The sequence below is a fragment of the Gymnogyps californianus genome, chromosome 5 (assembly GCF_018139145.2).
Source record: "Gymnogyps californianus isolate 813 chromosome 5, ASM1813914v2, whole genome shotgun sequence".
In the NCBI taxonomy this organism is placed as follows: Eukaryota; Metazoa; Chordata; class Aves; order Accipitriformes; family Cathartidae; genus Gymnogyps; species Gymnogyps californianus.
This window is the reverse complement of record NC_059475.1, coordinates 21,090,182-21,345,530: the sequence shown is the minus strand read 5'-3', so window position 1 is coordinate 21,345,530 and position 255,349 is coordinate 21,090,182. Positions and strand designations below refer to the sequence as shown.

The window sequence follows — 255,349 nt, the reverse complement described above, 5'->3', positions numbered from 1 at the left end:
ATGGTCCAACAGAAGGGGAAGGGCAGCGTTTCCCCTTGCAGCAGCCCAGATGAAGGTGCTCAGGCCCCTCAGCTTGTGGGATGGAGTCATAATATACCCATTTTGCCATTGGAATTTGCCCATGCTGATGCACTGCTGTTGCTTTCTAGACCTTTGGTGAGGTTTGATGGTGTGTCGTGGTTTAACCCCAGCCAGCAACTAAGCACCACGCAGCCACTTCCCCCTCCCCCCTGCTCCCAGTGGGGTGGGGAGGAGGAAAGGAAAAGAAGTAAAACTTGTGGGTTGAGATAAGAACAGTTTAATAACTAAACTAAAAATAAAATACACTACTAACTAAGAATAATAATTGTAATGAAAAGGAATAGAACAAAAAAAAAGAAATAACACCCAAGAAAAGACAAGTGATGCACAATGCAGTTGCCCACCACCTGCTGACCGATGCCAGAGCCGTGATCTGCCCCTCCCGGCCAACTCCCCCCTGTTTATATACTGGGCATGATGTTCCATGGTATGGAATACCCCTTTGGCTAGTTCGGGTCAGCTGCCCCGGCTCTGCTCCCTCCCAGCTTCTTGCACACCTGCTTGCTGGCAGAGCACGGGAAACTGAAAAGTCCTTGGCTTAAGATAAGCACTACTTAGCAACAACTAAAACATCAGAGTGTTATCAACATCATTCTCACACTAAATCCAAAACACAGCACTGCATCAGCTACTAAGAAGAGAGTTAACTCTGTCCCAGCCAAAACCAGGACATGGTGAAAGGCCACACAATGTACAGAATGAAATAACAATAGGGGCCAGGAGTAGACACTGGGCTCTAATTACTTATGTGTTCTCATTTAAGTAGAGTTGGATGCTGCATCCCCACATGCCTCGTGTACAGGGTGTGAGTTCACAGACATTTCAAGCTTCTGATTTCCCATGCACGGAGGAGGAAGTCTCCAGTTATTTCATTAATTAGAAAAAGAAAGGCCGCTCAAAACAAATCTCTGCCCTCTGCACAGGAGAAGCAAAGCAGCTCCAGAAATTTGATCTCATTCTCATTGAAATAAACTCTGGGCTTATGCAACTGCATGATAAACAGCACAGTCTAGAGAAAGCTTTCCTTGGACAGACTATTTGCAAGCACCCAGCCCCAAGTATGGCTCTCTCCAGCTCTGCCAGCTCCTGCAGCAGCCTTGGGTCCCCACAGAATCATACTTGTGTCCCTCAGGCCTGATCTGCCCCATCCATGAAACCTTCACAAAGGACAGGAGGCTCAGCACAGCCATTTAAGCCTGTGGCATGGAGCAAAGCTCAAAAAAAGGGACAGTACAGAAGTGATGGACAGGGGAATAAATGTACATTTTCTTCCTGGGTATCTGGCTTGGCTTGTGGTATATGCAGGAGTTGATTTCAATTGGACAGAGTCAAGGAGAGTTAGTTAATTCCCCAGGATTCCCAAGCACTCACATCTAAGCATATGTAGAAATTATAAATATATATCTAGAGAGATATAATATATGTAGAGATGTTATATATATAACCTCAAAAAAGGGACAGTACAGAAGTGAGGGACAGGGAAGCAAATGTGTATGTATATATGTATAGACAGGTAGGTATCTATTTTCAACAACACCAAAGGATCAGTTGTCAGAACTGTTTAAACACCAAGCACTAGTCAAGAGACACATCATTGCTGGGTGTCTGTTGGAAGTGAACAGCAAAACATGGGCTGCTCCAGGCCAAAGGACCAGGCTGTCTGCCGGCAGGTCGGGCACTGGCATGTTTCCTGTTAGAGACAGGCAAAACAAACAGTCTACATGAGAGAAATTATTTCCACTTGCTGTCAAACAGCACACAGTCTGCAAACAAAAGTAGCTCCAAGTGTCTGCACTTACCCTATGGTTGGTGAGAAGAATAGAGGGAAAGACAGACATGCTGATGATTCCCTTTACTGTGTTGCTTCTTCCTGGCAATGCTAAATCCTCCCCCTGCCCTGTGCAGGTGTCTTTGCAAACAAGAGATACAAGGACAGCCTCTTTTTTCCCAAAAGATCCTTTGATCCTTCTGGGCATTTGCCTTTTCCTGATTCTCGTCTCTGGATTTCCATACCTTCCATGTTTCCCTCCAAAGAAGAGAGGTACTTATTCCTGGTACTTCTTAACCTGAAATCTTCAAGGTCAGATAATCTTTGGTCACTGCAGTTGTTTTTTAATAGAAGTCACCTGAAACTCTAGCACCTTGACAGCAGAGGCACCATCACAAATCATCTCTATGATGCTTTTGCTCAAGCAGGTGCATCCTTGATGCCCAACCTGCCTGCACCAGCTGGATCCTGCTCCATCTGAGGAGGGCACAGACGGAGAGCTCTACGAGGAAAAGGCCAGTATCTGTTTCAGTGGCCTTGAGCTTAAAGTGGAGGGTCCTTCAGACCAGACTCTGTGCATGGATAGAGGCAGTCTGCCTTATCTCCATGTCAGATGAAGGGAGGAGAGGCCAGCAGAAGCACAGAAGTAATGCAACCTGTGAAGTAAGGTCACAGATCCAGATCAATCACAAAATGAAGAAAAGCAACAAGGTCTCTTGGCTTGCAGTGCTACCAAATGGTACTGAACACTTGAAGACCAGTCTCTTCTCTCTGAAATGTGCCACTGGCTTGTCCTAAGTAGTGTTGACACACGTAAGACTGGCAGGAGGAATTAAACTGCCATTAACTTCTTTTGTTGTTTAGGTAACTAAGCAGCCACGTAGTGAGCAGAGAGCTTGGCTGCCCTTGGCAACTTTGATTACGGATAGTGAGAGCAGCAAAAAGGAAAAGCTGAAACAAAACCAAACAAAAACCCCTACTCCTACACTTCCCTAAGAGGAGGAGGAAATTCTTCATTCTAATTACCTAACTTCGGGAAGAAAAAAACCCACAACATCAACAGATGCCACCAGGTGTCACAGCCAGTAAGGAGAGAAGCTGTGCACTGACCTTTGAATATATCTATCCCACTGCAGCTGAGACTTTAAAAGGTGATGTATTTCGAACCTCCCATGTCTTGTGATGTTTAAAGATTTACAGAATTTACTGATAAAATTTCCACTTTCAAGTAAGACTCCCACTGACACATGTTGACATCTCCTAGGAACTTCAGACAACTAGTTTCCTCCCACTGTCCTTCTCCAGACTGAAAGCCACACCAGAAGTTTTATCAAAGATCACTTGGAACCACTTGTGGGGTTTAAATCCCACCAGTGGACGCCCTCTGTGGTACTCACAAGTTTACCCCTGCTGCTTGTGCCAATATGAAATGGTCCTTCTAACAAGGCTGACGCAGCCTTTAAGCAAAAGGAGAAACAATCTTGTTTCTGCATCAGGACCCTGGAGATTGGATTCTGTTCCTGGTCTTCCTCTTTTACCCGATCTTGGGCAAATCACTGAACCTCTGTATACCTGTACATGGCACAGGCCAGCACTACACCTGCTGAACTACCACAGTTGGTCCATGGGTGGTTGGTTGTAGATTTCTGGCCTCGATAGGTTTTGCCCTTTTGATCCCTGTAACTTGATGTTTGTTAAAAAATCTGTTCTTTCCTACTCACTTTTCATCCCCCTCCCCAGCCTTTTAAGTAACTTTTGTATCTCCAAGCATGGGTTTCATATACTATGATGCGAGAGATTTTTGAAATCCAAATCCAGATTCTCATCTGTAACTCCAAATATTGCTGACACCCAGAGACTTTACAAATATGTCATTTGTTGTTAGAACTATTAACTTGTGAGAGGATATGAGCTATTCTTACTACAGAATAATGTTAATTTGTGAGTGTTCTTTCAAAGATGAAGAGGAAGAAGAAATCACTCTACTAAGAAGCTCACTATCTAAATACATGCAACTTGTTGACATTATTATCTAAAATGTTAAATGCTTATAAGCAGATTTAAGAAAGTATTTTGGCTGTGTGATCCCAGTTTTTGAAATGGGAGAAGTTATGTCTGTTTTAGCAGAACAATTCTGCCATAACTGCAGGCTTTGATCTCAGATGGATGTTATTTGCATATCTTGGGGGATTGTCTGCTCTCTCCAGCCTGTTGACTTACCTAACTGGTCTTTGAGGAATCTATCGTATGGACACCCAGGGTCTTTCCTTATCCTTTTTGATTTATGTCTTCTCCCTAGGCTTTGTTCTACAGTCAGTTCTCCCTTACTCCACAGTTACAAACTAACAGAACTAATTATTCTCATAAATCCTTAATCTATTTTCTGTTAAATCAGAAGCACACTGAGACCTTTGGAAAACAGGTGATGTTTAATACTGAGAACTCAGTGTTACCCTGTCAAAGCTTACCAGATGCACTGAGTTTCAATGCAACTTCACTTACATTTATGTAAACATCACAGATAGACAGTGGCTTTGTAACAAAGACAGAAAGGGGACCAATAAGGCAAGAGGCCAGTTGTTTTATACAATTTAAGCTGATTGTAACTAACTAAACTGCTTCACTTAAATGAGACAAATTTTTGGTAAAACTGAGGATTTCAGTCTTTCTAGACACCCAAGATTGATTTTTGGAAGATGGACATTTCTATGTTTCTGTTCACGCATGTGATAGGGAAATATGAGTTATCTGACATTACAGGCTACAGAATATCACCTCTGCAGAGAAAATACTGCAGAATAATCCTGTCTGGTTGTAAATCTTAAGAAATAGAATTCGACAGATTCCTAAAACCAAAAGTGGTTCACATAAGAACGTGGGAGAAAACATGCCACTCCAAGTAAAAATAAATAAATTAAAAATAAATAATCACCAATCCATCTTCAAAAGAAGTAATTCAAAGTGTTTGAAACAACTTTGAATGGCACAGAATATATGAAGGAAGTGAAAATTCCTTTTAAAATGACTGTCACTTATTTTTCTTTAACCAGAGGAAAAAAAAACTTTTAGCAAAATTGGAAGAAAAGGTGCTGTCCCTTTGACACCTGCCCTCTCCCTTGTTTTGTGAGCAAGCTGGAAAGCCATCCTATGCCTCTTCCAGTCTTCCTTCCCCAACCTTAACTGCAATCATAAGCGTTACTGAAGTTACAACAATGAAATCCAATCTTCTGTTGTAAGACTGAGAAGCTTTTGTCCCTATGTCTGTTGCTGTCTTCACGATGCCTGACCTCTGAGAAGCACTTCTGGAGCAAGACTGAAGATGGTGGTCCCAGGGATTCTAAGCATTTCCTGTTGGCTGCATCTCTAGAAATCCAGCAGGATCTAGAAATAAACTGGACTCTTCAAGTGCTCAATTCACAAAACTTAGCCTTAGTTGTAGGTGGAAAAAAGATGCCAATTTATAAAAAGAGACAAAATACTTGTCCCAGTGAACACTATCTCTCACAAGGCCCAAGTTAGGACAGTGGACTCCAGAACGCACATATTCCTCAATCTCTTTTATCACCAGTTCCTGATTTTTCAGGTCTGATCCTCCAAGCAGGTCTACTAGTAAAGAGAAGTGGGTTCCCATTCAGTCTAGCTTTCATTTTAAGTGTACTGCCTGATCCTGTACAGACACAGCAGTACGCTCTCTACATTTTGGATTCCCAAACTTTGAACTTTCCCTAACCCTGTTTAATTCTACCTGGGGGATGAATGCTGTATGTGAACAAACACAGGAAACATTTTTCTCCAGGAACTAGGTAGAACTGTGTGACAAACAGGTCCTCTGAACGCTTACATACCTCTCCCCTAACTTTATACTTCAGTATTTCCTGGATACACCTGCCAGAACTGCAGAGAAAAGGGGTAAGGACGAGGGTTAGAGCCCATGAGATGCTCACCTCTCTGCCAGGATGCCTTGTCAGCCTTCCTGTAAGGGTTAGGATTAGTGTTCAAGTTGAGAAATGTAAAACACCTGGGCTTCAGTTTATTGCTGGCTCCTCTAGCGTGTCAGAAGTTAAAAAGAAGGACTGAACTGAATGGGAGTTATTTTTTCTTTTTTTTTTTTGGTTATGATCAGTTCTCAACATTTAGGTTAGTGTAGGGCTAGGAAACCTAAAGTTTTGAGAGACCAGTTGCTTGCTACTATCAGTCAGCACCCTTCCTGGCTCCAGGATCCTGCTGAATCAAACAACAGGTTTATTATTTTAATCCCTAAACCTGCTCACTTCCCTGTAATTATGGGCAAAGGATAGACACCTGCTGTGCAGGAGAAGCTGAGGGTACGGTCTCACCTGCACGAGCATTTCTCCCAACTCTAGCTCCAGGGAATCTAGCAACTGAACTCTTGCCACTCTATTGTTCCCAATATATGGGCTTTTTGTACTATAACCTACAATAGAAAAGAGAAGCTAAGGATACCAAGCCTTCCTAATGCCTCCTAATGCTTCCTATGTATAACGTGGGAACTGACTGTAACTTGGAGCCTGAGATCTCCAAATTCTATTTTGCATGCTTCTCAGTTTTAGTGACTGCCTATGTATAGTATAATACCTACAGTAAAATGAATGTAAGCACTAAATCTATCTCCTTACAACCTAGGAGGAATTCAGATCTCTATGAGAGAGAGAGAGATCATCTAAAATTAAGCCCTAATCAAACCTGTAACAATAGCCTAATGAGCTAAATTAAAATACAAGAGAAAGCATTGGCCCTGTTCTCATGAGTCCTCTCATACCCTTCCAGGCCATGCCAAGTTCAGTAATAAACATCACTCCCTAACTAATAGATTGTTAAACCTGTTGCTATCCCTTAAACCAGATTTATTGCCAAAGTAGCTCTCCCTTCAGGAAATTGTAACAGAAGGCATTAGGCTCAATTAGGGCAAGCCCAGATCCTGTCTTTGCAGGCTGTCCTGAATATATGTAAGCTGTTAGTATCTTCCTATCCCAAAAGCCAACCCTAGCCTCAAGCCTACTATTCATGTTAATTACAGACAGGAGACCAATCACTAATTGTAAAAGGAAATTCAAGACCTTATACTGCCTCTGCCATCCCTCTTCCAATTCTTGTGTTCCATGAGGAATCCATCAAAAACCCAAACCGGGCAGACCCAAGTAAATTGCTTGTCCTAATTTTCACTGTAGCTATGATCTTAGCCAGCTGATCTGCCAATACCCCTGGCAGTTACTATCCTCATCTCATTTCTGCAATATATTCAGAGTCCAGCAACTAGCCTGGCTTATCAAGCCTTCATTTCCCAAACACCAGCTTTGTCTCCAATCTTAATTATTGGCAGGGGCCCTTTTGTACTGCCTAAAACCACAACAGCATTGGCTCCTGCGCACACCAACTCCCTTCCTACCTGTGCTTTCTGAGCAGATTCCAGCAACCACCTAGACTCTTCAGAGAAAGGTTGTGGTACGTAGTGCTCTGTGCTGTTAGCAGGGGTGTAGGCAGCCTGCTGTGGTTAGTTGCTCTTGTGGAAGCCATAGAGCATGCATGCTTGATCGCCTTCCCTTCACCCTGTTCTCCACAGCAGCATGCACTGCGTAAAAGGCTGCACCACCATTCCCTGGCCTCTCCCAGGACAACTCATGTAAAACCCCTCAGAGCACAGGTGGATGAAAGGCAAACATACCTGGGGAATATCTGTCCTAAAAAGCATTAGTTTTGCATGAAGATCTTTCTTCTCCCTGTAACTCTATGTGGGCTTTTTGGCAGCATGTGGCCACAGTTACCTCACTGTATTGGGTCTGGCTGAGATGGAGTTAATTTTCCCCATAGCAGCCCTCATAGTGCTGTGCTTTGTATTGGTAGCTAGAAGGGTGTTGATAACACACCAGTGTTTTGGCTACTGCTGAGCAGTGCTCCACAGCATCAAGGCTGTCTCTCCAACATTCCCCCTCACCAGTAGGCTGGGGGTGAGCAAGATCTTGGAAGGTGACATAGCCAGGACAGCTGACCCAAAGTGACGAAAGGGATATTCCACACCATATGATGTCTGCTTAGCAATAAAAGCTAAGAGAAAGGAGGAGAAAGGGGGGGCATTTGTTATTTATGATGTTTGTCTTCTGGAGCAACCACTGCGCATAGTGAAGCCCTGCTTCCTGGGAAGTGGCCAGACATCACCTGCTGATGAGAAGTAGAGAATAAATCTTTTGTCTTCCTTTGCTTCCATGTGTGACCTTTGCTTTTGCTTTATTAAACTGCCTTTATCTTGACCCATGAGGGTTTTTTCCATCTTATTTTCTCCCCTCCCTGTCCTGCTGAGGAGGAGAGTGATAGAGTGGCTTGGTGGGCACCTGACGTCCAGCCAAGGTCAACCCACCACAGTCATGCTTAATTACCTTTTTTAGGGTCTATAACATAGATAGCTTCAACACTACTCTGTTTAGCAGCATTTCACTCCTAATTGCTTTGGGGCTGGCATAAAGCATGGAAGGAGATCCAGACAGCTGCATAGTTTGGGATCAGGCTTTTCCTCAGCACAGCGGTGGGTCACCCACGCTCTGGCAGAATGCATTTTGACCACTTTAGCCACTTCCTAGCGTATCCAGATGCAATTTGTTATCCATTTGAATCCACAGTGATGCTGTGCTGAATCAGCCAAACACCTTGATCTGCTCTGCCATGGACAGTAACAGCTGGGGCAAATTTGTAAAAGATCAGGACCAGTGGATTTAGAATTAGGCATCCTTCCCTGTAAGCACAGGTTTGGTCCTGGGAACATATTCAGTTTCCATTGGGACAAATGATATAACAGAGCTGTATTTCCCAATTAATGCATTAAGGAATGTGTAAGCTGTGGGAGTGTAAGACTACAAAGATCTAGTCAGACAGCTGAGCAAGCTTTTCTGGAGCAAAAAGAAAATACTGTCTCCTCCAGTTTCAAGAGAGACCCTGAAACATCTGGGATTAAGGCATTGGAGGAGCAGGAATGATAGGTATACCATGCAGAAATCTGTATTCCTTGTGTGGGATACATGTATCAAACACCTCCCTGCAACCAGCCACTGTGTCAAGTCAGGGTCCACTTCAAGAGATGAAGACCTTGTGCATCTTCTCAGGTGAGAAAGCCCAGCTACAGCCAGGACTTCTGGAAAGAAGAGTGGGGCCACTCTGCTTCATGCCATACGAAATCCTAAAAAGCTTTCTGTTCTTCTGGGTAATTTGGTCCAACTTTTCTAACACAATAGGATGATGGATGGCCTGTTCCAGGCTGTGCACAGCACCAGAAGTCCAGATCCTTCAGTTTTTTTCCTCAAACGACAAATGTATCTTAATTATAGCGATGGAATAAATCACTAGGGTTAGGCAGTCATCATGTGGCTGGTCCAGGGTCCATTTATATTAAGCATTATTAGCAAGGGTAATGTGGCTAAGAGGAAAAATTTTTCGCCATTTTCTGGTTCAGTACAATACAAAACCTGAAAGAACTTTGTAGGAAACAGAAGCATGTCTCTGAGTTTGTATGCTATATTTTTTTCTATCCTGGAAAAATCCAAAGAAATGGAATTGGACATCACCAGGACTGCTGATGACTGCTCAGAAAGACTTCCTTCATTCTGAGTCTCATCTAACCAGCATGCAGGAGAAAGGATATCTTGATTAAAGATTATTTTGACTTCTAGGTTAAGATAGTAAATTTCACAAATCTGAGACCACCGATATGACTGCAGAAATCAAGACCAAACTAGACTCAATGGAACTAGTTTTCAAGTATATTCACCATAAAAAAAAGTCATTAATTAAAAGATTTGACATCCTGTAGCATCAATTTAAAAGATACCATACAATTAAAAAAAGAAATACAGATCTGACCTGGTCTAGTCAAAACACAGAGATTATTCCTATGGAGTGTAATGTTTTTGATAAGGTCATGATGCTGACAAACTTGTGGTAAGTTCTATAGCTAGCTAACAATTGTAATTCTAAAGGTGATGTTTTCCAATCAACCTCTTCAGCTCCTTGCTCTTCCTGTATTGTACATTTTAAAATTAAAACCAAGGAGACAGCAACACTATCCTTATCTTAAACAGTATCTAAAACAATTGTGATGATACTGGCTGGTTTTCTCTACTGTGGGTGATGAAACAGCTTCACTCATAAAAAGGGCTGCTAATCAAATCTTTTAAAAGTATTTATTATAAAACAAAATCCACAGTATCTATAGTACAAATGCAGAGTCTGTTATCTGTACAGATATTTATACAAAATACCAGTTACTTCAAACAAGACTTTGGTTTTGTTAACATAAAGAAACATTGCAGTTTCATGGCCAGAAAATTGTTAACATAAAATGGTCTGAAGTGATGAAAGCCTCAAAGAAGTTTTTCTTAAGATAGTATTACCAAGTTCATTTGTATGCTAGAAGGCCATGCTTGGAAAAATAATTGGTAAAGACTTCCTGTAACACAACAAAGATTTTATGTCTCTAATGAAAAGTACTGTAGTGACAATCTGAAAATAGTGTCAATTTAATCCCCAAATACGTAAGCGTCAGTTACTGGCTTTTTTTTTTTTTTTAAAATGTTATGTATTTTTGACAGGTATCAAGATTTCCGTTGAAATAGATATGAATATATAAATCAAAGTTCACTTGAAATAATGCATTTGAGAGAAATTCCAATATATTACAAATTCAAGACATGCACGCTCTAAAAAATTCAGAAGTTGTCAGCTTTCAGTTAGTTCCACAACTTGTGGATGTATGTATTTTAACTGAAGACAACCCTAACAATGATACAAAGCTTTGTTAAAACCAGTGGAGTACAATATACATATGATTCTGGGGGCACTTGTGATTTAAGGCTTTACCTTTTTCCCCAATTAATATGCTGAACTGTTTAAAATACGCAAGGCACTGAAGTATTGTGTTTGGTCTTTTGTAGTAACAAATGCTACAAAATTATACACATATAAAGCTGTAATTATTAGGCTGTTTGCAGAATACACATTCTAATATAAATATAAAAAAAGATTGTGTGTGGGTTTTATAAAAATTCTTGGTACTCTTTGTATATTCATGTACATTTACAATAGCAGCAATTGCGATACAATTAGGTAAGAAAGCGGTCTAGGTTAGAGTTTTGTTTATGATGCCCTCCAAATTTCACGTACAACAGCAAAGCAGTCCTCCCGTTTTCAATAGCTTTTGTTTTATCTCCATACGCTGATGAATTCCATTTACAACTATTGTGTTTGTAGTTGCAATCAAAATACTTTTGTACTTATTTACACACTGCAGGATCTCTGTACAAATCAAACTGGAATATCACTCCCTTTGTCAAACACAGCTACCCTGGGAATGCAGTCACAGGAGTAGCGTCATTCTTATTTAGAGAAAGGTGCATCAGTGGGAGTACTTGCTTTTCAAAGATGTGAATGCTGGTGAATTAGTCTGTCACTGTAGCTGTCAAATTTGCTTTTCTCCTCTGATAAGTCCTTCTAAGCACATTCTCTGCACATATTTTGTCAATATAAAATGACCCATTTAGGAATTGCCATTGTGGTCTTCCATCCACCAGGATTCTGTGTTGGCTGGAGAGAACCTAGCCCCTGACTCCAGAGGTGGGCTGCAACAAGGGCTGTGGTTCATGCTGTGAACAGCCAGGATGTGGCAGCTTGCTGTCATGAGTGGCTGGGAGCACTGTCACTATGTCAGGACATGGCATTTTGAAGGATTTTGTTATGGAATGCAGAGGCCATTTGTATCAGACTGGTTTCCATCATTCCTATCACCAGGCTTAACATTGATTTAAAACCAATTTTTCCTTTTTTCCCTCCACGGAGTACAATCTGATGTGAAAAGGCTCACAGCATAGTTGGCCAACCTCAAAATAAACAAATTAAAGAAAAATACCCTTTACAAAAACTAGAGTAAGTGTTCTCAGGAAGGAGAGCCAGAAGACACGACAGGATTGAAAATATCTATGTATATTAATGTTTCTTTCAATATCTGGTAAATACCTTAAGCTGTTTAGCTAAACTTACAATAGCTGAAGAAAGGCATTTTTACATTTAATGATGAACAGAAAGCGTTGCAATACCTAAGGGAATAGCACAAGAACCAGCAGACACCTCTCAGAATTTAGGATTCAGTCTTCCCTGAATCTTCTACAGATAAGCCAAATTTACAGTGAGGACTGCACTCATAATTCATAATCGAGTCATAATAAAAACATAGAAACAACTGAATAACTGATCTGTAAACAACTATCATCTTTGACTGTGGCTTGTCTAAGGCTCTGTCCAAACATGGATGTTTATTAAAATGTCCTTTAACACTGTAACAGCAAATGCGTTACTTCTAATTCAGGGCTCCATGCCAGGCACTCTTGGGTATTATTAATTACTGGGAACAAGCTTGCCTTCTGTTTTCATTTCCTGACATTAGTGGACATCACTTGTAGTACAATTATAACCACAGCTGCTCATTTGGACTGGCTCAACATACACCCCAACAAAATGACTGACATCAGAAAAGATCTGCTTCTGAAAATGCTTGAAGCAAACAGGACACAGAACTTTTGTTAAGTTTGACTGACCACACTCGTAAAGTAGTACAACATGCTCCAGAGGTTCTCATGAAGGGTAGCACAGGAGCTCTCCTTAGCAAAGGGATCTGACCCTGCAGGCAATGGAGGAACGTCCTTCTGACTGGCACATCAGCCCAGTGTGACCAGCCCTTACTGAGTGCTCCTGCTTCCAAATTCTTTTTCACTGCTGTGCACAGAGCTTCAGAATTTCAAAAGCCCCAGAATTCAAGAGGCACCAGTTGGCATAAAAATGGGGAGAACATGATGAGTCCTAGATCTAGCACATGACCTTCTAGATATCAGATGGAAAGTAGATCTAGGATAGAATGGGCCTAGAGATTTCCAGAAGGCCCATCCTTGGTGTGCAGAAGAGGTGCTGAGGGAAGAGACCATTTTGTTGTTACTTGGATAAGAATCAGAACTTTTAGGGTAGTGCTTGCACCCTTTGCAAACCAGAGAGATCAAGGTTTATTACTGAAAATCAAACCCATTATTCCAAAAGAAGAAACTTTGTTTCCACTCATTTCCGCCCTCCTCTTTAGAACATGCTCACAATGGCACAGTCTCATTTTCAGACATGGGGCATTTTGTACTATGACACTATCCTAAAGAAAACATTATCTGTCATACACACAGATTTAGCTTAATCTTAGCCCAAGTGCTCTCAAGTGATCTGTCCAGACAGAAGAAAACTGAACCAGTAAGACAGCTGGGATAGTGCTAACGAAGTTTCCTCAAAATCATCCAGCAATAACGAAGAAATTAATTACCTCCATTGCAAATTTCAGGGTGCAGTGGCTGTTGACCAGTCTAGCTGAAGTAAAGTCAAGCTATAATTTACACAAAACTTTTGCCTGAAGAATATTTCACTGTCAAAGATCATGACTTGTCCATTTACCTTACAGCTTCACACTGCTGCTACATCTGCAGATAGCACAAATTCTACAAAAGAGAAGACGACCCAAGTAGCTGCTTTCATGACTGCACTGGTAGGCAGGTAAGCTGCTCTCTGCGAGGACACGTGTCCTTTAAATGTAACACAGAATCAACCATATCATTTGCCCATTACTAGCTGCTCTCCAGACACAGTTCTATATTATACCCTGAGCTGTTTCAAGTGCTAATATGCAGTCATAATGGGCTTGGAAAACAGTGGTTGAAGACATCAATTCAAGTACTCACAAGCTCACACAGGTAGTCCAATCATCTGCATCCCCCTGCAGGTTCTCAGGGGAGAACTCTTATATTTCAGTCAGCTTTCTCATAGAAAACTTTGCACTACTAAAACTATGCCTAAACCTCACCAAAATACAACTTTTCCCCACTTACTTCCTATTCAGCCCTGAACTGCCACAACTTGTCATATGCATTCACTAATTCCCTGCAACTCTTTCTCTCATCCTAATCTAGAAGAAAATAGCACCTATTTTCTACATTTTAGCCTGAAAGTTCACAGGATGGAAACCACTAAGAGCACACTGAGGATATTTCTGGAGAGAAGTAGCTCCTGTCACTCAAATTTTCTTTCTGGTCTTTTCTAGCACCAGGAGTGCAGTAATCCTTTTAACGTATATAGTCTACAGCAATCAAAAATAATATTTAGTATTTAAATGTTAAGATGCTAAATTTGTATACAAATTCTTTTTAGAAGAGGCTTTTAAAGTCAGTATTATGGAGCAGTGTGGGGCTTAGATTCTGATCACCAAAGTGCCTCAGAGGAGGCAATTTCTCAGCAAACATCAGCAGCAAGAGGCTATGAATGTCCAACTGAAATCAAAATGTACACGCTTAATTCACCCCATTCAGCAAGTGCTTCCTTACTTCTGAACACGTAAGCTCCAAAAGAATTTGACTCTTCAGACAATTTAGCTCTAAGCAAGAATGCTAATTTTCTTGGCCTCAACTCCAAACTTTGTAATAGGAATACAAGTCTTCAGATGAAGTGGTTAGGATTGTTATAGTTGTGGCTCTTTAAAAAGATCAGTGGTTTAATGAAAAAAAAACCAACAATGTAATTTTGCATTCAGTGTCATCACAGGAATACAGGAAAATTAATGTAGTATGTCTCTAAGCTAGAACTGTAACACAAAACAACTAAACTAATGAATTCATTATAAATGGTGAATAGTTATCATGCACAAAATTACGTATGATATGAAATTGGACTACCAACTGCTGTAATGCAGAACAAGTACTCCTTTATATGATCGATGTGGTACATAAAATATCCTGTGGATGTATATTCCTAATTTAGTTCACTGAAACATGATCACATGAGAATTGCTTTGTTTCACCAAATCATTAAGACTTTTTCAGAGATCTGCCAAGTAACAAACTATGACCTTGTCCCTCTTGGCATACGACAGAATTACTAATGTTGATAGGGGATGGGGAAAGAACCCATTCTTAAACTCCAATGCTGTATTCCCCAATTCTGTATTTTTCTCCATGAAAAATGGTGGGCATCAATCTCTCAAGTGAAGGTTTAGACATGAAGGTAGTAAAAGCTACTTTAAGAGTTTTCGTAACACACCAGTGACAGCACAAATCCTATCCTTGAACAATGTAGATAGGAAGAACAGATCTGGACTAATAAATCTTAAAACACAAACTGGATCAGAACACTGTGGTCCCAGCCTCTCCACGACCACAACAAAGACCTCTGTCCTGGAGTTCCTCTGATGTGCTCTCAGCTTGCTAAAAAGACCCAAAAGCAAGTACAGTTTAAATTCAAACAAGAAAAAAGTTTTCATTGTTGCCAACAATATTAAGGCTGTCAAAGGCCCAACACATCTGTTATTCAGCAGTTGCAGAAACAGGTGCGAGTCTGCATATTCAGAACTTCCCTCAGATGTCCCAAGTAGGCACTCACATTATCATCACCAGAGCTGAATTTATAATATAAAGTGCCATACAATACCCAATCCCTTTTGTTACAGCAAGAGAGCAACCAAAGCAGAAGTTTATCTTCTGTATTTTGAAAGGGACTGATCCCAGCCCCCCATTCCCAAAGGGGTTTTCTTTGGTAGGAATTGGGAACATGAGCACTTTGCTGATCATGATGTCCTTAGCTTACAGCAGTTTGTATGAGAGTTTATCTTTTTTATTTCAACACAATTAGAAGAAGTATTTGTCTCCTCTCCTTCCTCCCCATGCTTTTTCTGTCTATTTCTAAACCTGAACTAATTTTGTGGCAAATTTTAATGAGATATGACTAAACTGTTCGAATGGAAGATGGTTTTGTTTTGAGCTATGCAGATACCATTTTCTACAAACACCGATAAAAAAACCCAAAACTTTCCTCATTTAAATTAATACAGGTGACCATATCATTCCACTTTGGAAAAAGAACATTAGAGATGAAGCAATTCTCTGATCAAGTCAACACAAGTGAACATCTCAGAGCCCTCGCACAGTGAATTATTGGACTTTTGGGAAAAAGAGAACTAGCACTGTATTTTGAGAAGCATCTGACTATTATAGCCTCTTCCCAGACAGTCATCAAAGCCTCACAAGGAAGGATGAAGGAGCTTGGTTTCATCACAATTAAAATGGTGAGTCTGACCAAATCTGCAGTTTGTCAGGCATTTCTCTTAGCTTAAATACCACTTTAAACTTGCCCCTCGCTCTCACCCACAGGTCAATACAACTGCTTCTGCTACCATTCACCCAGTCAAGTGGGGAACTGATTGGAGCTAAACCAAGTTTTTTGGGGCTGGTTATCTGTTTTAGCTTGAATCAGTTCCAGAATTGGCCATGTGCAGAGTGGCACTGACATGAGGTAGGACATGATGCCTGTGGGCCTAGTTAAGCTGGAAGGTTTGGCCAAAAGAAGTGTTCTTCCAGTTCAATGCTAAGCAAATGGAGAAGGAGGTCTGAAATCCAGGTCTCGGCATACAAGTTCTGCTGGGAAGCATTCAGCTCACTTGCAAACAGGAGCATCTGAGGGTTGTGATCTTTGCATGTTTTCTCCCAGTGGTGGTGAAGGGATGAGATACTGACAATTTTATTTAAATGTGTTTTTCTTCTCTGTGAATAAACTTACATCTTTCTTTAGACTCCTCCTCCCACAAGCCACTTTGCTTTCTTGTCTCACATTAATAAAAAGAATTAAATACACTTTGCATGTAAAAAGGTGACTTAAAAATGCAAAAAGGCTCAACATTCCCTCCCCAAATCCTTTGGAGATTGAGTAATTTTCATGACTTCAAAAAGGCAAATATGGCACAAAAGAATGGAAATTAAGTTAAAAAAATCAATTTTATAAATATTCTTCCTCTGTACAATTTTTCACAGCCCCGTCCCTCCCACCCATTTATATTCACATTTCTGTTTTTCAATTCCCACCCCAATTTATTTTTAAATCATAAAATATATTTTAAAATCTGTTCATATTTTAAAATATTTACAGGAAAAGTTCCTTCTGTTGAGGTCATGAGGAGTCTGTACAAGGAGAGGGTGGAGGGGGATAGAGGTGAAAATAGCTTCGTTCTGTGGCAGGAGACGGAGGGCAACTTTCTTCTGCCGACATGTACTGACTGCGAGGTGTGGGTGGAGGGGGATAAGGGTCTGAGTCTGAATTTAAATCTATATAGTATTTGTTGGCCTTCCATCGACTAGTAGTATAGTCACTGTCACAAACATCTGTGCTGCATGGGGTTGTGGGTGGAGCAATCCCTCGTATAAGGTATGGCCTGCAAAAAAAAAAAAAAAAGCACATGCATTAGTTGCAATCTGGGGAAAAAAGAAAGAAAGAAAAAGAAAGAGATTGAAAATTAACAGCTCTGTGTTCTCAGTCAAGATGCCTGCTCATTAATACAATGTGAGCCTTAATTCAGGTTTTCATAGGAACCCAACAAGAAGTACCTGAACTGTGTTAAATTTGAATGGTACAACTACCCTTAGCCAGCAGTGCATTCTTCCAGCCTCTGACCAGCCAGAGGAGACCATCATGACCATAGCCCAGTCACTAACAAATAGGTTGACTTATCAAAGACTTTTAAGATAAGCTTGAGGAACTGAACAGAAAACACCAACCTTCTCTATACAGGATGCTAAGTAACTGGTACATAGCAATATAACCTATATATATTGCATTATTACTCAGAATTGAAAGGCTCCAAACCCTGTTGTGTCAAAATAAGAACACAAAGCAAATGTTTAACATCAGCACTGGCATAACCTCCATTTGAATGGTCATTTATTAAGAGAGGGAAAGGTTTTTTTAAACAAGGTACAGTCTGAACGAGAACATTTTGCTTAAGATCCAAAACTAAAGGATAGATCAATAGAAGATTTATCAATCTTTTTTATCTGAGCTGTACCTGTAAGATCTCGTGGTTGAAGGAATGTTTGAGGAATAAAACATCTCTGCATTATACAGGGAGCGATCGGTAGCTGGGGAAGGAGGTGGGTTCAAGATCTAGGAAGAACAGGAAAAAGCAGTGCGAAAGTCTGGGTTAATTATACAACTCTACTTATTTTGAAAATATTATTTATGCCTTCACACCCTGTCACTCATCCTTATTTTGGTTTCCTCTCCTTGCTGCTTGGGTGGGTTAATGCATTTTTAAAGATCACAGAAGTTCATTATGAGACTTTACTCTGGGCTTAGGTACACTGCAAGCCTTCAAAGTTCTCACAGTACAGGGAATTTTCTTCCTTGCCACATTCGTTATTACGCTGCAAGGCTGTGGTAAAGCTGGAAATTAGACCTAGTTTTGCTGAATCTCAGTGCACTTCCTTGGACATAAGGACTGATATCATCCTCAGCAGATGCTAATGGGAAATAAAGTCTGTTCCACTCCCAGCCCCTAAACACCCCCAGTCAATAGCAGGGTCAGGAGGCCAAGTTCCTTTACTATAACTAATACAACTCCATTCTTCCCTGAATACTTCCTTTTTACTGCTGTTCTGTAAACACATCATTTTAGCACAGTTCACAATGCAAAAAGCCTAAGAGCTAAAAAATAGTTATCGCCTGCCCTAGCCTGTGTGCATATACACAGTTGCTGGTAATCCTCACACTAGGAAAACAGTTTATTATGCTTCAGAATCCTTTAGGATTCTTCCCCTAGCAGGAAGCAGAACCCCTGACATGGCCAGCAGGACACTGGCCTAAAAACAAAGAGAGCGCTTCATCCCTTGCAATGTGGAAAATTACAGCATTGCTGTTGATGGTAGGGCCTTGCTACTGATGTGAGCATCTTGCACACAGCCTGTCCTGGGCATTCTGCCAAGCCATGGCCTGCCACAGTGACCATGACAGCATCCTTCCTCTGCCTCTGCTCTTCTCTCATAATAATACTGTAAAATCACTGGAGTGGAGATCATTGTTTTGGTCTTCACTGTGCAGTGTCTAGCAAAATGATTCTTGGCCATTGAGTTGAGCTCATCATTACTAATACTGACAAGCCCTGCATCCAGATTCATGTGAGGGGAGACAAGCTTGAATACTATCCATTGCCAGCTATGGGGAATGATGAGTAATTGCCCCAAGATTATCTTCCAGAAATCCTCTTCCTTGGAGGAGCACTGCATGCTACTTCTGGATTCTCTCCTACTAGCACCCTGCATCAACACCACTTCACATTCAGATTAAATACAGCAAACAGAGTGTCAGCCAGGATGCCTGTGGCCAGGTTCTCAGGTATACAAACTGGCGTAAGTCCATTGATATCAATTCTTTCCTAGTCTCTATTCACTGGACCATCTTGCAGTACCACTAAGATGTGTTAAACAAAACAAAATAAAAAAGCCAAGACAACTAGATGCTCAGATCTCTCCTTTTTATTATTAACCTAAAGCTGGGTAATTAGCTACCAGGTAGAACTGACCAAAATATTTGGATTTAGCAGTAACTTTAATGTAACAAAGCCCTCGCAACAGCTTCCTTCTCAGAATCCAGCATGCCTTTCCTGAAGGAAAGGCTGATATCATCCCTGCAGGCCCTGGCTGACATAGCCCAGAGTGGAAAGTGTGGAAGAACAATTCCCAGTAACAGTCAGATTAGCTTAGGCCAGAAGTCCAACGGAAGAGTTGATCTTTTGGCCAACACAGATCCCATAGAATGGCACAGACAGATCAGCTCTTGGGCTTCTTTCCTCTTTCAAGATTCATTTAAGTAAGGGGTTTTTTTGTATAAATTCAGCTAAGTTTTTTCTGTTCATCCTTTTTAGTGTGGCACTGACACATCAATCAGGTACTAGCATGAAATTGTTCAGCATGTTACAGAGACACTGGTGAAGCATCAGACAAGCTAAATTAGGAGGGCTGCTGAGTTCCAAACATCCGCTAGCTGTGACTAGCTTCTTGATGGCTTCATTGAGAAGGTAATGTGAGAAATAAGTAACCAATTTTACCTTATCAATAGAAAAGCTCACAAGCCTCTCTTTTCCATCTTTGTCCTTCTTAAAGGGGAGAGAGAGCACGTTTGCCACTGGTCAAAACACTATCAATCAAAATGCCCATACATAGCATAACAGTTTACATGTAAACACAAATGCACATATACCCACACAGTATGTGGGCTCTTGATTAAATACTACTGAAAAATCACCTCAATAGCTAGCAGATTGACTCTGCAAGCTTGTGTGAACAGAAGAGTGAATGTACATATTGCTCAGAAGCACTAAGGAAAAAAACTGTCATATGACAAAATGCTAGCAAACAGTAACCTTTGTATGTCTCTCCTACATATTCTTAGAGAATCATTTCTATTCATACTATACATCTTTGAATTCATGAAACTCTGATATGGGGACTAAAATTCTGTCACTTCCAACAGTTAAAAGTCAGAAACAGAGCTAAATTACAGCTAAAAATACCCAGGCAAAGTAACCTCTGCTGGTACCAGTGTTTTCTCCCAGTGCACGTGCTTGGTTTTCTGAATCAACAATTAACACTTTATCTACACAGCAAACCAAGCTTATTTCTTATGCGTTTGCATTCCAGTTCTGTTGCGTCTTGTTTGTCTTTTTAATCCATGCGTGCCTGCAGCATTACGCAGTGCAAAATGTCATTGGGCCACTCACATCAGAGTTTACAAAGAACAAAGGAGGTGGCATCTCCAAGGCAGTCAAGACAGAAGAACAGAAGTGCCCAGGAACAACCCAGCTAAGTATCACTCTAATAACAAAACATTTTAGATGCCATATAGCATTGTGTAATCCTGATGGACTACAACAAAGCCCTTTTGTGAAGTTCAGTGGGTGTTGGACTGGACCTGTATATCATAAACAGTAACACCCAAGAACAACTGTTATTAACATTCTATTTAGTAGCACAAATTTTCATCTTCCTTTTCTTCAGAAGTGGGAGATACCTAACTCACAGGTATATTTTCAATACATACCTGTGGGTAGAAAGTGGCTTTAGTGCTGGATGAGCTACTTGAAGAGGCTCCAGTAACATGGTTTCTGTCATATAAGGGGGCACCACTGCTACCTCCCATGAGACTCATGGAGCTAATCATGGACTTTCCACAAGAGATGCCTGCAGTGAGACAGAGAGAAAAACAAGGTTAGGTAAACCACAATTTCATGTACCAATGCAAAACAGAAAACAAATCCACAGCTTGGCAAACCTGTGCAATGCTACTGGTTGTCACTTTGGGAACAATTTTTTATGTAAAAACTTCAGGATTACAAGGAACAACTTATTTTGTAAAGAAAACATCTCACCCCCAGACCACCTATTGTCTCACTGCAGCACTGAACTCCTCACAACCGCCCTCACTGCTGAGAAAGGCATCTCCAGAACAGTTGATCCAAACTTTTCACCCAAATCGTTAACTGAGAAATTTTCCAATTAAACAAATTCAGGCATTTGCAAAAAAAGCCTTATACATTGCCCAAGAAAAACAAGCTAGAGACCTCCAAAGTTTTCATTTCCATCCAAAGAAATGCAATTGCAAATACATGAACAGCAAAAAATAATTATTTTTATTGAAAAAAATCACTGCTTAAACTGAAAATCAGCAGAGGCAAAAGGAAGGAAACCTGGTGACAGGAAAAGGGAAGACAACATTCTCCAGTCTGTTTTACTCCAATATACACTTAAATCAGACAATACATTTTCAGCTTCTTCCTGTCAGACTATTCAGTGCTAATGGAAGAGTTTAGTTTGGGAAGTTTTGAGAAATTTTTCAGATGCAGGAAACGTTTATTACAAGCAGAGTAACTCTATTTGTGATCGTCATTCACGACTATTTATCTTTTTTGGAAATGCCATGGTATTAGGAACCTATGTCTTTTCTTTAGAATTAACATCAATGGTAATATTTTCAGCTGTTGTAACTTGTCACAGCAATATAGATTAGAAAAAACTAACAAATACAAATGAGAATCAGAATGACAGCTTAGTTTAGCACCTACAGAGATACCAGACAAAAACCACTGATACTTGCTTTAATTAAAAAAGCTTTAGTGTGAAGTCCAATTTAAAATACCACTGCAAAGATTTCACCTGCAATGATTTCATCCTCAAATTTTATTTCCTACCACAAAAACCTCTTGATAACCATAAAAACATAATTTAAGCAGGAACAGATGACCACAGTCATTAAAGTGCAAGAAAGGCTAAACCTAAGTTGTATTTGGCTATCTTCAAAGCCATGGCTAGAAGAAAACAACAATTAGCACATCTCAAAAACTCGTTTAATATGAAGAAGTGCCACATCTCTTCATTTGTCTTTAAGTTTATCATCTATCTGATTTTCAGCTGACATGAAAAGCAGACTCCAAGCACTCCGAAGTATGGATTTCTTGTATTCTGACCCTGTCTGGCAGGTTTACAGGCAAACATTTACTGTCCAGCTTCCTGAACAATATGAAGAGATATTCTTTCTTCTCAGGGCTTTGTAGTTAAGAATTTGCTATTTCCTCTCTCAAAAGTATATTTTACATTTGTAAAATAATTTGAGGTACATCATTTAAGTGTTTACTTTGATGTCTATATGAGGTTTCTGGGTTCTTATCTATTAGTTGAATATCCTGAGCTTTTATGTATACTTCAAGTCCTCCTTCAATCTCAGCATTGTAGCTGCATGCACTTCTCCGAATGGATGCTTTGAGTCCTTTGCTAGGTAGAGAAGCTTTGCTGTTTTACAGATGAAGGACTGAGACACAGAGAGGATAAACACTTTGTCCAAAAGCAAACAGGAAACCCATCTCAGAGATGGGCTAAACCAAAGGGGATGTTTTAATTACACCTCAGGCAATGAGCAGCCAGACTACAAAACTACACCCAGACTGCTTGTGTTCTTCCACATTTGCTGTTTTAACTTTGGGGAGGGAGGTTTATCCCCTGCTTTTTTGTATTATAGTAAACTAAGCTGCTTCACTTCTTTCCTCTGCTTCTTTCCACTGTGGAACAACTTATCCATCCTGAGCAGACAGGACAAAACTGTGTAAAGACCTTTGACGGACAGGACAGACACAAGGACATTTGAGTACAAGACACAAAGAACAACTCAACAGAGCTCTCACTAGAACGCTGAATGGCACATGCATTCTTAGTTTCCAATACTGCAAGCGGTTCACTACTCTTCATAGTGTTTTGCAGGCCTTAGGTAAGAAGTACTACGCAAAACCCAGGCTTTATTACATACACCAGAATGAACTATTTAAAGAGGATGTTTTCACTGCCAAAGTACTCTAGATTTTCTATCAAAAAGATAGATACCTGTGCAGATGCAGCCTAGCACGAAAATTACATTTGAAAATCTGGCAAGATGCCTAATGAAATGCGTCTAATAGTTTTTGCATATCTGATCCAAATGACAGATTTATACCCAAACCACTGAGCAGATCAACATCATCTAATTTCTGCTCTTTGAAAACTCCACATCTAGCACTCTTAATAACCTGTAAAACTCCAAATTCAGACAATGTAATGGTACTAATGAGATGCAAGGTCCTTATCATCCTTACCAGTAAAAGTGCCATGTTGAGAACTTCCTGGAGCAATAAAATTAAGAGGGACATGAGGGGTGCCACTGACATACTCATGTGGAAAAGGACTATTGGGCCCGGCATAGCGCTGACACACCACTCGCTGGCAGACAAAGTACATTCCTCCCATGACAAAAAGTGACAGTATTATACCAATGACAGGACCAATGGCACTACTGTGTGGCTGTGACTCATCTGAGGCTGGCTTTGTTTTTTCTGGAAAGAGAGGAGAAAAAAATAAAGGATGCCATTAAACATAGGGCAATATATATGTTGCTGTTCTGGAGCTCGTGCAGCACATCAGTCAGCTCACAGTCATTCACACAGTGTCTTTGAAAGTATCTGCATCACACTCAGGCGTCTATAGCTCCATATATTCTGATTCAATGCACAAGACTTCATGCCTCCTCTTCCCCTCCATGTACATAAAGCAGTATTAGCAAGGTACTCTCCTTTCTGTCTAGCAATTCATCTCGTAACAGGATTATTTGTCATCTTGATATAACAACAGCATAGAAAGTTTCGTTTTCTTCCCCCCACAGTCTATGGGTTAAGGATATAGGACACTTATAAAGTCCTTTATCAGAGAGGAATCTGCTCTCTCAAAAACCATTTGGGCTAGCAATAGCATTAAAAAAATAAAAGATTTTACCAGCAGGGAAGCTACCATATGTATTAAGCAGTGGATGTCTTCCTAGCTAATATGGGCCTTAAAATAGAATACTTTTCCTTCCGAAAATATGACTTGCTTTCTAAAAAAACTCTTACAAATTGGAAGGAAAACACAATCCAGAATATCTCAAATACTTTCTACTTCTTATTTCTTTTTCCCCTATATAGCACAATGTTAAATAATAAAAGGTGCTGCAGTATTTGAGATGAGCTACATATCATATCTCCCCCTGGTTATGGGTAACACATTCAAAATTCTTGCCAAATAAACCTGACGCCTCTCTATTTTTTGCATATGTGACGTTATTCAGTGAAAACAATTTTTTCCATGTGATTCACACATTTATCATTTTATTTTTTTACATACACAAATATATATATTCATAAAGTGAATAAATCAAAATAATCTTGGCCAAAGCCTATCAATTTTACATGTTCAGATCAAACTATAGACCCCCTCCCCCCTTAATGAAGTTGTAAGAAGTTAAATGGTTCATGTAAGATTCAAGCGTTCACTTCATAAAATTTTTCTCTAGTGGTTCTGGTTTCATTCCCTTCAGTGGAAGGGAATGAAAAACAACTGAAATTTGAGAAGGAAGATAAAGGAAACAAAGATCTACCAATAAACTCTAACAGCTCAGCATCAAGAATTCATTTCTGTCTTAAAGTCTTTATCTACTTTTCACACTTACTATTACTAGTGCATGACAGCTTTTATGTCAGCTAAGGCCCTAACTTTCAAATAGTCAGATTAGTTCAGATATGATACCAGAAAAAAAGCAAAGCCAAAACTAAAACATGTTCCCAAATTAGCTAATTTAAAACACACAATTCTCATTTTGGTTAAATCTAGCTTCTTTTGAATACAAGATCCTTATCTAGAAAGTAGCAATCATTTTTATTCCCTACTTGAGTTCTTTCCCTCAGTCAAGCAAGAAACCACAGAATGCTCTGTTCCACAAAGAGACTCCAGAGGAGACAGTCTTATGTCTACATAAAGACACATTTAAATCAGTTAAGACCTACTTGCAGGACTGGACCCAAAGTGCAAACAAGAAACAGCTGCATTAACTTGGCAGCACAAAAGTTTGCCAAGTGCTCAAAGAAAATAACTAAAAAAAAGGAAGAAGTGGCTTTACATTATCCAGCGTATTGGGGGAACTGGGTGAGAGCTGAGAGATAAATGGAAGATGTGGGAGAAGCATGAGAAGCATTTTAAGTCTGAAATTTCCAACAGGAGAGCTAAACAGTTTTTGTCGCCATTCTTTTAGTCTTTTCTTCTATTCACCACTTGGGCTCCTTTCACCCCTCTTGCTTGTGAAACACACTTTTCCTTGCTGTACCCACCGTGAGGACGGAAGGAAGAAACAAGGTTACCCTGACCAGACCTGGTGACCCCTCCTCTCATACCAGCAGTGGCACAGCTTCTGACAACTGGTGCTTCAAAACCTGACAAAGACTCTAAGAAATTAAAAACCTCACAATTAGCCAAGGTCCTACAGGCAACCTTATTAAGCAAAGTGCCGCATTTCTCTACACAAACCCAACACAAGTTATTTGTTCAGAATGAATTACCGACAGATCAGCACATCTATTTGCTTTTGTTGTAAAACGCTATGCTCCAACTATTTTGCTAAACCACTCGTGCGCTACTAAATGCTCCCTTTATCTGCCCCATTGCCTGAAAACTTCATGCACTAGTCACCCTGATGGTGCAAAAAGAGGGAAATTGCAAGCAGAGCACAAGTAAGTGAATTTTACTGTCCACTTTGGACTGCAAAATAACATAACCCGCTAAGGACTAATACAGCAACTGCCATTAGCATTCCTGTAACTTGCATATACCTACTGCCATGAGCATTCAAAGCAACATTTTGCCCAGAAAAATCAAGGTCTCTCCTTATATTCTTTTCCTACCCGCACTTTAAGAGACCAGCTTGTGGTCTCTTGTGGACACTTGCTCATTGCATGCTAGTTCCTCCACATCATTAGCCTCCAGCTTGACCCTGTAATTGCAGTGGATAGGACTGTGCATTTTTAAAAGTCACCCCAAGCTTAGCAGCAGCTCTGCAAGTTCCAAGGTACTGAGCATACTAGAATCAGGTCCCCCTGGGTATAGACCTGAAGGCCCATCTAAACAAGGCAGTGTTGTATCCCATACAGCGTTTTAGAACTAGCTTGAAGTAACATTGGGATTTCAGTTCATCTTCACTACTGCTGTTCCTGCATTACCTGGAATAATAGCATTACAGACTTGCTACACCATGCTGCAAGCTCACACTCTTTTGCTGCACTTTTTCCATTTTACCAATGGAAGAGCATAACTATATTTAGCAGCCAAATACAACTGTCACAGTATTTGGCCAAGATTCACTGGGCTTCCCTGAAAGAATATTACTATGCAAAGACTGGGGCTCTCCATAGGGATGTGTAGGACATCATGCCTGAACACAGCACTTGAATCTCAAGGAAAGACATCTCACCACACATAAGCTCATCAGAACCGTCAATGCAATCTGGAAAGGAGTCACACTGTTGCTTCAGAAGGATGCACTGGCCGCTTGCACATCGGAATTGATTGGGTAGACAAATTGCTGCACAGAAAGAAAGAAAAGATTAAGTACTACTTGTGTGGGAACATTTGAGCATCTTAAGAAAACCAAAAGAAGTGAGACATGAAGCCACAGTGCATTTTATATTATGACCAGGTAGGCATCAGAACACCTGCTTTGCTGCTGTGGGTAAAACGCAAGCCTGCATTTCTTTGATTCTTCTTTCTTGTTATACATCCTACCCAGTGGGGCTAAAATAAAATTCTGATCCCAGTAACTCCCCATCCTTTGTCAAATCAGTCCTGTTGGGGCAAAACTGGAATCAAATCAGCAAGAATCTCTTAAAATAACTAACAAAGTATAGCTGATCACCTGACATGTTAACAAAATGTAGTAACTCGGCATAGTATAAAACCTTATATAGTCTATATTATGTAGCCCTGTATAATATAACCTTGCTAAATAACTGCTAAATTTCTTATCTATATTCAGAAGCCTCTGTTTCAGCAAAAAGGACTTGTTAATTAACTTTGGAATCTCCGTCAAGTCAAAGCATATTAAATAATCAGTAAAGAGACCATCTTACGAGGGCTAGTAACCAGCAATTCTGGAAGATTCACAGTATAGGTTATTCAACGCAAAAAGAAGAAAGGTTCTTTTCTTCTGGAGGAGAAGATCCACATTCATGTTTTGGATCACAGCACTGGTGGTGTTGTGAAGTGGACCTCCTGAATAGCTATACTTACTTTGCCGTGGTCCAGTTTGCAGAGCAGTTCTCATGTAAGAGAACTAAATTATCTATGGAGAAGAAAACTTAGCTAGAAGCTCCAAATGCATCAGCTCCTGATTTGGACTGTTATGCCCTCAGTAAGTTGGATGCAGCTCCACAAGGTCCTACAGTGCATACAAAACACACACATGTTGATAGAAGGCTCTAAAAGCATCTAGAGCTCCCACCACACCACTCAGGTTCTTGCACTATGAGAAGGACCAAGTTCTGTGTGCACCCTCCTATTTGCCAATGACTACCAGCTCTCTACTTATTCTTGCAACTGTCTGCTGCTCTTTTGTCTTCCATCAAGACTTTTGTCTTAACATCCTTTCCCTTCTTACGTGCCATATCTTCTATTGCTGTCCTGCCTTGTTGGACTCCTTGTTTCTTCTTGATCCAGCAATGGACAACTTGGAGCACTGAACCTGTGTTGTACAGGAGACGAAGTTTCTTCAGTGGTATGGTAATCCAGTAGCAATGTCAAGTGACTGTTAACCTTGTGACTTCCACTGAGTATGAGAGGACCAGCGAGCAGTGCCACAATAAATTCAGGAAGATGAAAGCCACAGTCTTGAAGATGTGGGACAAGAACCACGAACATATCCAGGGACATTTCTTTGGCCACTTCCAGTCACAGTCTGCAACCAGTGTGCCAATGCTTCAGACTCAACTCTCCAAAAGGCGGCCTTGGGAAACCAGGGGACAGGAGAAGCGGCTTCTGATAGAATCAAGGCATTGAACTCAGACCTATGGAAAGGCGGCAGTTATCACTGCTCTGATGAGAAGGCAATTCCTCTGATGCGTGAGGTATAGTAGAAAAGTTCTGTTAAGCCCAGTTAGCCTCACCACCTTAATAAACCTCATACAAAGAACAAGAACGTACTATATGCCACCTTCTCTTCCCCAAACACAGCAGGTTATAGGCTGACACGCTAAGGGATGAGAAAAGCCTATTGGTTTTATTTTTCTGAGGAACCCACTCAGGCTTTGGCCTGTAAAGATTCCTGAGGACTACAGAGGCCACGTTTGCCACATCTCCGTCAGTCTAACCCTGGACACTGAGTATGTTCATAGCCCTTCTAGGGAAGTGTCAGACAGCATCCTGGACAAAAGTCTAGTCTCGGGTGGGCCAAGTGCTTGCAGAGGACTAGGCATAAAACCACTGAGCGTTCCACTGCTGAAGAAATGTCTCTTCAACTGTTCTAGACCGGATGGTAAGGCTCATCTGTGCCCTCAAAGGGTCTGTGCAGGGCAAGGCAGGCGCCTACAGTTCATATGATGCCAGGAACATTGGCATTAAGTTCGCTTAGCAGTGCCCACCATTTCACAGGGATGTGACCAAATGCACTTTCCACTTTGATTCTGTGTGTGGGTAATGGCACCATTACACAGCATATGGGCTCCATGGTGGACAAAGCAGAGCCTCTTGAGGAAGCAGTACAGGTAGTAAGTACCACATCCCACAAGAAAGACAGGAACTTGGACATGGCTGATCCTCTTCTTGTTTGCAAAGAAGGTACTGGTGTTCTGGTGTCCAGGCTCAGAGTTACAGAAGACATTGCAAATCCACAAAATTGCTCATTGAAATGTCCACAAAAACCTACCTTGCTGGCCCAGTGGCAATGGTTAGCCACTGAGTGGGTAGAGCCAAGGGTCCTGAGGCTTCACAGGGCAAGAGCCACGCTACTGCAGATCCTATGGCTGACTGCATACAAAGCAGCTGCAGCAGCAAGAGTTCCTTGGATGTCATTCCACAGATTTCTCATAGAAAGGTACATCCAGGATTATAAGCATCAGCTTGCTAAGAGTGAACTCTCAGAACAGCCAATTCAGCCACAGGATTAAGTCCATCTCTTCCTCCCTGTGGCACCTTGCAGTGACCACTGTCCGAAGGTGAAGTACACACCATGGAAACAGTGCAAGCAAAAATGGTAGTTATGCAGGAAAAAAAAGCATGTGGTTAAGTTCTGCCAGTTTCTTTCCTGTTTTCATGCTCAATACGGATTAAAGATGCTCTCCCCAACCTCCCCCATATATATAGTTACATGGTCAACAATTTATGTAGCTACAGAGAAGTTTAATTTGAGCAACAGAATAAGAAAGAGGGAAAGAAAAACAGAATCAGTGGATAGCTTAGTTAGGCTTATGGCTAAGGCTGTTTTTCCCCATTTGAAACTAAAAATCATATGTATATATCAAGAACAGAATCCCAAATGGATACTTAAGTTAGAACCATGACTTCAGGAAAATTAATCTTACTATCACAATCTGCTTCGTCAGATTTATCTTGGCAGTCAATTTCTCCATTACACCGCAAGTGTGCATCAATACACTGTCCTTTCTCACACTGGAACTGGGATGCAGAGCATATGGGGCAACTATCTTCATCACTCTGGTCATCACACTCTGGAAATCCATCACACCGCCATGCCATTGGGATACAGTCAATCTCTCCAGTTGCACAAGTAAACTGGTCTGGGGAACAAGTTGGAGGTTCTGGAGAAAGAGAAAACAAATCGCATTTGTATATTCAATTTTAGCCCTTACAACAAAGTAAAAATGTGACAGACTTTTTCAAGAAAAACACACTTATGCCTGGACTGAAGTTCTTCTGTGACAATATTAAGATTCCAGCAAAGAGGAAAACATGATTTTTCACAGGGAATGAAATTTTGCCAACTTCATAACAATGGATGCATGCTGATTGAAGAAGCTTGCTCTAGCAGGCGAGCACTGAACTAAGGACAGGAACTACAAACACTTACTTTGGCTCTAACAGCCACCTTTTGGAAGACTGTCATACAAATAAATTCAAATGAATACTCAATTTCTGATTGCAAACCACATTCTACACAATTCTAATCCCTGCAATTATATTAGCCTGGAACAATTCTTCATAAAAAAACCTGGCACATTGGGTTAACTGGCAATGAATACACCTAAAATATATAACATCTGCTTCTACAATATCTGTTTCTCTATTTTTCCAGTGGTTTCTCCACAAACAAATTTCCGAGTCAGATATGAATTGAAAAATATGAATGGAGAAAAAATATCTGTAAAGGCCTGTTAAACATTAAGCTAAGTCCTCTTGCTGGAAAGTCTCTGGGCTGCAGGTCAGTGGAGGTTCAGAGAGTAGTCTGAGGAGCACTGTAGGCCTGCCCTGATCTTACATTCTTTCACTATGGTCAGAGACAGAACACTGGACCTTGTGCACAGCCATTTTTATGTTTGTTGGACCTAAGAAAGCTGGGACTTCCTTCAAATTTGACTTTTCATGGACCCCAAGATCCTGGCATCAATCCATTCCACATCCATACTGTTGCTCAAGTTGCAATCACACACTGATAGCATTAAGCAGCAGCTACAGCCTCATGTAGAGATGAAAAAATTATGCTGTAATAAGGCATTCATAGTTGCTTTCCTCAGAATGTCAAAAGACAAAGACAATCCAGATCAAGAATCTATTGCAAAAAATGGTCCTAATTCTTACATACAGCAAATTAACACACACTTTTTCACCATTAGTATCAATGAAAGAAACAGTCAACATACAAGTCCCTTCAGTTGTTATCAGTAGCAGTTAGTTATGTTCAAAATGAGGGGGCCATCTCAAAACACCGCTGCAGCAAACAGATATGTTTCCACTGATTTCAAAAGTTGCTGGGTCAAATCCCTGCGATGTAATTAAATCAGTTAACAGAGGCAGTCACTAGTCCCCACAGCTGCTGTTGCCAGCTAATGCTCTAAGTAGGTGCTTTACCGCTTGGATTAACAGAGTACCACATCATACCCTGTCTATGACAACAATATTGAGCCAGCTGGAGGTGTGCTCTGACACTGGATCGTAACACTCCTCTGGAAACCCAATGAACTTTTATTAACATTCAGGCTCAGGAATGGACTTGACAAAGAACTCAGCATATAGAAAGCTTCTTAGTTGTAACCAATGACAAGACTTTTGTATGAATATCTTTCTCCTGACGGTGGTGTTACAGATCCTAGAGCTATGCAATTACATGCAAACCATTTTTGAAGTGCTGCTGTCCTTCCTTCATTAGGGAGAAATGTTCAAGAATGAGACTCAAGTATAATCAAGAGCTTGAAAACCAAAATGCAAATAAAAATCCAAATGCATTTGATTTTTGAAAATTTTATGATTTTTAAGTTTCTGATTTATGATTATTTCGTGTAGCAATATGAGAATTACAAATATAGCCAGTGACCTGACAGCTGTAGGTAAGATAAAGATGCCAGATACACACATTAAGATAATTCTTTAATTAAATTTTGATATGAGTGTTCTGTTTAGATAATTCAACAGACAGATTACTACTTCTGTATCTAGAGCCACATTTGATGTTGCATTATGGTTGCACTTGGTAGGCACAAGCTTGCATTTAAAAACTTGTCAAGAGCATTCATAAGGGTACATGGACAAATGTTCTCCAGCCAAAATAGCTATTAATCTGTTTTGAAATACTGGCTATTGGCTGCTACTATGTCAGACAAGATAGGTTAAAAAGTTGTTGCAGGTTTAGTGAAGGATTAGAATAAAAAAACCAGACACTGAAATGGAGGCCCCTTAATTTTTAGATTTATAGCTGAAGGTAACAAAGGAGTGGGACGTAAGAATCTCTTGTTGGCCATGTTGTGCAACAACAGTACAGCAAGAAATATAAGTAGACTGATTTTTATCCCCCCTGCAGATGTAATCACCACTACTCTAAAACCACAGTGTGTTGTGGTCACGGGAAAGAAAACAGCTCATAATGGAAATGACAGTCCCATGGGAGGTCAGAGATCAGCCAGAAAATGAAACCCACAGCAAAATGAATACATAAAAAGAAGTCAAGAGGACCAACAGAGCCAAACAATTTAAGATATGATGCCTCCCAAAAAGAAACAATTTTTTTTTGTTTTGTTCTTAATCCCCTCTGCAAGTGTAACGTAACAATTTTCAAAAATCCTGGGATTGTGAAAGGGAAGTCTAAAGGAAAAGTGGAAAGAGGAGAGCTACCTTAATTAAAGAGGATTGCAATGGAACTTTTGGCCTACATTTCATAACTAGACAGTACAGTGTTTCATGTTATGAGGCCAAATTCATTTGAAAGACTGGAGTATCACATTGTGGGAATCATATGCACAATTTCTGCTGCTAGGTCATCATGGATTGATGCAACATCATCTTACAAGCATTTGTTTAAAGCACAAACCTGTCACATCACACAATTATAAAAATCTCAGTAGAAGATGCAGGTATTTTAAGGTCAAACAAGAATATTTTGCTCACAATGAAAAGTCACACATGTCCAAAAACTGAAGCAGAAAACAGCTGGTAGAAAAATCAAAGGTCAAGTTAGCACATGATGCAACACACCATGTGTAGGAAAACACTGTGTGTAAATCCACATTTTGGATTGGAACGCAACCTCAAGCCCCATCTTTTTTGATGTAAACTGCTCAGCAGTACTGTTAAACATAACTCACCTCCACATGTTAAGAGATTCTGTAGAAGCACAAGGTGCTCGGGGCATGAACATCTTGGAGTCCCATCCCCTTTGGCAATGCAGATGTGTGAGCACCCACCATTGTCACGGGAGCATGGATGCACAGCTGGAGAAACACACAGAAAAGAATATTAGACAGCATAAAAGAAATCGTAACTACTCTTAGCTAGGGCAAACTCACAAAACCACTCGCAAACCACTTCTGTTTGAGTAACGAAGATTTCACTACAAATTAATAGGAAGATAAACGCAGGATTTTTCAGTTCAGTGCTCAAAACCTGATTTACTACTTCGCAAGGACTACATTTCTCCCAGTCACAGTGATATGGAGACCTTTAAAGGACTTCTAAAAAGAATTCGGGAGCTCAGGTGAAGAGGAATGAGAAGGCAGATTTGAGAAGGTCGCATTTACAGCGTACCTAGACATCCCACCTGCATTTCTAGGGTAGCCAGGCATCAAGAATTAACATATGTCACTGCAGAATGCCAACCCCCAAACCCCTCAGGAATTCTCCTTTAATCTTAAAGAGCTCTTAATATCCAGCCTCCCCACTTCCCTGTTACTCACAAAACTGCAATATAAGCACATACAGTTGATTTTTTTTTTTTTAAAGATAGGAAGCTACATGGTTGTGTTCCCAAATCAGTTACCCAGAAGCACTGAGTACCTGAGAGCTCCTAATAGAATCACTCTAAATGAACATTAGGTGGGTAAGAAACAGGCACAGAGGAGTGAGGTCACTGTCTGAGGACCCCAGCCCAACAGAGTCAGAAGAGACCCAGTCTCCTGCCTGCTTATTCAAGCTGACAGCTGAGCATCTGCTGGAGCGATCTGTGGGGCTATAGCCTGTGTTATTTGTAATGCTGCTGAACAACGCATTCTTTACTACTAGTAAGGACCAAGAACTTCCACAGGGAAGAAACAGTATAGATATCATAATTTCTGTGCCAAAGTTGTTTTCCATCTGTCCAGGCTTCTCAGCAACCTGCTTTCACCTTTAACAAATTCATTAATTTAATACAGTGTTGGAGACACTACTATTTGAGGCATGGGTTGCTAGCAGAAAAAGTGCATGCATGTATACTTGTGTGGGCATGCACACATATGCATATGTATTTTTACTCCCCTGTTGTTACAGAAGTCACCTATGTAGGACAGTTTTCAGCTGCAAAAGGTGATTGCTTTCAGTGTGACTTAGAAGAAACAGTACTCTTGCCATAAAAAATAAACATTTTTAAAAAACACATGGGATATAATCTTTTTTTTTAACAGTGCTGAGAATTAAAGAAAAAATTATTTTTGCATCATTCAGTATTACCTTTGAAATACACTAAAAATATGAGAAATGGCACAGAAGAAGAAAACCTGGGTATTGTGAAAGAAAAAAGAACATCTGAATGAGGATTAGCACGTAGAATCTACTACAGTTTAAATACTTATGTTACCTTATATGTAACAGCTTACCCACATAGGCAAGTTTGAAAATACTTTCAGCTACCACAGAAACTAATGTACGTGGCACAGAGGGTTGCGAAGTGGAATCATTTCTTCTGAAAATTAAAGCATTATACACAAATGTACCCTCCCTATATAAGACAACTCATCACAGGCAATAACGTTTAAAGAGGCCACTGTCATTAGCCCTCTGTTTCCCACATCTTGTTTGTGCTTTTATGTTCTCTTTTATATTCCTGTTAAGCAGGAGCAGTAGGTTGTCGCTTTGAGGAGTGACTACTTTAAGAGGTTTCTGCACTCTCCCTCAGACCACAGGAACTTGGACCACCAGTCCAGAAAAAGAAGGTCCTGCATGTGTGACCCCTTTCAGAAGGGAACACCTAAAATGGCTCCACCTCTGATGGGAGAGAAATTCCACACTCACAATAATTTATTGTAGGAGCTTCCTGCCCATTCTCCCTCCCTCACTGGAGGCTTTTACATCATCGAATGTGCTCAGTCAAACCAGTCATGCTTTACACAGGGGTCTGAAACCCCTGGAGAAAAGGCAAGTACAATCCTTTTCTTTCTTTTTAAAGATTTTTCCAAGTCTTATTACTTGGTTGTACTTAAAAAATTAACAACCATAATTGTAAGTAGCTTTTAGAGCGAATTCAATATCATGTGAGCTTGTACAAAGCAGGTAACCAAGTGCCATGAAATCACATATTCTAGCTGTGCAGAAATACTCCTCTAGACAAGAACAAGGAACTTTTTTCTCCTCCTTTTCTAGAATCCCGACTGGCCAAGTTGAAAGCACTCCATGGCTTACTTGAAGCCCACTGGACAACGTTATTACAATATTCAGTTGGATGAGGACTTTGAGAGACAGTGAGAGACATCAGATATTGAAATAAACTCACAGAATTCCTCCATATCAAGCTCTTCCACAGCATGAATGCCTGTTAGGTGAGCAATTCGGCCTTGAATTCTAGTCCTTTTGTATCCGTTCATTTTCTCCACTCTCTCAATCATCTGCTGCTGACGATCAATCCAATACAAGTGATTCCCCAGCACAGTGAGTCCCATCGGCTGAAGGATGTTGGAGTCCTCCAGGGTCACGCGGTTAGCACCTGAGATCAACAAAAACAAAGACTAGTTTTACACGAGTCGACTTTTAACTCATTTCTTAAAATAAACCCAAGCAAAACTAAACCAAACCAAACCCTGAAAATAGTTAGCTATAAGGTCATTGGCTTTGTTTGTCTATGCAGACCAAGGCTCTGCTTGTTCAGCCTCATCTCAGGTAAATGCAACCAGTTGCCATGTCATGAGGGCAAGCAGATACAACATGAAACACAGCTCATCCTTGCATACACTGGCTGGTCAGCCAGCCAAGATCAGCGTCATGTTGACATGCTCTGTTACGTGTAACTGTGTACAGTCCCTAAAAGCCTGTGTCACCAATACAGACTCAGCTCTTGGGCCAAAATTTTTACAATACATTCACACACCGAGCAGTACACTTTGTTGGGATCTACAGGCAAGAGTGAAATACAACCGATTAGCTTCACTGCCATTACTCAAACAAAACACATTCATCATGCAAAGCAAGAGGCAAGAACACAAACCCTGTCATATGCTATATCACAACCACAGAGATATGATCACAAAAGAAAAGCTCATATTCTAACAGCCACACTTCTTTCTTCACCTTCTCTTTTTTCTTCAGTAACCAACCAGAAAACCCAAACTCTGAGTAACTCAGTATGCTCTTAAACAGGAACACTATCAAATGCTCAGGTTTTCTGCTCTACAGAAACAGGTAAAAATCTGCTCTCCACCAATGTGTAAAAATCAGGTTAAGTAAAAATGCATTTATGACTGTTTTTAACTTTAATTGCTTGCAGTCTTCTACTGTGTGCTGTCCTACACTTAGTGGCATTTAATTGTTGCTTTTGTTATGCTTGTCTAGGGTGAACAAGATATTCCAAATTATTCTATTAATTCACAGAAACCATTTTGAGGCTGTGTACGCCTATGTATACTGGATATATTTGTTTTTAAAAATGAGGAATCAAAACAAAATCGTAACTTGGTGGTGCTTCTGCTCTCTTATTTCATTTTGGAATAAAGACCTTATGTCTGCTTGCATTTAAAAAATAAAAGTTTTGAATATCTACACAAAATGAGATTATAAAATCTGGATACATAATAAAAATGCTATGAGCACTGGATTCAACTGATTTGCTGCATAAATTATGTAGAGCTCAGCCAAGCATAAGAATGTAACATTTATTTCAATTACAGATTCTATTAGTTTTGCACATAAAATTACTGCCTGCAATGACTCTTGCTTGACTGTCATGACAAACAGCGTGCATTCAAATCAAATTTAGTTGTAGAGAGATCAGAAATTCTTGGACTTGCAATTGGGGTTTTAGTTCTTCAGCCCTGAATTTCTTTTGTTTCCAAACCAATGAGGAAGACATCTTTGTTTCATTACATTTTCAGAAGAAACATGCATGAACTGTATGTGACAGTACATTCCTGGTTGTAATCTGATGTGTCTATTATTGTACACACTTCCAAGGTACCACCGGATTTTACTCTTGTAAAGAGTAAAAGAACAGAATAGATGCACCTGCACTAATTTCACTAAATGGGCACTAAACCTGACCCTTAGTACTACTCTCTAGCAGTGCAGTTCCTGAGATGTTCTTTGTCTTCTCCTAAACATGTATTAAAATTTAGAAATACTAGGAAACATTTTGACAGAAGAAGGTTCTCAGTGAACAAAGCACAGGGCGCTTTGTTCATTTGCCCTGCAACCTGTGGAGCACCCTCAGCTCCTATGAACTTCAGTGTCATTGGATTTTCAAAGATGACTGTCCTTTTGCCAGACTAAGCCTCACGTTTTGACCCAAAAGCACAACTTTCAGCTGCATTCAAGATACCACAAGAATAGGAAAGCCTGATTTCAACTTGATACGAAGAAAACTCCTTCTGCCTTCATGATTTTTTAAGTGCTAAATTGGTCACCCATTTAGAAATAAAAGGCAAGCTAGTTTCCTGAAGGATATCCTGAAGGCATCCTGAAATCATGAATACATGAGGTGTCAGGTGACACCTGCAAGCTAGCAGTCCTGCTAGAATCCTAGCCTGTTTGAACAGTCCTCCAAATCCATGCCTAAAACAGGCTACATTTAATGGTTTTTGGAGGGGTACATCATCTTTTTTCTCCCTCATCTGCAAAAAGCTGAACATCATTGATTTTGGAAGCTGCTGGAGATAGCACTGGATAAGGTGATTAATCTATACTATAATTATGTTGGATTTAATCTTGAGTAAATGACAGTCCAAATTATTAATGAATAATTTTAAAAGGGGAGGCAAAGGACACCTATAGCACTGGATGACACCATTAAATTGTTGTTTAGAAGAATGATCAAAATGAAAAAGTCAATCTGAATAAATAAAAGGATATTTTCAAGAGACATGGTTAGAAAAAAGAAGAGAAAACATGTTACAAATAAAGAAGTGTTGAATTTCCACAGTAATTAAATACTTTGATTCCCAGAATGAAACAGATGTGTAGTCTTTTCAAGATGGAAATCAATAGTTAAATGTAAAGAACATTAAGCTGGAAGGACACACAATTCCTCTATTTAAAGTCTAACTGAAAACAAAGCATGTTTTCACTGCAGCAATTTTATAGCTTTTCCATTCACTTCAACAATAATATAAAACACTACTTTTTAATTGACTGGTGTGGCAGACAAGTTATTTGCAAATGGTTTATGAATGTCTACAAAGCATCAACAACTCAACTGAAAAATTCAAGAACCTCATAAAGAAAACTATTAGACGGGTTTATAGTTCTTTCATCCCTCTCTGAAAGTTAAGCATTGGACATCTGAGGTTATTCCATGATTTAGCAGGATGCTGTTAATCGGGGTGTAGTGCAACCTTCAGAAACTTCCATAACCACGTCATGTCCCCAGGCCTACGAGGGAGTAAGGTTGTCTAGACCAGTCTAATTGGCATGAAGGATGCTATACACAATTTAGGTCCAATTTATTCAGCAGCCTCAGTTTATGCTAAAATCCTTTTGCTAATATATGCCCATTTTAAAGTGTTTTGCTCAGAAAATGCTGTTTAGAGGAGCTAATTCAAGCCAACATAACTTCGGCTGTCAAATTTCTTCTGAAGTTGTGATGCAAGACTGCTAAATATTTTAAAATAAAAATATGCTGTTAACTCATTTAAAAAATCAACAGCTCAGTGAATCAAATTACAGTGAGCTCAGCTGGATCAAATACAACCATAGTTTTCTGGCCTCATGATACATATCCTCTAGTTAATAAACATTGTTTTATTTTAATCCTGTAGCTTTCCCCTGCTTTTATCTTTCCTATAGGGTTTGATTCTTTAGCTGTGACCCCATCAAATAAATGTGCACTAAAAGCTTTCGTTCAATATTCACCAGAGAAAGCTTAGTTTTCCCTGTAAAAAGATCCAAAGATTTGGATTAAAATATATATCCAGTATGCAAAACATATGCTTACATGAAGTTTTAATGTCATGAAAAGGAAGAATGCGTACAAAGGAAGCTGCAATCACAGGATACAACTACCAGCATGTGATAGCCTACCTGCTGATTAATTCATATATCAGTTTACCTAAGTCCTATTGTCAGGTCTTATTCATTCAAGACTTAGATCTAAAACAATAATAAACAGACTCCTCTGCATTTTATGCTGTACTATGCAAGGACACAATCCATCTTCCAACCTTTAACATGACAGGCAAGAAGCACCCTGCCTGCCCCCATCTGCTAGCTGTGACTCAACCTTGCATGCACGCTAAATCAAAGGGGAAAAAAGGATGCTTATGTACATACAAGTAGAAGACCTAGGCATAGCTAGGTCCACTGTATGCTACAGTTTCATTAAGCAATATGGCTTCCTGTTACATGGGGGCCACCTTTTTATCAGTAGCAGCCCTAGTTATTGATCCCATCCTCCCTTCTCAATTCATTAACTTCTCCCTGGTACATTCCCCCTCTCCCAAACCATATGATTTCCACATAATCTTCTTTGGTGCCTCTTCTCTCTCTTGTGTTTGTGGATACCACTTCAGCCACAATACCTGCATGATATGAAGCTTTTCCATCTGTCATTTTACTTTTGGATTTCCTCCTACAGCACTTCTCCTTTCATCACTACACAAAACCCTCTCAGTATCTCTGATACGTTTTGTGTTATGTGTCCCACTCGGTCAACCTTTTCTTCTCAAACACGCGTTATTTCATAGGTCAAGTCTTGTCTCCCTCCTATCTTACTTTCTCCTACAAGTTTTTGTAGGTTCTCTGACGCCTATCCTGGATTGGACAGTTTGTGGCTACACAGGCAGTTTGACAATACCCCCTATCCAGCTTGACAACTGATGAAAGACATGGACTGCTTTACCTTCCCAGCTCCAGCTTCATGTTTTTATCCCCACTCTGGCAGAAGAGACCCGAGCCTGACCGTGAGGCAGTTTTAGGTGCTCAGAAGTGAACTGTCCTTGTAAAAAAGTGAACAATTTTCTACTGTTTTAGTTCATTGCCTCACTACAATGCAAGGGAAGGATGTGACTACATGGCAAGAAGAGAAGAGCCACCAAAAACTGGAGAATCAGCCTTTTATGGCAGATGCCAATCACCAGAACAGCCCAGCTTCTACTCCCTCATGCTAGTTCACTTCTCTCTGCACTTTCTTTAGGAGTTTCATTTCTTGATACATGGATGATGATGAGAGAACGAATCATCAGTCGGGAAGTAGGGCCATTGGATCCTCTGTGCTATACTGCTCACCAGATGAGCAAGCCCATTTCTCCGCTTCTTCAGCACTATCAAGTGCTTTTAAAAGTCAATGATGAACAGCGCGCTCTAAGATCCACGTAGTGCTATTGCTATGGATGTGGAGTAATGCTTTATTTTACTCATCTGGGAAAACTGCAATGAGTTGACATCTCTCTGCTGTTTTGCAACACTGGTATTCCAGATAAGCTGCCTTATCATCCATCTTAGAAGAAAGCCTTTCCCCTTCCTTCTGTTTGTTTTTCAAGCTACCTTGATTTACTAAGCTGTAAACTCCAGAGGAAGAAAAATCGAAGCGTTATGCAAACTTTTGAAACCATAAGGAAAAAAAAAAAGGGCACGAGGGAGGTGATTTAGGGGTTCCATGACTGGCAACACCTATTTAAATCTGATCTTGCAAGAGTTGCTTTCAGAACATATCAAAAGTCAAATGGCTCTCTTGGAGGGTGGCAACCATTACAGACATGTTTATTCCAATCACATCAAAGATGGGAGCCCACCAGCAATTGTTATCTGTGACTGCCTACACAGAACTGGCAACAGTGGAAACAGAAGTTACTGGGGTCAGCATCAAAGAGGGAATGCTGTCCTATATGTACACACAGTCCGCTCCAAATGTTTAACTGCATACCACATACCTGACAAGTCACAGCTTTCGATGCGCTTCAGATCTGCATCCACCCAGAAAAGCTTTCCAAGTTTGTTGTCAATCACCAGTGCTACTGGTCGGATCAACCCAGTTGTAAAAAGCACTTCTCTCTCTGTGCCATCAAGGGCTGCACGCTCAATCTTGGGAGCTCGCTCTTGCATGTTGGTGAAGTACATGTACCTGAGAACAAAGACACCAGCCACTTAACTGAGAGCTTCAGAAGGGAGGCAACTCACCTTTGCACACAAGTTCTACGTTGTAAGTGGGAATGGTTTACACAGGGATGACTGTGGTGACTGTTGCTCCCAGCTGCAAAGATCCAGATCTGTCAGCTGCAGAACCCCAAACATTTGCTAACTGGCATATTGAGATAGCCTGAAATTAACAGCATTTGTCCTTAATGCACCAGGCCATAAAATGCCTCAGCACTCAGCACTGCTGTGCTGGCAGCACTGTTCCTGCAGTGGAGGTGGGGGTATTAAGAGACTGGCACAGGCTTTCTGCAACCATCCTTGCGTAAAGCTGTCCCCATCTGTGAATCAAAGCCCAGCAGCTCTTTCTGACAAAACACATTAACCGTCACCTCCTCTCCTTCTGGGTTGCCTTCCTTCTCAGCAAGTAGAAGTTCCTACTAAACTTGAGAGGAGCAAATATCACAGAAGGAAGAACAACTGAGGATGGCATGTTCCTGATGTCTTAGTTCCATGAATTCTTTATATCTACCTAAACCAGTTCAGCTGCAAACAGAAGCAGTCTTTGCCCTCCCCCTGCATAGGGAAAAAAGGGCTTGTGCACCCACATGATGAACTGAGAACTCCCTCAGAGAAAAGTCCACTATTTTTTCAGTGGTGGATAACATGGGCAAACTCCCTAATACAGTGGGCTACATTGCTGCATAGCGTTTTGTGATGGCACAAGGAGGACAGGCAGCAGTCGGAATGTGCATCCAAGGGAGAGGTGGAGGGAAGGATTTCTGGAACTAAGGCAGAAGTTCAGTACACAGATCACTCTTTCAGCTCTCCCAGGTAGACACAGTGTTCAGCATAGTCTCTGCCCCATCTTTTCCTCCTTTAAAAACAGATTTACCTTTAAATCATTTGAAAACCTGACTAGAAAAGTTGAGAGTTCTAGAGATCAACAAACCCAAACACCCATTTTAATGGAGAAAGCAGATAAGCTTTTATAAATACAAACTATGTCCAAGTGACTTAGTCCCAATAAGATTAGAATCTTTCCTCTAATCCCCCTCTCCCCACACCAGCTTTTGAACTGTGCAGAGTACACCGAGTATTGTATAAAATACCAATCCTGTAAATGCTCCAGATAGAGTCTCTGGGTACTACTGTATCCACACAGTTATGAAATACTGTCATTCAATATCTGTCAAGCACATGGCAAGCTGTTTAGTAGTAAATTGGGATTTAAGCATCCCACTTATCAAAAAGAACAGTAAAGGACCATCTTTGACCTCTAAGAATGAAGCTACTAACCACCTGAAGTGGAGATGGGGTCTGCTGAATCTAACCAAAACTGCTTTGCAGCAAAACAACGTATTTTCTTCCTGGGGCAAATCACTCTAGTGCATCCTACCTGTTTTAATTCATTTCAGAAGTTTTTGAGATACACATCAAGGCAGAACTAACTTAAAAATGTATAGAACATAAGGAGTTTGTTTGTTTAACTTTATACTACTACATTAGCAGGAATAGTTGTATCATATGAGAGATCCCTTTTTTTTCCCTGGAAACATTTGTTTCATGATGACCAAACATTTATGAGTGTCGTGGTTTAACCCCAGCCGGCAGCTAAGCACCACGCAGCCGCTCGCTCACTGCCCCCCCCACCCCTGGGATGGGGGAGAGAATCAGGAAAAAAAAACTCGTGAGTTGAGATAAAGACAGTTTAATAGGACAGAAAGGAATGAAAAACAATGATAATGATAATAATAATAATATGACAATAGCAATACTAAAAGAATTAAACTATACAAAGCAAGTGGTGCACAATGCAATTGCTCACCACTCGTTGACTGATGCCCAGTTAGTTCCCGAGCCGCGATTCCCCCTCCCAGTTAACTCCCCCCAGTTTATATACTGGGCATGATGTCATATGGTATGGAATAGCTCTTTGGCCAGTTTGGGTCAGCTGTCCTGATGGTGTCCCCTCCCAGCTTCTTGTGCCCCTCCAGCCTTCTTGCTGGCTGGGCACGAGAAGCTGAAAAATCCTTGACTTAGTATAAACACTACTTAGCAACAACTAAAAACATCAGTGTGTTATCAACATTCTTTTCCTACTAAATCCAAAACACAGCACTATACCAGCTACTAGGAAGAAAATTAACTCTGTCCTAGCCGAAACCAGGACAATGAGCCAGATCCCCAGCTGATATAAACACAGTGTAAACTCTCCTGTTTTTCCTATTAAGTGGCAGGGCTGTGCACTCACGCAGTGAACAGGTGTCCTGGTTTCAGCTGGGACAGAGTTAACTCTCTTCTTAGTAGCTGGTACAGTGCTGGGTTTTGGATTTAGTGTGAGAATAATGTTGATAACACGCCGATGTTTTAGCTGTTGCTAAGTAGCGCTTATCTTAAGTCAAGGACTTTTCCGTTTCCCATGCTCTGCCAGCAAGCAGGTGTACAAGAAGCTGGGAGGGAGCATAGCCAGGGCAGCCGACCCAAACTAGCCAAAGGGGTATTCCATACCATAGAACGTCATGCCCAGTATATAAACTGGGGGGAGTTGGCCGGGAGGTGCGGATCGCGGCTCTGGCATTGGTAAGCGGGTGGTGAGCAATTGCATTGTGCATCACTTGTCTTTTCTTTTTTTTTTTTTTTTTTTTGAGATAAGAACAGTTTAATAACTAAAGTAAAAATAAAAATACACTACTAACTAAGAATAATAATAATAATAATAATAATAGTAATGAAAAAGAATACAACAACAAAAAAAAAAAAAGAAAAGAAACCAGTGATGCACAATGCAATTGCTCACCACCCGCTTACCAATGCCAGAGCTGCGATCCGCCCCTCCCGGCCAACTCCCCCCAGTTTATATACTGGGCATGACGTTCTATGGTATGGAATACCCCTTTGGCTAGTTCAGGTCAGCTGCCCCAGCTATGCTCCCTCCCAGCTTCTTGCACACCTGCTTGCTGGCAGAGCATGGGAAACTGAAAAGTCCTTGGCTTAAGATAAGCACTACTTAGCAACAGCTAAAACATCAGAGTGTTATCAACATCATTCTCACACTAAATCCAAAACCCAGCACTGTACCAGCTACTAAGAAGAGACTTAACTCTGTCCCAGCCAAAACCAGGACAACAGGATAAGGTGGTTTTGCTTTGCTTTTCCCCACCTGGGTTAGTTCCTCACTATAACCAACCACATGGCTGTGTGAACGTGTAAGTCGGCACACCAGAGGAGGCAGCAAAGGAGAGAACAGGAAGAGAAAGACAGACACCTTTAAAAGCCAGAATCAGACAAGCAGTCACCTACATCCTGAACAATTAAATGTGAAAAAATTCTCCTTTTTAAAATATACAGATGCAACACAAGATTCACACACACAGCTGACATACATCCCAAGAGTGCTCTATACAAGGTACAGAACGGAATCTCACCCTCGCTCTGCATTCACTACAATGGCTCTGGGCTTGTCGTGGTCCCCTCGCAGCACCATCCCAATTGACTCGCCGTTCAGCCTGTGGACATTGACTGAATTTGTGGCCTCACAGGTCCAGTACAAGGTATGGCTGTATATATCGATGCTGAGGTCATGTGGCTGCTTCTCTGGGTTCTGGCTTTGATTTGGAGTACTCATGACAGTGAAAGGCTGCAAGACAACATACAGGGAATAATTTCCAGTAATGATTCTGATTATTGATTGAAGAACACTGATTGCACAGAAAGCATGGTTTACCTACCTGACAGTCCAGAAACACCTAAAACCACCCACAAGGCAACAACAAATACAAGAAACGTGATAAAGCTTAACAAAAAAAGATTTGATTCAAACTGTGGATTAGAGGAAAAACATCTGGACAAAATCTGTAAGATTACGCAAAACTCCCCAGAAAGCAGTTGTGGGGCCTCCTATAAGTAGAATTAATTAGCAGGAGATGGAAGAAAAAAATAGTGAACGTTTATGCATGGAACAATCTTGAATGAAACAATGCAAGGAACAAGGCAGCCTTCTGAACACACCTGCACTGTTATACAGTCAGCTGAACAAATCTCTATCTCTTGCCAAAGTCTCCTTACTTTATTATTTGTAGCGTAGTAGATACTGATTTTCTTTAAGTCCTGGCTTCTCTTAAAAACTAAAATCTTTTAATGAAACTTGGTTCTGTTTGCTTACATGTCAAATGGCTACAGCTCTGCCTCACACGCATACTAACATTACCTTGCTTTCACCCTCATGTCTTTATGATGGACCTTAGAAAACTTGACCTTATTGCCAAGTTCCTGGAATCATTACCCTCAACCCCTCCCAATCTAACTAACATACTATTTACTACACTTTTTAACTCTATGTTGAATACTAACATAGACTTCAATACTTTATTTCTGTGAAGAGCACTAGAGCATATAAAAAAATCTCTAAAGGAAAATAATCTTTCTGTTGTTTGTTTAACGTTACACAGGCTCCACCAGCATAGAGCCAATCCCAGTGCCATGGGGATAGTAGTACTGCTGGCAGGACTCCCAACATCAAAGTAGCCTTCAAAGGGGACTGCTTCTGGTGACATGATAATGGTGGGGGGAAAGTGGTGGCTTCCTTAAGTGTCCTAATGCGGTGCTCCCAATCCAAACACAAAAACATTACCAGAAAAAGTTCATGTAGGTCAAGAAAGCTGAAGACACCATTCCATGCTCAGCTTAAGTCAAATGAATTACCCAACACAGCATTACTTGTGAAAGTTATATTTCCACAATTTGGTTTTAAGCCTCCAAGTTCTGCACAGTGATATACAGTCTTTTTTCTTTTTATATAAAGCTTTATCCCTATTTTGTCTTGACAGTGTGTGTAGAAATAAAAAGAAATCATTCTTTTCCTGAAATCAAAGGTAACATTACCCAGGTATGAAATTCATATGCATCATCTGCAAACAGCACAATTTAGCAAAATTAAATAAATATAGCTGGTGAAAATTGGAAAGTAAAAATTTGCAGGGTATCTGCATCTTCAAAGCTGTGTGACCAAGGTAGAGGAAAACACAAAGCAAATGAATCTCCATTGCAATTTGCACCTTGCAAGTACCAAAGACAAGCTAGACTACAACAATTAGCACATAGCATAATCCCAAAAAGAGCGAGCAAAACTTCTTCAAAATTCATCCACAACCCAGCTAGCTGCTCATCCTAACATACCTCCTCCTAATCTTAAAAGAAATGGCCAAAAAATAAAATTGTCATCTCTTCCTTTAAAGGAAACCGTAAAACCTCTGAGTCCCCAGATGCATGAAGAGACCAGTCCATTTCCATTGATATCATGTCATATTGTTTAGATACGACTGCCCAAGAACTAGGAAAATACAACTTGCCCATTCTCCATTTTGTTTTATATTCTTATTCAAACCATAGTTTTTGAAGAATCTGTTATCTTGACCTGGGAGTTAAGCTATGTTAACACATAACACTGCCTGGAAGAACAGTACACTTCTTTCCACTGTTGTGTGAATAACTAGCGCAAAAGAATAATGTCCCTGACTCAGTAAAACAATTAAGCATGTGGATAAGCCTATCCCCATTTGGCACAGCAGGCAACTCTACATTCACTCAGGGTTTAACTACAGCTTGGATAGCTGAGAGTTCTAATTTTGAGAGAGCTTTACAATGATGGCAATATTATCACACAATTGGCATGCACAATATTGATTTTAGAATACAATTTATCTGTCCTGAGTATAGTGAGTCTGCCTTACTTCAGTGCCCATCCTTAACTAAAGATTGCAATTCAAGGCTTATAGTTTCAGATACATATGATGTACTATATTCTATTACACTTCTTTATGCATAAATTAAAATCATGATCCTAAAAGCTTTCAGTAATTTTCACATACAAATAGAATATACATGAATAAGTGCTGGCAAGAGTAAAATTTAAACTGATGATTCCTTGGTGCAGGGGACGGAAGGGGAAAGTCAAGCATAAAGTACAAAGCACACAAAAAGACTGACACAAAACTATATACACCATGTAAACTTGCCTGAGTGCCATCATCTTTGGCTCTTTTTATAATGTTCTGACGTCCATCCACCCAGTAGATCAATTTATCTAAGGGATCATAATCAATAGCCTTGACATTCCTTAGACCATGCATAGGCAGGATGATATCTGGACTTTGCTGATCATCTGGTATCATCCGGCTGATAGCAGATTTCTGGCTAAACAACAGGAAGCTGGCAGGGGCTGAAACAAGCCAAAACAGAATGCATAAGAAAATGCAACTCACACGGTCAAAAACACACCCACACAGAAGACAAAGAATATTTAGGACAAAAACCCAAAGAGACAATCATATTCACAATGAAAAGTAAGGTAATTCATAATTGGAGATTTTTGCTATTAAGTTGAAAATGTTTGTTTCTGTACTTCTGGAGGGTAAATGTGCACACCCTCACCCAGAAAGTATTTCCTTTTCACATTATAAAATAACTATGTTCCCCATGTGGAATTTAAGTAACACCAGTGACAGTGGGCAATACACAGTCACAGGTTTTCCTATATTATCATAGAATCATAGAATCATTTAGGTTGGAAAAGACCTTCAAGATTATTGAGTCCAACCGTAAACCTAACATTGCCAAGTCCACCACTAAACCATGTCCCTAAGCGCCATGCCTACACGTCTTTTAAATACCTCCAGGGTTGGTGACTCAACCGCTTCCCTGGGCAGCCTGTTCCAATGATTGACAACTGTTCTGGTGAAGAAATTTTTCCTAATATCCAATCTAGACCCCCCCTGGTGCAACTTGAAGCTGTTCCCTCTTGTGCTATCGCTTGTTACTTGGGAGAAGACACCAAGACCCACCTCACTACTACCTCATTTCAGGTAGTTGTAGACAGCAATAAGGTCTCCCCTCTGCCTCCTTTTCTCCAGACTAAACAACCCCAGTTCCCTCAGCAGCTCCTCATACGACTTGTTCTCTAGACGCTTCACCAGCTTCGTTGCTCTTCTGTGGACGTGCTCCAGCACCTCAATGTCTTTCCTGTAATGAGGGGCCCAAAACTGCACACAGTATTTGAGGTGCAGTCTCACCACTGCGGAGTACAGGGGGACGATCACTTCCCTAGTCCTGCTGGCCACACTATTTCTAATACAAGCCAGGATGCTATTGGCCTTCTTGGCCACCTGGGCACACTGCCGGCTCATATTCAGGCGGCTGTTGACCAACACCCCCAGGTCCTTTTCTGCCGGGCAGCTTTCCAGCCACTCTTCCCCAAGCCTATAGCGTTGCATGGGGTTGTTGTAATGCAAGTGCAGGACCCGGCACTTAGCCTTGCTGAATCTCATACAATTGGCCTCGGCCCATCGATCCAGCCTGTCCAGATCCCTCTGTAGAGCCTTTCTACCCTCCAGCAGATCAACACTCCCGCCCAACTTGGTGTCCTCTGCAAACTTACTGAGGGTGCACTTGATCCCCTCATCCAGATCATTGATAAAGATATTAAACAGAACTGGCCCCAATACTAAGCCCTGGGGAACACCACTTGTGACAGGCCACCAACTGGATTTAACTCCATTCACCACAACTCTTTGGGCCTGGCCATCCAGCCAGATTTTACCCAGCGAAGAGTACGCCTGTCCAAGCCATGAGCAGCCAGGTTCTCCAGGAGAATGCTGTGGGAAATGGTGTCAAAGGCTTTACTAAAGTCCAGGTAAGCAACATCCACAGCCTTTCTCTCATCCACTAAGTGGGTCATCTTGTCATAGAAGGAGATCAGGTTAGTCAAGCAGGACCTGCCTTTCATAAATCCATCCTTTCATCCAGTTAAAATTTCCTCATACACTACTGTGCCAGGATGCCCGAAGCTTTGTTGGTTTATTTTTTTTAAGTCAACAGTCCATCTTCTATTCATCTGCTATTTTTACTAGAAACTTAAATTCTTATTGGACAATCAGTGAACTGGCAGGCTCATAATATCACACGCAGGGGAAAAACAAACCTATATGAATTTCAAGTGCATGTGCACATTGCGCAGACTACTTAGGAGGCTGTTTTATTGGATGTTATTTTTGCTGACTTTATTAAAAACTCAAGAGAAAAAGACATTTTTTGTTTAGAATTTCTCTTCCACCCACCTACACACTTAGGTAAGGACTGGGAAAGCTTCAATCACACAGCTGAATCACCTAGAAAGCACTTCTAGTAAAACAAGAAAGACCAGACTTGACAGCGCTGTTATTTCTAAGACTTGAAATACAAATCTTTACCCCTAATTCATGTCACAAAAATGGATATAAAACTACATACTCTGTCCTCATATTTAAAGATCACCTTTAAAGCCAGAACCTTTGAAATGGACTTGTGATATCCCTTCCCTTTCTATACTAAAAGGGATCACAAGCACCTGGGAGCCACAAACACTCAAGAATATAGTAGCAAACAAAAAGCCTTACAGCTACAGTTCCTGCTGTTGGGATCCAAGGTATAATGAGCAGCACAGCCACACCTAAACCCATTTGGTATAGCAAGGCACAAGTGACCACAATGGCCATTATTTTGCACACAATCGTTCAAGCCATCCTGACGTGAAGAATGGAAGACCAATATATCCATCACAAAATCCAGATGGCCCTGAATAAGCGTCCTGTTCTTCCCGCTGGTCTTGTCTGCTCTTTCTATGCTGTGAAGATTCCAGTCTGTCCAGTAGATGTAGTCACTGTATTGGGTTAATCCGAATGGATGAGGTAGATCATCTGCTATGATTTCTCGTTCTTGTCCTGCAAAAATAAGGATCATCAACGAAAGGACAATTCCCAAGTCATGAAATGAAGAGTGTGACTGGCATCAAGAAAAACTTTTTTCTTCCCTTTTTAAAATAAAACCTCATTTCCCAAGTCGGCATCACGGGATTCATTATTATGCAGTATCTGCTCAAGAGGTAACCTAAACACTTGCATTCAAAAACCTTATCCTGATACCCTCTTGCCTATAGTGCAATTTGAAACTGTGTCAGTGTACTGTCATTTAAATAAATACTACTCTATATGTCTCATGCTTATCATCCCAAATAGATATTGGAAAACATATTCAAGAATACTGTCAGCTCCAGGAATCACTTAGGCCAATAAAAGCCCTAATTAATATGCACGAAAGCAACAACATAGAGCAAACTTGAGACTCACAGAGAAACAGCTATGAGAAATTATGGTGTTTCACTCAAGAAACACAAACCTTTTGCAGTGCAATTTAACATACAGCTACCCCAAGAGATTAGGAAACCATTTGTTTGGCAGAAATCCCAATACTCCCACACTCAGTGGCTCAGTTAGCAACATTCACAACAGATTTAACACCTTCTAGACCATTAGATGGCCTCTGCCAGAGATGCACTACTAAAGCAGATAAAGTCTTACTGTAAATCACCTTGCTAAACATTTTCAAGCATAAACCTCTATGAATCTCTGCCACTTTACATCAAATGAAGTGTCGCCTTCATTAGCATCATCTCCTCCTGCCTCAAACAAACATTCAATGCTAGATTCTACAGAACACCCCAGTTTTCTTCCCCTGCCCTACTTTCCATCATGCCCTCTCCCATTTGGCCAAGACTGGAGAAGGAATGAAAAACCCAAAAACTAGAACATGAAGCCATTTCCCTATAAACCACCAAAACTAAATATAGAGGCAACCTTCCCAATTACTTTTAGGCATCTAAAGTGTCCAAGTTAGGGGCACAGATATCCTGCACACTTTCAGGTACTTCTTAGAGCAATTCTGGTACACAGTGATGAATTCAGGGGATAGGCTCTTTTGAAGGAAACAGATAAGCTGTCTAATTGAATTTTGATAGTTGGCAGATGGAGGGAAATCTCCCAAAAGAGTGATTTTTTTCCTGCTGGGTAATGTTTATAATGCCCAAGATTAAGCTGAGACCGCATTCATTTATCCACTTAAGAGTGCTTTACTCATTGCTGGTGGGGTAGACGTTTCTATCAGCAACACTCATTCAGATCTCTCCCGGCAAGGAGGCTGGCACTGCATAACATAGGCCAAGTCTAATAACATTTCCTTAACCCACGAGCCCACTTGCTAGAAGTCTACCTGAGTCTTTATAATCTGCTAACTAAAAAGACATCATACAACACTGTTAGCTTCAGTGCTCATCCTTCTACTTTCTCACCACAAATAAATGTTAACAGTAGGTTCAGCTTTAGAACCAGTTTAATTTACCACAAACGATTTCAATATTGTGTTCCTTCTCAAAGCTGCAGTCAGTTTCTAGTTCAAGCTTGCCTCTGGCTATTTTGTTTCTCTAAGTATAACGCAGAAGCTTAGTGAGAGCTTTGATAGATCATGCACTCTGGAAGGAAAAAACCCAACTCTAGATAAAGAAACAATCTTACTGCAATTTCTGAACAGTAACATCCATTCAGTAGCTGTCATCCCAAAGCAACAAATACAAGAAATGCAAAATCAGTGATAGCCTCGGAATCCAAAACTGCACCGCTCTGTTTTCCTGAGCTTAGTAGATTCTCTATACTCTGAAGATACGCACACACAATAACACCTTAAAAAAAAAAAAAAATCTCACTCTAATGGTAGCTTTGCACAGATTAAAAAAAAAAAGAGTTGCAGGGAAATTATATATATATATCATTAATCAGAGCATTGCTGTAACAATCCTGTATGAGTTTGCTTAAATACCGTATGTTCTGCCACATAAACTTTGATTTTTACATTGGAATCCCAGAGGTGTTAATTCCCATCTCACAAAGGCCTCTCCTTGGAAATGGAACAGGGATAGGATGTCAGGTCAGGAACTTCTGGCTTCCATTTCTGATCCTATCACTGATTCACTGTGTAGCATTTGGAAACATATAAACTCTGTTTTCTCAAAAAGGAATTCATATCTGCCTCAGCTAAAACCTTGAAGACCATTTAATATTTACAAAACATCTGGATGATACAAAAGCTCTATGTCAGCTGCAGAAAACAAAACTCTCTTCTTCTATCCAGTTAGTTATCATGTCAATATCAATGTGAAAGTTTAGTAAATCTTAGCACACTCCTTGTATGTATAAACAAAATTCCAATGGAAGATATGAAAATGTGTAAAGTTGTGTACAAAACATGTTACACTGCAGAAGTAGCTGCACAACCTTTCAGACTGCAGGAAATGGAAACAGTATTTTGGTTTTGGTTTTGAACTAATACCACTAGCCTGAAGCTGGAAACAGAGATGATACTTCAACAGAAAATTAGTGTCCAGACTGAAAAGTCAGAGGTGGTTTACAGTGAACCTATAAGTTGTCCTCGCTTTGAGAAACTCAGAGGTCATCTCTGCTTTGGTAAAACACAGGCAGTTTCATATCAATACAGAGAAATGACATCATATCTCACCATCATTATAAATCATCATATGGTTATTACTTTAGGAAGCTTTTTTTAATCTCAAACATTTAACTCTCCATTTCCTCTCATAAGAAAAATATACACATAGATTTAATACAGTTATATTATTCCAATTTCATATTATTCAATACTATGGTCAGTGCATATTTCTGTACTGGCTGGTGTAATATAACGCTAGATTACCTAACATATTTGATGACTCAATCATGCTTGTGTCTAAGTCAGTCCAATATAGCCTTTGGTCTGCATAATCAATAGTGAGGTCATTGGCACGACCCACTTTATCCACCAAAGTGATGCTGTTTGTTCCATCCATATATGCTCGAACAATCCTAGGTTTACCTCCCCATTCAGTCCAGTACATGTATCTGCAATGAGAAGTGGAACAAAAAGAGTACATCAGCTAGGTAAGATTGTGTTTAGCTGCATGCTTTGATTTTTCTAAATTTATTTTCAGTTCTTAAAGAAACAACCAAAAAACCAAAAAAACCCATGTGGTTATGTGCAGTATTACAGTACTCCTTTTTTAGACAAAGGTAGAAAAATACAATTGACAATTCTTAATTTTTCATTGTAACCCATAGGGTTGTGGAGCGTTTATTGTCTTTTCGAAGACCCTGAAGAAACGGATCTATATAAACTGCCAATTAACTTGTCACGTACAAGAATATGCACACAAAGCTTTGAAAAACAACACTGTCCCTTACCCTTTGGTTGGATCAAGAGCCAGAGACCTTGGGTTGTCCAAGTCCTTCCACACAAGGACCTGCCTATACTGTCCATCCAGGCGGGCTACTTCAATGCGATTGGTTCCAGTATCTGCCCAGTAGAGGTTCTTTCCCATCCAGTCTACAGCCATTCCCTCAGGATAATCTAGCCCAAACTCAATCACATGTTCAACAGAGCTCCCATTCATGAAAGCTCGGCTTATGGTCTGGAAAACAATTGTGTAAAAATATTACAGCGTTTATGGATACCCCACTGAAATAAAAACAAATAATTATTATGAAGTTTAGTGTACAAAAAGAAATTAGTAAAAAAAATCAGCCAGTGTTACAATTTTTAAAATAAATTTATATTGTCAAAAAAGATATAGCAATTCACATGATAAAGAGACCTGAATTTTCAGAAAGCTAGTGGTTTCTAATGACCAGTCCAAGACATCTTAAAAGGATATGATTTTCAGAAAGCACTATGTATCTGCAGATTCTTCCTTGCCCCTTCTCCCTCTCTTCTATTTGCACACAAAAAGGTTTTTTTAAAATTACTTAATTCACTGTAATGTTTTAAGTCTCAGAAACACATCTCAATTCAGAGAAATCTGAATTAAATTGTTTCTCATGATCAGTCACCTGGAGCAAGCTTGCTGATCCCATCTACATTTTAGTCATGCACACTCAACAAAACAAGTCATAGGGCAAGGACTGTGTACATATAAATAAGCCACTCCTAACAAGGAGCACTGAAACAACCCCCAGGTAAATCACTGGTAACTTCCAGGACCAATGTACAATTACTCACCCTTGTTATCAACACTAAACAATCATTCTACACGCCTGCTAATATTTCAGCTATTAATTTCTTAATAATTTGATAAATGAACATATCAGAGTAAGAGACATTTTAAAGGTAAATGTCAAAACCAGAAATCACGTAGTATATTTGTACAGGTATAACCCACATCTCAGAAAAAGTATAATCCCTTTTTGAAAATGAGTCCTCATATAACGAGAGCCAGGAGGAGACCAGGGAAGTGGCAGTCACCAAAGGAAAGGGAGATAACTATGGGCTCTGAAGTTACACTACCTGCTGCTAAGCTGCAGGAGGTGGGGGGACATGTGGAATGAAAACCCAGATGTGCTGAAACATACGCTGATACGTATGTAAAAGTACAGTATGCTGGATAATTCAGGAGGCCACAAACAAGTAAAATGTTTTTCAGTTCTGCATAGAGTGAGACTGGGATCTACGCACTGACACAGCTGAAGCTGAACCACTACAAATGGTTAAGACGACCATAGCTCCAGCTCTCCACGTGCTTGCGTGAGATTTATTTAGTAACTGTGTCTGCAGTACGCTAATTTATTACATTGGCACTGTTCCTGAAGGGAAGTTATCCACACCACAAGCAGCACTGTTAACGCTGAAGCACAACCCTCATTAGTCTTCACAGAGAGGCTATGGAAACTGCATGTGTCCTGCAGTCACTAAAAGTGAGCTTTTCCCTATTGTGTCTTAGGCACATTGGCAAGGAAACATTGATTGCTCTTGGAAAACCTAGTAAGAGGCTAAACAAAGGAATTCAGTTCCAGTGAAGTGAGTCTGTCATTTTCTACCATTACTTAATTCACTTCAAAAAGCAAAGTAACACTGATGAACAGCACAACACTCACTTTAGCATGCACCTGGATGTGAACCAAACATGTCACAGGAAATGTCAAACTCCTGGGGAACACACTGAGATAGAATTGGGGGCAGGCGGGGGCTTAACACAGCGTGCAGGGGACTGGACAAGTTCCCTGGCCTTTTCTGTGCCAAGCTGGAGCCACAGACTGACAGCAACCAATCCAAAGTTCACTTGCCAAATGTTAATATTGAGTAAGATTGCCTTCCAAGTCAAAACTGGAAGAGGACAGAAAGCTCGGGGGGGTTGCCAAGCTCGATGTTTAAATTACTCTAGTATGTGACATGAAAACAGCTTTTCTACAATAGATACATATATGGATGCAACACATGCAGCATCCAAGACTTAGGCATTCGGTATGGGCAGACACCACTTTGGATTTTTATTTGAAGCAGGAAGATGCCTGTCACCCAACTGTGCATTCAACAATGCAACTGTCTTCATCTCCAAGAGTCTCCTTGGATGCAATTCAATGACAACATTAGCAACTGCTGGACAGATCATGTAACAGAGACCTTTGTTAGATCAAAGTAACTGCTCTGTGGCTTTATATTCAGGGAATTCACATGTCAGTAATACCTTCAAACTAACATCAGTCCAATAGATTCTGTTATCAGAGACATCAAAATCCAGAGCAGATGCTTCCTTGACTCCAGTAAGAGGAATAGCAACATCATTATTATTGGTTTCAAGGGAAATCCTATGAATTGCTGCTCTGCTTGTGAAAACTAAGAAGGCTTCAGGAATGATGCATGTCTTCATGTCACTCAACAGCTCAAGGCCAATGGGACAGGCACACCTGGTCTCCTGGGGTGTAAAGAAACACAGATGGCTGCAGCCTCCATTGTTCTCTGCGCATGAATTAGTTCCTTAAAAAAAAAAACGAAAACAAAACAGATATTGGTGCATTGTAGAGGTAGGGGAGAAAGGGGAGTGGGGGGAGGCTGAGCGGAAACGCAGTGTAATTATAATTTTTCAAAATAAGTTAACACTATGGGTTGTCAACAGGGAATTCTAAAAAAAAAAATATTCAAAACTGTTTCTTTCCTTCTACCCAAGGATGAGGAAGCTGCTCCTATCCCTCCTATAGTACAAATAACAGCTACAAACATATCCTTCTAGTTTCCCCAAGATTAAACATCTTCACTGAAGGCAGGTAATTACATACATGTTCAGCTTGGTTATTTTTGGCCAAGTACCCCATCTTTGTATCTCTTTGAAACCACCAGTTTTACAAATGTTCAATGATACAAGACGGTGAGAAAAGAGCTGGATAACTGCAGTTCTTTCCCAGCTGTTTAATTTAAACCTGAAAAGATTCATTAGCAGAAGCAGTTCCAACAAGATCACCACAATCTCACACTTATTTTTTCCTGTGAACAACCATGACCAGATGGGGAGGGACTCTGGAGGGGAAAGTAAGGACCAAAAGATAAATAAGTGCCTTTCTCCATCTGCTGGAACCAAGGATTTAGGTATTTAAAGACTGTTACCACAAAAAAACCATCTCCAAGATCAGTCTCAACCAGGTTTCTTTTAATTTTCCCTTTTTAGGGGATCAGACTGATGCCATAACTTGCAGCTTGAGGACTTGATTATCCTTCAAGTAAAGCTTCCTGAAAGGCTGGAAATCCATGTACTGGTAGGGTGCAATTTGACAACCTACTTTATGTGATTCTGTTGCAACTTTTCTCAGTAATTTTAACAGCTGACCAACAAATTCATTTACCGCTATGCCCAGACTCTAATGTTCCACGTAGTAGACAGATCTGTGGTGAACACGCCCCTCTCATGAGTTACTATTGAAGCCAGGAGGTCCTGTGACATACTCCTCGGCAGAATGCTAGCAGAGGACCTACAACACCAGCTGCACCTTTCAGCAGATGCAGTGGAAGAACACGGAGCTCCAGCTGCTGATCCCATGCTAAGGGCAAGATTTATTTGTTATAATTTAAGTACGATTTAGGTATTAAAGTTAATATTTAAGTGCCACGTGCTTTGAGGCAATGTTGTAATGGCCACTAACTCTGCCTATACCACCTGACATAGTAAAAAGCATTCTGCTAACTGAACATCACTGGAACTTTGTACTGGAAGAAAAGAGCAACAGAAAATGGAGCAATTCTGTGAGCACCAGAAGTAATGATTCCTATAGATTGGAGGCAGGAATAAAATTCTCCTCACAAAAATTCAGAGTGTAGTGGAAGCTGTGGAGGACTTATGTGAAATGTTACTAAAAACTGGAAGTCCATACTTCTTTTGCAACACTGTATTTTCCCAACTTTACAAACAATAGGTGCAGTTTTCCTTTAAAATGATTCAAACATATGAGACCACAGTTATTCTCATTACAAGCAATCAACAGCTGCTGAATGAAAGCAAGCCCATCTAGAAACTACTATAGATCCATCCTATGATTGCTCATGCTTACCAAACGCTTTGGTAACACTTGTTGCTTTAAGGCCCATTAAATCTGGCAGCTGATCAATAATTATGTCTCTGCTAGCCTTTATCTTGTGAACTCTTTCAATGCTCCGTCTCTGCCAGTCAGTCCAGTAGATGTAATCTCCCAGCAGCGTGAACCCAAATATATGTGGAAGCTTATCTTCTAGGAGGGTTTTCCTCATTGTTCCATCAACGTTTATGACCTGTGGGATGCATGAGAAAAAAGGAAAAAATAATCTTCTCTAATGCAGGTACAATTAAAATGGCAATATCAATCATATTTTGACAACTCCTCTATTTTTACACAAGAACCTCCTGAAATTCACAGCATGCTTCTTTCACGCTTCTTTCTTTTACCTCTAGGTTTCTTGAAAGAGAAATATATTGGAATGACAAGACTGAAAGTGGCTTATCTCACCCCTTCTTCAATGAAAAACCTACGCAACATGAATTTAACTTGCATCAGTTCAAACCTGCAAAGACCACCACAAAGGGAGTGTTTTTTGGGATGGGAGTGAGGTTCAGAAGATTTTTAATCTCCATTCATATCTTGCTCTCACTACTGAACTCTCTCCCCAGAAACACGTGATTGCTGGAGTGACCTTTGGCACTCAATCACAGCGAAAAGAGGCCATCAGAATTCTTTCAGGAGACAAGAAGGCCATGTAGAATCTGCACTTTCTGAAATCTCATTTTTTTACCATAAAAGAATTAAGTTTTTCTCATTCTTGTGATAAGCAAGATCTTTAAGATGTGGAATAAGTACTGACTTATATAAATTTATATTCCTAAAACTGCAGAGAAAGCAAAATAGTATTGAAGATGGGATAAGCCCCACAGATATATATATGCTATTGGTTAATTATTTCATAACCAATTACTACAATGATCTTGTGCTACCCCACTTTGCTTGGCATAAGGGAAGAGATTCATATAGTCTGACCCTGATCAACAATCACTGGGCAAGATATGAAATTAAAATGTCCACATACAATTCCCCATGCAACATGCCTGAAGTCACCTCCACCTACTACACAAACTGCAAAAATCTTTTCAATCATCCGGACATCTTTTACCCATGGCAAAGAGTGTATATTTATAAGACCCAGGCAAAATATTTATCTGACAAATCCCCAGATTCCTCCCCATCCTACTTCTTGTAATTGGTAGCTGCAACGTAACTACGGTATTTTTAAGGTGCTACTTGAAAATTTATACTGTGAACAGAATCAAGTTCAGTATCATATTAAAACCAAAACAAAAGACCACAACTTAAGACAATTTATTTTCCAACGTGATTCAATCAAATCTCCATTTATTGCTAGAAATGCTTCACAGGTGGACAACTGTTGTGCTTTAATTTAGGCTACCGTGGCTTGTGACTGAGGTTTTAAATAGTCTCCTCTTTACTATTATTTAGAAATTATTTGTTTATTCAGACTCAAAATACTAAATCTGTACCTTGTAGGTGATTAAGTTGCCTTCACCGTGCAATGCTTCTATTTTCTTGTGATTGAAAGACAGCTACGGTCATTTCAACACTGTATTCCCCTGACTTTTAAATTGCTAAGTGTTTAAGCAATATTTATTTCTTATTAAAAAATGCCTATAACTTAAATGCAATGTAATATTAAACCATTAAATGCCTAACAATATTGTGGGCAGTCAAAATCAACCATCAGTTTTACCACAATTTAATACAGATATTATAAAACAGTAAGTTGTAAGGCTCTGTCCGTACATGGTAAGCAGCAGAAGCACCTACAATTTCTTTTTTTAACATGACCTATGACAATCACCACATCTTACTAAATTAGCATGTGAATTTCAGTACATTCACGCACACCCATGGTAGATATCTAAATAAATTAAAAAATTAAATCCCCACTTTGAAACCTTATAACACTTTACAAATTTGTGAAAACAACACACATTTCTTCCGTGACACAGTTAATTTGGGCACATTTCCCCTTTTGAGAAACACAAATAAGATGCGGTCAGCAATTTTACTATATGAATTTTATCTGAAAAAGATTGTTAAATGCTAGCACACTGTATTGGATTTGCATGGCAGGGTTTTGGCAGTGGGAGAAGGCTACAGGGGCGGCTTCTGTGAGAAGCTGCTAGAAGCTTCCCCTATGTCCGACAGAGCCAATGCCAGCTGGCTCCAAGATGGACCGGCCGCTGGCCAAGGCCGAGCCCATCAGCAACGGTGGTAGCGCCTCTGTGGTAAAATATTTAAGAAGGGGGAAAAAAAAGCCTGCTGGGCAGCAGCAGCCAGACAGAGGAGTGAGAATATGTGAGTGAAACAACTCTGCAGACACCAAGGTCAGGGAAGAAGGAGGGGGAGGAGGTGCTCCAGGCGCCGGAGCAGAGATTCCCCTGCAGCCCGTGGTGAAGACCATGGTGATGCACATTGTCCCCCTGCAGCCCATGGAGTTCCATGGTGGAGCAGATATCCACCTGCAGCCCATGGAGGACCCCACACTGGAGCAGGTGGATGTGCCCGAAGGAGGCTGTGACCCTGTGGGAAGCCCGTGCTAGAGCAGGCTCCTGGCAGGACCTGTGACCCCGTGAAGAGAGGAGCCCATGCTGGAACAGGTTTGCTGGCAGGACTTGTGACCCCACGGGGGACCCACACTGGAGCAATCTGTTCCTGAAGGACTGCACCCTGTGGAAGGGACCCACACTGGAGCAGTTTGTAAAGAACTGTAGCCCGAGGGAAGGACTCACGTTGGAGAAGTTCATGGAGGACTGTCTCCCGTGGGAGGGACCCCATGCTGGAGCAGGGGAAGAGTGTGAGGAGTCCTCCCCCTGAGGAGGAAGGAGCGACAGAAACAACATCTGATGAACTGACCGCAACCCTCATTCCCCATCCCCCTGCACCGCTGGCAGGGAGGAGGTAGAGAAAATCGTGAGTGAAGTTGAGCACAGGAAGAATGGAGCAGTGGGGTGAAGGTGTTTTAAGATTTGGTTTTACTTCTCATTACCCTACTCTGATTGGGATTGGCAACAAATTAAATTAATTTCTCCAAGTCGAGTCTGTTTTGCCCATGACAGTAATTGGTGAGTGATCTCTCCCTGCCCTTATCTCGACCCACAAGCCTTTCGTTATATTTTCTCTCCCCTGTCCAGCTGAGGAGGGGGAGTGATAGAGCGGCTTTGTGGGCACCTGGCATCCAGCCAAGGTCAACACACCACACACACATGGGACACACACTAGATCTTCCAGCCACCACCAGCCAATCTGCAGAGCAGAGCAGTCAACTACTGCATCCTATATTTACCTATGCTACACACAAAAATCATCACTATAACACAGTCTATCTTGCAACACTAGAGTGCAGATTTCTTCAACCACAGAGGAAAACAACTTCACAAGAACTTTAAGACTACTTCGCAGATTATGTGAATTTGAACACATGCTACAATGTAAACCTCTGGATTCCTTCCAGAGGAAAAGCCTCCTGCTGGAGACAGTTAAAAATAACACTGGCATTCCTGAAAACTAAGTTTCAGGGGAGTTTTGTGTCAGCCCATCAACCTACAATTCTTCTACTACTTGATGAAGTCGCAGAGACTGAAGATTAATGTCTTTTAATTTTGTTAAGCTAAATAGAGTACATTAAAAAAAAGGCTATATCTGCGGTTAAAAGCCAAATGGTTCTGCAATTATCTCATTACATCATGTCCAGGCAAACCTCAAATGCTCACTTATTTAAAACAGTATCAATCCCACAGGCAATACAGCGGGTTCAAAAGTTCATCATGCATACTCAGGTGCTGGAGCCAAACTGGTGCCACACTAAGTAAACAAGACACCATTTCCTTTACAACAATGCATCAGCAGGATGATGATCAAACTACCACATTTCCAACTACTTTTACAGATATGGACAGTAAAAGTATAATTCAAATACTAGAGCTGCTGACTAAAATACACCAGACAAAGATTGGATCCAAGCATGCAGAAACACACATTATTTAAATCCATGTGCATCTGTGGATGTTCCAGATAACACCAAGCTGTTGAACTTCATGAAGTTCATGAAGTTCAACAAGGCCAAGTGCAAGGTCCTGCACCTGGGTCAGGGCAATGCCCAGTATCAATACAGACTGGGGGATGAATGGATTGAGCAGCCCTGCTGAGAAGGACTTGGGGATACTGGTGGGTGAAAAATTGGACATGAGCTGGCAATGTGCGCTTGCAGCCCAGAAATCCAATCACATCCTGGGCTACATAAGAAGCAGCACGGCTAGCAGTTGAGGGAAGCGATTCTCCCCCTCTACACTGCTCTCATGAGATTCCACCTGGAGTACTGCATCCAGCTCTGGAGTCCCCAGTACAAGACAGACAAGGATCTGTGGAGTGGGTCCAGAGGAGGGCCACAAAAATGATCAGAGGGCTGGAAGATTTCTGCTATGAAGAAAGGCTGCGAGTTGGGGTTGTTCAGCCTGGAGAAGAGAAGGCTCTGGGGAGACCTTATTGCGGCATTCCTACATTATATGGCTGTTCGAGCATATTGTGAATGGAGATCCAAAATGTGGAATCAGACAGCAATAAAATGCTTAATGGCTTATATTTTGGCTAAGAAGGCAATGGAATAAGTGTTTATTCTCTCTCTCCCAAATATCCCTCTCCCCAATCCTGTGGGAAGAACACCTACAAATCCAAGCAGGCTTCCCTTGGATGCAGAAGGGCAGCTCTGACTTGGAGGATTTTTCTGTGCTGTGGGCAGTCGAGCCCTCTTAGTGGTAGGTAATTCGTGGCAACAGGCAGGAAACGCTAACTAACCACGAGACTATCTTCTAGTAGCAGCCAGCGCAAAGCTTGGACAGTGAGCTGTCGCATGCAGTTCAGTATAGGTACATATACATAGTCTTTACTTCACATTTTGCTGCCATCCATCTTCCCAGAGATTCACCTCTACTCTAGCATATTAACCAAAACCATGAGGATGCCAAATAAAAATCTACAAACAGGCCTCACAATATGGCCAAAAGCACAACTCCTTTCACTAAAATGGCACAGCTAACAAAATACCGTATTAACTCATCATTTAATATCTGAAATGGTGTGTATCCTGGCAACTGCAGCCAAAGGGAAGCTGTTAAAGTGCATTCCTTATCATTTAGCACAAAGAGATTAGAATAAGCTTTTTTCTGCTCTGGGTTTTCGTCCTCTTTCTATAACTGATAAATGGATCTCAACTTGGGTCAAAGGATAAATGCAACACTAAATCTGCTGTGCTTTCCATACAAAACACTGAAAGCCGCCCTAGAACAGAGGCACACACTAAAAGCCCCTGATTAGTCATAAGAATCCAATGACAAATCTTGTAATGAGGCATTGCCAAGCTCGGCTAAAATCTGTTGTGGGCAAAATGAAATCAACATCAAACACCTTAATGAACTGAATTACACAAAAAAACACGATAAGGTGATAAGGTGTGATTTTTTTTTTTTAGATGCTGCTGCAATGTAGGCAAAATGATTTAACAAATATTTCCAAATATAACACTCAAAAGCTCTTGGCTCTTTGAAGAAGATTAAAGTAAAACAATGCAATTAAATTCTACACATCAGTATGATTCATGTAGTCAAGTTATATTTCAGGTGCACCTGTGAAAAAAACAACTATTCAGCATACATATAGGATGTCTTTTGACAGAGTAACAAAAGGAACTCAGACACCTTGGTCCTATATTTAATTGATTAAGATAAAACAAAATTTATTCAACTGCTTCAGACAAAGCTGTAGTCAAAAGGAAACTAATTCTTGGGCTGAGTTAAATCACTATGTGAGCAGTAAGCAGACATAGCAGGTTGCCAACGGTAAAACGACATGACTGCCATATTATTAGGAGATCCATGTGGTGGGCTTGTGGGTCTATGACTCTTCTTTTCTGGATCTATTCCTCTTCCCCTGTGGAAGAGGAGAGCTACACTTTCTTTTGCTGTGAGGGTAACTGAGAACTGAAACAGGTTGCCCAGGAAGGTTGTGGAGTCTCCATCCTTGGAGATATTCAAAAGCCATCTAGTCATGGTCCTGGGCAACTGTCTCTATGTGGCCCTGCTTGAGCAGGGGGGTCGGACCAGATGACCTCCAGAGGTCCTTCCATCCTCAACCCTTCTGTGATTCTGTGAATGGCTTCTAACGATTCTCACCAGAAGACTCTAAAAAGGCATCTCAAGTGAACAATGCCCTGTCTTCTTTGGTTGGAGAAAAAACTTGTGAGACAAATCATGTGGGTGGCAGTCAACAGGGAAAGAAAAAGGCAAAGAAAAATGGAGAGAAGTGGAAAACTCCAGAGGGTAAAGAAGCCTGCCCCAAAAAGAGAAGAGTGAAGCAGCTGTGAGCAGTCTGTACAGTCTACATTCAGCTGAGTACAAGCCATTCGTTAACATTTCCAACAGCTGAAACACAACCACCTTTCATCAATGCTTTGGGATAAGAGTGAACTCCTTTTCTTTTCTGGTCTGAAGGGGCTTAATGCCAGGCACGTATTGGCAGACACTGGCAAGCAGAAAAGAGAATAACATTAAAACAAACAGTACCAGAACCCATATAACAAAAAAGGATGGGGATGGACGGACAACAGAAATATCTGGCCGTTTTCCACAAAAAAAAAGACTACTTGAGTCTCTTAGCAATCTGTTGCCTCAAACACTTGAGTAAAGCTCGAGAATTTGGAAAGCAGTTAATCATTGTTGTCAATAATTTCTGTCCACCTTGAAATACTTAGTCTACCTGGTAAAAGCTGCCTCATAAATAAAATTCATCAGGTTTCTATTGTCATTACATTTCATGGATTAATCCTACATGTACTATTGTGGCTCTTCTTTCAGATCATTCTCATTTCAGGTAAGTTGTGATGTTGATGTACATTTTTATTATTATTTTCTGAACTTTCACATTGCTTAGGTGTTAGTGTTGGTTGCCAATTGCAAACTATCAGCACCCAGCTACATTCAGAATAAGCTATAAACCAAGAGAGCATGGAGAATGAATCTATACAACATCATGAATGAAACACCCCTACTGAACTGTGGATAACAATTTGCCATTTGCAAATACACGTAGTGACACACCACCACCCTTTTCTTACATATTGTTTTCCTTTCTCTAAGAGACATTTCCTCATTTTTCACCGCAGAACATGTCATTTTAGCTTGTTGAGGATACAGCATGACAAGATACTTCTCCATGGGTACACATATAGGTCATATTTTCACTCGTAATACACAAGCCACTTTGAGATGCTCAGTAAAGAGAATTCCAAGGAGGATTATCGAATGCCAGTACTCTTTTTTGGCAGCCTTCCCTCACAAGTACCTTTGCAGCCTCCTAAAGCTAAAGCACACAGTAATGGCAAACCATCCCTGCTGCTAGGCTCTATCTTGCAGCCATGGTGGTACGCTATGGCTGGTAGGGCAGCCATGCCTGTCCTAGAGACAGGCAAAGCAAAGTAGCTGGTGTGTAATACCAAGTTAAAGCCATTGGTAAAAGAGCTCGCGCTGAAACTTTCTCTGGTAGTCTTACACACACACATGAAATTCTCAACAATCTAGCAATGTCAGCTTCTTGACGGGATACTCCAAAACTGTTGCAAATGCAATGACTCCAGCACATTTTCTTTATCAATTTGTTCTGTTTCATACAAATTAAAATCTACACTTACAAATGAATGTAAGACAATTAAGTAGTGACTTGTTAAAAAAAAAACCACCCAACCACCTACAAACATGCCAAATGCAACAGAGTATAAATTTACTTTATGAAAAATAGTAGTTTATAGTGATCTCCTGTTTTCTCTGGGAATAATATAAACAAAATATATTCTTATCCTTGTGCTCATATTATCACCATGTGAAGTGGTTATTTATTTGCAGTGTTGATCTGTTCATATTTTTCCGTATCAAATCACCACCACACCTGATTTTCTCCTAGGACTTCACAAAATCTCATTAGTTCCAGAGAGAGTATTGCATTTTCAGACAGACTTTTCAAAACACGAGCACATGTAATAAGCTCTAACAGACACTGATCGATGGATAAATTTCTTCTTGTTGGAAAGGTTGTGTTAACATGACTGTGATTTTGAACCTGCTTTTATTTTATAAACCTCATCTAGGAGCAGCTAATGTTCTCCATATGAGTTACATCAGCCTGACATTTCCAGAACTTTGTTCTGCTTACAGGATATCAAAGGATTAAGGGTGCAGCTGGTCAATTCTGCAACTTATCTCTCATAAGCAGGAACGTGATGGCATGCTTCGAAACTCCTTAAAAGGGGAAAAAGTTAAACACAAACATTCTCAAAATAATTTATGGCAACTGGTGGCTAGACCCGAAAGCATAGAGGATCTACTGAATTAGTACTTCAGTTTTATTTTTAGGTAGAAGTTGCGTATTTAATACACTTCAGGGAGATTCTGCTTTCTGTAAATACTTTTTCATTCTGAAATGCTCACCACCATGAGTTAAGTTTAAAGGGGCATGCGACAACTCTGAAATTTAGCTAACATCCATTATGAAGACAATGTGCCTTTCCAACTTCTAGTTAACTAGTCTGGGAAAGGTGAAGAAGAATTTAAACTTTTTACAATAATATTTTTAAAATGCACATATCTTATTTTTTCTCACTTCTCTCCTGTTTTCCCTTGTCTTCAAAGGGATTTGAATAGTCCTGTAAGATCTTTATGCTCTCTTTTCCAAATCCAAACAACTTCCCAGCTCTACAGACAGCTAAAAGTCTGTGGAAATAGCACATCATATAAATATTTACTATGTTGTACTCCTGCTGATGAAATTGGGACTGCAAGCACATTTTTAACGTATATACGTACAACATGAAGGAAAGACAAAAAAATAAAATAATGAGCTTGATATGAGAAAAAATTTGTGGTAAACTTTTGAGTCCAAAAAACAAATCAGCAATTTCAGTAGCCAACTAGAATTCCTTAAAAAGTCAAAAGGATGTCAAAAATAACAGCTACACTTGATCTTGAAGTAGAAAGTGGCACCAGTGCTGGTCAACCTTTCCAAAGAAAAGACTTGCCTCCTGTCCAATGTTACCATGCTAACATTAACTTGCAATGAAATAAAAATTAAGCTAAATGTAGTATTTACTACTTCTATTTTTCTCCTTTTTGTTTACCTACCCAAATATATGTGGATTTTTAACTTTTTTAAAAATCATCTTTTATCTTACAGACAATGAGAGGTCCATGAACAATTGAGAAGCACTGGTCTAGTCATGACCCCCTCTTGTGGTCTTTCCATCTCTGTTTTACATACAATGCTAGGTCTCATGCAGTCATGCGACCACAGTAAACTGTGCATGTCTGCTAGGTCTCACGCAGTCTGTCCACAGTAAACTAAGATTAAGCTAGAAGTGTTTTGTCCAGCACAGTGGGACCTCTTGCTCAGAACTCAGCTTCTTAGTCTTGCCTTGGAGAACTATAACATTTTCATTTTCTTAACCTCACCACAGTGCAATTATCAGAAGCCACTTCATGGCACTACACCTTGAAGAATGGATGCTTTTATCCTCATTTAATAATGGATTAGCCAAGTCTCATGTACCTCACTTAGTTATTCCTCAGAAACTGAATCAAAGTTCTCTCATTAAACAAATATTTCTACTAGAGGGAGACAGATGAAATACTAATCCAATATAAATACAACCAAAGGAAGCGGGCATACAACGCCTCCTTGGAGGGAGGCAATGAAAGTCTAAGGACTCCGGTATGCATCTACAAATATTCATTCAGTTCCTCATCTCATGAAGCCTCCTGGCCCAAGTAAACAGCAAATTCTGATCATGATTCCCTCCTACTTGTACCATTTACAGAAACACTCCATTACACTAATCCAATAAATCCAGTTTTACATACCACCATGTAGAGTGTATGTCAACAAAGCACAAGTAAAAGCCATGCACAGAAACCTAAACTAGGTTGTCCACAGTTAGCTGGAGTATCAGCAGCTGTACAGAGCCCAGGCTAAGATACTGTGCTAACACAACTACATTGCTAGCTCCTGCAGAACTAAGCCAGGTACCTCAGCACAGCAAGCTCGGACACACGCAAGCCCTCTCACAGATGAAATGTATCTGCTGAAAGAACAGATCACAGCAAGACTCCTCATGCCTTGATAAGATGCCTGCACTCCACTGTCACTTGGGATAAGCAATACTATCAATCATATTTATTTGAGACATTATTAATATTAGTAAGTTATGCAAGGTAGCATTCAGAGAGTTTATTGACAAAATGCAGTTACCAGACAGTCTCCAGGCCCTGCAAATGGTTAAAAAGGCAAAACACATAACTTTTGGCCAGCACAATCTTGATCTGTTTTCAAATAAAGCTACCTTTCCTTCTCAGGCCAAAGCCTGGCAGGACAGACAGACCCTTAGAGGATGTTCTGAAGCTTAGCCCATTAGGTTCACCACAGGAAACCAAGTCCTGCACAGCTGAAGGCCCTGCCTCCAATGATTGTGGTACAGAATGTGTTTTGTGGTGTTGCACAGGGAGGGTGCCACTACTTCTGCAGCCAAAACTCAAACTCTCTTGTGGGGTAAATGTAACACAGGAAGATGCTCCATCAGATTGCTCTCTTGTCAGCAGCCCTCTCTGGAGGTCAGACCATCAGTTGAATCGCCCAGAACGCTACATTTTTCACATAGGTCTCACAATTGTATGAGCTAACGGTCCCACCCCACGTTCTTAAACAGCTTTTTCACCAAATGAGCTCAGTGTACTTTAACAAAAAGGAAAATAACACCATCCTGTTCTCCTGACAGGACAATGGAGGCACAGGAAAGAAGTTGCCTTGAATCATCAAGCAACACTGAGAACTCAAGAGACTCAAGGGCCAGCCTAACACTGGATTCACCACACCACAGTGCCTCCCCTCTCATGCTCAGGCAAGTGAGAACATTTCCCAGATGGAATAACCTTTCAAGTGAGGTTAATGTGCAATATTTTCCACTTACTGGAATAAAAATAAATAAATAAATAGCCTCCCCACGGTTCATATACAGGGCTGGCTTCACTCAAGAGAATATAAACTCTTCAGTCCATATCACACAGCTTATTTTCAATCCAAGGCCCTAGGCCTAATCAGCAGAGAGTGACAAATGTGTAGAAGGCTCCTGAGAGTAGAGCTAAGTAAGGTTGTTCATCAAGAGCTTCCTAGATCAAACCAATGTGAAATAGTGGAGTCAAAAGTTTAGCTGAAATTTAGGATGTCCTTTTAGCTTACAAGACAGATTTTTTAGGGCATGATTCCCTGTACCCCAACATAAGTAAATAAAAGAGGCATATTTAGCATCTACTGATAGGAGAAGAGCAGACATACACAACGTCTTCAGGAAGTTAGCTACAGTCAACTGCAACTTGCAAGTTTCTTCTCTGCCTTTATCAGGCTGGTCTAAGATCATAATTAAGAACTCCATTCCAAAAGAAAAGTACCTACGAGTCCCTTCTATTCGAAGTTAGATAAAATTTCTTCCTCTTTTCCAAACCCTGCCTCGTCTGTTCAAACTGCTTCTCAATACCAAAGAAAGGAGCCAAGCTAATACATCTTTCAGAGCACAGCTTAAAATTTGGCAGGCAGTGCTGCTCAGGCCAGTTTGAGCAGATGCCACCTTGCCTCTGGCCTCTCATTCCCCTATTCACACTGACACCTTGCCATGTCAGCACAACTACTTGTGTGGCAGAAAACGTATCAGACTGAAAAATATAAACCTTTTCAGTTGGTTATTTTTCAGCTGGATCAGTTCCCTGCTCTGGTTTTCCACGTGGCTGCACAGACTTCTATGCCAGCCAGAACAAAGCAGGAACACACTATGAGAGAGGGAGGGCAGGGACCACCTGCAGGCACTGATGCAAATAACTTGTATAACACCATCTTCAGTGATGTAATAGACCCACGGGAAAAGTATGTCTTTATAGTGTGCCTCACTGGGTAACAAGAGGAGTTCTTTGCTTTTGAAACAGTAGGAGTGATTTTATACTTAAAATTAATTGGGGGACATATTCTAAAATAATAAATACACTAAATAATTGAAGACTTATGTGTTATATAGTTGATAATTGTACCTTGGAGGGCTGACAATTAATTAGAAACAAATCATAAACCTTGTGCTCTCTTATTCCTACACAAATGCCCCAAAAGCTCATATTTAATGTGAAACCAGCACTATTTGAAGACACTCAATCCCAGGTAAAAGGGGCAAAATACAATCTGCGTGTGTGACTGAGTCATCCACAGGGCATGTCTGCAAAGCCAAGCAATAAAAACTGACCCAACACCACCTCTCACCTGTAATCTGCCCACTAATGACTCTCTCCTGCAATAACTAAAATCCAAAACTCCAAGCTCACTTTCAAATTATTTTGTATGAAAGGTGAGGAGCCTGACAACAGGGGAAAAGAGCACAGTTTTTTCACCTTGAACTTGCAGAAGAGACAAGGATTCCACCTGCTTGCACTCCAAGATTTATCTTTCTGCCCTATATTCTCTTGACTTTGCAAACACTGGATTGGGGCAAAACCTCATCTTTCCAAATAGAGATTGCAACATGATGCTTCTAAGCCTAGAAAGGTTCAGAAGAAAACCAGGATTCAATTTTAAAGGGGTGGGAAGGGAAATCTATGTGAATTTGAACTATAAATTTTTTTAAAGAATTCATTAATGACAGTATTTCCCTCCCTGAAGGCCAGCACAACTGAAAACCTGAGATTTGGCTTACAAGAAAAGGACAATGAAACACCAGTAACTATATTTTTATGGTTGTGGATTGGAGGACTTGTTTTTAGAAGGATGGTTATTTTTAAAATAGTTGTTTCTGTAGCATACAAGCAACTACAACCATGGCAGCCCAGGCTAGAACAACAGTGATGGAGTAGTAGATTAAAAAATAAAGCATTTAATGTGAGCCACAAATACACTCCTCTAACAGTACATTTTAATATAGGTAAAGGGCAAAGACAGAAATGCTGATCATTAAACTCTTAGCTCCCAGGCACCCAAACTATAAGGATCAATTGTTGCCCTGCCATGTCAAGGGAAAACCCCTGAGCTTAAAAATATTTGAAAGATAAGAGAGTAGTTCAGGTAAATAGTGTATGCACACCCAGCTTTTCCTCTTCTGTAGATATCTGTTTTGGTTCACTGTTGGAGTCAGATACTAGGAGTAGATGGACTTTGGCCTGACCCCAGATGCCCGTTTTTAAGTTCTAACTCAATAATGTAATAGGAAGTCCTGAAAGGAACAAGAAGTAGAAGTTGACTTAGAAAGAAAGACTGGAAATGATCATCTGAGCAAAGTGTTTCCTACCTTCTGATCCTAATTAGGAGGGGAAGAATCTCCAAACTAAGAGTCCTCTCTGCCCCTGAGCTCAAGTATGATGTTAGCAGTACTCGTGCTCTCAAATAAAAGAGAGGGATCACAGGAGATAATCAGCTGCACCCACTTCTCCTTGCCGAGATCTTACTAATGCCTCTTCAAACAATGCAACTCTCAAGTACAAGAAGACAGTTGGAACTGATTAATGCAAACCCAAAGCTGTGTCTCTCATTAGCAGTAGGCAGAGTTTGCATCCAGACTGGATGTGACATTTCTGGTTCATAATACTTTCAATCGATAGAGAAATAAGAGGTGGAAAGGAAGGGAGAATTGGAGACGGATGCAAATACTGTACAATATTAAAGGCTTTGGAGGAACTCTGCCAAATATGACATGCATGTACAGCAGTGAGCAAAACAGCATTCAACTTGGATGCAACTTTTATCTGCTACTGTAACGTAAAGACAACCCTACTACAGCATTTGTTTGTGTGAGTATCTTTAAGAATATATGGCATCACATTGCTTTTTTTTTTGAAAGCAGCATAAAAGCATGTATTCTAAATTAAACAAAAATATTCACAGTCACATTATTGGTCTACTTTCCAATATTCCTACAGAAAGCTTACAAATTAATCAGAAACACATGCTTAAGCTTTATGTAAACCTGGTGGAACTTCAGACAACAATAAAAAAAGCTTAAAGGAATCATTGCTAAGCTGCCTATGAAAACACACAAAAAATCTGAAATTCTGCATGAAATTCCTGAAACAAGCATTTATTTTGAAACAAAAAAAGCGAACAATCATCAAAAAAAGGTTACTTCTGAATAAGGATTTGAGCCACAAATACTTCGATTTGCAAACAAAATATGCTCATTTAATTTAATCCTAAAGGCAATTTATTCATCTGACATTACAGATAATTATTTTAACCTTGTTAAAATAGTCAAATTTCACATACTCAAAAATTATAAACTGTAAACAAGGCAAAAAAGCATGAGGCCATTTTAAACTCAGCCTCTTTCGCTGGCCTCATCCATTAACATGAATGCTATTAGGGATTTAGCTTTAATTGGAAATGACAGCCTTTACTAACATTTCATAGAAATCCCCAGCTAATTTAACTGCCAGGCTGGTTCCTTGAACTCTAAAACATTAATCTGGTCCTGAGGGATGGACACTATAATTTAAGTCATTCTATGAGGAGGGCTGGATCACTCCTGATCTTGCTTGAGTAACACAGAAGTATTCACCTCTCCCATGTTCAGTTCCAACTCAGCTATGTCAGCCTTGCCCAAAATAAGGCTTCAAAGAGAAAGCAGCAGTTCACCTCAGTACAGAGAATGAAGGCAATACAAACTTTTTTTCATTTTTTAAACAAGGAATTAGCGAGAAGCCTATTCTCAGCTCAGAAGAGGTCAATGGCACAACTGAAAGATGTTGCAGGGGTATTCACAGAAGTCCATTTAGGAATCAGGTAACTAATATTAGAAAAGAAATCACATTCTACTGGAAAATGAATCTAAAAGCTGCTTCTGTGAAAACAGTTACATAATCAAAGAATGTTTTCTGGAAATATTTTTGTGTAAAAAGGAAAAAAAAAAATTTTATCATTTTCCAGCCAAGAAAAATTGGATGTTGATAACACACTGATGTTTTAGTTATTGCTAAGTAGCGCTTATCTTAAGCCAAGGATTTTTTTCAGTTTCCCATGCTCTGCCAGCAAGCAGGTGTGCAAGAAGCTGGGAGGGAGCATAGCTGGGGCAGCTGACCCAAACTAGCCAAAGGGATATTCCATACCATAGAATGTCATGCTCAGTATATAAACAGGGGGGAGTTGGCCGGGAGGGGCGGATCGCTGCTTGGGCATCAGTCAGCAGGTGGTGAGCAATTGCATTGCACATCACTGGGTTTTTTTTCTTTTTTTTCCCCTCTTCTTTTTTTCTTATCTTCCTTTTCATTACAACTATTATTATTATTATTATATGTCATTATTATTATTATTATTTTTAGTATCATATTTTACTTTAGTTCTTAAATGGTTCTTATCTCAACCCATGAGTTTTACATTCTTTCCCGATTCTCCTCCCCATCCCACTGGGAGCAGGGCAGGGAGTGAGGGAGCGGCTGCGTGGTGTTTAGCTGCTGGCTGGGGTTAAACCACGACACAGTGCAAAACTATTTGATATGCTTCCTAGGAAAAAGTTCTTCAATCTGATTGTCCTCTTGCTTTGGATTAAGAGCTACAAAAGCCCGTGTCATTCAACAGGTATCCATGAGAAGGGTTAAGTCTTTTTTTCCCCAGGTGAATGCTTGGCTCCACATACTTGAGAAAATTGAAGCCAGAGGTAAAGGTTTAAGATGCTCATTTACTTCTCTCAACATAAGCTGAGGCTATAATTTTATTACACAATAGCCCCGCAACTTCATGATCATTTTAAGCCACTGGAAGAGATGGTCCAAGAACCTCTCCTACACAACAGCCTTTGCAGCTCATTCTCATTTCCTTCTATGCCAGCATATGCATTTCTGTGGCTGTACAGTTAGACAGATGAAGGATTTGATTCAGGGTAAAACTAACTTCTTTTCCTGTCCTCTCTCATCTATAGTGCTGACTTAAACCAATCTCAATGCTTCGGTGTAAATCTGGTTTGAAGGCTTTCATCTCCAAATCAGAAATGCCATGGCCACCTGAAGCACAGTGCTCTTACGAATTTTTTTCCACCAATTTTAATCAGAAAGCACTGAAGGGCTAGGTTTGTATCAGTGAGTTTTATACCACATTATGTGCTGTCTTCCCACAGCTGCCATAATAAGGAATTTATACCAGTGTTGTGTACTCTGGGTAACGCATCAGAAATACGGCACTCCTGCCTGACCCAGGATGTATGCTATCAGGTGACCTGTGGCCTGTGGCCTGTGCGATTAAAGTCCAACTGAAGAAACACTTTAAAGCTGTAGGTAGCAAGGAAAGCTAAGAGTGAGCCACTCTGAGACAGAAGAACAGCACACTCTTCTCCTGCATTCCAGTTTCAGCCTTTCAAAACAACTGGATGTTGGCAACTGCTTAAAATTATAGAAATATGGTAAAGAACTAATACATATTGACCACTAGTTTATTTTTGAGGGTGTAATGCACTCTACATCATATAAATATATTTTTCTTGATTACCCTCGGACAAAAGGGTCATATAGAACTTGAAGCACACATAATACTACTTTTTCATTTAGCCTTTTCTGCAGTAAGGTCAATGACATGGTCACCCCCATGTTACATTAAACATAATTCTACATAGTATGTACCAACATATGTCTACAGTTTCTTCAACCCCTTCTGCCAATCCCATGATTCCTTAGCTGAAAATAAATTATGTTTGGATGTTCATTCAAAGGTTGTACATGAAGGCTGGAGAATCAGGCTGACAGGAACTTTGTAAAGTTCAACAAGGAGAACTGCAAAGTCCTGCACCTGGGGAGGAACAACCCCATGGCACCTATATATGCTGGGGGCCACCCAGCTGGAAAGCAGCTTGGCAGAAAAGGACCTAGGGGTCCTGGTGAACACCAAGTTGACCATGAGCCAGCAATGTGCCCTTGTTGCAAAGAAGGCTAATGACATTCTGGGCTGCATTAGGAGGAGTGTTACCAGCAAGTCGAGATCCTTCTCCTCTACTCAGCACTGGTGAGGCTACCCCTGGAGTACTGTGTCCAGTTCTTGGCTCCTCAGCACAAGAGAGATGTGGACATGTTGGTGTGAGTCTAGCAAAGGGCTAGGAAGATGATTAAGGGACTGGAGCATCTCTCATGAGAAAATGCTGAGAGAGCTGGGCCTGTTTAGCCTGGAGAAGTCTCGGGGGGAAATCTCATGAATGTATGTAAATTCCTGCAGGAAGGGTGTAAAAAAGATGGAGCCAGGCTCTTTTCAGTGGTACCCAGTGACAGGACCAGAGGCAATGGGCAGATTGAAACACAGGAGGTTGCCTCTGAATATTAGGAAATACTTTTTCACTGTGAGGGTGACCAAGCAGTGGCACAGGTTGCCCAGGGAGACTGTGGAGTCTCCATCCTTGGACATATTCAAAAGTCATCTGGTCCTGGGCAACCAAAAAGTCATAGTCCTGGGCAACCAGCTCTAGGTGGCCCTGCTTGAGCACAGGGGCTGGACATGATGACATCCAGAGGTCCCTTCCCACCTCAACCATTCTGTGATTCTGTGTGACTGCTGTTTTGTGAAGCCTTTTTATTCTAAAAAGTAAGCAGAGATGAGTGCTTCCCACCTCCATTATTTGCACTCCATCTTGTACCCTGTAAATCCCTCCATGCTGTGGTCTCCAGCACATATGGAATGCATTGCGAACAGAAAATCGGCCAGCTGTGGTGGCGACTGAGAACCGCAACTCTGTTATAAAACAAGAAACTTCAATCCCAGTTTTGGTGCAAATATGTTAGTAAGCCTCAAACATAACCATAACAACAACAAAAAATTCTCTGCCTTTTCTTTTTCTTTAGCTTGATTTAATTAGATTAAGGAAAAAAAAAGCTGCACCTTGGTAAGTTAAGTTACAGAACTTTTAACTTTTCTTCTAGATTAAAAATCTTTTAAAACCTGGTTTTATAAGGTAAACTTAAGATTTCAGATATATTTCCGGGCATCGTTTAAAACACAGGTATTGTTAACAATATATTATTTCTGTTTGGTTTTGCTATCTATAGGTTATTACCATCCCATAGGTGTAAAGTCCCCCATATGTAGCCAGAAGCTGCATCTTTCTAGATAGTGTTTGTAAGCACATTTTGAAGTAATAATCCCATAATAGATGACACACCCACTCTTGAAATCTTATTTCACTCCACAGTCCTCCATCTTTTCATACACTCAATGAACCATTTAGTAGTAGAAGAGGAAGAACCTCTGCAGTATTATCACAGATTTAATCAAGACTTCCTTTTTGTCAGATCTATGTGGTTCCCTTCAATTAAAAAATTCACCTTACCACATTAGAAAAATTTGAGGAATTGTTGATCTAGTTGGGCAAACCTGCATGCCGTATGTCAGACTAGCAGGACACTTCACACCAAGGATGTCCTGGATCTAAAAGTCATTTTGCCATTGTAATGAAAAAACCTCTTGACAACAACAAACTGGTATCAAAGAGAAAAACAAACATATTTCTCTCATTCAGTACTGCATGGGCTCAGGAGACTCTTGTGATCTTAGTTTGAGACACGGGTATCAGACCCAGCTTTTGAAAGATCAGAGAACAGACTACTAGTTAACAAATATTTCTCAGATATATCACTACCCCCTCTTAGCACTTATTTTACATTCATTTTAGGAAAGCACTTGCATAGTCTAAGTTTGCCCTTCCTAGAGCTTGTGGGTTAATGAAAGCAAGTGACTTAGCTGCCCTGTGATCCAAATGATAGAAAAAGCACATGGCAGGGGCAGGGAGAGCTTCCTAACACAAGACCATGGTTTCACTGGCTCCCAGTGCCCTGTTCACTGCACTACAGGACTTATTTCCCCCAGTCTCTGCAGGCTTATGCACCTCCTTTATGCATACACTTGTGGACAATGTAAAAGCGTTTCTCCTCTAAGAAGAGGTCTATTTTTATAAGGGAACAAGCATACTTTAAAAAAAAAAAAAAGTGTAACATCTGATTTTGGTGTTGTGTTTCCCATGTTCTCTTCGTAAACTGTACTGAGCGAGTATCCGAGCTCCTTTTTTTGGTTGTTTAGTCAAGATGCAGTCTTCCTCTACATACCACAGCTAATATTCCACTCATTTCGTCAGCCAACTTTAAAACAAAGCAGCTCATAAAAAGGCTAGACAGTTTGTTTCAGCCACCTTCTGCCTTTTCATTTAAGAAGTCTGCTGCAAAAGCACACCAGCTATTCAGAATGAGACACTGTGCTGCATTCATACTTCACGCGTATAAATCATTCCCTCCAGCCTCTCACTCAAGGGTCAAGTCCAGCTCCAGAGAATGCTGGCCGAGGTCCACCTCTCAGGAAACGAGCCACCTGCGGGGCTCTAGGTATAAGGCTCCCAGTACCAGCTGAAATACATTAACGGGCTGTGGAAACACCCCCTCTACCCTTTACCAGATATCTCTGCCAACCCCACATGGTAGCAATCGCTCATTTAGCAACCCCAGTAATTGCCAACGTTTTTTGTTTTCATGATAATCTCCACTAAGTTTGCAGGCCTGCAAAAAGACCTGGTTTCAGTTTTCATGGACACAAATATTCAACTTCTTTTCTAAAGTTAGATTTAAACTTTGGCTCAAAGTGCAGGGCCCCAACACTTGTGAAGCATTCTACCCATGTTCCAAAAACAGCTCAGCATTCCTGCCTTAGCTCCAGCTATCCTTTTGAACTCATACCTTGCACAGCACTTCTGGCTTTAAGGTTGCTGTACCATTTAGTGGAAAAAACAGAATTGAAGGATGTAAGAGTTTCAGGGATCAGACTGGCCTCATCAAAAAACTAGGTCCTCAGATGTCCACTTGCACATCTGTTTTTTGTGGGTTTATTTATTATTATTTATTTATAATTAGCTGAAAGGGATTCATTTCTATACACCATTTCACCAGTAGTGGTTTACAACTCCATTGTAAAACACTCTGAAATAGCTACAAAAACAAATAGCTGCAAAACCAAAAAACACACACTCTTAATTGCAATAAAGTGGCCATGAAGGCATTCTCCAATCAGGCAAACCATTCAGAAGGCTCTGTGGGGACCAAAAAAAAGAAGACTTCTCTAAATAGCTAAGGATAAAATACAATTTTTAAGGCCTCTATTACCCTATGGGAAGGAAAAACCTACAGCCAACTGCATCTTGACATAGTTCTGCTTAGTACCATTTATAGAGAGAAAACAACTATCAGTAATTAATTCGTGATGTGAGCTTCAACAGTGATACACATCAACATCAGAATTCGTTCTTAAAAAAGGAGAAAGTCATCATATCATGTAGCCTTCCATCAATTAAGTTTACCTGATGCAATATTTTCCACTGAGGCACTCCTAGTGCCTTCACCATCGCTGGTAGAACAATGTCAATGGGGAGCTGCAAGCCAAAGACCACCTAACAGACTTCTACGCTGACACAGACTGAAAAAACAGCGTAAGTAATTTCCACTGTGATATTTAACTTCAATCATCTGAGTTTTGGAAAGAGGAGGCTGACTTGTCTGTTCAGAAACAAAGAATAATTAGAGCCACACTTGTGTGTGTGAGCAGACACTTGGATGCTTTCTGCTGATAAATGCATTTGAAATATGGCTGCCCCATGTCACATGAAAACAATCTGTAGATAGGCACAGGTATCACACAGGGCAACTGAGGACCAGAGATTTAGTCCCGGAAAATAGGAAATATCTTGCACTACAGCTCCTCTATGTTCTGGTGTGTCCTTCCCCATAGAGCAGAGAATTCTCAAAGTAGCCGTGAAGCATCAGTAACCCCTGGGTAGTTTAGTGCCATTGTCAGTGGCACAGATGCATAATTTTTTTTTTCTTTCTGCAGATCCAGGCTCAAATTTAAACACCAGCAGCACAGTTTTGTTACTTTCTAGATTCTGTTCTAACACGGCAAGTTGTCGTCACGGCTCAGGAAGAGCTCAAGATGGGACCTGGTTAGTTTGCAGTCTCTGAGAGGGACCAGCAGATATGTGCTTCTTGTTTTGGGGAGAAGGGAAGAGGGGGTTTTTTGCCACTTTACTGCAAGCAACGTCCAGTCAGAACCATGGGATCTGACTGTGCCCACCTTGACTTCTGAGAGCCACAAGATCTTTCTCCTCTTCACCAAGTCACTTCTGATATGACCAGGACCCACATTACCTCCTCAACTAGACTAAAAGGAGGAGTTGGGTGGAGAACTTGTGTCCCAGCAGAGCTCAAGCGAGGGAAGCAAAGCAGAGCCAGAGTGACATGCAAAGGTGGCCAACAAAAATGAGCCTACCAGTCTGGCTGGGGCAGAAAAGATAAAAACACAAAGACAGACTGCCATACGCTAAGCAGCTGCAGTTCTGTCTCATTTGGGGACCAGTAGACCTCCTGGACCTGCCTTTCAGAAGACACCATCTCCTGAAGAACGGGCTGCGTAACAGGACAAAGAAGGGTTGCTTCTGTGAAAATAGTTTATTGACCTGATGGGAAAGGTAAGGCCATCTTTAACTGACAAGGATGAGAATCAGTATAACACAGAGGCTGTACGTACTCTGTAATGTTGGAAGGCTCTTGTTCCCTCAGACAGAGGACAGACACTTGGAGTAGGTAGGGAGGTAAGCTTCATGTAGGTGGAGCAGGGAAATGATAACGTTCATAATTCCTCTAAGAGTTCTTCCATAAATTGGGATGAAACACATTTTAAACATGCATAACCCCCACTTATGCTTCACAGGATGTCTGCATACACAGCTGCTAAGACCATTAACGTGCCCTCTTGTAGCAGGTTACAGAAATCATCATCACTGTACCTACCTATTAAGTGGTAACTGGGGGAAGTTTCTGGCGTTGGTCTTCACTTATCAAAGAGGGAACAAAAATCCTGATTTCCCAGTGCACTGGTATGTCAGTTCCAGAATAACATTTGTTTATTGAAGTGGGGTAGGTAGAAATAAAGGACAAAAGGGGAAGCATGTAAGATACATCCATATTTAAGAGACGCATTGGAATGCTGAGAAAACAAGCAAGGAAAAAGAATGACCCCTGCTTTGTTTTGATAAAGAACTCAACTAGGTCAACACAGGTTTTAACATCTACATTAAAGAATGGGAACAACTTCTTCAAGAACAGGATTAAACAAATGATCTTGTCAGCACACAAAAGCGGAGGAAAGGGCAGAACAGAATGCGGCTGGAACATAGCCAACATTAAATATTTAAAGAACCCTGCAAATGAGAGCTAAGTCACTAATTGCACCTGCAGTGATAACATAACTTTCTCCAAGTCCCATCCCTCCTCCTGATTCTACAAACTTCTGGAGACTCACAAACCTTCTGTTTTACTCCATGTGTGGAAGAAATGGGATGGTAGAGTGGGAAGACTTCTTCCTTTTTTCCTGCTACTGGCCACCTGCAAGACTGAACTAGTCTCTTCATTTCAGTGTCTGTCTCCCCTCTCCCTTTTTGTTTTGTCTATTTAGCTTTGGGGCTTGGTGGGTGGCTGCTTGGGTGTTGTGGGTTTTGTTTGTTTGGGGTTTTTTGTAACTTATATTTGGCATCTTACTTAAATCTTCAGCTCTTGAGACACACTGACTGGGTGGGAATCTTAGCTTAAATTCTAATATGAATGTTTCAAGTGTTCTGGGTTTCAGAGAAATCTAAAAAAATATAACATGAATCCTTGAAAGGCTCAAAAGAAAAGGGCAAAAGGCAAGTTATAAAAAGTCATTTTAAGTCCCCATTTTTAAGCAGATCATCTTTAGGGAGAAGAGCTGTTTCATGCATGAGCTGGACTGCCTGGGGCAATGGAACAAACCCATCGTCTGGGTTTAGTAATACTGGAACAGCCACACACTGTGTTTTCAGGCAGAGACTGGCATTAGCAAGATTCACAGCCTTCATTAGGAATCAAAAAAAAAATAAATCTTCACTTTGTCCCTATCAGGAACTTTCTCATGAAAGCATGCCTTGAGTAAGGGCTGAGAAATTCAGGATCTGGCTACATGTATGTGTGTGCATATGTATAAACACAGATATATACATACATACATATATATATTTGTATGTGTGTGCATGTAAGTGCATATGTGTGTGTTTCTAATATGTTTTCAGAAATCCTGTTTCCTGTTGGAAGATTCAAAGACACAAATAACTCACCCATGGACAAATCAGTTACATATTCTTTACTTCTCAAGTCAAATTTTCCTGGTGATATTTAATGAGATTTTACATACTTTGTGCCTCATTGACTAATTAGATCAATGCAGGCTATTCCCTGTCCCTCCCTTTTTATAGTAGGGACCTTCATCGCCTGTAGCTATACAAGTGTGGTTGCTTTTGCCAAATACTTGGTGATAATGCTAATGGCTTCATTTGAACTCTGCATTGCTGCATATTAGTATGTAGGAGGGAGGGTTGTGTATTTTAATCCATATTGCGATTGCTTTGATGTTGTTTGTAATGAGGAATATGTTTTTATTTATACATATCAGAGCTGTTATAGGCATTTGTGCTTCCCAAAGGATTAGATTTCCACTATCAAACAAACACAGTGTGTACTTACAAGAAGGGGAGGCTAACTAGAGATCAATTTTCTACTCACAAACTACAGTGCTTAGCCTCTTTCACAGTTCTTTCCATCCACAGATCCAAATGCTTTGTACAGAAAGCTATCAGTTATCCCCACCCTGCACGCAAGGAAACTGAGTCAGGACACTGCCACACACTGCTGTAGGTCACATGGATGGTTAATGCAGCATTAGTAGAGTCACAGGACCCACTGCTACCTCCAGACTGACACTGACACCCACACATTTTGAAAAAACACACAGGAACTACCAGAAATAAGGATCCATAATTTTCACATCCCTGACAGGCAGTGCATAAGAGGGCAGAAAGAACAAAGTTGAGGGGAAGGTTTGGCTGAAGACGTTTTTAAAAGGAATACAAAAAATTTAACCAGGGGAATATGTATGGCTCCTGTTACTCCTCCTACTTCCAAATGCTGAGACCACATACTACAGCACTACTTTTTTCTCCCTTCAGAAGCTCAAAGTCCATGTACAAATTATTACAGACTCTTGAAATCAGGCATTTATGCCAGAGGCAAGAATAAAACTGCACCTCTACAATACAGAAAAATGATATCTCATTGCTAATCTCCAAGGTCAAGTACTTAGTGCCCAAGGTGGAGATGACTGTTTTGGGGAAAAAATGCCTGTCATTAAATGAAGTTTCTGGTGCAGCTCACTTCCATGCAAATTAAAGCCTGAGTACCAGGTCTTACTATATGAAAGCCTGGAAAATAAATCTGTCTTGCCAAAGTGAGTTTTAACTCCCAGTTGTCATTTTGAGAGTGCTGCAGGGGCTTTTATCATTTCAGTTTCACAAATTCTTCTTAGCCTCATTTAAACATTTGATTTTAACAGGAGGATCTTTTAAAATTACAATATCTGACCACTTGCAATGGGAGAAGAACCTTTCAGAGTACTTTGTGGACTCTCCAGAGCTTCCTTTTCAGAATGAAACTTCTGCTTGGGGTATATCTTTGTCTCTTCATATTTATTCAATATTTTGTTTTGACCGATTCAGTTGTTTATGATCATTATAGTATTCTGGTGGAAAGAAATTATGAGGGTGAAAGTGGAGGGGAAGGAGAGTGATAGTGTTGCAACACTCCAGATCTGGTAGAAAAGGCACTTTTACAGACCTTTCAGCACCTTCTGAAAACAGTCAGATTCACTGCAGAACTACAGAAGGAAGAGGGCTCATACTTAATACATGGAGAACCTGGATGCTCCTGGCTGCCAGAACTGCACTCTTCACTCACGGTATGTGAGAAAACTGGAGATAGTCTCTGACCCAGTGAGTGGCACATATTCTAAGCACTCTTTAGACACTAAGAAAGCTGCTGCAATCGCTCATTTATTTAAGGAATGCAAACTCCATCTGAATAAAATCTCCCAGTACTGCTGCTGGACAGGCATAAACTATATCATTCTCCTATGACCCAACTGACCAAAATGAGGTGACACTCCACCTCATTGGAGCAGAGGGTAAGGACAGATGGACAACCACCCAGACTGGCGTGCCTGGCACTGCAATAACCCTAGCTGAGCACATAGGGTCCTACCTGCTACTGAGAATGACTTAAGGTGATGTCTGAGCCTTAGTTCCCAGTTCACTGTCAGCAAGGATGACAAGCCAGGTCACAAGGATGCTGCAGAGAACCCTGTGCATCAGCAGAGGTACAGACTCATGGAGGACCTCTCCCCCTGATTTTATTAAACAAGGCTGAAAACCAGAGAGAGTAATGTAAACAGACTAAATCTAAAAATAATTAATTTTTCTACTCTGAGTTACTGGGTTGACATAAAAGAACAGCATTTATAACAACTGTTCCATGCATCTGTTGGAAACGTATGCTTTTTTTGAGCTCAAGGACATGGGAGGAGGCAGCCACTGTGACTACAAAAATATCAGTTTCCTGTTTAAATTTGGGACCGTATTTAGACTTGATGGCTTATCGTCTGAGAGGTTTCTCTGGATAGAAGGAACGTTTGTTTGTTTGTTTGTATTAGGGATAAGGCAGTTTCCTGATTGGGATCACAGTGTTTATATTTGTCAATGTTATGCCAATTGTGAGTAAAAAATCAACTAATTTACTCAAACACTGCCTGTGGTGAATTTGTTCAGTACATCCAATCCCAATTCTTTTTTTTAAAGAATTGGTCACTTCCACACAAAAAATACTTCAAATTTTGGGAATGCCTGGACTATGCAGCTGTTATATAGTAAACTATTAGATACTCAAAGGAAGTTCCTCTCAAAAAGGAAGCTGAAGCTGGTTTGATCAGAAATAGGAGACTTCCCATGACCTTCCACTGCCTCTATCTTAATGCCAATGTGCGAGTTCCAACTGTATATTCAACACAAGAGACTCTTACCTACCCCTTGACCTTAAACAGCTAGCACTGCCCACTTGGTTCTCTAAGGAACTGTCAAAAGCAGCTGCAACATGGAGAAAAAAATACTTGCAAAAAGCTAAGGTGAAAACTTTCACCCACTTATTTGGAAAGATACCAGGGTGAGAAGTTGACAAGTGGCTTGTCTAGTACTCACCTCTCCAAAGCAGAAGAAATCTGAGAACTTATTGAAATGAATGTCATTTCACTCTTTGCTGGGGCCTCTAATGGAGAAGCTTGAGTCCATTTACTTTAAAGCACCAAGGCTGAAAAAGACAGCGGTTCTCGAACTGATTCACCAATGGATTAGTTGCTCAAGAACTCAAAGAAGGGCAAAGACCTGGATGTTATCAGAATAAACTGTTTGAGCCTCATCTGCGGACAGAAACTTGTCAGATGTTAATACAGTATATAGATGCACAGGACCTCTTCACTCTGTCTATGCCTCTCCTCCAAATGTTTGTTTCAGCATGGAAAAACTGAAAAACAAAGCGCATTTGTACCAACTTTAATTTGGAGAAAAAGAAATCATCTCAACTGTTCCAGCATTCATTCATAGCATAAGGTATCCCAGTCCATTTTGGAGACTGGACTGACCTGACATGTTTAAGAACTTAGTCTGTTGCTCCAAAACCAAATGATTTGTGTTTTATTATCAGTCTGTAGCAGCAAATTATCTTTGATCTCAGCCCGTCTTCCCCCTCCCAAACCTCACTGGCAATCTGTTCTCTTTTGAGAACCATTTGCTATGTGTTTTCAACTTCTTTCACAAGATCTAAGTAAGCTGGGATATTCACCAACAAAAACAACTTTAACTTTGCATTGACAAAGTCCTGTCCTGTGCTATCGGGTGCCTTATTACAATCACAAGTTCAAACTTTCAAAAGCCAGGAAATAGATAATGAAGGCACAAACTGATGCAACCTTTACTTTGTTCTTAAAAATGGTAAGTAACAGCTAGCATTGATTTCCACACATTATAGCTCAATCAACAGGTTACTGATAACTATGAAAATGAAGGAAAAAAAGGCCAGTTATCTTGTAGATCCTTCCCATCTCAGAAGTAGAAGACAACAAAAAACATGGATAAGAAGCTCTTGACTACACAAGGGTGGCATCAAGTGCACTGGTTCTGTGGAACAAATGGGATTCCTCCTCCCTGTGAACTGTGTCCATAGCAGGAATAACCAGGTGACAGACAAGGCAGAACTGTTGTGAGGGTGTTAAGCTCACACCAAAAGGAGATCCTGTTAATGCATGAGCACCATACAAAGTCTCCAGACCCACACTCCATGAATGCAAAGTGTCAAAGACAAGGAGATGATGTTCCTTTTGCTGGCTGTATGGCCATGCCAGAAGCCCATTGATAAAACAAGGCGAAAGGCAAATGCTTGTACCAAGAACAATTTTGACATTTGGTCTGTTACTGAATCCGCAAAGGCAGATTCATGAGATCAGAACATTAAAATCGTAAGACAAACCATAGGGAGGAAAGAGCAGAGGCCAAAAGAGAGGCAGTGGCATGCTGCAAAGATGCCTTGAATCTCCCCATTCCTGCCATCAGTAAGTTTGCATTTATGTAGCATTTTACAAACCTCAAATTAGTAAGGCTTCAACAAGCTGGAAAACACTAACCTTCCTCCACTGCAGGGGCACATGATACTGAAACACCCAACCCGAGGTCTTGCAGCAAGTCAGTGCAAGTACCACCTACTTTTGTCCCCTGGGGATCTACTTTATGCTGGAAGATTTCCCCAGTACAACTCTGCCAGAAACGCCCACTAGCAGAGGAACATCTCATACAGAAAGAAGGAGTGCTGGTGCTCTCTGGATGACATAAGCACTCTGAGCAAATGACCTTCCCAACTCTAGTACAGGCTGAGGGGCATGACTTCTTCCACACTCCTAACCCCTCCAACTCTTAGACATGGCCTGAGTCCCAAACCTAACCACCTCCAGGCAGTTCACTTAACTGAAACATGTCTCAATTTAATCATCTGTAACGTGAAGGGCAATGATGCTCCCTACCTACAAGAGCTCTTCAACTTTGTAGAAGTAGGTGGCACAAAGTTTAATCCTTCTCTAAAAGGAAAGTACTTATGTTTCACTGCCTCACAGGATGCTCTTGAAAAGTCACTGCAAAATACGGTATCTCCCTAGGGGAGCAAACCCAAGGCTAGGCCTTATTAAACCTCTGCTGGGCCATGAGAACACAACCAGCCTTTAAGAAAAAAAAAAACAACCACCCAAACCCAGGAGTTTTGTAGTTACCACTCTGGAAGAATCTTCAGAACATCCTGGTTCTGACCTCTGTCACCTCTCAGATTCCCCATGGAACCTGGCATTAATTGCTCATTCTTCTTGCGCCCAACATTTCCAAATCACTAAGGTAATATCACATCTTAGGCTGGGCCTTGCCATTTTAGAGTAGGAGTTCAGCAGGGCAAAGCATATCTCTTGTATCAGTTTGGACTAGCAAAAATGGTATCTCCGAAGCATGCCACAGTCTTCAGGAGCAACTTCCAATCTAAGCATAAATTCACAGGCACGAGATTTCCCAGCTGCAGTGATTTCTACACAAGCTGTCACAGGTAGTGACAAGTTGGGTGTTGAAAATTTGCTTAAGTTGACATTATTTTTGCAGGAGCTGTGCAAACAAACCCAAGCAATTCTCTTTTTAATGCTCATGACATATATTTCACTTATACTTTAACAAAGATATGCATTTCTGTGCTTTCAGTCCAGGTCCTGCTTCATGTTGCTACATGTAGTACCAGCGCTATATTCAGCTGCTGGTTGCAGCTTCTCTTTTAAGCATTTTTATTAATTTGATTTAATAATATGCCACCCATTAATATTCTGTTCTGACAACAGACTTGGGTAGTTGTATTATTTCCAGTAAGTATGAATCTGTACCAGCAAATCCAGTGTTCAGAAACAGTTATACAATGATGTGCTGGTTTTGGCTGGGGTAGAGTTCATTTTCTTCATATTAGCCATGAGGGGGCTATGTTTTGGATTTGTGCTGGGAACAGTGTTGATAATTCAGAGATGTTTTTGTTACTGCTGAGCAGTGCTTACACAGAGTCAAGGCCTTTTCTACTTCTCACACCACCCCACCAGCCAGTAGGCTGGGGGTGCACACAAAGTTGGGAGGGGACACAGCCGGGACAGCTGACCCCAACTGACCAAAGGGATATTCCATACCATATGACACTATGCTCAGCATATAAAGCTGGGGGAAGAAGGAAAGGGGGGATGTTCGGAGTTATGGCATTTTGTCTTCCCAAGTAACCATTACGCGTGATAGAGCCCTGCTTTCCTGGAGATGGCTGAACACCTGCCTGCCGATGGGAAGCAGTGAATGAATTCCTCGTTTTGCCTTGCTTGCGTGCGCAGCTTTTGCTTTACCTATTAAACTGTCTTTATCTCAACCCACGAGTTTTCTCACTTTTACTCTTCCGATCCTCTCCCCCATCCCACTGAGGGGGAGTGAGCGAGCGGCTGTGTGGTGCTTAGTTGCTGGCTGGGGTTAAACCGACAAATGAGAACAGGGAATATGTAGATTATCTTGTGCCGCTATACAACGACACCTTTTATCAGTGTAAAGCAGAGAACTATTTTTGCCAGAAAGAAACATAACTGCTTTGCCTTCCAAAGAAAAAAAACAACACCCCCCTAAAATCACCAACTCATTAAATGGTTCATAGACTTCAACCTCAAAACCATTTAAGAAAACAAGGTCCACTTGAATTCATACACATTTCTCCATTATGAGCTCCCTCTAGTTGCACTGAAGATGACTAATCAGCATGCCACAGGCAAAGTGGATGACACGAGTATTGCCACAAAGACACCTGGCTCCCACTTCTATACAATGGTAAGAGTAAGAGGATCATGTATCAGGCTGGACAGCAAGTTCTAGAGAATATTCCAGAGAATATTCCTTCCTAACCCCAGATCCTTATGACTTTGCACATACACACAAGGCACACCAAGTACCTATTATGAAAGGATTTTCTGCATCACCTCAGAACACTGATTCAGTGTCATGCCTCCAGAGGCAGCCAAGCTGAATAGGTCTTCTCAGTTACACATGAGACACAGAAATCTTCCTACAGGCATGCAGCTGGAGTCCTGAGCCGTGTGAGTTATCAATAATGCTACCTCGTGAGGTTAGACTGAAGAAAAGTGAAGCAAAGAAAAAACAAAGGAACATACAGAAGAATCCAGTAAAAGCATTATTAAAGTAAAAGCAATGTTTTTATTTATACCTTACATCACTGGAAAAGGCAATTACACAGCTATTACTGTTCACAGATAGCACAGAATTTGGATGAGACTTAAACATCCGTTGCTTCTGGATTAGGAAAACCTCACATGACAAGAGCAGAGAGGAACCTGAGGAGGTAAACTACAAGATTGACTATCCACACTTTTTGAGCATTATTTGTAAAACCCTCCTTATTGCTATCTAAGTAAGAGGCCACAAACCAAATCAGATCTTTCACCATAGACATTGGTGAAATTGATGCAGTGAGTTTGTTAATTCTTACTGATTATCTGATAAATTGAAGATCCATTCTGAGATTTTTTTCAAGAGACAAGGGATTTGAGTGGGGACTTTCCTCATGTAGATCTATGCTAACTGCTTGGGGCTAAAACAGAAGGACTCATGATAGGAATGAAAGACGACAACAGGGTAGCTGGGTCTACAACCTTGCTGCTTTAACCAGCTTGATAAGGAGAACCCCCAGGGGAGGGAAACAGAAAACAGTTCTGCTGTCCTAAAGACAGATCTTACCTGCCTTCTCTCCAAGGACACAGTTTTCATGACTAGTGGTTTCTAAAGCAGAGGGGCTCTCCGGTGCTTTACCTGCTAGGTGAGAGCAATGGGGTTTTCAGGCATTCAAAATAAGACTAAAATTTTAATAATACATATGACAGAAAGGAGGCAAGTTTTATGTTAGAAGCAACTACCTAGGTTCTAATGATGTCCTTCCTGCCTTAAATTTGCCAAAAATGTTTGATATTTTAACAAGGAATAAAACCAGACCCACAGGTAGAAGAAAGGCGCGCTCTGTGCTTGCCATCCATTTTATAAATTGTAGTGTTTTACTTTTCAACAGGATATACATATATAATCATTAAATATACATATTATATATATAAACACTATATATAAAACGATCTTACTGATAAGTTTAAAAAGCACATGATCCAAAATCTCATATAATCATGAACTAGTGGGCAACACAATTAAAAACAAGCCAATGCAATATTTGATCTAAGAAAAACTACGTGTGTTTTTTTTAGCTAGAAAGTAACTTCAAGACAAGTGAAGAAGTCAAAGGCAACTCAGATGAACAACTGGCAAAATATAATCTGAGCAATTCCTTGTCTTTCTAAACTAAGAGCTCTGCTCGAGGAGATTTATAAAGGTAAAACATCCCATGAAGCAAAGTCACCTCAAATTAAGAGGCAGGAAAAAAACTACTGTAAAAATATGAGCTAAGATGGGAATAATGGCAGGCAAATTTTACAACTGTGAGTGGATGGTAGGTGACATCTACAAAGCGGCTTTAAATGTTGGACAAAAGTCACTGGAGGCAAGGCAAGATGAAAAAGAGCCCAACGTGTTCGTACAATCGCTCACAAGAGGCTCCCAAGGGAAAGGGAAAAGGCGACAGAAATACCTACACTAGCTGCAAATGCAAAAGAACAGCAGGGGGCCATCATAGGTGAAGTCATCACACAATAAAGGTGACAAGGAAAACATACAGCTCCCCAGACAGAAACCAGCACGCAGACAAAATGTAAAATGACAAGGATAATCAAGATGTCCCAAAAGTCTGGATCAAGAGAAGGAAATGACCAACTTGAATACATTTCTCCATAAAGTTTCTTATTCTTGTGTCCAGCTATGAAAAATCCTATTAAGAGTGACACTGACCGTCAGTTTTAAGCTAAGAAAATTACTATTTAGAAAACTACAAAGAAATTAAATATTATAGAATCTCTTCTCTCCTTAGCCTGCTTGGTGACCTCTTAAAATCTGCTTTCCTGGGCTTGCTGAAGAGCACATTTCTTTTTCTGCTTTTTTCCCCTTTTACTAGAAATATGAACAGCAACCTCATATTACTCCTTTTATTTCCTATCCGTTCGCTGTTGCTCTCATTTTTACATTAGCACTAACACAAAAAACACTGCAAACCATGCACAGGCTAAGCTTTAAAAAATTAAGGTGGGTATTTGTCAACCTTTTAATTCCTCTGTTAAACAAACAAACAAAAACCCCACAATCCACACAACTAGGAATCCATCAGTAATGGAAAGAGCAATGCAAGGAATCTATAGATCCATTCTTTAAAAACTATGAACAGGGAAAAGAAGACTCTATGAAGAAGGCTGCCCTTGCTAGTTTTTTGAAGGCAGAAAAAAATGTGAAACAAAAAGTCTGAGGAGAAAATTAGAAGCAGCTTTCAAAAAAACCCCACAGAAAACACCACTGTGTTAGGACAGAAGGGGGGGGGGGGGGGGGGGGGGGGGAGGGGGGGCGAAAAAGGGAGAAGGGAAAAAAGAAAAAAGGGGGAAAATAAAAGAAAAAAAATGGAAAAAAGAGAAAAAAGCCAATCCAGCAGCTCAAGTACTAGGATCTTTAACATTGCCAACTCACAAATGCTTCAAACATTTTCCTCCCATCTACTATGTTTCTTTCTTTAATACTACAGTCCTTCTGAAAAGGGGAGGCAGAAGAAAAATGATTGCACTAAATTCGCATAACTGCACAACACAGGAGATTTATGAGCATTTTTTAACAGCCAAATCAGCCAAACAAATTGTCTGCAGAACTGCAACAGTAAGCTATTGGGGTTCTTACCATCGGCAACATCACAAGTATGTTGGGAGAACCAAATCTTTTATTATAAAAATCAATCACAATTCCCATTCTGTTCCTCAATCCCTAAAAAAAACCCAAAAGACCTGAGTGCTGCTAATTTAGCCTTCTCATTGAAGAATGAATACCAGATAAAAAGGGAGCCGACAGCTGGCCCAGAGCCAAAAAGAAAGCTTTCAGGCACAAAAATTGCTGAGAACAATGTTTATTCTGCACTCTGAAATTTTTTTACATGCAACTCTGTACAGACAAGACAGGCATATCTGGCGACATGGCTAAGAATATACATTTATGATGGAGGATACTACCTTTTAAAAGGAGAAATAAATTAGAGATTAACGCCTTTTTATGCAAGCTGCAAGGAGAAGAATTCCTGGAGCAATTCAATTCAGCACAAGGAATACGGTTTCTTTCAAAAAGTCACCCTTTAACTGGGAAGGGCGCTTCTTTGCAGGGAGTCTGAACTGAGAAATATGCAGCTCCTTGCTTTCTATTTGTAGTCATTCAGGCAGTGAATAGTCTCATTCCAAATGCCACAAGGCATACTCACAACCTTTTATTCCAGAGACCTGATTTGTGTTTCATTTCAAAAAGTCCAGCCCGATGAAAAAAAAAAAAAAAAAAAAGAGGGGGAGGGACAGAGAGAAACAGCAACGCAACACGCAACAGAAACACTTTTTTCCCCCCAACTTTTCCTTTATGAAGCTGGTGCTGGAGAGTGTGGAAAAGAGGGGGGGGGGGGGTTCAGAAACTTCCCTATGGGAAGGAAAAAAGTGTGAGCTTTGGAAGCGCATGCATTTTTACTCATTAACACTGAATACCAGTTGCCCTGCAATTTAAGCAAGTCTGGGGGAAGGAGGAAAAGGAGCGAGGGGTGAGAGCATTTCAATTACTTGGCTTTGAAGGACCCTTCTGAATGAGAAAGAGACAGAAAACACTTGTCAAATGCAAGTTCAAGTGAAAGCCACTTCTGCCAATGAAGTGTGCAGATGGCTGTGGGGGTTCCGCTGAACCCTAACTGGGCCTCTATTATGTCTTTATTGCTCACAAAAAGGCAAGGGTCACCTTCAGTTTAGAATAAGTTAGCATCCTTTCCCACAGAATGACTCTGGTCAATCAAGCCAAGCAAAGGAAGTCTTCCTTTGAGTGACTGCTATCCCATCAGCGCACTGAAGAATTTTTAGAAAGGCTGAATAGACACAAAACCCTTTGGTCTCATCTGCACTACTGACATTTATCAGAAAAATTTCCCACCGTTGCAGGCAATCTTGGGAGAACTAGGGTAGGCTGGTGGTGGCTGTCATGTATGTCTGTTAGATTTCTTTCTCGTTAGGGCCAGATGATACGAGTCTAAAAATGGTACTGACAGCTTTCAAAATTTCACTAATAAGACGTGGCATGAAAAGCAAGTTCTACACCTCTATTTTTAGCGTGCATTCTTCAGAAACACGGGAACCCTACCAGGCCAGCCCATCACGTCAGGTCTCCTGTTTCTAATAGCATCCAGGTTCCCATGTTTCACAACCAAAGGCTGCAGAAATTTCTGGTACCATGACCTGCCCTCCCAGCGCTGCTCAAGACAATCCAGCTGGTGCTTTCCAACATTATCTTCTGTGATGCTGTGAAATACCATCACCAATGCAGAACCCTTAAAAAACCCAACAAAGCTGAAATATAGAAGACGGCTAGAATTTGTGTTTGTGGCACAAAACTCTGTATTCTTCCTTTGAAAAGCTCACACCTAAGGTCACTAAACACCAAGAAGGGTGCAGTGTCCTCCCCAGCAGGTTCAAAGGATTCCATACAAGAAGGAGAGTATGACACTGAAAGGTCAAGTATCTCCAATACTTTCCTTCCAAAACAGCAATAGGAAAACAAAAGAAGGGGAAGGACGTTTTCCCAGTGAAAAGTTAGTTCTCAAACTATGGTAACAAACCAACCTACCTGATAGGGTACACTGTGCATATTGACGCAACTATCCCCAAAGTATCAGAGAAACAAGCCTCTCTCAACATTGCTACAAGACAATATTCATGGGATCACAACTCCTGGGCAGCACAAATCACCTTCCCTCTAGGTCAGAGGTAAGCTGTAAGGCAAAGCTCAGTATTATTCTTGGAAAAAACAGGAGAAAGTAGGAAAACAAAAGCAGAAAGGGGAATAGTATTTAAAGAAAATTCCTCATAGCTATTGGCAAACAATATAGCAAGTAACTTCGAGAAGGTTACTGAGTTAAAAACTCTCTTAACTATCCTACCTGCTAGTCTGACAAAGAAACTCCAAGTTACTCCAACTTCCATAGAAGCCACCTTTTTCTCAGCAACTGGAAAAAGACATACCTATTCCGCACCAGAAAAGACATCAGGTTCTCATAAAGGGGGGCCCATTTCCACACTTCATAGGTACAGAAGCCTTCATACCGCTAAATACAAAATCCCTCTTTTAAATACAGGAAGTTGATCCCAGCAAGGGAAGTAAAGCAGAATTCTCTCCCTAGCAAGCGGAAAAGGGTGATTTGGTATCAGACAGCCTAAAATAATTCTTCAGGGAGAAAGGAAAGCCAGCGGAAAAGGGTGATTTGATATCAGACAGCCTAAAATAATTCTTCAGGGAGAAAGGAGAGCCTCAAGCATGTAAAACTCAAATAATTCTTCAACTTTGTAGTTTAATACATCCTCAGGATTTCCTCTTGATAAATATAGCAAAAGCTGCACATACAGAAGTAATTCCTAAGCACTCCACAAAGACCAAATTTAGAATCTGTCTGTCAGTTGCTCGTTTTTTAAGTCGTCCCTTTAAAAAAAGTAGTACAAAACAATATAGTCCCCGGAAAAATCAACAAGATTTAGAGGTCTTTATGACTACAGCAACCCTAATGGTTGTAGATAAAAATAAGTTCATACTGGTACAGATTCCACTGCGGAAAGACTCAAAGGGGTATTTAAACTGGCAGCTGCCAATATTTGTGGATTTTTCACTTTGAAGCTAGTGGACACAGTATCAAGCTGGGCATATAAAAGTTTGGGAGAATCCCTGATCAAGAGCATCCTATGAAGGGTCATTCAATCAAATCATTATTTGAGAGTTTTCTGCTAGTGTATTAAGCGGCGTGACTAACACAGGCCACATCATCTCCTGTAGGCTCTACTTGGGACAAGAAGCCCATGCTGCAACTGCTTCCACACAATGGGGTTTTGCTGCAAGGCTGGTTTTGCTCTACTTCTTTACAGACAAACATTTCTGGTTATTTACGATGCTGAATGCAAGGTCAGCTAATATGAACCTTGCACTTGGAACAGAGAGTACTGAACTTTTTGATGTTTTTTAGTTCCTGGAAATTGGGAAAAAGGGGGAGGAGGGGAGGTTAATCCAGTATCTCAGCACAACCCTTAAGAAAAAATTCTCTTTACTGCAGAAAAGATTCGCCTTTATTGTGGAAAATCCATTTATGCTCAACAGTAGCCCAGACAACAGTCTTCACTTGAGACGTGTAGCTGCCTTTTCCATATGCATGGCCTAGACCATGAAGAAAAGAACTGGACTCTTGAATTTGATTTGAACTTATCTGGGAAATCTCAGCTTCAAGAACTAAGAATGTGCTCATGGCATCACTTGCTGCTGAGGAGACATGGTACAATGTTTTTGGTCCAGGACATTTGCCTTGAGGACTGAAGCCTCCACACTCCTGTCTACTGGGCTGCTGAATTTCAGACAAAAGGTGATAAAGACAAGACTAATTGAGGCTAGGTCATCATCCACCTGTGGAGGCACCCCCCACCCCATCCCATCCCATCCCATCCCATCCCGTCCCATCCGGAACAGCAGAAAAAGTTTTACTCAAGACTGCTGAAGAATGGAAAATTATATGTATCTCCAAGAGCACTACTGAACACAGGATAGAATTGGCCAAAGTTCAGATGTGTCCCTTATACCAAACACTTTCCTCTTCAACACTGTCATACCCTTCTCTTGCTCAGGGCTCAGATACAAGTCCACCTGGTAGCTAACTCAGAATGCTGAAAAGGGACAGGAGGGAATTCACCTTGACAGGGTTATCTTCTTCCACTCAGTCCATGAGTCTATCTGCTCTGTGAACCCTTCCTTACTACATAGCTTAGAGCAGAATGGTGCAACACTTATGTTCTGATCAGCTAAAGCATCTCATTTTGTGAACCTGGATCTGACTTTCTTCAGCAGCTCCCACACTTGGTAACAGTCCTCTTAAAAGTAAGCAAAGTTCATGTGGTGCAAGGTATAAAATAACATATTGAAATTCCTAATTAAGCAGTAAGCAAAATACAGACAATTTGATCTTGTAATTAGAAGAGTGGAGCTAGAAGGCTCTATGGTCCTAAACAGGATATGGACATTGTGTGTTACCAGGTAGAGGCTGGCTATATTTCTGTGTTCCAGAAAGAGGTAGTCTCACACCAGGAAATCCTGAACCAGAGTTCAGGGTTTAGAAACATTTAACACAGCCAGAAGAGTTTAAATTCATAAGAAGCCACTGAAATCACTCAGTGGTCTGACCTGCTGAGCATTACAGATCATTGTATGTCATCTCAGCAGTCTCTGTTCCCCACTACAGGCTGGTGTGTACAAGGCTGGACCAACTGCAACATCATTTCTACAGTAGCAAACTAGTTAAGAAAGATCATTCCAAATATGCCTGAGCAGAAAACTCTAAATTCTTTCAGCAGAGGAAGTTGAGACTCTACTAACATCCCTGCCAGTCTGAACTGAGGTGCTTACTCTTGACTCCAAATCTGTTGATGAGTCTGATGGTGCAAGCAGAACACAGTCAACAGGCAGATGAGAGAGTGGGGACTTCTTAAGAGGAGAGAATAAAAGACCCTCTTCCCCTAGCTGCCAGGTTTCCTTCTTCTTCCTAAAGGCATACACCTCCTTTTGACTGAAGGAGCCCTGTCAGGCTTTACATAATTTTACAGAATTAGTGAGAATCTGTTTTATTCTTTATGCAACTCTCATTTATAATTGTCATTATTAAAGCACTGAAGTCAAAGATACAGCTCTCTTCCCTCCCAGAAAGCCTGTGTTCCATTCAAGCAATGTCCCTCTGGGAAAAGCAATCATAACTACTTTGTCGTCAGTCTTAACGAAGTCCAAGAACTGCCAGAACCCTGAGACAACATTTTAAGATAGTCCTTTCTCCAAATGACTCCTCCTATCCATTCTACAATAACTATCTGGCTGCTGGTAAAAACTCGGTCCCAAGCTCACTAGTATAGATTATTCCCCTTCAGAACCTTAAAAGATAGTTAGTTATAGGCCAGATTTTTGGACACTGCTACAAATACAGCTCTTATGTGATGACGTTTGCTGAGCAGCTCCCTTCAAGTAAAACAAAAAAACCCATCCACCTACAACAGCATTTGTGCTTGTTAGTTCTTCAAGCAAAACACATAGCAATACAGAGGCCTACCAGCTATTTAAATCTAATAAAAACAGTGGTATATAATGCTCACAAACCTCCAATAAAAAAACATACTCAATGGCCACAAATATGTATGTCACTCCCCCAACAACATAGCTTAATCTGAGGCAGGAGAGTAGTACATTGCAAAAAGAAAAACTAGAAGTGGCACTAACGGCAGCATTCAGAGGAGCAGCCCAGGTTGCAGGAATACACGGCTGAACAGAGCTATATGAACAGCAGGGACATATACACGGTTTGCTAGCCCAATTCTGACATGCGCTATTCAACATTAACATGTTATATGTCAATATAATATGATACGTATCACTTTAGATATGTAGCACTTACATTTGTAAATTATATCCTTTCTAGACGCATCAGAAGCAAAAAGTATAGGATATAGTGTATATATGTTTCATCTAGGGACCACAGTATAAGCTTCAATTAATAACTTATTTCTAACAATTATATTAGCTGACATTTCTCTGCCACAGTTCTAAATTGAATCAAATGTCACTGAGAAGTTTCAAAAAAATCACTGAAATTAAGGCTCCCTCACTATCATCAATTTAAGTGATTTTATTACTGCAGCTGTCTACTTAGACTGATATCTATTCTTTAGGTCAAGGAGATCCTGTATTTCTTATTTCTGTATCCATTTCACTTTTCTGTTCTCATGTATTAATATAAATATGCAGTATGGGGATTATTTACATTAATATATATAAACTAGGTCTTCTGAAATACACTTATATTTATAGAAAAATGATGCTTTGAGTTTTTTATATCTAATTAGCATGTGGCGGTAAGTTTAAATTAGTTGTTCTGTATATGAGATTTGCCTGTTTCAATAAATCAGTCCAGAATATCTCCCAAGTAGTTTATTACACGACATAGCCTTTTTAATCCTTTGGTGAAAACTGCCAATGGAAAGAAACACACATACAAAAACGTATCGGTTATGAGAAAACTTCTCATGTATAAATTAAATACTGCATTTTTTAGGTCAAATGACTGGAAAACAAAGTGTAATATGTGAGGTATACTCGGACTTGTTTAGAAAAAGCAGCCTTAAATTAGTTTAGATGTTAATTTTGCTCCCCAGTACAATTGACTTCTGCAAAGCCTACTCCCATTTAAGTAGCAACTTGTTCCAAATGTCCTTTTACACTATTTATGCAGAATGTAATCAACAACAAACTAATTATAAAGATTGTTTCCTTAAATTTCAAGGACAGCCCACATAACTGCATCTTGGAATATTTTTTCAGTGAATTCTGGGATTGTCATCTGGTGCTGACTTACACTTTAGACTTAAATACCCTACAAACTTGCAAAGAATTACTGTACATAATTATGAGTCTTCTGCAAAGACAAATGAAGGACATTTGTCAATAGAAAGGAAGGGAGGAGGACGAGGGGAAGCTGCTAGAGGGGATAGTCTGCATAACATTTATTCCAAGAATATTACACAAACTTAAATAAAATGCATACATAATAACAGGCACCTGAGAATTCAGTAATTGCTCATTATGCAATTATACCTTAGGCACTTTAAGCAAATGCTGGAGAAATAATACATGGGAAAACCTGGCTAACCACAAAATTGTTTTTAAGGAGAATTGGGAAACTCTACACGTGGATGCCATTGGGCCTTTGCTTCTCTCTCTGCTGGAACTCTGTAATCCTTATTAATCTGCTGTTTGTTCCTGGAAAGTACCTTTTCTCTGTCAGTAAAATCCAGAGTTCAGTTGGATTAATCCATGCCCCTTACTCGTAGCTGCAGCCGTGCAGACAAACACATGATTTCAACAGACACGACTCAAATTTTGCTATATATTTTTCCTTACCGTACACTTTGCCAAACTAATTAAAAAAAAAAAAATTTAAAAGCTGGGAACAATGTTACCACAGGGTGCCAAATTGGCAGCAAAAGCCCCACAGACTCCTGTCACGCAAAATTTTGACAAGCCTTGCCAAATGGTTTCTTCAGGATGCAAACTGCTTGCAAAGTGACTGGGCCCTTTGTATTGCAGCTGAATGCTGCAGATGGGAAGGTTAGGAAAGAGTTTTTGCCAGGAAAGGGTAACTGCTGTTTTCACCCCATGAATTTTTACACACACAAATAACAGCATACTCTCCTGCTATAGGACGCTGCTTGGTACCTTCAACAGCTCTGCAGCATTTGTTTTCTAATTGTGGAAGAGCGCACCCAAAAGTAATGTCAAAATGTGTTACCAAAACCAAAGAAAACCACCCCCAAAACAAACAAACAAAAAAAACCAAACCAGAGACATTTACAGTACATTTCAAACCCAAGGTCCAGAAAAAATAGGACAGATGTCTTCAGCTTATCAAATTTCCAAGCTGTACAAAGTTCAGTCACTGTTTAAGAACTTCATATATAAACAAGCCTTCCCAGGGAGAGTAAGATGACTCCCTGCAGATCTAAAATACCAGAAACCAGAGCAGAATACCAAGCAGAGATATGCACAAATATGCACAAGCTATATTCACTCTTGTTTTTTTCTATATGGAAAGCAGTTGAAGGCATGCTATGTGATGAAAGCAATTCTCATCTACAAGCAGTTTGTCAGAAAGCTACAGAAAAGCCTATATAGTGCACTTTTTACATTATCGGGCATCAGTCTTAATACTACTTCTTCCCCGACAGGCTTTAAGTCCCACCATGCTCTGCACAGTAGTAGAGATAATGGTTTCAGTTTATTCTGTTTTGCAATTTCTACACAGTGAGCTGGGACATTTTGAGGGAGGTGAAAGTAGACGGATAGAGGAAAACAGTGCAGGCAAGAATTTTCTCCTTTACCTCATGCCTTTTGTAGATCTTTGGTCTCTGGAAAATTTCTAGTTGCTTCAGGAAATCTGGGACTGCAGTTTTTAGACGAGAAAACTGTCAAGTGACAGCACTGCAAAAGCCCAAGAGAAACTAATTGCTCTGAAAAGGCAGCGATGGGAGTAGAGGATGTGCCTTAACAGTCAACTGTTCCAATGCAGAGCAATATACTGGCCCAGCCACTGTCCCTCTCCATTACCATTTAACAGCTCTTTGGCCTCCCATCTTCAGCACATACAAGGCAGCACGCAGCGATCCACATGCCACATGCCACCTTCTTTGCCTTCTGCAGTAGAGTGCAGCTGCAGAGTGCCACTTTCTGAACTGCATAGGGGCCCTCCAGTTGGTCGAAGTCTTCCTCCTTCAGGAGCGCTCAACATAAGTCTGAATGTCATTTTAGATGAAGCAAGAATGCTCTCCTTGCAGCGTAGCAACAGAGTAAACCACCCAAAACTTCATCAACTTTTTTTTTTTTTTTGCTACCTAACGAGTTACAAAATCTAGTTACAGCTTACTATATACTATCCCACCTATGCTGGTTTTAGGTGTTAACATAAACTAAATTTATCCAGTAACATGCTTCAAGGTAGTTTTAGGTACTTACCAGGAAAAAGAAAAATCCTAATACTGAGCTAGGTCAACTATAGTATAAAATATAAACGCGTATCCTTGACCTGCAGTCAGCTGGTTTTTGTTTCTGACAAGCTGTGGATGCAACAGACATACATACACATACAGAACAAATCACCGAGACACCAGCTGCATTGGCAAGCCACTTAAATGGTGTGCTTCTGGCAACAGAACACATGCATGAGAGAATGAGTTTATGGTGAATAACTTCAACAGCGAGTAAAAGTGGAAACGCCCCACCTCATACATCATACAGTGAGGCTTCACATGTATTGGGGCAAGCAGAGTAGCACAAACTATGGCTTACTGGGAAAATCTAGGGTATCAACAGAACCTCTCCAACACAGAAATCTTGCAGGAAAGAACTGTTAGGTTACAAATATAGCAAGATGAGCAATAAATGTGAAATACAATCCATCGGATCAATTTGCTTCTATTCTAAAATATTTTCTTAGCGCACTTTTTTCATCTTGTAGAGGAGTATTAATGAAAAGAAGCTCTATTAGAGACCAATCTCAAACTGACCAGTATCTGAGCTGCGTCAGTGACTGGTTAAGTCACACAGCTCTTTCCCAAGTGAGCAGAATATAACGTCTTCCAAAATGGAAACTGAAAATTTGTTTTCTAACGGAAGTTCTGCAATATACATCTAACATCCTTTTCTACTGACAACATGCCAGTGCCATTTTAACTCATGCCAGTCCAGAATGGACCACGACAGACCCCTTCACAGCATGGTTCAGAACAATGGGCAAACACACATGATATTTTCCCCCATCATATCCTAAATGGGCCTATTCAGATATTTGTAAATACAGCCTCAGGAGGAGTCTGTTTGTCATAGCTAACAAAAGTAAACTCCAAGCATAAAAAGTGCAAAAAGAAAAAAAAAGGGGGAGGGAGAGACTTAAAATGAGAATATTTACACCTGTTTTAATCTAAGAAAATGTGGAATCCATTGCTAGGTGCATGGAGATTTCACTCTTTGTGCTAACAATTAAAATGGGGTTGCACAATACGTAGGAATCAACGTATCTACAGATGTCACAATCCACTTTACGTAAAGAATATCTTCTGTTTGCAAGACCAAGTGAACCATGCTTTTCTCTCTATTTTTGCAAATAGAGGACAACCACAAAAAGTACGTATAATAAGCAAAAGAAAAACTGAGGGAATAAAAAGCCCTTACTTTGGTTTCTCTGATTTTCCTAAACTTTGATGCCAAACCAAACAGTATTGCTGGCTTTGCTGCCTTACAATGAAGTGAGACAGACTGAATAGACTGCTTAAACCCATGAAATGCATTGTACAACTATGGTCCCAGCTATAAAAGGTGGCATCTAGAATGTTCCCTGTCCTGCAGGCTGAAAGGTAAGGGGGGACAGGACCTCTCTGATAGTCATCAAGCCCAGTACTTAGCTACTGCCAAACACTGAAGTTACATTTCTGGAGCTAGCAGACAGTCTTGCTTTCCCTCTTCCTGAGGGCAAAACCTTTAGAGAGCACAGTCATTCCTCAAAATCTATTTATCTAAAAATGCTGCATATGCTACTCCCTCAAACAACATCAAAACTCAATCAACTTCACAGGCCATGACCAAGGGAAAAATTTCTATATCACTTTTCTCAGGTTTTGGTACAGAAATAGACTGTTGTAGGAGTATAGTCAAAACACGACTTCAGCAAACTACCTTACACCATAGGAAGAAAATTTTTAATTATTGCTTTAAAGAGGAAAAAACTTTTTTTGGGGTCTTCACTCTCACATCCTGGTTTGATAATTGTTTCCATTAATTGATTTAATTAGCTAGTTAGTCCCCTCATCTTACTTTGAAGCTAATTCAAATTCCCTGGAGAATTCCTTTTTCAAATTAAAATACTAATAGTTAATTATTTATCACCTTTAATTTTCAAACTGTTTTTCCAACATCTTTGTGGAAGATAAACAACTATTTCATACTAAGAACATACCACAACCAGGTCAAGGGACCTATGGCCACTGGTCACCTGGAGCTTAACAAGACATTAAAAACAAACATTTGTCTGGCTGACAAATCTAATGATCTAATGATAACAGAGTAGGAATTTTTGAATTTGCCTGATCTCAGGTTACATCTCATGCTGTCATCCAAACCCTAGGGATAATCATAACCTACTATAACAGCTTTAGATTGAGGTTCAAAATCCAATTTTTCCTTCTTAGAAATATAAACACAAGCAGCCAGTAACTAGATGCACTTCTTAAACAACTATTTTATTTAGAAACTAAGCATTGAGGGTGGTGGGGAACACAACAGGATCTTAAGCAACTGTTTGAGACTTCTTCACAACATCTGGCTGTATCCATATTCTCCATCCATATCCTCAGCTGTCTCAAATTAAATGGACACAGTTGTGCAAGTAAGCCCGCTACTACATACAGGTCTTCAGCAACTCCATGAACACATCCACAACAAATGTATAAAAAGTCTGTTGATCAGTATTCCTAGATTACACATAAGCCATGTGCCCTTCTACATCACAATATTATCAAGCTCTATCAATTTGCTGAATTTCCTCTTAGTTGAATACTATTGTTAATAATTCACGGAAACCTCAGAATGTCATGAACACACACTCAGAAGCCCAAAAAAAACCTTGCCCTAAATCTTCATTCTAACTCTTTCAGTTATTTATCACCTTCTGCTCTGAGTGAAACTACTTTGGGACTCAGTCCTCTGCAGCAATATCTAAGACTCGTTTCACTTCTGCGGCAGCACAATTATTTTTCTAGATTAAGATTTGATCACGGGATTCTAATGCAAAAACAATGGGGAAAAAAGGCATCTCCTTTAGGAGAGTGTCTCTTGAAACATCTCGGGCCCCACCCATGCAATTCTTGATGTCCATGACTAGACCAGTACAGATGCCTGCTTTGACCATATTTTAAATTTAAAGCAGTGAATCTCCAGAGATACTTCACTACCTTACTCCTGGGAGCACATCATAACAAATGAGCGGATAATTTGTCCAACTTTGTCTAGTGTTTGAGCAATAGGTAGACAGGATGAATTTTTTGCCTTTTTTAAGAAAATTCTTCCCAAAGAAAGGGGGGCATAAGGGAATCACACCGTGTTTTATCAGACGTTCTTTCAACAATTAAGAAATACTAAATATTGTCATAAATATTTATACAACATTGTGAATAGGATTTCCCCTCCTCAATTCAGAGGTAGAATGCCTACATTGTTTTCAAAGCAGGCAGCACATTAAAAATTATTTCTTGTCCATTCATCTAGGGCCCCCACATCCACCTTCTCCTGTACATGAACCTTGCATCAAGTCTTTCGCATGCAGCAATTTTAGATACTAGTTCCAAGCACCACAGACAAGTCAAAACATCTTTTAAAGAGGTTGTACCCGAGTGTCCCAATTTGTTGCAAAAGCCTCAGGTAAAACTCGAGATTTCAAGCAATTAAATTACATTTGTAGCAATGTAGACATAACATCTCTTGCAAAAGTTTTCTGAACCACATGAATGTGTTTCCTTTCTTCTCAAGTACGTCCTGTTATGCTAGATATCATGTTAATATTAATGAAACAACAGACTCCCCAAAAAATGGATAAATGTATCAAAGACATAAAGCAGCACATGAGAACAGCACTTGTTTTCTAAGAATGCATGCAAGTATGGCTCTGTTACTCACTTCAATTTTATCTGTTTTTGCATCTCCCCAGTAAAGCTTGTCTTTTTCAAGATCCAGTGCCAAGCCATTAGGCCAACCTAGGGACGTATTCACCAGAACTCGCCTTTCTGAGCCATCCAAATAAGCACATTCTATCTTCGGAGTTTCGCCCCAGTCTGTCCAATACATGTAGCTGTAAAAAAACAGAGGGGAAGCAGTCAATGCATGTAACATGCAAGACAAAAAAGCGTCAAGATCTGTCCTGCTTTTGAAAGAACCTACTAACTTTCTGCTTCCCCAACTGCAGCAAACAAGCCAACTCCAACTGTAATCAGCAATGACAATATAAAGTTTGCGCATTAAATAAATTAAACTATTGAAAATGTGCAGTGGCCCGTTTCTTTCATAGTTATGATAACACTGAAGACGCAGAGAAAAGAAAATTCAACCAAACACACCATGCATAGGTTTATTGAAGAACACTATATTTAGAAGTCACCTTTTATATACACAGTATTAGAGGGATGAAGCAAGGGAAAGCCAGTTATTTCCAGAACATTTGACAAATAATACACACATCATCTCACAATTTGCAGATTTTCAGTTTCAGGAGACTATAAACTGGATCCAAAGACCTATCACAGGGCTATCAATAAACACAAAACTTACCCCATTACAGGATTGAGCACTATTGCTCGAGGTTCATCTAGGTTTTCTGAGATAAGTATCTTTCTTGATGTCCCATTCAACCGGGTCACTTCAATGCGGTCTGTTCCAGTATCAGTCCAGTACAGGTTCCTCGCCACCCAGTCCACAGCAATACCATCTGGATGGTTGATTTCTGTGGTTACCAGAGTCTGTGCTCCAGAGCCATCAAGGTAGGCCCGACGAATTGCCCGGACATCATCATCAGTCCAGTAGATGTAGCCTTCCACAGGATCATAGTCTATGGCAATTGCGTGTCTGATATTGTCTATCTGCAGAATAATGTCAGTGAAATCCGGCATGTCCAGGGAAATCCTCCTCAAGTCAGTCCTTCTAGCGAGCAGCAAGACTTCTTCAGCACCTGGGGAGAAAACCATTCACAGTATCATTTCCTTTACTATTGATGTGAATACTTCAATACAGCACAGCAGGCTGTGAACTGCCACTGTCACTATAAGAAGAGATTTCCTTAAAATAAGGACATCAAAATTTCATTGAAATATAGACTTGTCTGAGCAGGGAGTTATTCCTAATCAGTTCTTCTCAACTACTTGTGCTGGCACTCTTATTTCACAATGACAGCATTTTTCTACTGGCCTCCTAAACTAATATGGAACATAGCAATCTCTATCTAGAATCTAAAAAAAAAAAATAATTTGGTGGGGCTATGTCCAAATATTTCATCACGTTACATAGAATTCCTCAGCTCAGCCAAACCTCCCACCAGCTGTATCAGTGCATTAGACGTGGTTTTCACACAAAAGCCCTACATAATAAATGACAAGGGCTAACAGAATACTTCAGTATTTTCAAATTACATTAATGATTTGCTCCAGATAGCCCCACAAGAAAGCAAGTCGCAACTACAGCAAGTATTTCTCATCTGGCCAAAGCTGATCCAAAACTAATTCTAAGCCAATAGGATTGTTCATCTTTTCTCTCCTCTATTCTTCATCCCCACTGCAAAGTTTTACTGCTTGTGGAAAGGGTGCCAAACAACAACCTGGAGCACATTTCAAAGACAAATGGCATCTTCAGTGTTGTCTTTCTGGCAACTTCTTTTATCAGTACAAAACCAGGACACACAGTAAAACATCCAGTTGCTTAACACATTTTCCCCACATTCACCCATGCATGCTTCAGCACAAAAAGAGCCATATGAGCATGTGCCTTTTTCCTACTCTGTCCCTAAACTGATGCTGTGTAGTTTGAAAACTGACAAGGAGGTTTCATCATGTAGCAACACTCCAAAACCGGAAACCAGAACAAAAGTCACTTGTCGCATTTCAGCCAGACCAGCAAACATCAGCAGGAGGTGGGAACTGGAAGTTACCACCAACAGCCCAGACTGAATGAAAATGGCCAACACGGGACGTATCTTTTGAGCCCACTATGAATAACAGAAATTCAAATCCTCATGAGAATATTCTTCTAGAAATAATTCACAGCTAGGCATGCACATGGAGTTCTGGAGACTCAGAAGTTGAATCTGTTGCACATCACAGCCAAATTCACATTCACTTTGGGAGCTGGACTGTGCTGATATTTGCTTTTGGGTTTGGAAATCAGAGCTTAGTCTCCAAATAATATATCTCAGAAGCTCTGAAAAGAAACAGTGCTCAGGCTCCAAGTGTATAATAAAAGGAAAGGATCTAGAAAAGCAGTGTTATAACATCACCCAAACAAGTTTTCTACACAGCATGGAGGACATAGTTTGATGTGCACTTTGAACTACCTCAAGTCACCGCAGCTCCTGAATGAAGTGGCGATGCCCTTCTCCTTGCCATGGGCTGCTTGTTCTCACTTCTGTATCACCCCTTCTCACATGCAAGCACAGCATGGCTGTGTGTTGCAAACCACGCTAAAGAGCTGATCCAAACAGCAACTCAGCAGAAATAAAGCCATCAGCCTAAGTTAACAACCAGACCAGTCCACTGCAGAGCTCCACAAACACTTGTGCTGGCACGAGGAGGGACTCCAGCAAGAATGCTTCTTCCAGTCAGCATTAGCTGACAAGGTTTGGTAACTACAACATCAGTTGCACCAACAAACTTTGAGGGAATGCTTGGGTAGAAGGAAAGCAACAATAACTCAGAGCTCAAAAACCATGTGGAGAAAAGGGAGGAGGGAAAGCCTGTACATTCTTGACAGCAAAGCAAGAGAGATGTCTACCATCAAATTTGCTTAATACCGATTTTCTAACTTCAAAGGTTGCAAAATAAAAACAGGTTTTCAGGAATAGTGTTTCTTATGCTTGAAACTTCTGCTTGCTTCTCTTGACACAGCAAAACTAGTAACCTGTTGCCCAGGTTGAGAAGGCAACAGCCCCCGGTGACCAGACAACTTAGAAGGCTTCCTTCCTCCATTGCCCCCTTAGGTAAGCACAGCAACAGTTTTTCATTTTTTCAAGTTTCCTTTCTGTTAAGGGAACAACATGCATCAGCAATCCTTAGAAAGCACTGCTAGCAAAAGTATTTATTTTCAAAAGCTTTATGAATCTCCTGGATTTTCGCATCTTTACTAAATAAAAATAATGGGATACCTAAAACAGTATTTGATATTTTACATTACGCTTAAAAATGTTAGTTTAGTTCCTGAACAGTGAGAAAAATCAATCAATCAATCAACTGTTTTCTTAAAAAAGACCATGGTGGTCAGAAGTCCAATATATAGTTTATACCTCCTCTTCTACCATGCTTCTTTGCTAGATGCATATTCCAACAAATCATCTTTGAAAGATTAACTACATATAAAGGCAAACAGCACGAATGAAAGGCGACACTGTCAACTACTTCACTGTAACTACTTCAGAATACATCAAATGCGACACAGTTCCCAGACAGCTATTTTAAAAAGCTATCTGGGAACAAAAGCAGTCCATAGTCTGTGATGCTGTTCTCGCTCTCTACATCAAGGATTACCCCAGGAACAGTAGTCTCGGGGCTATGCTGACATCTCTGGATTAGAAAACAGGTCAAAACCAAGACAATATGGAGAGAATCAACTTCAAGCAGAAAGGGAGGATTTTCAAAATAGTAAAAGGGTTGTATTCAAAACTGATCTATGCAGTATTAAAAATAGTATTTTTATGGAGCCTGTTCAAATAGAAAGGCTTTTAGATCTCTTTTGTTTCATTAACTTATTTGTGTTGACATTTTGTTAGAAGTACTTAACGAGTATCAAGTCCCATGGTGCTACTTGGTTTTTTCTGACTTTACCATCTCCAAAGAACTTACAGTGTCACCAGAGACTGGTTTGTCCAGAGCATGTTAGCTTGACAACAGCAGAAATTAAAAGGAACCCAGGTCATATTATACATGGATCAATATTACTTCCATATTACCTCCAACAGTGCAGACTGTCCACCACCAAACAGTCTCTTTGCAGGAAAAACTTCCAAAAGGTCCTATTTCTTAATACATTTAAACACACAGAAAACATTTGATTTTCTAATGCAAATTGAAATTACACCTTACTAGCCAAAGGGTGGGGGGAATCACTGTTAGAGAGAGCACCTGCAAACCACGACACTGATCTGCAACTGCAGAGGTCAGAGAGCAAGCTACAACAGCATAGCAACTACAGCAGAAACAAATACCTCATGTAACCAAGTTTTATGTCTTGCTTCTATGTTTCTGAAATATTTCACTTGTGGGAGTCAAAATAAAACCTCCCATTTAGTGCAAGTTAAGTAAAAATTCAGGCCTCAAAATTCAACATGGAAAGGCAGATGTATCTGGTCATCCAAGTGCTCTACAAACACAGAAGAGTTTTAAATTATAAATTAATTTTAAATTATTTTAGCCCAACTGTCTCAAAAAGTGAGCAGCACTACAGCTGTTCAGCCACCCACAGCACTCTGAGTTTCATATCCATCTTAACTTCTGAATTACTACTATATTAATATGTCTGCAATCATATCTTAATATTAAAGTATGAGTAGTGTGAAGCAGAGGAGCATCAAATACGTGCCTAGCAACTGATAACACAGCAATTATCAATATTACATGTATTTCTAAGACAACCAACATTACAAGCATCATTGCATGGGAACAGACAGATAAGAATCAAATGCATATGTTTTGCCTCTTCACACAACTGACTGCAGCTTCACCTTGGTTCACTGTGAACAAGGTCAGAGTTGAACGTAAGAGAGGAAGGAACTGGCAGTGTAAGGCCCACATTATGCCTAGAGATGCTGGCTAGACAACAGGCTGAAAGACACTGTTAATATCCCCCCCTAAAATTCACAAGTAATACCAAAACAGTCTTCAGTTCCTCACAGCAGCAATAATCGGACTCAATTTTATCTTATCCAGCTCTGTCATATGTTCACCTGTGAATGTCACACTTTCACTTACACACAAAATAATATTTTGACCAGGAACAGGACAGCCAGACCCCTTGAATCAGCAACTACGTAACGACTACAACCTTCTTCCAAAGGGAACAATCCTGTTTCTGACATATTCAGGTGCTCTGGCTTTTTCTCCAGGCAAACACTAGTGTAGAAATATTCCCAACCTCAGTTCTGTCCCACGGATATACACAGCTAAAAACAAACAGGGAGAAGAAAACTTTTCTCTGCTGACCTAGCAGACCAGAAAAAAAAAAAAAATCTTCACTTCAGTTGACAACCAGGACAGTTTATTGGTAGTTGAACTGGATGCTTCTTGGGAAATTCTTCTAATTTCTAACACACCTCTAACTGAGACTTATGCGAAAAAGAAATAATAAGAGGAATGAGCTACTTGACCGATTTAAAGTTCTGGCTGCTTGGCAATTTCTACTGCAGAGATGCTTAAAATTAAGTCAAATTATTACACAAGATGACCCTTAGCAGACATACATCTACATCCTTGGACATTAAAAAACATGTGAACAGAGAAAATGTTGTCACAGCATATCTCACTGTGTTCCGCTCCCCCGCTTGAAAGTTGGTAAAAGATCACTATCGTGGGTAATTTTTGATAGGTGCAAAAATCCTGGCTTTTATTACAACGCAGTTTAGAATCACAGTGTTGGTTATAAATGTATTTGACTGTTAATAAATGTCTGCTAGAGAAAAAAGAGTTGGCAGCAGGCTCTGAGCACATCACTAAGAGATGAGAACTTGACGTTGGTTCTCTCTCAAAACCTGGACAAACACGCTTGTCCGGGTCATTAGTTTTATCTGTATCATGGAGGTATTTTGATTATTAATGCTGGTAGGAATGTTTTCAAGGCTACAGAAGTGTTATGCTGTGACTTGCCTAGTGTTATCCTAGATACCCTAGAACCTGCCTAATACATTACAGCTAGCTATTTACCGAGTGCTAAAGTGCTACAGCTTTTATTTAATTAAATTCATCTTCAAAAAACTCTCTCACCGCAGTCACTTTTGTAACCACATGATTAAGAGAATCCCAGCAGAATTGCTAACGGTTATAACATGGTCATATATAACACCATACAATGAACAAAAGCCTTTTTTTGGGGGAGACAGGAATATAAGCTATTCCAACATCACAATTGCAGCACCCAAACACTTCAGCAGAAGTTTATGTAAAGTCTTCTATGCAAACCATAGATCAGAAAAACAGAAGGAATTAGGTCCCTCTAAAGTTTCCATTTAGACAGCATTTTAAAAGACCCAAGTTCAAACTGTTGTTTTATTTTTCCAACTGGTTTAAACTTTGAACTGTTTATTTTTCTCTAGCCTTTTTTTATTCAGCAAAAGCTTTCTGCAGACCTTCCACAGAACTTTTCAGTAGGTCTAATATCCATAAAAGCCGATGAACTGTTCTGGTTAACATGCAGAACAATATCTGAATTTAAAAAAACAAACAGAACAGAAAACAAAATAATACTATTCAAGGCAGTTATTCTCACTCCCTGAAGACTATATTCTCTCTTTGCAATCAAGAAAGACTATAGAAACAGGTTAAGAGACTTTTTTTTTTCGCTCGTACATGTGATGCTTTCCTCCCATACCCAGTAATCAATTATTTTTAATATCCATGCTAGGAATAGTGTTTGCTTTGATTTGGTTGGTTTGTGCTCTTGTTATTAAAAATTCATGCTTCAGTGCTGGAAATGGCAACTGTATTCTGTTTGCAAAATTAACTGCAATCAGACCTGACAGCAGCAAAGCAGGCCATCTCACCAGCTTGACAAGAGCGTTTTTTATTCTTCCCTTGGCCCACTTCACATTTGACAGGTGACAAGACATCTATAATACAGTAACAAATGCTCCAATTTATTCACCCAACCTAAACAAATGTAAGCTGCAGTGGCTGCCTCTGCTAATCTATGCCAGAAAACACCATGCTATTCCTTTCCCACATGTCTGTCTGCTAATTAGGCTAGAACAATACTCCATTGTGGGACTCTTCCCCTAGTTTTATGTATGTGCATGTGCATGCATCTGCACATACGGACTCAGTCTATTTACAGGTGACTTTGGAAATCTTTATATTTGTAAGGAAAAAGTCAGATAAACTGCAAAAATGGGAAAGCTCTCAGCTCTTCTCCAAAGAACAAAATAGTACGCACTTTTTGAAAAAAGTGCATTAGAAGTACTTTGACCGCAGGCAACTCTTTTACAACCTGTTTGAGTACAGCTATCTCAGCACTCTTGATAAACTAAAAAGATTTATCAGAAAAGCAAGGGATTTTGCTAGTTGCTGTAATACAGTGAATTACCTGGCAAAGTTTCAGTGTATGGCAAGAAGGGAGAGGGGTGGGGGTGGGCACAGAATATAGGGGTGGGAGAAAACTTCATTAATCTGTATGGAGTGTATGAAAATAGGTAACGTTGCCATGCTGTTTAATAAGCTTGCCAATATTCAAAACAATTACAACATCTTGCACAAGGGTTTAGCATTAGCCGCTCTTCACACCACAGGAAAAATGATGTAATGAAACTCATTATGAGAGGTTTAAATCAACAACACTATGTAAAACCTCATTCCTGCTATTCAACTTCTACAGAAAATAAAAATATTTAAGGAGTTGAAACAAACTTTGGTAATACCTAGAAATAAATGGAAATTCTTTTTTATATATTCTCCTTGGGTACCTTAACAGAGCCAGTTGCAACATGAACAGAACTATGCATCCCAGTTCAGGTCTTTATTTATCTTCCAGTCTGAGAGGAAGAGAGCACTGCTTCATACTCTGTGATGGCAGTGGGCTGGGAAAAGCTGGTGATGTACTCTCCTACTTGACACTGCGGACTGGGGAGAGCATGCAACGCACATCAGGTTTACCAATTTAAAACCAAGAGTTGCGTGCAGTGGGAGTATGCAACCAACAAAATAGAAACAGGAAAGGTTTCTTTGAAAGAATGTTTTGAGTGCCCACATTCAGACAGGATTTGATTTAATTGAAACGTAAGTAGGCATGAGGAAAACTAACACTTGTGACAAAGAAAGGAAATACCAGAGCACTCACGTAACTCATAAATTACATCATATCTGTCTGCTTGTTACAGTGAAAAGCTATTGTCTACTGTTTCTTCCATTATATCAGTAGCAGACTTCTAACACTTACTTTGCCTGAACCAGAAAAAAAACCCCTACAATTCAGTTTTGACACATTCATACAGCCACTAAAAAAACCCCACAAACAGAATATTAATTAAACTATACAGCTGATAAGCTCATTAGCACAAAACAGCTAAGACAAAAGTAATGTTTCTTCCAGTTTGTACATAACCCAGTACTACACTTGCAAGCACAAAACTTTGCAAAGTTACTACTGACAGAGGAGTAGGTAAGGCTTATGAAGACTTACTCAAGACAGCATTAGTATAACAATCATAACTGCATTAGTAGTAACCAGAATCAAAGATCAGCACAATTGTCTGGCTATCGCTGTACCAAGCAAAGAATCTGCCCGTATATACAGGTTTCATCCAAAGACCTCAAAGCACTTGAACAACTAAGTCTTATCCCCCCCACCCTGAGGTCTGTCTATACTATATGTGCTTTAAAGAGAAGAGAAAGTTGGAAATGTTAAGTGGTAAATGTGAATGTTAGCTTACAGATGTCATAGTCCCAGCTTCTACTTTTTATTAACAAAAAAAATGAACATCCCTTTGCACAGAATTCTTAATAACAGTTCATTGCAAGCCATAGGAAAAAGGATGGGCCAAGAAAAAGTCTGTCAGAAATCCCCAACACTAGAAAAAGCGTACAGTCTTTGGATTCTGGTATTTCCTTGCAAAGCATGGTTTTAAAGTTTAAATGCACCTATTCTCTGCTGGAGATACACAACCCCACTGGCTCAGAGTAAGGAATCACTGACTTTAGAAGTGACAGCCATTTTACCACCTAGTTTCTGTTAAACAGAGTTTTGGCAGCGATACCTTCAAATACATACAGATGATGATCAAAAATTCATTACAACCCAACAAGATAGATAATTAATAATTTTTTAAAAAAATACTGAACAGAAATACACTTACAGTAGTTTTTCTGCAATCCCACTTCTGTTGACTTCTAATTGCAGATGTTTCCCACTCACCAAAAGACCTTGAACATATTAGTTTCTCTGCACTGCTGTCCTCCTTTATACAAACAGAAATAAATACTTTACATCCCATGGGCCCTCTCTGAGGCTGATAGCTGTATAATGCTTTGAAGATTAAGCATTATTTATTATGTTCCAAGTATGATGGAGCCACAGAAAATTCAATTCTGAGCTAACGCAATTATCTGTCAAAGGGTAAACATCATGGAAAAAAGTTATAAACAACTGCAAATTAGGGCTTGCAAATCTAGGGAGTGTCTCAACCTCACTGTTGCTACATTGATGCAGTAAAACAGAGCTTGGCCACCCAATGTTTGAAGAGGCAGTCAAGCTACAGCAGCTTAACAAGTTATCACTGGGTCTTGGTAACTTTCCATGTGTATGTACCTAGCGCATCGTGAACGCAAGATAACAAAGTTTACACATAAACCTTTTCAGTGCAGACCCAGGGTGTGGTTCTCCCTCAGCATAAAACCAGAATCAAACCAGAGACTCAATAGTGCTGAAAAGGGAGAGTGTCACTTTGTCCTTTATACAAACAGCCCCCCACCCCCACCAATGAGCTAGTTACCATCTCTAACCAGACAGTGTTTCAGAGTTCTGGAAAGTAGTCATCAATCTGAAACATGCACCAAAGCCCGAAAAGAGAGTTTCACTCACTAGCCCAGCAAAACCACTGACAACAGAGCTAGAAGATGATATGGCAGACCTTCCAGAATGCTCCTCACTCCCTCCAGGTTTCTTCCTTACAGCATGTTTCTGATGGCTTTTATCCAGTGAAATTATAAACAAGGCCATTTCCATATGAGGCTATTTCATTTTGTCGCTACCCAAAGTACTCCTCATTTAGGAGGATAAAAGTTGCTATGAATAGAAAGTAATGTAATCTTTTCATACAGATCAAATAAAATCATAAACATGACTTACTGAGAAAAGCAAGGGGAAAACAGACTCAAACAAGATCTACACATGAATGAAAGAAAAAAAAAACTCATGAAATTTTTATGAAATGGAGTAGAAATAGAAGAGGTAGCCTCTGGATTTCCTAGACTGTCAGGTACCCATTGCTGGACAGTTTTTACAACCCCTTCTGATGTACTGCAAAGGTATCTCAGTGAAATACAGTTCCACATACTACTATTTCTTAGTGAGTAAATAACACCCTAGCCCACTGTTTTCATGCTAAAGAATCAATAGGATGTGTTTGGAGTAAGTAGTATAACATGGGTCCAGATGCAGCGAGTGAAATGCTATTTCCTCATTCAACCCACTGCATCTCATTTACATAGCCTGGAATCTGGGTAATTCTCCACCTTGCAGGAACCACCGTAGACTACTTGTACATTTGATCTATTATCCAAACTTTCCCTCTCATCTGGTGCAAAACACCCACAGGCCCTTTCAGTAGATCATCTGCTGGCTGGAGGGAAGACACCGCTATGATTAGGGAACTAATGTGGCTGCAGGCATTCAGGGAGATGCCAATTACACAAATCCCTCCTTCAGAGAAGGATCACAGTAATCTTTAAGAAGCCCCATCTCAGCCTAACAAAGAAAAAACATCAGATTGACAACTCCTTGATAAGCAAAGGAAGCACGATACACCTTTGGAAGTGCAGTAGGGAGAGGAGGAATGAGGAAAAAAGTCCTCCAGAACTTCTGGATAACATCTCCCTATTGTAGTCAGACACTAGGCACACGACAGGAGACACCCATGAAGTCAAATCATCTTGCAACCAAAAGATTGTGGTTTTCCACAGTCGCATTTCAATCACAGAGTGGGCAAGGAGAGACAGGCACGCAGGCAGCTGTCAAGGTTCTAGGAAATAAGGGAAAATAGTTTTCCTTTTGTTTATTCTCCGCATGACAAACAGATTAGGACATGAGTGCTCCTTCCCAATACAGCCCCAAATCAATGCTAGAATATAATCAGAGTTTATCTACTGATATGCAAGATTTCTCTTCCAGAATCTTCCAAGTGCGATAAGACTCCTGACAGCTATTTTAGGTTATTCACACAATGCCAGCAGAAGCTTTCTCAGGTACTTGAAAGAGCTGATTTACAGCAATTATCCCAAATAACAAATGTCTCCCTTACCTTTCCCTTTCTCAAAGAGGCTGTTCATCTCTAATTAGCAGCTGATCTACTTAACCAGAAAGTCTGGATTAGTCCATACTGTTTCTCTTTATTAATCAGGAAGATGTGTTAGCAAAGGGACCTTCTCTGGTGGTTAAATCGCATGAGAAGAAACACTTTACAATGGAGATATTTGTCTGCCTGCTTGTCTTGCTTGGAGGCTTAGTTGCTCAAATAAGCTGATTGCTCAGCCAAGGAACTGCAGACACAAAACTTTTAAAATGTATGATGTGCACCAAGAAACACACAGGAGATGAGAAGGAAGTGCCTTAACATTTCTTCCTTCAGTAATCTTCTATCTCCTGCATAAAAAACAGTACGAGCCCTGTAATATTAGCCAGCAGGTTCCAAAAACACTGTTTTCTGTTTTGCACTGTGAAGAATAGCAAGGAGAAATAAGACACTGGGAATATTACCCAACCCTGATCAACTGCCTCTACAACAGGATCAAGGATAAATAAGGGAAACTGACTCTTCAAATGCCTGAAGCTAGTACCGCCGCCTTCATTATGAAAAAAAATTTTTTCCCCTGGTTTTCACTTGAGAAAACAGAATTTCCTAGTTTATTTGAGAAACTACAGCTGTCATACCTTCCTGGCAGAAACCCTACAGCTCCTACCACCATATGAGATTGACTCAACAGCAAAAGGTCTCCCACTTTCAAGCAAGTAACAGTTGCCTTCAACTGGAGAATGCATCTCTGGTGAGTTGAGGTCAACATGCCATATGTCTCAAATGATCACTTACATTCTGACATACCAGGGACAAGATTACTGCAAAAGCAGCTGGCTAGTTAAACGTCTAGACTGAGATATCTTACAGGAACCAGATTTCTAGAACGTACCCATCATCCATTTGGGGGGGCAGGGGGGAGCAGAAGAGGGAAGAAACTCTCCTTGTTACTGCTTTAAAATAACCAACCTCCTGCCACTGATTAACTAAAAGAAGGTTCTGAAAATGTGTAACTTTTTTAGTTTGATTCATATTATGTTTAAAGCTAAAGATACAGCAGCGGCTCTTATGCTGGCTTTAAGGAATGCTCACACTGATGTACAATAAGATTTTAATTTCCACATCTCAAGTAGCATAAACCCTCTCTTCTGTAAGGGTGGATTTGCTGGGGTAAAGAAACCGCCAATGTAATTGAGAATTCAGGTACCTGTTTCAATGTCAAACCTGCCAGCTACGTCAGCAGGCCATTCACAGGTAACCTGTGACATACAAACACTAAAAGTTCCTGCACTTGAGCATTTATAGCACATACTAAGTGTATACATATATATGTTTTTTAAAACATTCATACCCTAACTTGTAAGCCAATTTACCCCAAGACAATAAAGCTGATCCTCCTTCATTCCTGACCACGTAAGGAATTTAAAATATAAAATAACAACAACAAACACTTTAGGGTTATTAAAGGGCATCAAAAAATATCCAGAGGATCTCGAATGCAATCCCTGGTCCCAGGAAACTTACAGGAGCTTTCCTGTGATCTCACTAGGGCCAGGTTTTCACTACCATCATGAAATGGACAAATTGCATTTCAGTGTACTTTACTCAACTTATCAACTCACCTTGAGATTACCTCTAGCTTAAGAATGAGAAATTTAAACTTGAAAGGGTCTTTTAAAAATCTAATGTTTATGTGTAAATATAAATAAAAGCACTCGAGAAGAGGAAGCTAGAAAGAACCAAAAGTCATAGAAGAAAAAAGATGTGTTAACAACCAAAATAGCATCATCTATCCATGCTGGGGATCAAGCAGGCACTTGCCATTGTACCAGAGGATTTTCTATATCTGTATTCAGCTGCAGTATCTAATAGGTACTGCTCTTTAGACAGATGCAAATACCCAAATTTCCTTTATTTCTGCTCTATACTTTCCCCTCTGTCAAACCTTAAAGCAAGTCACTAGTAGGAGTAAATGTAATCTCGGACATTTATGCTTAACATATTAACCAGCTGAATTTTTTTACACAGCCTTTAGGAAAAGACTTCTGATAGAAGTAATCTATTATCGAGCATTGTAAGTATAGCATCAAGCTCACAAAGCTCTCCACAGTACATGGGCATTTACTTTTTCCTAGTTCAGTAATAATACCAAGGTAAGCAGAAGCTAAGGTACCATTACTATATTGTTGCTTTTGCAGCCAAATTCCTGTCTCCAGTTATTGCAGAAAATCATTTACGTTTTTCTTGCCCTTGCTGGAGACATTTGTGCTCAGTCTACTTAGAATCATAGAATATCTCGAGTTGGAAGGGACCCATAAGGATCATCGAATCCAACTCCCTGTTCCCTGCAGGACTACCTAAAACTAAACCATATGACTAAGAGCATCGTCCACATGCTCCTTGACCTAGATCTATACTGAGCAATGCTCAGCATATTAAAGCAACATACTTTAGTTGGCACTGCCGCTAGTTCCAGGCATCGTTCCTTTGTGCAAGCTTCAAAATACCAAGAGCATTTCTCTGAGAGTATGGCAAACTTGGACGTCACGGACAGAGAAGGGATATGTCATATAGATGGACATCAAGCTCTTACTGGTGTTAAAGATCAGAGCCTGGATTTAGCGCTAGAAGATAGGAATAGTCTAGCTATGATGAAAGATTGCTGATGCGGTTGGCCACTAAATGCTTCCCCCTGCCAAATACTTGCTTAAGTTGCACTTGATGTCACATTTGTCATCTATTGTTTGCATGGCATGCAAATAGACCTATACCTCAAACACCCATATGCCTTCTTACCAAGAGGTCTCTCATCTTGCTTTCAAGTACAAGAAAGGGAACAGACTCATCACCTTTCCCAACACAAATGGGAAGAAAATAAATCAGTGTAAAATTAAATCTCCAAGAGATCTCAGTTTAAAAAATGCCTACATAAATGAACAGAAAGGTCTGGGGGTTTTTTGTGGAAGCAAGCACAAAAAGATTCCTCTTAATGGAGACTTAAATTTGATTAGAGAGGAATTTAGATACAACAAATGTTTATAACACTCAGGAACGTTTGATTTATTAAAAGTACATCTGCCACAGGTTGCACAGGAAGCAGAGAAATCACCCAGCACAGAATGAGCAGATAAAATATCATCAGGGAACTTCCATCATATTAGAGAGTAAAATACATCATGCAAATTAAAAGGAAGACTTTACAGAAATGAACAGCTTCCCCTCCAAACTCAAGCGAAGAAAGAAAACAGAGCTAATGTTTGCACAATTGTTGTGGGTTAACCCCAGTGGGCAGCTCAGCCCCACCCAGCCACCCACTTGCTCCCCGCAGTGGAATGGGGGAGAGAATGGGAAGGGTGAAAGTGAGAAAACTCATGGATTGAGATAAAGACAGTTTAACAAGTAAAGCAAAAGCCACGGACGCAAGCAAAGCAACACAAGGAATTCATTCACTACTTCCCATCAGCAGGCAGGTGTTCAGCCTATTCCAGGAAAGCAGGGCTCCATCACGCCTAACAGTGACTTGGGAAGTCAAACGCTGTAATTCCAAATGTCCCCCCTTCCTCCTTCTTTACCCCAGCTTTTATTGCTGAGCACGACGCTGTATCGTATGGAATATCCCTTTGGTCAGTTGGGGTCAGCTGTCCCAGATGTGTCCCCTGCCGACTTCTTGTGTACCCCCAGCCTACTCGCTAGCAGGGTGAGAAACAGAGAAGCCTTGACACTGTGCAAGCACTGTTCAGCACTAGCTAAAACATCCCTGTGTTAGCAACACTGTTTTGATCACAAATCCAAAACATAGCACCATATGAGCTGCTATGAAGAAAATTACCACCATCCCAGCCAAAACCAGTACAGCAATTTTAGTAAAATGGATCAAAAACCAATGATGTCCACCCCAAGTGAAATTGCTGCAATGAAGTTGCATAACAAGTAGAGTAAAATTCTGTAGCTTTTACTGAAATATTTTATCCATATACTGCAGCAAAGCATTACACATTTAATGAGAAACAAAAATAAAACTGGAAAATAGTTTTTTAAACCTTGGGGTACGCAGCTTCCAGAAGCTGCATGGATCTGGACTATTTCTGACATTGTGTAGCTCTGACTGCCTTTGCTGAAGTTAAAAAATATACAAGAAAAAAGAACATTAGCTGAAGTCCTAGTTTATCCTACTTACTACAGCTCCATAGCCATAGAGCCAAGCCAGTAAAAACTTGGGAGGGCGAGGTGGGGAGTATTTCAGCTTTCACTCAAAACGTTTTGTGGCATCAGCCATGGATGACAGGTTTTAAAATTCTGTCAAATTAATTTTAGTTCCTATACAATTGACTGACTTGGTACCATGATATCCGAAAATGATGTCCAATGAGAGTAAGATCCTTTGGGAATGCAACACTAACAGGCAGAGGGAATTTAGGAAGTCAGAGTAACACTTACAGGGAAATATATCCACTTCTGAGAAAAAAGGTGAGGCTTTTGACGTTCTTTTAGAAGGTCTGCAGCGATAGCTGGATGCCAGCAACACTGAATACAGCAGAAAGAAATTATGTATTTTCCAGAAACATAAGAGAAACAGGCTGCTGAACGCTGTTTACAGAAACCAGCTCAATCTTGGAAGGATGCATACAGATAACTGTTGTATGAGAGACTGGGATCAGGGTTTAATCACAATTAGCTGACAAGATACACAACAAACCTCTAGACTTGCCTGAATGCGATTAAACTGAACCACATGGTCAAGTCAAAGAGGGAAGGAAAAAGCAGGGAGAGTCATCCAACATTTTGAGACTGCACCTCTGCCTAGCAGAGCAAAGCAAACCTGCTCCATGAAAGCAGAACAGGATGGAAAGATCCTGGCTCCATTTTGCCTGGAAATATTCACATGAAGTGGTGCAAATTATACCAAAGGCGCACCAGAGCTGTAGTAAGAAATCGATAAATTCATGTCGTTCACTGTGCACCAAGGAAAGCAAGAATGAGAAACATGAGAAAGGTGACGCTGCTCAAAGGAGATGACATGTAGCTATCACCTGAAGACTCCGCCCTGCAAGGTAAGAAAGGTTAAAATGGTTTACTGTTGCAGATATGACACTAGCTATTAATACATTTGTCTCTCACGCCACTTCAAACTACTACGAGCCCAACAACAGAACTCACTAAATTCTAGGAAGTGAACCTAAGGACAGGAGAAGGAACAGCATCCTGAAAGGAGCCCTCAGACAAACAAAAGACTCATGGATCAAAATAATTCTGTTCATAAAAAAAGATAAATGTGAACCTTAAACAAAGAAAGAAAGAAAAACCTCAGGATAGCCCTAAGTCAGCAAAATGACTGAAAGAAGGTCCCAAGCTTTTAAAATTTCCACACTTATGCTCTGTTTTCTAAACTGGCCTATTTGCTTCTCCGTTGCTGATCAAACCAAACTTTGCTTCCCTGAAAATATGCATAGAACACACATAATTTTTACTTTGGTCTTAAGACTGATTATTTGCATCAGAAAGCATCTAAAGCAAGAAACTGAAGATTAACTAAAGCAGGCTTACAATTTTATGACTTCATGAACAAGGAGCTAATTGGGTAGAATTACATATCCCTTTTAAATGACTGCAACCAAACCTTGGTTCCTTTCTCAAACATTCATGCCATTGCTCAAGCAGGCTTAGAAAAGACTTTCAAACAAAAAAAAGCGAATTTAAAAAAAAAAAACCCACAAATCAAGAAAGCCACCTGGTCTAAGAACTGAAGCTCTGTTTTGAAACATGAAATTTCAGAGGTCAGTCATTCCTGGAAGTTATGAGGTACTAAGAGTTACTACTGACTAGGCCACCCTCCACAGGCACCTCAGACTAGAGCCATTGGGCTCTGATAGGCATTACAAACTGTGACTTCATTATCTTCTACACAGGCAAGACTGGGTTCAGATACCTATCTAAAATTGTGTATTTGGACACATCCACAAAGACAGTAGTGGTGCAACACAACTTCTTAAGTAATTCCAAAGATCATAGCTTGAATGTTCACTTTTGCTAAGATTACATGGTCAGGTGCAGCTGATTTACTTTCCAAACTTATGACCCCTCTGCTTGTTGACAGGGGAACTTCAAGCAAGTCCAGAGCATTTTCACAGCCAACAGAGGAAAACAGACTTAATATCACACATCTGGAGGGAACCAACACAAAACATCTAGCTGCACAAAACAAGTACACATTCCCAGAGAGGAACTTACACTTGATGCCAGTTGCAATCTATCCATATATTTAATATCCGTTATTAGCGATGGATATCTACTGTTGAGCTAATTTTTTTTATTTATTCAGAGCAACTCTTTAGAACCAAAGAGAAAGCAAGAATGAATCAACACCGAAAGCCAAAACTACAGAATAATGAACTATTCTTTTAACACAGACACAATACTTATGACTTCAGCATATCAATAGTTACATGTTTAGAAAAAGTGTAAAAATCCAGAGTTTCGGAGTTTCAATGCATACAGACATAACCCACAGCAAAGCAAACAGTGGCACAGCCTGTCCTCGAATTCATGTTTTCTTAATTACCTAGGCCCATTACCATTGAATACTCTTTGTAAAGAGCTACAGAGCTCTCATACCTGAACATTACCAATATATGTATTCTTCAATAGTCAAGAGAGCTGAAATTGCCTAAGAGCCTCAGGGCTTTTCTGCACAAGAATACTTTCTGACAGAGATATACAGTAACATCATATAGTTACATTTGCACCAGTAAACTCCCCATGTGGACACAGATTTTGAGAACAGAATGCTTTTTCCTCTTGCAGACAAATCCCCAGTAGCATTTGTGTAATTAACTTAAAAGCCTAACGTCAGAGAAGCTGATATGCCCAAGTGACTTTGTACTTTTGCCCAAGCCAATAGGGAACAAAAAGGAGAGGTGGTCAACACTTGCATCCGTAGTTCCTGATACAACTTTACTACAAAGGGCTTGTGCAGAGAACAAAAAGTCAGTTCCTTGCAACCAAGGAGTTAATTAATAAGAGGGGAAAGAGAAGCATATGGATGTTGGCATAAGGCAGACAGGACAACAAAAGATGTGGAGCTTGGGAAAGAAATAATCCATAAAACTGAACCAAAAGGCCACATTCTTATGCAAAACCAGATTTCCTGTTCCCATCCCACTTTTTTGCCCTCCTTTGACAGAACACCCTTGACAGATTGTCTGGCCTGACAATCGAAAGGTGAAAGCACAGTATAAGCAGTCACTCCTGCTTGTGCTATCCGCCAAAATGCCAAAAGCAGGCTGACCTTCATTCCCACTGCCAGAAACATGAGGTCAATATGAACATCTAAAAAGGTTGTCCTGAGCATTCAGCAATGTTTTTTTAAACGCTGTGAAAGGGAAACTTTCCAAAGCTGGAAGGAGGAAAGAGAAAGGTCTTTTAGCAGCTGCAAGAACTACCTTATACGCCTTTCAGTTGCAGCAGGATGAGCTAATAAAGCTGGCCCTTAAACCCTGGAGGTTCAGTGTTTAAGTTCTGCTTCAAGTACACAAATGAAAGGAATCTATTATGCTTGCGTTAGTACTCAGAGGAATCAAGCCACATCAGAAAATGACTACACTCTTTGACTAGACTCGTTGAAAACGCATCGGAGACAGGCAGCAGAGTGTCTTTTAGTCTGCTGGCAGAACATTCTCCAAAACCTTGCCTCCTAGTGTCCAACCGCTGTAGCTGTTAATTGACTGCTTTTGTAAGATGCATTTTTAAAAGAGGCTTCCTGACAAATGGTAAAACCAAGCTTTCAAAGTATACCACTAGACTCATTCAACTTACGGATATGAAATAGGCACCTAGTTATATTTTTCAATTAAAGCATATACTCTAGCTATTATTCTCTAAACAGCTTTCTACTGGTAATACACAAGCCTCTCCTTCTACTTCTCAGTGACATGGAACAGCCACCGAGAACATTATTTTCTCTAGCTCAATTATCTCAAACAGCAAACTTTATAAGCCTCTTCACACAAAGCCTTGCCTCACTTTTTAAAATTAAATATAAAGCCCAAAAACCACAAACTAGACCCAGGAAGAAAAAATTCCCAGTGCAATTTTCTCATAAATCCTTCCCACAGAGCAGCCCAAAGGGAAACAGAGGGATGATTAAACTTCAGAATCAGAAAAATGGTATTTTTAGTTTAAATCTTAATTTTGAATTTTTCTGTGCAGATTATTTCATTATAAAAGTAACTGAAGTGGGGCAACTCACTGGGTTATCTCTAAAATAGTAGATGGGCACATGGACATGGCCTTGAACAAATTTTTGGCACATCTGTGTGTAGAACATGTCCCAAGCGTATTGCGAACTGAGATGCAACCGGAAGGCAACAACTTGGCCACCACATCATTGACCACTACTGGACAATGAATGGGAGGGAGCAGAAGTCTGTCTATGGTCCATTGTCCAAACAGAAAGATGTGCTACAATAGCTTACTTCTAATAAAATTCTTCTGCAATGGGCTCCACAAACTATTTCATTCCTACAGAGAACTGGCAACACAAAATACAGTCAAAAGACACAAAATACAGTCAAAATTCTCTGATTTCTGATGCAAGGGATTACTTTAGTTCATAAAAATCATCGTTGTTGGTAGCTTGGCAGGTGATTTGGGTGCAAAATTTCTGCCATCTTCATCAGGACAAGAGTGATATTTCAGTGTGTCAGGCAGTTCCTCTCAACTCACTTCTTCAAGGCTCAACTTTTAAGCGGCAAACCCAAGCCAAGTCAACACTGTCACTACAGAAAAGCCATGCTCCTACCTGATTTGCATGTCCTGCCATCGTCTTCTAGCTGCACACCAGTGGGACAGGCACAGCTGTAGAAGGGGTCTCTTGGAGACAGCAGGCACAGATGGGAGCAACCACCGTTGTTTTCTTCACATGGAGTGTGAACTTCAAGAAACCAAACAGATTTATTTTCATTTTTATAGAACCCCTAATGCTCTCTTTTCTCCATGATGAAGAAATTATAGATCCCAAAGGACTGCTGCAAGCTTTAGTGCTAAAAGACAAAGGAACCACAAAATAAAGTGGTGGGGGAATAAATTCCCCCCTCCCCAGCATCTTACTTCTAGGGGCACCTAAACTGAGATGCATGCAAAAGCTCATTTTGAAAGAGCTGACAGCTCAGCACATTCTCACTATACAGTTCTGTCAATGTTTCTAAAGCTGAACACAGCTAAGAGCTTTGGACATCAGTTACTTTGTGCATGCCGGGTCTGCTAAGCATCATGAAAATGGAAAACAAGGCTTGGAGGATGGTGATGGTGGGGGGGTTACCAGTTCTATGAAAGGAAGGAAAACACAACAATTTGTACAATTCCTCCATTACAGTAGTGTTGCACGTTGGAAATATCTTTTCCTACTGCAAAGCTTTCACAGCAAGACATATCCCTGAATCACCAGGAAATCCAGAGGAGCAACATGTACAGTCAGCAATTTTGAAAACATAAAAAAACCCCAAACGGGGGTGGGGGGGGTGGGAACAGGGGACAACACACGACACACACGACAATGACAGGACAGGGACGGACACACGACAACTGCATGCACCTATCTCAATTTACATGGGAAAAAATATGGCAGCAAGAGATGAAACTGTAACCATAAATAATTACGGAGAATACTGCCAGCTATTAAAAAAACCCCAAACAAACATATTGCAAGCTGTGCAAGATCTCCCCAAAATCAATCATAGCTTGAATAAGCATCTGAACTGCTTTAATATAAAACCACAAAATTTCCAGCTAATTTGGCTTGTGTTACTTCCACTGACAGTCACAAAGAGGAAAAAAAGGGCGAGGAAGGAATCCAAGCCTGATCTTAATGAAGTCAATGGCATCTGACCTATTTCCAGCATATGCTATTTCCCTATGCGCCATATTTTCTTTGTGACTGACCCAGAAATACTATGACCTAAGGCTGGGACATTCCCTGAGCTAAAAGCAATGACAAGAATTCAGCATAGACGAACTCTTATCTGGAGCTGTGAGATAAACCAGGGTGCTGTGCATACCCGACAACCTCAATGAAAATTTGCACATGTTCCATCACCAAGATGATCTCCAAACTCCTTTTGCTTACTTTCAAGCCTGTTTACTGACATCCTATAAACTTTACTGGAATAATAAACTTTATCTTTAGGGAAGCAGACTTTACCGTTGGCATAAATAAAGAAGCCAATCCAAATGGCAAGAGTATCTCCCCTAGGCAAGAGATGATTCTTCCCATAGCTACTCAATTATATACATTTCTACACCATTGCTTTTAAGTCCCATTCTCACAATCCTAAAAAAAACCTAGACCAACCGCCACATGGAATCACATGCATATACAAAATATATACAGCCTCATTAAATTCTCAATTCTCTACACCTGCCTTCTTTTGAAGTAGCATCACACATAAAGAAAAAATAGAGGCATGTATATGTTTCATATAAAAGCTCAGAACTAAATCCCTTCCATACCAAAACATTCATAAACTATTTGTTCCATATTGAAGACACACATGATCAAGTCTGGACTGCAAAAACTGGACTTATAAGTACAACATGAACATTACATATTTTGTGGTAATTCTACTTATTAAAAAAAAAGTAATGATAACCATTTTTTTCAGTTGTCTTTAAAATAACAGTGTTTAAAAGATGCCAGGTGAGTCTATCATTCTCGTTCAGATATTCCAAATCAAAAGGTGTCACTGGATTTTGGATTTTGTTACCAACTGAGTGAGCTCATACCAATTCAGGCTGGAATTTCGGGTACTTATACCTTTAGCAACCAATCTCCTGACAAGTGTTCAAAACCTTACAACTTCACACTAACAATTTTTATGATTAACATTTTTCCTGATAGATAAGTAACAGTCATGCAAAAAGTTTCAGGGAAAAGTAAAACATACAGTATGGCTGCCGGTCTGGACTTAAGACCTGGATGTCCATCGGCGAATATAGGGCAGACAATATTTCTCTCCTTTTCTCTCCCGTCCTTTTGTTACAGGCATGAATGGAGCGCGTTTGCCAGTCCGTCCAATACAAAGTGTCCCCAGACAATGTCAATGCAAAGGGATGAGTAAGACTACCTTCAACAACCTTTTGCCTAGATGAAAGAAAGAGCAAGGATTAAAAATGCATTGCTTCCACTTGTTACCACGCAGAAAAAAATCTGGCTTTTTAAAAACTCATATAGGAATCGTCATCTTTTAACAAATTCACTGGACCAAGAGATTCACCTGGTGATAAAAGTGATAATCAGACTGAAAAATGTAAAACAAGACTTTGCCCCTTCATAGCAATAAGGACACAAATATACTGGGTTTCACAGCAACATGGTATCTGATTCAGCTCCACACTGACCTCTGAAAGGCCACATCAAAGTTCCTTAACAGGGCTGTGCAAATACCCAAACACAGCTTTTTGGAGGAAACACAGGTCTGAAGAGTGCTCCTCCAATTAAAGCATTACTTTTTTTGTCCCCCTATGCAATACATGACATCTTCGCCCAGGACTTCAGTTGCACTCAGTCCTTTCTTGTAGCAGGAAAAGGAAGAAACGACGCGAGAGTCTCTTTAAATTACCCCTCTTAACTTGGTCAGCAGCAGAAACAAATATTTTTCAGATTATCTTCTTAAATGTAGAGCAAGGGGCAGTTATGTTTTTTCTAAGATTAAGTATTTATAATTAATATAAATCAGAAACATTTCAGATGTTTTTCAATGACCTCATTCAGCCACACCTCTTCTGGGGATGCATATATTTTCACATCGGTTATTAGCTGAACTGAAAGCCAGAAAACATATGATACTTCCAACATGTTTTCTAAACTCCCAGGATCCCCAAATTTATACATATTGCAATAAATTTGTATAATTTAGATTCAGTAGTTTTGGAGACATTTACTAAGTCAGTGAAAACATACTTGACAATTCCTCAGTCAAAACACTATGAACTCATTTTTCACAAAATTCATGCATTTTATGTATGCACAAACACAAAGGCACCTTCGAAACCAGTGTTCTGACACAGCAAACCAGTATTCATCATACAACTTTGAGAAAGCTGAAGTCTCAGCATCATCCTGAAGGAAAGCAAGGAACATACTTTTCTTATACCCATATTCAGATCTGCATTTAAATTGTTTCCATTGAACAGATTAAAGAAAAAAACAAAAAACAGCTAACATTTGGCAGGGAAAGGATTCTGTTTCGTTTTGAGCAGCATAGGTACCATTTGCATTTTCCAGGGTGAGGGGGAATATAAAAAGTACCCCCAAAATTCTTCGTATGTATTCAGACACAGACAAGTTTAAACCAGACTGACACATGCAAACAATTATTTGGATATACATGTACAAAGCAGGTAATGCTGAAAAAAGAAAAAAAAATTATTATTCTTTCTGTTTTAGAGATAAAATTGAAACTGCTCTAAAATTTCTGTCCTTCAAATTATCACTACTTCTCTCACCATAAAACATGACAGAATAAATAGAAACACTGATTTCATTTTCTCTTTCCACTCTCACCTTTGCTGTTGCTTCTTTACTAGTAACAGCAGTGGCTGTATTCTAGTACTGTAGCAGCTGTTTTCCACTATATATTGCCCCTATTTCCATCATTCTTAGATATCAAGTCTCCCCTTCTCCTGTAATTACATCCCCTGAAACAGTTCCAGCTGATGTGCTTGCAAACTGAAGCTTGCTAAGATGTAATAGGCAGATTGCTCCAGTAACATTAATCCACCACACAGAATGGAAATTCTTTTTTATTTGAATTCTGAAGTGATTCTGGGAGGGGAGGGGTAGAAGCATTTGAAACACCGTAAGATTTCTTTATTGACAAGTCTGGATGAAACTTATTTTGCTCTGTGTTTAAGGAACAGAAGCAACCTCCAAAGTATCATCTAGTTGGAACCATTATTGAAGTCTACCTTGATACCAGAACCTAAGAATCCCAACTTCACAGACTTCTGTTTCAACATTGATCAGCGGAAGGGAAAAAAGAATAAATAAAATTTTCATTTTAAAAGAGTTAAAATTAAGATCAATATTCATGGAATTTTATTAATATGCATAACATTTTAAGAAGGAAGTTTTATCATATGGTAACAGTATAAAATATACACAGCTAAATGACATCAAGCTATTACATTGGACAATGCCTGAAGTCCACAGTTAGACACAAGGAATTTCCAGAATGCATCCTGCATAGGAATATCCTGACCTCAAGTGTGCATTTACACCCTCCAGCAGTTGAGTAAAATATGTAAGAAGTGTACAGCCAATTTTTTTTTTAATGCAAAATACATTAATTTTTCCTAAAGTGCTGTTTCATTTATGGTTCAATAGAAAACTGCTTGGGAGGTTGTAACAGGTTAGTGCATGTCCACCAAGTAATTTGGACAGAGTGGTGGAATTAGTGTATTCAAAGGCTTGCTCCCTTTCAGGTGGCCTTTCTCTACCTTAAAACGAGCAAAATAAATTTTACTTACCAATTACAACTTTAAGTTTTTACACATACATGCAAGTAAAGTTTATACAATTTGTATGTGCGTGATAACTGCAGAATCATCCTGGAAACCTTACCCTTTGCCACTTGCCCCCAAATCAGAGAAATATATTCATGTTGTATTGTATGAAAATCTCTCTTAGATTTTGAATTTTGAGAGAGCATTTTGTTTCTGTCTGTGAACCTGCACCTAGCTTTTGAGCTACCACTCCCTTCCATAAAGGCCTTTTCCCTTGTCTATACTTCTGACTGTCAGTCAGTACTTGTTGCTTACTACAATGCCACCAGCTCTTACATAGTGCTCTCAAATGGAACTTAAGAGCATTTTATAAAGGATGTCAATATTGTTATTCCTCTTTTATGAGTGTGAAAATCAGGCACAGAATGCACCGCAGTAAAAAAATTGAAAAACACCATGGAAAAAGCAGTGGGTTTTTTGGGGGAGGCATACTATTCTATTACACAGATACGCATAAAATAAAACTCCGCCAACTTTTTACCAAAGCAAAATGATTTCATAACACAGACATTTAAAATGTTATGAAATCATGAAAACGGAAATGTCATTTTAAACTATCTGAAGACCAAAGCCAGACCAGAATGCAGAGACTTGCCTCCTCGGCAGGACATTTCACTGGCAGATGACAGATGACACTCACCCTTCAGGACCAACACAACTTGCCCATTGAACACTGCATAGAATTGAAAGTGCAATCTGAAACATCTAGGTCTGCCCTGTCTGAAGGGTCACCTCTCTGTGTCTACAAAAGCCAAAACTCAACAGCACACTTGGACAGGAGTCATCAACCAAAACTTCCATACTGCGCTTTCTATCAAGCTTTAGGAAAATCTGCTTCCTGCTCGCTCACAGTCTGAAATAAGCTGAATTTGATTAATTTATAGGCATGCCACAAAGGACATCTTTGGATGGGGCCAAGGACAAGTGTGTCTCAATGTGTATTTCCTGTTGAAAAAAAAATACAGTAACAATACTGTAAAATCTCAGTCACTAGTTAAATGTTAGATTGCCTAGGGCCACGAATAAGCCTCTCCAACTATTTTCAAGACAAATATGAGCCTAAAAATGAAAAATCCTGCCGTACAAGAAGGCTATAAACAGTCTATAGTGAAATACTGATACAAATAGTCTTACTTTTAGAACCAGTTTTATAGGATGTGAGGCTATTTTACTTTTTGCAAGGCTATTAACAACCTCATTTAAAAAGAACAGTAAGATATTGACATTATTGTAAATTACTGAAAAAAAATGCCTCAGTTCAAAATGAATGCAGGAGGTGAGAAATAACTTACACCATATTATTGATTAAAGGAAACTTACCTAAAGGAACCATCCAGATTTGCCCTATGAATGAAACTCAGTTTTGCATCAGCCCAGTAAAGTTTCTGCTCATCAAGATCTATCGTGAGTCCATTTGGCCAATAAATATCTGAATCAACAATTATTTTTCGTGTGCTGCTGTCCATTCCTGCCCGTTCAATTCTGGGTGTTTCACCCCAGTCAGTCCAATACATGTATCTGAAAAAGAAAGCAGAGGTGCACACAAATTAAATCACAATACATGCTGGTCAGCTTTAGGAACAGAAGGAATAGCAGCTCTTTGCAAAGCCCGGAAGTGTATATACATAGAGTGGTGTATATACACAAATGTATATCCCCAATACTTCAACATAATTAACTTACTAACATAAATCAAACCACAGTTCCAGAGGATGCAAAAAAAGTCCTTCATGAGAGCATCTCTCACAAGCATTGCCTCTGCATAATGTATTACCGTTCTCTTTCAATGTTGGGCAGCACCTGATTGTCGTAAGCATTTACAACTGAGTATCATCCTTGTGTGGCCAGTTATTACAAGTTAATATCCCAAATCACATTCTGAAGCAACTAATTACCTATCCAAGCAGGCAATGACCATAGCTGAACTTCCTTTTGCAAGTCTGTACACAGAAAAGAACAAAATCAAGTCCCCTGAAATTTGTTTCTGTCAATAAATAAATCATGAATCCATGTAGACTTAGAATGAGATTAGATTAACTTTTTAGGTGTTTTTTTTCTCCTCCTGTCCATGTCCCAGTTTCCCTGTCATTCCACCTACGGGTAATTTAAGTAGCCTGAATAGAGACAGTAACAGCACTTATCAATTGGAAAGGACCAGATCAAAATGTGGCAAATCACACAACGTCCACATGAAAAGTTGAGACTGTACAGTTAGGAAAGAAATTGTCTGATCAGAAGAGGACAGTCAGTTCCCAGCTGGTAAACATTACCCAGTGTAATGTATCCAGGTTGCAAATTCGGTGTGCCAGGCGTGCAAACACAACACAGCCGACCCCTTGCACAGCCACCTCAGGCCAGTCAAGAGAAACGATATTGCTTTCCCAATGCCAATACAGCCATTTCTGGCATGGTCTGTGTCAGGAAGCCTTTGATCTGAGTGAGCCCTCAAACAAAATTAGGTGTCTGTGCACTGGACTCCCCACCACTCCAGGTTCATCGCGCTATATTAGACCAACAGCAGTGCTGGATGGGCACCAGCTGGGTAAGCGCACTGAGCTACATCTAAGCTAAGTCCTGCTACCACTGGAGCTCCAGAAAAGCATGGTAACGAGGCACCTATTCAGTCTTGTAGAGCCCATGCTTAGCCAGACTTTCATAACCTGGATTATCCCAGACCCTCAGATCCCCTGAAGAAGACAGCACTGGCTATGCAACCACACTAGTAACCACAAAGGAAGTAAACAAATGTGCATTGTGAACACACACAGAGGAAAAAAGCGTCATTGTTTCTTTTATGAAAGAGAATACCATCCACTTTGGGGACGAAGTGGGGACTACATTTGTAATTGCTGTCATGTTGCTCAGCAGGATGTTCTCCCCTTTGCAACAAAAGATGCTCCTGTAAACCGCAGTAGCTCTGTAGCTGCTTCAGGTGCAGCAGGGGCCATCATTTCAGCCGAGGAACAGGCAGCTGTACAGTTATCTCCAGTACATGTCCCTCACAACTCAGGCTTAAAATGCTCTGATCTCCATGTACATACTGCACCCCGATTCAGCCGCACCTCCAGTTCCAGTGCAGTCACAGTACCTATTTAGAACATTCCGATCATAGCAACATATATAATCATTAGCATGTTTATCCCACTGAAGAGGGGAATATAGATAAAAATATAGATAAATAGACAGACAGACAGGTAGAAATGACTCACTTGTATCACACTACACATACACTTGAGTGTGGAGGGTAAAACAAGGAGTTGTCTAGTTGAAATGGCAAAGCTTCCACGCAGATGAGTCCTCAGGCTTCTGAGACAGTTTACCTCAGAGTGGCTTCAGCGAACTCGTGTCCCCAGATGCCTTCCCCAAAACATCTCGGCTCCAGCAGCCAGGATAGACTGATTGCTCCTGAAGAAGCGGCAGCAGTAGCTGAGCTGCCCCAGTGCACAGACCAACCTATGAATGTAAATTGCCACTCATTTTGGTTTTCCTTAACAAGTCAGGCTGTAATTTGTGGCAGCTCAAACTGCGTGAGGAAGCAGCTATTGACAAACAACGGAAGCCAGAGAAAAGCAGACATAAAAGAAATTGTCTACGCAACCAGCTGGTGAATCAGACTGTGAAACTGATCTGGCCAAACACTCATTGTTGGTCAGGTCAAATCAGTTGTCTGATCCAGCTCACCTGCACTAGCTTTAAGAATTCAAAGGACACCTTGAGCCACCTCTACAGGAACAAAGATGGACAAAAGACGGACTGTTGAATTAAGAATAACCTGGCTATTAAAGGTGACTTTGGGTTATATCATATGGCTATGACAGTCCCACGCTTATTCATGTCTTGAAATGTATAAATGCAGACTAAAAAGGAGCTTAGATCAAAATCAAAAATCCCATGACAGTTATTTAAAAGCAAAACCAAAGGAGACAAAACTAGCTAAGTCCAATTAAACCTTAAAAGCAGGTCAAAATAGAAAGGATGAAAAAATATCCCCAAAATTACCCTTGAGCAAAATTCCTCTCCTCAAGCCTCCCACTAAAATTGCAGCCTGCCCTGAAGCTCAATGCATTCCGATGAAGAAAAGGGGAAAAAAAAGTCTGTAAGTCAAAGGGCTCTCATGGCTTTTCTATGATATTAAAGGAGCTCCAGCTCAAGAGCCTCTACCCCAAAAAAGCCCTGTTGCCTAATTTCATAGGTGATGTGTGTTTATCCTTGGCCACACAGAGGCTGCTGACAAAAGCAGTACTTTCAACTTCACACATTAATTTGCCACAGGAAAATGACATCCCTATGTTTTAGCTCATTCACAGGTACCAAGTTCAATCCTCATCAATGCCTGTGTCATTCGAAGGTCTAAAACTAGACAGTATTAGCAAAGTAACTGTACCGCAAAGGAAGGCTAGCAGCATGAAGATGCATTTAGACAACATGCAGGACAATCTGAATGCAGGCAGCGTTCTTTCAAAGCACTTCTCTCCCAGTTGGACTTTTTTAACGCAACATATAAAAGATTATTATTAGCCTGTCGCCACCTCGTCCTGATTGTAGGGTGTCTCTGCAATCCCGTAAGTATCATAAAGCTGATCTTCCTGGTGAACTTTTCAGAATATATCGAGTCTCTGCAGTAATCAAGCATCTACTGAAGTAATGGTTTTGTTCCCCCCACGTGCTGCAAAGCACGCCCATGGTTCATCACAGGAAAGCATGCCAAGCAATGGAACGGCAAAAGCTATTCTTGTCCCCATTTAACCTCCTCCCCTTTTCTAGCAGGTTGCCACCCTTTTGGCAGGCAGCAGGTGCTGAATTGCCATGAATCATAGGAAATCAGCTCTGGTTTGGGGATCTCTTAACACATCAAGACCCTGAACTGGGAGTTTGGATATCACTGTAAGAAGAGATCAGCTGTTCCTGCAGCAGGAGTGGGAGTCTCTGGTCTATGTAAGCCTATTTAAAACCATGCCGCTGCCAGATGGAGCAGTTCCTTCCCTGGTTCCTACCCCTGGTGCCAACATTAGCACCCTACAAGAAAAAAAAAACAAAAAACCTTCAGTTACCTTAGCAAATGATCAGTCTGACCAATGGTCCCACAGCAGTAGTGCTTAAACAGAAGGAACAAATAAAGGCAGCAGCCACACAGCTGAAGCCACCTATGAAACTTCCCCAGAGAAAGAGGCATTACTCTCCAACTCCCCCTAGACAAGTCACTCACAAATTAGGGCCTTGGACTCTACAATTAGCTAGGGCTAATTAAAAAAAAAAAAAAAAGCCATTGTGAGCAAAATTCACTGCTAACCAGCTATCACAAATCAATACTCTTAAAAAAACCCAACCAAACAGCACTAGAGAAGCACTGAACAAAAAGCAGCCCTGGGACAAACTCTTGAGTTACTTTATTCAATTCTTCAGAGATGCTTAAGTGTCTTCTCCCTTACTGGGTTTCAACCTTTAACTCCAGACTTTCAAGGCAAAAAGGAAGGGGGGGCGGGGAGAAGAGATTAACATCTAGTAATAATTTCACAACAATTGCACCAATTCTGTCCCTAAACTGAATTGCACTTTGCTACACCGAAGAAACCAGCAGGAACAAAGCAGAGCAAAAGCCAAAGCTTCAACAGGGAGAAGATGTATATGTATACTTCTTTCTGAACACACAACCACTAACAGTCCACCCAGTCCATCATCCAGAAGCCAGAAGTACTGGACTCAACAGAGTTCGTAAAATTCAGTTACTGCTCTATTAGTAAGCACAGTAGCTGCAAGTTTTGCTACCAAGCTTTCTAGTCAGAATGCAATTAAACAAATGCAGTTCAACTGCAGTCAGCAAGTCACTGGCTTTTGGCGCATACTTAATTACCACATTGAATCAGGGCTTAAATGGTGCTTCAGTACTATCAGAAGGATGGGACTGAAAGCCACCTTGCAAAAATAAATAGAATTTAAAGTTGGTAAACTGCACTCCAGCAATCTTTTTTTTTTTTTTTTTGCCTGCTTAACTCATTTTAAAATTCCAGGTGCAGGAGCAAAAACAGGATGAAGACCATATTTCCCCTCAGTTTTAAAGCTGCAGGTCATTTCTTATTTCCTGGTGCTTCATCTCTCTTGTCATCATTTTTGCAAAGATTAGAAATCACAGCCATGCCCTCAAAGAGCAGCCGATCAGCCATCTGAGCTGGAAGGTATCACAAACATAATAAAAAGCAGCCAACGCTGCCCAAACGCTTTTTCCACCTCCCGAAATGCAGTACGGTTGCCAAACCTTACATAACCTGCTTACACAAAAGGGGCCAGTTGTACAGATGATGTAAATCAGCACAAACTTCTCCAATTTCAACAATGTTCTCGAACTTATACAAGCCCAGGGCACAAAACAGGAGTTTACAGGAAATTGCTATCAAGTTTAGATTCCTGCACATTTAAAACTCACTTCCCCCATCCCACCTTTAAAGTTACAAAAACTCAACTGTGAAATTAAATAGCACCAATTGTTTACAGAAGGGAAAAGAATGGCTATCTTGCATAGCATTAAGCTGCAAATTACTTACTTAAATTACCTCTTTTTTTTTTTTTTTTCAAGCACTGAACTTTGAGACCTGGATGTTCTTGACAAAAAACATTACATCAAACCCAAAAATATGCCACAGCAGGTAACCATCACAACTAATCACACTGTATTCAAAGACACGTATTTAAAGCAAAGCAAACAAAACCCCCGAGAACCACCCTTCTCCACTACAGTTCTACAACGTCTTTTATTCTGACAGGTTTATTCTTTTAAAATATATACTTTACATATATATAGGATGCTATTTGGCAACTGAGAACAAAGAGGAAAAACATAATTGCCTGTCAGCTGATGGATGCTCAAATATTATTGCAATAAAGTGCTTGCAAGAGAAGAGCACATCTTTCCCTGCTCATCCATATGGAAAGGAGTAAGACATCCTAACGATTTCTCAAAGGTAAATAAGCATGCATTCAATACAGCTTCAATAGCCTGTTAAAAAGTCAGGTTACACGACACCATGAAGCTGAAGAATCCTCAGAGAGAGGGACTCAAGAAGATTTCCAAACACATTAAACTAGAGAAGGAGGGCAGCAGTAAGGAGATACTTGCAACACTACTCAGGGGGGTTAGGAAGAGAATTTTCAACTTGGAATGCACTATTACTGCAAATACCTCTGATACGTTGACAAAAAGAAACTGCGCTGGCAGGATTTTCTGGGGAAAAAGGAGGAGTTGCACATGCTTTGTGTGTTATGTGCTTTCCCCTCTAAAAGAATGCCCAGCACATTCATGTGCAAAAACTCTACAGAAAACAGAAAAACTGCAAGAAGATAACATGAGCCCTCATAACTGCTCCTCACAGTCACTAGATAAGGTACAAGAGACAGAGCAATGTAACTTTTTCTTCCCAGACCTTTCTGAGATGAAGAAATATTATATATAAATAAATTATTTCATATTGAAAGCACTTCACAATCAACTCAGCATTATACCACCACTGTAGGGCGGTCAGGGAAGTTGCAGAAAACAAGGTAGGGAAAAGACCTCATGAGGTCACGAGCCCTGCACCAAAAAGGCTGCTTTTTCACAGAATCATTGAATTCCTAAGGCTGGAAGGGACCTCTGGAGACTGTCTACTGCAACCCCACCACTCAAAGCAGGGTCAACCAGAGCAGGTTACCCAGGACCTCATCCAGTCAGGTTCTGAGTATCTCTAAGGTTGGAGACTCCACAACCTCTCTGGGCAACCTGTTCCAGGGATTCACCACCCTCTCAGTAGAGAAGTATTTTTTTTCATTTAAGTGGAACTTCCTCTACTTCAGTTTGTGCCTATTGCCTCTAGCCCTTTCACTGGATACCACCAAGAAGAGTCTGGCTCCATTGTCTTTACTCCTTCACATCACATATTCATACACACTGATAAGATCCCCTGAGCCTTCTCTTTTCCAGGGTAAACAACCCCAACTCAAATCAACCTTGCCTTCTATGGTGGATGCTCCAATCCCTTAATCATCTTTGTGGCCCTTTCTTAGGCTCACACCAACATGTCCACATCTCTCTTGTGCTGAGGAACCCAGAACTGGACACAGTACTCCAGGGGTGGCCTCACCAGCACTGAGTAGAGGAGAAGGCTCATCTCCCTTGATCTGCTGGTAACACTCCTTCTAATGAAGCTCAGGATGCTGTTGGCTTTCTTTGCAGCAAGGGCATATTGCTGGTTCATATTCAGTTTATTGACCCCAGGTCCTGCTCTTCTTTCAAAAAATATGGTTTATTTTAGGAAAGGGAAAAATAGTCCAAATCTCACTACATTCAACCCATTTTAAGACACACTGCAGTAACTCAAAAGTCAGGGGATCCTCCTATCAAAACGTGCAGAATAAACTGTTGAACTCTCTCTCCATCAGCCTGTGAGGTACCTCCCACCCTCTGCCATTCACAGGTAGACCCAGTCATGACTTAACCTCTGACTTAACTACCTCTACCTAAAGTTACGCCCAGATTTCTTCCTCTCTCTGTCAGGAACATTGGATTAAAGCATGTCAGCACCATCCTAGAAATTATGTCTACACATTGTACTGACTTAATGGAGGACAGGGGTCCAGCAAACATATTGAACAACAGTAATTCAATTGTGCAAGTAAGGTGTTGGTTGCTCTCTTACCCACAGATCTCACAACTGCCCTCAAATGTTTAGCTCAAGCCAATGCATTTTATCTATTTCAGTGCGCTGATGCAGTTTAACTCAACGTTTGGGAAAACAGTACACTCAAATGACAGCCAATAATTTGTCAAGGCATGCAATCTAAGCATGTTCATTTGCACGCTTATAATTTTAAACACAATTTAACAAACAAAACCCTGTTTAAGTAGACATTCAACAGGTTACATGGAAAAATTCTTACTCCAGCTTATTCTACTGCTTAATTTTACATGAAAAAATTACAAACATGTTTTGAGTTAAACCAAAGCCACCCATTCATGACAAACAGAATGGTGCCAGTCAGCCAGACCAACATGTTGTATATGCCACGATTTCCACACTGCCTCTGTGCAGCTATAGCTGCACCCATCAAGTCCTCTAATCAAAGAGAATCCCAGCTTCCACCATCAATTTGGTCCCAGAGCCAAAGCTACAAGACCAAAGCTACATTCCTGACTTTACCTGAGAAACCAATGCAACACACACTGGCACTGAGACAACCAAAGCCATCCTGTTGTTCCTTCTATTCCCTTAAGAAATGGTGTAGAAATTAAAAAGAATACCATGATTCCCAGGCTACTTATGAAGACTAAATGTGTACAGGGCAAAGAAGCCTCAGTCTCCGGGACTCAGGATATGAGAAATCACAGAACTTGTAGCAAAAAAAGAGTGCTAACAGGGGAGTGAGTTCGATGGGGTTATTAAGGAAGTCTACACATTTCCACCTCTTCCCCATGCAATTCCAGCTGGGGGGCGGGGGGGGGAAAGTAAATCACTTTTTTCTGCCATCTCTGAACAGGCAGCTCTGCTCTCAAATGAAGCAAATGATCTTTGAACAATGTATGCCCTTTAGTCATATCTATGAGCAGGAAAAGGGAGAAATAAGCAAAAGAGACCAATGAAACATTTATGGAAAGGAAAGGCTGTTACCATCAAGGGCATCCATCTGAAAATTCGAGTAAATAACACTTCCCACAAGAACTTCAAGTTTCTCATGCATGAGACTATATGCAGCTATTTGGCCACACAACATATCAAAAGCTCTCCAAGTCCCAGAAATTACAGCCATACCAAGATACTGGATATGACTCGTAACTAATTTTATGCTTGAGTACTTTTCTTACATTCTAACAAAACAACTGTGCTACTCATATATTCATTGTCATCAGTGTTTCAAATAATTAACCAAAAGCTTCAAAATAATTTTATACTTGAAATTAATTACTAAATAGAGACTCACAGGATATAAACTAATCTCTAGCTTTCAAGGAAGCAATAATCATGTTTCACTCAAAACCGGGGCATCTTCTGCATTTTAACTGAGTAGCCATGAGTAAAAGTAGGAGTTGCTAAAAAGCATAATCTTCACCCATACCATGTTTGATGTTTTTCTTCTCCAGTATTTGCAACAGTCACAAGTTTTTATTCAGTATTCCCCCTCCTCTCAACTATTCCAAAGGAGATAAGATCAGATGATACACTGTTAAAAACATTTTACCATTCAGAGTCATTTAAATCAAAATATTCAAAGTCTCAGTCTACGGCAGCTCATACAGATCAGGCTTCAGCATACAGATCCCAATGATTTCCACACAGAAAGCCAACATGCTTAACCTTAAGTACCATGACATACTGTTGTGTGGGACCAAGGTCCTGGTGAATCAGCAGTAAACACCACTGCAGTTTTATTTAAGTGCTGCTATAAACACAGTTGTGAGTTATCTAAGAACAGCTATAGGTCTGGTTCATGGTTTTGCTGTGACACTGAGGAAACGCTGGATTAACAACTAGGCACGTCTGAGGCTTTTAAGTTTAGACTCTGAACTGAGAGCTTTCTAATCTTGATAGCTGTCCCTTCTAAATCCATTTTTTAATATCCCACTTGTCATATTTAGTCATCCAATCCTTTCCTTCCTTCAGTGCCAAATATAACTTAGGTCAATGACAGTCATTGCTTACAGATTTTGGCTAATTTGCCATAAGCAACCTGAAGCGATGGTTAGGCTGGGCTATGGCACACACTTCCCTAACACTGTTCAGAACTTGATTAGACTTGTTTTAACCTCTAAACTAATGGCCATTCTGCAGAATGCCAAACTGATGATTAATAGCTTTATCCTTTGTACTCAATAATTTTTTTTATTGCTGTTTTCTAATTTGCATCTTATTTCCTTCCCTCAAAGCCTCTGCTATTCCAAAAGGGGAAGACTACTCCATAAATGAAGTCGGTTTCTGCGCTAGTCCACTGGCACTGCCACTGCCCAACAGACCCACACCACGTCATGAAAGACATTTTAAGAACTAAAATGAGGGAGGAAATGTAGAAAGAGATTTGCAGCTTTCCTTCAGCCAGTCAAACCAATTCAAAGGTCCTTGCTCTCCTCCACAAACATCATTTCTACAAACCCTACCAGCGTTAGCATGCCAGCTCAGGTATGGCCAATTCAACAACCCAAGTGACTACACCAAGTGAAGACTGCTGTTACACACACACAAAAAAAACCACAAGACAGCATGGTTTTTTTGGAGGCAATCAATTTTTATTTTTCTTTAAAGTAACCGTTTCACAGATGTCTGATGCAGCTCTTTGTGCTTCAGCAAACAGAGGGGGCAGAAACTTCTCAAGCAGTACTGTCTGCTGAATAAGCCAAACCATAGAAAATACAGCTTAAACTTGAACAGTAAGCTTGCTCCAGAAGATATCGCAGCAGCCATCACACAACTAGGAACAAATTCAAGATTTATATTGACCAAAGTAGATGTTTCTAATAGATTGTAGGCTTTAATAATGTGAACTAACTACTTCATTAAGCACTTAGCAGTGAAAATCAGATATGAAGATTATGGATATGCTACAGCTTCTCAGAATCAGAGCCCTGTGTTACATACAGGTTGAAGGTAGCAAGCCTTGAGATTTAGATTTAGAGGTCCTAGATTTTATGACCCTTGTCAATACACATTCTAGGCTGTTCAGATCTAACACCTTCCCTACAGGACTGAGAATTAACTCATTTGTTTTGGTTATGCATTCACACATTCTTTTGAAAATTTATTTTCAGGGAACTGAAGTTTTCTTGCCTCAACACACAATAAGGATTTGCTTCTGAAATGCATTCCTGCTTCCTCACACAACATTCATAATATTTAGGTTCTTTACTGTGTTGCACAGAATTTGAGCTCTCTCTTTAGTTGGGCTTGAGTAAAATCTTTACATAAACTAACTTAAGCTTTGTTAGAAGCTGCTGTCCTGAAAACACAGAAATACTTACACAAAAGCGGCGAACTCAAACTTAATAAAACACCAACACTACTGAATCCCCCATCAGTGGTCCACCTAGCAAGAATGTATATAAATGCTAATGTTCTCCAAAAAAGTGCCAAGAATTTTAGCCTAATGTCTTCCATTAAATAAACTCAGCTTCACATAACCCACACCAGGTCTGGGATCTGGATGTTCAGAACAAAATGTCAGTGAATTTGTAGAAAAATGTTTTGTACTCTCCTCTGTCTGCTTAGTTTATCCTTAATTTCAGGGAAGCAGAATAAGCAGTTTATCACATATTCTGCCTCCTTTTGTTCCTAGAAGATATAGTGGATCTAGCAAGAAAGCTTTAAGGTGTATGGGAAAGAATGCCATGTTACATATTAAGCAGCTGCCTGTTAATTATGATACTGTCTCAGAGCATCAGAAAATCCTGTACAATTAATGATTTTCACTAGCTCTGGGAAGAGTAGAGACCCACAGATGTCTCTCACAGCTTGCCTTAAAAGAAAGAAATTTTAGAAATGCTCTGAATGATTGTTGGGGGAGATGACATCTCTCTTTCGAGTTACAACCTTCAGATAAGCATTGCCTTTAAAGAAGGAACGTAGGTTGAGTGCGGAAACGATGAAGCTCTTTAAAAATGTCATTACACCAAAAACATCCAACTTGCTATTTAGCAAGCCTGCCAAAACATAAAAAAAAAAATCATACTTTTGAATGTCAGCCAGAAATCACAGAAAAATAGGCTTCGAAAGGAATCTCGAGAAGTTAACTAGTCCATCTCCCACGCCCTAAGGCTTGGTCATTGCACCTATAATGTTCCTGAGAGATGATCCCTGTATATTCAATACATTCTCCTCTATTCTCTTGAACTAGTCTATGTCTTGAAGAATCGCACTCAAAATGGAATAAAACCTCTTTATCAGGCAAACGCCACGCTGGACATAACATCCCACTGCGAACACCACAACATGAAATGGAGTCCTCCATCTATCTCTGCAGAACAGCCTTACTAAAGCTAAAAGAGAAGAGAAGGTGTCACCAGTCTGCACAAGGACACGATATTTTGTCAACAGAAGGAAATCAGATTTGACACAGAGCATTCTTGACAAACCCATGTTTGGGTACTACTAGTATCGGCTAAGCATTTACAAACTGCTTATTTGTCCCATTTTTCTTCTGGAAACTGAAGTTGACTGGCCTATACCTAATGAAGTTTTCTTCCTCATTTTCTAAGCTTCCCCCCACTTCTCCAGAAGAAACTGCTAAAAGGCCAAAATCACATCTATGGAAATTCTTCCAGACCGAAAAGTAAATGTCTAGCAACTTTAAGACTGCATCAACCAGTTTTAAGAACCCTAGTCTAAATTTCATCAGATTTTATGATCCAGAAAAAAACCCACAAACTTACTGAAGTGCTCTAATCTAATTTTAGCACAAATTCTTACTTTTCTGTCAGCTGTAGTAACTGCATTAGCCACTTGATCACAAAGACTTATCAACAAAAAGACGAATGAAAAGGTACTAAATGGTTCTTTTTTCCTACTGTTATCCACTTTCCTTCCCCAGAAAATACCAGTAAACAAGGAACAAGTGGTTCTAGGGGAGCTCAAACCCAGAGCCTGCTGCGCCTAAATCAAACGTAATGATCACTACTTCACAGATGCACCTATGAAATATTTCAAAACTACCATGTGAAATGAAGTAGTTGTAAAAGCAAATTAAATTTGAATGTTTTATTCCACAAATATACACGATGTATGGTTTTTTTGGTTTATTAAGTTTACTATATTAGATAGTTATTTGGGCAAAACTGCCTTTAATTCAATAGGACCCTTGTGCAATACTGGATTTTGTCACTTTTACCCAGAAGAGCAGCTCTATGGAGGCCGATTTTAACTGACCATAGAGGGGATGAATTGGTTAATTATAAAGGATACATGTATCTTCATAATGCATTTTCACAGGCCATTTATTTATGTTGCTTTGTTGCACTGGATTAATACACAAATCAAACAGGCTAACAATTAGAAATGTCTGCTACAAGTTAAAACCGATAGAGGTGTTTCATATAAAGCTGCTGCTCCCAATGGAAAAAAAAAACCCAACGTGTAGACTGAACTAACGTTCAGGACAGCAGCACTGGCAACCCAAGGAAGTGATGTGCGCAAAAGTCAGGAGAACTGTCATTCTCTCCTCATCTCAAGCAATTTTGTTGACCAATACCAGAAAGTCTCAAGGCGACCAGCCCACATGCAGACATCTACATTTTTGGCAAATGAATCTTGTTCCTTATATTAGTCCATTCCACAGTAACTGTTCATACTTGCACACCTTCCCTGGAGGAGTAAATGCAAGATACTTAGAAGTAGAGAAGTCCTCCAGGAAGGAAAGAATAGGCTACCACAGACCTATGGAAAGGCAAAACTAAGGTAAGACACCCAACATACACCAAAACGGTGTTTTCTGTTGTTACGCTTAATGGATTTTGTGTATGTTTAAGAAATGCTGCACATCTGTTCTGCACACAGTATTGCTGCAAAGAACCGCCTTTCAAAGTCATGCAAAATAAACCACACCTGCATCCTTCCTTCTTCCAAACACAAACAAGGATTAGATTTGCAGAAGCACTGCAACTTCACCATCACCACTGATGATTTTAAAAAGGCTCTCGTTTTGACCTGTACCAACAATACTTTCTCTCTCAGTTGTTATAATCCAGTTTTCATTAAAAATAACAATTTCACATTTCCTGTAGGATAGGAGCAACATACTACCAGAAATCCCCAGTTAATCCCTTCAGTTTTTCAAAACAGGAAAGTCAAAAAGCACATAATATGGCATGAAACGTATTGCCATGACCAATATTTAAGCTACCTTAAAGAAAATAGTCAAAAGGCAAGGAACTATATCCACTTACAAGATGTTAACCTGGCACTGGTATTTCATGGAAAGCGCCATTCCACTCTCTCTGATTTACCTCATTATAAAATACTCAATTTAACATCATATTCCCTCTTTAAATTATACTACTAAAGTCTAGATCTAAAGTTAGTCTTCAGCATTACTTAACTCTGCATAGATTACTTGCTGTCAGGATACACACAAGATTCCTGCTAATTTATTTAAAATACTTCCATACAGCAATTTGCTATGGGAAGAATTCCTTCCACCTAAAGGCATCCATAGTGAAGTCACGATTAAGAGCACAGGGTCCCCTCTGGAAAAGTCCTTTGGTCCAACAAAGTCACTCCACTTTTCCTTTTACTGATTATTGCTGTACCTTTTCACCAGTTACCTGAACGATACAGGCAGCTCCAGCATTTGACATGTCAACAAAACTAAGGATTTTGTTTCTTTGGGTACACACAGTTTCATTTAGTACTTGTACGTCCTTTACATATTGATCATAAATGTACCCATAACGCCTCACATTCATCTGGGAAGCCTTATGCAGGAACCACTGCAAAAACAACCTGACAAAGTTCCAGCCTGTAGCAAGCATGGCAGTTGCTGACATGGCAATCTTAAGTTGCCCTCTGTTGCTTAGTTTCAGTCTTCACTTCTCACACACCTGAAGAAGGTGGTTTCTCAAGAGACTGTCTGTCTCCCAGCGTAGGATAAACTACTTTATATTTGTGGTTTATCCTAAGCCCTTGTATTAACTCAGCATCCCTTTGCAAAGAGGCCAGACTCGGTGAAAATGTCAGCTGATGCCAGATTTTCTTACAGATGAGAAACATACCTACACATACCATACAGAAGAAGAAGATAAAGTGATCCCTGAGGAAGAGTTGTGAAAACGGCAGCAGATCAGTGGCAAACCACCTCACTTGTATGGATTTCTACACACAAAAGAAGTACACCTCACTACTTCTCTTTTCCCCTTATCCCGGGGGTCCATCTAGCACAGCAGACCTTCAGTCATCACTGCAATGAATATGGGGCGCAAACTCCACAACATCAGTACTATTTGCACACAGGGATAGCAAATAGCACATGTGAAATGGTGGAGAGTATTGAAGAGGGAGGGAGGAACCATACAGAGATACAAGTATTTTCAAGGGCACTAGAAGTGACACATCCAGCCTGCTCCCTTATTACTTCCTAACCTGGTCACCTTACAGCATTGAGAGTTCCTGGTTTCACCTGGATTCTTTTACTTGCCGGCACAAACATGAGTATTCAACATCACCACTTAAAAATATCCTGATTTTGTTTACCAGAGCATAGCAAGTGAGAATTCCTGTTTTGACTCATGCACATTTACACACTTTGCTGTCTAGATACATTAAACAGACATCACATATCAAATGAAAGTTAACTTACCAGACAAGATAACTGAGAAAATAACAATAAAAAAGGCTTGGAAAATTACTTTTCAGAAGTGCAATGGAATAAGTCAGGTAATCATACTGGTTGAATATTTGGCTTGGCACCTAAGAACAGCTGTATTTTTCTTTTTGGCTCTATGTCTGGGCTGTCATTTCTTGCCACAAAATATTTAAGCTCAAACATATGTTCAGCTACAGATCTTGAGAAAAATACCTTGGGAAAATGTAAACTGAAACAAAAGTTCTTTTTCAGAACTAAAAACTCAACATAAATCACCACTGTATCCACTTAAGCATTTAAGTCAAATTAATATTTACCCATGAGCAGGATCCAAAGCTATTGCCCTGGGCTGATCAAGGTCTTGCCAGAAGAGGACTTTTCTAGATGTTCCATTGAGATTAGCTACTTCTATCCTATTGGTTTCTGAATCCGTCCAGTAAAGTTTTTTCCCAATCCAATCACATGCCAGGCCATCCGGGGAAACCAGACCAGAAATGATGACATTCTGCACCACATTCCCAGTTTGGTTAATGTAAGTTTGCTTGATGGCTTCTTCGCTCACATCTGTCCAGAAAACGATGCCTTGCGAATACTGGAAGTCAACCGCAGCAGCATCCTCTAAACCACTGACCACCACAGTGGACTCCAGCTTTGTGCCCCCAGCATCCACGAGTCGAACATCCCGCCGGTTGGCAAAAAGCAGAAAGGGAGATGCTACAGAAGAAAAAAACGAAAACATGTTAGTATTATTGGCATCTGCAGATGTTAAAGCATGAGTATGAATATGGCAGAGGAAGATTTCTTTTCCCAGATCAGCAGGGCAGGCAGCACAGCAGAAGGAATGTGGAAGTTTCACATGAGAGAAAAATGCAAACTACCCAAAAACCTCTTCCTTCCACATGTCAGACAAAGGAGTAAAAGACAGAGGGAAGAGCAGGTCCAAATCTATATCTACAGGATACGGATAGCATCTTCAACACAGAGTTCAAACTGAGGCCCTTCAACAATATCTTCTGTCAATCCACAAACCCAGGTTTAGAATAAAGTCTTCACGGTTTAAAAGCTTGGTTCACCCAGCTGGAAGTAGTAACACCACACAAAAGGCAAGTTCTGATGCCTGGAAGCAGGCTGGAAGCTAACAGTACCAGACACAACACCCTGAAATGCTCCTACCAAGTGCCCTCCTAGATGGCAAAGACTGTAACAGAGGTTCAGAACTACTGTCTTCTCCCCTGCACCACAATGAGAGAGAAATTCAAGGAAGAGTATGAAGGAAGACAATGATGTGGGTTGTGGAAGTTTGTGGGGACTGCTGTTAGCTGGAAGAGGCAGCTAGAGCAAAAGGACAAAGGTTCTTGCTGTTTGAAGCTGTAAGTGGGTGGTGGAAGCTAGAGTCCTAGTACTAAATGACAGGGAACAGGCTTTGAAAGGGGAGCTAACTTATGATTGATGCAAAAGCTATGGGAAGCTTAAAGGCATGTCAAAATGACAGCTGTAGACATATTCCAGCAGTACCTGCACGAGTTCTAGATCTCTTGTGTGCGAGGTTCAGCTGGACAATGACATGACCTCAGTGGATGACGCTGGCATTCACAGACAGAAGGAAAGTAGGTGGGGAGAGAGACTCATGAGAGGCAAGGAAATTAACCTCGTTGAGTTGGATCTGACAATAACACATACAGAATCAGTAGTAACACTGGCAGAGATTTTAGCGTAAACAAGATGACACTTCTGTCATACTAGATCTCATGTGCCGTTATACTCAGAGAGAGAGATAAATCTGTGCTTGCAATTGAGGCTGCCCTCCACACTCCGAGAGGGAGAGAAAGGAGTGAAGGTCTGAGTCCTACAACTCCTCCCTCCGCTCCCCATGCAGAATATTACAAAACTCTAGCAGAGGGAGAATGTAAAGATCGTCTGAAGGACCACTATGGGGGGAGGAGGCATGATTCAAACAGAGACGAAGGCATGATTCGGCCCAACCGCTTCTTCCAGAAAAGGACATTAAATAGACGTACTGCAGAACATTCCTTCCCAGCCGTATCAGCCAGACTGATAGCCAAGTTAACCACTTCACTTCTCTCCTAAAAGTGCAGACTTGCTTCTTCATCCAGCAGTAAACAAGAAAAATAGTTATCTGCAGATATGGCTGGGAAGGCAGCAGCCAAGTACAATGATGCCCCCATACGGGCCACAGCTGTGAACACCACTGGCAGCTAAGGAGAATGCCAGTATTTCACAAAAAGCCACTAAATGCTGGAAGTAATGGAGCTCTCTCAGCTTCTCCTCTGACTGCCAAAGTCTGGTAGGGATCTTACGTCATCAAACGGAGAGCTATTTTCATTTGCCCCTACTGTTTATCACCTTGAACCCCAGTACCCTTCCCACTCCCCCCCCAGTTCTTCTAACTCAAGCGGCAGCTGCTGGAGTTCTACACCAGTCAACTGCTGACTCCTAGCTTCACATGACAATCATTTCACTTGATGCTGCTGCTTCCAATGCGCACCCAGCAGAGGTCCAAACACTTGCCACTAAACTCAAGGAACAACACACAGAACAGAGCAGCAGCAACAGATATGTTATTTCATCTTCTATGGCTTCAAGCCTGTGATATAAATACCTTTAGTTTCAAATTCCTGTTACTGTATATAATACATGAGAGTTAGCTCTTGCTACTGTCTTTCAGATTCAATTCCTCCTGCACTTTTAAAAGACGACAGTTTATACGAGGTCTGAGTTGCAAGTCTGCTATGCTGGCAGCCCTGCCACATGCTATTGCCTTTTTCATGAACTCTGGCTCCAGCTACACGCTCACTGGAGAGCGTGTGCCACTGCATGGGTCAAAGTGAAGTACCTCTTTGACAACAGCTTATGTATTTATGTGCAGACCAAGGATCTCAGAATCGACAACTCAGCTTCAGATGAACTTAAAAACATGCATAAAAATTTGGCCTTTTATTATTATTCTGCATGTCCTTTTTTTCCCACAAGTCAGGAAAGAGATAGATTTATTTTTCTTTTTGGAGGAAGTCTATGCTGATGAAAGTAATAAGGAAAATTTAAATCAGCTGGCGGTTTTAGTGAGGATCTTGGACAGCAAAGACACAGACAACTGTTATCATGAATGTTTCACTGAAAATGTAGTATCTTTGTTTTCTGCAATATATAACTCAAGAAAGTTTATACAGCTTGAGGAGAATTATTTGTTAAGAACTGATGTCTCAGTATCACTCATCTCATTTCCTAACTTACCAAGCCCTCCCCTCTGTCATCTTTAAAAACACTAGGAATAATATCATGAAAGCCCGACAGGTTAGTTATTGAAAACAGAAGAAAAAATGTCTAGAATGCGAAGTGCTTGTTTTCTTCTCTGCAACTCACTGGTTCCCCATAACCATGTCTATTTTAAGTGGCACTGTACCAAACCATTTGAACACTTGGAAAGTTTGATGTTAGCGGGCTCTGTTTAAGACACAAGTTCTTTGGGGCAGAGAACTTCTCAAATTATGCACATCGCCTCACAAAACCAGCCCCATATTCAGCCAAAGATCAAGGCCGTAAAAAGTCTATGTACAAATTTTTAAAAAATATTGTCCCAAAAATGTGTTTTAACGAATATGAACAGATGGATTTTCATCTAGACATTTCCATGCTGAAGCCATTATTAATGCTACTACAAAGGAAAAAGGAACCTGAAACATCAAGTCCAATCGATAGCAGAGGAACTCAACAGCTTCTTGACTAAAGATCAGACATGAACAATGTCTAATCCAAGCAGTATCAATATTACCCCAGCTCCCCATCCCTTTCAAGAGATTTCCTCCCCACTGATGCACACATTAGGGCAACAGCATACAGGTAACATATTAACCACTGTGTTCTCTGTCACTTCTGTGCTTCAGAGTCGCTATGAACACCCAGCAGGGAAATCACACTGCCCTGCTTGCAATTGTGTTAAAATTTTACTGCGTTTATGCACTGATGTAAACTGATTGATTATTGAAAATGGCCAGAGTTTATCCCTTTTAAGAACAAATGAGTATTCAATTTCCTTTGGAAAAAACAAAAGAGGTAAAGGCAGAACTCTAATTTTGAAAACCATATTCACTTCTCTGCTCCTCCCTACCAGCCTATTTTATTCACTCCACATTTTATAAAAAATGGTTGCAGAGCCCTTTTAGAGCATTGCTGGTATGAAAAAAAAACCCAACAACAAAAAACAGTGATCAAAACAAGTAACTGGTTCTCAACACTGATTCTTGCCTGGAATGCTGCTAAAGAAACACAGGCTCTCCCAACTTTAAAAATAATGCAAAAGTCAGAAGAGCAATTAAATGCTTTGTTTCCATGGCCTTGCATTTAACACTTCAGGTCAGAATGTGATGGCTCACTAGCAGGCAAAGCTAGCTCTGGTAACTCTGCAGCTTCGACTAAATACAACTTCCAAGATGTCCCAAGAAGAGTTCACAGAACTTTTCAAATTTCCAACTTTCCCAGTTAGTAAGCAGTAAATCTGAAAGAGGCAACCAAGAAAGCAGATGCCTTTCTAGAAGGATAGATGCACAGCATTTAGTTTCACAGAATTACTAAACTCAACAGTTTAGCAATTCAAAAGACACATTCATACTCTATGTGATTATAACCAACAGGTTTTTTAAGGCATTAGAATGAGAAACAAAGAAAGCTCAAAAAGCAACAAAACAAATGGCATTGACCAAAAGCTTGATTTGCTGTGCCATCAACAAACCATCCTAGAGATTCATGATACATGGTGCAAGTTTGTTTATTTTGAATCCCACGTGTATGTAGAATCAAAGGTTCACTTCCAAGAACATGCAGACCAATCTCCTTTCAAATCATGCTGTCTTCTCAATCCTGAACTGGGCTTGAAGGCCCAGAGAACACCCTCATCCTTGGTGCATTTAACTCTTTACTGCACAAGGCAAACTGGAAAGCCAGTTAACAGCAGTTTCTGAGGAGAGGGATGAGGGAGATCCAAAAAAACTAGCAACAACTTTGATTACCGTTGACCTTCAAATGAGCTTATCTGTTACACAACAAGAGGCAATATCCCTTGCTTGAGAAGTTATTCCATGGTTAGAAAGTTAGGAGACTCAAAGGAACACGTAGCATTATGCTCTATTTGGATCAGCAATGCTCCCGACAACTGCAAATTGCTTGAAAAGGGAAACACCAGCTTCTATTTTGAAAAGAGAAAAGAATAAACAGTAAGAGGATGAATGATGAATGTGGAGGACAAACTGTTTATACTCAGTCTATTACCACCCGATTGAAAGGACAACATTTAATGTAGTTACAAAAAAAGAAAAAAAAAACACCAAAAAAAACCCAACAGAGCTGTATTCTTCTCAGGAAACTTAGAACAGTTCATATTTTTCCGTAATAGGCAATATTTAAAACCTCTGTACATAGCTGGAGTTCACAATCCTTTGACAAAGCAAAAAAAGAACCTGAAATCCCACAAATTATCAAATGAACTCTAAACAGATAATGGCCTAAACTGTAGAAAGTTACAGACGTCTTGCAGCAATTCTACAATCTCACTTGGATCATGCAGTACTTGATCAACAGTACTTTATTCTAGAAAGACATTATTTCTATTCAAAAACCCACCAATTTTCCAGTGGTTTTCTGTTAACTGGAAAACACACCCTTGACTTGATAATGGAGCTATCTACACAGAGGCTTATTGCACAACAGTGTGAAAATAGAGCTTCTCATCAGTCTATTAACTGGAGAAAAGGAGACACTCCTGATCAAGCTGATTAGGAATCAAGCATAGGTTCAATTTCCAGCTTTGCTCTTGATCTCCTGAATGCTCTTGGGCAAATCTTCTGTTCTTTGTCTGTGTTTAATTACTGAATTTTAATTGTTTTACCTGCATCCGGAAAGCTGTCTTGTGCAGACATAACATAAGACTGTCGGATGTGTACACTTTACATATAATTCATTTGGTTGACCACCATAAACAGTATCAGTTTTAGCACGTCTACCATAGTTCCCTTACCACCACCTCTATCACATTCATAAGCGATACAAAAAAGCATGTTTTTTAAATGCACTGAGGCTTAGACTCCTCTGCACTTCACCGTACATAAAAAGGCAGTAATAATCTTTCTTTTTCTCTGCCTTCCATCCATCTCTTAAAAACATAAGCTCCATGAAGTATGGCAAGTCTACTGCCATCTGCCCAGCTGTAACTACCTTCCAACAGAACAGGCCAGTGTGTTGCTTCTGAATTCAGCCATTAACTTTCATTTTTTGTTTTAATTGTACCAATCCCATCTACAGCACTTAAATTTTATGAAGGGCTTCAGGGGTACCCATTAGCCCCAGCAAAGCGACACAGGACAAACAACTAAAAATTGCACTGTATGATCTTTGCCATTAGTTTCAGTAATAGTTCTGAAAACCAGTTTGACAGGGCTCAACTCATTTACATATTAAGACTAAGATGATCGTGAATTATAATCAACAGAGCATTTGTCATCAGTTGCTGGTTAGCAGCAAAGCTGCAACAGTTCTAAGACAAGCTGAGCAAGAGAGTTTTAAAAAGTTATATTTATACTACTGCTTCATACTTGTTGACATGCCTACATTTTGTCTCCTTCACCTTAAAGCCAAAATAGAAAGACATGAGAATACTGGGACATGTGCATGATTCCTACTCTTGAAAGCATCAGAAGTGCAGAACACACACAAATCCTACGCATAGCACAAGAGAAAAGCCTTACTTAACAATTCTTAACCCAGTTAACTAGGCTAGAGGTCATGGAAAGGTTTAACTGTGCTTTTAAGAAAAGTGACCGAGGATCTTGGGAGCGTGGTACACAACATAAAATGAAGATCACATTTTAATAAGCATACAAGCTAAAACAGCCATCCAAAGTTACAGTATGTGCAACAACTTCTATTTTAAATATTATTTCAATTCTTAACAGGACAAATGCATAGGGACCTCTGTGGTTAAGCCATCTGTACTGCTGGACAGAGAGACTAGCATATAATTCTTGCACCAGTCAATGTCCCAAACCGCAAAAATATTCATTACCAAGGAACAAAAACACCCCCCCCTCCTCTGCCACAGGCACAGAGATGGTAAAAAACAAACATGTCAAAACTTTTGCACCCAAGGGTGTACAGTCTTATGGAAACTCTAAGACAGGATATGGAGTAAGCACGCATTAGCTTTCTATACTTAAAAATAGCTGCTATGCAGAAACAAGACAATGTAGGTAGGGTCCTAGCAGCTATAAATTAATCAAAGAAACCGGTTCTACAGCACAAAGTGATCCCTCTTGTCCAGCTCTAACTCTTTTGGAGAATAAGGAGGCTTAGACCTTTGATGTATAGCGTAAGGCTCCTTCCAAACATTGAGGGAAGGAAGTTATTCCACATGCTGTCACCCTTTTGGGCGTTATCTCCATTTTTCATGGCTTAGCTCAAGAGGAGAGAGACAGCAGCTGGTGGCAGGAGGAAGCTCACATGCCAGGACACACAGACACTACTGGAGCCATAAAGATGCAGGAAAGAAGGTAAAAAGGAGAGAGATTCAAGCACGGAAGAGAAAGGAAGGTAATCAAGAGTTTAGCCAAACCTGTCTCCTAAAATCAAGCACAACTAAAAAACCCAGTCTGACACCTTGCTAGGCAAGAAGGGAATACGGCATGTATAAATCCCACAGATACACATAAGTTTATTTTACTCCTTTAACGCAACTGTTATATATTTAGCAGGAAAAAAAGAAGTTTTTTTCTTAAATACTCTAAGCTCTGCATTCTGGACCCTGGTCCTTTTTACTGGCAGCTGCTGCTGCTGCAGAGAATCTGAAATCACCAACTTCAAAAGACAGACTACATGTTGATCTTCCTGTACTAACTGCACATACTCAACCCAAGTTTAAACTTGCCAGATACAGTCCTCCAAAGAATAGAGGGCTATTGCTTTCATCCTCAAAACACATTATTGTAGATAAGGTGAATTCCCAGTGTAATTACTAAATTATAGAATATTCTTGCTGCAACACAAGAGGTAGGTGGTAGCAGTTTCTAGAGCGCAGGACTAAAAAAATCAGGGCTCCTTGGTTTCACTCCCACATACACCCCCTTAGCGAACTTGAGCTGGTGCTTCAGCCCAATGATTTGTAAAAATCATTCCAGCTGCTACAAACTTACCCTTCCTTCTGCTGTTAATTATCTCAAAGGGCTGCCATGAAGCCTACTCATGCTTGAGCAAGGCACCTGAAGATCTTCCAGCAGAAGGCTCCACGATGCACTCAGTTTTTCATTCCTGACACAGCTAAGACTTCTCCTCTCTGTGAATCAGGGACTGAGTGTGGGTCAGTGAGCTGTGAAAGAACGGCTATTCAGTGATGGCTGGTTTATAGTACTACTTTAAGAGGAAAATACAGTCCTTCCCCAAATTCCATCCCATTCCTCTAACCCTCCAGCTCAATTCATTTGATAGCAATTTCCCTCTCCAAACCGTGAAACAAAGTGTTCTGGTTATCAAGTAAGGAGGATTCATTTCCATTTTATCTGATTTTAGGTAGAATCAAGGTCTGAAATTCAAGGGGAGACAGGATTGTTATTTTAAACCACTAAGAATATCCCACATTTATACACATTGTGTGCAGCAGATGTCAGGCAATTTTTGTAAATTTTACTCTTTACCAGCCTATATTTTAAATTGTTTACATGGTCACACCAGGCATAAACCGATGCAAAGTAATCCAATCCACACTAGTATCCCATATTATGAAATATATTTGGTGCCAGTTTCATTTAAATGTGCTAAGTATCATCTTCAGTATCACTGCTGAATACTAGAAGACAGCCAGGATCTCAGCGATCTATTTGCCATCAGGCTATACTAAAAGGGAGGCTGTTCATCCATCAATGTACCTACATGAAGCAACATGGCTTTAGCCACAAATATGCTGGGGGGGGGTTATGTAAATAAATTATGTAAGTTTAAAGGACATCTGGTTTAGCAGCAGCAAGCTGGAAAGGGTCCATAGAAAAGTATAAAATAAAAGTTTTAAGTGAGTTTAGAAAACATACGAAGTTTGCTCTTCTCATCTAGGAGAGGAGCTGGGAAGGCAGTGAGATAAAGAAGAGTAAAACAACAGTCCAACCAGTAAATACTTTTATGAGAGACTGAAGTTCATTTATTCTTAGCCACTGGAGAAAGGACACACTAAAGAAATTAGATCAGGTTAGGCTTTGGGTTTTTCATTGACAGGGGAGGGAATGCAGAGATGATGCAGAGAGAAACGTGCTCCGAAGATACTGGAGCACATTACAGAAGCTGCAGAATTGCTTGCTACAGGTCATTTTTAATAGCAGTTGGATAGCCATTCCCCAGGTATGGCTTTTGTACAATTAATTCCTGCCTCAGCAAAGGAGTTTCATCTGTGTGTCTTGAAATCGAAGACCAAAAAAAAAAAAAAAGAGAGCTCAGTGAACTGAACTCCCCATACCATTTCACTGAAAATCTTGATTACAAGGGTGTGGGGTTGCTTGTGTTTATGCTTGGTTTTACACAAAACAGTTTTAAAAACTCTCCCAGTAACATAATACTCACATCACTGTTTCTGTTGCCCTCCTGAAGGAGATTAATTTAGTAGCTTTATCAAATACTAACGCTAAAATATTGTTAGGTAAACTGCTAGCTACCTTTTATTTTTTAAATAAACAAGCAGTAATTTTTTTTTAAATCTTGTTATATTTTCTGGATTGTGTAGGGTTCCCTCCCAATAATGACAGGGTTTTAGGAAGACAACAGATTTACTTCAGACTGTTGGTTTTGTTTGGCAGCCTACAGTTTTTAAATAATAAAGTTAGCAGTAACAACAAAATATAGCACTGATTATATACCATTTCATCTCCATTGGCCTGAATTAGTTCATTTAGCTTGGTCAAGAGATGCCAAAGGATTTCCCTGAAGAGCACGCTCTGAAGAAGTCCAGCAAAGGTGCTTTATACAAATTATGAAACTTAGGATTTGTTCAGATTGTCTGGGATGGCAATAAAATGTTTTAAAACTCTCCAACAGCACACTCTGAACTTACTCATTATTGTTTTGTCCTGTTTCTAGTTACATTACCTACCTCAAGTAAAAATCTTCACATACCAGAAAAGCCAAATGATTGGATTCAGTGTGCATAATTTAGTGCACTTCCACCTCTGCAGAGGCTGGAAGCAAGCTATGTGTGTTCAAGATCACTTTTCTATGGACACATTATTTTAAAGGAGGGTTCCTCAAACTTTTGTCTTTTCCCACAGACCACCCATTAAGCACGCCACATGAACTCCCATCCTGGTGCACAAGGCAATGGCGCTCTCAGACTGTCCTTAATATCCCTGTAGCAAATACTGAAATTGGTTACATGGAACAGCATATTTCATCTTCTTTTAACACAGCTTAACAGCTGGAAAGGAGGACAGCCAAGTCCATGCGAGCAGCCAACACTACACGGACCACCAAGTAGCATACAGAACATATTTAGAGATTCACTGAAAAACTAAACAAAAACCAGAATATCAGCCATGATTTGGGGACACTCACATCAAGTTGCTGAGATACTCATTAGATAAGACTCACAAACACAAAACTTTTATTTAGAGGAGAACACAGATTCACTAGAGCATAAAGCAATTTTCATCTGGTCTGTTTTGTTAGAGGAAATTTCTAAACATCATTGCAAAACTGCTCTTGGCAATCTCTCCCTGTGCAATGCAAAACTGGTGTTCAGCCAAACAGTTGTGAGGACTGCAGCCTCATGCAATCCTGACTAGCTAATGCTAAACAGATAATATCTCTGCAGTCTGAAATCCCACCTCTTCCTGACCTCAGGTTCTCACCCGAGCATCTCACAGAGGTTAAAATATACATGGGATTTTCCCAAAAGCAGAAGCATACTGTTCACAACAATTTGCTTATTCTTCTGAGGATTCTGCTGCGATTTGCTACTCAAGAACCACAATGCACACAACAGCTTAAATGCAAATATACTGTCTACTGGGGATTAGGGCATTTTGGCTCCAGACAGACACCAACAACAAGCTTTTAATACTAGCACTTTGAAAACGGCTGTTCAGCTGAGCATCCTCCAATCTTAAAAGTCAACTTTTGAGTTCGGTGCTCGTTGCAGATTAGAACCTGCACTGAACTCCAAGGGAGGTTAAACTGACAACTTCAGTGATGATGGCCAAAGCTCCCACAGTCCACTGAAATCCCAGTCTAAACGTAGACAGTAAACCCCACAAGGAAGGTGAAAACTTTCCCACTCTTTAAGAACAACTAGGCAGCAGTACCTCACAGGTCTGCGCTGCAATGTTTGAGTCTGACACTGTGTCCAAACAGAGGAACTGGATAGCAGAGGGAGACCCTCACATACACATGGGTGATCTACTGACCCACACCACAGCCAGCCTCTAAACCTCCTCTATGTTAAATTAAGAACGGTGTGATACAAAGAAGGCTGTCACAGGCCTCACGCCAGCTGCTATCTCAAGACATAACAAGCAAACTTCTCCAGATCCATCATAGACTATCGCACTGGATGCTCACCTCCTCCAGCTATACAAAGCTATGGTCTTTACGCTACCGTCTGTAAGAGTGAAAGATGCCGTAAGCACTTACAATTTGTAACCTTGGGTCCAAAAAACTAACTGTCCGTGCAATCTTTAATGACAAATTACTTGCACTGAGGGAAGAGGAGTATTGCTTTATAGTCTCTCTCACACAAAAGCCCACAGTGACCCTACCTCAGCTAGAAACTCAGTTCAGAAGTCTCTGAGGACCATGTTCTGAGGCAAGTCACTCAGCAAGTCACCGAGAAGATATCATCATAAAAGTACAGTTGCTTATGGCAGGCACATTCATGTCAAGGGCACGTCCGTGGCCCTTTTATGAGAATACACTGGCATCACTACTGCAGCACTAGTCAAAGCGTTTGCTAAATAAAAACTCAGACTTGTGTTACCCATAGCTGTTCAGATACTAAAGAACAAACACCTTACCTCTCTCCTCAACCTGTTATCTTGGCTGGTTAACTGAACCACAAATTTGTTTATTGCCTGCTTAGACAGCATGTTTGCATCAACCTATTCTGATGTAGAACTTAAGAAATGAATGGCTTCAACTTGATATGGGTAGTGATGTTCCTGTGCACGGTGCTAGCGAAGTCCACCCCATTACCCTCTCTTTGCAAGGTGGTGGATTGTGCATGAATTCCTTATTGGATTGTGTTTCTATATTGGATCCAGAGAGCTGAGTTAGGAATGGATGTTCATGGGGTGGCAATACTGGGAAGGAACTTGGCAGATTAGGTTTGATTTCCATTCTACCAGAGCACCCTGTTCAAATATCGCTCTTCTTTGCATTGATTCTGTAATACCGAATACTTTCATTGTCTTGTCAGTGCGAAGGTTTCATATTTTGATTAAGGATTCTTTAAAGTACAAACTTGTATTTTGTCTAATACCATAGGACACTAGTTTCAATTCCATAACAGTGTTTATCATATTCAAACCACACTGGAGCTATCTGTCAGCTGACTCATGACGGTTTTCTTTGTGAGAATTAATATGGCACTCTGCTTGTACCAACAAAAATTAGAAACAGCATGTCCATTGAGATTTCTGGTATTTTCTGATTTTAGAATAAGCAGAAGTGGCATTGAAGTAGTCTCTTACATGGTATTGCCATTGGGCTTTGCCAAAACGAGTAAGTGCAAAGGCAGTACTTAAAAATAAGGATGGGGGATGTGGCAGGAAAAAACCTTACTTGGATGTTTCACATTCTGTGATGCAGAGTACCTGGCAATAATTTTGCTGTTGTTATTTTAAATGCAGTAGGCACGGATTTCCCTCACCCGCATGTTATGCTCAGTAGAGTTTTAAAACTGCAGAGGAAACTGAAGATTTGTCCTACTTCTGCATAAACTGGTTTAGAAGAATGCAGACAAAGGGGTGACTTCCTTGAACATCTAAACATGACTTTTGTTGTGAATAACAGTTCAGGTCAATCCATGAATGGAAGAAAACCCTGCAATGTCCCCTTTCTAGATTCTGGATGCCAATGGGAGCAAGGTTCTTTTCTGTGGGTTTTTTTGCAGTTTATTTCATTCCTCCTTGGTTTGGCAGACAGCTGTCTGGCCAATAATAGTAGATTATGCAGCGATGATGGTTCCAAACTTTTAATGGATAAAATAGTGGTTCTACATCATTTGGAAAATTTGGCTTGCTAATTTTCTCCAGGACTTAAACAAATATAGGCTTGACAAAGGTATGCTTGTTTCTGATCAGAATTGTTTCCAATTTCTAGTTCCAGTTCCAGATATTACGCTAACTCCAAAAGACGCAAATCTTAAGAAAGCTGGAAAAAGGCATTTTACTTCTATCTCCACCAAATGTACAATACATACCCCTGAAAATGTAATATATTTGTAAAATGCAGAAAACGACTCAGAAATAGGATGTGGTGGATTCAGCTGCTGGCAAATGTTATTCGTTGGAACAAAGTGTAGTCAAGTCAGCTGTGGAAGACTTAAACGTAGGTTCCACAATCTGACATGGTTTTCTTCTAACAGTTAAGAATCTTCCCAAACAAAACCATCTTGTTAAAGGGAACCTGCCACATGATACGGGGCTTTAGAGGGTGTGAAGTTGAGAGAAGCTTTTAGTGCCAAGTTGCGGACAGCACTTCTGATTTTTGTGCAAGTCTTGTGACTGTCTTCCAGTCAAATATTCAAGACTGGTTTTGTGAGAGCTTGTTACGGAGGACAGCAATAAGAAGATGAGGTGAAAAGGACTAATAATGAAATTTGTAATATTGTGCTTGTATTTATATCACTGATAATACTTAATTTGCCTCCTCTAATGTAGCAAATAAATACAGTAGTCTGCTCCAAGCTTTGTAAATCACTCCTTGCTGGAGATGATTCTGCTTTAGCCAAGAACACTGATTAAACTAAACTCATTCCTTATGGCTCCTTTTGTCTCTCTAAGGTCAGTGTTTGTCCTGCAAGTTATCTGGAACATTTGTCCTGCCAGACCTACATGAAGGAAGATTTTCTGCTCTCTTCTTTATTATTATTATTCTATAAATCTAACTGTTTTTCAGTATTGTGAAGGCAAAGACATGGCGTTTCTGATAATTTAGCTTTTTATCAAACATCTGTTCAAAAATAGTGGATTTGCTGGAAGAGAGAGCATGTTCAGGATTTCACTAACTTTTCTTCCATTTTTTCTCAGAAGTCAGCCAAGGATCAGAAAAAAAAAATAATCTGACTTGCTTTATTTTGGGGTTAAAATTATCATAGTATATTACACCTTGAGTCAAAGATTCAACTCTTCCAAGGTCTGAAGGGAAGTGTTACATAAAGAGGTGTCACGATGCCATTGAATACAGCTGTTTTGATAAATTGATTTCATGTGTCTTTGGTGATCAGTGTATGATTTTTATGGACTTAATGATCCTACGCTCTTTGGGGCATGCCTGCACTCTGCTGTTAATGCAAATTAATGCCAGTATTATCTTCAATGGTGTTGCAGTTCACATACTTGCAAAGCACGTGGTTAGCTTGAATTGACCTGTCTGAGTAAGACAGGTAAGTGAATATTGCTCATTAACTGATGATATTCTTGCTTTAGAGGGTAGACCACAATCTATTATCATTTACCTGGCAGCCATCATCTGCAACTGTGATACATTTTTATCCCTGGGTCCAAAAATTTTTGGTAAGGTCTCCACCGGTGACTGTATTTACTTCAACACTGAGTCCCAAGGACTCGTAGTATCAAACTAAGATTTGGTAGTATGTCACTGTTGGACAGAAGAGCTTGGGTGATGTTTTCCTCATGAAACTATTTTCCCTTTAAATTGGAGGTGCATGTCACTCAGTCATAATTCTGCTGTATCGCAAATTATGATCAAAGATCATAAACTGGCAAAAATTGTTCCTTCCTTTATCTAAGCGTACAAAGGGTCCCTAACAGAGAACAATAAAGTACAAATGCTAGCCTAGCTGAAGAAACACAAAATAATCATCTGTGCTGTCTGTCCCTCCAAAATGTGGAATTTAAGGACATTTCCAGAAAAAACAGTTGTCACTTCCAAACCTCCAGAATAAAAGAGGCTCTCCACATTTGGACCTGTATTGGCAATATTCAAAAGAAAGCAGATTGTATCAGTCTCCTTGTACCTATTTTTATAGGCTGGTAGTTTGTGTGTGCAAGAAGGGAGACGTGTTTTGGAATTCAGCCCCAGAATGCCTCATTTGCTTTCTTGGAAAAGGTTTTAAGTCTAGATAATTATTTAAAACTGAAGAAAATCTGAGAGAGAATGGAAATTTGGGGCCTTAAAAAAATGAGTTACATAGGAGCTGTTTAACATTTTTGGTTCTGTTGTTTTTGCAGTTGACTAATTAATGCTCTGTACAATCTCATGGTTATTAATTGGTCACTCTCCTTGGTGTCTATTGCTTTCTGGTGTTTGCAGAATTCTGTGATATGTATGTAAGTGATAGTGTGATATGTAATCAAGGATGAAGGTCCCAAAAAGGAGGCTAAAAACAATATTAAAGAAGTGGTGATGCTCTGCACTGAGGGAAGGTTGTAAAACTGCAAAAGGCAGAGCACCTGGAGAGGTTCCCCAGACTCCCAGGGCAGTGCAGGGTGTAGCACATACTCCCCTGACAAATGTAGTATTCCAGGCCAAACCATAAACTCTGTGCAAATCGAGCTCCAGCTACGTTGTGTTAGGAGGGATCTTGATTTAAATATGCCCTTTGTATTGGGCAGGGTCAGATGTGTTTTGTTTTGCCTGAAGCTGAGTCTGGTTGAATTCCCCGCCCCCTTCCTGCCCACCCCCAGTTGCATGTTGCTCCCCCTCCCCCAGTCTCCTACTACCTCACAGACGTTTTGGTGCCCTGAAATCTGCTAGCATGACTGCACATACAGTTGCCTTCCTTGAGCCGATCCTGTCAAAAGGATCTTGGTTTAAAAAGGCAAGTAGGAAAAAAAAAAAAAAAAGTACTAAGGCAACTTCTTTGCCCAGCTCAGCTGCAGCCAGAATATTGTCCGGTTGCAGACTTGCAGAGCACTGTCTCTGTGCTGCTGTGTCTTGTACATGCGATGCTCAGGGGAAGGAACTTTGTAAGTGGTTTTGTGCTTAAAAAAAAATAATACAGTGGCATGCACAAGTTTGCTTTACTCATATGCTTCAAGTATAGACCTAGCCATCCACAACACACAAACTTGAGATTTCAAAATATTTTCATGTAGAGCTACAACAAATTATTAGTCATCTTTTATTTTTCAAGTTAGGCTTATTTACCTCGAAATTTTCATGTGAGTCTCAATAACATCCTACTGGCATAAGAAATTAACTGCCTGCAATGCATACGCAAGAGAAGCTGCCACAAAGTTGTCAAATACTCTCATATTGCAGAAACACAAAGTAGGAGAGGTACTAGAAAAGTATGGTGCACCTCAACTTCAGCAGCAGGTTGAAGCAAAAAAACGTATTATTCTTTCCTTCCCAGTTCACTCAGATGCAATTCTTCAGTTTTCTTCTACCCATGGTTTCCCCACCTGTATAAACAGCCAAGCTGTTATTGTTTTAACGCAACACGTATCTGCCTTTCCCGAACAAGAAAGGAAATGAATGTCTAAAAAGCTTTCAGTTCATCATAAAAGGGGTCCAAAATCAGAAGGAAGTCAATCTGTTCCCTACAAAGGAACTATGTGGGGGGAAAAAAAACCACAACACAAGCTTTACACAACATGAGCTGTCGTCATTCATATTATGGTAACACCTAGAAGCCAGAATTGAGATTGGCACCCTGAAAGACACAATGTGGACACATTGTGAAGGATTGTCACACCTGAAGAACTTGCTGTCTAGATACACAAGGCAAAGAATGAAAGGAAGCCCACAGAAGACAGGATTAAGGGTCTTGCCCATGGGCAAGACATGGGGTCCATGGCAGAGCCAAGATGAGAACCCAATGTGCTAAGCAGAACCATAACCAGTGTTTCTTTCCAGAGTAAACTTACCACCTTTTTATACCATTGATACCATAACTAAACTCTATTTAGTAATTAAGTGTTGTCTGCCAAATACTAGGCTACCAAATAAGACATGCATTGTCCTATTCAATAGATAAGAGGAAGGATGTCCTTGTACTTAGAAACTATGTAGGCTTCAGCAAGTAACAATATGTGATAAAATGGCAAGATGTTCCTCAATATCAGTATTGTACCCCCGGCTCTGCTGACTAAATTAGAAAATGAGCCAAAACCCGGAGAAGTCCTTTGTAACTAGGGGAAAGGTAAAAGCAGCAGGGGGAAGCAAGACCACCGACTTAATTCAAGACCAAAGAAACTCGCCCCCCCACACCCGTAGGAGCATGCGTGCAAATCTACATCGCAAGCGGAGTTAATTTAAATATGACTGACCAGTAATGAGTGAAATGTTTATCACTAGCCAATAAGTATAAACTTAGGTGTGTTTTTACTAATTGTTGCTAATTAGATAACCGGATATAAACTCTGTAATTTTGGTATGCGGCATGCACGTTAGGTGGAGCGATCCCCCGTGCATCCAGCGCTGTAATAAAGAATGCCTGCCTTTTAAAACTTCAAACTAAGTCTTAGAGGGTTGTTCTTTTGCGACTGAATTTACAGTAACACCATCAAGCTACCTTACAAACAAATTTTAATAGAGTAAAAAAAGACATACATTTTACTATGGCAAATGGTTTAGGAAAGATCTCAGCCACCCCAACTCTCCCATCCCTTTGGCAGCCTAGACAAGGTGTACTGCAAACAGGAAACTAGACTCTTGATATACAACACATCTAAAGAAGTATGACTAAATGTTTTTCCATCTTCTCTATGCTCCAATTTCAGCAAATTTAAGTGCCAAAAGAAATAACTCCAGGGCTATGCTATGGTGCAAATGGTTCAAATACATAAGAAAAAAAAAAGGGGGGGGGGGGGGGGAGAGAAAAAAAAAAGACAAAAAAAAGACGATAAACACCACAGTGCCAGTTCAAAGAAAATCCTAGCTGCCATTTTTGGGAGTCAAAAGACACACAGCTCATCTCCAGAATCAGACGGCCACAAATATAAGCAGCACATTGCTGGAAGGGTAGACAGAAAAACAGGAATGCAGACATTTTTCCCCACATATAAATTAAAATACAAATTCTAAAACTGCTTATAGAACACAGGTGACAAAACGCTGCTTATAGAACACAGGTGACAAAACGCATCCACGAGGTTATTTATTTAATTTTGTGAAAAACCTACCCCTTATTTCTGCAGAGGGAAGGGTACAAGCCTATTAGCATTACAGAAGGAAGCAATATCATGGAGGGCAGAGCAAAGTGCATCTGTTTATACTAAAACAAAACTAACTCAAGCACTGATATCCTGGTTTGTGCACCATATCCTTTTCCTCCACCCTTCACTTGCACTATTTGGCTGTGTCTTCATTGCTAAAGATGTAATTATTACATTGAGATAGCTATTTCAATGTAAAAATGCCAGCAGAGAAAACGAAACTTTTACATCAAGTAAAAAGCCAGTGTCATTATTTCACTCCTCACCTGAGATATCATCAGCTGCACGGACTTGCACTGACTCTATCAGGATTTTTACGTCAAGATTGCAGTATCAGTGTAATAATTACACCTGTTGCAGCAATGAAGACATGACCCAGGACTTTCAGAGCAGGGAGGCTTCTCCCCTTGTGTCTGGAAAACATCCAGGGCATTTCAGATGAAATGATACTCCAAAAAACTATTCCAACCCTATGCTATAGTTGAGAAAAATAAATAAATAAATACCGCCGTGCTTCAGGAGCCAGACTGGGCAGAATACACTTAATATATTCACCACTGCAATGCACTGCCTAGCATTTAACACACTCATAGCTAGAGTAAGTATTAGTGCCATGTGTCCCCTCTCTGGTGAATGCCTTTTAAGCACAATAAGCTTATTACAACCAGTTTTTACACCTCTTCTATTTCCAGTTGTTGCAGACTGTTTTGGAGTTTAAATGTCCTGGATTCTGCCCTCCCTGTTATACATATGCATATTTTTTCCGTATTAAAAATACTGCAAAATACAAATGTTAATACAAAAAGCTACGACCCACAGCCAAAAATCACATTTCCAATCCAGAAACATGAACAGGGCACATTCAACATGCCAGATACTAGCACACCATCAGCAATTAACAATTGCATTTTAATTTTTTATAAACAAGATCCTGCAGCAGATTGTTAATAAACATGAAACACATGCAAGAAATGACCATGTGCATTTAAGTAACTCCCTCCAGGTATGAACGATGACTACATACAGAAGCAGACATCTACCCTCTTAAAACACAACAGGGGCTTATGAACCCAATTTAACCCACATATTTACATACAAAGGAAAAGGGTTGTTTTTCCTACATACTAAAGATGGAAGTCTTGCTTAAAAAAATATATTATGCCCCAAATGTAAGCCTTCTGTGAGTAATTTAAAAAATAAACAAACAAACAAACAAACAAAAGACACCTTAAATTTCATTAGTGAATTGCAAAAAAAGTTGAACATGGTGCCTGCATCCACCTAGCTTTTGAAGCACGGTCTGAAACAGAAGGCTGAACAACCAGAGTATTGTTAAACTAGAGGAAAAACCTACCTTCTCTAAAAACTAGATGTAAACTAGACTACAAAAGCACTTGCTTTTTATGAAAAACAGCTTTCTCCTCAAAAACAACCCAAAAAAAAGCCAACAAAAAAAAAAAACCAAACCCCGAACCCACACCAAACAAGCACTAACTTGAAGCACAGTTGACAGAAGCCCTTCACTTCTGTACTTAACTAGGGCACCTCGCTCTGTAACTAAATACTTGCTCAGAGTTAGGGCAAGCTTCACTTTCTACTTACAGAAAGCATTGTCACATTACAATAAAGTAGTACAAAGTAGAAACAGATAACTCCTTTATCAAGCTCATCTAGTGCAGAAATTAACCAAAGAAGATGCAAATAAAAATGAAGACTTCTTTCTCCTTTAAAAAGGGGACCTAAAATCCAGAACTCCCTGCTCATGCCGGTCTTCTATTAATTACCACGTGCAACATGGGTCAACCTTGCCATCAACAGACCTCACTTGGCTGACAGAAAGTAACTCACTTTTGAGGATAATTCAGGTTTTTTTTGTCTCCTTTGCTGTGACTAATACTTGCAATGTAGAGCAGCACTGTGCAATACACGTTACTGACTCAGCAGGAATGAGATTCAAAACTACCAACTCATTTTATAAACGTCACTGAGGAGCCAATAACTAGAAGTCATTATCATCCATCCACTACTTCCTCTTGACAATTGCACCATGAAGCTCTGAAGCGAGAAGATGCACTTTTTTTCCTCTATGTTATCAACATGTGAAAAACATCAACTTTCATATGTTTTACTTGGAGGAAGTTAGGGCATCTAAAACCTCTCAAGAATGTGCTCCACTGATTACAGCATTATGTTGTTTCCTTTATAAAACCCTAGAATGCAGAGTATGTTTATACATACATATATACACACACACTTATATATATACACACTTAATAAGGTAACATGACTTGACATCAAATGACACCAAACATTTCTAAAGGCTACTTAAGTTGAAGATTTCAAACTAAAAACTTCATCTCATGCAGTGATATCCTTGGACAATTACAGAACAGCACAACAGCAAAGGAGAAAACATCTATCTATTCCTGCAGAACAGTTAATCCACACAATTAACTCTCTATCACATCACACTATAAATGCAAACACATGCTCCTCTTCTGTGTTGCTCCAAAGATTCTCCAAGATGCTATTCTTGTTGCTAATGAGGTGCAGCACAAACAATAAATAAGACTTGCAAAAATAACATATTGAGTTTAGATTTTATTTATTAAAGAAAAAAAAACACAAAAAAGAACACAGAGAACAAAACATCATAGGCTGTGTAACATCTGAATTGCATGGAAACATGTGGCATTATCCTTCCTTCAAAGTTGAATATGTTAGACCCATCAAATCCTTGATCTTGCAGTATCATAGTTTTATTAGAGAAAAACTGATTTAAATCATATTTTACCCTGTATCATAAAGCAGCCTCTCTCCTTCTCCTCACTGATGCAGATATTTATTAATAACAAGTTTGATGAAAAAGGGGAGGGGGAGGAGAGAGGGGAGGAGAGGAGGGGAGAGAGGAAGGGAGAAGAGAGAGGAGAAGAGAAAAAAATAAAATAATTTTTTAACAAAATTGAGCAAGGAAAAGACATCACACAACACAAAAGGTAACTAAGGAGGTTACTTTCAGCCCAGTCCTCTAATCTAATTTACTACATGGCCATGCATTTTTGTGCTGTCACTGGATGGGGCATGGTATGGAAGCTGGATGCTGCTTAAACCAAAACCACTGGACAAAACACTCCCTTTGAAACACAGTGTCTTCCTAATCTGCGCCAGGTGTGGCAAACAAATTCCTTTTCATTCAGGCTTAAAGCAACACCATTAGTTATGAAAAGGTTCCCAGTAGACTCTAGAACATTTAAAAATCAGTAAATCCACTGAATGTCATGACACTGTTGCAACCTCATTTGCCTAAATGGTTAAATTGTTTAAAAAAAACCCAAACCAAACACAACCAAAACCAGAAAAAAACCAAACCAAAACAAAAACAACTTCTCCAGGATTTAGGAAGCAACAAGAGAACCACTTGTTGAGTTCAATTTAAGTATCAAATCAGCCCCTGGGGAAGAAAAAAAAAATAATTAAAATCTAAACAGTAAGCTGCAGATAAACCAAATTCAGGGCTATTTGGGGTTTGCATGTAAACTTTTGTGTACTATTCAAATAAAGCCTTTTTTGTTAGTGCCAATTTTACAACTGTATAGAAAGGTGTGCTTTGAGGTTGCCAATAGACAAGTTTCAGGAATTCTTGTTTTTTAACATGAATTTACAGCTGTCAGAACTAGAAAGTTTCATGCCATTTCAGACACTGGGAAGGATTTTGAAATCATTACTGCTTTGCCAATGCATCGCTGAAGCCAGTGCAACAGATGGAGTTGAAACTGGAAGATCTGTAGTATCCAGGAAAAAGAGTCTGATTGTACATTTGGCACATGCTCAGCCGAATGTGGGAGAAAAGCACAGAATGCTATCTGCTGTAGACTGATCTATTTGTTAATGTTTTGGGATCATCCCAGTAAAAATTATCCTCTTAGGAATAAGCAATATTTATGTCAGGACTTTGAATAAATTACCATTCCATGTTTCAAAGTCTTTCTAAATAAAGATAATAAAACACACTCACTTCTGGCCACATATACAACAGTGATCTGACAACTGACATCATACACATCAATAACGGCAAAAAAACCCACTGATTTTTTTTTCCCCAGCCATCTTACCTTCCTCATGAAGTCCAAAGTTTTGAAATTGAACTTAGATAGCTTACAAGTTAAACTTTCATTGAAAGAAATGTTGCCAAGCACACTAAGCAAACACAACTTACTCAAATACTCACAGTAATCTGTTCCCAGCGTCCTGCTGATGTTTAAATAGGAAAATAACCCTGCAAAGTCCATTCCTTTTTATAAACAGACAACATTAAATCAGACTTTATAATAACAAACTGGTGCTAAAGTTTCTTTTTGCAGTCGTAAGTGTGTGTGCATAATGCTTACCCATCTCCCACTGTGCTTGACTCCTCTATTCTTGCATACAAACACTTCAGTTTAAAAAAAAAGTTATCAAAACTCTAGTTCCTGGAGAAAACAAGGAGGTTTTTGTAGAATTCAGTGTATTGCTTCTGCCTCACAATAAAGTGGCAGACAAGTTATACAGGAGAAAGCATTGCATGCAGCTGTAATTCAGAGCACAGCAGCTGACAAGTTATATTTTTACCCCTGCAACCTCTCCACGTGCCTGTTGATGCCCAAGCCTCCGGAAACCATGCAAAGGCTTTTCATTAGCACTGGTACATAGTCTCTCAGTTGCTATGAAGCTTTACTGAATCAACGATGAGTTCCTGTCAACACAGTGGTTTGCAACAGCAATGACAGTCACGCAGCAGGGAAGAGAGACCTGAAGTCATTTTAGTTTCCAACACAGACCAAGATTTTATTTATAAAAAGAAAATAATAATAAAAGAGCTGCTGCTAGAGTCTCAAAATGAGCATAGGAAAGAATGTGTAAAGCAGCTTCCTCCCAATGAATGGCCAGGGAACTAAACAGCTGGAGAATTTAGCAGTAATTAAAAACCAGCAGAATTTACAAGTAAAAGAACAAATTCCTACCCCATACTAGTACACTGGCTTGAGTGTACCTGTCCTGCAGTGTGGGCTCCCAAGCAAATCATTACTTTTCCTGTTGTCCATTCAAACAAGTCCTCCCACCTACCTCTGGCTCATCGCCAATCAAGGGCCAAAAAAGTGTCTGGAAGACACTCTTGCTACTTGACCTGAAATGTTCTTATAGGCTTTTGGCAATATGTTAAGAGAAGGAATACCTAAAAGAAGGCATCCTCCCTCAGAAACTAGCATTTGTGGACAAGAAGGTCCTAACAGGCTGTCAACAAGCATATGGACAGGTGTCATGTTATAAACAACCATGATAATGAATCAGTTTATATCAAGATGTGACCAGCAGATGCTCAGATTCAGTAACATAAGCCTGTTACACAGCACCAATCCCTATAGTACGAAATGAGCTCCAAGGCTAAGACTGAGAAAGGACTATAATAAAGTATTCCAGAACAGATCTTTGTGGGGAAACCATTCCAAAATACAAGCACCCTTGGGGAAGTAATTGTGGAATAGCTGTTAGGTTTTGAATTCAAAACCTATCTCAAACAAAGCAAGTTTTGTTACCCTACAAAAGCCTTATAATCTGTACAAGGAAGGTGATACTAACAGGTCCCAGTAACACTCCTCAAAGTTGGGCGCTGCCGTACCCCTCCTTTAAAAAGAAAACTTTCTACTGTGTCCCTGTAACATGGACTCCACAGAATCCTAGGAATCAGAAAAGCACAAAAAAAGCATGCCAGAATCTTTAGCTGTATCTACCAAGTGCCCTCCGGATGGACACAGTGGCTTTTACACATGCATTTTGCATATGTAAGAGCACCAGTGTCAAGGAACAAGTATGGCTTGGAGGACTGAGTCAGCTGTATCGAGAACTTACAGTACTCCACATCCTCCCTCATTGCACACAGACTTCCTCAGGAAAAAAAAAAAAAACAAAAAAACAAAACAAAAAAAAACCAAAAAAAACCCCCACCAACTCAGAATGACCAGGCGAGAGGCCAATGCTTACAAAGATCCCATAGCCATTGTTCAGAGAAAACAAGTCACTTGCATCACTCCCCACATGCAATAAGCTTTGGGCTGGCTGAATTCTGCCTCTGAGGACCAGTGCCAGATGTTCTCTATCTCCAGATGCCAGGAGTTCCACACCCTGGGGATCAGCAACCACAGTTATTTTCCATGAGCTGTAATTACTGTAGCAGGATGGAGAAGGGCTGGATGTGTCAAGGTGGTAATCCCCAAGGTAAATGAATCCTAGATCACGTAAATCTTTAGCACATAACAATGAAGACCTTAATTTGGACGATGCAAGTTGAGAGATAATATGGAACAGAGGTCACAAGCGTAAAGTACTTCTACCTGCTCATCTTCTCTCCATTGTGCACTAGGCTGAATGCCAAGCAGCAATCCTCAAAGACAGGCTAAGTTGCAGCTTCTCCAGTTTTACCAATTCTGTCACGGACAGACGATGTTAGTGGAGTCACATGCTAAGGGGACAGCAAGCAGGCAGCCTCTTTACACTGCCAGAAATAGGAGGGTGGTTTGGGGTTGGTTTTTTTTTTTTCCCCTTCCATTCAACGATGCTGCCTCATCATCCTACTTAGAGAAGTAACCCAACAAGTTTCCAAGAGCTCTCTTGACCACTGTTTTTAATTACCCACCTACAGACATTCCAGCCTTTAGCAACCTTGGTTCTTCAGGGGGAGGGGATGACAACACAAAGCAAGCAGGTAAAAGGAAAAACAATACACAAGATCCCTGCCTAGAAGAGCTTTCAAGCTGAGAAGAAATACTACCAACACAGAAGAAGGATGCAACATGCAGAAATTGTAAAATAAAGACTGCAAAAGGTATGGAAAGTGGTTATGCAAGACCAAAGATTTAGGTGCACAAAATTGATCAGACATACAATTTTGATTAAGAAAATACACATTGCCCTGCCTTTTCAGGAATACCTTATCTACCATTTCATTAGTTGGCAGCTTCATTTCTCTCTAATGAACCACCAGTCATTGAGAAAGTAATACAATGGAGTCAAACAAAGCAGGTTTATTACTAGAAGGTTATTTAAAAAGCATACGTACAGGAAAAGATTACTCTGAGGTGCTTCTTGTGTAAAACACTCCAAGATGCATTCAGAGAGACCATTTATGTATCACCGTCACCTTTTCTCAGATGAAAAGTTGGAGTTCACAGACTTAAGGGCATGCTTCAGTAACAACACGAAAAACCAAATCCAGGTATACTGAATTCCAGTCCCATACCTAGCAACTGTGAAACTTTCCTCCTTAAAACTATGTATCAAGATCTAAAATCAGGAGTTAAAGTCTACATAAAATGCAGGGGTTTTTTTTCAGAAATTGAAGGTTATTCACTAATACAACCATTAGAATGAAAAGAAAAAAACAGAGCAGGAGAAACTGGTTAACCAAGTGTTTAAGCACATAAGAACATACATACATATTATATACTCACACATATACGTATGTGGAATACCATCCCCCCCCAAATACCTCACACCCTTCCCAAATGTACATACTTCAGCATAAACTAGCCAGGACCTTGTAAGAGATTACTTCTACCTAGGTCAGCACTTCTGTGAACTATGAGCACATCTGTCTGCTCCAAGGAACTGAGTGGTCTGGTAGCACACTTAAACTCCAAGTAACTATCAGTCACTAAGTAAAATCCAGGCATTTTCCAGTTCTCTGGCTCATGCAAAACGGCTTCACTTTCCAAAAACGTCTCGAAGGCTCTTTAAAACACTAAAATTTGCAAACAGCAGAATGACCTCGCATTAACAAGCATCTAACACAGGGATTTTGTCACAACCATCCAGGATTCCTTCAAGTAGGATTACCACCCCCAATCCTGACAAACATGTTGTTTTCTGTTGCTTTGACAGAGGAAGGGAAGTTCATAAGTAGCCAGGCTAACTCCATGGCCAACTCTCTGCCCTCTAAATTTAAATTAAAAATCTTCCTAGCTGAGCATTTCATTTTCCAGTTGCAGTCAGATGTGATGGTGCATTGGGTTGGTGTGTTGGGTTTGTGTGGCGGGGGAGGGGCTACAGGGGTGGCTCCTGTGAGAAGCTGCTCAAAGCTTCCCCGGCTCCAAGTCGGACCCCCCTCTGGCCAAGGCCGAGCCCATCAGCAACAGTGGTAGCACCTCTGTGATAGCGTATTTAAGAAGGGGAAAGACTGCTAAAGAAGAAGAAGAGCTACAGCGAAGAGAGGAGTGGGATGTGAGAGAAACAACCATGCAGACATCGAGGTCAGGGAAGAAGGAGAGGGAGGAGGTGTGCTGGAGCAGAGATTCCCCTGCAGCCCATGGAGGACCCCACGCCAGAGCAGGTGGCTGGGCCCGAAGAAGGCCGTGACTCCGTGGAAAAGCCCACGCTGGAGCAGTTCGTGGAAAGGACTTGCGTTGGAGAAACTCATGGAGGACTGACCCCGTGGGAGGGACCCCACGCTGGAGCAGGGGAAGAGTGCGAGGAGTCCTCCCCCCGAGGAGGAAGGAACGGCAGCAACAGCATGTGATGAACTGACCATGACCCCCATTCCCATCTCCTTGCACTGCTGGGAGGGGAGGAGGCAGAGGAATGGGGAGCAAAGCTGAGCCCAGGAAGAAGGGGGGGGGGGGGGAGGGGGAGAGGCGTGTTTTTAAGATAAGGTTCTATTTCTCATCATCCTACTCTGATTTGATTGGTAACAAATTAAATTGGTTTCCTTTTTTTCCCCAAGTCGAGTCTGTTTTGCCTGTGACCATAATTGGCGAGTGATCCCTCCCTGTCCTTGTCTCGGCTGACGAGCCCTTTCATTCTATCTTCTCCTCCCCATCCCGCGGGGGGCAGCAGTGAGCGAGCGGCCGCGTGGTGCTTTGTTGCCGGCTGGGCCTAAACCACGACAGATGGTAATGAGGAGTGGAATGACCACAGCCATGAAAACATTTCAGAGAGAAAATTAATCACAACCTGTAGCACATTTTTGGCCCCAAACTGGCTGTGAACAGACAGCTATTCCTCTGAAAATATTAACCATCTGTAGAACTTGTTTGTCAAAGTTTATTAGGCAAATAAGATCTAGCAGCAGACTGTTAATACACTAAGTGTCAAGCACACCATTCAAAGTTCAAATGGTATGGATTAGCTCTGCATGCAAGCTACAGAGCTCACTTCCGTTATTTGTCTGCAACTCCTACAAAACACCTGCAGATAATGGTTTATTTACTGCAAATATCATCCAGTGCTTGCTGAATTTTTTGCTGGTGTGTGTACATTTCTCCCAATTTTACCATTGGCTACAGTGTTCACAGAAACTAAGTTCTGAGCTCCCTTAAGAGTTGATTTACTCTGTTCAAAAAAAAGTTTCCAGGCACACTCCCCAACTCTGTAAAGAGTGCATGGTTCCTTCTAGTAGTCGCCATATCTGACTTTTGCAATTGAAAAATGCACCTTTTTAATGGCATCATAGAAAACCTTCTCCTGTGCACAGATTTCAAAGTCACAGCTGACATGGAGCGTAGTGGGGTTTTGTGGCTTAGGGCGGGGTGGGTGTTGAAGAAAGATTAGATGAGATGAAAATCCAGGTTCATACAGGTTTTGGGGGCAGGTAAAAGGGAAAGACTTGCAAATGATTCAAGTCCAATTTACTGAGGCTTCACTATAGTTTTGCCTGCATTAGCCACACCCTACCTAACTCTCACTATGCAGCTTGCCTAAGTAAGTCCAGATGTGTAACTGAGTACACACTTCCTAGCACTTGAACACCTGCAAACTGGAGTTTTAGAACATGGGTAAGTAATAGTCAACTTCATCCAGACAGTAAAAAACATGCTGTTAAAACCCAGATAGACAAAATTTCTCCATAACTACAGATTTCTTTTACTCAGCTATTGAAGACACAGATAATGTATAGACTTTTTTTTTTTTTTTTAAATCATCCACAGCTGGGCAGACCTTCGAAGTGGAAAATGCTACCCATGTGCATTTTCATCCTCTTGGCTCTGACTTGAGAACATGAATACTAACACAGCAGTTTAATTTGCTTTCATATCTTCTGTGAAAGACACATCCAGGTAAGTCACCAATACAGATTTCTGAGGCATTTTCCCCTCGGGGAAAAAAAAAAAAAAAAAAAAAATGTTTAAACACATCACACTTCAAGCTGCCAACTCTCAAGCAGGGGAAGCAATCGGAGAAAAATCCAAAGAAAGATAAAAACTATTTGTATCATTTATATCATATTTTATGTCAAAATTCATTCCTATAGAGCAAGCAACTCTATTCTGAGCTTCTCAATTGTTCTAGAACCAGAAAATTTTCAATGACTGAAATGAAAACAAAGTGTGACACAGAAAATAGGAAATTTGGTGGCCATGCCTGACCTTCCTTAAATGGGATAGAATTCATAAGTAAGCCACACTTTATTTGAAATAACTAGTTACACAAATTAAAGCCTCCAAAGCTCCTTTAAACTATAGGCACAATATAAGTAGTGATCAATATCCATCTAACATTGGGTAATTTATGATTCACTGGTCAAAGGTGACACCTTGTATAAAACAAAGGATTAAGTTTTTGGTTTTTAAATTCTGCTGCTTTGAGAAGTTCAAGAAACAGCATTCTGGCTTTTGTATTAAGCTACAAGTGCTAAGAAAGAACACTAAGTATGTTATACAGACATCCCCTATAGTTACACATCAGAGAATAAATCTCATAACCTTTCATTCCTTCTCCTCCTTGAATTACTCACTGTCATCAGCAGAGACAGCTTGTTATCCAAGAGCTCAATTCTTGCTTTTTTTCCTCCTCCATAATGAAATGTAAAACAGATACAAATATACTTCTATTTCAGAATATATTTTCATGACATCACCAAGACACTGGTCTAAGTCATTGAACTAAAAACAGTATTTGAAGACAGATACACAGCAGCAACATTTCCTAGGTTACTCCAAATGCCACGGCTTTGTGATTGTCCTTTTAAAGCAATCATTCTTTGCCCCAAAAAAATTATTTTTTATCTGCACAAAAGCTTGTAGAAACTGTCCTTTACCAATTATTTAGAAATAATCCTTGAACAACAATAACAATAAAGACATAAGACCTTTCACCTCGCCTCAAGTATCAAGTATGCACCACTTCTAAAACTAAAGCTAGAGGAATCAGCTTAGAAGACTTTCTAAAATTTGACACACTGAGATTTCAAACCTCAACAGCCTCTTCAGACAAAGTCTGGTTACACAGGAATATGCCATGGCTTACGTAGCATCCTAGAAATGATGGGCAGATAGAAAAGGACATGACAAAGTGCCCAAGCACCCCACAAGGTGCAAGAAAGAGCAAAACTTCATAACAATAAAGTAGCTGCCAGACCACTCACTCAATGTCACAAAAAATACCCTTCAGTCTTACCTGAAGAGCCAGACATAAAACATATGTTATTTAGGAAGTCTGAGAAACAAGGAAAAAAAAAATCCAAACTACAAAGAAATAAAGCTTCAGGTGGCATAAGCCAGCTACTCCAGAAAGCTCCCAGAGATGTGTCATGGTGGGAAACCTGCAAAACACTTACCTACACCATGCACAACCCAGCTCTTTACTGCAGGAGCACGTACAAAATAAAAACGGGGTACTTCTGACCACCACTGTCATAGTGAGTCCACTGAAAAAACATTTCATCTCTTACACCAAGGCCAAACCCAAATCTTTATTTAAGAATTATCTAGAGAAAAAGAGAATGGCAGAAGCGTGGCATAACAAAGAGCAGCTGTAGGTCAGGACATCCTTCACGCTGGCTAATTTGAAGCAACATAAGTCTCACGAAAGCATTTCGTTTTGGTTTATCCACAAGTTATATTGTCACTTAGGCATTCCGTGCTGTTGATTTTTTAATTAATATAAGAAGGTAGACTGGGCAGGCTTAGGGGTATGTCTCCCTCTCAATTTATAAAGGTATACAAGGAAGCAACTTCACCTTCTTGACAGCCTCTCTATAGTGTGAACTTTTGCATTTAAAAAAAAAAAATTAATTACATTTCTGGTCTTTTTTTTTTTTTTTTTTCCTTCTGAAGTCCAGCTAGGACACTTTTAATTTGGAAGAACAGAAAAGAATGTGTTCATGCAAAATGAATGAAAAAAAAAGTACAAGGACTGGACAAAGCATCCATGAATCTGGAATCCCAAGTAAAACTGAAATTTCCACAGAAGGTATGCTGAAGTTATTGACAAGGATTTAAGTGCGTTACTGCTGCTAGGCATAATCTGTGCCTAATTCAAAACGTGGACTATATGGCTTAAGCCATAAGTACATACAGTATTCCATAAAAGTTCTCAAATGACGTATCAATAACCACAGATTATAGCAGCGCTGCACACTTTCATCACATTTTCTCAGATCCTCCACTCCTTTTCCTTTTGATTTAGTTAAAACCAGCACTGAACAGCAGAAAAGAAAAAGAACATCAACAAAATCACATTATAGTAATACTATTTGATTCCCAAACCCAAAAGCCAACAAATTCACTAAGCAGGTCCACTCAATCCACAGGTCCTCCTCATCTGCCAAGAGGTTTAGAAACACGAAGCAGACACTTGCTCACACTCTCTGGCTTTTTTTGACTCTTAAACACCGCAGAAAGAAGAGGTCAAGCTTCTGTCTTCTCTTACTGCCACCTCCTACCTCTGATCTAATTCTTGCAGGCTGAGGATCAAGAGTCCCCCAGGGCTAATTTATCACCTTTACTATCACGTGTAACAAGCTACTTCCAAAAAGAAGTATTAATAATGGTTAATGAATCACATTTAATGCAGCAACACAGTGAAATTAAAGTCAACATACACTCGAGGCAACCTAAAGAAAGGGCAACAGAGAACCTCTGGAATCACAATCACAAAATGTTGTCAAATCCTGAGCCAAATGAAGAGATGTCAAGGTAAGTAACTCAACCATTCATCTCCCTCTCAGACAAAACTCAAGCCAACAGGGGTCCTGTAAGAAGGACAGAACCACTAAATTAAGAGCACTGCACTTTCACAGGACACCACATGCCCTTTAACAGGAATCCATGAGAAAAAAACTGAAAACCAAGCCCTTTGTGTAACCACACCAAAGACAGAAATATAATTTCCATCTTTCTGCTTTTCATAGCAGAGAGGAGAGTTATAACCTAACATACTTGCGACTTCGTTTCTCCAGTTGCATCATTTTTCACCATAGCTCAGGAACAGCACACTTCATAGTTCTATTGAACAATTACCTGTTTTATCTCTAGTCTCAACAGGAAGACCAGAGTTCAAAAACCTGAATTCTGCCTGCCACAAAGACAACTTTTATTACTGCGTAAAGGAAGTCAACTTCAACTGTGCAAGCTCAATTTCCTTATAAAAGATAAATAATAGAGGCTATGTTAGCAGAATATTCAGAATTAGCTAATACTCATACAGCACTTCAGAAAGCCAAAGTGCCAAACAGTATTCAACAACTATTATATTATTAAGCAGGGACATTTTTAAATACATATGCCAACACTTGAGGTTCTCAGACCATTGACAATCACACCAGGAACTTACTATTGCATCTGCTGTCAGTGCTGTTCATTGCAATACCAATAAACCTTCATACTGTGAAATGAAGACAACTCTGTAGCTGATTCACAGTCGAGAAATTCCTTCCCCCAGCAGACTGTCCCCATTAAGCTAATCTAACACAACACATTCATATAAAGTATTTATTGGATTAAAAGTGTTTTCAGTTGCTTTAACCCTTTTATCATCCAGAGCAAACGAATTTAAATCAAGCATGCGCCAATTTACTGGCATCCTTGCAAAAGTCGCCCATGGATTTAACATCAATACAAAATGACACCTTACATCTGCCTATGCTGGCAGGCAAAGCATAAGTTGAGCAAGAGCAAAGGAAACAACAGCTAAAATAAAACCCCTGTTTATTACATGGATCGTCAACACCCTTACCAACCCATCACCCACTCTTTACACTCTTTGGAACTTCTCAGTAGGATTCTGTAGCTTAACAGGTATTTTCCATCTTTAGTAAACAGAAACCACAAAGATAAAATGCTGGTGAGCTCCACATTCTGATTTTTCCAAGAGAGAAGGAACTGAAAGAATTGTTGGCCCATAAACTCCTAACAAACAACTGTACTGAACAATACTTTGTGGGACATACTTCCCATTTTCTCTCCTCCTCTCACCACAACTGTTTAATCACCCAAAATCTCAAGAACTGCTCAAAATATCCTTTGACTCTGAGACTCTCCATGGCCTAACTTAATGTGGGTAGGACTCTCCAGAAGTATTTTTTCCAGTTCAGAAATCCCAGCTGTAGGCTGTCAGGAGATGGCACATCTTCGACTTCTTCAGAAAGTCCCAAGTGTCCAAACAGCACGTGGCTTTGGGCAGCCAGCATTCCCAGCCAATATCCTAATTATTGCTCCTGCCCTAAGTGAACTTGCAGTGTTGTTGGACACGCCCCGCTGGAAAGCAATACAGTGAAAAAGGAAAATAATCCACATGCCTCAAAACCTCTAAACAAAATGCTGACTCCATTGTGCATAGTAGAATTGCATCGTTGCTGGCCTGTGCTGTATACTGTGGGGATACTTACTCTACTGTCATTCTTCCCTCAAGGCTCAGGTTGATACCTATTTGAGTTTTTCACAAAGGTCCTGAGCAGAAAATAACAACTATTTCCTTCAAGTGTTCTCAGTGCTGTGGTCTTTTCAGCCATGTCAACTCCCATGAGAAATTCTGAACTTACAAAAGCCAAACATTTTGAATGTTTAATAGCTCTTGGGTTAAAGAAAACGAAAAATTAGGAGGATTTCTTAGAATGAAGAGAAATAGTTACTTACAATAGCTTCTTTCTAACATGGAATTTAAACCTAGTTATTGTTCTTGACCTCAAGATGGCAGGTTGCTTTCATACAATACAGTATGTTCACAAAAAATACTGATCTAACATAAAACTAAACCTTGTCATTAAAGCTATTTCTGAGCATCACAAATAGTGAAATTTCTTTTATTTCTGCTTTGACAAAAAGAGAGGCAACTACTTTTAACTCTACATTGCTGGCTAAATTTTAACCATAAACAAAGTTACATTAGAGACTCTTTATAAGTCACATGCATCTATATCCTAGGAGAGGTTTTGTAACCTTTATTTGTTGTTATGCTGCCAGACCTTACCATAACAATAAAGGATAACAAGTTCCCAGAAACAATCTCTGTGTTTGCTAAAAAGTTACCTTGGCTTGTGTTATTCAAGAAACATGCAGGACTGAGAAAATTTACAGCTGGAACAAACCCCATGGCCTATTTTACTAACGACTACATTATAAAAAAGTAAAAAAAATTCTTAAGATAAAAGTTACAGCAGCTGAGATTTAAAAAAAGGTTCAAAAATAGCAAGAGGCAATGGTGGAATTTACACCGGGCTATTGATGAAACACATTCACACTCTTCTAAAATATTGACTTTGTGTGTCATGCTTATTTATGTATTACAGACACATCTACAGTATGAATTTAAAATGAAATTAATTTAATTTAAAATGAAATAGTAACAAATGAATTCACACACCATACCTAAAAGACAGTTAAAGCCATTATCCTTTGTCTGGAGCGAGAAGATTCAGTGCTTTGGAAGTATCAACTTACTTAAACTTCAGACTCAGTCTGGAGTTTCGGTATTTCCTCACTATTTCAAGAAAATTTATGACCATAATTTGTGACAGACCCTCACATCATGCTAGTAGTAGTTACTAAGAAAACAGCCTCCTAAATCAATGACGGACTGACTGAAATGGCACTGAAATGCAGTTGAGGACTTCTACATAGCACATTTCCCCGTCATAAAATTAGCAAGTGTTCTTTCCTGCTACGTTCTACATTTAAACATAGTGATAGGTATCATTAGCTTTAGGTTCTCTCAGGAAAAACACTATTAGTTAAAAGCCATTTTAGAGTTGTGCTCAAATGCATTTTTTATTTCACGCTGCATCCCTAGTTTCAAACTTTTGTAACCATCCTGTCACACTTCTCTGTTCACCTTTCTTTATCTTGTGTTTCTTAATATCAGGCAAATAGTCATTCCACTAAAGAAAACTAAGATACAGTCTCACAATTTTGGGAAATGTTCTAGTACACAACAAGCAACAGCTAACCAAGCTTTTGTGAATTTAAGTAAAAATAATTCTTGCTTGAGATAATTCTTAAACAAGAACTTAAACAAGAACTTAAACAACAAGAACTTAAACAAGAACTTAAACAAGAACTATCTCAACTACTTCCAGGTTTTAAAGAGCCCCACATAACACACCCGCTGTGCAGTATTAAACATTCAGAACTTACAATATTTTCAGATAAAAACATGCCGTTGTCATAACCATCTTGTTCCTGAATACTTTGCACAGGCAAGAGATTCCTCCCTTCAAGGAAGCACCAAATGCAATGATCATTTTGTCTTATCTCAGTGAAAGGAGAGTCAAGTGTAACCCATATCTGAAACAGGTTTATCATTACTTCAAGCCACATAAATAAAACCACTCCTGACACCACCACATACAGAGCAAGGACTTAGCTCCACAGCAAAATTATTTCACAGCCAAAGTATTCAGGATCTATTATAACATGCCAAACTTCGCAGAAGCTTTAACACTGCAGAAGTTCCAGCACACCCCCAATCTTGCAGAGATGTATTTCCGTATTTGTAAGATAATCACATCAAAATACTTTTAAGAGTGTCCTGGTTTCAGCTGGGATAGAGTTAATTTTCTTCTTAATAGCTGGTACAGTGCTGTGTTTTGGATTTAGTGTGAGAATAATGTTGATAACACTCTGATGTTTTAGCTGTTGCTAAGTAGCACTTATCCTAAGTTAAGGATTTTTCAGTTTCCCATGCTCTGCCAGCAAGCAGGTGTACAAGAAGCTGGGAGGAAGCATAGCCAGGACAGCTGATCCGAACTAGCCAAAGGGATATTCCACACCATAGAACATCATGCTCAGTATATAAACTGGGGGGAGTTGGCCGGGCAGTATATAAACTGGGGGCAGATCGCGGCTCGGGCATTGGTCAGCAGGTGGTGAGCAATTGCATTGTGCAATTGTCTTTTCTTGGGGTTTATTTCTCTCTTTTTTTGTTATATTCCTTTTCATTACTATTTTTTTAATTATTATTAGTTAGTATTATATTTTATTTTACTTTAGTTATTAAACTGCTTTTATCTCAACCCATGAGTTTCACTTCTTTTTTTTTCCCAATCCTCCTCCCCATCCCACTGGGAGGGGGGAGCGGCTGCGTGGTGCTTAGTTGCTGGCTGGGGTTAAACCATGACAAAGAGGTAAAAGTTCCTTAAAGTCAGGCATCTGCTTACAGAGTGGGGCTTCTCAGGAACGGAACTAAAAATATGGAAAGCCTCTCATAGTACATCCATGCTCCTTCTAAAAGGACAGATGAGCTGTCCTTAAAAGTACTGTCCAGATCAACCTAACAAAAGAATCACATACCTTCCTACTAAGTAGGCAGAACAAAAGCAATGTCATTAAGATGTATAACCAAGACTCTTTAGCTAATTACTAAAAAACGGTACATTTGTAGAAGAGTTTTTCCGTGCACATTAAGGAAAGTGACTACTGATACAGAAAACACACTATATTAAAAGAATCGCTGTCTCTAAAATGAGGTGAATGAAAACCAAACTCCAAGTTACAACTTATTTCTTAGTTTCATTGTGAACTCTTATTTTCCCAAGAGTTCCAAACGCAAAGTTATCCCTTTTTTAAAATATTCCTTTCTATTACAGCCTGTTAAGTAAATGTAAGGAAACCCTCAAGGAACATTATCAGCCTGTTCTCTCTTCATTTAAGACTCCTATAAGTTGATTTTTTTCTCCCTCTAAAGCTACATAGCTTCAATCAGTCATGTAGGAACGTGAACATCTTTACACAAACATAAACGTTCAGAAAGGAACAAGCCACACTTGAGGTTTTCTGAAACATTTTCAAAAGATTGAGGCCATCTGTATGGAGAAGGTGCATCCTGAGATGCGAAGGGCATCTTTTTCATATAATCCTGACAGAATAAGCAATATATAATACACACCTACGCAGAGCTCCAACTAAAAATACAGAACGATGATGCCAGCAGAAAATGGTCAGTTCTCTTGCTCTAAATGACAGTTCTAATAATTACAGATGGTTTGAAAAGGTGGGTGGCCTAATAAAAGAGGCCCTGAGGTGATGTTCTGACAGCCTTGGCCACACTGCGGAATTTTGTAAACTACCTAGGAAATCGCAACAACTAGGCTTCAGCTTGCTGAAGCACCTGGGTGATGTATTCAGGCAGATCAGATGCAGCAGCAACAAACCAGAAGTCTTACACACGCAGCCCTAACTCCCCATCTTCGGTGATACAAAGTCAGGACTGAAGCAGCACGCAGGGAGAAAGGATGGGGAACAGACACCAGCCCTCTCCCCACGGATGCTGCAGGCAGAGCACAGGCTCCGTTTATTTATGCTTTTAAAGGATTAGCACATTCACTTAAAAACGGTATTGCAAAGGGCAGGTTCCGTGCCCGGGACAGATCGCGGGTTAGCGAGGGGCCCAGCACTCCATCGGCACGGGGCAGCCGGGCTCCAGCTCCGTCAGCGCCCGCGGGGCTAGACCCGGGTCGGGCACCCGCACCCCGACCCAGGCCGACCTCCGCCCGCCGCTGCCTCCAGCCGGGCCGGCCGGTTCCTCCCGCCGCAGCGCCACCCCCCCGGCCCTGTCTACAGCCTTAAAACGGAGCTGGGGGGGGGACACTCGCCTTCCCCAGCCCTGCCAAGAGTTTGATGAGCGACACCCGACACCCGCCTCTCCAAACCCCAGAGAAATCCCTGCCCTGGACCGCGGAAGGACGGGAGTGGGGACGAGGGGGCGACTTTTGTCTCTCTTTTTGCAACTGTACACGTTTACCTGAGCCACCCCCGGGGGGAAACCGCTTCAGCCCTCCGGCGGGACATGTCCCGAGGGAAGTAGGAGGAGAGGCCTCCTCTTCCTGCGCCCCCCTTTTGCAGAAAAGAGGGACAAGGAGGAATAGTTTGCGAGCGAGCGAGCCGGCGGGGGGAGGGGGGGGGAGAGACGACGCATCCAGCCTCCCGTCTTCCTCCCGCCCCGTCCCGTTTCGTCCAGTGCGCGTCCTTCGCCCCCCCCACCCCCCCGCGGGAGTCTGGCCCGCGCCCCCCGCCCCGCAGGGTCCCGCTCCCGCCCCGCTTCCCGCCGCCGCGGCCCCCGCAGCCCTCCCGGCGGAGCGCGGAGGAAAGTTTGCCCAAGTCCGACAACAAAAGGGACAGCGGCGCTCGCCTCCCCGCCGACCCGGGCCCCGCGACGCCCCGGCAAGCTTACCCCCGGCCGAGCCCGGCTCGCACCGCAGCACCGAGGCGGCCAGGAGCCGCAGCAGCAGCAGCAGCGGGAGCGGCGGGGCCGCCGCCTCCATGTTGTGCCGCCGCAGCAGCTGCCGGAGCCCACAGAGCGTCTCAGGCAGGCTCCATGCTCAGGGCGCTGCGCTCGGCGAGGAGGGAGGCGGGGAAGGGGGGAGGTGCTGGAGCCGACCCTCCTCCTCCTCACGCCGCCGGCAGGGAGGGGGCTGGGATCCTCCGCTCGCACCCGCAGCCCTGGGAGGAGCCGAGGGCGCACCGTCCCGCCGCAGCGTACCGCACGCGTAGGTACACCTGGCCGGGGAGGGGGGAGGAGGTGGAATTTCAGGGTTTTCTTCTTTATGTTTTTTTCTCGTTCCTTCTGGAGCAATTACTCCAAAACCAGCCAGGAACGTCGGAGAAGATGGTTCGCTGCGTGTTCAAAAAGCAACCTGTCTTTGGTGGATTTACAAGTTAAGCGTGGGGATCCCCGCCCGTTTTTCTGTCGCCAGGAAAAAGGGTGGTTGTTTTCTTCCCAGATGGAGGTTCGCTTTTGCCTTCCTCCTCCCACCAAAATAAACGTTTGATAAAGCCACTCTTCTACAAAACATTGCTTTTCAAAGAAAGGCATATTCAACAACAGTCTTTTGTTGCCTTTTTCCCCCTGTTAAACATTGCACCTGCTCATACAAACACATTACTGCGAGGAAAGGGGCAGAAACTCTGCCCTGTGACATGAGGCCTTTGCAGTGCTGGGGACACGCTGCAGAGAGCTGAGCAGCACCCAGCTCACACTGAAACATCCTGCACCTTTTGCACGTCAGATACTGCCCCCACCTCCCTAGCAGGGATAAAAAGAAACAGCATAAGTCATCTGAGTCTCCATTTTCCCTTGTGCTGACACCAATTCTACAATAGGAAAAAAAGTTGCTAGATGGCCTTGTATAGAGAGGGAAACAACAAGGGTCTGCCTGGCATCCCCTTAAACCACTTTTGCAAGTCTCAGAGCAGGAGCTGTAAATCACAAGCAAGTACTTAACAAATGGATGTTAAGTTTAATAATTTCATTTCATTTCAGAGACAAGTGAGTTCCAGGTTTCCCAGTTGTCAGGTACTAATTTATCTGTCTTGCTATAGGTGCTACAGCAGCAGCTGAGATTTCTTCTTGGTGCCCTGTGGATCCCTGCCCATCTCAAATACCAGGATCAAATATTCAGGAATTGGTTTAGGTCCTGTTGGTTTCTCCATTGCAGACTTTCCCTCAGTCTTCCTTTCATCAGAAAGGAAAAGGTGTAGTGATTTGTTTTGTTTTGTTTCTAAAGTCAGTGATATTCAGCTTAGCTAAGAAAGCAGTTTAAAATTTCAAGGAGTTACAAAAGGCTTATAGTGCTGACCTTCAAGTTGACCTGCAAAGGAAAATAGAGTTTTCTTCTCTATCTTGCTGCTGCTTTAATGTATAAAAACATGTATTTTAAAGAGGGCTCATTTTAGGTGACATTTAAAACCTAGAAAAATCTCAACTTTCTTGAAGACAGGAAAACCAGAAGTTGGTCTTTCTTGATAGAAGGTCTGTAATAAACTGGAGCCCAAATCTGGGCTGCTGTAAATCATTAATGGCAAAACTTTGTGTGAACACCAACTGAATAAGGGTTTTGTTTTGGATCTGTTTAAAAAAACTGTCTGACACCAGACAAATAACTAGAAGAAAGATTTCTTTGTTGAAGGCAGTGATTGGACTTTTTACTTTTGATGGGTCCGACCTCCTGCATCGTGGAAATTACCCCGTAGCCCTGGCATCACAGTAACTGCGGATAATTAAAGTCAGAGACAGAGAAAGGGTACATGAAACAGTTGCACTTGCAGCAGGCAGTAGGGAACAGCGGTGCATGGAGACCAATATCCCAAACCCCCAGCAGCTTGGGAGAAGAGCAGCACCCATATGCAAAACTGGTTTGTGTGCCTCCACGGAGAGCCGGGCTGTCCTGTGATGGCATCAATAGCACCACCTGAGTCCCTCTTGCCACCAGGGCAATTGGGTTCGCTGCCTCGTCCTGCCTCTTGCCCTATCAGGACCAGGGATCGGTTGCTGAGATGACTTACTCATAGCACCAGAGCCAGCGTCAAGCCATGTGGGGTGGGTGAGCCTGCCCATAAGGCTGCTGGAGGGGAGCAGCAACTTCTCTTTCAGCTGGCAGCTGCTCCCAGCACTTTGTATCTTGGAGCCCAAGGTCCCATACTAGGATGTAATATGGCTACTGCTATCCCGGCTCCATCGAAGTGTTGCTTGTTTATCTCCCTGTCTGACCCTGTCAAACTGCATGGGCAATTTAGGATTGGCAGCATTTTATACTAACAGGGGAAATAGCAGCATGTGAGCGGCCACACCAGAGAAAGAAGCAGTGTTTTATACAAGAGGCTAAAAGACATAAAGACAACACTGACTGACAAAGGGATTTGGACTGAGAGATTTCAAAACAACACTTTTCAAAGGAAGGTACCCACCATAAGAAGAGATACTGAGACCAGGTAGATCCACTGGTGACTGATCAGAGCCACACACCAAGCTTGCTGCGATGGATGACTATTCACAGGCTAAACTGCAGAGTTTCATACCACATTGAAGTTTGTTCTTTGCCATAGCACAGATCTGGTATAAAAGTTCATTTTCAGAGTGGAGCATTCTTGCCTGGTACCCCCTTTCCTTCCTGACTAGGTCTTCCACAATTAGCAGATTGGGTGATAGACTCAAAGCTAAAACAAAATGAGGAGAGAGACCAGGCCGTGGAGGCAGGCAACTAGGGAAGAGAGTCTTACCAGAATGCATCTTTGGGGCTTTGACCATAACACCTCCACTAAAAAGACATTAATCATGATCTAAAGCAATGGCAAATCTAGTAGCAGCCAGGAACGCAGTATTCCTGCGACCCAGAAAATGCCATCTTAAACTCATTTAAGATGTTGTAGGGGAATTTGGAGGAAATTAAAGTTGGGCAACTCTGAAAAGAAGTCTCACTCATGTGCTGAGAAAGCTGCCTTCCACCTGTTTTCCAGCCCTGCAAGAATTCCTCCAGCAAAACCAAGGGAGGCAAAGCTGTGACATTCCTGAAATGTCTGATATATACATTTCTGTAAGAAAGTAAAAAAGTAAGAAAGTCCTGGTTTCAGCTGAGATAGAGTTAATTTTCTTCTTAATAGCTGGTACAGTGCTCTGTTTTGGATTTAGTGTGAGAATGATGTTGATAACACTCTGATGTTTTAGCTGTTGCTAAGTAGTGCTTATCTTAAGTTAAGGATTTTTTCAGTTTCCCATGCTCTGCCAGCAAGCAGGTGTACAAGAAGCTGGGAGGGAGCAGAGCCAGGACAGCTGACCCAAACTAGCCAAAGGGATATTCTATACCATAGAACATCACACCCAGTATATAAACAGGGAGCAGTTGGCCAGGAGGGGTGGATCACTGCTCGGGCATCGGTCAGCAGGTGGTGAGCAATTGCATTGTGCATCACTGGGTTTTTTTTTTTTTTCTTTTTTTTTCCCCCTCTTCTTTTTTTGTTATATTCCTTTTCATTACATTTATTATTGTTGTTAGTATTATATTTTACTTTAGTTCTTAAATGGTTCTTATCTCAACCCATGAGTCTTACCTTCTTTCCTGATTCTCCTCCCTATCCCACTGAGAGTGGGGCAGGGGAGTGAGGGAGCAGCTGCGTAGTGCTTAGCTGCTGGCTGGGGTTAAACCACGACAACAGTTTTTAAAAAAGAACAAAAAACTTATCAGGATAGCAAAAGCATGGTCCTATCTTTCCTCTTAATGGAAGAAAGAGGGATCCCTTTCCATACTGTTGGATGCTCACAGTGCCCAAGTAGGACTGCAAAAACAGAGCCAATACCCCATTTCACCTAAGATTTCTTGTGTAATCCTGGGCAAGTCACAGTCTAGCATTTCCTCAGTTTCTCCTACAATAAAAGGAGCAGAGGGAATAATTTTCCTAACTTTCATCCTTTCTGTGTATAGTGTAAACAAAGCTGCGGCAAGTTTGGGGCCTGGCTGTAGGAAGCAGGAAAGGGAGAAATCCAGACTGGGAGCCCAGCACTCCCCTGCCAAGCTGTAAGCAGGCCAGTCTTGCATTCTGCCATTGTCATCACTGATGGAGAAAGGAGGGACATGCAGAGACATAGAAGGGAAAACAAAGAGCCAGCTGTATCTGAGCACCTAGAGATGTCCTCCAGGATAACCTAGCCATCCCACCACAGCTGGGAAACTTAGCTTGACTGAAATGCTCCAAATGTTTTCTGCATGTTTAGTCCTCCTGGATTTCTCCTTCCTACCTCAGTTTACAGCTCTGGCAGCTGGGAGAGAAGGATGCTATCTGAGCTCCTGTAGAGCTAACATTTAATGACAACTGCAGAAGCCCCTAAAGTGAATTTACTGCCTTATAAATGACACCCAGGTTTATTTTATGATGAATATCAGTACCAAGACATACGTCTTTATTCCTCTGGTGCAGCACTGTTTAGTCAAGATGAAGTCACTAGATCCGGATAGGCTGAGGATGTTCTTTGGTGTTTCGCAAAAGGAAGGTAAAGTGAAGAGTGAGAAACAAAGACAGCATCAAAACATTTTTCTTCTCTACTTCTAAGGCCATAGGACAAAATCATTTTCCTTTCCCTGTGTCTCAATTACACTGCTTCATACTTCCTCTCCCAGCTTTCAGCTAGGAAGCAATCTCCAACTAAATATAAGTAGGGACCCCTATTCTTTCTCGCCCTGTATCACAAGAGAAAATGTTTACAGGTAATCTAGAATGAGTCAGAAATTATAGAAGAAAGCATCATCTGGACACAGGTTCCCTCATCTCCTCCCAAAAATAGACACACTAAGGAAAACATATACATACAATAGCCATAGTTAACACTATACCTTCTGAGGAGAAATCTGAAGTAATCTTAGCAAGGGATGGGTTTGGTCAAGGACTCACCAGGACAAGCTTCAGAAAACCTGGGTTTAGTCTCCAGGTCCATCCATCACAGACTCTACAGACACCACTTGGTTTCCTCTCCAACATCAGGTGCTCATATTTGTCCTGTTCAGGTTGTATTTTCACTCTTCCTTTATCATCTGCCTTGCCCGTTCAGAACATCCTTCTCAGCACAAGCTAGCCCAAGAGTGGCCTGAGGCTGCATGGGGCTTTTAGGCACTGCTTTGAAAATGGTGGCTTCTTAAGTGCGTAATATTTGAGACTAAATCACTGCACTGCCACTCATTAAGCTGCCTGGAATGGTGGGAAAGTGTTACCATCACCACCTCCTTATCCATGGAGAAGGTGACAGTAAGACAAATAATACCTTTGTTTATATCATGCAGTTTTGCTGGCATTGCACAAGGATAATAGCAGATTTTGTTCAAAGTAATTATTCCCGCAAATATCTCAGCAACCCAACTTTGTCTACATGGCAGTTTTCTTCCTCTTCCCCAGATAAACTCTAACATGAACTGAACAGTTAAACCAGCACAATCTGCCATGCAGATACAAAAAGGAGTGACTTTTTCAGTTTAGATTAAAATCAGTGATCTTTCAGCCTGTGGTTTGTATGCTACTTTTAAGACACTCCTAAAAGTAACAATGAAAAGCAAGCTAAACTTTGGTGCATTTAAATTTTCTATACAGGACTCTTTATGCTTAGGATGCTCAGGGAAAGGTTAAGGTTAAATACCAAAGAAAGCTTCTCTTCTAGAGCCTAGGCAGCCATGCGAAAGAGCACAGGTGCATTATAGATATAACTGGAGAACATTATGCACATTATTATATTATATTACATATAAGCTGGAGAACTTTCGTGCATAGACAGGGCTCCAGTGGCACACCTGGAATTGCAACCCCAGCATTTCCAGTGCAGCCATTTCCAGTGTCACAGCCCCAGTGACCTGGTTATGGCAGTCACAAACGGGGCTGGGAGCTCACAAAAAAAAACCGGTTTTGTCGAATAGTTATGGTATTTTTAAGGGATGGAAGTGCTGCAAGTAATCTGAGTGGGACTACAGAAGGAAAAAGACAAGAGAATGGCAATCTTTCAGCATTTTTCAGTGCTTGAGATTTTCCGCAATACCCAGGGCCCATCTGCCAAGAGCTTCTGCTCCAACAGGGACAAATAGGACACACATCCCAGTAACTCAAATACAGGGAAATCTGGAGACATTGCAAGCCAAGGTATCAGAGTGCTACAGGACAGAGACTTCCTGGCAGAACTGAGTTTAAGGAGAGAGATGACTCACATAGGTTTGCAAGAAGAAAACTAATATTTAAAAAGTATGAAAAATGTCCTGCTGCTATCATTTGAAACAACATTTAAGGGTTTTCTGTGTTAGTGAGATGGTGAGGGTAAAGAGCCTGTTCCCAAAGCCTCCTGCTGGGTAGCAGCCTCGGGAACAGAGGGGCTGACACTGCTTGAGAAACATGTCACCATAAAAAGTTCTGAAAACATAAAAATAGTTCAGTGGGGTTTTTTGGTCATGATTCTTGGACTCTGAATGCTTTTCTGGTAACAACTACACTCCCTGCTACAGCTACCAGAACAGCAGTCATCGCATTTCCCTGCACTGTACCAGCAAGAGTTTCTCTTTAAAACTTCCATGACAGCTACCTTTGCAAAGCTGCTTGTAAAATTAACTATTCTTGGCACTGGAGCTGCACCTTATGTCTACTTATTAGTCACCAAAGTTCTGTATCAAAGAGAGGAAATATTCTAAAGGGGCATGGAAATTCAGTTGGAGAGGAGAGAGAAGATTACCATCTCCAGTGTCTCAAAGTAGGAGTCCTCTCCTCAGAGCTCCTTTGCCCTATGTTCCTTGTGAAGGACCATCTTTTATTACAAGCAATGCCAAGATTTCTGTGGCAATCTAAAGCAATAGCAAAAATTAAAGAAGTCAGCACAGAGATAAGTATTGAAGTAACACTAAAAAAATCCCTAAGTGAATCATAGAATCATTTGGGTTGGAAGGCACCTTCAAAGGTCATCTAGTCCGACCCCTCTGCAATGAACAGGGACATCTTCAACTAAATCAGGTTGCTTAGAGCCCTGTCCAACCTAACCTTGAATGTTTCCAGGGATGGGGCATCTACCACCTCTCTGGGCAACCTCTTCCAGTGTTTCACCACCCTCATCGTAAAAGATTTCTTTCTTATATCTAGTCTGAATCTAACTTCTTTTAGTTTAAAACCATTACCCCTTGTCCTATCCATCCAACCAATTCCTTATCCACTGAACAGTCCACCCAACAAATCCGTATCTCTCCAATTTAGAGAGAAGGATGTTGTGAAATACTTTTCTTATAAAGAAATTAACTTAAAAAGTTGAACACAACAAGAAAATCTGTTCTGCCTCCTCCTTCTCCTTTCCCCAGACTGCGAGGTCGTTGTATAGCCTAAGCTGCATCTGCATAACCAACAAAGCAGGCCTGTTTGTAAAGCAAGGCACTCCCCTTTCTCCATAGCTTGCAGGGACCTAAACGACACAGGAAAAAGGGTAGCAGGAGAAGCCTTCTCCAAATGCAGTATTAATCAGACAGAGCTGCCCTTGAGATAGATAGTGAGGATGCAAGAACAGATGCTGCATGGGTCATGGAGAAATGATGTGATTTAGGATAGCATCTTTACATGCCCCTACACTGCTCCAAGCATCTCTGCACTGCACAGGTGTCTGGGTACTGAGTAGAGCAAGAAAAGGTTCTTTTGAAGGAAGAATAAATACAACATTTATTTATATAACAGCCAAGTCCTGCCTCACTTTACACACCAACCAACTGCAGTTGATACGCACATGTAAAATAATAGTAACCTGTTACAATCTGGGTGGCAGGCCACGGAGTGTGCAACCTTTGTAGTATGATTATCCTTTCAGTGAGCACTTGAGTGTGTGGAAGGAAGCACTTCAGTGTACGGAAGAAACATTGCAAAACACCATGATCTGTTAGCACTAGTACATGCCTGTCATATTCATTCATACCTTAAATGACAAAGCTCACTTCCACCATTAAAAGCATCACCAAGTCAAGACCTGTAGGATTGGAAGATGTAGAAATAGTGTAAGAACAACCTGGTGGTAAGGTGCTCCCTTAACTAGATTACAGACAAGGTCACAGACTGAGGTAATTTCTTTGACATTTGCAGCATTAAAAAAGAAGTTTCTTTCATGTTTGAAAGGTGCTCAAGATAAAGAATGTTGTAAGCAGGGGTGAAGCCATGCTCGACTAGTTATCGTCCGACTAATTTTTGTGGGTGGTTAAGATGCCAGGCAAGACTTGCTCTGTCCTGGCAAGGTGGGAATCTTTCTTGTCCGCTGTGGGAAAGGCTCCATGATATGGCTCAGTGCCATGACTGTTTAGATATTAAAATGGTGGATGTTGAAACCAATCCTGAATGCAATCTGTTACATGAACTCTGCCTGCCATCTGCTTGCTGACAGCACTGGGAGTGGTTCTTGCTGGGATTACACTGTGTGCTCCTGTTGGCTGCCAAAGAAAGTAGAAGAAAGTTAAGGGAGGAAGAAAGGCAAGGTGACCTGTGGGGGAAAGTTGCAGACAGGTGTAACTGGGGGGGGGGAAGAGTCCTGAAAGTTTCCTACAAGATTTATGTATTATAGACATCAATACACACACAAATTTATTGCATTTAACATTCTCTTGAACAGGATTGCAATATATAAGAATATATAAATATGCCTATACTGAGTTTGCTATGTAGCAAATCAGATGACTGAAACTCTGCCTGTACAGATAAATGAAGTTATTTCTATGGCGGTGCAATAGCGTGAAGTGTGCCTGAAGGTCCGGAATAGATAGTAATAACCTGTAGATGGCAGCATTGGTGAGCATCACTAGTGAAACCGCAGCTTCATGTAGCCGAACTAACACCTACGATTTTATAGGAAGTTTTTGTAGCACCTTTCCTTGTGGAAAACAGGTTTGTTTCATCATTAGTTTACTTTTCACGATTGGTGCTTTTAAAATAATTAGTATTTTCTCTCGCATCCCTGTTGGACAAAGCACATCAGCCTGGCAGAAATTGCTCTCTGAACAAAATCTGAACTATTTCACCAGCTCATGGGAACTCTGGTCAGTGATAAGGGACTCACTGCAATGGGCACTATCTACCTATAATGAGGATTGGTGCTATTCCTGGAATAGTCATAATTCACAACAAGTTAGGAGTCTAGGGAAGGCAAAACCTGAGGTCCTATTGGTCGGTCAACACTACTCAAAGAGCATACATTTTCTTTTGCAGGGAGTCCAAGATTAATTATAAAATGAACAAACTTTTGGTCATACAGAACTACAAAACCTGTTCTCACTTTAGACTCAATTTGGGTTTCAAACTCCCATGTGCCAGCAGATGACTGTTGAATTTGTGTTGCAAACAGCATGGTGAAAATGATCAGGTTGGACTGTATCCACAGTGATAAGCAAACACAACATCACTATTTCTGTGAGCTTCTCTACACTCTAACCATTAATTCTTACAAACTGATTTTTGGGCTGGATTTTCTGCTCCTAGCATCTGTTCAGTTCTTCACACAGTTTGCACCTTACGGACCTCTAGTGTCCAGAGGAGAAGCTGAAAGTCTTGATCAGGGCTCTCATCCTGCTGGGGGACTTCAACCACCCCAACATCTGCTAGAAAAGTAGCACAGTGAGCTGTAGGCAATCCAGGAGACTCCTGGACTGCATTGAGGATAAATTCTTAAACCAGGTAATAGACAGCCCTACCAGAGGGGATGCGATACTGGACCTGTTACTTACCAACACAAGTGAGCTAATCGGCGACGTCAAGATTGGAGGCAGCCTGGGCTGCAGGGATCATGCACTGGTGGAGTTCACAGTCCTAAGGGATATGGGTCAAGTGAAGAATAAAGTCAGGACCCTGCATTTTAGGCAAGCAAACTTCCAGCTGTCCAAGGAGTTAGTCAATAGGACCCCCTGGGAAACTGCCCTCGGGGACAAGGGAGCAGAACAGAGCTGGCAGATCTTTAGGGACACTTTCCATAGAGCACAAGAGCTCTCAATCCCCATGTGTAAGAAATCAGGAAAGGACAGCAAGAGACCAGCATGGATGAGTCAAGACCTGCTGGTCAAACAAAAGGACAAGAAGGAAATGCACAGGCAGTGGAAGCAGGGACAGGTATCCTAGGAAGAGTATGGGGATGTTGCCTGGTTGTGTAGGGAGGGGGTCAGGAAGGCCAAGGTGCGACTGGAGCTGAACTTGGCAAGGGATGCAAAGAATAATAAGAAGGGCTTCTATAGGTATGTCAGCCAGAAAAGGAAGGTGAAAGAAAGTGTACCCCCCCAACGAACACGACTGGCAAACTGGTAACAATGGACGAGGAGAAGGCTGAGGTACTCAACAACTTTTTTGCCTCAGTCTTCACTAGCACCCTCTGTTCCCACACCTCTAGAGTGGATGGACCTCAAGGCAGGGACTGGGGGAGCAAAGTCCCTCCCACTGTAAGAGAAGATCAGGTTTGAGACCACCTGAGGAACCTGAACATACATAAGTCTATGGGACCTGACAAGATGCATCCCAGAGTCCTGAGGGAATTAGCTAATGTAATTGCCAAGCCACTCTCCATGATACTCAAAAAGTCATGGCAGTCAGGTGAAGTCCCCGGTGAGTGGGAAAAGGGAAACATTGCACCCATTTTTAAAAAGGGTAGAAAGGAGGACCCTGGGAACTACTAACCTGTCAGCCTCAGCTCTGTGCCTGGGAAGATCATGGAACAGGTCCTCCTGGAAGCTGTGTTAAGGCACATGGAGGACAGGGAGGTGATTCGAGACAGCCAGCATGGCTTCACCAAGGGCAAGTCTTGCCTGACCAACCTAGTGGTCTTTCTGTGATGGAGCGACTACATCAGTGGACAAGGGAAGAGCTATGGATGTCATCTATCTGGACTACTGTAAGGCCTTTGACATGGTCCCCCAAAACATCCTTCTCTCTAAATTGGAGAGAGATGGATCTGATGGGTGGACTGTTCAGTGGATAAGGAATTGGTTGGATGGTCACATCCAGAGAGTAGTGGTCAACGGCTCAATGTCCAGATGGAGATCAGTGACCAGTGGTGTCCCTCAGGGGACAGTACTGGGACCAGTACTGTTTAATATCTTCATCAATCACATAGTGGGATCGAGTGCACCCTCAGCAAGTTTGCAGACAACACCAAGCTGAGTGGTGCAGTTGACACGCCTGAGGGACGGGATGCCATTCAGAGGGACCTGGACAAGCTCAAGAAGTGGGCCCATGTGAACCTCATGAGGTTCAACAAGGCCAAGTGCAAGGTCCTGCACCTGGTTTGGGGCAACCCCCAGTATCAATACAGCCCTGCAGAGAAGGACTTGGGGGGTACTGGTGGATGAAAAGCTGGACATGAGCCACCAATCTACACTCGCAGCCCAGAAAGCCAACTGTATCCTGGGCTGCATCAAAAGCAGCATGGCCAGCAGGTCGAGGGAGGTGATTCTGCCCCTCTACTCCACTCTGGTGAGACCCCACCTGGAGTACTGCATCCAGCTCTTGAGTCCTCAGTACAGGAAAGACATGGACCTGTCGGAGTAGGTCCAGAGGAGGGTCACAAAAATGATCAGAGGGCTGGAACACCTCTCCTATGAGGAAAGGCTGAGAGAGTTGGGGTTGTTCAGCCTGGAGAAGAGGAGGTGCCGGGGAGACCTTATTGCAGCCTTTCAATACTTGAAGGGGGCTTATAGTAGGGCCTGTTGCGATAGGACAAGGGGTAATGGTTTTAAACTAAAAGAAGTTAGATTCAGACTAGATATAAGAAAGAAATCTTTTACGATGAGGGTGGTGAAACACTGGAAGAGGTTGCCCAGAGAGGTGGTAGATGCCCCATCCCTGGAAACATTCAAGGTTAGGTTGGACAGGGCTCTAAGCAACCTGATTTAGTTGAAGATGTCCCTGTTCATTGCAGAGGGGTCGGACTAGATGACCTTTGAGGGTGCCTTCCAACCCAAACGATTCTATGATTCTATGGTCAGATACTTGGCATGTTCTGGACTCTACAGTTTCCCTTCACCCATCTTTCTCCAATACTAAGTACATGCATCAAACACACAATATTTGCACAACACAAATACATAATAGACATGAATTTTGACAGAATGATACAGCAGGCACACACAGGCATAGGAATGTGATGCTGACACACCATTCAGGAGTTCAGAACTTATACACAAGAATTTATGTAAGGCTAATATTGTACTAATGAAGTACCAGCATGGCATCAGTCGAACTAAAATAGAGAACACATGATGTTTTGCTTAGGAAACAGAAGGGTTAAGGTTTCATTACTTCTTGGACTTCTGTGAGATCAGAACAATTGTTTCAGTCAACGCAGTAGAGCGCTCTGCCGAAGAGGAGGACATGTCTGAGTTAAGGTCTTGGTCCTCTTCACTCCAGAGGAAAATGAGGTCTTTACAAGAAACTTCTATCAGCTCTATCTTCAGTATACTGACTTCAGAAACAGGCCAGCCTTGAAGGTAGCTTTGGTATACTGATTTCCACCACCCTCCACCACACACACATCCAACATTTCTGAGTTTTCCTTGCTGATGTCTTCCCTGAGGGATTTTGTAAAACAAGCATTTAAACTCCTCAATGATGTGGCTGGTAAGTTGGAATAAGATCTGACAGAGAGTGCAGAGATGGCTGGGGTAAATTCAGGCCATTAGAAAACAGTTTAGAAACCAAATTACAAAACTTTAGCCAAACTGAAATATGACAACAGTTACCTGTAATTGGCAGGGGAAGTAAGGGACTACAGAGACAGGAACACCACAGAGGCTGCTCTGCAGGTTGTTCAGCCATATGTGACGAGAAATGCTACAGATGCAAAATTCTGAGAAATCACACAGAGGAGCGAAGTCCTCCCTATTTGATCCTGACAGCACTGAAACACACTGAAACAGCAAAGCAGGAAAGGAAGCTGGTTGAGAAGGAGCAAACGATAAAGTCTCACAGTCTTACAAGAGGAAAGAGTGAGAACAGCAAAATAAGCTGTTGTAAAGCACATGGAATTAAATGAACAGAATTCAGATCCCATGGGAAAGAAGTTCATAGGAGTCTCCAGTCCTTAAAGCACACCTAAGACACAAACTGTCCTAATTTAGCAGTGGCAGGGAGAAAGGCACTAAATCATGAGGTTCTTCAGTAACCTCCCCCATAGAGAGGAAGCATGTAGATTGTGGGAAAAGAGATAAAAATTACAAGAAATGATAGTACAAATGTATAGAGGAAAAAAATCAGAGAGGTGATGGCAGAAAGTAAAATACAACTAGCACAGAGAAAAAAGATTATAAAGCTTGCATTGGTACAATATTAGTAAAAGGCAAACAAGTGAGGAACAGATCTATTAAGAGGCAGTGAAAGCTCTTATTAGACATCACCAGCAGGCAGTGTTTAATGAATTTTTTGCTTCAGTGTCTATTAAAAAAATCACTGCGGATCAGGCAGTCAACAGAATTAACATCAGCAATATCAGGGATAGCCACAGGCTAGAATTTAGAAAGAACAGAATAGATAAACTACATAGTTTTTAGTTGGATTAAATTAATCCAGGGAAATTTAGAAGAACCCTCAGAGCCATCAGCAGTGGTATCTGACAGCTTATGCAGGACTAGCACGTTTCCAGAAGAGTTGTAAAGACACTGTCTATCTTTGAAAAGGTAAAAGGGAGGAGTCAGAATTATTACTTTCTTCATTAACTTCAATTCCAAGAAAAAACAAAACTAACAAACCATTTGGGAGCACCTACCAGGTAATCAGGAGGTAGGTAACATCCAACCCACATCTGTCACAAACAGATCCAATGAAGCATGTTTAAATTTCTTTTTATGACAAAGACCTTGTAGAGAGACAAGGCAAGCACAAGGAACCACATACGCTGACTCTGCTGAGGGCTTTAACACTGTTTCACGCGACCTTGTGTCCTGGTTTCAGCTGGGACAGAGTTAATTTTCTTCTTAGTAACTGGTACGGTGTGTTTTGGATTTAGTGTGAGAATAATGTTGATAACACACTAATGTTTTCGCTGTTGCTAAGTAGTGCTTATCCTAAGTTAGGGATTTTTCAGTTTCCCATGCTCTGCCAGCAAGCAGGTATACAAGAAGCTGGGAGGGAGCAGAGCCAGGGCAGCTGACCCGAACTAGCCAAAGGGATATTCCATACTATAGAACATCATGCCCAGTATATAAACTGGGGGGAGTTGGCCAGGAGGGGCAGACCACTGCTTAGACATCCATCAGTGGGTGGTAAGCAATTGCATCGTGCATCACTTGTCTTTTCGTGGGTTTTATTTCTCTGGTTTTTTGTTATATTCCTTGTCATTACAATTATTATTATTATTATATTATTGTTAGTATTATATTTTATTTTACTTTAGTTATTAAACTGCTCTTATCTCAACCCACGAGTTGTACTTTTTTTTTTTCCCCGATCCTCCTCCCCATCCCACTGGGGGGGGCGGGGAGTGGCTGCATGGTGCTTAGTTGCTGGCTGGGGTTAAACCACAACACCTTGGCAAAAACAAACTAGGAAAAATATGCTCTGGATGAAAATATTGCAGAGTAACTGTGATATTCATTGTAAAACTGCATCAGTAGCTGCAATATTCATCAGGACTGTCAGTTTAAAGGAAGGAGGACTGAGAGGAGAGGTGAGAACAGCTTCTGTAAACAGAAAAGGAATAACCTATCTTCCATGCCCTTGCTAAACAGCACAAGAAGTACAGGGATCAAATCACAGCAAGAGGGGAGTCCAGGTTAGATATGAGGAAAAACATTACAATGATACGGATAGCTGGAATAGATACTAAAGGAGATTGAGGAATCAGCCCTGCCAGAGGTTTTAGGAGGTCAAGTAAGACAAACAGCTCTCAGATTTATCGTACACAGTCAGTTCTGTCCTGAGGCTGGGGCATGGGCAGCTGACCTCTTGAGGTCCCTTTTCTCCCTTGTTCACCTTAATCTTAACACTTCTTTACAAAAGAATTACATTAGTTTTCTAGGATGTCCAGTAGTATAGAGAGGTAAACCAGTGCTAATGAACAGAAGTACAATTCGACCAGCTTCTCTCTCTTGCCCAGGCTGGAAATATTCAAATACTCACCAAGAAAAAAAAATTAAGATAGAAGAAGTAGATAAGGCTGTTGAACTGCCTGACTTTTGTAATATCAGACATCACTAAAAAAAAAAAAAACCACCGCCACATTTTTAAAGAGGGCAACTTTTATAGAGGGCAAGATTTTTAAAGATCAACAACTAATACAATCTCTTAAAAAGTCCTGTAAGAAAAAGAGGAGTTTTCAGCGATTTCAGAAACTCTCTCTTTCATTTAGAGGACAGTGGAGATTCAAGGGAGGAAGGAGAGCGGGTGAGGAAAAAACAAGACTCCCCAACCTTACCTTCCCATAATTTCTTTCCTCCATTTCTGTGAATGATCTGGAAGTCCAACACATCTTTCTTTCTTTCTTGTAAGTGCCCCAGAATGGTCACACACAGGTACCCAACCCATGACCAGAGAGCCTCCCTTCTCCTCTCGCAAGTGACCTAGGACTTTCCAGAAGTGACCTGGTGCTGCTTTTTCCCCCTCCAGCTCTCAAGACTCCTCTCACCTGATGGGTCCAGGACTCTGTGAGAGAGCGAGATCTGCAGTGCCTGACCTAGGATTCCCCATGCCCCACAGGTCTCCCCGCCACTTCTTCTTTTTCTGTGACGGATCTTCTACCCCATACAAGTAATCCCATGCCTTTTCATGCAACCTCTTGAACAATTCGTCATGCTCTCCCATCTGAGCAGTTCTTAAGCCTTCTTTCCCCTTCAAAAAGATTTCTACTTATATTACCATGTTGCCCTGATCCATCGTCACTGCTATAACTTTGTAAACACCTTCCAATCCTTTCTACAGTTTTGGATTTTTCTCCCCATTTGCTACGTAAGCCTTGGAAAAAATCAGCAGATGTCAACATTGGCTGCCATGAAGGCAATAACCTAGACAAGGCACAGCTTTTTGGCACTTTTAATCATCCTTGTGCATAAACCCTCTCCACACAGGGGAAGGAGAAGCCACAGGGTTAGGAAGGGCTCTGTCATGCTCCAAAGGGCTGGTGTTGCTTTATGCGTTCATGAGGTTAGAGAATGTCCATACAGGCATGGGACACACTCTTCCCTTGTGATTTTAGGCTTCCCATCTCCCAAAGCTGTTCATTGTCTGTACGTTAGGTCTTCTACCCCTTCCTCCACAGCTGCTCTTCAAACCCTATCCAACCAGCAGCATGGCCTCAGCAGGACAGTCTCCAATGCTGCCCTGGAATCACGCACATGTCTAATTGTGGATTTGTACCCAGCTTGGACAGGAGGCAATTTTCGGCCAATGCCTGAACCAGTGAGACCTCCCAGTGTGCCTTGCGGGAGGGCTGTTCTGGGAAATGCCAGGGAGGTCCTGCTAGCCCACATAATGTTCATGTAATGAGAGACCTGACACCAGCAGGCAGATTTGGATAGGAAGGGAATGAAAATAGAGGTAGCATCACCTAATGATTAGGGCATGGTCTGAGAGGCTGAGACTTGTTTTCTGGTTGTATTCTCAGTTCAGCAGCTGATCTGCTGAATAACTTTTCCATGTGCTCTGGTTTTCCCACCTATAAAAGGGTGGGAATTAATCTTGCTTTCCTCCAAAATGGTTTCAAGTCCACCAGTAAAGCACACTACATAACAGCTATACACTAGTTCCATCAGTTCATCAGTGAGGCAGGCAAAAACTTCCTCACATTAAAATCACAGTCTATCTTTACCTTCTTTTGTGCACTAAAGAACTTTTAGGATGCACTGCCAGCTCATATGAATGGGCACAGTGGACAATACTGTTTTGCTGTATACAGTCTATGACACGAGAGAAGCCATGCTGACATCTATTATTATTGCAAGAAGACACCATAACTCAGGAACTACCCAAAACCAAATGGAAAATAAAGGGAGCGCACAACAGGAATGAAGGATTCTTAGCAATTGGGCAATAACAAGCCAAAGTGGAAAGTTTAAAGTGGCTACACACAAACAAAGAGCTTGCACTTTATCTGCCAAGACTGAAAAAAAATCAACCTCAAGAAGGCATGCCAGGGAAAAAAAAAACATCTATAAAGGGGCAATAGCTCTGTGTCTGAGAGCATTAGTAGGTGTAGGCTGTAACAGGTTATTAAGCAGCTTGGTTTTGAGAAAAACCAAATGTTTATTTCCGAGCCTCTAAAAACTGCAGGCTGAAATATGACCATGAGTCTACTTAGTATAAAATATCAGGACTCCTCATTTTTTAACTAAAAGGTATGTCTTAGTCTCTGAATAATTTGAAATTAAAAGAAGGCAAGTGATAGCTAAATCTATGGCAGCTAACTCTAGCAAGAAGCTGTGGAAAGGACTCAGTGTACTGCTGCTTGGTCAAAGGGAGACCACGCAAGTCACTCGGCTCAGAGAGGTGAGTGTGGGGAAATCTGCCCGTGCCTCCTCTCTGAAGTGGCTGTATTTGGAATATGAAGGTCTTGTCCCCAGAGGACTAGAGAGGAAAAACAGAGAAGCCACATCCTGTGGCATTTCAGCTGACTGGGAAGCAGGAGCCAGACCTGCCTTTGTTCTCAAGTATTGCAACCTGTTTGGGGAGCCAAAAGGAAGAGAGACCTAGAGAAACAACAGCCAGGCTCTCAAGCTATCCTCCTGAAATTCAGCAATGCCTTATCTCCTTTGGCAACATGACTGGCACATCCTCTCTGCACTATCTTTGCCAGGAGCGAGGGCACGAAGCCTACTGTTTACCTTGTGCTCCAGCCCAAACTATCTAGATGTGAGAAGTAGAATACTTGTTCCCATCTCTACCCTTTATTTTTAACTCTTGTAAGGGATTAATAATGGTGATTTGGGACCTAGTGGGAAAAAAAGTTGGAAGAGGAGGGATGGGGGAAAAGAGGGAGGGAAGAAGGAGGTCATCTGAGCAGTTGACTTTGTTGTTATGGCAGAAATGAAAAAAGCTCAAGTTCTTAGCACTCAAATTTCCGAGAAACCCATGATGTTAGAAAGGCAGTCTGTGCTCATCAGCCTTTGCTTAAATATTTATGTTGGCTCCATGACTGCCCCTGGCCCAGGCTCTTGGCACCATGATGTCACCATAAGAAGCCAACACCAGACCCCTGGTAGGAGCAGTGGTCATGAGGCTGGCTTTCTGGCACTGCCCTGGGTTAGTCATCAGCTACCCTGCTCCCCATTATCACACCAACATGTCCAGAGGGAGCAGGCCAGCTTTTGGCTCTAACCTTCTTATTTCCCTGCTGTCTGCACGAGGAACTCTCCTTTATTTGCTCTGTAACTGTAAGAAAGCATCCAAAAGGACTTTGAAAGAGTTTACACATTGTGGGCACAATCCACTCTGGAAGAGGTGGGAACAAACATCTTTGAATTCAAAGACCAAGCTCATCAGTAACTTGGTATTCCTGTATGGTGGGATATTATCAGTGCTAACTAAGAGTCTTACTTAGAGAAGAAGCAAAAATCATTCACCCCCTCCCTTAAAACAGGAGGACAATTAGGAAGAGTAAAGTGAAACATCCCGATATCTTATAAACACAATCCAAGGAGCATCATGGCCCTCTTAAATGGCCATAAGTGGTCAGAAACAGAACTGTATTTTTAGTTTATGTGACAATGCTCTACCTGTGCCTGTCTGCTAGTCACAATTTTCTCTTTCCTCCTGAAATCTTTTAAATCTGTTTGTCAGTCTTGACAGAAGAAAAGAGGGCTCAAAGATACCAAATTTGCACAAGTTTCATAGAAATAGATGGCTAGTTGAGGAGAGAAACCTTACTAGTATTCCCATAAAAAGGAAGGGAGAGGCAGGACCTGAACTCTTCTTAGACACCACAGAATCTGTACAGGACAAGACCCATTATGGGAGTCCCATGTCTAGGTAATTTTTCAGAACAGAGCTTCTCTCTTATTAGGCACTGAAGATTCCAATTGTAAAAGACAGATCCATAGGAGAACAGCTTCTTTCTCACCTCTGCCCAGGCAACTACAAGCTAGATCTCTTATAAACCACAGTCTGACAGCCATACTAAAACAGCAATCCAAGAGTGGCTTGTTGAAAGAGCAACTTTCAGAAGTGCTTCAGCATTCACTTCTTGAGACCAGGTATTTAAATTAGACTGGAAGACAGATAAGCATCGAAATAAAGGGCTGGATTTCTTAAACATCTCAGTATGCAAGTATGGACAGACTGGTCCTGGGGGTCACACTTGAGAAACACAAGCCCAGCTGCTGGGTATTCATAGCATTAGGATAGCTGGCCCCACTCCACCAACACATGCAGTATCTGGAAATGTCCCCTTTTCCCTTGGGGAAGGTCCTTCCAACAGCCTAAGCCAGCCCAAGCCTGCTGAGGTGAGGATGGCTCACAGACAGGTCGCAGAATGAACTCCAGTGAAGCAGCTGCACAGGAGCTGGCAAAGAGGGATCCCATCCAGGGGACACTGTACAGCACAGCACACTATTACAGAGTGTCTCAGTGTCAACCCTGCTGGACAACTTTTTGTTCCAACACTAGGACAATGCACTGAGAGTTTGCCTTGAAGGTGAAACCAGAATATCCTTTGACTGCAGTACTGTCATTTCTAGTGCCCCAGATCCTCCTTTTGCCAGACACATCACTGGTGGCATTACTGGTACAGCACCAAACCTTCTCAGTAGCCCAGTTGGGAAGAAAAGGATGAAGTGTCTCTTCCTAGATACACATCCTAGAGAGATGTGTATCTCTCTTCTATTTTCATCTCAAATTGCATTCAGTTTACATGGACACATCCTGCAGAAAAAGAAGCTGATGCTCTACACAGAGGACCAGGGGATGGCTAGGACAGCTTAGCCAGAGAAGTGCAGTGTCCAACAGGAAGGGCTGAGACATGGCTGCACAGCTTGTGCTTTGACAGCAGCCTGTTGTGTGGCCCTGGACATGTTATTTCACCTTTCTGCCTCCTGTGAACAGCAGGTGATGGTGCATGTCTCCGTGCCAGCCCATTTCTAGATTGGACCTGCAGAGCTCTTTGGCACGTCCCTCACCTTCCCTTCTATCCTCCACTCCCTCTGGCACAAATCTTTGCAGAAACTCAGCAGAGCAGCCATAAATACTAGCACTTCTTCCACATTAAAGTGCAAGCTGGTCTGAAAGCAGAATTTAAAATATAATTTAAAAAGCAAGCAACATATTTTTAAACACAGACCATAAAGAGACAAGTGCCCGGCCCCTCACACAGCTGGGAACTGCACTGCAGTTACTGCCAGGTGAGGTCAGCAATTTGTTGTTTCAGTGGAGATGGGGAGGAAAGGACAACCCTATGCCAAAGTCATTCAGGTACCACCTGGGCTGTTTAAGTGATTTCCAGTGTCCTGCAGGCTCTATCCCCTCTCTCTCCACACTCATCCCTGCATCTTTTACACCAGCTCTACCACAGTATATAAGGGTTCCTTGTCACCCAGTCCTCTCTTGCTCTCTTATAATGAAAAACAGCTGTGCCAGGCATGTCCCAAACAAAGCCTTACACATTCCTGGTGGAACTGCCTCCTCACCGCCAAAACCCCCAGACTTTATATTTACTACAAAAAATTCAAAACACAACCACTTTTCCTCCTCCAAGCTGTAATTTCCTCCCTGACAGGCCCATCAAATTTAAGATTTCACGTACTATTCTTATCTCAAGTCCCTGCTTCCCCCCCGCCCCACCACTTAGGAAAGCTGACAACCCTCCAGCACCATGAAAATTGCTATAAGTAGCTTCTGTGGAGCAGAGTAGCACATTCTTCCTTTTCTGAAAAAGACCGCAGAGGGTGGTTTGAAGTAGAGATAGGAAAATCACTGTGGCACAACAAGAATCTGTCTAAACTGTACTAGACCTTCTCACCAGGTGGACCTCCATTTAAAAACAGGCAGGTGGTGAACACCTCTCCTCTCTCACTTGTGTTTTACTTTGCATCCTATTTCTGGCAGTTTTGCCCAGAAATTACTGTGGCAAAATTCAGAGGGAAAGTCTGAGCTTGGCATATTTCAGGTCCAGTTCTGCAAACTGAAGAAGTCTGGGTGATTCAGTTTAGGGTCAGTACAAAGAAAAGTGATAGGTGCCTACTGTGAACAGAAGACCAATGAACATTTTACCTCTTCAGTTTGGCTGTGAAAGCTAAGTCTTGAACTGTGCTGGCACAAAAGCAAGTAAATTGATTTTTGTAGATTGCACTCTGAGAAACCTGGGGACAACACACATTGATCTGAACCACACCATGAACCCCAGTGAGTTATCATCTGTAATTTTTGCTACTCACAAGAGGAAAAAATAACCATATGCAAGCCATTGATATAGCCAAGACATACAGGATGAGTTCAGGCACCAGCAGTATATGTCAATGTATCCTGTTGTAATGTGGTGACTTCTAAGTACTACAGTGATCTCGAGTCCCACACAGCCCCCAACTGCCATACAGGGGCTTCAGATAGGTTTTAGGGTACCCAACAGGGTGCTTTGCACTCCTGTCTTCTCATAGCTGACAACTGGCACCCACCACTACCATGCTGCTCCTCTTCCTCACCCCCAGCAGCAACTGGCACCAGCAGAGGTGTAAGGCTCTTCTCAGTCACTGCCGAGGATGAGGTAGGTGATGTAGCTCAGCAGAAGCCTCCCATGAGCAGGATTCAACTCCACCAGCCACAGACTGCAGTCTGGAAATGATGGGGGGAGCACAGGGCTGTATATTTGGCAAGATTTGTGCAGCTTTTTGCAGAGGTTTCCTGTGCAGGTTGTGCTCACTCCTTAGTCTAGACTGAGTCTTAAAATGTGCTCCTGCAAAGCTGAGGTCTTGTCTGCCTTTTTGCTGCTCAATTCTCCTCCTATCCAGCAATCTTTGTTACAAGAACAAGGGCAACCTGACCTACCAACAGCCTCAGTGATGGGGAGGAGTGATCACCAGCCAGGGGAAAGCAGTAGCACTGTACTTTCTTTCCTGACCATTTTTTGCCAGTTGTCTGAGCACCAGGCCAGCAATTTAAGTTATCAAAGTTTGTTCCAACGTTATACAAACAAGTGAGGGAGATTCTGAAAGCAAAGCCAAGCAAAGGAAGGTCAAAAAGCAGCCTCTTCTCCCACAAGACCTTTATTGAGGACACTACTTCTTGAATAGCCAGGATGTATTAAGACTACCTCAAGGCTCGTTTTCCTGCAAGCTACCTTCGGGCACTAATTTCCATAACTCTGGAATTCTTGAGGCTTAGAAAGGCAAGTCTTCTGTCACCCTGACAGCCAAAGAACAAGTTTTCCTGCCTTTTAACTCCTACCTCATTCTCCTTCTCAGTCCAGCAGCTTTGCTACGTAGGCAGCATGCTAGATCATGCACCATGGAGCAATCATTCTCCTGCCACATCCTCCCTACTCCAGATAATCAGCAAATCACTCAGATGTCTCAGGAAGGTCGGTCTCACCAGAGTACCTAGAGGCCATAAGTAGCAAACACCAGCCTCCATGGGACTCGCTAGAGCTTGTACCTGCAGCTATATTTTTCTTAAGTAAGGCAATCCCAGCCCCATCCACAAGCATCTCAAAGTTCACCTCCCACCGGGGTTCTTGGCCAATTTACTGCAGTGAGTTGATGAGTCTGTTAGCAGAAGTCTCCAGAGGGATGGTTTGGAAATACTTCTTCCTACCCGCTCTCCCACCAGATTTTCATGAACTACTGTCAAACCCTGATACTTGCACTCTTCCAGTAGAAGGGGGCGTATAAATATATATGACATTTTAGTACCACAGCACATGGAGCTTACCTAATAGGAATCTACCAAAAAGATGGGATCAGGACAGCCCATTCTGCGCTGGCAGGAGATGCTCATTTGACCTCTGGCTAGAGCATTGCTGCGGCCACAAGCAATCTTCCTACTCCAGTGCCTCTGAGCCACCAGGTGGGTGGCCTTAGGGAATGACTGAGTCAGAGATAGTTTCTGGCCACCAGTTGGCAATCAAAGCCAATCTGAGCAAAATCTACATAGGATGCAGTGGTCAATATTTGGCCTATGATTTCCTGTGTTACACACAACTATATTACCCTTTCATATAGAGGCAGGCCCACTGTATGGTTTTTACATCTCCCTGCACATATCATCTCCAGCACTCAGCTGTGCTCTCGGGAAGATTCCTGGTAACTTTCCTGAGATCAGATATGTAGAATAAGTAGTAAGAGGAAGAGGAGCAAAACCTTTTCATGGTATTTATAGAGACATCTGTACAGCAATTCTTTTTTACTGAACCAGACCCATAACATCACTGAAACAGAACAATCAGGGACTGTAAACAGCTCAGAATAAAGGTTTAGTACAGTAGCATCCTCAGTAACATAACTGAGGTGAAAGAAGTGATGAGTGAGCAGGCCTGTGTAAGGATGATGTGAACACATGGAGGTTACAGAGTGCAGGTGCAGCTATACTCCCCAGCCCTCCTAAGTTCCCAGCACCGTGCATATGTGCCAAGCAGATTTCTACTATACACAGTAGGGGAGGCAAAATCCTTTCTCCAATTACATGCTGTCCCTTCCCACAGGCAATTATTTCAGCAGCTGAAATGTCTGCGATTAATTTGTGCAGGAAACTGCTGCATCTCACCTCTTCTTTCAGCAGGAGATTTGTGGGGTTGCAGAAAAGCAGGAGCGGCTTTTGCTCTATTTTGGGAGGAAAGCGTGTGGGACACTTCTCTGCAGGAAAGAAGTTTTAGAATGGGTCAAGGAATATCAAGACAAAAAAAAATGATAAAGGTTTGGTGACTTCAAACTGTAGTCATAGTAGGCTTCTTGATCTTTTATTACCCTCATAAATTAACCAATGTGCAACCTCTTTCCTAAAACCTTGTAAAATCCCATAAAATATATTTACCATGTTCTTCCAACAACAGTCTATGAAGCAGGGCTTGTCCTGGCACAGAATGCTAGCACTTCAGTCCTCCAGAGCAGCATTAAACCTGCAGGTCACTTCAGTCCAGCCACAACCCTGCAGCACCATTGCTGCTAACATCTGGGCCAGATCCTGCAGTTCTGCTGGTTTTGAAATATATATATTAAATACATGCAAGTAAGGGTAAATGATATAACACACAGAAGGAATAGGAAAGACCCACCATTTCCAGGAAGGAAAGGGGAAAAAGAGAAGAGGCCATTACATTTCTCTGAATGACTGCTATGCCGCTTTGTTCAGCCGCAAGAACTTCCCTCTACAAAGTGCTAGAGGTTATTTGGTCACAACCAATGCCATTAAATCAGGTCATGTTTGGAAGAGAGGCAAGAGATCATGATAACCTGTGTTGGGAATCTTTTGCAGCTGTAGTAGTTTTAGGTCATCTAGTTTTGTAATTTAATGTGTACAAGCACACACACACACGCAATACCTGCAGCAGAACTTGTCCGTCCTCGGGGCAGCACACAGCAGCAGTCCTCAGCGCACAGCAGCGCCCTGGAAAGCTTGCAGAGATGCTGGAGAACCCAAACCAGGTAACCCAAACCAGGTCCTCCAAGAAGTTTGCCCTCCATCTTTCTCTGGTGGCACAGCATAGCACAGGGACACCAAGGCTAAGGTTGGTACCAGGAGGCAGATTATCATCAAACTGTCCAAACCTCACAGCCAACTGCTGGAACCCAACAGCTCAGGTGCTGAGGTGGCAGTCACTGGCTCCTGGTAGCGAGTCCCTGCAAACAAGGATTTAAGCGATTTACATGCAATTTACTCAAATAAAATTTCTGCATTACCTCCTTCCTAAGCTTTCAAGAAATCATGAATTTCCATTGATTTTTTTTACTTGTCATTAGGGGTCACATTTCCCAGCACATCTGCTCATCCTTAAACTTTCAGATGAAAGCTTTGATCCTTAAGTGATCATCTTATTTGTTTAGCTGGATGGAACTGTTAAGGTGAAATACCACATACGATGCAAGAATTGGCAGACTAATTTGGGCAGGGCCCAGCATTTAATATTTACTTTCTCTTGTGGAACCAGCAATCGAAGTGGATGAAAGAGGTTCTTGGTCTAGTCTAGTAGAGCCAATAATCCTGAATTCTCAAAGTCCATGGCCCATGTGACTCCTAACCTGCAGTAACTGTCCATAAGCATGCTCTTATTCCCTGGCACAGACAAAACGATTCAGTTTACATTCTTTGTGAAGACAGGCTTCTCCTTCTGTTCCTGCAAACAAAGATGTTTTGGAAGTAGACAACTCCAAAGCAAACTGTTGGTTACACATATCTTGTGAGACATAGAGTTTTGGTGCTGGAGCACAGGGCTCTGCCCTTGATGAAGCAGCACAGTACTGCTTCCAGTGGTCTCCACCTGCAGGACAAATGTCTGCATCATGAAAAGCAAAGTTCAGTGAAGAAAAGTGTGAGGGGCTACCCTAAAGAGGGAGAGGGAAAATAATAAATCAAACACACCTATTCAAAGAGGGGAGTAACTGACTTGGCAAGGCACTGAAGAAAAGGGTCAGGACTTGGACTAAACCACAAACTAAACAAGAGCCAGGAGTGCAGACCAATTGCCATAATTCATCTAGAGAAGATCAATCTTATTCTAGGACTTTAGGAGTGATACACATTTGGTACTAGAAAAAAACCCAAACATGCTGCCACTGGTCTATGCAAACACGAATGATATGGAGAACACTTGCTATTTCTCACAATATAAGAGCTAATGGGGGATAAGAGGGGTGGGAGCAGTGGTTAAATTGCCAGGCAAACACATCTGAGACAAGCTGTGGGAAATATGTTTTTTGTGTGGATAGCATGTAAATTGAGGAACTCAGTGTCACCAGATGCTTTGAAGATTAACCATAAAATTTGTCTAACCTCTTTTTCAGCCAATTGAATTAGTCCATCAGAGTCTATTAAACGTGATCATATAGATGTAACCTCCAGTTCAGGAAGTTTTTAAACCACTGATTGCTGAAAGCTGAGAGTGCCTTATGGACCAAGCATACCCTGATTTTTATATTTTCCCTATTCATTACTGGCCCTATGAGACACCTGACACTGGGAACTGTTTTGTATGAGTTGGTATTAAAGTGTTTTTCTACAATTGCAGATCTCTACCTTAGCAGAGTTTTAAACTCTTCCAATTCTCTCTCATCCAAAATGTGATCTAGTTAAAGGAAAATGAATAATATTGATAGTTTAGGAATTATGATTAAGAAAAAAGTTAGAAAGAACACAGTTGTTTTGCCTCACAGGAAAAAAATGAGGAATATATGACAAAACACCTTAAATACATAAACTTTTTAAACTAAAGAACATTGTTCAAATTGTTCTCCACCTGAAAAAGAATATAAAAGGCTAAATTTATAATAAGCAAGATTTCAGTTAGTCATTGCAATAAAACTTCATGAGCATTATAGTAAACAACTGAGACTGTAGAATCCTCTTCATGTAGGATCTTCAGGAACAGATATAGACAAATCATTGTCAAGATGTCTAGGTATGGTCTACGGGATGGTCTAGGTATGCTTGATGCTACCTCTGTTCATAGGAAGAATTGCATGATTTTATCAAGTCTTTTCCAGCCTGCATGTCTAGGACTCTCATGGATTCAAGATGCCAAGAACAAAATTAGTAAAGACTAAAGAACGCAAAGTGCAGACCAGGCAATAGACAAGGGGAGTCAGAGCTGCCTGTAGAAAATGATAAATTTGACCAAGTTGGTATTTCTAAAGCCTCGTGAGAATATTCAAATGAATTGTTATAGCCCATTTTAGAAAGACTCAGCAGCAAGAGGAGGGAAAGCTGCATTTGATGATAACAAGTTGCTCTGGAAAAAGCAGAATTGATACAACTCTCTTTCCAGCAATGTATGTCCCATGTTCACTGTGAGACCTCCACAGTTAAAAACTTGCAGCTCCCCTGTTGCATGTCCACCAGGCAAAAAAATAACGCTTTGCTGCTAGTCAAGAGCTACACGTAGGCTGACCAGCTGCCTAGCACATGTACTAGCTGGCCAGCCCACACGGTGCTAGTTTGGCAAAACAGATACTGGGACAGTGTCACAGCTGAGTTCTGCTGGTCTCTTCCCCAGTTAGGGTGCCAATCTGTGCAGTCTCTTCTGCCTACCCAGGGGTTTCATTGAATTTATAGGCACTTAACTGCTATCGTGATGGCAAGCCCTCTGCCTAATTTGTCGTCAGTGGACATCATAGGCATCATAGGAAATAAGTGATTCAAGTAGTGACTGGTTCACCTACTGGTTTCAGTGGGACACATCTTTCCTCTAGCCTGTTGAATGGAAGATTAAGGGATGATTTGACAAGAGTTTAGATGCACCTACATTTCAAAATAGAGGGCCTTCCATTACCACCACCAGAGATATAATAAACTCCAGTGGTCACATACTGAAATCCTGACTAGCAATGAAGTACACATTTTTAACCCTATCCCAGGACATTTTAGGTCATTTCTCCCCTTGCTCTCACTGCAAATTGCCTTCAGAGTGCACCAGACTCAGCTTGGCATTCTCCCTGTCCTCCAGCAGCCTCCAGTTCCCCAACATCAGGAACGGCTCGTTTCTGGCACAGGTTTCTTCCCCATGTTGGCAACCATGGTGCTTGTAGCTAACAAACTATTAGCTATAATTAAACAGCAGGTGCCGCGTTGGGAATCAGCTGCTATAACCTGTTGTAGTAAAACGATGAAAACATCATTTGAGTAAGATGGTACAGAGACCATGGGTTACAGGACAACAGATTAAATTATGGAATGATCTTCAGTAGGTGCAATAACATAGCTGGGCTAAGTTTCAGGGCTTGATCCAGAGTACAAAATACTAAATTAAGTCTAAATTACCTTCAGCAGGACCGGACCAGACCATTTGCTATCTTAGAGTATGGATGCCCTCACTAAAATCAGTGTTTGGCACTGCCTGAGGCCATGGCAAGTGACAGTCCCCCAAAACTGTGGGCATGACAGGCAAAGTACAGTGGGAAAACAGACAAGCAAGCAAGCAAGAAACCTTGTCGTGTCCCCTCTCTCTGCAAAGTTTGTCTGCTCCACTTGAGACTGAGCTCCACATGGATTCCTACTCATTCAGAAAGGAAGATCTCAAAAATTGCCAGCATGCACCCTGGGCAATAATGCTCTAACCTCTTACAACAAAGCCAAACGATAGACAGCTTTAGTCACCAACAGCTGCAAACATGGCCCCTCTCACCACTGCTGCGCTTGCTTCAAAACTGTATCATCTTTTGCCTCCTCACTGAGTGCGGGAAGGATGTGGTTCACCAAGAATCATTTTCCAAATTCATCCCAACTGCTCAATTAATTATCCTTTAGCTTCGACATGAGGAACCAGTTTCTACCTTCTGCAGCAGGTCTGTTTTTAGTGAAGCATCAATTTTCTGTTTTGTTATCCCTTACTCACTGTTAGTCCTGCCCACACAACAAATCTGGCATTGATCGCTTGTGGTAGACAAATATTTTTGGCTTAGGCTATGAAAGAGGCAAGAGGAAGGGGGTAGAGAAAAGGAGTCTTAATAACCAGAAAGAGCATCACTATAAATTGGAATTCACATGGAGAAAGCAAACCTAACAGAAAGAAAAGAAAGGGGAAAAAAAAGTATTATTAGTATGTAGAAGTGAATGTGTGTTTGCGAATATAAATCTACGTAAAGTGACAAGCATCCCTCAGCTTCTGCCAGTGCAAATTCAGATCAGCAAATTCAAGTCCATATGAAGGGAGGCTTCAGTTTTGGCTAGTGTTCCTGGTCTGCCAAAGACAGCCCTGCCTGCTGCCCAAGACCATCCCTTTCTACCAAACCATGGACCTAGATCAACAGGGGAGGCAAGACTGATAGATCATTTCACCAGCACTTTATATCCTTATAACAATTTCTGACTCTGAACAGCTGTCAGACAAGGGACTGCTCCTATCTGAAATCTCACCTCTGTGTTAACTGCTTTCCTGCCTGGCTGAAATGAAAATAGGTACTAGGGCTACTAATGTGACCCAGATACAGTATACTCAAGAAAATACTGCTCTGAGTGATGGTCCTGCTACTTGAATGGGAAAAAGGAAGAAGTCAAAAGGAGACATCCTCCTTGTCTACATTCATCCACCTTGTAATGATGCTAACACCTGAAGTGATTTGAAGTGAATGGCTTTAAGGCACAGTCCAGCTGTGCGTGTTACATGCAAGCTCTGTCACCCTAAATGGGTGACACCTCGCACCATGTGGCTCCAGCTGCAGCCACCCCCCAAACAAAAGTCTTTCAGGAACTGTTATGCATAGTCTCAGCCTCTAATTCCAGGTCCTGTCCCTCATCCAGCTCATCTGACCAGACCTGCTTTCCTTAAAGAAGGTCTGAAGGTGAATCCAGAGCTGGACTAGATGCAAGTGCGGAAGCAGCACAAACTGCTCCACACCACAGTGCCTCTGCTCCGTCATCAGAATTTAATCTTCACAACTCACCTCATAAGCTAGATCTTCATTGAGACTGCCTGAGCTGGGCAAGGTAAAACAAAGCAGCATGACCAGCTCCCTTTGACTCTCACACTCCCATTTGACACTCCCATGCTCTACAATGGTGAAGGGCAAAAGATACTGAAAATGATAAAACTAGCTGGAAACTTGGTCTAAAGCCCTATGTTTCTGAGCTTCAGTCTGCTTTATATAAGCCCATCCACACCACTAGCTCTCTTTTGTGAGCTGTGTTAAGAGTTTAAGAGCCTTGGAGCACCTTGAGCTTACTGCCATCCTTAAACCCCAGGCTGTGAGAAGCAAGGGGCCTCTCAAAATCATGCAAGTCAAAGAAAGCCTGAAAGTTGATGACAGTAGTTTATTGGACTCAGGACAGCAAGGAGCAGACTCGGCTCTGGCCAAAAATGTCATTAATGCTATACGTCCTGTTATAGACTGAGGAACCCATAGCAGAACGAGAGGCACCAGGAAAGGCTGAAGGGACAAAACAGGAGTGCAAACTATTCATAAACTGCTTATCGCTGTGTATATACATGCCTACCACTTTTATCCCTCAGTCACAATTTTGATCCATGCTAACCGTGGCTGGAGATTACGTCCAGGGCGTGTGCATGAAAAGAAAATAATCCTCATTTGATCTGGAAATCTCATATTCCTGACTCCAACTGCTGCTCTGGGACTACTGAAAGAAACAACTCCTCCTAGCCAGGCCAGGTGTTTAAATAGCTTGGACTGGAATTCACTGCCCTGAGCCACAGTCTAGCAGTTGCTAAACCTGGACCTCATCAGTGCCCCAGACTATTAACCATTCCAGTAACTCCATCAGCATTTTTGTCATCTTCTTCTGGAAAACAGAGGAGCTTGAACCAGACAGATAAACAATAGAAACTAAATATCAGAGATGCCTATGATCAGTCCAAATACACAAGCTGTCTACAGCTATGAGTGCGTCCATCCCATAAAGGGAGAGAGGGAAGGTAAACCCTGTGGCAAGGCATTTATCTTAGTGATAGGCTTCACAAGAGTTTTCAGGAAAGGAACACAGTTTGGGAGGCAAATTAGCAACCCAGCACTGGTTCCAGGACTACTGTCAGTAGCTAGGACGAGCAGGAACGGAAGGTTATTAGGCTCCACCTAGAAGTCTGCCCCAGAGCCCCAGGCCAAACACTGCTGCCTACCATCCACTCCCCTAGGTGCGGCCAAACCCAACGATATCACCATGCCCTCGCCAGCTCTGTGCAAGGTTCATGGGCACTGGTGGAGCCCTCTCCCATCATCCTCCTCTCTGCATCATCAAACAAAAAACCCCAAGATAATACTGACACATTTTTCTTCTGAATTCCCATGTTCCCAAGCCAGTAAATATCAATTCAGCAGGTTTTTTTGTTGTTGTTCACTTTAAGCAGAGAAAAACTGACCCGTTTGGGATTCTGCAAAGAGCTGAAGCTAATGGAAAGTAAGAGCAGAAAACTGTTTTGAGGAGGCCAAAGTGTCCCATATAGAGGACAAGCCAGCCTTCACAGTACAGAGGGAAGATATGCTGTTTAAGGGAGGTTGCTGAGAAGCCTTCAACTGAGTTTTCAGTTATGGTTTCCCTAGGTCATCTAGGTATGTCATCAGTTCCTCTTAGGTCCTGTTTTTCCCCATCTGTTAAACAGGGGTAGCAAAATATCTCATTTCTCCACATCCCTTTTGTCTGGCCAGATTGCATAGCCTGCAGTTCAGGTCTGGTTGTGGTCTTAGTTAAGACTTGAGGCCATGGCTTCACAGTAGAGCTGAGTTTAACCCAAGCTGCTTGAGACACCAAGGGAGGCAAACAGAGATCCCTTGCCATGTTCAGATTTGCATTTCTCTTGTTCCCAAGGAGCAGCACCTATGCAGAGCTCCTGCTGCGGTACCATCCATTCCCACTGTGCAATCACTCCCAGAAGGAGGTGGGTAACTTTCTGGAAATGCTCTCCCTCCATCTCAGCAGGGCAGAGGCTTTAGTCTTTGCTTCCTCCACAGGCACCACACCTAAAATATAAATTATATTCCAGAAGGCGGGGGATTTTTTGGTTCCCCCCCCCCCCCCCCTTAACCTTTTGCTAGGGCGTGGAAAGTGAATAATCCCAACTGAGCATTCCTTACCTAACAAACTTACAGTTGGCTGCTTAATTAGGAATTTAATAAATGTGACTTAATTATCTCTTAACGAGATTGCTTTATTAATGCCCATGGCCATAGCCCTTTAGGGCTCTTGATCTTGTCAGATCTCAAAAGGTAGGCTGAGTCAACACTTGAATAAACAGCTGCCAATAAAATACCTTGTGCTGCCAGAGGTAGCATTTGAATTTTACTAGATTATTCCCTTCCCAGGTTGAGCTCTGTACCTTTGCACAGTGCTAGCTAAAGCTTTGCTCTCAGAGGTTCCTTTTCTGTGTGAGATGCAAAGTGGAGAACTGACCACTTTTGACACAGTTCACAGCAGGCAAAGTTTTAGAAGTCTTACTGGCCAGCTGGAGTAATTATAGTTCCCTTTACTTACTTCAATTTTCACCAGGAACCAGTTTTCTCCACTTCTGAAGAGCTGTTGTGCAATGCTGTTAAGACCTGTCGACATGACAGACTTTTGGCATCTTCTTAGGTACTTGAAGTACCTATAAAACGCTCCTTGGCCATCTAGCACTCTTATTACCATTAATATTAGAAGAGATGCACGTATGGACAGCTCTCATTTCTATTCTCAAATGGCTTTTTTCAGTTGTAAGCAACTTCCTTAAACTTTAACCTTTTCAGGTGAAATTTTGCCCTTCTGGTTTCTGCCTAACATTTTGGAAAGTTTGGTTCAGCTGTTTTTTAGTTTTAAGGCAGTGAGTAGGCAGGGAAAAATACAACTGTTGCCATGATTTAAAAGTTAGAATAAATATTCTGTCACCTTGTCTTGAGCAATACCGCACTTCACCAAGAAAACAGAACTTTTAAAGTTGGCTCAGACACGCACTTGTTAGTGTTCCAGTGAAAACACATCTCAAATTAGCTGAATCACATCAATGCCTACTGAGCTAACCTACCCAGAATCCGCTACTTAAAATCCAGGAACAAATCCAGAGATGAGTCTTTTAGGCAATAACCACTCAATAGCAACAACAGTGATGGAGCTCATGGCCCTTGAATGCCAGAAAAGACATTATGCAGAGCCTGTTCTTCAGGTCAAAGGAAGGTGGTTTAAAGGAAAGGTTGCATCCAACATCCAAAGAGAGTAAGATGATGCCAGAGAACAGCCTGTTCCTGATTTTTTTTGTTGAAAAAGTAAAAAAGCAAGCAACACCCTCCCACCCCCAACAAGTCGTGCTGTTAATTCAGTACAGAGCAGAGCAGCAGAAATAGCCGAATCAGTGCCACAGAAGATGCAGCAACCCCTGGGGAACAAATGCCTGATCAACTGACACCTCAAACAGGGCCTATAGCTGACAGAACAGCAGCATGAAGCCACAGGTTCAACACAAGACTCTTATCCAGCTAGCAGAAGGAGCGTAGATATTGGACAACAAAAAGTCCCTTTCTTTTTGCCATGGCTACCCACATCCCAGACAAGGCTAGAAATACATTTTTATGAAAATCCATGTATTTTAGGACCTTGTACTCAGCAGACCATCTCTGGTCCTTTCAACGCATGCTGAGCCTCGGTACCATGTTCCCTCTCCTGCGATTTGAAATACCCAGTGTCTCTTACATGCAAAACAACTGCAGCCCTGCACACATTTTCTCCTGGCCTGCCACAAAATGAAGGCATGTTTCCTGGCAGGCAGTTTGTTGCTCTTCCAAACCACCCCAAGCAGTCTGCTCAGCGTTACAGCCAACGCAGACTGCCACGGCGCAGCACGCTGAGGAAACGTCCTGGAACAGTTTTATTTGGAGCTGACATCTCTGATGGTGAGCCGATGCCTCGTGGAAAGCTTCAAAGCAGAACTGACACTACCTCTAGAGCAGGAGAGCTTCTGTTTCCTTCTCCCCTTACCATAGATCCTTCTTCTTGTATAAAAACAGCAGAAGCTGTATTGTCATGGATGGGGCAGGAAACAGTAAACTGGAAACTAGAGGCCCAGCCACTTCTTTTGACTTCATCAGTCTTCTCCTCTACCTCCCTAAGTTAGTTGCTACTTCTCTGCATTCACTCTCTTTGATACCCCAAAGATGTCTAGTCTGTACAGGTCACAAGCTCTTCAAGCCATGGGCAGCATCTCAGTATATGTATGCTTCCAGCCTAATGCAAAGGGAGCATGACTAAATATTTTAAATAATTAAATATCAACTAATAAAAGCCATATTGCGTAGGAGGGGCTGGTCAACTTCTCTTCTTTTTATGCACTTGAAGGCTAAATGCTTTGTAGCACATTCCTGTGTCAGCTACTCTGGAGAGTGCAACATTAAGGAAGCATCTCTTGCTCTTCTGTCTCAAGATCTAAAAGTACCTCTGGCCTTCAGGTGACAGCCATAGAAGGATGGAGAATGCACCCCACCAGTAAGGTGTTCCAGAGCATGAGAAGGAAGGCTGGCTTTTGTCACTTGAATTCACTTGTCACCCATTTCCAGGCACCTGCACTACAGGAAACTGTCAGTGCCACCGATACAACACGTTAGAAGACTACAGAGCCTAAGTGACTCTCTGGCCCTGGCTTCAACACCACCAAGCCAATGGGGTCATCTCCTCCAGCTTCAAGTGGCCTGCATTCTCTACAGCAGCTGTATCATGACACATGGCACAGCTTACTCGTGACATTTTTCAGGCACACCTAAATCTCCTAGGCTGGTGACAACATCAAGTACCACATCCTGGCAAATGCGCCATCAGGAAGCGAGGTTCACCAGTGCATTTGATCACACTGTGTTGTATCCAGGATGAACAAGGTGCAGCCACTCTCCCCTCCATGCTCTCACCCATCCCACGGCCGCTGCTTTGCTAGCTGTCCAGGCTCATCCCTCCATCCAGTCTTACAAGCAAGAGGAGAACCTGGTGTTCTTCATCAGCCTGCCCACGCAAGGACTGCTCTTCCTGAGCAGGTAGCCAAAGTTCAACAGACAGGGTGCTCGATAAGAAACTTCAAGGACCTGTCTCTTCTTCCTCCTGCTCTCTACTTTTACTGTAGCTTGCTGAACACTCCCATTTTCTGCCCTTCCCTGACTCTGGTGAATGCAGCTGAGCGGGCCACAGAGCAAGAACAGCTGGCCCAAAAGCAAGCAGCAGCAGCCCCCTCAGCTCATTTTCAGTTCTCCTACCCCCTTCTTTTCTGAGCCAACAGGAGAAACCCTGCCCTGACACCAAGGCTAGAAAATCAGCATTTTGCCCTCCCTTCTGCTGCCTGCACACACAGATCACCCGGAGAGCAGTGCCAAGGGCAGGCAGCAGCTATGGCCCCACAAGCACCAAGCCACCAGCATACACACAGGGAAGAGGAAGTTGTTATCAGGCCCTAGTAACACAAAACAGCTGTTGCTTGGCTAGGGCAGCCACGGCTCACCCCTGCTCGGGGCTGAGCAGCAGCTGTGCTTGGGAAACCTTCTGGTTTAGCTTGTGGTCCAGATTCCCAGTGAATGAGGCAGCACCTCAGGAGGTCCCAGTGACATCAGCAACCGAAGTCTTCATTTGCCCAAGCTGTTTCAGCAAATCAGCCCAGAGACCTCACTAGCACGGCCTTTCTCTTAGGACATCCCTTTTTCTCTAGGTTCTGCTGGCTCAAATAGGTGATGCTGCAGCACATCCCCAACACATGACAGCCAAAGCTAAAATGTATTGGCCAGGCACTTTGGAAACCTCAGAGAGAAAAAAAAAAGAAGGGGAAAAAAAAAAGCAGTCTCAGCCTTCCCGTGACCTGCCTTGGCACCTCAGCCCCAACTCAACTTGCAGCACAGGTTGCTCCGTCTGTCCCACACCCTTGCCCAGCTCCACCAGTACAATTTAAAGCCAGCTATTAGAGGGAAGGGTCTTTAAGGCAAGGGTCTCTTGTGAAGCCTACATAAGCACACAATGAGAGGGATCTGCACTGGAAAAAGCCTTCAGCAAGGCTGCTATAGCTAGGGGATGAACAAAAGACAAGGTGAGGCGATTTAAAATCCACCTTCCCCAGAAGTACTCCTGTCTCCTGCCCAGTGACTGTTTACCTGTCAGAAGCATAAGAACCTTGCAGAAGGACGGATGCCAGAGCTCCTGTGACCTCCTGTCTCCCATGGCACGTGGGTGGCTCAAGCCAAAAGGCTGCAAAGAAAATAATTTTCCCATTGTCAGAGGCTAAAATTGTCTGTGTAAATATTATAGCAGTAGGTTAACAATGCAGACTGCATCCCAACCCACATGGTATCGCAAGGCAGGCAGGTCAGCTCCAGCCCAGGTTTCAATTAAAGAGCACATTGCGGTTAAAACTGTCCCTGCCTGCTTTTCTTTTGGGTTTAAAATTCCTCCACAATGCAGCTGCTTTTAGTGCAGGTTTATTATTAGTCTCATCTACATTATGACCTCCTCAACTCACTGGAATGACCACAGAAAGAGAACAAACAGATAGCACATGCCAGCCCTGCAAAAGGTACATGGTCATTTGATAAGTGGAGTTTAATTAGCAGTGGTAAAGGTGGGTTTGTGGTGTAATAAATCTCAGAATAAGGATTAGTCTCTCTGTGGCACCTTGCTGGTCATTTTTGGCAGGAAATGGCAAGACATGAAGGAATATTAAACCTCATGCTTCAGGGCTGGAGCCAAACAGATTCAGAAATGTGGGAGAGACATCTCACACATGCCTTTTTTTACAGGAGAGGTCTTGCATTTTCCTTTGAAAGGAGCAGTGACATCTGTGTTGGCAATGGGTGAAGTATATATACTTCAAAGCTGTTGTGGGATGACAGTTCCTAGACCAACACATGCACACATGAACGCACACATGTTGTGGGGTGGGAGAGAGCAGCCAAGTGGGTATCCATGCACCCTACTAGGGAGATGAGGCAGTCTCACCTTGCCGCTGCAGTGCTCTCTCCCTAGTGACAGGCAATTGGAAAGAGCTTTAAAGCTGAGCTAGGAAAAGGACAAGGTAATGAAGCAAACCTTTACACAGTCCTGTGGCCAGAAACTGGCTCCGTGACCCTGCTATGTGGATCAGCAAAGCCCAGTATTTTCAGCTAGCAACTCAAGTCAACAGGGTAACAACACCTCTTCAGCCCTAACATCAGGTACCTCAAAGAATGCTTCTGTTCTGGCTTTTGATTACCTCTGCAGACAGTTCTGTACAAATGCATACAGAGGTGTATTTCTCTTTCATCTGGCCAGCAATCACGTACACCCAGAAGCATGAAGACCAATAGCCCAGTCCAGTTAAGAAAGGACTGTTCTTCATGGGAATGCCTATTCCTTCTTTTCCTTTAGCGTGCATACAGTTCCCTCCAGCTCATCTGATTTCTTCTGTCATTCATTACCTCTTCACAGAAAAGTTCTCAGGTCACCCCATTCATCCCCAGGATTCTTCCTGTACTACATTAGCCTGTAAGGTTTTGAACTCCTGTAGGGCTGCTACTCCTTCCCTTGGGAGATCATTACACAGTCTGACAGCTCTCACTAACATTTTCCAGAATTCCCTGCTGGTTAACGAAACTGCAAACATTCAAAGAAAAGGACACTCTACCAAGCCCCGCACACACTGATGGCAGAACCAAGGCTCACAGCTGGAAAAAAACACATGGGTTGTCCCAGTGCAAGCCATGTGCATCTGCTGCCCATGTGGAGCCCTCCATCCCTTTCAGCCACTGCTCCCCTTCCTGCTTTGGTTCACATGCATGTGGTTTTCAACTGGTGAGATCATCTTTTGAAAAAGCTTTATGTTTGGCTACAAACGGACCCCAGGGCTGCGTGTGATCCAGGAGAAGCACGGAGACCATGTTAATGATGCTCACCATTTCCTTCAAAATGGGATGCTCACTGCACATCACAAACTGCTGGCGGACTACATTGCTCTCTCCTGCAGAAGAGTCTCTCTACTTCTTGCAGACTGGAGTAGAAAGAAAAGTGCAAAACTTTCCACAGAAATTCCCAAGGCAGTTCTGGACCACAGGAACCTGCCTGACCCTCTGTGAGACGTGGGGGACTTCAACCCCAGCTGGGGGCTGGGCCTTGGGGAAAGCTCCAGTGAAAACTAACCCACTCCAGGGTGCCATTTCCAGGGAAGCTCATTTTTTCTGAAGATCTTTAGCACAATACCAAGCACAGTCTAAATGCTGAAGACACGTAGGAATACATAAAAATCAATAAATCAGAAAAAAAAAAAAAATTGCCTTCAGCTTGTATAACATCCTTGCAATGCACTTCGACCCAGCAAAAAGGAGAATGAGATAGAAGAGCTGGCTTTTATCCTACAGATCAGACAGCCTTTCTGCCTGGAACCTGTAGACATTGGCTTGTAGCACACAGTGCTGCTGCTGATCTCTCACTGTTGGGAATATTCACCAGTATGTACACAGGAGGAACCAGTTTAGAGCCATCTTCTACCAGCAACAGGTCCCCGTAACTAAGCTGGTCAGAAGTACACAGCACATTCATCCAGAGCACAAGTCTCTTCCATTTACCCTGTGCACCTTAAATAGCCATATTAGCACATACCTACATAACAGGCTTTACCTAGTTCTAATTAAAGTCATCAGTAAGGATTTCAGCTGCTCCCCAACAGTACTGCCCTGTGCACTGATATCAGCAAAGCTTCCTCCCTGAGCAAACTCTCTTTTCTGGCACTTTACAGGCTCATCTGCTTGCTGGCAACACCTGGATCACACAAGGTACCACACCATACCGAGGATATTCTTGTTATTGCCTGATGCCACGAGGGTGCAGGACCAGCTGGCAGCCACTGTGCACCTCCCCATTCCCCTACTGCAGTAAAAGGTGTCTCAGTTTCCCAAGAGCATGGGGAACTTCTGCCCCATGGTACAGCTTACATTAATCATTATTCAGCTGCTGACTTCAGCTTAGCTGCATTGACCAAGGATGAGCAAAGTTGCTCAGAAACATGCCTACAGCAGGGGGGCGCACATGTGAGAAATCACAACATAACTCTGGGATTTTATGTCCCTGTTTAGATACTTTTGAAAATTCTCACCTTCTAATCTGCAGCAGTGGCTGAGATCTCAAGACCTTAGAGCAGAGTTTATGATTAATCTAAGTCTAGAATTCAGTTAAATCTTGGACTTTTTTTTTTTCAAACTAGCCACGAATAGTCATTTCTAAATGTGAGCATTTTCAAGCTGAATAAATCCCTCCTCCTTTCTTCTCCATTCCTTAGTGTTATAAGAGTTATGCAGAAAGATTTAACAGTGTTTACACTCACAAGCTTGGGCTCTACAATTTCATCTGCATGCAGTGAAGAACAGGAACCACTTGCATAAGTCCATGACCCTCAAACCAGTGTAATTGCTTTCACTTGTCCCAGCTTGAAGGTGTTAAAATATTTAGCCACTTTTCATGAAGACAAGTTATTTGTTTGCTTTTTCAAACAGATTGTACAGTCCCATCCAAACAGCTTTAGTCTTTTTAACTGGAACCAGCAGGATGCTGGGCAAGTTCTGCATGCCAGCAAAAGACCTCTCCTTCAAACATACTTCGTACTTCAAACATAACTCCAGCCAAGGCACGAGTTGAACATCACCCAGGGCTAACCAGGAAGCCCCAGATCAGACGGAGACTCTTTTTTCCCCAGACCCTTTGGGGTTTCCCTGCCAGAGGGAGGCTGAACAGGCAAGCTCCAGAAGAGCTGCCCTGCAGCACAACCTGCTGGCATCTCTCAGCCAAGGCAGGACTGCTCTAAATACATTATCGAGCCTAGCAACAGCACAGAAAGACAAGGTCCAAGGACATGAAACTACAAGGAAGTTGACCCAAAATGCTGTAGAGCAAAGACCAGCTTGCCCACAATAACTAGCTATCCAGCAAGACCAAAAAGTCAAAGCAGAGGCCTAACCCTGAACTACTTAGGCCTTCTAGCAGATAGGAATCGCTACAGCTCTAGGCTTTGCTGCTGTTTAGCCTGGTTTCTTCTAGAAAAGCACAGACTTACGAGCCCATACTTTGTGCAAGATGAAAGCATTTGCTTTTGAACGCATGGGCCAACTTCAGCCAAGCACAACAAAGGTAATTAAGTTTCACGAGACTTAAGAGGCCATGGAAAGGAGACAACTAGAGTTGCCCTGGTCAGGGGACATGCTACAATATGAACTTGCCTTTACTGCATACCAGAGAACGCACAGTGGAAAAAGCTCTCAGAAATGCTCCAGTAGGGCAGGGCTCAGGTTTCCTTTTTTGATGCCAGAAATGAGGAGCCACCGGACAAATCCAGAGAAACCAATTCCATGATACCTCTGTTTCCAGAGCTCCCTGGGTGTTTTCCAACTACATGCATTAGCTGTTTTAAAGGTCATGCATAAGAGTACTGCATATGCTCCCCAATTCTCTGGACACCACATGGCATATTGCAAACTCACATTTGCAGTTGAAAAGTTCTTCATTCCTATTATTCCTTTAAATGTTTTAATACTCTATTATTTCCTTTCTTCTCTGCTGTCTAGAACAACATACTTCTAATACAGGCAATTAAGTAAGAGGGAGGTGGCATTTAGAATTAATCTAATTTAAATTTAATTCCAGGATGTCCCTGTGTTTTACTGACAAAGAGGCCATGCAACAGGCTGAAACCCTATATGCGTCAGATATGCTATGCTTCACAGCAGCGGAATGTTGTTTTTGGCAGTCCCTTGGCAGATGTCTTCTAGATAACTTGGTAGGATCCCGTCTATTGTTATATTGTGAATTCTGCAAGCAAACTTTCAAAGGTGTTGCATTTCCTTATCTAACATACTCACTATTAACTATTGCAACACTACACTATGAAATGCAATAGATTTGCCACCATTTGCAGCCTCAAAAGCAAAACAAGTGAAGCCATTCTAGGAGGCTGGCTTTAGCCCAAACAGAAACAATGGGTTGGAGGTAGAAACAACCAAGTGAATGTTTGCTGCTGGTGATCTCAAACACAAAAAGAGCCAGAAGGGATGAAATCCTAATTGCTTCGGACTTGCGTATCAAGCCACCACTACAGAAAAGCCCTTTAGAGGACTGCATATGCAATCCACCTTCCACAGTCCCACTGCTCTCCTTCTTCAATGCTCACGAGTAGCTAGATGCAAAACAGAACCAGCAAAGCTGCCACATCTTTACAATTGGGTTTCAATGTACAAGCCACAAAACACACTTTGACTTTCAGAGGCCAGGCTCCAGCCCAGTATTTTTATTTTTTAATGCCTAAACTAAGCTAGTATGAGACAAAACCATTGGGATGCAAAGAAAAACCTACTTGACATTTCTCCAGCTGGCACTGCACTTTGAGCACCATTGCAACAGGACAGGGGGTAACAGTTTTAAACTAAGAGAATAGATCCAGACTAGATAATAAGGAAGAAATTTTTTTATGATGAGGGTGGTGAAACACTGGAAAAGGTTGCCCAGAGGTGGTAGATGCCCCATCCCTGGAAACATTCAAGGTCAGGCTGGACAGGGCTCTGAGCTACCTGATCTAGCTGAAGATGTCCCTGCTCATTGCAGGGGGGTTGGACTAGATGACCTTTAAAGTTCCCTTCTGACCCAAACCATTTTATGATTCTATGGTAAGCATGAAGATCTCTACCTTGTCTGTGGAAATGAACTGAGGCAAAACTCACTCTGGTGCTCAGCCTTACACTAAAAAGCTCAGTTTCTGCTGAGAAAGTAATTCACAGCTCAAGTGCAGTAACTCAAATAAGAACAAAAAAGACAGGCTGGGCCAGTATCTGAAGAGGAGACCTGGATGTAAACATACCAGGGCTGTGGGAACTGCAACAAGCTTCTGATGAGTACTCACCTTCCTGTAAGAACCTGCTAAGAAGCCACAAAGATTTTTATGGTGATGGTTTCTTTTAGCCATGATGTAGTTGTAATATTCTCACCGTGTCCATGAGAAACTCCCTAAGACTCTTGTAAATAGAGTTGTAACCCAATTCCAACTCTTGTAATTATATCATACCCACTTAAATTATCCCCAGAGGGTTTTATTTGTTTTTAATAAACCAATCTTAGAAAGTATCTGTTTTTAGAAAAGAAAACTCTTTCAGAGTTTTGTTTAAGTAATGTCCCCTTCCTCTCCCTTCCCTTCCTACTCCCTCCAAGAAATCAGTACAGGAATCTAATATCTCTTCAAAGAAGAGAATAAAAACCAATGCAATTATTTCACAAGCTTCCACTCCACTCCACAGAATCTGGTGTCCAACTTTGGGTCTATGAAGAGATCCATGGAGACCAAAAGAAACAAGGCCACAGTTAGCGCAAAGTTAATCCAAAAATTTCCCCATTTCCAGGATAAGCAATTACAAGTCTGATGATCATAGTTTGCCTTTGTGAAAATGGCTCAGGCAACTTAAAAAAAAAAAAAAAAAAAAATACTGCAGAGCACTAGCAGAACAGCTGCAACACTGACCCTTTATGCAGGAAGGCACTTCCTACAGACAGGAATTCACTTACACAGGCAGGGATAAATTACAAGGAAGAGCACTATTGCCTCGATTCACCCTATCGAAATGCAAGCATTTATCTGAGATGCCAAAATGAGCAGAAAAAGAAGTGAGCTGAATCTGAGGTAACACTCATCTCCTTACTTGGGAGATGGCAGGCAGTCAAGGAGACAGCTCTTATCTCAGTATCTGGAGTAGAGCTCGAAGACCATGTGCTTAGCTCTGTGGTTAGTGACTCACCTGCAATTAAGGTGAAACCTGAGATCCCTATGTAAAGATAAGTCTCTGGACTTTGTGGTTGTAGAGCAGCATCTGTCTGACATCTGCTAACAGCTCAGAACAGTTGTGCTGAGAGGTGAACAGTCCCAAGCATCTCAACGGGGTGCAACTCCCCAGCTATGCTGGAGGATATTCCCAGCACCTTGTTGCATAGATACTGCACACAGGCAGCTCCTGGAAGATGGCAGAAATCAGGGTTCAGTTTCCTTCTGCTGAGGGGAAACCAATTAAAAATAACCGTAAAATACAATAAAATTGAGTGCCTCAAACTTTTTTTTTCTCTCCAGGAAACGTCGTCTGAATTTTGTGGCTTATACTTCAAGCCTTCCAAGGAGGGAGACTCCCAAAACCATACTATCCTTTTACCCTGAGAGATGCCGTAACCTACTGGCATACAGATGCAGTCCATGCGAAAGCACTGCAAAATGCAACCTGACGCTGACAACCAAGTCATCTCGCTTCCAAAGCAATCTCTTTCCTTTCCTCAACATATGCTACTTGCTGAAATTTTGTCATCAAAATTTGTATTGGATAAGATTCCGGAAACTACCTCCCGCCCATTTCTTTCAAACAACCCCTTGCCTCTGCTGCTGCTTGTCCTATTGGCAGCTGTTTCATAGCACTTTCAGCTTGGTGATGAACAAGAAGTCTACAAAGTAACCTCTTCCAGGGTAAAGACTCCCTCCAAATTCTAAACAGCGAAAGAATTTGGATAAATAAGCAAACCAAAACCCAAAAGCTCAAATTCTGAGGTTTGCCTATTATCAGCCTCAAGATTACATGCAAGCAGGATTAAAGAATAGCCACCTAGTTCGAAGTCAGAGACAAGCTATCAATCTAGTTTAAAAAAAAGAAAACAAACCAATGCACCTTGATCCAGCATTTTGCTAGTGGTATGTATGTGTCATTCAAATAAGATGCATTAATCACTGAAGAATACTTGCCAAAAATCAAGTGTTTTCTACTCACTCTCTCAGCTGCAGATCTTAAGAGGTGAGCTGCAACTGCACGTGCAATAAGGTTTCCAAATTACTAGCAACTCTGAGCTGGTCCTAAATGCAAAACAAAAACCAAAACAGAGCCTGATGCTCTATACATGAAAGACAAGCAGCAGTGAATGGGTCTGCATACCTGGGAGACTAGCAGCATACTGCTCTGAAATTACAGAAGCAGTACCCTGGAAGATGATCAGCATCTTCTGTGACATGTCCATACTTCCAGTGAGGTCTTCAAAGCCCCCATACTTGGAATATTGAAGTAGAGCTAATTTGCTTAAGCCCCAAAAGCCCACTTGCCTACTTCTGAACTGGCAGGGACAGGAATGAAAACAGAAATGCAACAAGATATGCCCTTCCAGGGCCCCATTTATTAAGTGAATACAAAAATAAGATTATTTAAGTGCAGAGGCACAGTAATCTGCTCCATGGTGAAAAGATATGTTGGGTTAGCAGTAAACAGAGTTTACAATGCCTTGTAAACAGACTTCTTCACAAGCAAGAAGCATACTGAAACATGACACACATTGGATTAAAAGTTCCCTGTTGCAGCAATACACCACACTTCTCATCTGGCGATTTCAGAGCACTTTGCAAAAGGTGAGAGCATCCTTTGCTCTGTTTTCAGAGGAGCACACGTGAAACAAATGAAACACAAGGAACTTGCACTGTAAACAGTTGAAAAAGTGCCACAGCATTTTCCGAGGATGATGGCTTACCCCTTGTTAGGTTTGTTTTGCAATGAAAAATAATGGCCAAAGCTATTGTGCATTATGGAAGTTTTAAAAATTACTTTTTTTGTTTTTTTACAGCAACCTGTTGCACAGCTGAATAATTTTTTTTTTTTCTTAATACAGTACATGGCATTTCTCCTCAATTGCACTAGAAGTAAATTTGGAAGCACTTTCAGTTTGTGTTATAGGCAAACAGGAAAGAAAAACAAGTCAGGCAGGCTTTCAATCTCCTTTCCACCTCTCTGCCCACTGTTTTATCCCCACCCTTTCACATCTCCGAGTCCACATACATTCCATTGATCAGGTAATCCACTTGTGTGTAATCCTTCTTCTTGTAGCTCTCATAGGCCTGCATAAGGAAAAGAACTATAACAGTTATGAAAAAAACCGTACCAACTAAAAGCACCGCAAGAAGCGAACTTTTATCCACTAAGTACTGAGTCAGGGGCTCTGCAGCAATGAGAAGATACTCATTGTCCATGTCCTGAGTTTCTGCAAGGCCCGAAGCTGTTGTTTTTGGTGCGTCTGCTGGAGCCATGGTTGTTGAAAAAATGTGAGATGTTGACTTTATCCCATGCCCAGTCATAGTTTCTGCTGTAGAGGCAGTAGTTAAAACTGTGGTACCTCCTGTAGAGCCCAGAAGAGAAGTTGATTCACTCAAGGATGTTGTGGCTGTACTTGCTTCTGGCTCTAGATATAGCAACGTAACAACAGGCAGTGGATTTGCAGAGTGTGAACTCTCCAAGCGGGTGAGGGCCATTGCATGAGTGGAAGCAGTGGAAGATGTTCCTGCATCCTGCGGAATGAGGGTGGTCAATGTTGTGCTCAGTGTCTTCGGGCCAGCTTCAACAGTGGCGGGCCTACTAGAGCGGGGAGTGCTGGTGGTGGTGGCAGCTGGGTTAAACTGCTCTGTTTGAGACATTTGAGTACCTGCTTCGGAAATGACAGTGAGGGGAGCAGAAGTATAAGTGGGGGACAATACTGAGACAGAGCTGCTATTTCCTGATTTTTCGGTGGTGGTCACAAGCTCGGTGACACGGCTAGAAGTGGAAGCAGGGATGTTGCCAGAAGTGGGAGAAGAGGCAGTCAGTGACATGGCTTCAGCAAGGAGATCAGAACCTTCAGGGGTGTTTGAGGCTTCGGCAGTTGTTTTGTAAGCTGTAGCAAGGACAGTTGCGTTTGTAAAGTTTGTTGTTACAGCTGTGGCAGTGGTGGTGGTCGCTGTGGTGGTGGTCACTGTGCTGGTAGTAGCAGCATTGCTTGCAATTGTTTTGCTTGCATTTGTTGTTACATCTTCACTCTCAACCTCAAGCAAATGCCTCAAGTGTACCTTGCGAGTCTGAGCAGTTGAGGAAAACAGCTTTTCCGCATTGTGTCGGTCAACTCGTGCATTCACCATCCTCTCCTTTTTCTGTGGATAGCTTTGGTGGTGAAATAGAACTGTTTCCCTTTTCCCACTGACAATTTCTTCAAAAAGACAAAACCAAGGAGTTTCATAAGAATAAAACTCTCAAGCTCAAATCTGACCTCATAACCCCAACATGCAAAGCAGAACATGTATTCTGCAGTACATGTAGTACAACTGGAATAAATCAGTCCTGAAGTCAGCAAGAACATGAAAACTCAGACCCCTGCCTTTATTGCACATAATCCCTTTGGGGTTGGTTGGTTTGTTTGTTTGTGTTTTTTTCGCCACAGACCTCTGGCATTTGCCCAGCCAGGGAATTAATTCCACAAAAGGGGGGTAACGAAGTACAGAGCTACAATGCAGAAGCACATTATCAACAGGAGCAGCATTATGAATGCCTGCTCCTGAGAAGACTCATGCTTTCAAAGTTACACAGCATTGACAAAAGCCTTCGTGCTTAGATTCATAATTTTCACCTCTCAAAACTGAGTGGAAATTTCCACTTACACCTTCATACTTCGGGAGAATTTCCTTCACAACTAGTGATCTAGATTTACAGTGACATAAATCCCATCTGCTTATCAAAGGTCTGGTTGCTACGTTGCAGACAAATCTTTGCCAACCCAAAAGAACCATGGACAAACTTTCTTTTTGTTAAGCTTGGGTACAGTGAACTCTTGAAACATACTTTAGAAGATTGATTCCCCAATTACCAACAAGCTCTGTTTTGTTATTGTGTCACTTAATTAAAAATGAAGACCCTGGCACTGGAGAGTCTCCATGAGCAATTGCTGCTAAGGCTGCTCTGATTATAGAAGCAGCCTGCTGCCTCTGGCACAAAATCCTGGTAATCTCAGAAAAAACAATGCCAAGACATTCTCCTTTCTCTTAAAAAGTATAAATACATCTGTTATGCCTCTATTTTCCAAAGGACAGCGTGTGGAGTGCAAACGGCTTGAATGAACGATGTCTTCAACATGGAGACAACCTGTTACTCAGTAACAGTTGCAAAAGTTACTCAAAGACACATCATGCACATGTAAGTGCCAGAGCCCTTATAAGGCTAGTGAAACAGTTTTTCCAGTGAACCGACTTTACCTACAGATCATCCTGCAGGCATTTCACAACCCAACTCCCTCGGCTGAAAGCCAGTCAAGGTCTAAACATAGGCATTTAAAGCAAAAGGACCAGGATCCTGGATTTAGCAGGAGCCTGAAGCATGACGTTACCTCCAAGCAGATCTTTGATGTCTTGTTCTCCGGCATTCTGGCACATGTTCAGCTGGTGACACTGCAAGAGGATGCAGTGATTCTGGTAGGGCACAGACCAATTACAGGGATGGTTACCTGAAAACAGTAGAGAAAATGGGTCGCTACACACAGTATACTGAACACACTGCTTCATGGCTGTAATTAAAGAATTTAAAAAAAACCCTGATAGTTGGAAGGTCTGGTCTTAAAGGATCCTGACTTAGCCTTAGTGAAAATAACCGGAAAGCCAATGAAATCAATATAGCAGCTGCAGCCTACCTACCTGCTTGTCTTCTGGTACCAACATCTCCTAACAACAGCAATTCACTCACCCAGACAGGGACAAAGAGAGTGCACTACAGTTTGGACCCATCTAAATGCTAGCATTCATCTGGATGTCTTAAGGGGGGGGGGAGTGAGCCGAAACTGAGAAGACACCCATCTCATCACCCATCGGAGACAGCTCTCATCTCAGTGCTTGGAGTTACACAGAAATTTGCTCTTCATTCGCTGAACAATGATACCATTAGCCATGAGAGCCATCATAGAAATTGTCTTTTAGTAAGTCAAATCCCAACACAAGCTAAATAAACTCATCACAGCAGGAACTCTCTCCTGGCATCCCTTCGAACTCACTAACTTCTTTCTGGGCGTGTCTACATACACATAACCAAGCCTTGAGGGAAGGAATGAACCTCCTCTAACCAGTGCTAAGGAGACATCTCAAACACTGCGCCCTCTTTTGGACTCCCCAGCATACAAGTGCAGTATTGACATACTGGAGCAAGTCCAAGGGAGACTACTAGATGTCTGAGGGGCTGAAGCAGATGATTTACAGGAAATCCCAACTCAACATCAAGGGAAAAAATTAGTTTCCACCACAAAGGCACTCAAACACTGGGCTGGGGGCCAGAGAGGTGGTACACTCTCCATCAGGTCTTGAACAGGCGGGTTTGGACGAGAGACCTTCAAAAGGTCCCTTCCTGCCCAAATTATGCTATGATTTTATGTAATATCACAGTAGCACGCAATTAATTTCTGGGACACATGCTGTAATAAAAAAACCACAGAAGATAACACAGTGCTCAGTCTGGGATGAAGTAGATGTGTGCCCAACAGACCACCCATCAGTGGATTAAAAGGAACTTAAGTGTACAGTAGGAGAAATTAATTTCTGTGTTTTGTTAGAAGTGTGACAAAGGGCAAAGAACAAGCCTATGTGGTACATATGGCTATATTTAAAGCTTTTATCTACCAAGAGAGTTACCCCCACTGAGGATTAAGGCTATGGGAAGCTTGAACTTTTCATAAAAAAAAACATTTACATGACCACGGTTATTAAAAGGGCTTGTGGAATATTTATGAACTTGGAGAAATCCCTGTACCAACAACTGCAGTCTGCTTTGACAGCCCTAAAGAAACTAGCAAAGGTGGAATTTTATGGGCTTTGATAAAACGTTAAGAAAGTGACTGAAACCATTCAAAGCCTTTAAAAAATGGTACTTAAAAAGTGATAAAATGAAAGCTTCAACAGTCACACAGAGCAGGAGATACAGTAGCAGCCCTTCAAGAAATTAAAATCCACTCCTCAGAAATGGAAACATGTTTGGATGTGTCCTGATTCCCAATCCCACCTCCTGTCCCTTGCTCGATAAGCCATGCTAGTGGAGAAATGCAGACCATCTACTACTGTAAATTGCGCCATTTCTCACTTCTTGGGAAGGGGAAAACAAAAAGCCAGCAGCATATCTTGCATTGGCTACATATCTAAGTCAGTCAGTTCAGAAAGGTCAAGAGACTAATGGGGTTAGCATGGTTAAAGCACCCTGGTTTCTGCTGCCATCAGGGTGGTATCCAGCTGCTCATGACTTCCCTGTTGCTCCCCAGGACAACCAGATACCTCTATTGAGCTGGACTGATTAGTACTCCCTTTGATGCAACTCCAGATTGAGGCTCCAGCTGATGTGTCCACTGCCAGATATGTGCCACCCAGTGGCTCCCTTTTGCTCACTTCCAATTAGGAGACAGAAGAAAAACAGAAGAAAAAAAAAAAAAAAAGAAAGTGGAAGGACAACAAAAGCTTTTCAGAGCTATTTTGAAAGGAAACCATACAGGCAGACACCAAGGTCTTGCCCTACCAAACTGGTTTATTTCATTTTTAAGCCTGCTGTTACTGGAAAGAAATCACAGATGCCCAAAGGCAAGCAGAAGCCAGGTAAGCAGATGTATTGTGGAAGCAGGGAGCAAGAATATTTGCTCTTGCAGCCATGTCATATTTTCCCTTTTTTCCCCAGAACATGCAAGATAGCCCAGAAGTATGGCCAAGTGGCTCTGTTCTCAGAGCCAGACTGCTCAGATGGCCAAGATGTTCCCCTCCAGCGCTGGACTGGCCACCATAGAAGAAACTTGGGAGAGCTCTGAATATGGCTGAGGATGCAAAGGGAAGAGCACGAGCTTATCTTACCTCCCAACACAGGTTCACCGTGCTCACCAGGCATCTGGGAATCCTGGATTGTCAGATCTTTGCTAAGATGGGCGCTTTCTCCATCATGTATATCACTTACCCTAGCAGCATCTGGAGACTTGAATGCATTGCATTAGACAACATACGGAGGTTACAGTTACCACCCATGCTGTCAGCCGTAGAGAGTTTTGCTGCTTTTATTAGCATGTAACTGAAGTGTCAAACCGTCTCATGATATTGGTACAATCATTTTGTGATATATTAGTTTGCTAACTACATATCCTGGCCTCTGGTGTCGATATTCAAAGGCTATGCTGGAATAGCTAGACCAGCAACCATTCCCTTTTCTGCAGGGCACATCTGAGATGTGAATGTACTGGCAAAAGCAGTTCTTTTTGTGATAGTTGCACTGCTTCTCTAAGTTAGTGATGTTATGTCAGCAAGGGTATAAATTACATCTACAGAAGAGAGCCTAACCAGCTAGGAATGTTATTTTTCCACTTCTCCAAGCAATGTAGCTATGAAGACGTCTCCCCATGCAGCCTCATCCTGCAACTTAACACTATAATACCTTAAAAAATAACAACCGCTGCTCCTTTACTGACAGTTACACAGGTGTAACTATTCTGACATCTAAGCCTCAGGCCTCATGTCTGTAATGAAAGAAAGCACAAAAATAAATACACTTGGGGAAGGTGGGAATGGAGAATGAGACCAGTAAAGCTGATCTTAAAACCTAAAGCTAATTATAAAAAAAAGACATCTCAGATCCTTCTCTCCAGATGATCTCTCTGCACATGGCTATACATTTATGTCAAGAGTTTGTATCTTTTCCATCTCTCTTGACACCAGGTAGCGCAACAGACTGGCCATCAAGTAACAAATAGGAATTAAATTGCCTTAGTGGGTTTAATACAGAACGTAAAACCTGAAAAGGTTTATGCTTTTGGGTTTAGTTTTGTGTGGTTTCCTGAACATGGAACAGGTCACCTAATTATAGAGGCTCAAATCCCTCTGTGCAACAAAGCTAACACTCAACTGGACTTGCTCTGTACAAAAACACGTCAGGAGAGAACAAGGTGAAGGGTATAAAAAAGGTGGTTCAAGTCAGCAACAGGGTGAAGCATGCACTCAGATCATCTCCCAGCCCTAATCACAGACTAACTAAATTCCTTATATCCCTCCTCTGGAAGAGGCAGCTGATAGCACCTTTTTTACCCTTATCAAGATATGAGGAGGTTAAGATGACATGTGCACAGTGTTTAAAGATTCTCAGGTGGAACAGACAAACATGCAGTGCTACAGACCCTAAGTGTCAGCACAGTCAGTGTGAATGTATCATCTCTCTAGGGTTTACCACCTTAAAAAGCAGAAGCTGAAGTTTTCACAGTTCTGGTGCCTGTATTTAACCTAAATAGAAGGCTTAGTTTATAAAGGTGCTTTCTTTCCACTATGAAGGCATGTCTCATTTTTAAAATAAAGGTTTGAAACCACTAGGCATTAAAAAAGGCATCTTTATGATGTTCCTATCAATCTGATTGTCAGACATTCATCCACCTGAGCCAAGGTCTCATCTTCACCACAGCATCACCAGTCGTTTGTAGGTGCTACAAGCTTTCACATGTGGCTAGATAAGATAGGGTCCTTCATAAGGACAACTCTGAAAGACTTATTTAGAAGTTTAATGCTTTTTAAAGACATCTCAGGGGTAGACAGCAGAAGGCTCTCATCTCCCCAGACTTGTTTAACCCTGTGCTTGGTTGCAGGATACAACTTGTTTCTAAGGCAGAAAAAACACACATAAATACCAGTGAGCAAAACCCACTCATTCCAGTGCAGCTGTCTACAACAGCACTGTTCACTTGCAAACATCTGGCAGCATGGAATAATCATTCTTCAAGTCAAGTGACCTAACACTGTTTGCATGCTACCAGTGCACACCAAGCGCACATGCATGCTGTTTCTTACAGAAGCTAGAAGCGCCCTGGGAAATGGTTGTTCTGGATTCAATTTAACCAAAGCTGTCAGAAGTTATTTAGCACCACAGGACTGCACAGAGAAGCCATAACTGTAAATGCCTGTAAACAACTGGAATTAAGAAAGATAGTTTTCAGGGGAGCAGAGGAGACCTTTAAGGAACAGAAAACCCATCTGGAATTCCAGCTAAGGGACAAGAACCTCACCTGAAGCACCTGGGCTTTGACAAGCCTGCCTGCACTGCTCTTCAGTTGCAAGCCTCTTTATTTGCACTACATGGACTCCTCTCCCTTTCAGGACAGAAAACCTGTGTTCACATATACAGAAGGATATCAGCAGGAAGAATGCAATGGCAGTCCACATCTTCAGGGTTGGCCTTGCCGGAGGGCTTCTCTTCCCAGGAGCAATTCTTTCTTGTATCACTTTCAGATCCACTGCAATACACCTATTAAAAAAAAAAAAAAAAAAAAGAAAATGATCTATTTATATCAAGAGAGTGTTCTACTAAACACACTCCTATCAGCAGGAATGGAAAAAAAAAAATGTACAAAAGGCAGGCAAGTATCATTACACACAACTTACAGGCAACGACGCAGAGGCAGGAACAGAAAAGACCATTCCCAAATTCACAGAGAGACTCTTTCTTTGGAAAGGGTACTTTGCTCTTCTTCCCTCAGGCCCCAACGGAGAACAGCTCAAGTCAAAAGCTATTTGTACAAAGCCAAACTCAAAGCCCATAGCCGTACAGCAGCACAGACGTGATGCCTTTTGGCTCACTCTGGGACCCTTAATGTTGTTCCCAGGCTCAGCAGAAGGGTTTGCACCAGCTTGAGCACACTGATAATATGGGGAGCTATTAGTCCTGGCCCTGCCTTTACACCAAGTCAGTCAAAACCAAGCACCAACCTTAGCTGATTCCTGCTTTGATTTTTCTGCTCATTGCAAAAAGCTAAAAGAAACTTTGATTGAAAACAAGCAAAAGCCAATATTTCAGGTCTTCCAAGACATTACACAGACACATCAGCTGTTACTGAAGAAGACTCACACCTGCAGTAAGCCTTCATTTCCCCACATAAAACATAAATAGGCAATGTCTTTTCTTCATTACCAATGTACACATGAGACTGTCCCAATGGATGGGCTCTCATTCTTGAAGTCACCAGAGCAGCTCCCGTTGACTTCAGAGCAGATCATCAGCTTCTACCTGGATTTACCCTCTTGTTTCCAAGACTTTTTAAAGCTTTATATGAGCTTCCAAACAGTTCAGCCTGAACCAGACCAATTGTAAGTCTCTTCCCTAAGTAGTTTTTAAGGGCAACTGTCTTCCTCATTACTGAAGCAAGCTTTAGTCCTCATCCTGCAGTTATGAAGAAAAATGTCATGGCCTTCAAAGAGTGTTGAGATTCAACTTTGCGTGACATCTCAGAGGTGTACGTGACAACTGCAGTCGAAGACGCAAAGGCAGTTCACACACAGCAAGTGTGAATGGTATAAATAGCATAGTGAAAAACATCCAGTCATCAGTAACACGCGTAAGACCCTGATTTAGCCATCCGTGCAAGAAGTTTCGCCCTGAGCTCTCAACTCCAGTCCCAACCACGCTTGTGAATTTAAGAATCTGAGTAAGAGCTTTTTTTCCCCTCCAAGAAAGCCCAAGATAACGTTTATTAGCTTTGACTCCCGGACTGCAACATTTTGATGCTTCATATCATGAAACTTCTGTTTCCAAATTTTCCTCTTTACTCTATGTCCTAAAGCCCCAAACAGGGTAACAAAGTTTTAGCCTCAAAACCACCCACCTGAAAAAGGGTGAAATATAAACAGTTACCCCAAGCTTCGCAGACGACACACAACATACAGGTCCACATTGGACTATCAAAGAATCAAAGATGGGGACAAAACTTGATACTAAAATGCAGTGCCTCAAATTCAGCATCCCTAATCACCCTACAAGCTCCCTAAGGAACTCAAAGCCTCCTTTCTGCCCTTTTATTTATTCTAGTAAAAAGAGTTATTTTGCCTGTTGAAAATACATGGAGCATTTCTGCATCTTCTCCTCTCCCAGAGAGCAGGGGAGCCCAAAAGGACTGGACTGTAGGGTACATGCACCACTGACCTTAGCTCATGCGCTCCTCTGCAACTTTCTCCCTGGATTAAGTGTTCACAGCATCATGCTCGTTTTATGTGAGCAGGTTTCTCACTGCAGCCAAAAGTTCATGCCTGGGTCATCCCACCTGGCAGCTGGAAATACTTCTAAGTCTGACCAGACAACAGAAGTCTTGGCGGGGAAAGGCAGCTCACCAGCCCCATCTAGTCCTGCGCACCAGAGACTGCGCCTGGTGTCTGGCCCGCACCAGCTTCGCCAGGGTCTCTCTCCCATTTCGCACTGCACATGCACAGTGTAGACTGACTTTGCTCATTCCTTCTCATCACTTGTTCTTCCAAGTGCACCTTAGCGGGAGTTGAAGGAATCAGTGCAGGAGAGGAGATGACCTGTGCGATACACAACCGCAGCCGCTGCAACATGGTACATCAGCTGCTCAGGAAAGCAGCCCCACGGTTTTGGCAGGGAATTGGTAATATGAATTTGTGTTATTCAGCCAAGATAACTTCAATACTTTTCCCACTGTTCTGAATTACAAGGCACTTCCACAAGTTTGCCTTAGCCTTCAGCACGCTTTTGCTGTCACTCTTAGCATATGCTGTAGTTTAATCATTGAAAACTCCAGTTGACAAGACTGGGAGCAAGGGGGAAAGCAAGGGAAGATGTGAAATACTCTGCCCACAAAAGATTTTCCTAGAGCAGACAGATCCTTATTGCTGACAGACAGCAAAAGTTTGCTTTAAACCCTGAATCCTTCAACTTAAAGCAAGTGATTTGGGTTCCCTCATGGACGCTATAGGTACCTCACCAAGACATTCAGAGCACCATTTGTCAACCTGCACTCCCACCACATTATGCAGAAATAAGTGCACTTTTTGTAAAGTTCACAAGTCACAGGCAGAGATTCAGCAAGCACTATCCGACCCACAGAAAAAAAGAAAAAAATAAGGGTAAATTTTACATTTCAATGAGAGTCCAGCTTATGTTTGCTGTCCCTTTTCAAGGTAAAAGGCTTACGAGAAGCAATATTTTATAGCCTAAGAAGTGACCCTGAGAATGCACTAGCTGTGCAATAAGGTATGCATTTACTGTTTTAAAGAAAATCGTAAAGAATAACAGCAATGAATACAAACACAGAGCACTCTCTTATTATAGAGGGTTTTTTTCCCTACCTTTACTAATACCTCTGAAGTTACACTAACCAACCCTCAAACAATAAACATCTTCCACTGCATTTTGGAAATGCCAGCATTATATCTATGCATAAATACTATAATTATTAGTATAGTTAAAATCTCAGTCTTTTAGGACAAATAAAACAATCTTAATTAATCTCAACTGACCCAAGAACTACGTGTATTTGTAAGATCAAATGTTGATCACACTCAGTGTCTAGAACCCGTTGCATTAACATAGCTGTCTGTCCCCTATGCACAGAGATGCTTTGTATCCCCAACCACATTAACCCACCAGAAGCCCTTCCCATCACAGCTGACTTTCGTCCCACTTGGTTGCAACAGCTCCAGAGGAAAGCAAAATCCCAGTAAATGCCTCTCACCTCTTCCACAGCACCTGGCAGCCTTTCTGGATTACGCCAGTTAAGGGGGACACGCCAAGCTCAGACACAAGAGGTTTGTCTCCCCTTTCCCTCTCACTAAACACGGTCTCCTCAGGGGACAACTGATAATCCCTCCCCAAAGGTGCTCAATACAAACTTACAAGCTTAAAATAATTTTAAATGTTCTTTAGCCAATTATAAAAATCCCTTTATGAATTGCAGAGTGAGCGTGTCAAGTAGACAAACACAATACACAGACTGTAAGTACAGCAGACAAGCAAACAGTTCATTTCCAAGTCCAGCAAGGGGATAACCAGATGCAGTCGTACCTTAATGCAGTCCAGATGATGCTTGGGATGCTGTATTAAACATCAGAACCTCCAGCTAGGGTTGGGGGTTTTTTTTTTGGCCTCTTCCACATTAGCACAATCCCATACATCCAGAACAAGAGTCGCAATTACTTGCAGATCACTTTTCCTGACTTAACAACTGCCTTTTACAATTACAAGCAATAAGCTTTATTTCTGCCTTCCCATCATGCTTCTAGCCAGTCCCGCATGGCTCCATTTGTACTCAGAGACCCCACTGAGCACCCACCCCACACACCTACATCCCAGAAAAGCACCAGCTAAAGCTTCTTCTCCAGATCATGTTGCTCCCCAGAAGAAACCATCCTCTGGCTGTCAGAGACAACACAAAGGAAGAGATGAACACTACTGTTCCCATCAGAAGTAATTTTGAGAAATCAGGGCAAAATTCACTCTTTGAGCACTACCTTCTCCATCTGTAGAGCATCCCCAAGGAAACTAAAAGCCAAATCAAACCACAAAAGACAGCAACAAATAAAATCTGGGAAAGGACTACACTCTGAAAAGTGCAATGTTTACTTTTACCATCTGTGGCTATAACTCAGCAGGGAACAAGCACGCTGGAAAACCAGAATAACTTTGAGTCAACAACTGAATGACTGATGACTTTGCAATGTACACACACATCCAGAGGGCATCGCCTGCTGGGTTTCAGAAGCGTTCCTCCCTTCTTGCTGATCTCTCTGTGCTTGAGCCAAGGAATTTGTGCAAAAAAAAAATTCAAAGTATTATTTCAAACAACATTGGTTGGGGTGACGTTGCAAGAGCAGAGTGAAGCCTTTGGAATATAAACCCCTTGCCTCCATGCCCTCCCAGCCAGCCTCAGTTGCTCCTGGTTAAGCAGGTGCAAGGTGCATGCAGTGACTGCCCCAAGGCGGAAGGAGAGATGTAGAACTAGACAAAAATACATGGAAAGAGGGAGTGTGCATGTTAGAAATTACAGGTACAAAGTGAGCAAAGTAAATCATTTAGGGCAACACATGCTCCTTTGAGCTGTCATCGAAGAGCCAGCAGTACTGCCCCAAAATTCATACTTACAAGCGTGCATGGACTAGGCATGAAATAAGGTCAAAGAGCTGCAAAGAAATCTTCTATCCTCAGTACAACAACAAAGCAGGGAAAAAAAGGGTGGAATACCTTTTGCAGACAACGATGCTACTCCCATCAAATTGAGAAGACATAAGGCCTGGTTTCAACTTGCAATTGCTGCTAAACACTTCATGTGTTGTCAGCTATCAAACCAAGTGCTATATTTCACTCTTTAGAAAAACAGAATTAAACCAGATTTTGCTAAGGAAAGACAAGCACATCTCATTTTGTGAATTGAGGCTAGAACGCCGGAGTCAGGCAATCTGTGCTGCAATCTTGAGAAGCATTTGGCTTCCCAAGCTTATCTCCAAGGCTTAAGCTGCACACGTGGACAGGTCTGGAGACAGAAGGGGCAGCACCAGGGCACATGAGGCTGACCCACTGTCAGCTGAGCATGACCAGATGAAGTTATATCATTCTGTGAACAGCAGCTTTAGAGCCATTAAGTTCCTTTGGCTCCCAAAGTTAATGACAAGTTACAAAGCTGTTTCTACAAAATGTCACGTGCTATCAACAATGAAGGATGAACTGAACAGACATTGTGAAGCAGAGAAGCATTAGAGATTACAGGGGAGGAAATGAATTATGTCGTGGTTTAACCCCAGCCGGCAGCCAAGCACCACGCAGCTGCTCGCTCACTGCCCCCCCACCCCTGGGATGGGGGAGAGAATCAGGAAAAAAAAACCTCGTGAGTTGAGATAAAGACAGTTTAATAGGACAGAAAGGAATGAAAAACAATGATAATGATAATAATAATATGACAGTAGTAATACTAAAAGAATTAAACTATACAAAGCAAGTGGTGCACAATGCAATTGCTCACCACTCGTTGACCGATGCCCAGTTAGTTCCTGAGCCACGATCCCCCTCCCAGCCAACTCCCCCAGTTTATATACTGGCATGATGTCATATGGTATGGAATAGCTCTTTGGCCAGTTTGGGTCAGCTGTCCTGGTGGTGTCCCCTCCCAGCTTCTTGTGCCCCTCCAGCCTTCTTGCTGGCTGGGCATGAGAAGCTGAAAAAATCCTTGACTTAGTATAAACACTACTTAGCAACAACTAAAAACATCAGTGTGTTATCAACATTATTTTCCTACTAAATCCAAAACACAGCACTATACCAGCTACTAGGAAGAAAATTAACTCTGTCCTAGCCGAAACCAGGACAAATTACTAGGTCCCTGGTCTGGACGCCAGTTCCTTTGACTTCCCAAGATGCCTGCACAGTGTGAGGCGTTCCCACTTCCTTAGAAAACCCAGGATACAATGGTCAAAGGTCCATTTGCTGCCCCAATACAGGCTCTCCATACTCCCACCATTTCCCGTATTAAAAAAATGCTCCTCTGGGAGGATGACTGAGGTGGGACGTGCACAGTTCCATACTTTCAGAGGGAGTTCTGAAGGAAAATGTGCCTAGAAATCACTGAGTCTTATCTCATGGATACATCAGCCAGGCTAGGATGGTGACCAACAAGCTGGATCTGATAAACACCTGGGGCTGACATGAGGCCAGCAGAGCATTCGAGGCTGATCTGCTGCAACAGTAGGACACAAGTTACACATGCTCCGAAATGTGATTCAGAGAAGAAACATTGCCAGCTCAGGTCCAGAAGAACATCACTTATATTCCTTCTCCTACCACACAACTCCTACAGAGCATAACACCGCACAGCTGGCCATGTATTACGGAAGAGCTGGCACATCCTTCCACGTTAGCAGGCACACTCCTCACTGCAGCAGGTAGAATAGGGTATTGGATGGACATCGGTTTGGTTTGCTGCTGCCTTTTCCAATGTTTCTCCTGATACATGTCCACAAAAAAAGATTTTAAAAGTCCTACAAAGTCAAAAAGTCCACACAGACTGCATCACACTGGAATCTGTTAAGAACAACAGCCCAATAAGCAAAAACATTTTAATTAGGCAGCCATAAAGTTATACATCTTCTCCTCCCCTAAATATGAACCACCTCCTTCAGTTTGCAGTGTAGTCCTCATCTATGACTGAATGTCCCATCAATCTGCACAACACACACCCCACAGGAAACGTGACTGCAATGCCTACAGCAGCATCTACAAGCTTCGGGGAATGAGCCAAAAGATGCCAACAGCTGCAAATGATGAACTCAAAGGAACAGAGACAGCATCCTTGCTCAGTGCACCCAACACACCCTCTAGATTCACATTTGACCAACTTAGATGGGAGTTATTAAGCCAGAGAACAAGGAATAATCCGATGTCACTGAGCAGACAGCCTCTGAGAAGGCTGCTGTATCCTCTGGAAGACTGGTGTGGAAATGGTGCTTTTTAAAAGAAGTTTGCAGCTGCTAAAGTATTTCCCACTTGCCACATACTACTCTCTGCAAGAAAATTCATTATTCTGCTTATAAATGGCCAAACATAATAGATCAGGACTTTCAAGATGCTCTGCATGAATAGAACAAACACCTTAAAGTCTCTTTCATAGAGCTGGAATGCCAAGTTTTGCTGAGAAACTCTGCAATAACACTTGGACTTGGCCAACACATGAAACTTTCACAAGTATAAAGCACTTCAGGCTCCATGCTGACAAAGGCACGTTATGCTATACAGGGGCTGTGCAAAGCTCACGAGGAACAGCATCTCTGCAAGGTCAACACCACCACGCTCCCACAAAAGGAATGGAAAGCCATTTCCATGCAAGAGGTGGATTAATCGCAGGCTCTGAACAGCAGACCTCATTCACGCAGATATTGAAGTGCTGCATCCTTCAGGTTCAAGATTTTCAGCAACTTGCTCAATCTTCTTTTCCCTACCAGGAATGCAGAGAGGAAGGAGGTTTTAGTGGTTAGAGCCCGTGTCTGACAGTGACACAACCTGAGCTCAGGCTCCTTCCCCCCCTTCCAGCTTCCTGTGGAAGCAATGCAGGGCTACGGATTCACAATCTTTGGCACATTTAGCCGCAGTGGCTTTTGTGGGTGGGGTTTTTTTGTTAGTTTTGTTTTGAATATTACCAGCTTTACCCATCTCCATCTTTCTGTGCCTTGGTTCCCCACCCGTATTCCTCTCTGAGGGCACAAAGCAGACAGCTTATGCATTTGTTACCCCACTAACGAGGACAGCCCACGCTGGCACCATTGAGGCTCCACGGCCATCACACTTTGCCTCTGAGAAAACAAATGTTAAAGCCTAAAACCCCAAAACCAGCATCACCCATCCATCATCCTTTCTCACCCATATTAGTGCCATGTTCTGCAGTTCAGATGGTGAGAAGTACTACTCACTGGGACACTCCTCCTGTGAAAAATGACCAGACAGCTATTTCATTTATGAAAATGTGGCTTGTTTTGGAATATCTGAAACAATCCAGTTGTTTTAATATAAAGAAAAATGAACTGCCAAAGGCTAACTGCATAAAGCTGTGACTGGACAATAAATCTGTCAACAGAAATACCTCCAAGCAATAAAAATGTGCACTATGGCTTAACTGCAACCTTCCCTGGTCTGATCCGCACCCGAAGCAGCTAGCAAATTTTCAGACATGCTGTTGTCTCATGGGAACAGGAGATCATATGCAGGGCATTTCATACCACATGTTTCAAATTAAACAGCTTTCAACAAGACCCTCAAAGGAACCATCCCAGTGGGCTCCCACGTGAACTCTGCAGCCATCAAGCTAATACAGAGCAAAGGAGATCAAGAAGAGTAAAAGGCAAGCTCATGATTTTGGTTTCTCTAAGTGCATGCAGAAGCAGGTATTCTGCAGTGTGGGTGCTTCATGCTTGCTGAGAGATGGCATTAGAAGCTAGAACCAGCACAGTGTACATGCACAGGAATAAATTGTGTCTGAGGTGCTATTAAATTCAAAACTGCCAAGTCTGGAGCTAACAGAGACTTAAACAAGCAGCAACTTTAGCCTGAAGGTACAATTAACCAAGTGTTACTTTTAGAGCAAATAAAACTGCCAATGTGTTAAAGTCTGGTCACCCATCTACCTCCTGCCCTGCAGAATTTTACCACAGTCAGCAATTTCCTAGCAATACAGGTCAAGTTAAATTTCACTGAAGTTGATAGTTTCAGTGCTATCTTTCACTCCAGATATTTCTGAGAAATCATTATGCTCCTCTATAGGTTCGTGTAGCTGTAGTACTCATTTTAGGTGTGTAGAAACAGAGGACACGTCTCCATCCAGAACACAAGTTTCTGCAAGTTTGCTCAGGAATTTAAGCCTGTGCATGGTTTTCAGCAGGGCTATGCACAGCAGTGATGGCACCCTATGTTACAAAAGCATCAGGCAATACTGTGGAGAGCTCAGAAACAGAGAAGAAAGTTCACACAGCGTGGAAACAGCCAAAACATGGTCGCAGTGCAACGACTGAAGGGGAACTTCTGCTCCGTGCTAAAAGAACTGGAAGAAAGGAAAGCATTTTTGGCTATTTCTCCTTTCTGCAAGGAAGTAGGATCTTTGTGCATATCCTGAAATATGGAGAATAAAAAAAAATTTAAAGAAAAAAAATCAAAAGATATGTGCCTCCACCTCTGGTTATCCTCACAAGCAAAACAACTGAAGGCTCCTAGATTATAGAAGGTTTCTTCTTTTTAAGCTAACAACTTCGGTTAAAAAAACAAAGGTAGCTTTATATGGAAGGTCTGCCAGGTGAGATGCAGCCAAAAGGCATTCCAGCTTATCACAATGCAATATGATACTGGAGAGCTTTTCACCATATATATGTTAGCACAAATCAAAAGATTCTTCCCAAACTCTCCAAGCCAGGAAGACATTTATAGCAATACCAAATGAAGGTTGCTGGCACATGCCTCCCTGCTTTGTAATTTTGACAGCTTGAAAGATGTGGAAATCACAGGGCAGGGTGGGTGAGGAAGCTTAGCCAAGTCTATTTTTTCCAAACAAAGACAGAATCAAATGCAGTAGCAGCTCTCCTCATCCTTGCTGGCCTTCCCTGTGGTAGGTTCTTCATAGACAGTAAGTCTTCAAAAGACTTTAAAAGAGGTACTTTGGCCTTTCACACAGAAATCTGTCTTTAGGCTTATAAGGCAAGAGCCAACAGAGCAAATCTCAGCCTAGCAAGGATTAAGTCTCACAAAAATTGTCACGGTACTAAGAAAAGGTGCAGTTACTTTTAACAGAGAAAAGACTTGGCACACTCCACTTTATGGAAGAATCAGCTCCAACCAGGACACTGCGACTACCTCTCTGAGACCAGAAGCCGTGACCGACTTGCGAGTCTTGTTATCTAGCATGGTTAGCCTGCACCTAAAGCTAGCAATAAGCTTTAGTTATCATCAACGAAACACTTGCACAACTTGTTCTTGGCTACAGAACATTTATGTATTTAGCAAAAGCATGAGATAACCTAAAAACACAGCTCTAAGCCTGACGACATTGTATCAGACACCTTTTCATCAGCACAAAGTACATAAATTATTATCCTAATGTCAGTAACCATGAGGACTTTAGAAGGCAGAGTGCAGATAATATTCAGGTGAATGACCATGGAGAAGAAGGGTTCTCTATCAGAAGAGGCTCTGCTCCAGGTCCAGGGTCCCAGTTCAGAGCGATAATGCCAGAGACGCACAGGGAGCATGAGCTTCAGCAGGGCAAGGAGACACCATCTCCCCTACCAGCTGCATCTCAAACAATGCAAGCACACACAGGAGGGTTTAACAAAGCTATTGTAACAGCTCACACTTTAAACTTACTAATTTTCCTGAGAGCCTGGCTGTAACTGAACTGTCAAGTACTTTTAACATTCAGTGGAAGGATCTTCACGAGTTTCATTTGCAAGCGTGGAGAAATTAGAAGCTTCCTCTGCCCTAGAAACCAGCGCTTCTGCCTCCACCAGCTTCCCAACAAAATCCAGCTTCTGTCTCAGCACTCAGCTTCTTGGCCATCTGAGCCACTTTACAGGAGTGCACTTTCACTTCAATTGCCTGAAATTGTATCATGAGGTAAATCTGCCCAAGCAGACAATGGAGCAGAAAAAGTGCCCTGCAGTGAGGATTAGATGTTCACAGCATGGGTTGGGGTTTTTTGGGGTTGTTTTTGGGTTTGGGGTTGTTTGGTTTTTTTATGACAGCCATCTGAAGAGGAATTACACGTCAAATCTTGCTTAGCAAATCCTCTAGCACTGATAGGCCAAGATAGAAAACTCTCTCTTCCCACATATTAACGTCTACAACATCAAACAATCTCTAACCACTTAAACTGCATGCCCACCATTCCAGTCTTTGCTTTTTAAAGGTGCTCCACATTTCCTTCACTTTCCTCCGGCAATAACTTTCCTGGAGAGGAGAGAAAAATACTGAAATAAGTTTGTACATGTATTTTATTTACAAATTCTCTCCTTCATCCAGACATCCTTTATGCAGATGAATCACCATATGAAATCCAGTATTACGGCTGTATGTTCATTGGATGGCATTCACTGTATCTTGCTCAGACTCAACTGTAAATGTGAATGCTTGAGCACACTGTGGGATATACCTAATGAATCACAATTTTGGAACATGTATTTTAACTCCAGAAGGAACCTCTGCAGGTGTAATCTTACTGACTTCAATATGGTTCTGCAAACAAATTTGTCACAAGACTTGCAATAACCTAAGAGCTCATTTAGCAGAAGGGTTTGCAGTTTTCAGTCAACTCTCAGGGGACAGCTTGCCCACTCCACAGTTTGCATTACATCTGTTTCCACTTTCAGAGGGGTCAAAGACCAAGTGGAGAACATACCACCCAGAAAGAACTGCTTGCCAATATTGCCAAAACCTGGGGGGTGGGGGTGGGGAACCAAAACCCACAAAACCTCCCACCTCATCAGCATTTTCTGTTTATTTTATTCTAAAACTCTCTTTCATTCAGATATTCCTTATAAGGATGGGTCATCAGCACCAGAAATCCACTTCTGTTACAGCTGTTTATTCGCTGAATGTATTTCATTGCATCAACACATATCCAGCTTCTAGACATTACAAGATTTGCAAAGCCTAGAAATCCTTGCTCCCTTTGCAACAGACAGAAAAGCAACAAACAGGAATCTATGAATACATTGGATCCAGTCAAAAGCTGTTTTCTAAATAGAAAACAAACCCAACTTCCAGGCTCTTGCTTTTCAAGTCATCTGGTAACAAAAGCCATCTGCATTACAACTTCATTCAGGCCACGGGCTTCTCAAACTCAAGCCACAAGTGTCCCTGAAGAACGTTATCAGCTGTTTCCACGTCAGCATATCTGCCTTAGGCAGCAATTCTTCAAACACACAAAGCATGTGTTCCAACTTTGTACGCAAGAATAAGTCTAGCAGAACTAGTGGAACCTGTGACCTGCATAAAATTAAGTCATGTAACCACTGGCAGGCTCATGCCATTGCATTCCCCTGCTGGCTTCACTGCCCAAAATGTGCCCTCTAGAGCCAGGTATACCCCAGACGTTGTCAGTGATGCATTTCAGCCACAGCACATGCCTACTCCAGCCATCTCAGAGATGGTCACTGCAGCCAGAAAACATGGATCTTGCCATATCTACAACGCAAATATAAACTGTTGGCCATCCCTTGAAAAACACCGTCATAGATGAAGATATAATTGTTCTTGGTGTCAATTATCACCTTGCTTCATGCTTCAGGAAGAGTCAACACAGCTTTTGTAGCAGGAAATTATCTTTCATATCTAAAATCTTTGAGGCTATTCATTATTACACGTGGATTTGTATAAAGGTTTTTGGTGAGGGACTATTTCACAGTTCTAATGCAAACTAAGATGCTGTTCGCTACAAAGAAAGGCTTTTGCATGGACTGATAACTGATTAGAATAGGAAACAAAGAGCAGAAAGTAGCCGGAGGTTTTCACGAGGACAAGTGGCCACCAGTGAAGTTCCAGAGATCTGTGCCAGGGCCTCTACTATTCAATGCACACAAAAGATTTGAAGAGAAAGGGAATAGTGGGAGGATATTGGCTTTTAACTGAACTGCCAGAGGGTCTTACGATACTAAGTGTCAGGGGATGATGTCTCTATCCAACTCTACTGATCACTGTTGAAGACAATACTGTACTAAACAGACCTCTGCTTCTACCTCATGCAGATAGTCTCGTGCACTTAAGGTCCGCTAACATGGCGCAATAAGCTGACTGATGAACAAGTACTACAGCTCTTATTGACCGAATGTCCACTGCACCATTTTTAATAAAGGCCCAGAAGCAGTGCTGTGGACATACAGTTCAGATGACAAAGGCCAGAAACAATTCTAGAGACATTGGAACCTACGCATCACGCAAACTCAGTTTATTTTGCACCAGGTAGCTTGGCCAGAGTTACGACTTCCAGTTAGACATTAAAGAAGTTCTCTGCACAATTTTCACAGAATCACAGAATGGTTGAGGTTGGAAGGGACCTCTGGAGGTCATCTGATCCAATTCTCCTGCTCAAGCAGGGCCACCTATGGCCAGTTGCCCAGTACCAAGTCCAGATGACTTTTGAGTATCTCCAAGGATGGAGACTCCACAACCTTCCTGGGCAACCTGTGCCAGGGCTCAATCACCCTCACAGTGAGAAAATGTTTCCTGATGTTCAGAGGGAATCTCCGGTGTTTCAGTTTGTGCCCATTGCCTCTGGTCCTGTCACTAGGCACCACTGAAAAGAACACTCTCCCTTCAGGTATTTATATACATTGATAACATCCCCCTGAGCCTTCTCTTCTCCATGCTGAGCAGTCCCAGCTCTCTCAGCCTTTCCTCATAGGAGAGTTTCCCAGAACAGAAGTCACACCAATTCAAGAACAGAAGCCTCTACAAATGTAGAAATAAAGACAGTTCATATGGACTGCACTAATGGCCATGTGATACAGCTTAATGTACTGTTAGAAAGAACTATAACCTCCAAGGACATATGCTCCACATCACTATCAGGTGAGAGGTGGTCTTCAGCCATAGCCCTTACACTTCTTGTTCCTAAAGGAACTCTGCATAGCAGTACCACGTTGAGACAACACAGGAGCTGCTGCTCTTGCAAATGAGGCCATTTCCAGGCATGGAAAGCATCTGAGATACATCAGGCTTAGCAGTTCTACATCAGCCTAAGCAAATATTGTAAAGACACTACATCATCTGTATCACAAACCAAGGAAGATACTGCGACTATCCCACAAAAGCCTCGCTACAGAAAGGAACTGGAAAGATTAAATAGGTTTTGCACATTTTGTAAAGCTCTAGATAATCAGGATTCATCAACAAAAACGACTAATGACAAAAAAAAAAAAAACGCTTGAGGAGGGAGCGTTTGCTCTTTTCAAAGCTGGTCTCAAGTTTTCACACTCAGACCAGCTGGTCAGGCCTGTAGTCCCAGCACTTTCCATCATCCTCATGAATGAGATATTTTCCAAACAAAACTTTTTTCAAAAATGAAACCTGGGTATAGAATGTTTTCTTTTAAAGGAGGGAAGCACATTGCTCCTTTTTTAAGTCTCATCAGGTCAAAGAGTGTCAGAAACCCACAGGAAGATTCACAGAAGTTGCTGTGAAATCCTAGTGACAACATCATCTTTCCAGATCAGCTAGGATATGAAGAGTTTTAGAAACGGGAAGAAATAACAACTTAAAAGAAAACTGGTCTCAGCAGAAAAAAAAACCCCATCAGCACAGCTGAGAAAGACAGAAAAAAATGTTTATAGCAATACTTATTATTAAGTTAACAATTAGACCAGCACCCATTTACTGCGGGTAGAGATCTAGGGAGCAAATGCTTTTTGCTTGGACATGGAGAATTTCAACTTATCACTGGGCATCTCTCACCCATCAGAAACTCCCATCCTTAACCCCCTTAATAAGCCAATCTCCTGGTTATCTTATGGCAAAAAAATTAGAGAGCTTCTTTTCCACCATGCTCTCCTTTTTTAACTAGATATGGGAACTTAAGTCCAGATGCTACTGCCAGCAAAAAGACATGCTGATGATGTAAAGTTTCATCAAAAGGATGACGATGTAAAAGAGCTTTGCTGACACAAATACACCAGCCCAATCTTTGTAACACAGGTCAGTCCATAGCATGACAGGGCATGAGTTCGAAAGAGCAGAGCATAGGTAAGATAGACCAACCATCCCTTATCTCAGAGGGTGGAAAAAGAGGCGTGAGAAGAGTGAGCCATTTGTGTATAGCTATAGGAGGAACTGGTCAGAGCTGGAAATGAAAATCAACTCTCTTGAAATCCACTACAAGACAGTCTACTTTTCCTATGAAATCATATATTTAGTAGAGTGCCATCTCAGGAACATCCAGAAATACCTGCTGTGGGGCTTGTCTTTTCTGAAGGAGAGGGGCAAGAGGAGTGTTCCTATAATATAAATCACATACAAATCAAAAATAATCAATAGTAAGATTCAGGGGATGACGTACATTGAGAAATGAGGAAGTGAACGGGTAGCACAAATGCATGAAGTAGCTTGCTCTCCAATTAATGGCTTGCGTGATCTCAAATGGATCCCCAATATTTCCCTTCAACCCGTATGCATTCATAACACTTCTACCTTTATTCCCTGTTCTTCAATTTATTCCCAGTTCATGAATAGGGATGAATTTTGCTCTCACCCATCCGCACATGCTCAGTTCCTGCTGACTTCTACAAAATTTCCCTCTACTAATGGACTTGTTTCACAGCAGTTTCAAGTCTGTCCAGAGGGAGCAAAAGAAAAAAAAAAGAAATTTTGAGTGTAGAAACTTACCAGGTAAACACTCGAAACCGTTTTCTTGTTGTCAGGAATTATTGCGCCTTTAGGGGAAGCAAAAGCCAATAAAAGCCTGGATACAGTAGGACTACAGCTGAAAGCATAGAAAAAAAATGTGTAAAATATTATTGTATGCAACCAGAGAGCTACTTCTCTGAGACTGTCAAAGCATTTTCACAGAGAGATGGAAGATTGGAAAGATTTATTGTGCTTTTTAATACAGAGAAGCCAAACAAAGAAAGATAGAGAAGACGACTCAGCAAAAGAACATGCTTAATCCTATTAAAATTAATGAGATTTCATCCTGGTCTCCACACACAAGTTGTATTGGAAGTTTAACTTAAGTAGATTTAAACCAAGATTTAGTTAAAGTGCTGCAAAGTCTCCCCAAACCAAACAAATACAAATCCAACACAAATATACATGCAAATTCAATCAAATCACTTTTCTCCCCCCCCCCCCCCCCTTTAATAAAACAAATCTAAAACCAGTACACCTTCTCTATCTGAAGTATGCACTCAAGTATTTTGCTGAACTATTGCATAAGCACTTCTCCAGGCCTGGCACCAAGTCAGCTGGAGCTCAGGGAAGGCGATCCCAACACCCTCCTGGACAGTCAGAGGCAAGAGGGTCATTGTTGGCAGAAGCAGTGATGGTTGTAAAGAGGACTTGTTGAATGTCTCAATAAATAAAAAAATGGCACTTGTACACAGACAATCTCCCCTTCCCTCTCCGTGTATTTAGGGAATAACAGAGGTAGCTATGGGGGCTTGGACACTCCATAGCCACATCTGCAGAGCACAATTTAGTTGTCCTTTAGGGGACACAGCTCAACTGAGACTCTCCAAGCAAAGGTGACAGGAGCTGTGGCGATGTACAGAGATAATCCGGGCATGCAACTGCAACTCGCACCAACTGCGCAGACCTAACTTCCTGCTCAAATGGAGGACCTGGCTGGTTCCTCAAGCAGGTGCAAGATGTACAGATGGACTGTGGGTCCTGCCACATGCATTGGGGGATGGTCCAGCTGGCTGCAAATAAACAAGTACCCGTAACCCTGGCTCTCTGCCCTCTGTTTCTTTCTTCATACCACATTGTCCTACAAGAAAAAACAAACAAACAAGCACCCAATGTGCTTTCCAAGTGGTTGACAAGTTATAACGTGAACTGGGAGGAAACGATGTGATGGAAAATCCAGATTCACACACCGTCATTCCAGAGATGTCACGTTCTGCAAAGTGCATTTGAAGACTAGCTCTTCCACCATGGTGATGCAGCCATCGGGGACCACGTTTCAGTCCCGTCCTGTCTGATGACACCGCACAGCACCAACTCAGTGTCAGTGCAGTAGCACCCCCACCTCTCAGCACTGAAACTCAAGATCTGATCCTTGAGGCCAAGCCCGCAATGACAAAGAAAAACAGTGCCGGCAAAGGCAATGGAAGACTGCCGGAAGTTTTGGCACCTATGCTGATCAACATTCAAAATTGCCCAGAGGAAACTTCATTTCAGTGATAATCACAATAACAGCACAGCAGAGCCACCAGCTAAATGCAGGGGTTCCACAAATACACCTGAAGAACCAAAGCAATGAGGAAGCCAGACAGCACAACAGCAAGCAGCCAAGTGCTGCTCTACACACCAGCAAGGTAAGCATGTGGTTCCACTGAGCATTAAAACTCACTTCTGCAGTTCTTGCCACTTGCTTTTGTTGGATAAGTTGTTCACAGGAACATGCAGCAATGTCCATGCAGACATTCGTTCAAGAAGGGGGTCCCTGTACTACGCTGGAGATATGCTGTCCTTTCCTGGATGAATTGCTGTACCACAGGCACCCTGGGCGCCTTACCTGCATGGCAACCTCCTTCGATTGCCAGCAGCCAAAAGCTGGAGGAGCTGTGAATGACATTTCCAAACTGCACAACCAGCTTCTGCCTGCACTCATTTTCAGCATCACTACTGTCCGTGCAGTACCAGCAGCATCCTTACACCCCAGCTGCCAACTCATAAGCCCCACTGACTCCCCCAAGTGTAAGTTGTAGAAAGGGAACCACAACTTCAGTCCATGGGATCAGAATGGACAGGACAAACGAACATGGTAAGTGCTTGCTGCTGTCCAGAGAGAAAGGGTTCAATCACAGTTTACTTCACAGGACTTCTTGGCTTCCCAGTCAACAGCCCTTTGGGAGTCCTTCCCAGACCCATACGGGCTGGGTATCATTGACAGGTGGGGTATGACAAAGGATTGAAGCCGGGAAGGGAAGCAACCTTGCTGAGCCAGAGCGCACAGTGTCAGATGGCATCCAGCAACAGCACGCACACAGGGATATTGCCCTCCCGGTCCTTTTAAGGGTAGGAGGAAAAAAGCCACAAAGATCATCTAGTCTGGCTCCTGGTGCAGCATAAGCCATGGACTTTCATCCAGCAATTACTGTGCTGGGGGGTGGGGGAGAGGCAGGAAGGGTATCTCATCTACCGCACAAATGAACTTTGTACCAGCTCTGTGTTCATAGCTCCTTCAGAAAGGCATCCAATCCCAATTTAAACACCTCAAAGGGCAAATGGCCAGCTAGTGTGGATCGTCATTGCTCTGCAAGGGAGCCATAGCAATGCACAGCAGCTGAGGATCTACATGCAAGTGCCAGTGAATTGACTGCTTTTTCCTCCGGCTTTCCCAGTGTGTAATTGCTCTTGCTATTAGAAGTTTGTATCAAACACAAAGCAACAATTAAAGGGCAAGGATAAATCTAAAACAGACATTAGCAGTGCCTGAACATGCTTATATGTGGGGTCCAGCGATGAGAGCAGAAACAGGTCAGAACAGATGGATCTGAGCATGGCTGTTCAGCACACACATGCAGGCAATGTAGAAGATCTCCATATGGAGACAAGGGCTGCAAGGAAATGCACGTGCATGACACCTAGCCATCCATGCGACTGCTCTGAGCCATAAGCCCAGCATCACTCAGAACATGCATGTCAGCCAGGATGAAGCAGCCGCTGCGATACACTTGGTCTGTGGGTACGCAGCGGAGGAACAAGTTCATTCCTCCTACATCCAGGTCCCTCGTAATTTTTCACTGCAAATATGTTGGCATAAACTCTTGCTGGATTTGCTTTACAGCACTTTCAGTTTATAAAACTGTGTTCAAGCGTGGATGCGTGGATGATGATACATAGAACATGTGCTTGGTTAACACTATGTGTCAGAGCATGTGGAGACATCAGCAGAACTGTATACTAAAAGTTTCATGGAGAAAAGTTTTATCCATGCCTTTAAAAAAACAAGAAGAGGCAAGAAACTCTACCCAAACAAATCAATTCTTCACAGTTTCTTCAAGCAAAGTTTTGGACATTTCCAGCATGCACTGCTTTAAACAAAAATCTCAATTCCTTAATGTCCCTGCGACATTGTCCCTTGAAAATTTAGTCAGTCGCATACAACTGAAAAAGTCAGCTACTACACTTAAAAGTAGCTACATTACCTAACCATGTAATCCAGGGTATGCAGCCAGACATTTTAAATACATTATCAGGCTTTCAGCATGGATGTTTTTCATCACTGAAGCTTGAAATTTCATTTGCAAATTACTCCCATTGCCTTTGAAAAGTCTATGCAAGGAGACTTCCCTTAGAAGGCAGAGGCTGCAGGTTGCATGGATGTGCCAATTAGAATTTCAATAGCAGATAACCAGACGCAAAGTCTGTTTTCTGGCAGATGGGTTTACAAATCCAGCAGGGAATTTGCAATTAAAACAAAAAATAAAGATGTCTGCACCAACGTGTTAAGAGGCATGTAGTCTGGAATTTCCCCCAGAAAAGTACTAAAGCAATACATGTGTGTATACATACATTATATATATATATGTATAAACTAGAACCAAGCAGCAAACATGCACAGCAAGGGCATTAATCTACTACAGACATGAAAGCTAATAAAAATGGATAGATTCCTTCTAAACTATCCATTACCATGTAATGGACTGCATTAACATATATAGTAGTGGATGATTATGGTAGATAAGTAAGATTAATACAGAAATACATGCACTTTTGAGAGAGAGACATGCGTCTTACAGCCTAGTTTTCAAAACTACTGATCAGCCACAAACCCTCTGAGGTCTAAAGGGCACCAAATGCTCACTATCAGCGAGTTTACCTCATTCAGCAAGGCTGCAACTTAGCTCAAGGCAGGGAGGATCAGTATTTCTATGGGTTTGTTCCTCCAGTAAGCAGTCAGTTAACTCACTTTATCAGGAAACAGGAGTGCTCTTGCATGACCAAGCCTGGCAGGAATTCAGTCAGCTAATGTGTAGGACATCAAGGCACCTTACTTGACAGGATCCTGAGACAGGATTTTTCTTTGCCAATCCTAGAAGACAAAGTTTGGGAGACAGCAGACGGGAAAGTTAAGAGATTCACTGAATCCACCAGAGCAAGACCCACTGCAATAGGATATCCCCACAGGATGGCGTATTTGACAGCTTGGTCAAAGAACAGTATTTATTCTTCCTACCATTTACTGGATTCCAGCTGACACCTTGCTAACATTGCCAAGGGTACAGTTAAACCTTATGAAAATCTTTACTTAGGGTGCGATAAGATGAAAAGATTTCATTATGATACCACACAAAGCAGGATTCCATTTACAAAGGTAATCTCAATTGTACACACTTGACATTATTTATTCAAACACAAGATATTTTTACATATCTGTGATGCCATGCATAAGGGTGATCTACTACAGACACCATATTTTTGAGGTGGTCCATAGGGCCTAAAAATGTTACATTTCAGGCAGTGAATTACTTGCTGAGTCAATCAGCTCTCTTGCCCGTAATGAAACGGAGTTTCCTCCGCTCCCACCTCCCCAAGAACAAAATAATCTGCAAGCACACACACATTGCATTGCAGGGGAGCAACGGGTGAGTGCAAAGCCATCACTTCCACGATTGCTACAGGGGGATTACAACTTATTTGCAAATTTATTTGTAAACTTCTGTGGCAAATTTATTTGCAACTTCTGTGGCAGTTTACGGGAACGGCTCCCGAGTCCCAGCTCCCCGCCCAGGCCGCGGCCACCCGTCCCCGTCCCGCCCGCGGTCCGCAGCGGTTCAAACCGACACCCGCTCCGCGGCGCCCCCCGCCCCAGAGACCCCCGGCACCGCCGCTCACCCGGCACGGCGTCCCCCCGTCCCCGCTCCCCCAGGCCCAGGACGAGCCTCCGCCCGCCCGCCCGCCCTCATGACGTAGCAGAGCCCGGCGGAGGGCACGGCCCCAGGGCAGCGGGCCGGAAGAGGCGCTTACCCCGGCGGAGGCAGCCGCACAGCCGGCGCTAGCGCGGCCCCCACGGGGAACGAGAAGAGAGCCCCGCTACCCAGCACCCCGCCACATGCCACGGCCTCACCCCGCCCCGGACACACCCCCTCCTCCTCTCATTGGTCCGCCCGCCTATGGCCCCGCCCCCTCCCACCCCGGCCGCACCTCCTTCCCTCCTGCCCCGCCCCCTCCGCCCGCGCCGGGGGCGGAGCGTCCCCGTGCGCAGGCTGCGCCTTTCACCCCGGAAGCACCGAGGCGCTGGGGGCAGAGGGTGGGAGGTGGCTACCTGCCCGCGGAAGTGACGTACACCACGGGGGCGGGGTTTGGGCCGCGGTGTAGAGGGTGGGAGCAGCCGGTGGGCACCGGCGGCAGCGGCGGGGTGGGCCGTGCTCGGTGCGGTCGGGTCGGGTCGGGTCGGGTCGGGTCGGGTCGGGTCGGGTCGGGTCGGGTCGGGTGTCGCAACCCGCCTCCGTGGTGCGAAATGCGGGCTCGTGTGGCGGCCGGAGCCAGTCCGCTGGCCCCGCCTGGCCGGAGCGCGAGCTCGGCACCAACCGTCCCCGCGGCTGAGGGCCTGCAGGCCGCCGCCTGCCCGAGCCCCGGTCTGGGCGGCCCGTACCGCCCCCGACTTCTCAGGGAGAGCTTTGCTGCCTTCGCTGCGGACCCGCCGGCCCCTCGCGTGGCTCTGAGCGGCAGCACTGGCCATACTGTCGTTTCTCTACAGTTACGCCAAGCCGTAAATGGCCCCGGCTGCTGTTACTATGTATAAATTACCTTAAATGTGCACCACAGCTTAAGATCCTTGTTTTTTAGAGTTCCGTCTAGGATATGCTGGTGAGAAGCTATAGTCAGGTGAGGTATTTTCATTCTCCTCCTGAATTTTCATAACACGAACTCCAGCATCCACCATCTTCTGCAAGTTGTGGCGCAGCAGCAGGAGTGTCTTTTTGGCAAAGCTCAGGTTAATACCAATGCATTTTGCCCTTGTTTTCTGCAAGCAAACGTCACAGGATTTTTTGCTATGAGTAGACGAACAATGGCTGGATTAGTTGGGTCCAAACTTTCATAATCGCCACCAAGGAGGAAAAATTAGAAAAATGTACAGGCTAACAGCTTCTTGCTACCCTAGACTATGAAAAACACAGATTCCACCATAATCGAGGCATAACTTTTATCATATAATCCCTAAACTATGTAAATCTCTGGTTTACTAGACATGATAGTCAGCTGGCAGCAGCATTGTTTAAGTAGAGAATGCTGCTGAATTAA

At 41.5% G+C, this 255,349-nt stretch overlaps 2 protein-coding genes across 2 annotated transcripts; both read right to left on the bottom strand.

Moving 5' to 3' along the window:
• Positions 1-16,752: 16,752 nt before the first annotated feature.
• LRP5 (LDL receptor related protein 5) lies at positions 16,753-181,801 on the bottom strand. Its single transcript, XM_050898048.1, has 23 exons — positions 181,711-181,801; positions 144,238-144,634; positions 128,936-129,133; positions 124,996-125,192; positions 122,856-122,987; positions 103,420-103,816; positions 102,772-102,943; positions 57,255-57,471; positions 55,403-55,692; positions 53,127-53,353; positions 52,603-52,787; positions 49,461-49,784; positions 47,046-47,248; positions 44,457-44,668; positions 40,827-41,017; positions 35,249-35,458; positions 32,871-32,996; positions 29,640-29,876; positions 26,540-26,650; positions 23,364-23,600; positions 20,786-20,925; positions 17,757-17,854; positions 16,753-17,126 (listed from the first exon to the last, which is right to left on the bottom strand). Exons 1-23 carry the CDS (start codon positions 181,799-181,801, stop codon positions 16,865-16,867), a joined length of 4,854 nt encoding a protein of 1,617 aa, XP_050754005.1. The 3' UTR covers positions 16,753-16,864.
• A 43,640-nt stretch (positions 181,802-225,441) lies between these two features.
• Positions 225,442-254,087, bottom strand: C5H11orf24 (chromosome 5 C11orf24 homolog). Its single transcript, XM_050898060.1, has 6 exons — positions 254,072-254,087; positions 253,014-253,136; positions 248,762-248,858; positions 233,142-233,380; positions 228,474-228,590; positions 225,442-227,303 (listed from the first exon to the last, which is right to left on the bottom strand). The coding sequence occupies exons 4-6, from the start codon at positions 233,296-233,298 to the stop codon at positions 226,105-226,107; spliced, it is 1,473 nt and encodes a 490-aa protein (XP_050754017.1). The 5' UTR covers positions 233,299-233,380; positions 248,762-248,858; positions 253,014-253,136; positions 254,072-254,087; the 3' UTR covers positions 225,442-226,104.
• Positions 254,088-255,349: the final 1,262 nt, after the last annotated feature.

Excerpts from the sequence above, each read along its gene's own strand:
- LRP5 (XM_050898048.1), bottom strand. The coding sequence starts at position 181,801 with ATGGAGGCGGCGGCCCCGCCGCTCCCGCTGCTGCTGCTGCTGCGGCTC. Across the intron at positions 103,817-122,855 it reads TGGCAGGACATGCAAATCAG|GTGCTGAAGAAGTCTTGCTG; the intron begins GTAGGAGCATGG and ends TTTTCTCCCCAG. Across the intron at positions 20,926-23,363 it reads TCAACATGGCACTTTTACTG|GCATCTCTTGTGGAAAGTCC; the intron begins GTAAGGATGATA and ends GTCTCACTGCAG.
- C5H11orf24 (XM_050898060.1), bottom strand. The coding sequence starts at position 233,298 with ATGTGGACTGCCATTGCATTCTTCCTGCTGATATCCTTCTGTATATGT. Across the intron at positions 228,591-233,141 it reads TCAAAGCCCAGGTGCTTCAG|GTAACCATCCCTGTAATTGG; the intron begins GTGAGGTTCTTG and ends TACTGTTTTCAG. Across the intron at positions 227,304-228,473 it reads CATCAAAGATCTGCTTGGAG|AAATTGTCAGTGGGAAAAGG; the intron begins GTAACGTCATGC and ends GTCTTTTTGAAG.